This window comes from Ictidomys tridecemlineatus, chromosome 6 (assembly GCF_052094955.1).
Source record: "Ictidomys tridecemlineatus isolate mIctTri1 chromosome 6, mIctTri1.hap1, whole genome shotgun sequence".
NCBI classification, from domain to species: domain Eukaryota; kingdom Metazoa; phylum Chordata; class Mammalia; order Rodentia; family Sciuridae; genus Ictidomys; species Ictidomys tridecemlineatus.
In genome coordinates, this window is record NC_135482.1 from 160426318 (window position 1) to 160667239 (window position 240922).

General features: G+C 40.0%; 1 protein-coding gene across 6 annotated transcripts; it reads left to right on the forward strand.

Moving 5' to 3' along the window:
• The first annotated feature begins 50177 nt into the window (after positions 1-50177).
• Lrch1 (leucine rich repeats and calponin homology domain containing 1) lies at positions 50178-236050 on the forward strand. 6 transcript variants are annotated; one of them, XM_021729741.3, is made up of 20 exons: positions 50178-50771; positions 146070-146214; positions 161472-161598; positions 171148-171253; positions 176030-176166; positions 176984-177111; positions 178464-178527; positions 181721-181826; positions 184059-184186; positions 187742-187809; positions 189802-189888; positions 192359-192448; positions 192554-192590; positions 198992-199021; positions 199710-199782; positions 202781-202885; positions 210666-210775; positions 213955-214092; positions 217578-217655; positions 224620-227981. In XM_021729741.3, exons 1-20 carry the CDS (start codon positions 50474-50476, stop codon positions 224824-224826), a joined length of 2262 nt encoding a protein of 753 aa, XP_021585416.1. In that variant the 5' UTR covers positions 50178-50473; the 3' UTR covers positions 224827-227981. The 6 variants fall into 6 exon arrangements, with proteins under 6 accessions (XP_021585416.1, XP_077872116.1, XP_021585415.1 ...); XM_021729740.3 differs by having other exon boundaries at positions 50179-50771; positions 198968-199021; XM_021729742.3 differs by lacking the exon at positions 224620-227981 and adding an exon at positions 233529-236050 and having other exon boundaries at positions 50181-50771; positions 198968-199021.
• Positions 236051-240922: the final 4872 nt, after the last annotated feature.

Genomic DNA, 240922 nt, shown 5'->3' on the forward strand with positions numbered 1-240922 from the left:
ATTTTGTTTTTCCTTATTTTTTTTTTTTTCTTAATTTTTTTATTGTTGGTCTTTCAAAACATTACATCTTTCTTAATATATCATGTTTCACAATTTGATTCAGAATGGTTATGAACTTCCATGATTACCCCGTATACAGATTGCTGAATCACATCGGTTACATCCGTTACATTTCCATTGATTTACACATTGCCATTCTAGTGTCTGATGAGTTCTGCTCTCTAACCTATCATCTACTATCCCCCCACCCCTCCCCTCCCCTCCCCTCTTCTCTCTCGACCACCTCTACTGTAAAACATTTATTCCACTTGTGTACTTCTTCCTTACCCCTTACTTCCTCTTGTATGTAATTTTATAAAACCCTGAGGATCACCTTCCCTTTCCCTGCAGATTCCCTTCTCTCTCCATTTCCCTCCCCCCTCTCTTCCCTATTTAATGTTAATCTTCTTCTCCTGCTCTTCGTCCCTACTCTGTCCTTAGTTACTCCCCTTATATCAAAGAAGTCATTAGGCATTTATTTTTTAAGGATTGGCTAGCTTCACTTAGCATAATCTGCTCTAATGCCATCCATTTCCCTCCAAATTCTATGATTTTGTCGTTTCTTAATGCAGAGTAATACTCCATTGTGTATAAATGCCACATTTTTTTTATCCATTCATCTATTGAAGGGCATCTAGGTTGGTTCCACAATCTTGCTATCGTGAATTGTGCTGCTATGAACATCGATGCAGCAGTGTCCCTGTAGCATGCTCTTTTTAAGTCTTTAGGGAATAGACCGAGAAGGGGAATAGCTGGGTCAAATGGTGGTTCCATTCCCAACTTTCCAAGAAATCTCCATACTGCTTTCCAAATTGGCTGCACCATTTTGCAGTCCCACCAACAATGAACAAGTGTACCCTTTTCCCCACATCCTCTCCAGCACTTGTTGTTGTTGGACTTCATGATGGCTGCCAATCTTACTGGAGTGAGATGGTATCTTAGGGTAGTTTTGATTTGCATTTCTCTGACCGCTAGCGATGGTGAGCATTTTTTCATGTACTTGTTGATTGATTGTATGTCCTCCTCTGAGAAGTGTCTCTTCAGGTCCTTGGCCCATTTGTTGATTGGGTTATTTGTTGTCTTATTGTCTAATTTTTTGAGTTCTTTGTATACTCTGGATATTAGGGCTCTATCTGAAGTGTTTGGAGTAAAGATTTGTTCCCAGGATGTAGGCTCCCTGTTTACCTCTCTTATTGTTTCTTTTGCTGAGAAAAAACTTTTTAGTTTGAGTAAGTCCCATTTGTTGATTCTAGCTGTTAACTCTTGTGCTATGGGTGTCCTATTGAGGAATTTGGAGCCCGAACCCACAGTATGTAGATCATAGCCAACTTTTTCTTCTATCAGATGCCGTGTCTCTGATTTAATATCAAGCTCCTTGATCCATTTTGAGTTAACTTTTGTGCATGGTGATAGAAAGGGATTCAGTTTCATTTTGATGCAAATGGATTTCCAATTTTCCCAGCACCATTTGTTGAAGATGCTATCCTTCCTCCATTGCATGCTTTTAGCCCCTTTATCAAATATAAGATAGTTGTAGTTTTGTGGATTGGTTACTGTGTCCTCTATTCTGTACCATTGGTCCACCCGTCTGTTCTGGTACCAGTACCACGCTGATTTTATTACTATTGCTCTGTAGTATAATTTGAGGTCTGGTATCGCTATACCACCTGATTCACACTTCCTGCTTAGCATTGTTTTTGCTATTCTGGGTCTTTTATTATTCCATATGAATTTCATGATTCTTTTATCTATTTCTACAAGAAATGCAGTTGGGATTTTGATTGGCATTGCATTGAACATATAGAGAACTTTTGGTAGTATCGCCATTTTGATGATGTTGGTTCTGCCTATCCATGAACAGGGTATATTTTTCCATCTTCTAAGGTCTTCTTCTATATCTTTCTTTAGGGTTCTGTAGTTTTCATTGTATAAATCTTTCACCTCTTTTGTTAGGTTGATTCCCAAGTATTTTATTTTTTGGGGGGATATTGTGAATGGAGTAGTTGTCCTCATTTCCGTATCAGAGGATTTGTCGCTGATATACAGGAATGCGTTTGATTTATGCGTGTTGATTTTATACCCTGACACTTTGCTGAATTCATTTATTAGCTCTAATAGTTTCTTTGTAGACTCTTTTGGGTCTGTTAGGTATATAATCATGTCATCAGCAAATAGTGATAATTTAAGTTCTTCTTTTCCTATTTTTATGCCTTTAATTTCTTTCGTCTGTCTAATTGCTCTGGCCAGTGTTTCGAGAACTATGTTGAACAGAAGTGGTGAGAGAGGGCATCCCTGTCTTGTTCCAGATCTTAGAGGGAATGCCTTCAATTTCTCTCCATTCAGAATGATGCTGGCCTGTGGCTTATCATAGATTGCTTTTACAATGTTGAGGTATGATCCTGTTATCCCTAATTTTTCTAGAGTTTTGATCATAAAGGGATGCTGTACTTTGTCGAATGCTTTTTCTGCATCTATTGAGATGATCATGTGGTTCTTATTTTTAAGTCTATTGATGTGGTGAATAACATTTATTGATTTCCTTATATTGAACCAGCCTTGCATCCCAGGGATGAATCCTACTTGATCATGGTGTATAATTTTTTTGATATGTTTTTGAATCCGGTTCGCCAGAATTTTATTGAGGATTTTTGCATCTAGGTTCATTAGAGATATTGGTCTGTAGTTTTCTTTCTTGGAGGTGTCTTTGTCTGGTTTAGGGATTAGTGTGATGTTGGCCTCGTAGAATGTATTTGGAAGTTCTCCCTCTTTTTCTATTTCCTGAAATAGCTTGAAAAGTATTGGTGTTAGTTCCTCTTTAAAGGTTTTGTAAAACTCTGCTGTATACCCATCCGGTCCTGGGCTTTTCTTAGTTGGTAGTCTTTTGATGGTTTCTTCTATTTCCTCTATTGTTATTGGTCTGTTTAGGTTGTCTATATCCTCCTGACTCAATCTGGGCATATGATATGACTTAAGAAATTTATCTGTACCTTCACTATCTTCTATTTTATTAGAGTATAAGGATTCAAAATAATTTCTGATTATCTTCTGTATTTCTGAAGTGTCTGTTGTGATATTGCCTTTTTCATCCCGTATGTTAGTAATTTGGGTTCTCTCTCTTCTTCTCTTCGTTAGCATGGCTAAGGGTCTGTCGATCTTATTTATTTTTTCAAAGAACCAACTTTTAGTTCTGTCTATTTTTTCAATTGTTTCTTTTGTTTCGATTTCATTAATTTCAGCTCTGATTTTAATTATTTCTTGCCTTCTACTCCTATTGCTGTTGTTTTGCTCTTCTTTTTCTAGGATTTTGAGATGAAGTATGAGATCATTTATTTGTTGGTTTTTTCTTTTTTTAAGGAATGAACTCCAAGCAATAAATTTTCCTCTTAGAACTGCTTTCAATGTGTCCCATAGATTCCGATATGTTGTGTCTTTGTTTTCGTTTAACTCTAAGAAGTTTTTAATTTCCTCCTTAATGTCTTCTAAAACCCATTGATCATTCAGTAGCCTATTGTTCATTCTCCAAGTGATGCCTGATTTTTCCTTCCTTCTTTTATCATTGATTTTCAGTTTCATTCCATTATGATCAGACAAGATGCATGGTATTATCTCTACTCCTTTATATTGTCTAAGAGTTGCCCTGTGACATAATATATGATCTATTTTTGTGAAGGATCCATGTGCTGCTGAGAAAAAAGTGTAACTACTTGATGTTGGATGGTATATTCTATAAATGTCAATTAAGTCTAGGTTGTTAATTGTGTTGTTGAGTTCTATAGTTTCCTTGTTTAACTTTTGTTTGGAAGATCTGTCCAGTGGTGAGAGAGGTGTGTTAAAGTCTCCCATGATTATTGTATGGTGGTCTATTAGACTCTTGAACTTGAGAAGGGTTTGCTTGATGAACATAGCTGCACCATTATTTGGGGCATATATATTTATGATTGTTATGTCTTGTTGGTGTATGGTTCCCTTGAGCAGTATGTAGTGTCCCTCTTTATCCCTTTTGATTAACTTTGGCTTGAAATCTATTTTATTAGATATGAGTATGGATACTCCTGCCTGTTTCCGCAGTCCATATGAGTGGTATGATTTTTCCCAACCTTTCACCTTCAGTCTATGTATATCTTTTCCTATCAAATGCGTCTCCTGCAGGCAGCATATTGTTGGGTTTTGTTTTGTGATCCATTCAACTAGCCTGTGTCTCTTAATTGGTGAGTTTAAGCCATTAACATTTAGGGTTATTATTGAGATATGGTTTGTTCTTCCAGCCATATTTGTTTATTGATGATACTAAACCTGGTTTGTTTTCCTCTTTGATTACTTTCCCCCATTTACTGTCCTACTTCCCAATGTTGGTTTTCAACATTATTTTCCACTTCCTCTTCCTGTAATGTTTTGCCAAGGATTTTTTGAAGAGAAGGTTTTCTAGCTGCGAATTCTTTTAACTTTTGTTTATCGTGGAAGGTTTTAATTTCATCTTCCATCCTGAAGCTTAATTTCGCCGGGTACACGATTCTTGGTTGGAACCCATTTTCTTTCAGTGTTTGAAATATGTTATTCCAGGATCTTCTAGCTTTCAGCGTCTGTGTTGAGAGATCTGCTGTTATCCTAATTGGTTTACCCCTAAATGTAATCTGCTTCCTTTCTCTTGTAGCTTTTAAAATTCTTTCCTTATTCTGTATATTGGACATCTTCATTATAATATGTCTAGGTGTGGATCTCTTATGGTTTTGCACATTCGGCGTCCTGTAGGCTTCTAGGATTTGGGATTCTGTCTCATTCCTCAAGTCTGGGAAGTTTTCTCGTATTATTTCATTGAATAGATTATCTATTCCTTTGGTTTGGAGCTCTGTGCCTTCCTGTATCCCAATGACCCTTAAATTTGGTCTTTTGATATTGTCCCATAATTCTTGGATGTTCTGCTCATGGTTTCTTAGCAGTCTTGCTGAGCTGTCTATGTTCTTTTCCAGTTGAAAAACTTTGTCTTCATTGTCTGATGTTCTATCTTCTAAGTGATCTACTCTGCTGGTAGTATTCTCAATTGAGTTTTTAAGTTGGTTTATTGCTTCCTGCATTTCTAGGATTTCAATTTGTTTGTTTTTTATTACCTCTATCTCCCTGTGAAATTGATCTTTTACTTCCTGGATTTGTTTGTCAATGTGATCTTTCATTGTCTGATTTTGCTGTCTCATGTCTTCCTTGAGACTCCAGATCATCTGAAGCATATATATCCTGAACTCTTTCTCTGATATTCCCTCTGTTGCAGCTATTGCCTCTTCTAAAGTTGAGTTGACCTGCATTGCTTGTGGTCCTTTCTTTCCTTGTCTTTTCATACTGCCGCGTGGTTAAGAGCCGGGTGGGTGGGGCAGCCGTTCGCAGAGCGAGAGATGGACCTCCCGTGAGAGCCCGGATGGTGGAGGGCACCTGCCCGTTGGGCGGGGCGGGCCGCGCAGCTCCAGGTGCCAGCCGATAGCCAAAGTGGGTGCTGGCTGCGGGACTAAACTCTTGCACCCGCCGTGGAGCCGCCTGTGGAGCCGGGTAACTGTGGCCGAGTGGTTAATAGCCAGGCGTGTGGAGCAGCAGCTCACTGAGGGAGAGATGGGCCTCCTGTGGTAGCCCAGATGGTGAAGGGCACCTGCCGGTTTGGGCCGCGCAGCTCCAGGTGCCAGCCCCTTGCAGAAGCGGGTGCTGGCTGCAGAACTAAACTCCTGCCCCCGCCGTGGAGCCACCTGAGGAGCCAGGAAGCTGCGGCCACGTGGTCAAGAGCCAGGCAGGTGGGTGGATCAGCCTCTCGCTGAGCGAGAGATGGGCCTCCCTTGCGAGCCCGGATGGTGAAGAATGCCTGCCAGTTCGGGCAGAGCGACCAGCCGCCGGGTGCTGGCCGCTTGCTGTAGCGGGTGCTGGCTACGGGTCTAAACACCTGCACCCTCCGTGGATCCGCCTGTGGAGCCGGGTAACTGCGGCCGCGTGGTTAAGAGCCAGGCATATGGAACAGCAGCTCGCTGAGGGAGAGATGGGCCTCCTGTGATAGCCCAGATGGTGAAGGGCACCTGCCGGTTTGGGCCGTGCAGCTCCAGGTGCCAGACCCTTGCAGAAGCGGGTGCTGGTTGCAGAACTAAACTCCTGCACCCGCAGTGGAGCCGCCTGGCGAGCCAGGAAGCTGCGGCCGCGTGGACAAGAGCCAGGCAGGTGGGTGGAGCAGCCTCTCGCTGAGCAAGAGATGGGCCCCCCGTGCGAGCCCGGATGGTGAAGAATACCTGCCAGTTCGGGCAGAGCGACCAGCCGCCGAGTGCTAGCCGCTTGCAGTAGCTGGGTGCTGGCTGCAGGTCTAAACACCTACACCCGCCGTGAAGCTGCCTGTGGAGCCAGGAAGCTGCGGCCGCGTGGTCAAGAGCCAAGCAGGTGAGTGGGGCAGCCTCTCGCTGAGCCAGAGATGGGCCTCCGGTGCGAGCCCGGATGGTGAAGAATGCCTGCCGGGTCGGGCAGAGCGACCAGCCGCCGGGTGCTGGCCGCTTGCTGTAGCGGGTGCTGGCTACGGGTCTAAACACCTGCACCCGCCGTGGAGCCGCCTGTGGAGCCGGGTAACTGTGGCCGCGTGGTTAAGATCCAGGCATATGGAACAGCAGCTCGCTGAGGGAGAGATGGGCCTCCTGTGATAGCCCAGATGGTGAAGGGCACCTGCCGGTTTGGGCCGTGCAGCTCCAGGTGCCAGCCCCTTGCAGAACCGGGTGCTGGCTGCAGAACTAAACTCCTGCACCCGCAGTGGAGCCGCCTGGCGAGCCAGGAAGCTGCGGCCCCGTGGTCAAGAGCCAGGCAGGTGGGTGGAGCAGCCTCTCGCTGAGCGAGAGATGGGCCTCCCTTGCGAGCCCGGATGGTGAAGAAAGCCTGCCGGTTCGGGCAGAGCGACCAGCCGCCGAGTGCTAGCCGCTTGCAGTAGCTGGGTGCTGGCTGCGGGTCTAAACACCTACACCCGCCGTGAAGCCGCCTGTGGAGCCAGGAAGCTGCGGCCGCCTGGTCAAGAGCCAGGCAGGTGGGTGGGGCAGCCTCTCGCTGAGCGAGATGGGCCTCCGGTGCGAGCCTGGATGGTGAAGGGCGCCTGCCGGTTCGGCGGGGCGGGCCGGCTGCCGGGTGCTGGCCGCTTGCGTTAGGGGGTGCTGGCTTGGGGACTAAACACCTGCACCCGCCGTGGAGCTGCCTGTGGAGGCTGTGTGGTCTAGAGCCAGGCAGGTGGGTGGGGCAGCCGCTCGCTGAGCCAGAGATAGGCTTCCTGTGAGAGCCGCTTGCAGGAGCGGCTGATGGCTGCAGTACTGTACCTCTGTGCCCGCGTGGCCAGCCAAGATCCACTTCTCTGGGACAAACTGTCACTTCCAATAAACCTACCAGTTCTCAGCTGCTCTCCTCTTAAGGGAATTTTGTTAGAAGTTCCTCCGTAGGTAGGTTGGGGCTGTTGCAGTGGGTCGTTCTGGTCCCGTTAAAGTGGAGACATTGGAATTGCTGCTTCCTCGCCGGCCGCCATGATGGATCCCTTGTTTTTCCTTATTAACTAAGTTTCATAGTAACACTATTCACAGGGAATAATGTATATCTAACCTATTTCTATGTTTTGTTTTAATAGCATACATAATAGAAAAAACCATATAGCCCCAAAGAAATACACTGAGAGGAATGGAAGATGAGATTTCAGAGGGGTTTCAGTAAGAGAATAAAACATGTGGTGCTGTATTTTCAAAAGGTTGCTCTCTAGCACTTCATCAGTATCAAGTTCTAACAAATTTACGTTTGAAATGTAAATTGGAAATGGATCCCAGGTTTTGCACTTTGGGGTTGTAGGTGGCAAACTTAGCATAAAAATACCATATGCTATAATATCTCATGAAAGAAGAGTCTTGCAAAAGGATGTTATGAAAATCACAAGTCTCATCTAAACACAAATGGAACTTGTGTCAAAATTTTATTTAATCCACTAATTAAGGAGGGAACCAGTAAGATGTTAAAACCAGTTCAAAGAAGAATTCAAATAACCACACACATACAGGCAGATAAGGACTACTGAGATAAATTTCAAAATAGATGCATAACTGGACCAGGCAATGATCAATTGCCTTCCACTATACATACTTTATTTGCATTTCTTAAGATAAGAATTGCTTGCATTATCATTAGTTTTCTATAATTGATAGAGTTCTCACATAGCTCAAGACAATGAAAGACAGAGAAAACCTGGAAGAATTGCTGGACTTATAATTCCAAAGTGTTTTATAATTTTCCCAGCTATCCTAGCTCCAACAGTCAGATTTGATCAGTTTAAGCCACTTGACGGTAATTCCAGTCCCCTTTCCAGCTGAATGCTGTAGAGGTGGGAATGTGACCCAGTTCTGTCCAATAAGGTACAAGAGGAGTCTTGGAATGGAGGAGTGGTAAGTTTTCACTGGAAGAGATGACTCTTTTTCTGTCCTGAGGATATCATCTGAATGTTGTGCCTCAAGTACCTCACTGGGGGCTTCCTTGAGGGTTAGTCCAGCCTAAGGAAGAGGCCATTACCAAGGAATCCATGGAAGAGTAGAAACTGCAGTCCAGGAACTGCCCTATTTCTGGACTTTTGGTAAGAGATTACCAATTCTGATTGCTTAAACTAATTTTGTTTCTTGGGGTTGACAGTCCCATTTTACCCTACCCTCCGATCAGATCAGATCATCTTTATTCTCTTCAAAGACTGAAAGGTGTGGCAGACACCCCACTAAATGGATGAGTCAGAAGAGACAGAAGTCCCAAGTCCTCTCTGTACTAGCCATATGAACTTGGGCAAGTTACTGCGATTCTAAACTGCAGTTTCCTGTTCTGATAAAAAAGGATGTTACCCAACTTGTTGAGCTTTATGGAAGATTGAAAGAGGTGATGTGTGTTAACCAAGCAGTATAATTTTCCTTATTGTTTATAAAATTCCATCAGGAGATTCACTGGACTGGCAGACTCCAGGGGATCCAATACCAGGTTCATGGTCCAACATCTTCTCTCCGCCTCTGCTTTTGCTTCTAAACATTTTCAAGTTTTGTCTATTTTGAATAGTTCTTTTTTTTTTTTTTTGGTACTAGGGATTGAACTAAGGACACTTGACCACTGAGCCACAATCCCAGCCCTATTTGGTATTTTATTTAGAGACAGGGTCTCACTGAGTTGCTTAGTACTTCACTTTTGCTGAGGCTGACTTTGAACTCTTGATACTCACGCCTCAGCTTCCTGAGCCACTGGGAATACAGGCTTGTGCCACCATGCCCAGCGAATTGTTCTTTCTTTAAGCATATAGGCCATCTAGTTTCTCTTCTTTTTATGTCTCCCTTAAGGAACAACATAGAGGAAAATGTATTTTCTGGGACCCTTCTCATACAGTCTGGCATTGGTTGGAAGAACAACTTTGGTAGGTGACTTGGATTGGGAGTATTATGGTGTGCATGAGAATTACAAACCACCATGCATATTAAGCCAAACTGAAGGGGGACAAAAAGGTCTTTTGATGAGCCAGACAAGCAGCTGGGAGCAGCCTCATGTCTGATTTCCCCAGCATTTGAATTTTGGAAGTACAGAGTTTATAAAAGCAAAACCCACAAAAACCACAAGAACAATGGAGGCACATATAGGTCAGAAAGACCCTGTTGAGACATATTTTGATTACATGAGAGAATTGTTTTGATTATACATTTTAGAGTCATTTTGTTATACATCAGAGCCATAGTCAGGGAAAGGGAAGGTCCTGCTGTACTGTCAACATAGATACAGCTGTCAGGAGGCCCAAAAGAAAACATTTTACAGTGGAGTTGGAGAATGACCACTGAGCCACAATGGCGTTTCTTTGGTTCCATTTCATTTCAGGAGTGCAGGCAGAAAGAACTCTCAAGTTTTGTTCTCAAGTAACATGCTAAATCCCTGGATTTCAAGAACCTGTTGAGGAGAATCTGAGCACTGTGCAGACAAGGGCTGAGGAGGTGGCTAGAAGGGCTGGTAATTGACAGAACCATTGTCCCAGGAGAATTCATGAAGCTGTGTGCTTAGGGGGCTATGGCTGATGCTTTTTCTGTATTTTGCTTACGAAACACTCAGTAAATTCTACTTTGCTCATTGCACCTTTGGGTGCTTAATGGGTTAGTTTGTAGACCTCCCTAGAGACATTCTGGACTTTGACAAAATTGACAGGAGGTGGCAGTAGATACTGGTTAAGGAGTAACCAGACACCTAGAAAGATAGTACTATCTTCCCTTTACCTCGTCATTTATTAACTGCCAGTCAGCTCTTTCCTCAGCAGCAACTCAAGGATCTTCTTGCTCACATTCTCTGTTCATTGGCCCCCCTTCCTCTGTGGGACTCAGGTCTCTGGTCTTTCTGCTATCCAGGCTCCCAGATTCAAACATCAGAAGAAACTGCACATTGCAAAATGGTTACTCATGGAAGTATAAATTTGTTGAGAATTTATATGTATTGATCTTGGTGCCAGGTTTCTACACACCTAATTTCACTGAATCTTTTCTACAGCTCTGCATGGGAAATTCTATTATTGTTGCTTCATCACAGAAAGTGAACTGAGATTCTCTGGCTTGTTACTTCCTGGGCTAGAACTATTGCTCCCAAGGAGGTGGTGGTTAAAGTCAAGAAGGTGGATAAGGCAGTAGTACTACGACGCAGGGCCTGACTGCTGACATTGCCATCTGCCTTCCTTACTCTGCTGCCGGTTTCATTTAAAAATTGAATACATGTGGGTTGGGGATGTAGCTCAGCAGCAGAGCACTTGCCTAGCATGTGCAAAGCCCTGGGTTTGGTCCCCAGCACAGCAACAAATAAATAAATAAATGTTGAATGTGTGTAAGTTATTAAAATTGCCTAAGGTTGACTTTTAGTTTATCTCCCCTTTCAGCCTAAGAATAATTGTGAAGCAATAACCTTGCCATAGAAAAGTAAAAGTTGAACTGATTACTATTTTGTTATTTCCATTTATTGATCTTATTTTCTATTTTATACTATTTTGAGATTACTGTGGATTACATGCCAGTGTAGAGGTCAGTGGAAGAATAAAAGTTCCACTTTGTTTAATTCCTCTAAATATTAAAGGAATGGAGAAGGTGAGTTGTTTGAATATTAGAAATTCCATTGAGAGCAAAAATCTTACTAGGAAGCAAATAGTTATGTTTTCTATCTTAAAATCAGTTTGCTAATATTGTACAGTATAAAAACGACTAACATTTTGGTAGGTATATGTATTTATCATATTCTGGCTTAAAAGAAACATATTTTATACATGTAAGAGGTGTTGTTGTTGTTATTATTATTATTATTATTATTATTATTATTATTATTATTTTACTACTACTACAGTACCAGGTATTGAACCCAGGCACCCTTAACCACTGAGCCATATCCTTAGCCCTTTTTTAAAATTATATTTTATTTAGAGACAGGGTCTCACTAAGTTGCTTAGAGCATCACTAAGCTGCTGAGGCTGGCTTTGAACTTGAGATCCTCCTGCCCCAGCCTCCCAAACGTCTGAGATGACAGGTGTGTGCCACTGCGTCCAACATGTGAAGAGTTTATAATGAGTTTTTATCTTTCTATTTTCTCTAATTTTTATAATTTTTTTATTGTAATGCTGGGGATCGAACCCAGGGCCTTGCACATGTGAGACAAGCACTCTACCAGCTGAGCTATATCCCCAGCCCCCCTAATTTGATTTTGTTAGTAAAATTGTAATTCTGTAATTCCTTTACTGTACTGTGTTAAAAGTATAAAAAGAAACTATGGGACAGACTCTTATTAACTGATTTCAAGACTCACTTTTAAAAAATATATATATTTTTTTTAGTTGTAGTTGGACACGATACCTTTATTTATTTATCTGTTTTTATATGGTGCTGAAGATTGAACCCAGGGCCTCGAAGTACTAGGCAAGTGCTCTACCACTGAGCACAACCCTAGCCCTCAAGACTCACTTTCAAACCACAGTAGTCAAGGGGGTATAGTTTTAGAGAAAAGATAGAACAACTGGACAGAAGAGAATCTAAACATAGTGGTAAATTGTTTCTGACAAAGATGGGAAAGCAACACACAGTACAAAGGAAAGTCTTTTCAATAAATTTGCAGGAATATTATCCATGTGCAAAAAAAAATGAATGATCCCTATCTAGCTCCATAAATAGAAAACAACACAAAATGTACCATGGATCTAAATATAAAACTTGTAACTCTAAAACTTCTATAAGAAAATACAGGAGAAGAATCTTTGTGGCCTGGGTTAGAAACATATATATGAAAAATTACACAAAAAGCCCTATCCATGGACAAAAAGCCTTATTGAACTTTAAGAACCTCTACATTTTGAAAGAGTTTGTAAAGATAATTAAAAGGCAAGTCATTTGGGAGAAAACATTTGCAAATTACATATGTGATAAAAGACATTCATCCCGAATGTATAAAGAACTCTCAAAACTCAACAGTAGAAAAATGTATTTTTTAAAAATGGAGAAAAAAACTTGATCAGATACTTGACCAAGGAAGGTAGATGAATGGTTAGTAAGTACATGAAAAGGTGGTGACTACTAACACCATTAGGCATCAGGAAAACACAAATTAAAACTACAATGAGGTACACACCTATTCACATAGCTAGAATTCAAAAACAAAGCCAGTATCCTGCAACACCAATCACAGGGCAGGTGAGGAGTGGCCAGGATTCTCTGGTACTGCTGGTGGAAATGCAGAATGATTGACCACTTCAGAAAAGAATTTGGTAGCTTCTTATAAAGTTAAGTATACATGCTTATCAGATGGTCTAGAAATCTCACTTCTAAGCATTCACCTGTGAAATGAAAATTTATGTTCATGTAAAAAACTATATGTGAATATTTACAGTGATTTTATTTATAATTGCCCCAAACTGGAAACAAATACAAATTTCTCTGAATTTATAAATTATACCTTAAGTGTCCATGAGTGATATCAGTTCATCTACCCAAGTCTCTATGTAGAACCCCAGGTGTTTATGGTGTTTTTGCAAAACATTTTATTTTTTATGCAAACAAATTTGTCAAATTTCACCTTGCCAGTTTATGTTTTCCAGATTGTGTTTGAGAAGTTCTTTGCCACTTCATGCCACAAAGTAGGAAACAGCATAGATGGGCAACCACATACCCCAGAAGGATGAAAAATGGATTAACACACACACTCATGGGGTTGTCTGTGGTACAAGAGATTGACCCCAGAGCCTGGTGCATGCTAAGCAAGTGCTCTACCTTTGAGCTACCTTTCTGGCCCTTTAAAAATTTTTATTTTGAGATAGGGTCTCACTAAGTTACCCAGCCTGGCCTCAGTTAAACTTGTGATCCTCCTGCTTCAGGCTCCTGAGTAGCTGGGATTATAGGTATACACCTCTGTGGCCACTGACTTATGAGATTCATAATATACTGGACCCTTAAATTAAGGTGCAAAGCAGGTCCACCCTTACTCCTGATCACTCTGAATACTCACGGAGGAATTATTGTGATGAGAAATATGTTTTTATATTTCTATTTAAAAATATTATATTTTATGTGTTTTTATGGTTTTATTTCTTGTAAGAATATTCTTATGCTTGATCTCTTTGCTACAGCATATTAATCATGCCCATGTACATTTTACAGATAAGCTTGGGGATCAGACAGCTTTCAGATCAGATCGCCTTCCCAAGCTTTTACAGCTAGGTAGTGCACCTCCAGGTAATTCAGCTCCAAGTATCAGAGACTCAATTTTCCCCCTAAAACTGGTTTCTCTCTCCTTTCTCTTCCATTTTAATTCCTTTTCTCAGAATCTCAAATCTCTCCATTAACTTCCCTTTCAGGTTTAATATTCATTGGAGGGGTTTATGTCTGAAGAATGAGGTGTCAAAAGCAAAATTTAGTGTTGTGTCTTTAAAATGATGTCTTTCTGATCTGAATGGTACTTACCAAAGGGCATACTTAGGATAAAGCCACAATTCTTCTCTATCCACTGAAAGATCTGGGCTCAGTGATAGTGAGTACTCCCGGAGAAAGCCAGGATGATGGACTCCTCAAGAAGAATTTAAGTTTAACACCAAGAAGAACTTGCATCCTCATATGCTCAGATGGAAACATTGTGAAGAAATATTCATGTGAAATAATCTATGAACAATTTGAAGACACTGGCAAGTATTGACTAGCTATTATGACTCCTGGGAAGTAAGATTGTTTTCCAGTCTTTATAACACCATTCCATAATCATCCCATGAGGTAGGTAATTGTAACAATTTAAGACATGAGGAAACTGGCAGATGAAGTAACTTGACAGGTTGTAGTAACCTCTGGTCACACCTCCAGGAATTGTTGGGTTGTTAGGCAATAGGTGATCAAGTCATCCTGATAGGAGTGATTCAGTGAGATGGGATGGGTCTTGATCCACAGGACTCCGCCTGGACTAGAAGGAAATCCAGTTCTCTTAGTCATGAAATCCAGATAGTCATGTGCTCAGGGCTATGAAGGAGTTAAAAAAGAACCAGGAGTACAAATAAAATCTAGATGTCCTTCAGAATGCATCATGGTAACAGATCCACACACATGCAAACACACACAGAGAGATCTATCTATCTATCTATCTATCTATCTATCTATCTATCTATCTATCTATCTTAATCCATAAAGCAGTCTCCTGAACTTTTAAAACATTGCACATAAAGATTAATAAAAGATTTGAGCACCTTTGTTTACATTAATTTACATATTTATAATCAATGCACTTATATATTTTCCTAAAGTATTAAGTAACTGTGTATTTTCATTTATTTATTTTAATATTTTTGGTTGTAGATGGACACAATACTTTTATTTCATTTATTTATTTTTATGTGGTGCTGAGGATCGAACCCAGTGTCTCACATGTGCCAGGCAAGCACCCTACCACTGAGCCAAAACCCCAGCCCTAATTGTGTATTTTTAAAATAGCAACTTAGAAAGACAAAATGAAGCATGCACAGAAATTGTAATATGTACTCACATCCCAGTGGATTGTGGTCCTTCTTTGGAGTAAACACATCCCAGTTTGGAGATCTTTTCTTTAGGGTCTTAATGGTGAATTATGTGGTCTAAATGGCATGAATGGGTTTTCAAGCTACTTATACCAGGCTTGGAAACTTGAATTTTTCTTTCTCCCATTCATTAATCTGACAATATAGGCCCTACAGTGATCCATCTTGGGTATTCTGAATTATTCTGATTAATGGCAGAGAGCCCTGGCCTCAGATGGTCGTGTCATACTGCACTGATGATCCTAGTAAAGCTGGAGAGCACTGATTTATTTCCTGCCTAAAGAATATTAGGTTTCAGCTGCTGAGGTCAAAGGCCAAATGAAACCTCACCAAATGCTGAATCCAGGAATTCTCTTTGCACCTGGGTCTCAGGTTCAGAGCTTGAATCTATCTATTCTCTGGAGCCTGAGGGCCTGGGGATTAGGGAACACCCACAGCTGGACACAAAAATCCTGCTAAAGCAATCTTGGAGGTACCTCCCAGAATTGCAATACCCTGGCTCTTACCACATTTCAGGTTCCTAGACATGTAAACTTGATTATTGGTCCCAGCAGTCCTTACTGAACTCCATAATTTTCTGGGGACATCAGGAAGACACTTTGATATCCACTTTTTAACATGTTTTCTAAAAAACAGCTTTGTTGAGATACAATTTACATTCCATAAGATTCACCCATGAAGACCAATTCAGTGATTCTTGGTACAGTCACAGATATGGCAACGATCACTGCAATCAGTTTTAGAACATTGTCACCACTCCAAAAATAAGCTCATTAGAAGTCACTACCCCATGTTCCTCAACACATTCCTCTCCTTCTTTACCGCCCTCAACAACCCTATGATCTGTCTCTATTGATTTTCCCATGGTAGACATTAGATATAAACAGAACCATATTATATGTGATCTTTTGTGTCTGGCTTTTTTTATGTAGCATATTTTCAAGGGTCATCCATGTTATAGCATGTATTAGTACTTAATTTCTTTTTATTGCCAAATAACATTGCATTGCATAGATATTTCACATTTTATGTATCCATTCTTCAGTTAATGGACACTGAGTTCTTTCTAGTTTGGGGCTATTATGACTAAAGCTACTATAAGTGAATGTTCATGCACAATTTCATTTGTGGACAGACGTTTTCATTTCTCTTGGATATATACATAGGAGTAGAATTGCGGGGGCTTATGGTAACTCTGTGTTTAATGTTTTGAGGAACTTCCAGTTTGCTTTCCAAAGTGCTGGACCATTATGTGTTCCCACCAACAGTGTGTGAAGGTTGTGATTTCTCCACATCTTCTCAACATTCATAAGTTTCTTTTCGATTATATCCTTCTGGTGAGCATGCAGAGGGACCTCAATTTGTGTTTCCCTAGTGACAAATAATGTTGACTTTCTTTGTATGTCCTCATTGGTATTTGTACTTCTTCTTTAGTATATCTATTGAAATCCATTGCCCAATTTAATTGGATTGCCTTATCCTTTCCTTATTGAATTATAGGAGTTCTTAATATATTCTGATACAAGTCATGTTTTAGCTATATGACAAGCAAAATCTTTCTCCCATTCTGTAGGTTGTCTTTTAACTTTCTTTATGATGTCCTTTAAAGAACAAAATTTTTAATTTTGTTTAATTTTAATCTGGATGTTACCCAATTGATCTAATTTGTTTTGTAGCTTATGCTTTTGTTATTATATTTAGGAAATCATTGCTTAATCAAAGACTATGAAGATTTATACCTATGTTTTCTTCTAAGACTTTTATAATTTTAGCTCTTACACTTAGGTCCTTGATCAATTTTGAGTTAATTTTTCTATATGGTGTGAGATAGGTATGCAACTTTGTTCTTTTGCCTGCAGATATTCAGTTCTCTAGCCCAGAACCATTTATTGAAAAGATTATTCTTTCCCATCGAATTGTCTTGGCATTCTTGTTGAAAATCAATTGACTATAAAGGCAGGAGTTTACTTCTGGACTCTTTATTCTAATATGTGTTCAGGTCTATCCTTACACTCCTGCTCACCCACTAAATTAATTAATTTTAAAAATATTTTAGGAAGAGCAAAAATGTTTCTTTTTAGGCCCAGGAAGAAATTAACAAGTCTCCAGAAAGACAGACTCAGAGAACTCAACAGCATCTGTCCACACTCTGCTGTTATTGAATCAGTTCAAAGGATTTTTTCAGGCATTGCATTTGTTTTCCAAGTTTCAAAGTCTCAGGTAAGGCAAGCTGATTGTTTTTCATGGCTGAGAAGTATTCCTTTAAAACAACCCCTTATGGTTGGGAACAGGGTTGGAGAGCACAAACGTTGTTACTGGGGTCCCATCCCTCTTGGGGGAGTTTATACAAAGACAATACATCCAGCTCCCAGGCCATTAACATCTCTCCCTGTCTCTGGTCTCTCTAGCCCCCATCTCACACGTACAGATACATTTGCTTGCAAAAACAGGAAGTACACCCAAGAAGGGCTGCCCTTGAGCTGGATGGAACGAGACCTTCATACCGTGAGAGCAGTCTGCATCTTATAACTGTGTTATCATATTATTCATTTATTTTTGTAGAATTAGAGTTTAATAAAATCTTATTTAATGTCCTTTTGAGTCAGTTAACCACTGAATCAAAATCTTGTTTGAGGTCCTTATCAGATCTTGGGAAATTACTGTATCACTGGGAGAGTTCTCATCTCGCTTGGCTCATAAAGCTCTTAAGTCATGATTAAAATGTTGGTTCTAATGACCAAAGACCCATTCCAAAGGGAAAGTGAATCTCAGGGAATAAGTTCCTATGGGGATTTTCTTACCCTAATAATAAAGGTACTAGACATTTTCTTTTCTTTTCTTTTTTAGGAGAAAGGAGAGAGAGAGAGAGAGAGAGAGGGAGGGAGAGAGGGAGGGAGGGAGGGAGGGAGGGGGAGGGAGGGAGAGAGAGAGACAGAGAGAATCTTTTGTAGATGGACACAACACAATGCCTTTATTTTTATGTGGTGCTGCAAATCAAACCTGGGTCAGGCGAGTGCTCTACCACTGAGTCACAACCCCAGGCCTAGACATTTTCTTAACAATGAAAGCAGCAATCAAGTGATGAAACCCTCCTACCCAAACTCCTTGGCTTCACCCACAAGACAATCACAATATGATCCCACAAACTCTACCCTTCACATGTACACATCTTCATCCCAGGCCTTTCTAATTCTGTTCCTTTTGCCTGAAACATCTTTCCCTCCCATGCCACCTGCCATTCTCCTACTCATCTGTAAAGCCCTGCCTCAATGTCACCCCCTCTATGACCCTTTCTTATTCACCTTCTCCCAGGCCCCCCAAATTAGAGCTTCTTGGTTCCATATCCTTATGACCCTTTTTACATAATTCTGTTGCATCACTTACCACATAAATATCATCACTGCATGTCTGTCTCATGCCTAGAATATGTATTTCCCAAGGATAATGTTTTCCCGCCTCACAAGCACAATGTGTCTAACACAGGTATCAAGGAATGCCATTAAATGAACACATGTAAAGAAATTGCACTGTTTTTTCTGTACTGGGGTTTGAACCCAGGGGGACTCTACCATGAAGTTGTGTCCCCAGCCTTTTAATATTTTATTTTGATACAAAGTTTCACCAAATTTCCAGGCTTGTGAATTTGGGATCCTCCTGCCTCAGCCTCCCAAGTAGCTGGAATTATAGGTAGGCACCACCATGCCCAGATGTTTGTGTCTAACTTAAAAATTTCAAAAGAAGTCCCCAGAAGCCTTCCCAATAAACAAAGTCACATTCCAACAATTGTTCTGATAATTCAGGAAAAATGACTTTCACCTGGAAACCTGATCACTGAGGATAAAGCATCACAAGTTGAAAAACGATTCATGCCAGTCCTCTCCCTACTAAGTTTTGCTGGAAAAAAAATTTTTGCAGCTTTGTTTTGTGTTGCACAAAACTTCCTAAGGAAGGCTAAAGGATAAACATTGTAAAACTGATGGTCAATTTTCCCCCTGCCTTTGTTAAAAAGAGAAAATGAATATTGATATCATTTGAGGCAGGAAAAAAAAAAGTAGAGAAGCCATGAGCCATTTGTCTGGTTGGTGATCAGCAACAAAATGGTTGGTTATCAGCACAAAATGTTACATAAATTCTATATTCAGATTAGTATAAGGAAGTGTTACTCATTGTGCCCAGAACAGCATTTGGAATTCATTTGTCTGAGTTCTCCAGCCTGTGTTCAGAATACCAAAGGTTGGAGTCTCTGATTTCATTCTCCAAAGCAATGAGGAGACCTCACAGACTGCAATCTGGAGACAAGGGTTTCTGTACAAGAGCCAGGACTAGGTCCCCAGAGAATAACAAGTAAGAATGAAGAGAACAAAACAACAAAACACAAAAACAAAACTAAAAGAAAGAAAAGAAAAGAAAAAACAGAGAACAAGCTATTAATCCTAGAAGAAAACACATAACATCCTTTTCATTACTAGGATTCCCTTTGTTTTTACCCTCAACAGAGTCAGCCAATAAAAGTTTCCTCTCCCATTGAATTCCCAAGCGGCACTTTTGGTGTCTAGGAAAGGTGCCAAGCTGAATTGTTCAGAAGATCTAATTACTCCTGGTAGAAATACTACACAAGAGACCACTTTGGTTATTGTTCCAACTTCTCATTTCCTATAGGGATTGGTGTGAAAACCCCAAATCCAAAGTCATATTTGTGATGTCCAGAAACAGCAACAAATGAGGAGTTGGGGTAGTCACATCCATTCCCAATCCCTGAGGGGAAGTGCCTTCAGAGTGGGGATAGGGTATGAGAAGAATGTGCCTGCACTCTATTCCAGGAGGGAGAAGAGTGCAGGGTCAACCTGAGACTTCTCAAACTTGCCAAATGTTATGATTTGGATACGAAGTGTCCGGGGCCCCGAGGTCTCCTGTGTTAATGCAGAAATATTTCAGGGTGAAATTATTGACTGATAAGAACTCTAACCTAATCAGTCCGTCCTAGTTTGAATGGACTGACTGGGTGGTCACTGTAGGAAGGCGGGGCATAGCTGGAGAAGGTGGATCCCTGGGGGTGTGCACGGGAAGGGTTCCTCTTCCCTGAAGCCCCTTCCCCCTTTTCCCTCTCTCTGCTTCCGGGCTGCCATGAACGGAGCAGCCTTCCTACACCATGCCCTTCTGCCATGATGTTCTGCCTTACCTGGGCCCAGAGCAGTGGAGTCAGGGAACCATGGACCAAACCTCTGGAACCATGAGGCAAAATAAACTTTTCTTCCTGCCGCAGTCTGTCTGGGCACAATTCAGGAGCCACTTGTCAAAAGAAACTAACTTTATTTTTAGAACTACAAATGCCAAACAAAACAGCTCCTCAGGAAAAAACTCTCAGAGCCCAACTGCCACCACCGGCTTCCACAAGCCTCTCACCCACACCAACCTCTCCACCTCCCACAATCCTCCTGTTCTTGAGGCTGATTGGCTGGGTTGCGTGGGCGGAGCCAAAGAAGTCCCCCAATGAGCAGCTCCGTGGAGGAGCCAATCAGCTAGATGTTGCTGGGGCCTCTGTGAGCCAATCATCAGCTGGCAGTCTGAAGGGCAGGGAAACAGCCCAATGAACATCACCGCAGAGGAGCCGATCAGCTAGATGTTGCTGGGGCCACTGTGAGCCAATCATCAGCGGGCAGCTGGAAGTTTGCTGGGGCCCCTTTGGCTGTGGCTCTCAACATCTTCCTTTAAGCTGTGGTTGTCAGGTGGTTTGGTCACAGTGACAAAAGCTGACCAACCCATGGATCATTAAGAGGGCATTCTCCTTTCTTCTCTGCTTGAACTTGGAGGAACAAGCCATTCACCCCACCCCCACACTGTCCCTCTGGATCAGTTGTCACTTTCCTGGTTAGTTCTGCTTGTCTCCTACATGTAAATGTCTAACTCCGCACACTAACCCCCTTCTCTCTCCCTGGAGGTACCCTTACCCTTCCTTTCTTCCATACCTCACTTACGTGTCAGCAAACAGAAAATATCAGAAAATATCTCATCTCTACACACTTTCAACCCCAGCTTCCCCAGTACCTTGTCGTCTAGCAATATGATCTCCTGAATATTTAATTCCTCCCACTACCCTTCTCTTTTTCTACTGCTAGTTTATCATCTCCTGCTGTATAACACTGTTTGGAGCATGATAGACAGCTAAATAATGTTTGATTTTGAATAAATAAAAATGGGTTTTCTAATTGAATGTACTATAGGGTGAATAACTTTTTCAGATTTTTAAAAAATATTTTTAAAATGGATACAATATCTTTATTTTTTTATTTTTTTATGTGGTGCTGAGGATCGAACCCAGTGCCTCACACACTTGCTAGAGAAGTGATCTACCATTGAGCCACAACCCCAGCCCAGATTTTTTTAATATATATATTTAGATGTGGATGGACTTTTGATTTTATTCATTTATTTTTATGCGGTGCTGAGAATCAAACCCAGTGCTTCACACATGCTAGGCAAGCGCTCTACCACTGAGCCACAACCCCTGGCCCTTTTTCAGATTCTTTAAAGTTAGGCTGAAGAAGGACAACAGAATAGGATTACAGGAGATATCTTAGAGGAAGGGGTGTTAAAAAGTGATAAAATTCAAGTTTCTTCTGCTTTTATTGTCCTGGAGTATATGAAGCAATTACTGAACTACTTCACAAAGCTGACCCACTATCCTATCTTAATCCTTGCAGTAGGGTCTGCCTGAGAAGTAATATAAAATGATCTCGATGATCTATGGGTTATATGAGTGCTTCTTAAAGTTTCTGGTGCATCTTGATGAACTGGAATTTTGTCAAAATGCAGACAATGATTCAGTAGATCAGATATGAACCCTCAGTTGATTTCTTGATTTTTTTTTTTTGGTTTTTTATTTTTTTGGTAATGGGGATTGAACCCAAAGGTAAGCTACCACTAAGCTACATACTCAGCCTTTTTTTTTCCTTAGTTAATTTTTATTGATATTTCTGGAAGCACAGCTACCTCACAATGGAGGAACACCAAAAAACAATATTTCATAATCATGTCATTGGAAACATCATTATATCCCCAGATCCCAACCTTCCCCCTCAGCAGACAAAACTGCTTCAATGAACACTCAATAGCAACTGTTTCTTAAAATATGAATGCCAAATTTTAGTCTTGTTTGTCTTTTTAATCTTTTCCATAGCCTTATTGTACATACTCATATGCCTCATTGTTCCTACTATTTCTTGTAGCCTTTGGTCCCTGGTTCATGGTTCATTGTTCTACTTTTCTTATTCTTCTTTCTTTTTTATGTAAATTTTTAAATTTATATATGACAGCAGAATGCATTACAATACTTATTACCTCTATAGAGCACATTTTTCATATCTCTGGTTATATACCTGGTTATATACGTGGTATATTCACACCAATTCACATCTTCATACCTGTACTTTGGGCAGAGGGGTTGGAGGGGAAGGGAGGAGGCATGAGGTAATTAATGATGGTGGAATTTGATGATCATTACTATACCCAGCCCTTTTTATTTTATATTTTGAAACAGAGACTCTCTAAGTTGCTTAGACTGGCCTCAAACTTGCAATCCTCCTACCTCAGCCTCCTATGTCTTTGGGATTAATAGGCACACACTACCTCATGTGGCTCAGCTTCTGCATTTCTAACAATTTCCCAGTTGATGTTGATGCTGCTGGTCTTTGGACCATGCTTTGTGTGGCAATGGCTAAGATAATCTCCTTCGCGGTAAAATTTAATTACCATGAAATATTGCACTGTCGGTATGGAAAGGGCAAAAGTGACTTAAGGCTCTGTAAGTTTCTAGTTGTGCAGTTTCTGGGCCGTGGCATCAAAGACTTTGGTCCAAATAAGGGCTTTTTAGAAGTGAGTCACTCTCAGTGCCATGTGTGGGCTACAGAAGTCTTGCTTATGTGGAGATTTAGAGAATTTCAGGACAGTACTGTTTATACAGATGTGAGCAGTCTTAGGAGATCCAAGAAGGGTCCAGAAACACCTAGGAACAAGCCCAGCAGGAAGCCATTCCCCACCCTTCGCCTCCAGGGATGGGAACTTGAGGAAATGGTGCCATCAAGGTAGAGAAAGCCATCTTAAAGGAAATCCTTGGCCATTGCAAGAACCACGATGCTAAATCAAGGAAGAAGGAGGCTGAGAGGAACACTTCACCTCAGACTCCCCTCCATAGTGACCAGGTTTGGCCATATCCACTGAAAAGAGAGAGAGAGAGAATTTAGGACTCTTATGATGTAGTCTATGGATGCCAGGTCCCCGGAGAAGAGAGCAGGACAGAAAAAGGTGGAAATGAATCTGGGTTGATTAGTGGAAAATAACAGCTCCTAAGTCCATATAGCAAGAGGTTCATACTGGATTGAGAGTTCTAATCCTCTCTGTGGAAATGCATGACTGTTTTAAAATGCCATGCCTAAGGACAGGATGGGGAAAAGGCAACTGGTCCTTGGACATACACTGACCACCAAGGCAAGGTCAACCTCAATACAGAGGAAACAATAAGTGCAGAAGCCACCTCCTGTTTTATATCTGGACATCACACAGAGGATCTGATCTCAAACTCCTCCTTAACAAGTTGATTCTTTAAAGGATTCTGAGCAAATATGATTTGGCTAAATAAGGCTGCTGTCTTTTCCAAGTAAATCCCTATGTTCTTTTCCAAGCACTGCCATCAGCACTGACATGTCAAAGAAAATTTATAAAGATGATGGAATGATTTCACACACAAAGACCTGCTCTAGATCATTAAAAGCTCAGTGAAGAAAGCCCAAGCAAACTGATTATGAGAAAACAAATAGAGCACTTGAATGAGAATTTTAGCATTTGAGTTCATTCTTAACCAGGGAATGTAAACTGCTGAGGCTTAGCACATCCAGCTCAGGAGAGGAAAGGACTTCTGTGACCTTATCGCCTTAGGAAAGCTCAATAGGTCACATTTGCAGCTTGGGCCCCTTTGGCTTTTCCTTCCTATGTACAAAATTTCAGAAGTCACTGTGTTGCTGAATTTCCTTTGGTAACAGAAAAAAAAAACAGTTATTATTGTTGAATGCAAGGAACTGATCTGACCTAAGTCAATGATTTCTTCCTGCAAGTGACAAAGCCTGTTTCCTCCAGCTGATAATGAACCCCTGAAATTGCACTGGACATGCATTTCCAAAAGCAAATAATCCATGGCAAGGTCCTTTTAAATATTTTCCTTCCTTTATTCCTTCATCAATCCGAAGAATTGGGTGAAGAATTGGGTTTTAAAACAATTTTTAAATTGTAACGTAATATTTACCATTTTAACCATTTTGAATATACCATTCAGAGACATTATGTTGAATCATATTTTTAAAAATAAATAGGTATGAAGGAGCCTTCAATCTCTTTGAAGAAATTTCCTAAACAGTCAACGAAGAGGGAGCTCAATTTTTATTCCAGAGAAAAATGTAAAAGTGCTATACTTATAGAGAAATCACGTTACAAGTCTTAGGCAGAGAAACAAATTCCATATCTCTCTATTCCAGGTAGGAAGTTAAGCTAGTGTGTTGAGGGAACAATCAGGAGTCTCCAGGCTTTGGGAAAGTTCTGCTGATGCTTTCTGAAATGACTGCTCAGCCTGTCCAGCAGGTCTTTCTATGCCATCAGAAAGATTCAGTGACAGAAAGTGATCTCTCTAAACTTGCAGAACAGACTGACATTCCCCCATTCCACATTAAGGATGATGGTTTAGGGAACCCACACTATGTCCTCTTGAGTTTGGACTTTAGTGTTAGAAAGACCTGGTTTCAATACCACTTCTGCTCCTTCAGGGTCTTGTTGCAGGTTATTTAAACTCTCTTCATCTCAGTGTTCTTATCAATAACATGACATACAAGTGTCATCAGATGGTTATAAGAAGTAAATGAAAAGAGAGGATTAGTTTCAATAGCATTGGTTTTGCTGCATTAACAAATTAACCCCCAATTCCAAGGGCTTAATCTAATGAAAGTATCCTGCTTGCTCACATCACAGTGAGAAGGAAAAGGTATTTTTTTCCAAAAGTGACCAAGGACCAAGGTTGCTTCCAAAGAGCAATTCTGGCCTCTTAAGGTTTTAGCATCCTAATGAATGAAGAAGCCACACTGGTTCTTTACTACTTTGGCCTCAAAGGGACTATGTCATTTCTAGTTGCTGTCTATTGGAAATAGTATGTGTGTCAGTCAGAAGTCCAGCAGAAAAACAGATTCTAAAGGGCCTTCTATTTAATTGATTATTTACAAAGGTATGAGTAGCATGAAAGGAGCCATGAGGAATAGTAGGGACTTCGGGGCTACCAGCAGCCCAATCCAGGTCCTAGATTTTTAGTACTTGAAACTGGGAAAGGATGTGAGATTGGAGGCTGGAAATAAATGAGCTAACCTCTTTCCTCTCCTATCCTTCTAACTCTTACTGTGGCCAAGCTGAACTATGAACCTGAAGTCAATGGAGCCCGATGGATGTCAGCTTCCTGGAGTCCCAGGTCAGGGTTGAAAGTGGATCTGGAACAGTAAATAGAGAATGTGCAGCAGAACTTGCAAAAGGCTTAGCAACGTGCTGAACACATAATCAGTGCTCAAAAAAAAAAATACAAGAAGCCAGGAATAAAGAAAGAACAATATTTAAAAGTTGCTTGTATTTTTAGAGGTTTACAGTTAACTTTACCTCTGACAAAAAGAACTACGCATTTGCTAAGGAGACTTTGATTCTCTATACCAAGTGCTCAGTGTCCAAAGCTGGTCTGTCCTTTTTCTTGGCTCATTGTCCAAAGCTGAACTGTCCTTCCTCTCTCCTAAGAGATGGGTTTACCAGAAAGGATAGTGTTTTGTTTGCAAAGTGAGAAACATTGATAGCTTTGCCCCAAAGAACTTTATCTGTTCTGCCAGCAATTACAACCTAAGTCAGGACTAATGGCACAGTTACACTGATAACTTGCCAACAAGATCCTCTGGTCACTTATCTTGTACTGGGGCCAACCCAAGGAAGCAGAAGTTGAAATCCTGACACTTCAAAGCCCAGGGCATTGTGAACAAGCTTGCTAATTGTTTGTGTTGGGCTTTGCTAAATAATGGGCTGCATTTGGTGCCAGTAAAAGGCTTTAGAGCCTAGTTTTTGATGTTAATCTCATATACAGTTTCTCATCTTGCACATAAGTGAATATCTTTTTCAAGGATCAAATTTATTTCTTGATTCTTTCCTGAAATTGTGTATTTTTTGTCAGCACTCCTAGAGACTTTGGATTGGAAGGCAGTTTAGAAGTCATTTTGCCTAATCTTCTTATACCCTATCATCACTTTGGAGAGATAGGGATTTATCCTCCAACCCTTTCTGTGACAGAAAGCTCACTCACAATAATACCAGCAGACCTTTCCATTTACTTCTTATGAGGTACAGTGCTTTCCTGGCATTATCTCCTTAACCATCCAACAACACTCACAGGTAGTTACTATTATTAGCCCTACGTTGCAAATCATGACATCAAAGCACAAAGAAGTGATTTACCTTGAGATGCACAGCTACACTGCCTTGACACTGAAGTTAAAACCCACATCTCTTTCTCCAAACCTCAGGCTTTTCTCTACTAAGTTCTCCTAGTACTTTTCAGGACAATCCATTTCTTCCAAGAGCTCTGAAATAGTCTTACTTTCACAACCTGTTTATCTAATCAATTTAAGTTTTACATGATAGCAAGAAAGAGAATCCAAAAACAATTAATGATAATGTATATTTGATAATCACTTTCCCATTTACCAAGAGTGTCAATAAACTCATTTGAGTTTCTCAGTGGTTCTGTGGTTATGTCCATCTCTATTTCACCTACTAGAAAGCCAAGTCTCAAAGCATTTGTGCATAGCCTTATGTATGACTTCTGCAACTAGGAGCCAGAGCCCATGTTCTTTAATTTTTGATTCTATTCTCTTTTCATTCAACCCATAGAATGGGGGAGGGAATGAAAAATGAAAATGCAACGTGTCGGCTCTTTATGCAGCCTCCTTCCAAAGCACCTTTGTCTGGTCCCTGAGGAGGTGTTACTCTGACCTTGATTTCACTGTTCTTCCCCCAATGCACTGTGGTCTCATGAACTGCTGTGTTTAAGAGGTATGGTCTTTCTAATAAATTATGCCTATTCCTTAGACCTAAATCAAAACTAGCACTTCTTCTTTTTTAATATATTTTTTAATTGTAGGTGAACACGATACCTTTATTTTTCTTTTAAAATAAACAAAATAAGTGGTGCTGAGGATCAAACCCAGTGCCACATGTGTGTAGGCAAGTGCTCTACCACTGAACTACAACCCCAGCCCCCCAACTAGCACTTCTTTTTCAAACAACTTTGCTACCTGACATTGGCACAAACTAGTACTGGCCATGCTTGGTCAATAGTCTTCTTGGGACTAGATCTTAGAGACAGTGAAAATATCAGACAGAAGGCAATCTCAGGCTTAGCAGTATAATGGGGCTTCTATTTAGCCCACAGGATGCCAAGCAGCTGCTTCCAAATATCCAGATGTTAGGCATCATGTAGAACAAAACTTTGATTCATTGGCCAAATATTCCTTTATCATCTAATCAATCAACCCAAACTGGGACGTTTCTGGCATCCTGTAGACACTATGTTTGCTCATAAGTGAGTAGATTTTACTATTTCAGCTTCTAGAAAGCATCCCACAGCAAAAGCTCCCACGCTATTTTCCAGTGCACAAATCCTCTTTCCATGTTGCTGGCCAATCTAACAAAGAAAAAAAAAATCCCACATTTTGCAAACTCTTTGGTCAGCTAAACGCATCTGCATCAAAGGTCAACATGATCTTCTGTTGGGTTATGAGAAAGAAAAGATAATCTTGGTTTTTTTTTTCCTCCAGTGTCATGAAGCCCACATCATGCAAGCAAGATGTGTTTTGACCTCCTTTCTTCGGCTTTTGGTTTCTATCATGGTCTTTCTATAGAATATTGAATAAAAAATTATTTCCCTGAAGTTTTTCTTAATTGTTTTTCTCAAATCCAGTTTATTGGAAAACACATTTTCCAGTAAATTAGCAATGAGTCCTTGAAGTGGTCTTCAATAAACAAGGTCACTCTGCTTTCTCTCCAAGAGAGGTGAGGAGGTTTTTCTGCTTGGAGGAAACCAGACACACCCTGAGCTTCTCTTGCCTCCTTTTATTGTATCAACTCCCTGCTGCTCGATGACTAGTACTGTCTATTCGGTATTTAGCTGTCAATACATTTGTCAGGCCCTGTGTTAAATAATTTAAGGATATGCCATTGAATTCTCCAAAGAAGACATTTTGGTCAGAGTATTCTGGTATGATAGTATATACTGTATGACTGCCCCATTTGGCAATGAGGAAACTGGAGTTTACAGAGGGTCATCAGCTTGCTCAAGGGCACACAGCTGCCAGGCATCAGAGCTGCACTCCGCCTTGGCCTATCTGCCACCAGAGCCCATGCGCTTGACTCCTCCCTCTCTTCCTGCCACCCTTCTGCTTACAGAGGGAACACCCTCAAACACAGGATGGAATCTGCCAGCCCAGAGCATGAGGCCCAGCCCAGGATGGCTCTTTCCTGTCTTTGCGCTTCCTGTCCTGCTCTTTCCTGACATGCACCCTGAGGTTCAGCCCTGCAGACTTGCAAGCCAATCTTCCCAGGCACCACATTCTTCTACTCCTCCCTTCCTTGAACATCCTGCCCTTCTACATGGTTCCTTCCACAGGGACTATTGCACATGCCCAGATTCAGTCTACATGCCAAAGTCTTTTTTTTTTTTTTTTGGTAATGTTATTGTATATTTTATACCTTTATTTATTTACTTCTTTACTTATTTTTATGTGGTGCTGAGGATTGAACCCAGTGCCTCTAAGGATTGAACCCAGAGCACTAAGCAAGTGCTCTACCACTGAGCTACAGCCCCAGCCCCTATGCATCAACATCCTTCCATGGGAAAGTTCCCACCCATCCAGCAAGAGCCACTCAGAAATTAACTTTGCCCTCAAGTTCACCTGACCATATGCTGGCTTCTCTCTTCTTCCATAACCACACCTCACCAGACACATTTATTGTCCTTAGAGTGCTGGCCATGTGTCTTGAAATAATTTGTTTGGTTTTCTGGTGTGCTCATCAACCTGAGGGCTTCTTGAAGAAGGTGATTTCATCTCTGGGTCTTCACAGTAGGCTCCCCAATGCTGTTTACTGAGTAAACAATGAATTAAGTGTTCACAAGTCATGGTGATGTGTGAGTGATCGCTGTCATTGGTTTCACACCTCCACCATGTTTGAAATATTCTCAATCTGTGCCTCTGAAGGCTTCTTAGAACAGAGCTCAATTCTAGTCTTTACAATCATTGGAAACAAATTTTCTGCCTTCGGTTTGGACTAGGAACCTGGCCTTTGAAGAGAGAGAGAGAGAGGGAGTAAGCTTTCCCTCTGCTTCTCCATCCCAAAGTACCATGGAAGGACTCAGTTGGTCAATTTTGACACTAGAGATCACCTTATTCTAACCTGAGTGCCTTCCAGCTAACCATTCATTGGAAGAAGCAGCCAACAACGCACTAAGAGCATAGAGTGGGGGCGGGGTGCTGAGCAAACAAAACAGCAGATGTCTGCTGCCATCTGCTAACATCAAGGGCTGAAAAACAGCCTCCACTTCTGGGCTTAGCAAGACTTGTTTATTCAGTCATCCTCCTCAATGTTTTGGAGATTTTAACAAGGACTCCTTAAATGCCAAAAGGCCACCAAACCCGAGAGGAATGCTTTCTATCTTGATGGATGAGATTTGGGAAGTTGGGGGCTCAAAATTCTTCTGAGATTCTTCAAATTACCCCAAGTGTAGAGCTGTGAAGGTGTTTTACGCATAAAGCCAGAGAGCTCCGCTTGTGGACATTGATACTTGGGTCACTGGTGGAAGGTACTGGGCAGTTAGGTGTTTAATGTCTCAGTGTGTAAACACTGAGATACACAAAGCAAAGGGATCCAGAAGCCCTGGAAGAATGGGCTCAAGTCACAGCCCTGGGGCCATCAGGTTCTATGTTGCAGAACAGATGATTTACTCTCTCTGAGCCTCTCTTTCTTCAGCTATAAAAAGGGGAAAAATAACAAAGCTGTCTTCACTGAGTGGCCAAGAGAATCAAATGAAATATAAAGTAGAGATAGCCTAAAGCTATACAAATGTTATTAATTTGTGTTATTTAGGGAAAAAAAGAAAATAATTGACACACTTAGAAGGGGCTAGCATATAGGTTATTTATAACTGCTTACATGTTGGCATTAAATTTTTGCCCTAATTAAAATGAAAATGATCAACAAAAAATGTGGAGAAATGCCTATGGAACAGTTAAGGGTTGAATATTAATAATAATTTATGAGTTTCTACTATAATTGTATTTGAAGTATATACATATATGAAAGTAACTAGAAGGGGATTCAAATGAAAACAGGTTTTTTTGGAGGGGGTGGGGTTGGGTGGGGGCTTTAATTCTAGTTTAATTTCTGGGGATGTCATGTTTGAAATTATATTTTTTAAAGCGCTTCTTCAAAATGAAAAATAGAAATTAGGTTTTGTGCCTCATCACATAGCTATTGTCTCCCCGACGGCCTGTGTCAGCCATGGGGGTCTGGGTTCTTTGCCTGAGTCCTAAGGAATTCTGTAGGGTTTTATGAACATACCCCAAGGTAGAATTGCCCAAGTGTCAAACTGAATTAAGAAATATTATATCTCTGCTTTTTTGGAGATGGGAGCATGGTGGTAGGGCACATGAGGGTCAAATCAAGTTGACACAGTTCCCATTTTTTTTTTTCTATCTGCCATCTATTTACCCTTCTTCTGGGTTCAGTATCCAGTCTTCCTCTGGCGGCTCTCCTCCTCTTCCTAGTCAATGTGTTCTAGGTGTAGTTGAGTTGGAATAGACAATCCAGGTTCAAGTCTACCAGTACATCTTTCTAAAACTGTGAAATTCTGAAATCTTACCCTGTTTGCCAGATGGCATGCCACCATCTCAAGACATATGTCCCTGACAGAGACATGCTCACACAGTATACATTACTCACAGTAAAGTTAGTAACGAGATTATCAGCATCTTTCTACAAGTTTCCCAAAGCAGTTCCACAGAGTGATCAGAGGGCCAGATGACACCTGTTCTTACAGTGGCTGTGTTGTGGGAGAGAAACTCAGGGCCAATGTTTCTGAGCAGGCAGAGAACATTTCAGCAACTAAAGATCTAGTTTCCTCTCACCCCATTAAAACTAAGTCAAACTGTGGTGTCTGGACCTGCTGTTGCCTAGGAGATAAGCCAGAGAACTGCTCGATATCACAAGGGTGAGTCTGGCACATCTAGCAGGTATGTGCAAGGGGCTCAGGGCCACACATCTCCCAGTAATAGCATGTTTTCTTGGTCATATGCAGGGATATGTGTATAAGCCACCAGAAACACTGAGAATAAAACAAAACCTTTGAAAGTTTTGCTCCAGATGAGAGTCATCGTACTCATGCCAAACAAGAATCTCGATGAACCATCTTGTGACCAACAGAGTAATGGCCATATGAGATTGGAGAGTCAACCCAAAGAAGGCAGAACTGAAAAATGAAGAGAGGAGCAAAACAGATTCTGATGTCATCATTTGAACCACTGTATGAAGCCAAAGCCAAGATGCCTACTTTCAGAATTTCCAGTTGTGGGAGACAATTTATTACAATATTCTTTTACTTGCCACCAATAGAATTATAATGAACACAGATATCAATGAAAATCTCTATTAACCAGGGTTATCCAGAGAAACAGAACCAAGAGAATATATAGAAATTGGCTCATGCAATTATGGAGGCTAACACGTTCCAAAATCCGCAATCAATAGACTGGAGACCCATGAAAGCAATGTAATCTGAAGACCAGCAGACTTAAGCCCTAGGAAGAAGTGCAATTTTGTTTGGAGTCTGAAGGCAGGGAAAAGCTGCTGTCTTAAGTCAAGGTACTCAGTCAGGAAGAAATTCCCTCATCAGGAGTTAGAGTTAGCCATTTTGTTTTATTCAGGTTTCAACAGGATGGACCAGGCTCACCCACAGGATGGAAGCCCACTCGCTTTATCTCGTGTACAGATTCAAACATTAACCTCATGCAGAAATCCATCACAGACACACCCCAAATAATGTCTCACCAAGCATCAAGAAGACTCTATGGCTGGGTCAAGTTGACATATAAAATTAACCATCACTAAACCTTTATTACTAAGTTGCTTTCATCGAATGTCACGACTCTGCTTTAGTCTTTTCCTTAGTGAATGTTTACAGAACCTAATTGATGCCATTCCACAAATATTTATTCTTTCAGATTCTTGCAAAAATGGGGCTTTTTGACAAAGCATCAGTTGATTTATTTCAGTCAAAGTTTAATCAGGGGTTTTAAGAACTTAGAACTGCACTTTCATAGCTGTATTGTTCTTTACACCAAATCTAATATGCTGAGTACAACCATTCCTCCATTATAAGTGCAATTCCTCATACATATCTCTCACTTGCTGAAATAAAAATAGAGGGAAAAATAGAGAAAGTTTTTTCAAGATAAAATATGTATTTGGGGGCTGGGGATATATCTCAGTGGGTGGAGTTCTTGCCTTGCATGGATAAGGCCCTGGGTTGGATCCCCAGCCAAACACACACACACACACACACACACACACACACACACACACACACACACACACATGTATTTGGATGTTCTCATGCCATTTTAAATTCAAAACCGTATCTATTTAATATTTGTTTTACTTGCCTGACTTTCATCACATTGATTGTTCATTTAATTACATTTTAGCTGGGAGAACCAGCTAGCATGTCACTGAGATTATCAGAAGGAAGACTAAACCTCACTTCTGGGATTTTGACCATCCTTGTATTTTCTGTGCTAAATTTATCGACAGCTTATAATAGAGAGGTACAATACAGATAATTAACCCTTTAATGGTATCACAAATGCATGAAGAGCCCGTTATCAATAATGGTCAAATTTAAATGGTGGATATGTTGGTGCTATTTTTTGCCAATTGCTCTGTTTGAAATGTTATTTTTAATAAATAAAATAAAAGGCTTGGGGGTGTAGACCACTTGCCTACCATGCATGGGGCCTTGAATTTGATCCCCAGCATGAAAAAAAAAAGTTTCAGAATAAACTGTTGAGGGGAAAAACTAAAAACATTAAGACTTTGAATCTTGAACATTTAAAAAAAATGGCTTGATTTAAGGTTACACACTAATTCTTCATTTATAGTTCATCCAAACATCTCCTTACCCCCACCCTTTAGGCACTTTCTTCTTAGGGAGGTCCACTCTCCATCTGCCCGAGAACCCATCAGTCAAGAAGGAAGGCTGGAGAATGAATGCTAATCAACAATGTTGGGGTTCTCTAGTGTTCTCCATCTTGCCTATAAAATGAAAATTCCTTATCTCTCCAAAAGATTTTTGGAAACTTGCCCTGACCCTTTCACCCTCTCAAAGAAGTAGGAGGAGGCAACATTCCCTCCTACTTGCTCTTCCTTTTTTGGGAAAGACCAATAGGAATGCTAAGATTGTAGCTCAGTTCTTGGCCTCTTAGCTTTCATTCTGTCCTACCAGAGTACAAAGATGCTCCCTTCCCTAGCTGTCCCTTTCCCTCAGTGAGTTCACTAGAAAGACTAACAGCCTCCATCCTCCTATTCAACCTGTGGCTAGCAGGTTTGTCAAAATAACAGGAAGTTCTAGTCCAAACTCGGATCAAACCACATTCTCTAATTCACCAGCTTTACCTTCAATAAAACTAGTACTGCATTTTGCAACCACATCTGGCTTCTTGGGCCTATTTTGAGCAGGATCAGAAGCTGGAGGAAAGGATAAGTACAGTCAGCTCCATTCAAACATCCAAAGAACTTGAGAAAACTGGCCGAGTGAATAGGTTCCTGTAAAACTCTGATACCAATTTCCCAAGAAAATATATGATTAGAAGACTAAAGGCAAATGCAATTTTGGATCCCTTTCTTTTCTCTCTGCCATGCCACCATCATAAATGGCACTTGTAAGACATCATGCACAGCATCACTGCAGTATTTTAATCACATGACAGACTTCCAAGATTCTTTTGAGCTCTAGCTTCTGAGGAGCCATTGTAAGTGATGAAGCAAAAACTATGGTTTGAGTTTGTAAAGTCAAACACTTTCATTTTTTTGTTACTAACAAGCTTATAAATAAATGCTGACCACCATTAAAAACACTAAAAATAATTTATTGAGAAATATAAAAGAATAATGGAAAAAATAGAGAAATCATGTTCCTGGAAAGGAACATTCAATTTTATAAGAATGGTAACTGTTTCCAAACTAGCTTATTGTTCTAATGAAGTTCAAATCAAAATCTCAATGAACTGTTTTGGAAACTTCACAAAGGAGTTTTATTTTTTCCCCCTTAAGTATTTATTATAAGAGCTTTTTAAACAAGAAGAAAAGTTGGAAAAAATAGTACAATAAGCATCACTATATCCAATACTTGGATTTAACAATTGTTAATATTTGTTCATACATATGTATACATGTATGTATGATGATACATATACATATACATGCTATGTTAGTCAGCTTTGCATTGCTGTGATCAAAATACTTGTTAAGAGCAACTTATCAGGAGGGAAAGTTTATTTTGGCTCATGATTTCAGAGATTCAGTCCAGTTGTCAATTCCATTGCATGCTCCCAGTGACCCACCTCCTCCAGCCATGCCCACCTGTCTATATTACCAACCAGGTAATCCATTCAAATTCTTATGGGCTGATCAGGTGTCAGCTCTCATAATCCAATCATTTCACCTCTGAATATTCTTTCATTAACATAGGAGCTTTTGGGGGCACCTTGTATCCAAACTATAAAACATGCACCGTAGGTAACTATACATACACATAGCAAATATGTGTACATACTTTTTTATACATTTTTTACATTATTGCTTAATCATATGAAATTAAATTGTAGGTATCATTATATTTTGCATTAAATACTTCAACACGCACATTCGCAAAATTTTAAGAACATTTTCTTATATAACTACAACAACAGGATCATATCTAAGAAAGTTAACAATAGCTCTCTAATATTTATATTTCATATTTAAAGTCTTAATTGTTTTATAAATACCATTTATTACTTTTTTCCCCTTTAAATAAAATCTACTTAAAGGTCCCAAGTTACATTTCATTATTATATCTTTAAAAAAAATTTTTTTAGATGTCGATGGACCTTTATTTTATTCATTTATTTATATGCGGTGCTGAGAATCGAACCCAGTGCCTCACATATGCTAGGCAAGTGCCCTACCACTGAGCCACAACCTCAGCCCTTCATTCTTATACCTTTTCATCATCTTTTATTGTAGAGCAGTCCCTTTGTTTCTTATGTCTTGGGCTTTTTGGAAATAATATGGTTATTATAACTTTGGAATATTTCAAAAATAACTTTAATCTGTTGAAAAGATCAGACCAGTCCCTTATACTGCATGTGCTTGGCAGTATCCTCATGGTGTACTTTAACTTGCTCTTGCCGTGTCTGTCTGCAAAAGGTTTGATTAGGTTCTGGGTAACATTTGTAGCAGGAGTCCTTTGAGGCTTTGTTACACATTCTGCATGGCAGCCCATACACTGGTACATAATTCAAGCTGTCCCACAATTTGTTAGGTGGCTAAGGTGCTGACTGCCAGATTTCTGCCAATAAAGATGTGGGGTCTTTCCCTTTAAAATAAGCAATATTTTAGGGGAGGGGAACAAAACAATTATCAATCATATTTGGAGATTAATAGAAATAGCAAAGATAACTAAGAAAAAGAAGAGAGTAAGAAAAACTAAGAATTAGCTCCCTAATAGGATAAATAGCTCACAAATAGCTCTATCACATAGTTCTGGTGAGAGGACACCCACAAAAGGCTGGCACTTAAACAGGGAGAGCTCCTGGCCTTCGCTGATTCTCAGGTCCTTTGGTCAGCTTTAGCAAGTCATGTGACCACCCAACCCACCTACCCATGATGCTGGGAGGGACACCTCCATACAGAGCTATGAATATATCATGGACAATGCTTTTGTCAGTTCCCTTTCATAGTTTAGAATCATATAAGAATAAAGTCCTTTTCCACAGACCAATTCAACAGGATTTAGGAAAGCATAGCTGATGTGTGCAATTTAGGATAAAGAAACAAAACAAAACAAATTCAGACACTCAAATAATGAATCTGGAATAACAGAGTCACCCTACTACGCTGGAAGAAAGTTTTCCCATTGCAGAATGTGTGTCAGTGGCCAGTCTTGAACCTAGGGGGAATATAATCTCCACATGGTTCTGTGAGAGGCAGTTGTCAGTGATCTCAGAAAGAGGAGAACACAGGGCAGCAAACCAAGGCAGGGGGTAAGAGTCAGACCACAGTGGAAGCAGGGCCTGTGGCAGAGAGAGACCTGGGGAGACTGCAATAGGATCATGGCATCCATTCTCTGTTTCTCCTGAGTCTGTACCTCTGCATGTCTCTCTAACCTTTTCCATATGTACAGCTATCAGGAGCAAGAGAATGTGCTACCTCTACTCCTCCTGCTCAACTCCTAAGACTTCCTCAGCAAAAAAATAGATGGTGTTCATGAAAAGACCTTTGTCCTGTGATCCTCTTACTGGTATCTGAGGGCAGGTCCAGGAGGAGAAGTGAAAGAAAGTTTACTACCTTGTCTGACAGAGCCACACAAATAACACACGTGAGTTGGCAGTGACACTGTCCCTGGCGATGGCTGTATGGGAACAGCCAAATAGACAGGCAGTCTCTGTAGGACTACATCTGGATGAGCTACCTTTGAGGATTCTCCCCACTGGGTTTCTGCCCCTAATTTGAGAGCTATTTTCCCAGGCAAAAGAGGTGATTTAAGGGCTGGGGATAGAGCTCAGTTGGTAGAGTGCATGCCTCACATGCACAAAGCTCTGGGTTCAATCTCCAGCACACACACACACACACACACACACACACACACACACACACACAGAGTCAGTCATTCAATTGGATTTATTGATCTATGTGGTGAGTTATTTTCTGCTAGTCTAACAACAACAACAACAACAACAAAAGTCCCCTCTCATCAGTTTTTAAGGATGAAGAGAGGCCTGATAACCAGAAGGCTGGTGCAGAGAGTCCTGCAGAATTGTGCCATTGTTCGGTTGACTGAACTTCTCTGTGCTCACTTCCCTTTACTCCTTCCTAGAGGCCGCACAGACAGTGGGTGGGAGCACTTGTCAGTTGGTCAGACTCAAAGCTTATCTGCTCAATAAGCTGTTCTTAAGGGAAAAGCAAACTCCATACCTCTTGGATAATCGAGTGCAGATCATCACATTGCCCAGCTAACGGCTCACCTTTCTACCTTAAGTCTTTTCTTGGAAATCTCCAATCCTTTTGAAATTATTTCTTGGTGATGGCAACATCTGATTTCTATCTAACAAGTACAGGCACCCAAATTAGATCTGGGGTGTTTACTTATCTGTTAATCACAACGTTTCTCATTTCCAATAATTTCCTAATAACTATTTAATATTACATTAAAGATAAAACAATTACATAACATGATTACATGAGCCAACTGCCTTGCCTTTCATCATCCTGTAGTTAAATTTTTGCAGGGTACATTGTTGAGCCCAGACTAAAACCTGATATAAAACACTTTCATTCTGGGTATAGTGTTTTTCATGTTTTTTCCATGAAAAAAATATTTTAAGACATACATGTATGGCCAGATGATATTGACATTTTGGGTTTAAAAGCCAAACTGTGCTTAAAGCATGAAATCTAAATAATAGAAACAGTCACAGTAGTAACAGTAACTAATTGTTCTGGAAGGCTTACTACTCACTAGGTAGAAGGGATAATATTACAAACATTTAGACAAACAGTGTGGCATAGATACTGACCAGTTAGAATTGTCATTATTTTCTGGAAACTCAGCAATTTTAGCTTTACAGAAAAATTGGGTAAAGAGTATGGAGAATTCTCATATACCCCTTCATATCTGCCTTCCAAATTTACCTCTCTGATTAATATCTTGTTTGCTATAGTACGTTTTTATCATTGATAAACCAATATTAATATATTAACTAACTCCATTGTTTACATTGAATTCATTCTTTTTGTTATACATTCTATGGATTTTAACAAATGTATAATGACTTATATCTATCACTATAGAATCATAGAGCAGTTTCCCTGCCATAAAAATCTACTTGCTCCACCTACTTATCTCACCTTCTCCCTTTTTTCTTTTTTAAATTAGCTCCCTTTTTTCTACTGTCTCCATAGTTTTGTAATTTTCAAAATGTCATACGGTGGGAATCATTTGGTGTGTAGGCTTTTCATATTAGCTTCTTCAGCAATATGGAGCTAAAGTTCTTCCGTATTTCTCTGTGGCTTGAGAGTTCATTATGGAGCATGATTGCTAGGTCATACGGTAAGAGGAGGGTTAGTTTTGTAAAACTGCCAACCCTCTTCCAAAGTGAGTGCACCTACCATTTTGTAATCCTACAGGGAATGAATTAATTTTTTATTCAGGATGTTATAATTTTAAAAAGACATTTTTACATCTTTAAGCTTTACCTGGATCACAGGAAGACTTTTTTTTTCATATTATCTCTTAGGAATGCTGTGGACTTTCCTGTGTAATTATTACTGCCAAATAAAAGCTGCCACTTCCTCAAAACCTACTTGATAAATTGCACTATTCTCTTTTTATTTATCCATCTTCATTTAACATCTTCATAGGTAGGTATTGTCATCCTTAGCCTACCGAAAAGAAAATAGACTCGGAACATTGCTCAAAATGACAAAGAGTTTCAAACCCAGGCTGGACTGTTGCTGTTCCCTGGCTTTGTTACACTCAGCTTTATTACTTGTCCTTAATGTGAATTGTTGAGGAAAATTGTGAAAAACTTCCAAGGAGGAGGAGGGAAGTGATTACTTAGTGGCTGGCTGTCTGGCACATTTCTTGAGTTATCTCCCTCTTTCATTGCCTTGAGCTATTTTACAACTCTGTAATGATAGAAAACTAATAATAATGCAAATGACTCTTGTCCACAGAATTGCAAATTATTTGTGTCTGATGAGAGGCAATTGATTAGTACCCTGTGGACAGACTACTTTTATACCTATTTATAAATTCCTTTCAGCATTCCTTATCTGTCTATACATATATGTGTTAATTTGAATTTTCCTTTGAGCTGGTTATAATATCTCACTGGATTCACTCATATTGAAGTAAATTCTTTGACATATATTTATTTTATATTTGTATGAGAGTCATGACTTTGCCTTTAAAAATTATCTTTTAACAGAACATATTGTGTGTGTGTGTAAGTATAATCAAAATGGTAGAATTACTTCATTAACATGACCCCTTTTCAATAACTTTTGCATCTGAAACATCAGCGTTATCATGCAGCATGAAAATTTGGATCACTCTGTACCTTCCCTAAATCTACTTGATTGACCAACTGACTGCCTTTTGAGATCTTCCTTCTCTGAATTCCTTTTCCAATGCTACCTCTGCACCATTTCTCCTGACACTTTCTTAAAATTGAGATTCTCTGCCTATAGATACTACAGAAGTAAGATATTATTAGAAGAGGAATATGCAATATAATCTAACTGAGAAGAGTTTCAAAACTGAATTTTCTTGTAGTATTCCACATTATCTGATTGTACCACAGGTTATTATTTGTTTTGTGGATTACTCAGGATGGTAGTTTCTTTTCCTGACCACTCAGGCCATTCACAATTTGTCCTACTCTGACTAGGGAGGGGACCCTTTAAAACAATGTCTTTCTCTGTATAAGAAACATTGTCAAAATGCTTCCAGTAGAGCAAAAAGTTGAAATCGTTGATCAAACTGTAAATTTTGAGAGTGATGAAATCTTAGAGACAAAAGAGAGCTCTATACACTAACCACTCCCTGCATTTGACAGATGTGGAAATTGAGTTCTTGAGAAATTAAATGACTTGGCCTCAGTAACACAGTTGACTGGAGACCTTGCTAGACATAAGGCTGCACTTTCCTCATTCCCATTTCAGTTCTGTTCCCATTGCACACAATATTTCAATGACCTTGGCCTTCAAGAACTCTAATTAACACAGTAGTTAAGAAATAACTATAAAATGCTTTATTTTACTGACTTCTCTGATCTTTTTCATGAAATCATGCAATTTTTAAAGATTTTTCTTTTACTTATTTGAGGGGAAAACCAAGGGCAAGGTCAAAGGGAGCAAATTTAAATTACAATTTGTAAAAATGCATTTAAGTTAATGCCAGATTTTTGCTGTTTTTGTCAGTAACTGGATTAGTCATATGACTGCCACACATTTCACCTCCCTTCAAGTATGAAAGCCTTCTGGGGTTTGCTCACTGAAGTTAGGAAGGAATTGGCTAATGGAAGCTAAACACATATTTGTTTGCCTACTTAATTCAACTGTTAATGACTAGGAAAACAGTCAATTATTAAGAGTCCTGCATTTAATATCTCTCATTTGCATTCAAATTATTAGTTTTTAAGTCAAAAGGAAATTTGAAAGGAGCAGCACATATGAGCCTTGCCTCATTTTTGGAAAGTATTAGGATTAGACCATCTCTTAGACTTTCAATTTTCAGATGTGATGAAGTAAAGCAGATATTGCTTTGTTTCTGTTTTGCTTTGTTTTGGCGCTGGGGATAGAACACAGGGCTTCATGTGACTCTACCACTGAGTTTCACCCCCAACCCCAAACAGGTATTGCTCAATGCAGCCATCTGCATCCAAACAGTTCCATTTTGAAAGAGGCACATATAATTTGAAACATGCAGTAGAGAACAGTTTAATCTAATAGTACCAATATAAAAGAAGCATATACCTGAAAGTTGTATGCTTCTTTTATATTGGATCATGAGGCTACCATTCATTGTTTGGGGATTTGCAATTTTAGGTCTGCCCTGCTTCTACTCTTTCCCTCACCCCATTTATGTACTTCAATGCCAACCACACAAGGTAACCCACATGCTTACCAGTTTCCCATCTAATGAAGTATGAAAACAGAAATTTCTGTTTCTGATACATTCACTTAATGCATTTGGGTTTTTGTTGTTTGTTTTTTTAAACACCAGGCTTCATATGTTTATCCTCCTCTGCCATATTCACTGAACATCCCCTTTAGGAGTTGGTGTTGTGTGAAAATCTTAATAATAATTCAATGAATTCAATGAGAAAACCCATACCTCTTGAGGTTTTTAGCTTGAAGAAATAATGCGTTGTCTCATTAAATAATATCTGGGCCTACATGTGAAATAACTCTGAGTTAGATAATTGAAAGATGGTGGACAACTTAAATGTTGCTCAAACACATATTTGCCATCCACCATAAACTCAACCCAGAGTGGGAGGAACCTCAGTCATTTGTGTCCTAGCTGCAGATTCAGGCAAGAGATACCTTGTATTCCTAGGGAGTGAGCCACACGCTGGGCAGTCATACTGTTCAGGATGACAAGTCTGTGCCCAATCATAGGCGGGCACCTACGTCCTCTGCTGACATATGGTGTCCTGTCATCAGCCAGATGGCAGGAACCCTGGAAAGGGCATGAGCACACATAAATAATCTAACCTGAGCTGTGGGAGGTGATTAGGAGAAGCTGGGTAAGGATCCAACTAGGTGTGTGGTCATGGAAGCCTAAATAGGGGTTAAAAATGTGATCAATGGAGCCTGGGGTCAGCATAGATGCATCTTCATCATCGGTGTCAATGAACTGCCAGCCCCGCTTAGATGCTAGAAGACAGTTCCAACATCATACAATCCCCTCTGTGCCCAAATCAAGTATCAGAGGTTCAAGAGAAGGAAAACCTACTGTATGTAAAATGTGGGGTACTTGCCTGTGTTTTGAGGTTTTCTTTTGCTTTGTTTTGTTTTGGCACTGGGGATTGAACCACTGAGCTGTATCCCCACTCTTTTTATTTTGAGACAGGCTCTAAGTTGCCGAGGCTGACATCAGACTTGCAATTCTTCTGCCACAGTCTCCTAAATTGCTGGGATTATAGATATACACCATCACTCTGGCTTGAGGTTTTTCAATAGGAAAAGTTTGTTCAGAATCTGAGTTGATTAAATAATGTTTGACCAGCCCTAGAGGGTTCAGAGAGTTTCTAACCCTTTGTAATTGTATATCAACCTATATTTGTAGGAGTTAATGTTGTGAAAGAGAGAATATAGATCTTGTCAAAAAAAAAAAAACCCTCAAAGGCTCTGCACCCTCAAAATATTTTGTAGTCACTGGTCTAGAGGTCAAGAGAACTTAGACCCTGGGATGACAACAAAAAGGATCTTAAAAGGTCGCTGCATGAAAAAGATGTCAGCTAATCCATGGCTTTGTATTTTGCCTGGCCTTTGGGGACTTACCTTGCCCAGGGCACATGTCCTGCCTTATCCTTAGACAAGTAGCCAAACATCTCAGGTTCTTGGAACAGCTCTGACCATAGCCTGTTCCTGGCATCAACCCTAACAAAGACACACTCATGCAGCACAAAGATGAACCACATTGACAGAAGGATAGAAGCAGATCCCCAACAGTGGTAGGTAATGGCATAGTTGACAACTTCCATTCTCTTGAAGAACTGGGAGAACACTGGATACAAACTACAAAGCTGAATGCCAGTCTAAGTTCTGTACTGGTCAGCTGCATGGCATTGAGCAATTCACCTTCTTGCATATGTTTTAGTTTCCCAATCTGTACATTGGGGGAAGCTGGACTAGACTTCTAAGGCCTTTTTGACCAAGGAGTTGAAAGGCTCTGTCCAAACTCTGTGATGTGATGATCCTAACTGCAGGTGGGAATTTGGAGATAGCTGGCCTCTTATTAGAAACCTGAGTATTTTTCTATCTTAAATACCAAGCTATACATTTTAAGGCAGATTTGATTTTTCAGTGCATAGAATATTAGCAAATAGGCACATCTAAGAATGGAAAAAAAAAAATCCAACATTTGTGAGTAGCTGGAAGAATTCAGTAACAGTTCCATACTGTTGTTAAGGCTGAAAATCCAAAGATCAAGAATTTCTGATTTAGGGCATCACTTTAAACTGTCCTGCAACTTCTGGTTTAAATTGTTCATAAAACCCCCTTCCCATTTCCAACCTTCTCTTCTGCTCTCAGTAGATGGCATGTGTTTAGATTCCTGACCCTTTAGCACACAGTCCCTAAAGTGTCTGAATTGTCACTTTGGCATATTAACATTCTCACTTAGGCCTCCTGACTTTTTTATTCCGGGCTCAGAGAAATCTGAGTCCTTTGTTCACCCTGAATTCCATCTCTCATCTCTTCCATCTTTCCCCTGGATGTCACCCCTAGGGTCATCCACTCCATCTTCACCCTTGCTTTCTCCACCTGGGCTCTCCACTACTCTGACCTTCCTCACAGGATCTTTTTTTCTATGGAATCTTCTAGGACATTTCTCATCTTAAAAACTATATCAGTTTTCTTTGTATTTTTAGTAACCTATGAATCTTCTCCCTTTCCCTTTGACCCCAAAGACTTGGAGGAAATAGGTTTTATTTTCTAATTCTACTTCCTTTGCATCTTCTTACCTGTGTAGTCTGGATATTCATAAGCCATCCTAGATCTGCTCTCCTAAGGACAGAGGGTATTCTGTGCATCACCTCTTGTCTTCTTTTCTAAAAGTGCAGTGCAGAGACAATACTTCCCTCCATTGTACCTCACTAACAAACAAGGCCTGTGATTAGGAAGCCGTTTAGCATATCTGTTGAATGCCAGCGCCCTGTGATCTTTCCCTTCCAAATGTTTCTTAGCCATCCATCCTTAAGTGCTTCATCCTGGTCCAGGAACTCCTTATCTCACCCCACACCATTGTAACCGCACTCTAGCTTGCTTCTTCACTTCCAGTTCGTTCCATAAGACCAGTATTTCACTAAACCTTCGTGGAGATTTATCCACATCTCCCCATTGACTATGCTCCAAGTTCAGCCTCCTTAACTGGTATTTTAAAAGTATAATTTTTAAAAAAAAGTTTTACAAAAGTTACAGATCCACAAGATGAAGCATTTGAACCAAACAAAACGGTAATCAAAGAAAGGTCCCCTCCTGCCCTCCAAGTTTTCTTTCCCATAAGTAACCACTATTAGTTTCTTGTCTATCATTGCAGAGACATCCTGTGTTGTACTAGTGCATCATGGTTAGACTACAGCTCACCACTATGACTAGAGCCATGTCTTGAATCCCAGATGGCTGAGCTATGGTCCTGTTTATCTATTGGACATTTCTACCAGAGATGGACACTACCATATATATTTCCAGGCACTGGCTTGAAACTAGTTTTAGTCTACAGGACCTTAGAATATCTTTGCTCTTACTAGACTGTCTTGGGCTTCTAGTGACTATGACCAGACCTGCAGATAGCACCCACTGTTGTGGTAAAAAATTCCTGTACTGTCCCCTTTCATTGGGATGAATCTCCTTCCTGGTCTGTCCCCTAAGGCCAATCCCACTAATCCTGACTTTGCTCTCTCTGCATCAACCAGAAATTGAGCTAAGTCCTAACTATTGTGCTTCTGAACTGTGGTGGGTTGCCCTGGTTTGCAGGAGACAAGGATGAAATGGCCATGTCCCTATCACTTCATGGTCCAGCCTTATTTCCTAAGTCCAGGTGTGACTCCTTTTTAAATGATGCACCTGAAAGATCTGAGAAATAACTGGAGGTTCTCAACATCTAATGTATAATAGGAACAGTAATGACATCATCTGGATATAGGATGCTTAATGATATTGTAGCTGGAATGCATTTCCTATTAAATTCTGGAGGAATAGTCACACTGGGGACTCTTCTGAATCTGACTAGGCACTAATGACAACCTTGAATTGAAAAATATCCCTGGATTGACATTCATAGTCTTAAAAGCTGCCTTTGGGGAATATAAAAATTAATGCATTAGTTCTATGCAAGTAGGAAAACTTTTTCATTCTTTTAACAACTACATAATGGACGATAGGCCTGAGAAGTATCTGCTAAGGAGAGGCTATTTAGTGACATCTGGCGTCATGTTAAGTATTGATTGGGTGGTAAATTTTGATCTGTTGAATTGTGATATATTACAAATAACATTAATGAGTGAGATTATCCCAGTCTAGGGTTTCCAAAGTGTGGTCTGTGGATAACAGTTTTTCAAACAGATTTTTTGGGGGCTAAATATATGTGAGAAAACTACATGTGAATATGTATATTCACAATGTACATTGGTAGCACACCAAAGTCTCTGAGAGGTCCTATAGTAAAATAATGTCTACTAGCAGCCTAGAGAACTAAGCCTAGAGAACTACACACACTGGGTAATGGTACTTCAGTATATCCATGAAAGTTCAAACAATATATTTATAAATAGATAATTTGTTTCTCAAATAATTCATGTATTCATTACATTACAAGCCAATAACATAATATGCCTATATCATAAATCAATAACGTGGTACAAGTGTGCAATGTAGGTGAATCAATTATGGTAAAGCTATTGTTAAATATCATTCTAACAATTACATTAATATCTTTTAAAAAGCCAATTACATAAAAACAATTTCTTTGTAAGTTTAAGTCCTGTTAGCTGGTACATTTCATTTGTTTTCCGGGGACTTCCTCTGGCTACCTCTTAAGAAACCACTAAGAGCCCGGCATGGTGGCGCGTGCCTGTAATCCAAATGGCATGGGAAGTTGAAGCAGGAGGATCGTGAGTTCAAAGCCAGCCTCAGCAACTTAGTGAGGCCCTAAGCATTTCAGCGAAAGCCTATCTCTAAATAAGATATTTTTAGAAAGGCTGAAGCTGTGGCTCAGTGGTTAAGCACCCCTGGATTCAATCCCTAGTACCAAAACAACAACAACAACAACAACAACAACAACAAAAAAAAAAAAAAAAAAAAAAAAAAAACAAAACTACTGAGGAAGCAGAGGACTGGCTATTGCTCACTGACATGTTTTCCCTTACAATTTACTTAGGGAGATCTCAATGTCATTAAGCCAAATAAATTATTTTTGTGGCAATCAGCTTCTTATCCTGAATGGTCCAGGTTCTATTTTCCACACAGTTTCTTTCAAGATGCTACTATGCCTCACAAGTTCTAGCTTAGAATGTTGTCTCTGCCATACAATTGATAATCACATCTTCTAATTTTTAAAAGTATTGATTTGAAAATACTAATAGGTCCCCAAAATTGGCATTTCATCATGGGTCCAAGAATATTCATGAAAATAAATAAAAGTCTAAGACATAGATAATTCTGACGCTACTCACACTATTGCTTTGTTGACATTCAGGGAGTGGTTCCAGAAGACAGCTTATGTGGGAATTTGTTCATTTATATACATACATGTATGTATGTACATTTTAGTTGTCAGTGGATCTTTATTTTTATTTATTTATTTACATGTGGTGCTGAGAATCAAACCCAGTGCCCCACACATGCTAGGCAAGCGCTCTACCACTGAGATACAACCCCAGCCTGGGAATTTTTTTTTATTAATGGCCCAGATTCTACAGTTTATTTGGTAGCAGCTGACCTAGAAAGGAGGCCTGGTCCAGGAGTTCCTGTTTTGCTTCAGTTTGGGAGAGAATAAGGAGATGGGGGCAGGATGCTTCTTTGCTCCATGAGAAGGAATAGCAAGCCCCTTAGAAGGGACTGAGGTTTTTGATTGGGCATATTGGGACAGAAAAGGTAAAAAGCTAGAGCTGGTCAAATGTAGAAGATTTAAAAGTGTAAAGGCAGCTAGCATTCTCTTTTCAGACTTACAATAATTTCTAGATCAAGAAGCCCTATAAAACAAAAGGGCATGGGGGTGAAGGAGATGAAGGCCCAAACAAACCAACTCCCACAGAGATAAGTGGCATTACATTAAATCACAGTGGGTATGAGCACAGCTTGAGAAAATGCTTGAAGGCAGCTGCTTGTGCATACGAGGAACTCCCTTTTAAGAAAACCAACAGTCCAGGCAAGTACTTTCTAGGCTTTTCGATTTCACAGGTGAATAACATGAAAAGAATTGTTAACTGACTCTAGTCACCTACTTCTATTTTTTTCAAAAAGGATACTAACAATACCAAATTATTATTGCCATTGTTTCTTTTTTCCTACCCCCCCCCCACAAAAAAGGAAAAGTACCGTCTCACAATTATATGCAATTCTTGAAATCGGATAATTCACTTTTATTAAAATAAAAAAAAAACTCAGGACATGCTTCAAATTTTTCTCATCTTGTTAGAGTCACTTTGCCACCAACTATCACAGATCAATGATTTGGAATATTGGAAAACTCTGAAACATGTCCAAGATAGTAAAACTTATTATATTTAGAGAAATTCTTTTTGGTGGTATTAGTTGCAATACAAACATCTCAGTCATTACCTACTGAATCATGTAGGCAGCACATAAAATAAAAAGGCCTTTGAAAGTTAATGAATATAACATGCCCTGATTGTTTACACAATAAATATTTACAGATAAATATTGACAGATGTGGTACAAAGAGAATACTTTAGTAATGACAGCATATGGAGGGAGTAACCAGAAAAGAGCATTGTTGATCAGGAAAGAGTCTTGCACCTTTTTAGGAAAGAGAAAAATGGAAGCAAAGGGGTTGGAGAAAGTCAAGATAAAAAATGTAAACAAGCCTTGATTCTGTGACCTTTGAAGTCAAATACCTGTTTTTATTTGATTCTGGTCTCCATGTGTTTCTCTCCAATCTTCAGTGGAGAGTTTGAGGGGTGACCCTATCTGCGGCCAATAATAGCTGGAGCTTGTGTCAGTGTCTCTTGTCCAGTTGGTTTGGTTGGAGCAGGCAGTGGAATCCATGAAGAACAAACATGATGGACCAGGCCCACCCTTCAGTCTATGCTGAATTCTCTCAAAGAGAATTCAAAAGAGAATTTTTGCTGATTTCCAGAGATGCATATGGGGAACAATCACCCCCAAATCTGTCTCCCATTCTTAATTCTTAATAATTTTGGTTTTTATGAAATTGTCCAGAACTCCACATTTCAAGCAAGACTTAGAAGGTCCCCTCCTCCCACCTGGGGATTGATCTCAGGGACATTCTGTACCTAGGCTACATCTCCTAATCTTTTAATTTTTTTTTTTTTTAAGAAATTTTGCAATAGAGGCTCCCTAAGTTGACCAAGTCGGCCTTGAACTTGTGCTTCTCTTGCCTCAGCCGGGCCTTCCTCCCCAGTCGCTGGGATTACAGGTGAGTGCCACCATGTTCCGCAGAGTTGGGTCTTAAACGTGAAAGTCTTGTTGATGTGGTATCTTTTCTGGGTGTTAGAATAATTTTTTAAAGGCTTCAATTTTTTTTCTATCGATTAAATCAATCATTTTCTTCTAACAGTCAACATTTTGAACTGAAAATATCCCTATTTTCCCCCTTTCTCAATACTTTCGATTATTACTTTATTAAATGTTTGGAAGATACCGAAGACAAAAACATGAAAAGAACCTGTAGCCATCATCCAAATTGCTGGTTAAGAATAAGCGGGGGAGGAGGAAGAGTTTGGGGGTCTACCAGTAGGTGGCGCTTGTCTCTTCTGAGAAGATGATTTTGCTCAGCCAAGAATCCCATGAGAATTAAGAAGGACTATGAGTGCGTGCAGTCAATGGAAGTGACACAGATCAAACCATACTTCAAGGCTGAGTCCTCTAAGTCACACGTTCCAGCCTGGTGCCTAGGCCATCACAGTTTTGCCTTCCTAACTCCCTGCTCTGAATGTGGATTTTTATTTTCATACTTCATTCACAGCCTCATTTCATCAAGCCAAATCACCTTCTAGGGACAATCTAACCTTGAATATAGAGAAAAAAAATGAAGGCCCTAGACAGTTGGAGCTGAAGTTCCAGGAAATGACTAAGATTATTAGTCTTGCAGCTGGTCTGCCCTTAGGTGACAGATGTTCTGTCCTCCCCTATGGCCTGCGAGCCTTGGCCTGGCCTGCGGCAGAACGTGAATTGACTCGCTTGAATGTAGATTTATCAGTTCTTATGTGCCGCAGGGCAAAGGAGAAGCCTCTATAGGACACTTTGGCGGTACCCAGGCTCAGTCTCAGTCTGTGACAGACTTACAGAGTCACTAGCTTTCTAACTTTTCCTGGAACCGCACAATTTGAGGCTCAATAGGCCATAGCCAGGTCCTCTCCCTCAATTGACAATGAATTCTGTCCATGATAAAACGACCCTTTTTCAGAAGTCCTTTCTGTGTTTGTACTGTCCCTCAGCAACCATTATGCCCCAATCATATTTGTCTATATGCGCTGGGATCTGGGCCCAGGGGTTTACAGTAAAGAGGGGGCAACCCTAGAGTATGAGTCCAGCTCCGCCTCTGATTGCAGGGATGACCTCAGATAAATTTCTTAACTTCCTGTGTAGACTGAGGGAAGCAATTTTTTCCCCCTTCCCGGTACCAGGGATTGAACCCAGAGACGCTTTACCACTGAGCCACCCCTCCGGCCCTTTTTATTTTGAGACTGGGTCTCGCTAAATTGGTCAGGTTGGCCTCGAACTTGAGATCCTGCTGGTTAGATCTCATGAGTCTCTGGAGTGGCTGGGATTAAAGGCGTGCGCCACCGCGCCCAGCAGGGAAGCAATTTTTCACTTATGGGGTCCTTGGATTTAATGAGAATTTATGTAGACGACCTCCTAGACTAGCGCCTGGTTCATTATAAACCCAAATGCCGGGGCATCTGTGGGCTCATCCCGTATGAAATACTGCCTTTGGGGGAATTCTGGATCAAACAGCCAGAATAACTCTCTTCCTCATGATCTCACTGTATTTCAAATATCATCCATTACCTCGCCTGTTTTCTCAACCCTACTAAAGCCTCTGGTGCCCCTGAACCTCCCGGGCGGCAAAAGAAAGCCCAGAGAGGCTCGGCGCCTAACTGTAAGTCACCCCGGAACAGGCGTCCAGCTCCAATTTCGGGGCGGGTTGCCGGGCTCCGCGTGGGGGTAGGCTCGGGCAGGACAGACGGCGTGGGGGAAGGAGGAGGAGAGAGCAGGCGGCGGAGGAGGGGAAAGCCGGCAAGAGGAGGGAGCAGGCGGAGGAGACACATGCGCGCTGCCGCCGCCGCCGCCGCAGTCCTTAGCTTCCCGGGGACAGGAAACCTTCAAGACCGAGCTGCCACTGCCGCCTCCCGGTCCGCGCCCCATTCTGCGCGCTTGGTCTCAGCCTCCTCCCGCACTCCCAGCGTCTTTCGGGGGAGTACAGCAGGGACTCAGCCCCAGCTGCCGTCTTCCCGCCGCGGAAAGCTGTGACCCCCCCGCAGGAGCGGCGGGGAGGGGTGGGGGGCCCGGGAGAAGATGGCGACGCCGGGAAACGAACCCCAACCTTTCGTCCCTGCCGTCTCCGTTGCTACTCTGCATCCACATCATCATTCCCACCACCACCACCAGCACCACGGAGGAACCGGAGTCAGCGGCGGGACCGGAGGCGGCGGCGGCGGCAGCGGGGGTTTCAACCTGCCCTTGAACCGGGGTCTGGAGCGCGCGCTGGAGGAGGCGGCCAACTCCGGGGGCTTGAACCTTAGCGCCAGGAAATTGAAGGAATTTCCCAGGACGGCGGTCCCCGGGCATGACCTCTCGGACACCGTGCAGGCAGGTGAGAGAAGGCAGAGGGGCAGGCAGTGGGTGTGAGGGGCCGGCTGTCGTGTCTTCCCGACGCGGTGGCCAATATGAGACCTGATCGCGCTAGGGGTCCATTCTGCGCGGGTTCTCTGGAGCAGGCGCGTGGGCGCAGGTTCTGCAGAGGGTATGGTGGCCCGCCTCACCCCACTGTACGTTGCCAGGAGGGCCGGGTTGTGCTTGGCTGCTGAGCCCGAGTGCGCGGGTCCCGGGCTCTCCACCCAGTGTCTGTCGCGCCGGGGAAGTGGCCGTGGGACTGGGACTTGCGGGTGCGCACTGAGCTCGGAGTGGAAGTGGAAGGATTTGAGCGACTGAGCCGGCTTCCTGGGCCGTGAGCATGGCCAGGAACCCCAGCGAGGGCAGACGCGTTTGCGCCTCCAACCCGGTCAGACCCTCTTTGCATCGAGGCGTCGCCCATTCTGGTGGGGAAAGCCAGACAAAGGTGGCACGCCCTCGTCCGACCCGAGGGCATCCACGCGCCGCGGCGAGACCCCCTCGGCGACATCCCTGAGCGTTCGGGCAACTCGGTGCCGCCTGCGAGGGGGTGCGGAGCCTTCCTGTTCCTGCGCCTGTGCGAGGAAGTGGCCACCGCGATCGCGGTGAATCCTAGTCGGCTGTCGTTTCGGAAGCAATCCATTCCCTCCTTGCTTGCTTTTCGCCCTCCGCCCACACTTTAGGGTTTCCATCACCCGGACTACCTGTTTTTCAGTAACCCGACCTTTTGCGGGGGCTCTGGATGGGAAGCATGATATGGTAAAAGAAAAGTAATTAAAGCGAGCCGGTTCTCTGGTGTGAACCTGGCAAGTTGTAACTCGCGCCAATAAGCAGCCAGCTTTTTCAAGTTATGTCATGTGTTGACATATTTCTGAGCCGTCTGCCTTCTCTTTGGTAGTTGGAGTTGTAGGAGCGGGACCCATAAACAGGAAGCAGGGTGGTGGAATGGGATTCGGGCCTTGGGATCTCTACAGAACTGACTTGGTTTCTGACCATCCGGTTCCGCTCTCTGGGGGACGGTTTGTATCCTGGCAAGTGTCCAGCATTTTCAGGGCAGTGGGTGCCCCATTTTGGAGCTACTGCCTAGACCTCTTGGCTGAGTGTCAGGCCCCCTGGATCCTGTATGACTTGACCCTTAGGTCAAGATCTTCCAGTTTTCTCTTATAGAGGAAGAAGGGGGTGGGGCAACCGAGCAGGCAGTGGCTTTTGGATGCTAGGTTTCCAGTGCTCTTTTTCCCCTTTAATTCAATAAACATTTATTGGGATCCTTAACTAGTATTTAGATGGAGTTCTGAGTTCACTGGAGGCTAGAAATGCTCTCCAGGGTCATTAAACTTGGTTATTTGGATTTAGGGACAGTCTGGAATGGGCAAGACAGGGAATTTCCAGAGTTGAGCTGTTAGCAGCTGGGGGCTGTCTTTTGATAGGACCTTTTAGTTTCATCTTCTCAAGTAGAAGTTGTCCAAGAATTGCCTGAATCATTAACTTAAAAAAAAAATCTATTAAGTTCTACCTCCCTTCTACCATAGAGTGTACCATGAATTATAGAATTGTTGTGTAGGACTGCAGAAAACAGAGACCAGCAGGATCAATAATACTATGTGTTTGTCCAGTTCTGCAGGAAGGCTCAGGGTCCTTCCTTTTCTTCAGTAATGCTGATGCTCATTACCAAATTAGGTGAACCTGATGTGTCTGTTGTGTTGGCATTTCTTTGAGAAAACCAGTGCTTTAAATGGGAACCACATCTTTCACTTATGACCTTGCCATGTGAGGTTGGTGCTTAAAAATGTTCCTTCCTGTTCTCTGCTTGCTTGTGGCCAGCTTAGGCTGTGGGTTTTGCAGGTTTTTAACTATGAATCTTACTTGCACATATTTAGTGTTTAGAAAATTTGAACTAGTTAAAATTCAGGATTTTTATGATAATTCCTCATCCAAAAATACAATGTTATTTGGGACAGAGGGGCAAAGAGATGTCACCTGAGTTTGTAGGCACTTAATAAAGAGAAAAAAGTAGTCAGTGATTTTCCATGACATTTGAATACCCAAAAGGTATTAAAGATTTGCTTCTGCAAAACATCTTTGACTCAGGTAAAAAGCTGGGTGTAAACCACATGTATTCTTCTCTTTATTCTAAATAAATATTTAGGTGAGCACTATTCCTTATTTAGATGGGCAAAAAACAAAATAAAGGGTTAAAGGGATTTTCAGTGTGCATGATGTTGACCTTTCCTACACATGAAGAGTTCTAGTGGAGTTGAAAGTTTGAATAGTAATATATGCAACAAAGATAGTTGTTTCTCCTTGGCTTATAGAATATCTCTTAAATCAAAATATCACATGAAGATTCTTAAAGACATTTTCATGAATTTTGCCAGAGAGAGAGTGGCAGCAAGCTTTTTCTCCTGGTTAAGTCGTCTTGTGAAAAGCAACTCTTCGGGCAGCCACCTATGCAAAACTGCACTCTTGGGCAATGTAGCATATCTGAGCAGAGTTGAAAACCAAGGTGTAAACACAGAAACATAGAGGCCGGAACTGCTCAGTAGAAGTGTAAGCTCTGTCACTCAAGTGCATATACTTTATTCATAGGAAAAAACTCTCACGCTCTCACTTTGGACTCATTCGTTTATTTCTGTTTCAAAGTAAGTTTTGTTGTGAGATGCTAGTCTTGTAGCAGATGAGAAGGGGAAAGATGCAGTGGTACAGATGGCACTGACCCAGATGGACAAAACCTAAGAGCCACAATTAGCACTTACTGTGTGCCCTTTTATGTGCTGAGAACTTTATCTACGTTATCACAGTCCTCGCTTGGCATAGTCATATTTTCTTTTACAGGTGGGGAGACTGAGATGGAGAGAAGTCAGGTCACAGGCCAACTAGTGATTTGAATCCTGACAGCCTCATGATCCTGAGTTTGTTTTTGACAATCTCTGGTTAAGCAGAGGGAAGGATTGGAGAGGGACAGAATGTGGGAGGTGTTCTGGAGATTCATTTAATCACCATCTCTTCTGTAAATAGTTATTGAGCTCTACAAGTGGATACAGGGGATTCAGTAGTGTCCGAAAGAGAAACCTTGTTCTTCTTCCTGTGAAGCTTTTACTCTAGTTGGAGGGAGGGATGAAGAGATAAATTAAGAAATTCATTTTGCAGGATGAGTAGGAAGAGTTAAGGCTAGAAGTAAAACTTGCTTCATAGACACATAGGCTGTTTATATTGACTTGCAGTAGCCTGTAACAGGGGCATGATGATGACTGTGATGGATAGAAACTAGAGTATAAAATTGGGCCTGATAAAAAGTATAAGATGTGTCCTGCACGGTGGTACACGCCTATAATCCCAGCAACTCGGGAGTCTGAGGCAGGAGGATCGAGAGTTCAAAACCAGCCTCAGCAAAAGTGAGGTGCGGGGCTGGGGATGTGGCTCAAGTGGTAGCGCACTCTCCTAGCATGTGTGATGCACTGGGTTCGATTCTCAGCCCCACGTTAAAATAAAGATGTTGTGTACACCTAAAACTAAAAAATATTTATTAAAGAAAAAAGTGAGTGGTCTCTAAATAAAATACAAAATAGGGCTGGGGATGCGGCTCAGTGGTTGAGTGCCCCAGAGTTCAATCCCTAGTACCAAAAAAGAAAAAGAAAAAGTACAAGATGCCCATCAGTAAAGCGTTTTTTTTTTTCCTATGCTGATTTATTTATTTATTTATTTATTTATTTATTTTGGATGGAGAAATTCCAAAGGGTGTTTGTATGACTGAAGTAAAGTGGACTGAAAGAGGAATAAGAATAGAAATTGGAGACTGATTGCCTGAAGTTCTAAAGCAGAGGAACAAACTTAAGCTTGGAGTGTGGAACATTCATTGAAAGCTGGTCTTGTTAAGGATGAGGGGTATCATCAGTATTTTCCCCCCAGTACTGGAAACTGAATGCAGGGGTGCCCCCACTGAGCCACATCCCAGCCCTATTTATTTATTTGTTTGTCTGTTTTTGAGACAGGGTCTCCCAGCCTAGGCCTTGAACCTGCAATTTTCATGCCACAGCCTCTGGACTCGCTATATTACACGCATGTACCCTCACACGGGCTATTGTCAGTATTTGTGAGGTGACTGTGAGCAAGCAGGAAAGACTATAAGGGAAATGAAGAGTTTGTCCAAGGAGAAATATAAAAATGAGGCATAGAAATGAATGTTTTCTTTTATGAGTATGTGGTGCCAGGGACCAAATCCAGAGCCTCATGCATGCTATGCAAGTGCGCTACCACTGAGCTGTACCCCCCAGCCCTGAATGTGTATTTTTTATGTTCAGGTATGGATTTCTGTAGATGCAAAGGATAAGACAATAATATATGAGAAGCTAATAGTTCCAGGAAGCTGCAGGAGCTGCCAGGAAGGAGCTCAAGGTGATAAATCTCCAAATAGCATTTGTTAAGCATTGTGTACGAGAATGCAGGGGAAAGGTTCTTTGTGTGAAGTTGATTAGAAAAGACTTCCATAGGAGAGTAGGATTTGGATGGAAGGGATTTGGTTAGAAATTCCCATGGACATTCTGTTATTGGAAAAATGGTTCCAAGATGTGGAGTGAATGCCGGTCATTAAAATTCTAAGATTCTGAATAAGAGAGGTCATTTAAGCCTGCCCTCTGGTCATATCCTCTCAACCCACTGGCACTGAGTAATGGGGTAACAGTGCAGGGCTCCTATGACCCTTTGAGGAATCTGGAAATGGCTGAGGCCTGGGATTTGTCAGCCTGTGGGACTGACACCCTAGTGCCTGAGCTGGCTCTCTCAGATGACTGTCTGATTCAAAGACTTTTCCCTGAGATCTGTGGGTGACTTATCTGCTGAAGACGGACATCCTTCACCCTGCTCTCATCCTCTAGCCACCAGGTCCTTGGGTATTAGTACTTTTCTGTCATTGGAATTCACAAAGGACTTGATAAAGAAATCTATTTTAACAACATGCTCTGTTCCATAATTTTGGTCACAAAGATTTTTCACTATTAAACATACTGAAACTTTTGAAATCACATGTATTTTCTATGTTCTTTTAAAGGTACATTTCTTGAATTATTTTTCTTCTGTTGAGTTAAATGTATTAGTTATTGTAATTATCTAATTAAATATATTAGTTATTAGTAATCATCAATTTTTGTGGCAGTCACTAATTTTAAAAATGTATTTATTCATTACCTGTGTTTTATTTATTTTTTATTACAATTATTTTAAATATCCATCCATTCATAAACAATTACTTATATCCTTTCCCCTTCTGATTATAATTTTTTCTTTTGTTGATTAATTCTCTCTTGTTAAGATATAGAGGACTTATAATTTAAAAGCTTTTAGAGCCATTAAGATTCAGTGTGGAGAGAGGTTCTGAGTCATGTCCAGATGTGCTTCCATGTGTTTGTGGAATGGCAAAAATAGTCTATGCCAATGTAACAACATGCTCCTCTCATTGCCTGTGTTGCAGGCTACTTTATTGAAAAGGCAAGAGCTTACTTATCATTGTGCTTCTAGAATAGTACCATACGTATGATTATAAGCCAGGAAACTTCTGGGGATATTTTTTTGTGGGTGTGTCAGTTTATAAAAGAACAGCCTAAGGTTTTGCCCTTCATTGTTGAAATTATTCTGCTGGATAGCTTTGTCAGTCAACAAACATCTCATTTGATTTTTGGTAGAGGCATAAATTTGGGCCAAATTTGGTGCACCCTTCCATTTAACGGTTTTTATTTCAGTTTCTGTCAATTTTTCTTGAGTTGCTGAAGCAAATTGAAATTTTCTGTGCTGTGGCTTAGTAAGTGTTTGGTATCAACATTTAAGGGTAGATGCCTTTGGAAACTCATTTCCATGTTGGTCAATTCAAAAATCTGTTTCCTTTGCTCTTGCTGTCCTGGTGGGTGCATAGGCTTTTTCTGTCCTGTCATTCAACTTCTTCATTGCTTGTTTGAACAGAATGTGTTCCTTCTTAGTGTGTACTTTCCTGTCTCCCACCTTTGTTTTTATAAATGTAAAGTCTTTTTTAAAAAAAAAAAATATGGAGCTGGGGTTGTGGCTCAGTGGTAGAGCGCTTGCCTAGCAAGTGTGAGGCACTGGGTTCCATCCTCAGCACCACATAAAAATGAATAAATAAAGTTATAGTGTACACCTACAACTGAAAAAAAATTTTTTAAAAAATTAAGCCAGGCAGTGTTTACTTTCTCTTTGTATCTCCCCTTAGTTAGTCATCCCCGTCCCTACCCCTGTGCTGGCCCTGTGCTTTCAGAGACTTGAGTAAATTAAATGCAGAAATGCTGTCAACTCTACCTAAGGTGGCTGTGGGTTCATTAAGCCATGACACTTCAACTTTGGTCAAAGCCTCATGAAAACCTGTTTGTGAGGCTACTCTCCAGATTTTGTTCAGCTTTTTTTGAGGATTGAACTTCAGCCTCAGAGAGATATCAGGTAAAGCTGGCTTGGGATGAGTCCACCAGTTTGTGAACTCTTCCAGTAATTGTTTCAATTGCCAGGATTAAGGAGATTTAGTCAATAATTGAAAATAAAAATTGTTCAATGGCAAGGTGCACCAAATTTTGGCGTAATGTACACCCACTGAAAAGTAAGATGTCAAGTGACTAACTATTCAATAAAAGGAATTTAAGTAAGAGAGTCAAACTTAGGCTGTTCTTTTATAAACTGGCACAAACTAAAAATTCCCAGAGGTCTCCTGTCCTTTAATTGTATGGTATTATTCTAGAAGTATGATTAGTATGCTCTTGCTTTTCAATAAATTAGCCTGTAACATAAGCAATGGGAAGAGCATGTTATGTTGGTGGAGATTGTTTTTGCCTTGATTATTTTGCAGTGATTATCTACTTATAAAATTATATTCTGTCATAAAAGTTTTCTGGATGTAAGATACCAGACCCAACTATAGCTGATGCTTTTATTTATGCATAACTCATAGGAAGCCTGGCTTCTGTTGCTATTGTCCTTTTGCTGCAAGATTTTTTATATCAGAATTTTGCTATGATAGGTTTTTTTTTTGTTTTGTTTTGTGTGTGTGTGTGTGTGTGTGTGTGTGTGTGTGTGAGATATGAATTATTTCACAAAACAAAAACCAACCAACCAACCAACCAAAACCAACAAAACAAACCAGCAAGAAAGGAAAGAGGGGGGAAAAAGTCAGAATTCCAAATATGATTTAATTTGGGAAAAGTAGGCCTATCAAGATAGAATCAAGCATCAGTACGGCTGCGTTTTTGTTTTTGTTTTGTACTGGTGATTGAACCCAGGAGTACTTCACCACTGAGCTTACATCTCCAGCTTTATTTATTTATTTTTAAATTCTGACATAGGGTCTTGTGAAGTTGTTGAGGCTGGCCTTGAACTTGTGATCTTCCTGCCACCACCTCCCAAATTGCTGGGATTATGGTCATGAGCCACTATGCCCAGCATGCATGTGTTATTCTTCATCTGAATTTAATAGTTCAGTGATATTGCTTCCATGTACTGTAGTAAGAAATACTACATTTGGGAACCATCTGTTCCCATAAAGTAATTCAAAAATAAAGTGATTTTGTTTACATGAACAGAAAGTCGACCAACTGTGAGAATTTGGCTTCTTTTGCTTATTCCAGCCATGCAAGAGAAGGAAGAGGCCTTTTTAGTTAGATTTTTGTGTATGTTCATAGTTTTCCCCAACTATATCCTCCTTCACTGGACATAAGGGAGGATATACTTGGGAGGGAAAAACAAAATCAGAGAGTAACCCTGTTTGATTTTCATAATAGTACTTTTTTTTTCTTAATAAGAGATTATTGTTCCTATGTTCAAACCATTTTGATGCCAAGGCAGCTTAACTTGCCCTACCTGAAATTCTTATAGAATATTTTTAAGTCATGGAGGGTATGTAATCTGATTGTGGGGTCTTCCTGATGTTTGTTTTTCTTCCTCCTGCTGTTTCCTTCTGTCCATCTGCTACGGAGGGTGTGAGAGGAAACAGGGCTGGAGCTCCCCCCAGTTTAGTGATTCCTAAATTTCCTCCTCACTGTTCTTGACAAATGTGCAGAGAAAGGCTCTCATCTTTTTTTTCCTAATCCTCTGGCTTCCCTCCTGGCCTTGCTTTTGACAGCTGACCCTTGTAGTGCTTGTACACAGTTTTGCCACACCATGTGTTCCTCTAATATTCTATCCTATTTTCGATGTTTATGCTATGTAGAGTGAGGAACAGCATCAGTAATGTCCCACCTGGTCCAGTTAGCTTAGCTCTGATTTAACTCACTTTGTCTCCATAGGCAGCAGTGGTCATTCAAAGATAGTTCCACCAACAGACTTTCTGACTTGCCCTCCTTTAGACTGCCTTAATTTTGCGTTTCTAGATCATTCACCTCCTGCCCTCACTCCTCACTGCCCTGTGAGATTCTGCTTACCTCCTTCTCACTTCTGCCTCTCCAGGCCTGCTCCAGCAGCCTCCCTGCCAGCCTCTGGTGGCATATTCAGCATTGAATCATGCCTAGCCTTAAGGCATCTTTGTATTATTTTCTTTGTGGCCTTCTTCTTTTGGTTCAGTACTCTTTCCTTATTCATGGTTTTATGTCTTCATGGTTTCAGTTACCTGCAGTCATCGGTAGTCCCAGAATATTAAATGGAAAATTCCAGAAATAAGCCATTCATAAGTTTCAAATTGTGTGCTGTTCTCAGTAGTGTGATGAACTCTAGTGCTGTTCTGCTCCATCCCACTGGGACTGAATCCTCTGGTTGTGCAGAGTATTCATGATCTATATGCTACCTACCCATTAGTCACTTAGTGGCCATCTTGGTTATCAAATGGCCTCATGCAGTATGCCAGCGCTTGGTTCAAGTAACCCCTATGTGGTAGCTCAGTGCATCATTGCAATGCTTGTCGTTCATTTCACTTCATCTCATCATATAGACATTGTATCATCTCACTTCATCACAAGAAGAGTGACTACTGTACCCAGATATTTTTAGAGAGACTAGAGAGACAGCCACATTCACATAACTTTTATTATAGTATGCTGTCATAATTTTCCTATTTTATGTTAGTTATTCTTAATTTCTTTTTTTTTTTTAGTTTAGATGGACCCAATACCTTTTTATTTGTTTGTTTGTTTATTTATTTATTTTTATGTGGTGCTGAGGATCGAACCCAGTGCCTCTTATATGCAAGGCAAGCGCTCTAGCACAGAGCTACAACCCCAGCCCTATTGTTATTGTGCTTAATCCATAAATTAAACTTTTTCATAGGTATGTATGCATAGGAAAAAAGCACAGTATACATAGGGTTCAGTTCCATCTATGTTTTCAGGCATCCACAGGGGTGTTGGGACACAAGCCTCTCAGAAAAGGAAACAGTGTATTTTCCCCAGGTGTCAGCTTTTTCCTCCCTCACTGGCCTGTGAGATCTGACTTCTCTTCCTGACTTGTGTGTCTTCCATGTCTATCACAGGGAGCACTAGATGGGCCTCAGTGCTTCTGTCTCCTCCTTCTGCCCTTCGTCTCTGCACTTTTCATTCATGATCTCGGATGGAGAGATCCCCTCTCCCGTCTTTGTGCACTTTTAGCTGTGCCCTCGTTCCCCTGGTGCTGACCTTATTTCTCAGCTGCTGTCTTCTTACTTCTCAGCATTGCCCACTGTGTTAGTCTGCTAGGGCCACCTTGATCGTACCCCACAGACTGGAAGTCCAAGATGAAAGCGTTGGCCGGTTTGACTTCTCTCTTGACTCGCACAGGACCACCTTCCCCATGTGTCTGTCTGTGGCCTGTCCTCTGTGTACACACATCCTTGGTGTCTCGCGGTGAGTCCAGGTTTCCTCTGGGGTTCATCCAGATGACCTAATAGAACCTCGTTAAAGGCTCTGTCTCCAGCTGCGGTTGCACTGGAGGTTAGGGCTTCCAGGTGAATTTTGGGTGGACACAATTCAGCCCATACTACCTGCTTGCTCACCCTAAGGTAGCTGGTAGCTGCTGCTCTCTCCTTTGCCTGGGTAAACTGACCTTGGACCTGTACCAGGCTGACCTTTATGCTGCCCTTCCAGCATTAAGCCCACCTCATTCCCCATCTTCTCTGGTTTGAATGTGGCTTGAACATGTCCCCCAAAGGCTCACACGAATAACTTGGTCCCCAGTGATATTGAGAGGTGGTGGAACCTTCAAGAGGTTAATCAGAACAGATTAATGTTCTTCTTGTGAGACCCCTGCGTTAGTTCTGTAGACATTGAGTTTTTACAAAATGAGGCCGCCCCATGCACTTGGATGCTTCTGTGTGCAACCGTTTCCATTCCTGCTTCATCGCCATGTTGTGACATAGCCAAGAGGGCTCTCACTAGAGGCTGACCCAGTGGGGCTGCCTGATCTTGGACTTCCAGCCTCCAAACTTCCAATCTTCCAACTGGAAGATTAACAAACCTTTATTCTTTTTAAAGTACTCGGGTATTTTGTTATAGCAGCAGAAAATGGGACTAATACGCCATCCCATCCTCAGGACCTAGATAGCATTTTCTCTAACACTCACCTGGGCCTGTGGTTAGAGTCTCAATAAATGCTGTTGAGCACTTGAATGTGCTGTACAGTGAGGGAAGAGCCACATGAACATTTAAAAAAAAAATGGATAACTCCCATTTACTTGGGTCCTCCTCTTATTTCTCATGGATTTGGAATCTTCCCTTGGTGGCTGACACGTCTCTAGTGTCATTTTTCCCTCAGGGATGGTGGGATTGCTTCTCATGAATATTGAGAAGTGTTTTGGTAAGCACTGTGACTTCTGGAAGTGAAGAGAGTTGTCAGGAATTCTGAAGGAGATGGGCAGGGATTCTGTCGTATTGCATAGCAAATAAAGAAATTAGTATATCAAGAAAAGCTGCTGGACATTTTTTGAGCATCAATCATATGTCAGGATCTAACGGCTAATTAAAAAGTAAGAGTTGCAGTTTGAACGACTTCACAGAATTTGGTGAGGATTAAAGAAATAATACACTTGAAAGTAGTTTTCACTTGTGAGTATTTCCGTGAACGGTGTCGTTTTCAGATCAAGCCTTTCCACCCTTAGCCAAAGGGGCCTTCTTGCCTCTTTTGTTCATCAGTATAGCTTAGTGTTTAAAAGTTGGGTCTTTTGAACCTCAAAGACTTGGGTCCAAGTCTGGGCTTTGTCACTTATAAGTGTGTCACTTTGGCCAGATAAAACTTGTCACCTTCAAATTAGAGGTAATAATTGTATGACTTAGTAGAGATTTGGGGGGGGTACAGAGATTATATATAACAACAGATGATATGGTATTATCAAGTGCTTTCTTGGTGGCACTGGATCTTGCTTCAAGCGCTTTACATGTAAATACATGTACTATATGTGTTACATCATTTATTTTTTTAATGCCTTTGTTTTTCTATTTATTTTTATGTGGTGCTGAGGATCGAACCCAGGTCCTCACACGCTAGATAAGCACTCTATTGCTGAGGCCCAGCCCCAGCCCCTGTTAAGTCATTTATTGCTTGTTAAGTATTCCATAGTAGGTGGCCCTACCATAACTCCTAGCCCTACTGGAGTTTGAAAAGGGAGTTTAGAAACCTAGAAACCATCCATTCATATCTCTCCCTTATTTAGTTGCTGCACACACACTGAGGCTCAGAGAGCTTATTTAGTTGGCTAAGGCCGCACAGTAGGATGGGGGGTAGGTGCGAGAGTCAAGGCAGAGTTCACAGGCTCATATTAAAGGGTTGTGTCTGTGGAATCGGGGTCTCCTCTGGGATGGAGGGAAGATCTTCCCTTTCTCCTGTAAGCTTCTTAGGTCAGACCTACCAGGCCAGCCATGCAGCAGGCCGCAAAGAACAGAAAATGCTGTGGAACCCTGTAATAACATATGGTCCAAAGCTGGGCAGAATTAGACATGAGACTAACAGAAGTTACAGATTAAACACGTTAGTTCAGGCTTTTACTGCCTGTGGTTGGGGGACACGCATAGGCTCCTTGTAAACTGGATTCCAAGTATTAAACAGCCATGTCGGGCAGCCCCTGACTCACAAACCAGAGGACAGGGAAGGTTTTTCAGAGTGACCTTGTGTTTTAAAACTGGGAAGACATTTTCCTGGGGAAACATCATAGTAGCAGGCATTGAGTTCTCCTGCCCACCCAGGAAAGCTATTTAACCCTAGCAGACATGGGCCTTTGGGTTAATGGTTGGGTTCTTATTGTTTCTTTGAAAAAACGCTGCCTCAGTTCTGACATGATACCCTGAATCTGGAGAAGTGGTCTCCTGTACCTGGAGGGAAATTCTCTCCCTTCTGGTCATTTCTACCAGGAGCCAGAGTTGCCTGACCCCTCTCCGAGGCTGTTTGGTCGGTGGGTCCAGCAACTGGTTATCCCTCCACATTGGTGTTGGGAGCCAGGTTTGGTACAAGCCAGGGATCCGCAGTAGTCAGCTCTGGAGTCAAGAGAGACCACTATGCAGGATGGAGCAGGGCTGAGAGACACCCACCTGAGGGGGACAGCCAGGATTTAGACACTTCCTGAATTAATTTTTTATTTTTCATATTATCTCCCAATTATTAATTTTACAATTGGAGGGAAGTTACTGCATCTCTCTGAAGCTCAGGTTTTAAATTTGTTAAAAGCAATAATACTCTTTACCTCTTGGGTAAATCAACTTGTGTTGATATATAAAGTAAGATACAGTACTCTGAACAGGCCTGGTCCCCAGTGAGTGACCGACTAAAGCCTCGTTTTGTTATGGATATCCACAGGGTTAGGTGGCATGGTTTTCTTCAATCAAATGAAAAGTAGGAAGTTGTTAGCATGTCATTAGCATGGTGGCTAAGAGCATAGATTGTGGTTGGGGCTTTGTCCTGGCTCTTCCAGATCCCTTCACTGGGCCTTGGTTTCCCCATCATAAATGGGGGTAGTAATCATAGGATTATTGGGTGAAGGCAATGAAAGGATTATGTGTGTCAAGTGCTCAGGTCATTGCCTGGCACTGATTTTTCCACTATTCTGAGACTGCATATTTTTAGAAAAAATATTCAATCTTATAAGGCACAGGAAGGTTAACTTCCTGGAAATATTATGACATTAATCAAATAATCTCAATATTCAGAAAGCTTGGAGGGGGTGTGCTCAGTTTGTGTGTGGGCCTCGTTTCTATTCTTTTGACAGTCTTTGGAGGATTGTAGAGAACACAGAGGACACTGGATGGGAGGAGATTCCCTTGCGTTATGCGTTTCCCCTCTGTTCTGGTTGAGCCAGGATCTTCTCCTGGAGCTTTTGCTCTTTTCCCATCAGTTTAACAGTGTTCTTAGGTCTGGTTTGATTTTCACCAGGACAGAGAAATCCCGAGGGGAACAAATCTAATAGAGAAGGATGAGCTCAAGATTCTCACAGTGGAGGATGGGGAGCCGCATTCCTGGGCCACTTCAGGTATTTAGGTGCAAGGTGCTGGTGACTTTCATTTTGTCCTCAGGCTTGGAGGGCTGGGAAGGAGGACAGAGGAGCACTTGGGGTGCATCTCTGCACCTTCTGGAAGAGTCCTGCAATTAACCAAATGCTCCTCCAGATTGGAAGTAAAGACACTGATCGTTTTTTTCATGCTCTTGGCAAAAACCAGTTTGGGAATCTTTATGTTCCCGGAGACCTCTCTGAGGATGTGCATCCAATGTTTCAGTAAGAAGTGAGGACATGCCTTTGAGCAGGTGGAAATTCAGGAGTAAAAACCAAGATCCAAATCTGCCTCTTTCTCATTGTGTTACTGGTAACTGACTTTATTTTGAGACTTAATCAGAAGTTATTTCATTAAAAACCGTATGATCCTGATCCTTCCGCGTCATCCTGAAGATGCTGTAAGGAAAAGGAAAGGGCCATCATTTGTTGAGCAGCATCACCGCTAGGTTTAGGGTCTCTCAGAGTGATTTCTTGTTTAGTCCCCAAATTACCCTTGAGAGGTCAGCAGTGGTGGTGTCACTGAGAAGGGATTGTAGCAGCTGGGCAATCTGCCTGCATTTGTGGGACCAGTAAAGATGGGGCTAGAATCGGAACCCGGACTCTCAGGAAGAGCCAGAGTCCCCTCTGTTTTATTGGACACTAAATATTTAGAGCCAGAGGAACAAAATAGAGAAGATTTTAAGAATCAAGCACAGAGCATTTTGACAGTTGGTTCTCAGGATAGCACAGAGATTTTGGGGTTCATCCCTGAGTAAGACCCAGATTCCTGACCCTTGTGATTCCCCACGCTAAACTGAAGGTGAGCACAGAAGATCCAAGTGTCGGTCTTGGAAATTCCATCCATGAACTTCACCTGTTTGTAATTGCCGGCTATTGGCTCCATTTCTAAGAATTGTGTTTTATTTTTTTCCGTATTTTATAATTGGTGCATCATCATTGTACATAATGGTGGGATTTGTTGTTACATACTCATACATGCACACAATATAACAATATAGTTCCCTGGAATGTCCCCTTTCTTTCCCCTGTTCCTTCCTCCTGGTTCCTTTCATTTATTCTGCTGATCTTCCTTCCTTCTACTTTTCTAAGATCCTCACCATCTTCCTTTCCCTTTTTCCTTTCTAGCTTCCACATGAGAGAAAACACACGGTTCTTTCTTTCACATAATGTTCTCAAGTTCCATCCATTTTCCTTCAAATGACATAATCTCATTTTTCTTTATGGCGGAATAAAACTTCATTGTGTGTATATGTATCATATTTTCTTTATTCATTCATCCAGTGATGGACGCCTGGGCTGCTTCCATAGTTTGGCTGTTGTGCGTTGTGCAGTTATATGGGTATGCATGTATTGCTGTAGTATGATGACTTACTTCTTTAGAAAAAATAGACTAGCAGTGGGATTGCTGAGTTCTATGGTGATTCCTTGCCTAGTCTTTTGAGGAACCTATATGCTGTTTTCCATAGCGGTGGTTAGAATCCCACCAACAGTGTGTTTCCTTTTCTCCATATCCTCTCCAGCATTTATTATTGTTCATATCTAAGAAATGTGTTTTAAAGTAACTAACTGTTGTTAGTTTTAAAAATTCTTCAAGATGTTTATTTAAAAATGTAGATATGTACTTAGGTTTTAGTCTGGTGTAAACTTTGTTTATTGAACTTTATAATATATAACCTAATGGAAAATCCATTGACATTTTATTAAATTTCATTCTCTCCAATGAGAAATTAACAGCTGTTGGGTAAAAGACCAGTAGGTTTTCTTTCTTGAACATTCTTTTTGTAATACAAATGATTATTTTATAAAAGCAGTTTTATGTATTAAGAATCATTGATTTTTTAAAATATTTTATTTGTTCGACTTAGTTGTACATGACAGCAGAATGCATTTCAGTTCATCGTACACAAATGGAGTGCAACATTGTTTTTATTTCTAAAAATGTATTTTTTTCAATACACTAATTAATATTCTTTTAAAATCTTATAAATGAATAGCAGGGCAGCAGAAGATTATGCAGAAATGATGGCTAAAAGCCAAAATTTTTTTGCTAGTATGCAATTTGAATCTAATTTAAAGGAATCTGCTTGTGCAATTGAAGGTAAATAGATCTGTCTTTGTGCATTTCCCTCAGAGGTGTGGATAATATCTCTGCATGCAATTTAAGGCAGTTACGTGTGGTTTTTTGGTTTCTGTTTTTTTTTTTCTCTCTTTAGACAGCCTGAATAAATCCAAATGGTTTTAGTTGTATCTATCATTCCAGTAGTTTTACACTTTGTTCTGATATTTACAGTTAATATGTTCTTTGTCTGTGCAGTACTTTAAAGGGTACTATGTGGTAACTTTATGTGTGTGAATTTCCTAAATCTGATCTATTTTATAAAACCAAGTGGGCAGCTGTGAAGACTTGCTTTTGTACTCCCCCTACAATCACCCAGGCTCCTTCCTTGGAATCGGTATGTTAATGAAGGCTGGAGTCTCAATATGACATTTGCACAGTGGGAGTGTGGAGGTAATATGCCCTAATAGAGGCCTTGATGCTGGCCTCCAAGGCTGAGTGACAGAGACAGTGGAACCCAGCTAAGAGCTTTCATAGGCAGGCAGCCTCAGTCCGTCTAGAGTGCTTTCATGGTTTCAGTGTGTGTTTTCTCTGGTGTCCCTGAGTGTCAGACCCCTTCTTTCCTTGAGCAGCCTGTGTACAACCTCCAAACACCACATGGTAGATGGGATTGGACGAGCTCTATCACCCTTGGATAAATGACTCCTGCTTTCGGTCATATCACTTTGCTAAATCCATGCAACACTCTTATGTGTTCTGAGAGAACATGAGGTGCTCTTAGAGGATGCTCCTAGTAGGTTGATCCTCAGTTCAGGTTGTCGTAGGCAGTCTTGGTTTGTACCCTTGCCATGGCCTAATTAATATTAGCACCCCCTTTTAACACATCCCAGTTGGATACATTGTATGGTCTTCCCACACATACAGGGCATGGCAGAGGGTAGATACCTTTTTTTTTTTCTTTAATGGAGACTGGGGATTGAACCAGGGGTGCTCTACTACTGAGCTATATCCCTAGCTCTTTTTATTTTTATTTTTTATTTTAAGGCAGGGTGTCACTATGTTGCCCGAACTGGTCTCCAATTCCTGATCCTCCTCCCTCAGCCACCTGAGTCACTGGGATTACAGGCATGTGTCATGGTGCATGGCTAGATACCATCTTTTGAAAATAAATAGAAATGGAGACAGGTGAAGTGGCTTGCCTGTGTCCCACCGCCAGTCTTGTCAGATCAAGTTCACGATTAGACTAACATAGGCTGGTCATCTTTTGTCAGTTGCCCAGAATTATGTCATTTGAAAGAATTACTGGACTTAGCTGATTTCTCTTTTAATTTTCATGCCAAGAAACCCTCTCCTTAAGGTCTTTGGCAGTTGTTGTGAACTTTAGCTGGCTAAATATAGCAATACTTTTAAAATTATAAAATATCAAATACATAGAAAGGAGTCTACACACCATGTAGACATGATTGAAATAATGACAGTAATGTAGACATGGTGACAGAAAACAGTTGGGACTAGAGGTGGGGAGTCAGTCACCTGGAAAAAGGGTGTAGGGATGATGGTAGTGTTTCTTGCCGTGATGGGTACACAGGTAGAGAATTTATCAGAATGCCATGCTTGAAGTGGGTGCATTTTATTGTATGGAAATCATAACTTGGTAAAATACACTAAAATACACCTATATATGCACTATCCAGCTTAAAAAGTAGAACATTTCTAATACCTTTTTAAGTTGTGTGCCTGCTGCTGATTCCCAATGGACAAGCTAGGGGTTTTTCTGTTTTCTTTTTCTTTTCTGTTTTTTTTTTTTAATTAGCGCTTGATAATTATATGAAATAGCAGAATTCATTGTTTGATATTTGTTTATGCAAACAATGTAACAATATAATTTGGTCAGTTTCATTTCTTGCACCTCCAATATTTCTCTTCCTCTCCTTTTTCTCCCTTCTGTTTTCATGAGACACCCCTTTCCCACCTTTTATTTCCCTTTCTTTTCTCTAGCTTTCATATAAGTGAGAAAACATAGGACCCTTTGATTTTCTGAGTTTGGCTTGTTTTGCTTCATGTAATGCTTTCAAGTTCCATTCATTTTTCTACAAATTGCATAATTTCATTCGTTATTTCTGAATAAAGCTCCATTGTGTATAGCCCACATTATCTTTACCCATTCGTCCATTGACAGATACCTAGGCTGGTTTCATAATCTGCTGTAATGTGGTCATGCCTGCATCTTGATAGTGTGCTGATTTTAATTATTTTGGATAAATATCGAAGAACGGCCTAGTTGGATCATGTTTTTCCATTCCTAGTCTTTTGAGGAATTTCCATACTGATTTCCGTGATGGTTGTACTAATTTACAGTCCCACCAACAGTGTAAAAATGTTCATTTTTCTCCACATCCTCTCCAGCATTTATTATTTATATTCTGGATAGCTGCTGTTCTAAGCGGAGTGAGATGAAATTGCAGCGGCGCAGTTTCTGATTTGCGTTTCCCTGATTGCGAAAAATGTCAAACATTTTTCATACATTTTTATGCCATTTGAATTTCTTCTTCTGAGAAGTGTCTGTTTAGTTCATTTGCTCATTTATTGACCGAGCCATTTGGGTTTTTGGTGGTAATATTTTTGTGTTCTTTGTATGTTCTGGATATTAACCCAAAAGAGTAGCTGGGTTATCTAGGTTATCTCTTTACACTCTTATTTCCTTTGCTGTATAGAAACTTTTTAATTTGATGCCATCTTATTTGTTAATTCTTGGTCTTATTTTCTGAGCTTTAGGAGTTCTTTAAGGAAGTTGTTGCCTGTGCCTGTGTGATGGAGAGCTGATTCTACATTTTTCTTGTAGCATTTGCCAAGTTTCTGGTTCAGTTCCTAGGTCCTTGATCTATTTTGAGTTGACTTTTGTGAGAGAGATCTAGTTTTATTCTTTCTATTTATGGATAACCAATTTTTCCCAGCACCATTTAAAAAAAATTCTCATTTCTCCAGTGTGTGGCAAGCTGTTTTTAAAATACTGGAGCCTTACAACTGAATCAATACCCACTTTTAGAAGACTGATATTTCTATTTTAGTGGACAGGTGCTTTGATCTCATTTTCTTTTATTTGAAGTAGGTTATTAATGCTTTTAACTCACAAATATTTCCATTTCAATATGATAAGTGGCATTTTATTTTATTGTTAGAAAACAGTGATGCTGAGCCAAGTTTCCCAGGAACACTGAAATGATGTTAGCCAACCAAGTCCAAGGCATTCATTTAGTACCTACTGAATGCCAGTCACTGCAGATATGATCTCAGTTCTCTTCCCCAGCCTTAAATTTCCTCACTGCCGTGTGCGGACTGAAGTTCACAGGTGCTAAGTAGCTTGCTCAGGATCCCCAGGGAGGAGTGGAGTAGCCAGGGTTTGAAACATGAACCTCCTTTTCCACCAGGTGCCTGTCAAAGTGAACTGCCCTTTGCTGGGGACAGTGGAACGCTCTGGCTAGCTTCCCAGGTTGTGTCCTGTAGCCCCGGGATCCTATGGCCTGTCACTTCCCACCTTCCCAAGTCACAACTGTGATCCTGCACCCTTCCTGCCCAGGCCCCTCCCCTGGCTCTCTCCTGCCTGTCCACCCAGGCTCAGCTGCATTGAGGAGCTCTGGTGCCTCTGGAATGTGACACCACCCTGCTTCTCCTAATGGGGCTTCCTTTTGCCTTCCTCAAGGGCTTTTTCTTAAGGGTCCCCATGGTTCCAGGTTAAGTGGCTCCATTTTACCTCTAAGATGCCTTTCTCCTGCATTTACCAGGTAGAACAGAACAGAAAAGGAAACGGTCACAACCCTCCTCTCCTCTGGTCCCTGTCAGTCATTCTCAGATTCGCAGCTCCTGATCTTACTGCAATTCCCCTAGCCCCAGCCGCTCTCCCACCCTTCACCTCCATCTTGTGGTCTGTAACAGGCAGTTACAGTGATGGAGTGGACCCTTGGTGGTTCTCGAATTTCATGTCTTTCTTCTCCAATTAGTACTAATAGTAATAATAATAATAATAATGTAATATAATAAAAATAACTTTATTTGTGGAGTCAGATATTGTACTCTGTACTTTATGTGGCTTATATCATTTAAATCCTAAAACTATCTTGGGAGGCAAATACACATTTTTCTCCCCATTTTCAAGATTGGAAAATTGAGGTTCAGAGAGAAAGGCCCAAGATCACATAGCTATTAAGTGGCGAGACAGATTCCAACCTTGTTTGACTACTCTATGACGGAGCCTAAGGGAAGGGAGACTGACTTTTGCTGAGCCTTCCCCACAGCTGTGCTGTGTGTGGAGGGTTTAGCATATTGTCGCTGGGGATCCTTGCCTTAACATTCAGTTAGATATACATGGTCTCCCGAAACCTGCAGCTCTGTTTCAATAATTAAGTCAAAGTTACAGAGCAGATAAGTGGAGAGATCCAAATTAAATCAGAGCTTCTGTCCCAAGGGATGCCTTCCTGCATCCAGGGTAAGTCTTTGCAGGGACCAGCATAGTGCTGGATATTAGTGAAACTTTTCAATTAGTTACAGATTGGTTGCCAAACAAACAAAAACAAAACAAAGAGTTTTAAAAAAATCTGTTCTAATTATACATGACAGTAGAACACATTTTGACACATTGTATACAAATGGAGCATAACTTCTCATTCCTCTGGCTGTACGTGGTGCTGAGTCACAGCCGTAGTGTAATCATATATGTGTATAGGGAATAATGTCTGTCTCATTCCACCTTCCTTCCCACCCCCACTGAAGCCCCCTGCACAATCCAAAGTTCCTTCACCCCCTCAGCACCACCCCCCCTCACTATGGATCAGCTTCCACTTATCAGAGAAAACATTCTGCCTTAAAACAGACATTTTTAATTCTGTTCGAAGCATGCACCTGGAAGGCATATTTCAGCAGGGAAGTATAGAGCCCACAGAGAGAATTACAGTTTTAGAAGAGACAGGGTGGAAACAGATAGGGTACCATAGGTAGTTGACATGCATGGCAGCCACAGAATTTCTTGTTTGTCTTTGGAGAGAGGAGTGTCTAAAATTAAAAAAAGAAGAGAGAAGGTGATGCTGTATTCCCGTTCAGATTGTCCAGTGGCTGCGTTATTAGCCTAGAACAGTCGGCCAACTTCATTGATCCTCCCTCTGCCTGCCTTTCTTAGAAGCTCATGGTAACAGCTGGTTGTGCTGGGTCTTTCCGCCGGTGGATTTGTGCACCACTGCCATTCACCCTAAAGCATATCCTTCAGGGTAATTTAACAATTTTAAAAAACCCACATCTACAAAAAGTAAAAATAAAATAGGAACCTCCTTTATGTTCCAAAAATATTAGATTTTTGGTGATCAAAACACGTATACTCTGCCTGTCCATCTTGTGAGCCACGCTTCTGGGCTTTCAGTCCAGGTTACCAGGCACTGTGAAAGGACAGGCCTGCAGCAGGAGTCTCTCCTGGGCCTTGGGATATGTCCTCCACTTTCATTTTCGTCAGCAGGGTGTTTGTCTTGAGGGTGCTGTTTGCCAAGGGAACCGTTGTTGGTGGTATTTGCAGCGATGGATGTTAGCACAGAGCCAGAGACTCAGGTGACGGTGGGCCCCAGCCTTGTCTTCTATGCAGTGCCTTTGTGCTCTCAGGACCTGGGAAAGAGTTGGCCATATGCTCTGGATTTCTCAAAGTGGGCTAGGCCTGTCATTCCCCAAAGGCCGTGAGGCTTTCTAGAATGTGCTGGGTGTGGAAGCCTTCCCAGGGTGGATGCCCACATGCTCAAGTCACTGTGTCTTTATGGGATGGCTCCCATGCCTTCTTGCTGTGACCGTCCATGAGGATTAAAATATCATAGCTGTTTGGAATATGGGCTTGCAGTCTAACAGATGAAGGTCAGAATCTGGCTCTGTCACTTCGATGACACTCTCGGGTGATTTGGCACAATTCATAAATGTCTCTGAGCCTCTCATTTCTTATCTGTAAAGTGAAAGTAATAAACATTTTATGGAGTTGAAAAAGTAACGAACTTTAAGTATACACCGTGTGTGTGTGTGTGTGTGTGTGTGTGTGTGTGTGTGTGTGTGTACACGCGCATGCGTACGATTGCTATTGGCTGTTTATTGAACTGCGATGCCCACACAGGGAGAGCTATTTTTAGAGAGGAGGGGTCTCCTCACTGTTCCCAACCCCCATCTATGCTGGGGACCTGCATCTGTCTGTGCCACTAGTCTGGGAACATATTTCTCGGCTGGTACAGCTGTCTCCAGCATGGGGCGAGGCCACTCCATATGGGCTTCTTCCTCCTGTATCCCCGCCCCAGGCTGTGCCTGAGGACTCGCTAGCCTGGTGTCTACCCAGCCTGGAGCTTGCTGCTCTTTGAAGGAGGACTTTGTTTTTGTTGCAGGCTGCCTGGGAAACAGGTGCTGGCCTTCTGAAGCTGTTGTCCTCTCATCATATACATTTATCTTACATGAACCATCCTGGGACTTACTGCAACATACCTTTAAACTCTGTGACTTTAATTTTGATGACAAAAAAAATCAAATTTTGACTTTAATTGTTGACAGTACCCTATCATACTGCGCTGTGTTTTGGCTCTTGGTAAAATATAGAATGGGTGAAAGAGAACGAAGAGAGAGAAATAGATGCTGATTGGAGAGTAGGTTGATCTAAAAGCAAATTCCGCATTTTTACTATGAAAACTTCAGAGTGATAATTCTTAACAGAGAGGAACAGGTATAGTTTGGGAAAATATTTATAACCATTATTTTCATTATATTGGCTAAAGACAAATGCTCAACAAAAATTTCCCAACTTGTGGAGTCACATAGAAGGTGGAGTGGGGAGTGAGCCATTGCACAGGCTTCAAAAGACTTTTTAAAAAAGTTCTGAATCCACACCCCACATTTTATAAACCCACAGCTGTGTTATTTCATTCATTTATACTATTCATTCATTCATTCATCCAACAGATATTTATTATCCAGCATATGTAAACTGCTCATGAGCTCCTCCTTCCCCTATTTTTAGCTGTGATAAGGGTAGCTGCATGCACAATGGCTTGGAATGCCTTGCTGGGTCAGGGTTCCTGCAGGTGATTTTGGGCAAGTTGCATAACTTCTCTGTAATCTGGATGCCTTATTTGTAAAGTAGAAATAATAGTGGCCCCTGTCTCAGAGGGCTATGGGGGGTTTCAGGGAATGCAGAGCCATGCCTGGCGCAAGAGAGACACTCCATAAATGTGAGCTGTTGTTATTTGTTTGCTTCTTCATGATTCTTCTCTCCTTCCATCATTGAATACTGAGGGACACCTTGGTTCTCCTTTTCTCTTGTATCTAGAGTGCCCAATTCTTAGGACAGTGTCTGGCTTATGGTAGGAGTTTTGTACATATTTGGGCTTAATAAATGCATGAACAAATTAATGGATGAATGAATACCAAATTCAATGGTGGATGTTCTGTAGACACCATTGACCAAAACCTGGGGTCTGCCATAATGGAGCAGCCAGGTAGTCATGTGGAAGAGAGAACTAGAGAAATACCAACAGAAGGTGACAAGTGACATGCCAGGAAAGAAATGGGTGACACTGTTCTGGATTGCAGGACGAGAGAGAGGTAGCATTTTCAGACTATGGTAGATCAACTGATAAACAGGTCAGATTTTCCCATTCAGACATTTGAAGATTTAAAATGATTATTTGTGTTCTCTCCCTAACTTTTTAAAGCATTTCCATCTGAATTTATTCTCTTTTCGAACATATGAACTATTATATTCATGTTCTGAGTCTCTTAAAAAAGAAGGTAAACAGACTAATGATTTAAAAGGTCTTTAAAAACTGTACCCTAAAATTAATTAGGAAACACTCATTTAATTTTGATTGCCTGGGATTAATTTGTATTTTGGGAGTTTTTGGTGTGTTTATTTGTTTTGGTATATGCTTGTTTATTGGTTTTTCCTAATCTTTTCCTTGTTTGTCCAAATATATTCTATTTTTTTTGGCAGCAGATTATACATAATACAAATTTTGCATTGTCTTAGTATTGGGATGAGGTTTAAATGAAATATTTACCAGTATATTCTGGGCTATTTGAATAGCAATATCCATTCTTTTGTCCAATGGATAGTGAGATAAATGAAAAAAAAAATCAAACCAAAATATGCCGATGGATAAGAACCACTCTTTTAATAGGTAAAACTCCTTATTAGAGCTTATTCTTCTTTCCATTCCTGTTGTACCTGATTCTGTTCTATCAAAGAGCTTCTGGAAGAATAATGTGCTACTGGTTCCTGCCACCAGCATCAATGCGGACGGTGGTGATTTCTGCAGATCAGTAACTGTTTTTCAGGAGTAAAGATTAAGCTCAGCTATGCACCTCAAATGTCAATGAAGACAGCCTATTGTATGCTTAGACTCCCAGCACCCCAAGATGTATGTATGGTTATCTAAATAAGAACTCTTATTGTATTTTGCTCTGGCTGCCGACCTGGGCTTAGGAGGCTTTCCTTAGCTTGTGTTATGTTCATAAATGATTTTCTCTTCAAGTTGAAGGACATATTGCACTACAGCCTAAATCTGCAAAATTAAAAGCTGCAGGAGTGAGTGGGTGTATGTGTGATTGCGGCAACATTTGGGGAAGTCTCATTCTGAGTTGTAAAAATCCTCAGACAGGGGTTTTCCAGGTCTTGCATAGAGCTTGTGGTTCTCAGCTTGTTGTGTGGACTAGGTGTCAGCAACACTTTAAACCTGGGCACGGTAACTTGAAAACAGTTGGAGATCATTGCGTGCTCATGGGATGGGATTTAAACGGAACAGAATGGTACAGAAACCATTACCCAATTTATATTTAGGGACGTCATGTTTTCACGTTCCTGTTCCCTCTGCCCTCTCCTCCTCTTCCTTTTCCTCTCTCAGTGTTTCCTGAAATGCATGTAAGAAGTTCTTTTTGGCTGAAATAAGAGAGTGAGTCAGGCTCCTGAGCCTTGAACTCCCACTTCTCCTAAGGTGGTGGAGAAGATCTGTTGAGAAGTCTAGAGGGTGGTGATGTGAATGAACATGATGAACAGCACTGGAGGAGGACTTCCCTTCTTTCTTTCTTTCTTTGTCTCAAAGTGACTAATATTTGACGTTGGAATGCATTTTTATTTTTGGCAGTGCATTTACCTCCCTGTGTTCTGCCTGCACAAACGGTGGTGGAATGAGTCGGCATTCCTGAAGCACAAGCTCTTCTGACCCAAGAAAGTGGCAGCCTTGAGCCATGCTGGCGGCCAGGGGAAAGCCAGCTGGATTAGACATTTGCCATGGAACTTATGTTCCTGCAACTTGTAGGGCGTCACCCTAAGCCAGAGAAATAAGAAACTCAGAGGCATATTTAGCTAGGTTCTCAGGCATGGTAGTAGCATTGTTCAAGACCAGTGTTCCCTTTACACAGGCCCTAGATGAGACTGACTTAGAATTTTTTTTTTCTGTAGAATTGCAGTTGGTGTGAACCTGGTTAGAATTCCCCAATGAAAGAAATTTAAACGCCTTTCTGTCTGATAAGTGGGAATCCTGACTAAAGTTGTTAGTTATTGCTGAACTCAATAGAAATAATTGCATTCTTTATTCATGCTGATTATCTGAACATGTTTTGAGATCAAGGTGGATTTTTCACAGTGTGGCCCCATTGCTATTGTTTATTAGAGCTCAGAGTTTTAAATGATGTTAACTATGGTGTACTTTGAAAAGCTGGGGAATCATATTTCTAGACAATTCTCTATCTTGCCTGGTCAGGATTAGCAGCTTCCTTCTGTGGTCCCACAGACTTTTGTGTTTTTCCTTTATCATAGTCACCTTCTTATATTGTACTTCTCTATGTATTATCTCACGCATCTCAACCCAGTGCTAGAAATTGTCACAAAATTAGTGACTCTATTATTAGTCAGCTTTCTGAGACTATGATAAAATACATGACATAAATAGCTTACAAGGAGAGAAGGTTTATTTTGGCTCATGATTTCAGAGATTTCAATCCATGTTCGGTTGGCTCTATTGCTTTTGGGCCTGTGGCAAGGCAGCACATATGGTGAGAGCACATAGTGAAGGAAACTGCTCACCTCTAAGCAGCCATGAAAGAAAGGAGAGAGAGAAAGAGGCTGAGGCTCTAATATCCTCTTCAAGGACTTGTCCCCAAAGACCTAACTTCTTCCTGTTAGGCTCCACCTCTTAAAGGTTCTACCACCTCCCAATGATAACCAAGTCTTTATCACAGTGGTCTTTGGGGGACTTTTAAACTCCAAACTATAGCAGTAGCTAAACAACACAATTTCTGTGGGTCAGGAGACTGCACACAGCTTAGCTGGGTTCTCTCTGTGTTGCCTTAGATTATTGTCATCTGGGGTTTCAAGTCCTCATCCAAGCTTCCAAGATTATTAGACTAATTCATTTCTATATGGTTGGCTCATCTCAAATTTCCTTTGTCATATAACGTGACATAATCATCAGAGTGTTGTCTTATCATTTTCACAGGTCCCTGTCCCATTTCCCTCACTCCATCCCCTTCCCTGTCCCTGTCCACCCCCCCCCCAAGGGTAGAGGATTACATAGCATGTGTCCACCAGAGTTTCAGATGTGGGGTATGAATACAGATATGAAATGAATGAATTCTGATAGGTGGCAACACCAACCAGCTTTTGAGTAGAACAGATGAGAGAAGGTATTGAGTTCCTTTTTGCAGAACACAGTTGCAAGCAGTTTATCACTAATGAGCTGCTTCCTGGTATTTCTAAGACATAAGCAGCGTAAGAGCTAAGATAGTAGAAAAGGAAGGAAGGAAACGAGGAGGGGAAGGAAATCACGTCTCAGGCAGACTTCAGATGGTGGTTCCTAGAGGAATTCCCCCAACCCTCGCTGCTCAGAGACTCTGCTCTGTAGCACAGTCGCTGTGGCTGCAGAGGGGTGTAGGAGCTCAGGAAAGGGCACCTCCTTCAGCTTTGCTTTTAGTTTTCAGAGATCCAGTCTTTGCCCTAGACTGAAGGAAAAACCTAGTGTGAGTCTTTATTTGATCCCTTTAACATGTGCCTGTGGCCCCTTCGCATCCAAGGGCAGGGAGCTGCAGTTAGGTGTGGAAAGGAAACCTTCATTTCAAATCTCCTGGCTGTGATTAGCTTTAAAAACCATCTTGAACTGGGACGTCTGTGTTTAATTTGGAGGAACAGAAAGGATGTGTGTGTTTTGGTGTCCACATGGTGAAAGTCTCCATGACTTGATACCCACCAGACCAGCCTGGGAGCTTCCCTTGCAGACAGTGGCCTGCGTCCCCAGCAGGCTCAGGGCCTGGGTGCCACCTTGTGTAAACATTGCTGCATTTAGTGCATTGCCGAGGCAGAAGGATGACACATTAATAGCAGCTGGAGGATCTCATTAAAATTCGGGGGAAAGTATGAAGGCTGGAGCCTGGTAATATACAGACAGAAAAGCCTTTGTCTCCTCTGATGAGCAGTTGGATACATTGAGAGTGCCTTTCTGGATGGTGAGGACCACGTTTCAGTCACAAGTGCCTATGTGATTCTCCTTTAGAATAGCCTATGCGTGTTTTTCAATTCCCTCGCTCCTTCCAAAAATAATACGCTGGTCCTTTGAACTCCCTTGAGAACTGAAGCAGCTTGGTGGCCCTGGGCGGTCTCCATGAGCTGGTGCAAAAATGACAGTTGCTGGCCTGGATTTGGAGACACTGGAATTGTTGCATCAGATGCTAACATCATGGGAGATGGGCACACAGGGTGTGTATCCTGGTACCAGAAAGGACCAGGCAGTACTTTATGAGAGCTCTTTAGAGAGGAAGCGAGGCATTGTGTCTCTCTCTCTCTCTTTTTTTAAATTGATTTTTTAAAAATCAATGACAGTGGAATGCATTACAATTCTTGTTACACATAGAGCACAATTTTTTATATCTCTGGTTGTATATACAGTATGTTCACACCAATTCGTGTCTTCGTACATGTACTGTGTCCATCACATTCCACCATCATTGCTAACCCCCTGCCCCCTCCCTCCCCTCTTCCCTATCTAAAGTTCTTCTATTCTTCCCATGCTCCCCATCCCCACCCCACCTTATATATATATATAATTTTGGGAGGATTGGCTAACTTCACTTAGCATTATCTTCTCCAACTCTATCCATTTACCTGAAAATGCCATGATTTTATTCTCTTATGTTGCTGAGTAATATTCCATTGTATATATATATATATATGCCACATCTTTTTTATCCATTCATCTACTGAAGGGCATCTATGTTGGTTCCACAGTTTAGCTATTGTGAATTGTGCTTCTATAAACATTGATGTGGCTGTGTCTCTGTAGTATGCTGTTTTTAAGTCTGTACATCAATGATAAATCCTCTGAAAGGGAAATAAGGAAAATTACTCCATTTACATTAATCTCAAAAAAATGAAATACTTGGGAATCAACTTAATGAAAGAGGTGAAAGATCTATACAATGAAAACTACAGAACCCTAAAGAGAGAAATCAAAGAAGACTTTAGAAGATGGAAAGATCTACCTTGCTCTTGGATAGGCAGAATTAATATTATCAAAATGACCATACTACCAAAAGCACTATACAGATTTAATGCAATGCTGACCAGAATCCCAATGACATTCCTCATAGAAATAGAAAAAGCAATCATGAAAATCATCTGAAAAAATAAGAGACCCAGAATAGCTAAAGCAATCCTTAGCAGGAAGAGTGAAGCAGGTGGCATCACTATACCAAACCTAAACTATACTACAGAGCAATATAACAAAAACTGCATGGTATTGGCACCAAAACAGACTTGTAGACCTGTGGCACAGAATAGAAGACACAGAGTCTAACCCACAAAATTACAATTATCTAATATAAGACAAAGGTACCAAAAACATATATTGGAGAAAAGAGCCTCTTCATCAAATGGTGCTGGAAAAAATGAAAATCCATATGCAACAAAATGAAATTAAACCCCTATCTCTCACCATGCACAAACCTCAACTCAAAGTGGATCAAGGACCTAGGAATTAAACCAGAGACTCTGTGTCTAAAAGAAGAAAAAGTAGGCCCTAATCTTCATCATGAGACATTCTTTTATTTAATTAATATTTTTAACTAGTCTAGCCAGACTGCAGCATCCGTTTTGCAGAGAAAACCTAAGGCTGATAAAAATTCCTTTCCTTATGGGGAACTTTGGTGTGTAGGTGGTGGGGTGAAGGAGAGATGCTTATATTGTCAACAATTTGTACATAGTCCTGGGAATAAACGCAAAAATATACCAAGGTCTGCTTCCTTTGAAATCCTGGTTCAGTTGTCTTGGCCAAGCAGGAGGCTGTTAATGTGCTCAATAACCTGAGATTGCCACCCAGTAGGGACTCACAGAACTCAGTAACTTGAGCTGTTAGCAGTCACCTTTGTTTATTTTTTTCAACTCATCAGAAAAGTATTAATCACTATAAAAAATGCACCATCTTACAATACCATGGGATGAAATGTCAATCAATGTTAGATGGATCGATATACTGTGATTTTTTTTATTTTTGTGGAACTTATTTTAACATATGCCCACTCAATAGCTAGTGGGGAAAGAAAGATTGTTTTTTTCTATGTGAATCCTTCTTTGGCTGAGTTGAAGGGTTATCAGCTCTTTTTCTGGGGTTTATAACTATGGAATTGATAAGGAAGATATAAAAGAGATAATAACAGATCAGTAATCAGATAATGATCTGATTTCCTAAATCATCTTTTGCTTGTCTCAGTACATTTCAGAGTTCATCTTTCTGAGAACTCAGTGGAAGGCAGCAGGTGACCTTATTGCTGATGTGCCGGTGCAATGTGAACATCCACATAACTGTCAGTTAAAACAAATCATGTTTCAGGAACACTTGTCAAAGTTCATCATCTGGCAGTTTAAAATATTAAACTCTGTAAAGTTAACTTTGTGGAACTTCAGAGGCGCGAGAAGGCTTGTGGTCAGTTTCTGGAAAAGACCGTTTCAGAAGTACTTTATGAAGAAGTGAAATCTCTCCATCATTTAGGTTGTGGGAGGGAGTATTTTGGCAGGAACGTTTGTTTTGAGTTTCTAGCTTCAGGCCTTTTTATAGCATTTATTCTTCTCCCAAGCCCTCTCATACCGTCTCCAGTTTTTAAAAAATGAAGTTCCACTTCATTCATTCTTGTTTGATAATGAACTAGTCCAGAAAAAGCTTTGTAGTACTGTTTTCATGGAGGAGTTTGAAACTAGTTGTATCAATTTGATACTTGTACCTGATGACTGCCTCTCTGTAAAGTTCTAAATAGTGAAAAGAGCTCAGTTATTTTACAAGAGTCTTCATCCTTACCTCCTTAACAGAATCTTGGGTTGCTTGCTGGAAAGAGGATGTGAAATCCTCCTGAGGGTAGTTTGCATGGGTGCCCTCCCCGAACAGCAGCAAAACTGCAAAAGAACACAAAGGATCCCATGTCTTCCTGCAGTCCCAGCCTTTATGACAGTGCACGGTGCTTTCTGCTTCAAGGACCCGGACATTGTAAATGGGAACACTTCCCTTTGATCTAGGACAGATCTGGAAGATTAGTAAGCCACCTGTTAACTCACATTATGCATCGGGGCTTGTATGAGGAACACTTTTGTGAAACGAAAAGTCTTTTTGCCATCCTTAATCCTATAAGATGTGTTTTCATTAGCATGGGCCCAGTGGAGAAACCTGCTGTCACCCAGGAGACATTGCCCCGTGCCCTTAAGTGCCCTTCGGTGATAATAGCAGGGTGGAATAAAGAGGAACAGGTCGCAGAGGGAAGTGGTAGACATTCCAGAGTTTTCAGTACCTGGTCAGTTCTAATAAAGCTTTAGGAAGGTAAGTAGCCAGCCACAGGACTGGCTGGCCCCGGGTCCCCATCATTATTAGTGTTTTATTGTAGGAATATTTTAATGAAATTTCCAGTATTGAAGAGTGTAGCTAGAACTCATCCTTTTGTGAATGGATGCATTACGGCTTCAGGGATGGCTTTAGGGATCTAGCATTGCCTTGATGAATGAAATAAATTAAAACCCCGCATCACTGCTATATCAAAAGGTGGGTTTGGGTTCATGCGTTATCTCCATTGTGACTCTGGGAAGTTTGAAGGTGTGGGTTTTGTTGCCTCTCTGGGTGTCCATTTCTTTCACTGCTGGCCTGGCTGAGCCTCTAGAGCTGGCACGCTTTGCCTCCCTCCTCCCATCTCAGGCCCCAGGATTCTGGGTGCAAATAGATCTATGAGTGTGGACTATGCTTGAAGGGCTCTTAGGAAAAGGCTTAAAGGGAGGCCAGGTGGGGAGGCTGAGACAGAAGTAAATACAGAACAACCCAATGAAAAGAGAACTGGGAATGGGGTTGAAAGAAACGTGGCACAGAGCATTTGGAGATGGAATTGAAAGAGAGAGGTCCAGTTAGAATATCTAGCGTTCATGGACATGCAGCATGTTCTGGGCGTGGTTCCAAGCATGTTAGCTGTATTCTTTCATCTGAGTCCACAAGAGTTCAATAAGGCAAAGTGCCCCGATGACCCTCCCCATAGCAAATATGAGGATTGAGAAACCCAAGAGGGTAAGTAAACTTTCCATTGGGAAGTGATCCATTCAGGATTGAACTCAAGCAGCCTGACTCCAGTTAATGTCCTTAACTGTGTAACCATACTAGGAAAAGGTGGGACAAAAATCACAACCAAAGGTGGCTAGGGCCTTCAGATCATCCCACCTGTCTCCATTGATGTTCTGCCTTATTGGGCCACTTACTCCTGTTTTTGTTCTCCTCTCCATTCTATAATTAATTGTCTTTCCTTTTTAAAATCCAAAATCATTTTTTTATTCCTTATTTTGAGAAAATAAAGGACTTAGCTTAAAACTGCATTTCAAGGGACTTTGACAGTTTTTAAAACATCGGAATGCATTGTCATCTCAAGTCACAAAAGGACCCTTGTTACCAGGCTTTCCCACCAGGACTGTTGCTTTTTCTTTGGTTGTTGTTTGTTTCTTCTTTCCAGAGACTGAGAACAATGAGGCTCTCCATGGTTGTTTCTGAGGTCCTTGGGCGGTCTTCAAGGAGATGAGTGTGGTGCTGTTTGGTGGAATTAGACGGCCACTGTTACCAAGCACTTCACAGAGGATGTTGGGCTTAGGAATAAAGGTTCCTACCCTGCACCACAAAGACTTGCTCTCTCAGGAAGGAAACAGCTGACAGTTCTGTACAGCCCCATGGAGGGTGGATTCAGGAGCATAATGTGTTTCTCAAAAATGTATTCCCAAGAAATCCACTTTGGTCAATGCCAGAGACCATCTAGTTTCCATACTCTGCGTTCTCTAGGAATACTCTGTGACAGTCTCCAGGGAGACCCTAGGGAGGCAAAAAAACCCCACACCTGCAAATTTACACTTGTGTAAATTTTGTTGACATACTTGCAGAATGAAAACTTGGGACTTAACGGATTAATGTCATAGAATCAAAAAACGGAAAACCTTTTTATCTTTTGCGAGTTCATCAGTTCTGACATGAAATATTTGATTTTGACAGCTACCAGGATAAGTCAGTTCTAGTTTGCCTTTTTCTAAAGTTTTGGTGCTGTCTGCTGTACCCTCATGGCCACTCTTGATCAGGCATGTAGGAGGACTAAAGTCTGCTTGTCTCAGAGTGCTGACGAAATTGCCAGTGACAACACAGTGACCACATCGAAATTCATTGCACCAGGATGTTTTTTCTTTGACCATTTAAGTCAACAATGGTCCTGTGCTAGAGTTCTCCCTTGGATATCTGGCCCTGTAGTTTTGTTCCCCCTCTGGGGACATTCTTCTGTTCTTTTGCATGGAAAGTCCCTAACTCAAAGCCACTCTGCTAACACAGGGCTCCAAAGATGGCTTCAGATTCCTTGCTGCCTTTGCTGTTGTCATTACTCACCTGTGGACAGGTTATGTGGTCTGTAGATTCCAGGAGAGCGATAGTAACTAAACCAGCTAGGTTTCTCTTCCACTTAATAGAATACATGTTTACAGTGTGGTTGGGTCTGACTGGATGGCACACTATAAATTTTGGAACTTAATCACGTATTTGGTATTGTTTGTGAAGGTTTCAGCTAAGGGATTTTGCTTTCTTTCGTCGCTGAACATTTTAAAGTCCTTCAAGTCAGGAAAGTTATTTTTCATGTAACGTGTTTTCCCTTCCTAAAGAAGAATATTTTCGAGCTATGCTTGAGAGGTGGTGTGGGCAGCGGGTAGGGACATGGAGCTCAGAAGTCTCCTTCTTATATAGATCGTGGCTTGGCCACTTGCTAGCTGTGTGATCTTGGGCAAGTCTTAGTGTTTCTGGGCCCTATTTCCCTTTTCAGTAAAATGGGGATGACACAGGGACATGGGAGATTTCTGAAGAATAAGCCACTCAAAGCACTGTGTTTGTTGACAGTACATACTCAGTAAATGCTAACTGATATTATATTATTTGTTGCTATGTGTAACTTTTTTTGGGGGGGTGGCTACCAGGAATTGAACTCAGGGGCACTGGACCACTGAGCCACATCCCAGCCCTATTTTTTTTTTTTTTTTAATGTGGTGCTGGGGATCGAACCCAGTGCCTTGTGCATGCAAAGCAAGCACTTTACCAACTGAGCTATATACCCCCAGCCCTTCAGTCCTGTTTTGCATTCTTTTGCTGAGGCTGGCTTTGAACTCAGAATCCTTCTACCTCAGCCTCTTGAGCTTCTGGAATTTATAGGCATGCACCACTGTGCCCAATGCTTTATTAGATTTTTAAGAATAACTAGGACAGTGACACAAAGGGAGAGGTACAAATGATTTTTTTTTTGAGTGAAATAATGGAAGTAGGTAAACAAAATCTTATGCAAAGAATGGTTGAAAAATAGGCTATCTAGTTTATTAGAAAAGAAATATTTATGTTTTCCAGTATTTCAGGAGATACAGTGCCTTTTATTAGAAAATTATTTTAACTCTCAGGAAAAAAAAACATAAAGTGGGGACATTCCATTTGCTCATAAGAACTTATCTTTTTATTATTTTATCCGAAGTATATATAATTGAAATTCTAGGCAATGGGATTTGTACTCAAAAACACAGGATAATTAAGACATTTCAATTTACCCTTGGGGTAAATTTCTGTTATGTCCTGGCTTTCTTCCAGGGAGCCTAAGTACTTCGCACACATAGCCTCAATCCTTCTCATGGCTTGCTTTGCGAATCCCAGTGTTTTTCACGTGTAATTACAAGGTGTGGTGCGTGGGCCAGTGATACTGGCGTTGCCTGGGAGCTTATGAGAAATGCAGAATCTCAAGCCCCGCCTCAGACCTCATGGATCAAAGTCTGCATTTTATCAAGATGTCCGGTGACTTGTGTGCACATTAAAGTTTGAGGACATTGCTGAAGACACCAGAGTTATCTGTTTCTCCTAGTGTTGCCAACCCAGTAGATCTGCAGCCCGAGTCTGACTGGTATAGCTTGTGTTGCTGATGTAAAGATTTAGCCTCTGACTTCTTTCCCACCATGATGCAGGGCTCCCTCAGCCACCATCTAAGTGTGATGGTCCCTGTACTCCAAGTTTCTCATTGGGCTTTTTAATTGAACTTCCATGTGCTTTTTTGTATCTCTTTGATTTTTTTTTTTTAAGAAAAGTGTTCTGAACATAAAAGTTTTTTATTTCTTAATTTTAACATGCCATTGCAGTCTGTGATAATTTTATAGTTAAAATCCGCATGGAATCCATTAGAGTGTTTTATAAAGCACCACTAGTTACGAAAAAGTGGATCTTCCCGAGATGAAGCTATATATAAAAATATGGATGGAATTTGTATGTTAATTGGGAACTGATGGAGAAATGTATTTTGGTCTGCTAGAAAAGTTCCTTCTTCAAACTGCTTGCATAGAACCAACCAATGAAAGATAAGAGAATTCTCAATTTGCTTCACTACCGAAAAGTAAAGGGAAATTTACAGGGTAAGAGTGACATTGAGAAGTCATTCTTTAAGGGAACGATATTTTTTTCATAGGTAACTGGAAACATTTCCATTTTCAAAATGAACAAATGCCTTTCTGTCATGATTAGAAAGGTTTGGGGAATGAGGAGGTAGGATTTAGAATTTCTGACATATATTTCAAAACATTTTGAATCTGCTCCTTAAGGAAGATGTTTTGAAAACACTTGACACTTGTGTTTCTGTTGCTCATAAGAATGTCTTCAAGTGTGGCTGTGGCTCAGTGGTAGTGGGCTTGCCTAGCATGTGTGAGGCACTGGGTTCGATTCTCAGCACTATATACAAATAAATAAAATAAAGGTCCATCAATAACTAAAAAATATTAAAAAAAAAAAAAAGAGAATGCCTTCAGGGTTGGGATTATAGCTTGGTGGTTCAGCACTCGCCTGGCATGTGGGAGGCACTGGTTTGGTCCTCAACACCACATAAAAATAAATAAATAAAATAAAGGTATTGGGTCCATTTACAATTAAAATATTTAAAAAAAATTTTTAAAAAGAATGTCTTCAGCCATTCTAGAACTTGCAACAATATTGTAGAAATTAAGCATGATCTGAGATTGGAGGCCCTGAATGTGTTTTACCTACCTCTGCATTGTCCACTGAAGTCATTTTTACCGTTCTCTCTCTTTTCGGTTGTAACTGGATTTGCTCAGAATAAGAATGTGGCGTAGTGTCATTTTTCCTCCTGAGGAAACTGGTATGATAAATGTAATTGCAGGGCTAAGAAATCCTTTCCAGCTAAAGGAACAAACCACAAAGACTGTGGTTTAAGTCTTCATAATTTTTTTTTCCCTTTTTAAATCTAAACCATACATTTAGATTTGGTTGTGCCCTGCAGGTATCCATTTTTAGAGTTTTCTCTGTTTATAATGTCTCTGTTCTCAATCGTGGAGGAGGCCAGTACTGGAGGGAGAACCTGCGCTTTAAAACTTCTTTTTACTTTTCGTTTTGGGTTTTAACACCTTAAAAGCTTCATGCATACTTTTCCCAGGACACTGGGAACATGACCGTGGAACCTGTTTATTGACAGTTAAGTATCTAGAAATAGACTAACATGCGGATGATAGGAAATAAATGATGAGAGAGAGAGAGAGAGAGAGAGAGAGAGAGAATATGAATATGAATATGAATATGAATATGAATATGAATGAATGATGAATGACCGAGAAGGAAGAAGATGGGTGGTCCTGGCCACAGCGATGGCACATTTGCTAAATTCAAGATTGCTCCCAGGAAGGTCTCATGGAAGGGCCACGTATTAGATCAAAGGTTGCCTGTCACATGTAGTTGGTGACCAGGAACATCCAGAGAAAGGCTGAGGAGAACCTTGTTTGTTTTCTCATTCAGTTGACTTCTGTTGAGTTCCCTCTGTGTGTTAAGAACTCATACTGAATTTCAACAGGAAGTGTTTGGGGATCAGGATGGGGTCCTGGGATATGATGCCATATCTTGTTGGCATATATCTGTTTCTGGATCTTGGCATCTTTCCCAGCATTGGATCTCTCCAAGCAGAAAGGATTGTTAGACATTTTGGATGGATGTGGTTCATTTCACCCGGGATATGATCTTAGCTTTGGCCGTAGAGATCATGAATCCCACGGGGCCTCCATTTCTTTTTTGAGGACCAGGAGTTGGCCATTAAAGAGCAGTAGCTTCTAGGTCAGATCTTTGAGGTGTTGTGTGGTTTGCTAAGGTTCAAACAGCATGTGACAGTTATTAGAAAAGGCTTATTAATAAGTCTAGACCTTTCTCTCCAGTCCAAGTTGCTGATTTGTAAGTGGCCTAATGACAGCCTTCAAAGCACATTGCTTGCTCAAGGTGAAGCCTCATCTCTCCATTACTCTGATTCTGGAAAAGAGCAAAGGGGAGCCTTTGGTACTGTCTTCATTCTTGACTCTGAATTTGTGGTGGAAAGGCAAAGTCCTTAAAAAAAAAAAACCCCAAAACCAAACAACCACTATCGTCTAATTTGTCATATGCTTCTGTAAGGACTGACAGTAATACTGATGAAGTGAAAAAAATGTTGAGACATGGGAATTGGTTTTTGGCACTGATGAATTAAGGCACATTAAGCTGCCCTTCAGGACACTGCTGATAACCTTAACAGTATGCAAGAGACTGTTTAGAAGAAAATTATTAAGGGTGTTGGAATGTACTGTGCATGCCTGAGAGGAAGTGTTTGACCCAAGACAAATTAATGGTCGTGAATTGTTGAATGAGTCTCTTACTAACTCCTTCCTTTGATAGTGAACATTCATTAGAAATTAGACAAATTTATGAATAGCTTATTGTTCTTATTGTTGTTTTATAATAAACTTTTGAGGATGCACTTCTTTAAATGCCTTTGGTTTTACTGGTAAGAATTTGAATCAAATCAACTTTAAAACCTTACAGGTGATATAGACTTGATATTATTACCTTAGAAAGGGCTTAATAAAGGGTTTGAGGAGCTATGAAAAACAGTGAAATATATAGGTCCCTTGCGTTATTATACATGTTGTATGAGAACTAATCTCTGCTTCCTCCTCTCAATTGCTGACATTATTCTCAGGGTTTCCATTTCATCTTGGTTCCACAGACCAGTTAAGGGATGGCAGGGCTGTGACCACTACCAATATGGGGGTATTTAAATATAGTTTAATGTGAGAAAGTGAGAGGAATGTGCACACCCTAGGCTGTATTTCTCTCTGATGGTAACTCCAGCCATGATAGAATTATACATGCCGAGTTATTTGATCTTTCCCGACTGACTTATCTTGGAGCCATGGATGTTTACAACATGCTGTGCACTAAAGCGTAAAAACCAGGACCATGCAGTTTTGCTACCATCTGAAGTCATAAAATATATTTTATTTACATAGTAATTCTGGGATGGCTTGTAATATAAAACCCCTACAAATCTGAGATACTGAAAGTGGTAGTAATTTTCAGAGATAAATAAGTTACCTATTAGCCTGATTAGATGTCTCTGCTAATTCCATGATAAAAAACACATGACTTTCCTTGTTCACTCTTTTTATAAAGTTTTCTTATAGATTTTTTGTTTTAAGAATGTAAAGTTGTGCTTACATTCTTTTGACATATTTAAAGTCTTAGCAGTATTTTCCTTTCCCCCCCACTCAAAGTTTTTTTGGGGGGTGGGTGGTGGGGTGGGTACCGGGGATTGAACTCAGGGACACTTGACCACTGAGCCATATCCTCAGCCCTCTTTTGTCTTTTATTTAGAGACAGGGTCTCACTGAGTTGCTTAGCACCTTGCAGAGTTGCTGAGGCTGGCTTTGAACTTGTGACCCTCCTGCCTCAGCTTTCCGTACTGCTGGGATTACAGGGATGATCCATTGAGGCTGACTTCCCGGCTTTTCTTATAAAAAATTTCAAATGTTGATGAATTGAAAGCACAGCATATAGGCAAATCTGCTCACTAGACTCAGTAACTGTTAATATTGTACAGCATTTTCTTTGTCTGTTTGTGTATGTGTGCATATTACTTGAGGTGAATTGGGATAAGCAGATATTATGATGCTTACTCCCAGATACTTATTAAAATAAGGGAAGTCTCTTACTTAACTGCAAGGACATTTCAAAATACAAAGATTACCAATAATTTCTTCATGACTCCTGGTATTCAGTCCATATTCAGATTTCCTCCAGTTGTCTCCAAAATGTCATTGATGATTAACTGTTTCCCTGAACTGAGGTTCTATATTGCAATGCACATTATGGTCCTAAAATCTTACATATTCAAGAGTCTGGAATACTTCTGTTCCATTTCTTATGTGACCTTGACTTGTTCTCAAAAATATTTTATTAGTTATTGATGGACCTTTATTTATTTAGTTGTTTATATGTGGTGCTGAGAATCAAACCCAGTGCCTCACACATGGTAGGCAAGTGCTCTACCACTGAGCCACAACCCCAGCAGACCACTTGACTTGGAGAAAGGCCCACTTTGAGAATACTTCCCCTTCTTTTTTTTTTTTAAATGATAGAGAATTTGTTAAAATGTGTTCTTTTTAGATATACATGACAGTAAAGTGTATTTTGACATATTATACACACATTCTAATTCTAATTAGGATCCCATTCTTGTGGTTGTACATGATATGGAGTTTCACTGGTCATTTATTTACATAAGAACCTAGGAAAATTATGTCTGACTCATTCTACAGTCTTTCTTATTTCACATCTGCCTTCCCTTCATTCTCCTATGTCTAATCCAATGAACTTCGATTCCCTGCCCCCTGTGCTTATTGTGTGTAGCATCCATATATCAGAGAGAATGTTCAGCTTTTGGTTGTTTGGGATTGGCTTATTTCACTTAGCTTGATACTCTTCAGTTTCCCCCACTTACCAGCAAATGCCATAATTTCAATCTTTTTTATGTTTGAGTAATATTCCATTGTGCATACATTTTTTAACTCATTTATCACATTTTTAAAAAAATCATTCATCTATTGAAGGGCATCTAGGTTGGTTCCATAGCTTGGCTATTGTAAATTGAGCTGCTATAAACATTGATGTGGCTGTGTCACTATAGTGTGCTGATTTTAAGTCCTCTGGGTATACACTGAAGACTGTGATAACTGGGTCAAATGGTGGTTTCATTCCAAATTTTCTGAGGAACCTCCATACTGCTTTCTACAGTGGTTGCACCAATTTGCAGTTCCACCAGCAATGTTTCCCCATCATTGAGGGTACTTTGTGGTGTGTGTGTGTGTGTGTGTGTGTGTGTTGCTGGGAATTGAACCCAGGACCTTGTGCATGCAAGGCAAGCACTCTACCAACTGAGTATATATATCTCCAGCCCTTGACTTTTGATTGATTGTTTCCCATTCAGTTTTCTCTCAACCCTGTATTTCCTATAAAGAAGTTAGAGCCAGAAATTAGACGAGGAGTTCAGAGGCTATTATTTCTTTTAATCTTTTTTTTTTTGTGGGGAGATGAAGTGGAAAAACCTCAACATTGTCTTTGCAAGAGTGATTTTTGTTAAAATTCAGGCCTCTTTAGTATTGAGAAAAGTGGAAAAGGATGTTCACTTTATTGGAAGATGATACTTGTATGCTTCTGATTAGGGCCTCTTCCTTATTTTAAAAGACCTAACCTGGAAGTAGTCCAGGTTGCATCCTGTCTCCCGCCCCTTCCTGTCTCTTCTTTGGCCTTCCATGGTCATGAGAATGTACCACCAGCAGGGCATTTCCATATGCTGTAGCAACTCTATCGTATACGTTTCCATATTGCCTATCAGCTTGTGAGCTACGATATCAAGGATGATGTTACTTTGTCCATGATTTTTTGAAGCTCAACAGAATTCAGTGTCATCCCAGGCTCATTTATTTCCATTTAACACTTTGTTCTTAAATTGGGTGGTGGAGTGAATTTTCTGGGTGCACCACTGAATTGCCTCTACTTGGTAGGCAGTCTGTCTTCTCAAACGCTGGATGGATTTGCTTTCTGTCTTGTCTCTAGGTATAGCTACTTTCCCACAGTTCTAGGCCCCAGGTGAAGTGAGAAGACAGGCCTGACATTAGCAGATGCCCTTTTATTTTATCTTCCAACTCTCCTTTTGGAAGTTGAGGTGTGTCTTCTCTGAACTTAATTTCCTCTTGCCTTGGGCATGTTTTTATTTGTCTTTTTGTTTCTTTCTGGTACGTGCTCTGCCAGCTGTACACCCCTGCTAACACGTGGTCTCTGTTTCACTTTCACAGAGCTCGTTATTATAGTCAAAGTCCCTTCCTTCATCGACATTCTGGTTTGCTCTATGGCATTAAAACGTTGAGCGAGTATCCTTTTCTGTTGCCCTGCAACTTAGCTTAAACTTTGCTATAAATGGCGAAGTTACTGAATTGTCTTGGCTCCATGCCAAATGCTGGGAATAATTTTAGAGTCGAAAAACACAGCTTTCCTATGAAAATATTTATTCTAGGGGCCTTTGATAGGCACGTCTGTGCCTTAGTCATTTTCGTAATGAATTAGTTCCTTTCTTCAGTGGTGAGGGTGAACCTTTGTTAACATCTAATTTGTTGAAATGAAAATAGTTCCAGGAGGACTTCATCACGGTGGTCTTAGGGGAAGACATAATGCAACCGTACGCTTCAGTCAGATTTGAGGGGAAAATATTATTCCGAATGTGCACTTGATGAAATAGGAAAGGCCGCTTTCAGCATGCACTTGAAGATGTCACTCATTCAGCAGGGCTCTGGATGAGCCCCCTGCCTCCTACATGCAGTGAAGACACAAGTCATGATTTTGGAGAGCTCTCAGTCTGACGGACCTCCTTAGAGTTCTTAAACCTGGAAGCAGCCCCAGAGTGTCACCAGATCTTTGGGAAAGTAAGATATCATTCTCCTCCCCCCCCCCCCCCCCAGCTCATAGGCAACAATTTTCAGAAGACGACATCCCCCCAAATGTAATGCCTATGACAGTGTCCCCTGAGATGTGCCACTGGGTCTTTCCGTGGTGCTTTTTGGTTTCTGGATTTCCCCTCTCCAATGGTGATAAGCAAAGAGAGGGGAGGGAAAAACCTCACATTTATTGAGCACTTACTCTGTACCACAAACCGTGCTAAGTGCTTTACTGGGATATTGGGTGTTCTCTATTGGTTTCCTATGGAATCACACTCATCTGGATAATTTTTTAATTCCTCCATGTTTTAGTTTCTCATTTGTACAATGAAATTAGATTGGTAATGGTTGTTAGGCCCTTAGTATGTATGCTACAAATGATACTTCAAATCACCCGCAGCATTTACATTTTTTCTGTTGTATCATTCCCAGCCACTCATTTGATCAGTCACCCTCTTCCCCATATCTGTTATTTTGATTCAGAAATCCTGTCTTAATTACCAACTGTTTCTGGGCTAAAACCTAAACTCCTTGGTTTGCCATGGGGTCTGGCCCTTTCTGATCCGGCCCTGTCCTACCTTTCTAGACTAATCTCTTCCTTTGTGCTTTGCATAGAGAACATGGGCCATGCTTTTGAGCTTATGGCTTCCCTAAAACTCCCTTGCCACCTGTACTCCTCTATTCCTCCCCGTCTCCAGTCTTCATCTGTTCAGATCCTCTTGTACCTTTGGGACATGGGTCTCAGCCTGTGCTTTGATGTAGCCTTCCCCGTTTTCTTCCAAACTAGAAGTAATGTCCCCTCTGGATTGCTAACCTTATATTTATAGTTCTTTTAAAACCCAAAGGAAGTTTAGGCTTCAAGTCATCCAAACATTGAACTGTGTCCAGTACTTCCTTGTGTTCGGTATATAAGCTTGGCAGAGTACTGTCAATCATTTTTCAAGGAGATCTGAAGCAAGCAAGCAAGCAAAACTATTTTTCCTTAATTTTTTTTTTGTCCTTCAGTCCCTAAGTGAGTTAGAAAATGTGGCTCATGGGGACATGATGCCACTCTTCACACATATCTAGGAATACTAGTACTTGCTAGCTGACTAGGTCATGCTGGAAAACACAGAATTAGAAACTAAAAAAACTTTTGCAGAGAATTACTGGATTCTAGGACCGAGAGAGACAAAGTGACATCGGTGAAACATCATTGTGATCTGAATAAATTGCAATCTTAAGTAAGTGAGGTGATGTTTTCAGTTAAGTTTGTGCCTTGGATGAATTAGAGTGGCTGCCCAGCACAGCAGACCTGTCCTGCCGCTGGCCTGCAGCACTGCCCGGGTGAGTGCTATACTCCATGCATTATGAGGAGGCTTCCAATCTAATCAGCTTCTCCTACCTTGATGAATTTTAAACTCATCCAGATCAGATTACATATTTGTTTTTTGGAGCAGTTGTGACTTAAGTTATCTCCAAATGATGATATAGAAAAAACTTTCAGATGTTTTTCTTTCAAATATTTTAAAATCATATATCATTGTCCACATAAAGCTCATTTTAATTTGAAATAGCAAAATGCAAAGGCATCGTTATGGGTTCAGTACTATAAATTTTCAATGATAAAGGAGTTGGGATGGGATGGTCATGTAAGTAATAACAGTAAAAACAATGGCAAACCCTCAGATAGCATTTACTATGGGACCAGAACAGTTTTTATAAGTGCTCTGCATATTGAGTTGACCCATTTAGTTCTTACAACAACTCTGTGAAGTAATGACTACTATTATCTCACTGATGAAGCACACAGTTAGGTTAAATAACTTGCCCAAGATTACACAGCTAGTTTAAATAGCAGAGTTGGGATTTAAACCCAGGCAGTCTGACTTCAGAAGACAAGTCAAAGTATTGTTTTAATTCAGAAAAAAAGTAAGTGGGAAAGTGCATGTTTAATCACTAAGTCAAATAAAACATATACTATAGTAAAGGTCCAAACCAATGATAAATTGTTCTAAATATTTCTTTGCTGATAACGTTTTTAAGAATCGTTTGTCACTACAAGACAGGTGTGGGATCTTTGTTTTCTGATGAGTACTACTGACCCAAAGAAAATTCCAGCAAAGAGATTCTTGAAAAAGGAAAAAATAAAAAGAATTTTTAGTCTTCCTGGAGGGACAAAGGCTCTTACTTCTAGTTACGACTGACTGCACAGACCACGCTTCCTCCTGGTGTAGAGGATGCTCAGGCCACAAACTAGGTGCTAGTTCCTGGTTTGACGGGGGGCTAGGTGATCTCCAGCTGCCATGTTACAGAATTTAATATTCCAAGTTTCTGCGGGAGACTGGGCTAAATCCGTCCATATGACTTCATAAGTGACCACTTTATTTAGCTTCTGAGAATGAAATCACCTGGCTGCAAAATATGAAAAAGAAGATTGCCCCTTTTTTCAAGTGCACAGTTACTGCCTTCCAAAGAGAAAATGAACGCTGTCATAAGGTCCAGTAACAACAGCATCCTGTAGAAAACCCTGGTGGACTCTAGGTTATGCTAACACGGACTAGTCTGTCACTCGGAGGAGAGTTCCACAGTAGATTTCATCTAAGCCACGTTCACCAGTGTCACCACACTAACTTCCTCTACCTTTTCAGGCTCCGGGTTTTCTTTGACCTTATGCTGGGTTTTCAGTCTTTAATTACCATCTTCATGGTGATCATTTCCAGGTTTGCTTTCTGTCCTGGACACTTCAGGTTTAATTTTGTACATTTATAGTTCTGTTTTCCCATCTCCCAGACACCAGCCAGGACTGTCTTGCCCTGTGGCCGACTTGACTGAGTGTAACAACGGGTCAGGCATTTTCTGTCCCTGGGGAACTGAAGGATGCCTAGGCCTGGTGCCAGCCGTCCGAAGAAACAGGAGCTTCCCTGATGGTGTGAGTGACAGACTGCCAGAGCCATGTAACACTCTCACTTCCTCACCACCAATGTGGCCCACCTGCTTTGCAGCGCCCGCCCCACTCAGGGTAGGGAAGCAACTGGGGGACAGTTGTATGTCCTTGTTGACATGTTCCTTTCGGGCGTGTGATGGATATAAACTAACTGTGTAGCTCTTCCTAGGTTTATTACTGACATCTGTTCCCCCTGAGCACATCCAGCGGGACCGAGGCCACATCTGCACATTCAACTTCCACTTACCTTTTTGTTTTTAAGTGTAATTTTAGACTTTGTTTGTTTTCATTGTGAACTCAGAAGAGAAGATGGTTCTAGCTATGACTCAGTCAGTTCCCATGTCATAATTCCACATTTCTGGAGCGTTTGCACCTGACAGGAACAGGCTCAAGGAAACAAAAGGAACGGGGAAGGCCGGAGGCACATGCCAGTTGGCTCAGATACCCAGTGTTGCTGGCGACTGGCACAGAATAAAATCAGCACCATACAATGCAAAGCACGGCCCCCAGGTTTTTCTCTTGACTATTTTGTGTAGGAAAGGGATGTTGAAATTGGGAAAGTAATTAAGAATGGCAAATGTAGGGGCTGGGGTTGAGGCTCAGTGGTAGAGCCCTTGCTTGGCATATGTGAGGCACTGGGCTGGATCCTCGGCATCGTATATAAAATAAATGAATGAAATAAAGTTCCATCAACAACTAAAAATATATATATACACACACACACACACACACACACACATATATATAAAAGAATGGCGAGTATATTTTAAGATTAAACATAGTAATTGTCACTTTAATGAAAGCTGAAAAGCTTTTAAAAAAGCTTATTAAAAAAAAAGGCTAAAAAAAAAAGTAACCATTTTTGAGACTTGCAAAAAGCAGAAGTTTTCAAGAGCACTGCCTCCTGTTTTAGCACCACAAGAAAGGGGAAGGAGCTGAGGATTGGATGGTTTTGGTGGGGGAGGAAGGTGACACGCAGCAAAATGGTTCCTTCCCAGGGAACGCCTCTTGAGTGCTTATAAAAGAGTGTTGGGCTGTCAAGTTCTGAACTTTCATGTGTGCTGCAGACACCCTGGGGTCCCAAGGAACTCCCCACGCACGAGGTCTCATGGCCCATTCTGTACCTCAAGAAAGTCGTACAATTTAATGCTGATAGTTACTGTAAATCAAAGTGGCCTTACTTCTCCAGGGAGGTAAACAAGCATTGGTTATTTTGCAGGGATCCTGTTTTGAGTCCGTCATCTATTTCAATTTTTATGACGCAGGACACTTGGTGTTGTCATGAATAGCAAATTGAAAAAGATTGGTCTTTTTTTTTTTATCATGAATTTTATTTTCAGTATATATATGGAACTGAAATGAAGATCTTGGAACAGAGGTCTCTTTGTTAGGACGTGAAAGAATGTCAGTGACTTCTCCCTGGAAGTTAACATTCAGAGGAGATGTTGAAGGCGTGAATAGACAAAGGGAGTGATTTTGAGGAAGCATCTTCTGGAAGCTGTGGGAAATCCTGTCATGGGTAGAGGAACAGTTTGCAACCAGATCAAAGCCATGCAAATGCTGTGCAGTTGCTACTGGTAGTCAGCATGTGGGGTCCCTAAGCAGTTGACCATTTGCTCAGCGGTACACATGCTGAATTTGGGGAGTAGAGGGAACAGTTCACCACCCCCAGGAAGCAGTGACTGGTGCACAGTATATGTAGCTCAGGGAACTTGAGTTGTCAGATGATCTTTGGAAAGGATCATTGCTGGTGGGTTTGAATAGGTTTCATGTTTATTACTGTACCTTTTGGACTTGGAAGGTTCCAAATCAGCTAAGATGGTCGATCCTCATTTATTTGAGGATTCCGTATTTGTGAATTTGCCAATCTTAATCCCCAAATCAGTACTGGAGGTGCTTCTACCTTGGTGGACATGTATGGAGCAACAAGGTTGAGTAGTTCAGGGATCACATACCAGGCTGAGGGGGAACAAGGTGATACTCTGTCTTGTTTGTTTCTCATTCTGTGAATCTGTCTTTGCTGCAGTCCATTTAGCATAGTGGGATTTTGCATTTTTGTGCCTTTTGTTGATGATCGCAGGATTTGAAATGGCCCCAACCATAGGACACATCTACTGTCCAGTGCGCCTAAGGTAAAGATGCTGTATTGGGAAGCTTTAAGAACGAGATACCGCTGTTCCCCAAATCCAGTGCTTATGAACCAACAGCATCTCCAAAAAGGTAATTTAAATACAGAAACATGCATAAGACAAGGTTGTGTTCATCAGTTGTTGCAAATGACCATGGAGTCATTAGGAGCCTAACCCTGAATTTCTCCTGGGAGCAGCTAATGCAGTGTTGGAGGCAACTGTATAGAGTAGTTTCAGGCCTACTGTATGCTGAAACTCCTCTGCTTCAGCCATACCTGGTTCCTTCAGAATCTGTAAGTGTAATCAGGTCATAAAAGTTCTCAAAAGCCATTTTATAACTGGCATATCACCACAAATGTGGATATGTGTTGGTATGCTCCTCCAGAACCCTAAATAAAGTAAAATAATTTGAACTCCTCAGTTTGAGGCATTTTCAGAGTAGATCAGTATATAGGGTATTCTTTCTGCAGAAGTTCTAGAAACACCGCTATTTATTTACATGCAAAAAAAATGCTCTCTTTTGAGCCTGTTTCCTTGGCCCTCCTGCAGCCTGGGTGCCCCAGTTCAGGGTACAATCAGTATAAAAATAGGCAACACAGGAACCTGCCTGTCTGGGGGAAGGAGACCTTTCGTTGCAGATTTACAGAAGTGTTTCTATTCAATATTCTACAGATTCAAGAAAAAAAAATCCATTTTCATGATAAGATTTTTTAATTTTTGTTTTTATTTTTATTTTTTTTTTTGGTACTGGGGCTTGAACTCACTCAGAATGAAATTTCCTTAAAAAAATCTTAATTTTTTCAAAATTCAAGGTAAAAAGTTGCCTGCCTTTCTTTACTCCCTGAAACTTTTGCTTTTAGAGTTTTACCACTTTAAAAAAAAAAAAAAGAAAAAGAAAAAAGAAACAAAATAGCCCTGTGTTGTGTTTTAAGGAAATGGTTTTGCGAGGCTCTTTGGTTAGACAATGAATTTGAGTCAGAACTTCCGGGATGGGCTTTGAGCAGGGGAAATGAGGGGCGCTGCAGGGCCTAGGGTTCAGTTTCCATGACTGAACGCTCAGAAGAGTCGCTCTCTACTTCCAGGATCATGGGTGACGCACCGAGGGGCATAAAACGTCAGCATTGAACACTGATATATGTATGTCTGCATATAATCGCGGTAAAATATGCATGAGACTTACCGTCTTGACTATTTTAAGAGTGTAGTTCAGTAGTGTTAAGTGCATCCAGTCTCAGAACTCTTTTCATCTTGCAAAACTGAAATTCAGTACTCATTAAACAGTGACTCTTCCCGCCACCATCTACTTTCACAGCCACCATCTACTTTCTTACAAGTACTGCATTCTAACTAATGCACCATTGGAACTCCACCATCTGCTTTCCATTGCTGTGAATTTGACTTTCTGACCAAAGGGGACCCATGTGGTATTTGTGTCTTTGAGTCTGGCTTATTTAATTTAGCATAGTACCTTAAAGGCCCATCCATCTTGTAGCATAAGTCAGAATTCCCCCCTCCCCCTGCTCTGTGTGTGTGTCTATGTGTGTGTATGTGTGTGTGTGTGTGTGTGTGTGTGTGAGAGAGAGAGAGAGAGAGAGAGAGAGAGAGAGAGAGAGAGAGAGAGAGAGAGAGATAGATAGATATTGGGGATTGAACCCAGGTGTGTTCTACCATGAAGTGACATCCCTATCCTTTTTGAGACAGGGTCACACTAGGTTTCCCAGACTGGCTTCAGACTTGTGATCCTCCTGTCTCAGCCTCCCGGAGTAGGGATGACAGATGATTGCCTCCCTTTTAAATGCTAATAATAACCCCTTTTATGTACATACCACATTTTGTTTATTTATTCTTCTTTTGATGGACACTTGAACTGCTTCCCCTTTTGACTATTGTGAATAATGCTACTGTGAATGTGGGTTTGCCAATATCTTTTTGAGACCTTGATTTCAGTGTTGTGTTATATGGTATGTATAAGAAGTTGCTGGATCATATGGTAATTCCATTTATAATATTTTAGGAACTGTCATACTGTTTTGCACAGCAACTTCAAGATTTTATAATCCTGGACTGGGGTATATATAATAAATTATAATCCTCAGTTGGAAGAGTGCTTGCTTTGCATGCACAAGGCCCTGTGTTCAATCCTCAGCACCAAAATAAATAAATCAATAGAAATAAAATAAAAATTATGATCACACCAACAGGACACAAGATTTTTTTTATTGTTGTTGTTAGTTGTCTGATATTCCTAACTAAATAACATTGTTGAATAACTATTACAATGTCTAACAAGAAATTTTGACCATCTGTGGATGCTAGTTTCACTTCAGGATTATTTTATATTCTGTTTCTAGCCCCTCAGTCACATAGGTTAAACAAATTAGACAGAATCAGTTTGCCTTACATGACCTTAAAACTGTGGCAGTCACTTAGTAGATGCTCAGTTAGCTTTTGTCAAATGAAGGAGTAACCATGAAGATAGTTAATGTTATTTGTTAGGGAGACACATAATGAAATTGGAGAAGATGTAAGGTAAATGTTTTAGTCCTACTTTTTGTTATCTCTGTAGCCACTTAAAAATATTTGTTTTTCATATCCAAAAAGTAAACATTTAGAAGATTAAAAAGATAATTTGGGTAAATATGTTACTGTTTTAAAAGAAAAAAATCCTATTCTTTCCCTACACTAAGACTGTGCTTGTGTGACATTGTTTCTCTGGTGTTTGAGGTCCCCCCACACACACTTCATGTCTAATGGCCAGGTTTTGAAACACAGTAACACTTTTGTTTTAGTAATGTCTTTATTTGGGAACACAGAGTCTTTTCTTTCAAAACCTGAGGTTATTATTATTTTTGATGTGCATCTTCCAGACACCTGTGTTTGAAATTTTTTTTTCTTCAGATAGTTGCATTACTTCAAACTGAGAGTAACAGCGTTGAGGTCAAGATTGTGAATCCTGTGATCAGTCCTTGGATCTTGGTCCTTATTGCTCTTCTCTTAAATGCTGGTCACTGAATCATTTTCATGACCCGTAAGTCATGCGGTTGTTGTGCATTTTAACAAATACTGAGTTTTGGCATCACAGAACTTTGTTGTTTATAGGACCCGTTGCATTTAGGGGAGGAGGGATGGGTAGAGTAGCACGCCTCTCTGTGTGGGCAGCAGTGCTTGGGATATTAGGGACTTAAGCTAGGCTTGCCTCTGCATACACAACTACTGAGCCCGAGTTTTGTATTATTTTTTCCTCTCTGTGCTTCTTTTTGGTACCAGGGCTTGAACCCAGCAGTGCTTGACCACTAAGCCACATCCCTGGCTCTTTTTTTGTTGTTGTATTTATTTAGACACAGGGTTTCACTGAGTTGCTTAGGGCCTGGCTAAGTTGCTGAAGTTGACTTTGAACTCTCAATCCTCCTGCCTCAGTTTCCAGAGCCACTGGGGTTACAAGTATGCACCACCATACCCAGCTATTTTCTCTTTTGTTAGTAAGAGTCTGTTTGACAAACCTAAGAGTTAATAGTTGGTGCATTGTAGTTGGGTCTCCAACCTGAGTGGTTTTATGTCTACATCTTCTATCTTGCAACACTATCCCATAATCAGAGATTATGAGTCCTGCTGTGGTTTTATGGTGAGTGTCCTGCATGTGAGTCTGAAAGATCAGAATCTGGATAAGCCATTTAACCTCTCTAAGCCTCAGAGGTGTCAAGATTAACTATAACTATGTAGAGCTGACTGTGAGCAATTTTGAGTTCAGATTGAGTAGAAAGCCTGGATTTCTGGGCATGGGAAGGCCTTTGGAGATGATCTAGCTCCCTTGTATAACCGAGGGCCGGGGCAACTTAAGTAGTTCCCTTGGATACTTCCCATCTCTTTATTACATCTATTACAGTGTCATGATCACTACCCAGACACCTATGCCATTTAATCTGAGATGGGTGTTCACTTAGGAAGAGGAGTGTAGCTTTTGGGCTAGTCTGCAGGGGATCTGTATTACTCCCTTGTGTTCACCATGTATACCCTTAGACAAGCTCTTTAACTCCTTTCAGACTTCATCTTCCCATGACAGCAGGTAGAAATAAGGATGGTGTTTAGCTGAGAGTTTGATGAGCATTAAATAAGATGCTACATTGATGTAAAGCTCTCCATGCAAAAAATAAAAAGAAAAAGAAGCTATTTAGTACAGACAGCTATTTAGTACAGACAGTACCCAGTGACTGGCACCTGGAAAATATTCAGCACTTTTACTGTTTCTGAATGAAAGGGTGTTGATATCATAAGACTAAAGGGAGGTTGATGTAGAATATAGTCTTGATTCTTTTTGCTACCAGCCTCTTCTCTGAACCCCAGGCTGACATTGTGCAGGATCAGAGAGTTATTAATAGCCCTTGCTCAGCACTTATTCAATCAATCAGTCAATCAATTTAAATACATTTGTTTCTTGTTGAATAAAGGGCTACACTTTCATAACGGAATATCTGCATTCTGTCACTCCCTCTCTTCATTTTATACCTCTTGCAGTTTCTGTGATCTTGGAAGCAGAAAGTTCATTATATGCATAAAACAGATACGGACAGTCTCCAGATGACTTCTTTTTGGCATGGCCCTGTGTTTGAAGCCTGGGTGTGTCTGATCACTAGGGATAACAAAGCCACACTGTGGATTGTAGGTACTGGGAACCCGTCCAGTTTCCTCCTCCTGACCCTGACTCAAGTCTTCCCTGAAATCTTGTATGAGCCCCACTCCCATTCCCTATCAGCAGCCCTCTTACACAACACTACTGAGTTTCCAGGGTTTATGTTTCCATGGCCAGTGTCGCAGAGGTGTTCTAGGTACCCAGAGAGGAATGTATCCCTAAGGCAAGTGATTAAGTGGAAAGTAGTGGAGTCAACACTGAAAACCATCAGTGAATCTTAAAATGACATGTACCAACTGGGTGCAGTGGCCCACACCTGTAATTCTCGCTACTTGGGAGGCTGAGGCAGAAGGATTGCAAGTTGGAGGCCAGCCTGGGCAACTCAGTGAGAACCTGTCTCAAAATAAAGCATTAAAAAAAAAAAAAAAAAAAAAAAGGTCCGGGGATCATAGCTCAGTGGTGGAGCACTCTTGGGTTCAATCCTCAGAAAAATACATACACACAGAAATTTAAAAAGAAAAAGAAGATATCTAGTACAGGCAGCTGAGTCAGTTGTATTAGAAAACTGTATGCATTTAGTAAAGTTTTGAATGTACTGTTTAAAAATGTTTCTTAATGTCCCTTCACCGTAATTCTATACTTTAATATATATCCTGTATTTTATCTGGTAACCCCAACTGGGGTGGGGTGGGGTGGCAGGGAGGGCCCTGGGTGTGATCAAAGGAGAGGTGTCAGAGAGTCAGGGGGTTCTTGTGACAGGACAGCCCTGTTCCCTGGGTCTCCAGCCCTGTGCCTCTACCCTGTTACACAGAATAGGGTGCTCGTGATGTCTGGAGGCGAGGGGATAGCTTAATTCTAAAGGAACACGGAGGGCCAGGCTCTCAGAAAAGCTTGCTCAATTATGATATTTTAATTTCCAATTGTTTTCCCTTTCCTCCAATGATACTGCATAAGCATGGCATTGTAGCTGGAATAGAACTTAGATCTTGCTGGTCTTGTCCTGCTCTCAGCCTCTGACTTCCTCTGAGGCTTACCCATTCATCTCTTTTTTCATTATCCAAGCAATGAGGAAAAATGAGAAAATTTGACAGGATTTTGTGAAGTGCGTTCAGCTGGGCAGCTTAGAGCATAAGACCTTTGGTTGTTTCTCTTATCACAGCCCCATCTCCAACATGTTCATCTTTATTCTGAGGAACCAGCCTACTGATGGTTATTAAATTAGCATCTCAGAAACTCTTTGTCCTCATGCTTTGATGAGATAAAAAAGAGCATCACTGAAATATATATATATTTTTTAAGCCACATTCAGTGATTGAGGTCTCAGGAGCAAAAACTGAGATGAATGAGAAAAATGTTGGGCCGAGTGACAGTTGTCCAGCTGAAAGCACTTTATGAAATCCTGCCAGTTAAGTCATGGTGCTGTTTCCTCCAGAAGTGGACCCAGTTTGGAGAAATGATTCCAGGAGGAGGCATGTGCTTTCTTAGCTTGCAGCAACAACACTGAAAAGTCTATTGAAATAATCCCCACCTTTCCCTTCCAAATCACAACTGTTCTGAGCTTCAGCGTGTTTTCTCTAAGGAAAGCTGGATTGACACGAAGTCACACATGTCTGGAATTATCTCCAAGCCCTTTATAAACAGACCAAAACTTGGAAAGGGCGCACCTTAGGTTATTGAGTGTTTTCCTGGGCTGGGCTCCAAGGCTTCCTGACTCTTGAACAATAATGTGTTCTTTCCATGATACTTTATGTATTTATTTTACAGAAGCCTGTGCCTTTTATCCTTTCTTATCCACTTTGAAAACAGACCTGGGTCCTGCAGGATCAGAGGTTCAAAACTTGTGGAGTATTTTCTGTTTAGAGTCTCCACATGTTTTGAGAATGAGGGGACTTCTCATTTCATCCCCTCCCCTCCCCCTACATCTACCCTTCTTCCCCCTCCTTCTTCTCCTTTTTACTTTTATTTTTTTAAATAATCATAAACCTGTATTTTGTGGTCATGTGCCTGTAAATATTTTTGTTGGGCATTGTTGACTGGGATTTCTAAACATCCTGATTAGGGGAGGGAGGTTGGGTATTTATTCATGAGATAAATTCCTTAAGGAAAGTTTAGGGTAATTTTGAACTTCGGGTTCTCTCTCTCTCTCTCTCTCTCTCTCTCTCTCTCTCTTTTCCTTTCACTTTCCTTTCTGGCTACAGATATTATACATCTGGCTATAAGGCATAAGGAAGCCTATAATTTGTGATAGTGGTTATGTGACCGGAATTTACATTATAGATTTAATGCTGACAATTCACTTTTATATGAGATGTCAGAGCTGGAAGGAATCTCAGATATGATCTGGTTCATTATTTTCCCTCAGAGGAAATGGAGACTTCTACCACATGGGTAATTCATGGTGAAGCTAGGAGCAAGACCTGATTTTTGCCTGATTCTAGAGCAGAGCTCTCATTGAGAAAGGAAGTTCAGTATGATTTAATTTTCTGGACAACTGAAATATCCTTAAGCACTCAAACTAATTAAACAGTTGTTTTGTTTTTATTTTTAGTGAAAGTTACTCTTGGTTTATGAGTCTGCTTTGGGTGCTGGGGATTGAACCCAGAGCTTTGAGTTTGCTTTACCCTTAAGTGACACTTTGGTCTCTGAAAGTTGTTCTAAAGTCATTAATCTTCTAAAATCTTTATTATGTAGAACATAATTTAATTGTTCCTCAGTCTTATGAATCAGCACTGCTCCGTGAGCCCTGACAGTTTTTAATGGATATCTTTTGCTGCTAGGTGCTTCTAGAACTCTTGTCCCATGGTTGAATGGAGACTCCTGCATGACAAGGCTCATGAATGAATGGATTGATTTTATGGCTTTTGGGGACCTTTCCTCATTGACAGTTGTCACTTTTTGCTCTTTTCCAGGCTGATGCTTATAATGAGGTTTTCTCCCTTCTGTCTGATTTGTCCCCACAAGATTTTAACTTATGGAGATGACTTAGTGGTGCACAGAGGGGCCAGCGCCATTGAGAGAAGGGGGTATGCCATGCCATGCAGGGCCTTGTGGGTAGTCACCAGTTTTGGGTCAAGAGGCAGAAACAAGAGAGGCAAGTCGAGGGAGCCTAAACCCAGTGCTTTTACTAGGGATTTTGTGGGGGAAAGCCAAGAAGGTTGGGAGAGCAGTGTAGGATTGGCTGGTTCGAATAGTGGCAGCGGGCTCGAGCTGCTAGGGGCCTCTGGTTGTCTGCTGTGTGGCTCTAGGTGAATGAGGGCAGGGGAAATCTGGGCTGGGTATGTGAGAGTTAGATAAAGAGGTGGCTCAGTGGATGGGCTCTGGATTGCAGTGCAGATGGAAACCACTTTGTCAGTTTGACCCTGTAATTAATGGACATCAAACATATAAACATGGAAGCCAAGAAAACACAGGACACCTTCCCAGGATCACTGTGCTGCATTTAAATTTGTGGTCAACCAAGAAACCACTTACCCAAACCTATTGGAAGGTGTGTATTTTGTGCATGTTTCATAGAGAGTTCCGGAGCAGTGTGTATGTTATTTTGTAGCGTGTGTGTGTGTGTGCGCGCGCGCGCGCGCGCGCGTGTGCGCGCATGTGCGCGCACATCTGTGTGGAGGTGGGGGAACTGGTTAGATTTTTACTTTAGTTTGGGGCTTGTCTATAGTTGTGGACTTTATAAAAGCAAAGACTAAATATTTTTATAATTAGAAACAAGGCTATTTTATTTGGAGACACATGTGCATGAGTAATGAAGAAATAGATTCTGTTGGAGAACTTTCTTGCCCTGGGACCATGATTCATTCTCTTTCTTCTAGTTGGAAAGGTTCTGTAGAAAAATTCCACCCATGTTTCAACCAAGCGCAAGGGCCACTGTTACTGTGACGTCACTGTCAGAACGGCCATTTCTGACCACCTCCCTCAGCTCCAGCTCTGAAGTTCCGTTTTCACATTTCCAACATGGCACTTACCACTTGTTAGGGTTTGCTCAGTGTGCATTTTCTTTTCTTTTCTCAGTATAGTCCTTTATGATCTCATGGATTCTCTACAGCGTCTGGTATTGAGCATTGCACACAGGAGAAACCCAGATGTAAATATTTGTCGAGTGGCATCTGTGTTGACTTGCCATAGACATTGTGGCTCACCTGCTGGATTTCAGACTTGTCTTGGCAGTTGAGGCTATCTTCTGAGAGACTCCAGGAATGTAGGAAACTGATAGTACATGTTAACACCTCTAAGTATTTAAGTGTTACAAGACATTATGATAGTCAGGTTCTTCTGAGTATTTCTACTAATAATTTCGACTAATGGGGAAAATCTACTTTTAGAGATGGAGTCACTGAGGCAGAGAAAGGGGGCTTACAATAATAATTCATATAGTCAAAAATAATGAATCAGAAAGACTTCAACCTGACTTTGTCTGTAGGAAGACTGAAGTTGATTTTTTTTACTTGACTGAAATGTCAAGGACTTCATGGATAACACTGAAGTATGATCCATGGTAGGTTTGGTAGATGTGCTAGGTTTAATAAAGACATTTCAAAGTCCTGTATGTCATAATTCCTTGAACCTCTGAACATGTTACTTTACATGGCAAAAAGGACTTTGTGGATGTCATTAAGGATCTCAGGATGGAGAGATTAGCTTGGATTTTCCCAGTGACCCAACATAATTACATGGGTTCTTATAAAAGAAATAGGAGGGTTGGTCTGAGAGGGAGATGTAGCCCTGGATAGCAACAGAGGTGGAGGGATGTGGTGTTACTACCCAGGCAACACCGGCAGCCTCCGGAACCTGGGAAAGGGAAGGAGTGAGCCTGCCAAAGGAATGCCACATGGCCAGCACCTTGAGTTTAGTTTACTCAGACCTCTTTTGAACTTCTGATCTCCAGTTAGAATAAATGTGTGCTGTCAGATAATAAACGTGTGCTGGTTAAGCCACTGAGGTATGTGTTATTTGTTATAGCATCAGTAGGAACTAATACAGTCTGCATCAGAAATCTCTAGTTCCCTTCAATTCTGTTGGGCCTGAATGTCAGAAATTTGGACAGAAAGAAGAGGCTTGTGCATAATGCCAGAATACAGGCATTTTGATTTCTCTCTGGTCTTAAGTGCTCACAGGAAAACCCCTCCCCATGTGCTTGTCAACAACATACTCCACCTCCCAACACGCACCTGTACTTAGGAGGATTTGTGTGCCTTCCTAGATGCTGCCCTAGACTCTGTGTGAAGACACAGCCATGACCTTCCAGGAGTTTAGACAATAACATGTTAGTTTCAGCCATTTTGTGCCAGAAATAACTAACCCCCTGTTCCTGATTCCTTCAAAAATTTCTGGTTATACATATACCCTTAAAATTCTGTCTGGCATGTTAAGCACTTTTATTAGTAACATTTAAAATTTAACATAAAACTCAGGTCCTCAGATACCACAGGAAAATGACTGTCGTTTATTGTCTCCTAACCAGGTGGAGCAGCAAGTGTGGGGCGGGATGGGGTGAGGAAGAGTGGAGATGTCAGGAAGTGTGGGTCTCAGTCACAGAGAACGTCAGCTTGAGAGGAGGATCTGCCACACTCAGTGGGTCTCTTCATCTCTAACACAATTCATAATTACCGTTTGGTCATGAAACATAACCAAGGGCAGGGGAATGCTGTGGAGACAGGGCTGCCTGACTTCCTTCCCAGGGGTTATCTGTGGCCAGTTTACGGGTGGCCAGTGACCCTCTGATCAAAGCGACAGGTTGGAAGTTGCTGGTAGATGCACCATGGCTCAGCCGTGCCATCCAGGAAGCTAGAGATTTGTGAAGTGGGGTCATAGATTACAGATGAGTGGTGAGAACTTGGGGTCCAGAGAACATTTATTTCTCGTAGTCATAGAGTCCAGGGATTCCTTGAATTGATTCTTCAGAAGATAGAGAGAAATCCAGACAGGTTGAATGTCCCTTCAGATGTGGTACAACCCAAGATGGAAGATGGCACTCTCGCCGTTAGGGATGATTTGCTTTGGAGTTACAAAGAGACCGCACACTACGTTTCCAGTGCTGATCACAGTTTCCACTGACTGTGCCTGGTCAGGTCACTTGGCCTGACTTTAACTTCTATTTCTATTCAGTGTGAGGAAAAGATCAGAAGACAGAATGGGATTAATTTCTGGAAAAAAAGAAGTAAATATTTTGTAACATGCTGTGTGATTCTTTCATAACAAGTATTTGATGAGCGTGGGTTTTATTATCTCCTGTTCTTTAGGAAAGAAACCCCAGTTATTTTCCTGAGCCTCTGGGTGGGAGGGACTCTGAAAGGCTAGTAGGGAAGGAGGACCAGATGGAGCTTGGAAGGCAAAGGTGGACATCTGAACGGATCTGGAGAGCGAGTGGGAAATAATGCAGAGGGGACCTACATCCACCCTGTCCCATACACATCTAAGTGTCGGTGGGGAGACAGGAGGCGAGGCTGTGCTTCGGGAGGTGGAGCGAGGGTGTCTGGGAGCTTATTTCCACAGTTCCTCTTGCTCCTGATTCTCAAGGTGGGCAGTCAGACCTCTGTGCGGTCCGTGGGTCCCACCATCAGATCCAAACGGGAAAGAAGGACGAGGGGGCAATGTGCCCTTCTTGTGCCTTACCTTAATTCTGAGAAAGATTTATTTGGGAGAGAGTTTGAAATGATAATTCAAAATGATTTTTTCCTTTGATCATCTGCAGAAGTTAACGTAAACCCTATTCTTGAATATTCAAGTTATATGTGATTCTCTATATTTTTTTGCCCATTATTTTGTGTTCAAAAATAGATTTCCTAATGTAGTATTGATTTATTCTGCCTCTTTGAGATCATGTTATCCTTTTATTTTATTTTATTTTTTTTTTGGTTTGGGGAAAATATGATCTCTGATTTATTTTTTCCTTTAAAAGCTTGTAGAATTTTGTTAATTTTATCCACCAAAATCTCCCTCCCAGACATAACAGATGTCTTTCTAGATCTGTGTTCCTCTGGTGTGTTCTGTACCTCTCACTACACTGCAGGACATCTGAATGAAGAGCATTATTAGCAAAAGTGACTGAAAATGGCTTAGGAAAAGTGACATAGAATGCAATTTATCTGGCTCATCACCAGTCTATGATGCCATGGCATAAAATAGGTAAAGAAATACCTTTTATGTTCCCAGCTTTTTAAAAGTTAATAAAAATATCTATATTTTATATACAGTTATTAAGACAGGAACATATCAATGGGTATTTACCAATAGTTCTTTCTCTTCTGTAGCTTTAAATGTGTATAAACAAGAAGTAATGTGTAATGTGACATGCCACCATGTTTGACAACTTGCCTCTTGTATTTGGGTTCCCCATGTAAATTCTTAAGAAGAATTCCCAGTTTCCTTGAGACTTCCATATGGAGCAATGGGCTAGTTTTGAAGCACCCCTCTTGACATGAGATGACTTTGATGTCTTTGAGAGACATTCCATTTTCACCTTTGTATTTTCTGGGCTAAGTATTACAGAGGATATAAGTGAGCTCATTTTTGTGTTTTCAAAACAAGATCATAAAAACGGAGAATTCCATGCTCCTTATACATCTCTTCCTAGACAAGCAGATGATCTTGAAAAAGATTGAAGTATTATTGTGAAGATTTCAAAGCTATTTCCCTACTCATCTTCAAGGCTGTGTGTTTTGTTCTTTCTGCATCTGGCCAATTAGGAACTAAAGTTTAAAGCAATCATTTCATTTTCACCTTTTGGAATCACAGAATGGAATGATTATGTAACTATACATGTTCCTAGTTCCATACGTATGTGTGTGGGTACATTGATGAATAATGTGATTTGTTGAAAACCAGGAGGATCGAGAGTTCAAAGCCAGCCTCAGCAAAAGTGAGGTGCTAAGCAACTCAGTGAGACCCTGTCTCTAAGTAAAATACAAAACAGGGCTGGGGATGTGGTTCAGAGATCCAGTGCCTCTGAGTTCAATCCCCAGTACACCCCGCCCCCCCCAAAACAAAAACTGCAGGAAACTGTAATCTGCACGTTGTTTCATAGCACCATAATAAACATTACCAAGTTTTTAGTTTCTTTTTAAAAAAAGCCTTATAAATTTCTAAAATTCTTCTTACCCTCTTTGCTCCTTCCCATCCTCTAGCAACACCTGCCCCACCCCCTTCCTTGATAATAAACTCTCAGCTTTGATCAGCTTCTGCTTTCCATGTGCTTCAGGTAAGTGATTGGAGACCTGAGTGCGGAAGCAGGATTGGCCAGAGCTGTGATTCCTCAACCTGGGCGTGCACTGGAATCACCCTGGAAGTGTTAAAATACAGATGTCTGGGCTCTGCTCCCAGAGATTCTGATTTAATTGGTTGGTACCCCACCTGGCTTAATTAAGGTTGAATAGATACAACCTTAGTAGGGTGACCGTAGAATTTATCATCAAAGTCCACTGTGTTCTTACCTGTGTCCTGAAGTTCTTACCTTCCACTCTGAGGCTTTTGAATTGGCCCGGTTCCAACGACTTCTCTTCCAGCATTGCAAATGTTGGAAGGACATTTTGCTCCATTCTGTGCTTTTGAATGAGTTTTTAATCTCTTGAGACTGGCTTCATAATTTGGCCTTTTGGGGCTTCTTTCCCTTGCCTTCATTTTAAGTTGCATGTGTCGAAGGTGTACAACATGATGCATCAGTACATGTACACACTACAAAGTAATTACCACAATCCACACAGTCACATGGCCATGGACAACTTCTCATGTAGTTTCCCCTCTCCCCAGCATGTCCCTCCCCTCTCCTCTTCTCTCCCCTCCATGCCTTCCAGAAAGAGTATGTAAAAATCCACTCTCTCAGCCCATTTCTAGTATACGGTAGATACAATATTATTAACTATGTTCCTCAAGCTGCACCTTAAATCTCTAGATTTACCCTAGATAACTGCATCTTTGCACCCTTTGACCTACACCTCCCTACTTTCCCCACCTCACCCAGTATAGTTGGCCACCCCTGATTTCTGGGAACCTGTAGTTTGGTTCCAGGCAGTAGATTGTTAAAGACGAGAAGAAAGAAAATAAAAAGAACAAAAATGTAAAACTGAAATCATAAAACATCTGCCAAACAATCTACATAAGGAGAAAATTAAAAGAAATGTTGAATGAAAAAAGCAGGGGCTGGGGCTGGGGCTGAGTGGTAGAGTGCTTGCCTGGCATGTGTGAGGCACTGGGCTCAATTCTCAGCACCACATATAAATAAATAAATTAATTAACGTTCATCAACAACTGGGGAAAAAAAAAAAAGATGAAGCAGCTGGCTGTGGTGGCACTTGTCTGTAACCTCAGTGGTTCAGAAGGCTGAGGCAGCAGGATCGCGAGTTCAAAGCCAGCCTCAGCAAAAGCAAGGTGCTAAGCAACTTCAGACTCTGTCTCTAAATAAAATACAAAATCAGGCTGAGGATGTGGCTCAATGGTTGAGTGCTCCTGAGCTCAATCCCTTGTAACACCCCCTGCAAAAAAAAAAAAAGATGAAGCAAACTGTTATTAGAGGGAATCTCATGCACAATTAAGGAAGCATGTAAAAAGAAACTCAATAAAATCTGATCTCCAGTGGTAGGTACTATTTCACAATCATATTTCAACTTTTATTTTGAATCATATTTTCTGATTGATGTTTTTGTTCCCTCATGTATTATTATGTAGCTCCCTTTGCCTGGGGCTACCAAACAGGGTATTATGACTTTTGAGATGAATATGATGTAAGAAGAACCTACTGTGTATCACAGTGCAACATCAAAACATTTTGTCCCAGGAAGAGAAGGCAGTGACTCAAAAAATCCTATTGCAGTTGTATTATAATATAGGAAACCATCTCCGAGTTACAACCTGACTTTTGGGCGTCTGTACTCTACTCTGACCTCATTCCATGCCCACACCCCGTTATGAATTGTATTGTGACTGTGCTATTGTCTTTAGGGCTCTCCCGGGCTTGGGTTTCTTGCCCATGCCATGGATTCCGTAAATAGTAATGAATCTGAGTTACCACTAACTGATGCCTGAGTTCTTAAATATTTTTTTTTCCATAGCTAAGTGGCATAAGATGCTACCATAGCAATTTTTGCTTTTTGAAAACTCAGCCTTGAACCTGCTTCTATTCCCTTATCAAAACCTTCATGGTGGTGATGGCTCTGAGACCTGCTTTTGTGTTATTATTTCCTGAGACCAAAAGGAAGTTTATTATTGAATGACTCAATTTTTTTAATCAACACATAATAACTGTACATATTTCTGGGGTACAGTGGGCTAACTCTATACTTATATAGGGTGTGTAATGATCTGAGTAATCCACATTTCCATTTCTAAAAGGGAATTTAAACATAGCATTTCAGTCATGTTTTGTTCCCAAGAGTGTATATTTTTCAATTGTATTTTTCTCCAGTTATTTCTGACACGTGCAGACATGCCCAACTGTGACACTCTATGTGGATGAGCTTCCAAATGAAGTTCCAATTGTTACTAATGGTTTGATGGAAATTTTTCCCAGAAAGCTTTTTGCTTTGCTTACTGGGGAGGCGACACCGTCAAGTGGATGTAGCCTAGGCCCTTGCCCCTTTTATGCTTTTTGGTTTGCCCTCTGCACAAGGCAACTCTTATAACTATGGTTTGTTAACAACCTGAACAGCTCCCTTCACATTTTGCTTCTGGTGTAATTAAACATTGTTTCTTGGAAATGTAAACATGGGGCAAAGAGTTATGATGTAGTAATGCATTTGGCAGAGGAACTGTGTATCGGGAAAAGAAAAATATCCTGAAGTGGATTTCAATTCTGCAGATTAGGAAAATGGCTTTATTCAGTGAATTGGAATAAGATGAGACCTTGCGCCCTTTGTCAGTACTTACTCTTCTCAAATGAGCCTTCCCCGCCACAAAACCAGCTTCTAAAATAAAGCCGGAAAGTAAATGGCAATAAACAGAAAGCCATGGGAACTGGGTTTTTATGTTGTGGCATCACCAAAAATAATTTCTTTGCTGTCAAAATAAGTTAAATCACAACTGCCCTCTGATAACTGACTTTTCTTCTGTCCCTACCCTGTCCTTGCGTTACTTGGTGGCATAGGCCTAGCCTGTAGAAATCCTAGCATGGTAAATACAGATTCCTAGAAGGCCGAAATGTGTCTATTATTTAGTTGATTTCTGTTTTTTGTTTTTTTTTTTCTTTTGTACCAGGAATTGAACCCTGGGGTGCTTAATCACTGAGCCACATCCACAGCCCTTTTGAATATTTTATTTAGAGGCAGGGTCTCACTGAGTTGCTTCAGGCCTTGCTAAGTTGTTGAGGCTGGCTTTGAACTCAGGATCCTCCTACCTCAGCCTCCTGAGCTGCTGGGATTATAGGTGTGTACCACTGTGCCTGGCTATTCGGTTAGTTTCTAAAAATGAGAGTTAAAATTTAATGTCTTCAGTCACTTTCATAGTCACCCCAGAGAACTTCAAGAAGTATTGTTTTGAGAAACAGGATTAGGGCTGGGAATTAGCTCAGTGGTAGAGCATTTGCCTAGCATGCTGAAGACCCCAGGTTTGATCCCTAGCATTGTACAAAATAAAACAGATAAAGTCCCCACCGACCAGAAGCAAACCATTTTTTTTTTTTAATTTGTAAAACATAACCCAGAAGAAATCTCATGCTTCCTATAAAAGTAACTGATCTGAAATACTTTTTCTTTTTATTCATGTATTAATTTTTGGTAGTTGTAGATGGACAGCAGACTTTTATTTTATGTGTTTATTTTTATGCGGTGCTAAGGATTGAACCCACTGCCTCATGCCTGCTAAGGCAACTCTCTGCTCCTAAGCTACAGCCCCAGCCCTGAAGTACTTTTTCTGCACATGATATCTTAGTGACCAGTGCAGAGTTCAGCCCTCAGGTGTCTTTGGCTATCTGCAGAGGCATCTTTGCTTGTTCATAATTGGATGCTTTGGAGGGGAATGGGCAGGGAGCAGTGCGCCATTTCTGGCAGAGGAGTGTGTTGAGTTGGGCACAGCTTTGGACCAGCGGCTTGGAGAAGCTGGTTGCTGTTCTGACCAGTCACAAACTCGCTGTGTGAGCAAGTCCCTTCATTTGTCTCAGCCTGTTTTTTTTTCTCTCCTTTCCTAAAATTGGTTAACCTGGGTGGTCCCTTTCAACACGGTTTTTGTGAGCAGGGAGCCTGACCTGAAGTAGGAGCTGGGTCACCTGAGCTGTATATTCCTGTTTGCTTCCCAGGGAGGCTGAGAGAAGCTGCCCTGTAGCTCAGAGCGAGGGCGATCATCAACTGTGAGTCCAACCTGGAGTCCCCTCAAGGGTCTCATCATTGTCTTTGCTCTACAGGGGGAATTTGGATGTCCTCTGTCTTTACCTTCTTTAAAAAAGACACAGATCAGGCCCTCTCTCTGTGGCAGTTAGGCTTATTTACTCAGATTCTCCTAAGATAATGAAAGCATACTCCTTAGAGATTTTTAGGGAAGTTCCAGAAGGGCAGTAAAAGTTCTCATCTAAGATAAGCCTGAGATCCTTTTTCCCCCCCTTATGATAGGATGTCATTTTCTCGTTTCGCTTTAGTTCATTTGTTCAACAGATATTTGGGGGAATCTGCTGAGCACCTGATAATACCACAAAGATTAAAAAAGGGGCCCAAAGATAAAAAAGATGTAGAACCTCTCTTCAAGAAATTTTCTACCCTGAGAATGATGCCCTTGCTGTGTTACAAAAGCTGTCTGTATATGTATTCATACATAGGAAATAGAGCTACTGCATTATTCCATGAAGCCTGGTGCATGGGGAAGTTGGTCTTGTGTGTTATATGTATTGAATTTTGCTGTGGTATTTTCCTCCTTAACAGTGGCCACGAAAATAAATAAATACAGAACCATCTACATTTACAGATTTCTGCATTTTCCACGTAGATAGTATTGAGAACGTGGGATGCTGTCCTACAGCATGACTTCCTTGGAAGGCTCACAGTGAGCCTTGAAGTCCTAAGTGTCACATAAACAGCAGTTGCCACCACAACCTTGGGTTACTCTGAGGAACTTGGAAGTTTTTTTTTTTTTTTTTAACTATTATTATTATAGCTGTGAACTTTCTACCTAGTTATGTTTTCCTTTTTATCCCTGAGGAAGCTCAGAGCTGAATTCTGTTAGAATTCACTTAGAACCCTGTTGCTTTTCTCCCTGTGCCTCCATTGCATTTTCCCTGGGTGGGTTTGTCTTGCGAAAAGGAGGCGAATTTCCCTAAGTGAAATTTTCCCTTCGGTAAAACTATATTGTAAGAATGGTGCTTCCGAGTGGACAAGTACTTTTAGAAAAAAATCTTGCCAGATTCTTGGGACCTTTTCACTGGCTTCATGTCCAGAGTTCCTATTCACAATTTTTTCTTCTTAAAAAGTTGGGTGTGAAGCAGCTAGCATTTCCAGGAAATCCATTAAGGAATGAATTGTTTAGCAAAACAGGCTGGAAAGAAGAGCCCAGGTTTGTAAGACAGGTGTGTGGGGGGGTGTGTGTGTGTGGGTGTGTGTGGAGGTGTATGTGTGGGGGAGAGATGGTCAGAGTTTGTAGAGAAAAGATACTTCAGTACCTGCAGAAGTCATCCTTGGATTCATTTCATTCTTGAAAAGAAATCACACACACAAAGCTTGGTGTTTAAAGTTAGAGGAATGGAAAGTGAACATTTGAATGAAGAGGATATTGGGCTTGCATGATTTTTATTACTATTTATTCCTTTGGAAGATGGGAGTAAATTGTGAGCTCACAGATTTCACGTGTTCAAAAATTTAGCTAAAATAAATCCTTAGGTTGAAGTGTTTCAGTTCTATACTCAATATTCAGTCCTTGTGTTACTGCTAGGAACACTTTTTCTAACGTGTAGACTTGCATACATTTTATTTCTTTGAATATTGGATTAAAATCATGGTTAAAGGAGAGAGTGCATTTAATTTCCTTTTGGTTCAGAACTAATTTCCAATTATGAATCGAGTTAATGTAATCATAGTGGCTGTATTTGGTTGTTAAAATATTCTGACATGTTTCCAAATTTGATAGGAATGAGAAGGTGCAGAGTGCACACTCCTTTCCAGGTCTCTCCCCGGCCACCCAGTTCATCTCTCCTTGAGGAAACCAGTCTTATGGTTTCCTTGCATATCTTCGTATATACCAACAAAACAACGGTGTACTGTTTTCTTCCTGTTTTTACACTAATGATGCACTATTCCATGGTGGACACTTATGCTTAGTTATTTCTTGAAGAAAAATATGAAAATGCAGAATAAAATGGAGGCTGTTTCATTCACCACTAGAAATGGGTATAGAGCTCAAAGGAGAGAGAGTTCTAATTGTCACAAAAGCCTGAGTCAAGTAATTAGCCAGAACAGGAAGCTGTGTAGCCGTGAAGGGACCCGTGATCTGCTACTTATTTCTGGAGCAGTGTTGAGTTTTGTAGTCAAAGTTGATAGGATCTTGCTGTTTGCCTTATGATTTATGGAGAATTTTGCCTTTGGAGTTGGACATTTTTCTCTGCCTGCATTTAATCTGAATTTTAGTTAGTAAATTAATATTTATTCTTTTTCCATTTCACCGAGACATGGAGTAAATAATTTACCAAAGATAATGAGCTGCCTTGTATCTTGTGCTGAAATGTTACGGGGGACTGATTGTTACCTTTCTTGGCCCACACAAGAGATGAAATCATGAGTTCCCACTGTTGGTTGTAGGTATTTTAGGCATCACTGGCTCTGAGAACAGGGGTGGGTCTCAGGCCCTGGCTGCTCATGTGCCCCTCCTCCCAGGAGACCCTGCTGTTCATGTTTTCCACTTCAACACCCAGGATGATTTGTGGGCCTCCAATAGGGATGTGTCTGAGCACACTTTTTGGTACTTTACAGCCTTTTTATTCTCTGTCTTTTCTACTCTGACATGATTTCTTCCAATATCATGTAAACATAGTGAATCAGATACTTCCCTGACAGCAAAATGAAATTTGCCTGTCTGTGGGAGGTGTACTGCAGGTACCAGAGTGTATTTTCTGCGTCTTACCCGCATTGATGTTTCCCACATTCTCTGAGCTTCTTGAGGGCCAGCGCTGAGGCTTTCCTGTAGAGCTGGGCAAAGGGTAGGAATGTCACGCACATCAGTCAAATGAATGGAGATGCAGCCCACTCGCCAGAGCTCAGGTCTCAGTGTAGGGTGCTTGAATGTCAGAGAATCAAATTTAGACTTTGGTCTGGGGCAGTAGGAAACAACCAAAGGTTTTTGAGTGACAGGCTTTCATGTGCATCCTAACAAGTGAATTCTGGTGGCATGAGAAAAGGGAGGATAGGCAAACTTACTTAGAAAGTTTTTGACCATATCTATGTGAGCCCTGGAGGGGAGAAGTGAGCTTTGCATTGCTTCTTTCTCATTGCTCTAACTAGATTTCATCAGGAAAAAAGTCAATCTTTTAAAAAAAAATTTTTTTTTAGTTGTAGATGGACACAATACTTTTATTTATTTATTTTATTTTCATGTGGTGCTGAGGATCGAACCCAGTGCCTTACACAGGTGAGACAAGCACTCTGCCACCAAGCCACAATCCCAGCCCCAAAAGTCAATCTTTTCTTTAAAAGATCTTTTTTTGATATGGACACAATATCTTTATTTATTTTCATGTGGTGCTGAGGATCGAACCCAGTGCCTCACACGTGCAAGGCAAGCGCTCAGCTGCTGAGCTACGACCCTAGCCCCCCAAAAGTCAATCTTATGTCAGGCTTTTACTGTATTTGCCATGGAGTTAATGTGACATTATAATTATAAAATTGTATAAAGCCCAATATATTAAGGGAATGTAGAGTTAGTAAAACCTTATAATCAGTAAAGATATTTTAAGTCAGTGGTTTTTTATACTGTATTATAAAATGGAAAACTCATCAGGTGTATGAGGATGAGTTGCTTTGAGAAGTTTGCTTTTATTTTTTTTGATCCTGTAGGCTTTTATCTAGTCCCTTCTATGTGCTCTGAGATGCTAGAGGGGTTTAAAAGCTGAATAACACATAGTCTTATTATGTCTGTGTTCCAGACATTGGACTCCAAACATAAAACAAACAGTACATTATTCTCCCTTATGCAATAGAAATGTTTATGTAAGGTTGTGTGTAAATCAGTCCTGAGTTAAATGTTAAATTGAGTTAAATGGAATGTGCTTACAGAAGTTGCTATTTAAAGAAGCCCTATGATGAAGCTTTTGTATAATAAAGATCTTTTTAAAAACTTAAATCCAAATAAGCATTTCTATGCCCCCCCCACACACCCCTTACCCCTGCAAGTTATCCTGGGTCTTCTGTGTTGGTTGAATTCCAGTTGGCCAACCCCCTGCCTGGTTAATAGAGTATGTGATTAACTTGGTGAGTGACACTGGAGCCCTACAAAGGGCATAAAATGTAATCTACTGCTGTACTGTCTCGGCTATTTAGTAGATTTTAATTCACTTCAGCTTGGGTGGGTGTGATTTGCATCTTTGCTAACTGACAAGCATCTGCAAGAGGTTTGCTGGCAGAAGCTCATTAAAAATCAGTGCAAATCCTGGCATTGTCTTTAGCAGCAGGCATCAACTTGCAGAATGCTTGAAAGTGGATTGTATTTCCAGTATTGGTAGAGCTTCCTCACTCTTTTCCTGCCACCTTGAAAGTGTAGACCTAGAGTATGTAGTCTGATGAGAACCACTCACATAAACCCAAGAGAAGCTGTCCAAGAACCAAAGAACCTGTAAGATGAATGGGAAATAGGAATTCTAGTTTTTTTTTTTTTTTTTTTTTTGCTAGTATAGGCACTGAAGTTAATTTAGGCTCAGAAGATCACCTTCTAATTTGAACATGACCACCTGCAGCATTTTCCAGCATTTGGGAATGGGATGAAGCTGACATTTCTACTGAGAACTTTCTACCTTTGCTACTGCTTTTCTAAGAAGTTTGCCTTCAGTAATGTCAGTATAGCAGCTTTGTTGTGTCATACTGCTCCGTGAGCTGAAGCCTTTTGGGAGAACAGCACTTGGAGAGAGACCCAGGGCGTAATAGCTGACCCCACTGGCACGTGTCCCAGAGTAAGCAGGGCTGGAAGCTTTTAGTGTAGTTAAAAGATGCCGGCCTGTCATTTGCATCCACTGTAATTGGGCAAGTGGTTTCAGACTGAGCTTTACATTATACTTCCACTGTGAACAGCTGGTGGAAGGCTGCAGATTCCATGTGAGCCGGGGACGGATCATCTGCTGTGTTTAATGCAATCCTGCCCTCATCTTGGGAGCAATTTCTTATTAATGGTGATAATAATGCACAATCTTGGTGAAAGATAATGCTTGTGGTTGTTAGAATGTGCACACTGAGTAGGGGCTCTGGCAAAAAGGTGGCAGTGTTGGAAGGCAAGTATTTAATATAAGGATAGTGATGGGGAGAAGGCAAGCATTCTGCAGGATGAGAAAAGCCACAAATGGGATTAGTTTAAGAGTCTTAAATAAAATGTCTATCAAATGTTAGCTTTTCAGTACCAGTAAGGCAAAGCATCGAAGCATCCAATCTTTAGTTTCCTTTATAAACGTATAGTCATCCTTGGCAGGTCTTTTTTTCTTCATGTTCAAAGTCAACCTTTTCCTCCAGGGATGTGTTTAGGCTGTCATCTTCCATTAGTGATTGTGCTAAGTTGATCCTTCTTCCTGCCACTGCTACCCCACCCACTTTTCTTGACTCAGAGAATAATTTATGCAACCCAGTCTTTGTTTTTAGCTTGCCATCAACTTTCTTCAAGACTGAATTGATAAAAGATTATAAGGTTTGTGGACACAATAGTGCACTCCTTTGTAAGAGCTGCCTGCTTTCATTCTTGGCTGTTTGACTTGACTGGCCTGGAGTTGGGGAATGGAGATGTTCCATGCATTAAGGAAAGCACTTTGACAGCTGGCCACGACCCACTTAGTTTTGGAATGATGGTGCTTTGAGAGTTCCTCCATCTCTTGCATTTTCTAACCCATCCCAGCTCTTTAAGATTTGGGCTATTGCAACTGATCATTCTCTATTTTCAGTTAAAGCTCTCCCACTTTTGCTTGGTGAGGGGGACATGAATGCTTTTAAAATGGTGGTTTGAGTTTGCTGAGGATTTTAGGGAATCCACAGAGGTGAAAAGTCTTTCAGGGAATCAATGGGTTTTCAGTTGTGAGAAGGTCCTGGGACAGGTGGAAGCTTGGGCAGGTGTGTGTGTGGGGGGGAGTGTCTCCTTGCAAAGATAGAATTCAGCTGTTCGTGTTGGTAATGCAGTTGGTTTTAGAAAGATGAAGGGGGAAAATGACATTATTAATACTATAGTGGCTTAATCTACCAGCTCCAAATATGTTAATGACTCTTTCAAGATGCCCTTAAAAGTACCCTTGTTACAGTAGCCTTGTAGAGCAGAATTTTGTTAGGCAGATTCATTCTGATCAGTTAATCTTCCTACCAATGAAGTTTTTCCTGTTCCTTTCTCACTTAAAATCCTTCAGTGGCTGGACATGATGGTAGAGACCTATAATCCCAGCAACTTCGAGACTAAGGAGAATCACAAGTTCAAGGTCAACCTGGACAACTTAGTGAGACCCTGTCTCAACAAAATACAGGAAAATTTTTTTTAAAAGGGTTAAGGATGTAGCTCAGTGATAGAGTGCTCCTTGGGTTCGATCCCCAGTACTAAAATAATAAATAAATAAATGAATAAATAATAGAAAATAAACAGAAACCTTCACTAGCCCACAGCCTCTGAGTCATACTCACAGAAACCCTGGACTATCTGTTCATGCTGTCTTAGCCCTCATTTCTGTTCTAGCACAATTGGAACCATGCCTCCTTACCAACATTTGCAACTGTACCTTTTTATTTTTTTAATTCCCAGCCCTCTCCTTTGCCTGAATGCTCAGGACAGCCTGTTGGCATTTTGCAGTTGAGCTGAAGTGTTTCAGTGTTCCCTGACTCTCTCAGCCCCGGTTAGAGGAGTATTCTAGTCTAACCTCCTCTAATGAGTATCTCTCTGTGTTTCACACAGCTATTGTCACCCCCAAACAGTAGCCTAGGCCAGTGCTATACACTGAATGGCATTCAGTCCCTAAATTCACACGTTAAAATCTCTGAGTCCCCATGAATGTGATTATAAGGCACAGGCACCAGAGGAGTCCCTTCTGCCTCACAGGGACTTGGGGAGAGGATCAGAGTTGAAGATTAGAGTTGTGAGTTAGAAAGCAGATCCTCACTGGACTAAATTCTCTGGTACCTTGATCTTGGACTCCCCAGAATCCAGAACTGGGAGAAATAACTTTTGGTTAAGCCACCTCATCTATGTACGCTTGTCATGGGGCCTGAACAAAGACAAACGGTAACAGTAGTTTATTTTATTAGTGAACCTGGGGCTTGGCTGGGCTCAGCTAGGGAGTTGTGGCTTAGAGTGTCTCCTGCAGGAGCAGTCAGAGGGTGGCTGGAGCTGAGTTCAACCCCAAGCTTTTTTTGCTCACACACCTGAGGCTGGGACCTGGAAGAGTCCATAGCTGGGACCCCTGAGAATCTCCTTCAGTGTTTTCTCCCCTGGCCTCTCCAGGTGGCAGCCTCGAGACTTCTTACATGGTGGAGGAAGGCTCCTGAAGTGAGCGTTCCAGGAGAACTGGGCAGAACCTTCCTCGTCTTGGAAGTCACATCATCATTTCACTGCATTGTCATCATTGAGGTGGTCACAAAGGCCTACTCCCATTTGGTGTGGGCAGAACAGAGAGGTCACTTCCTGATAGGAGTAGTGGGAAAGAACGTGGGAGATATGGATCCCTCCTCCCAGTTCTTCTGTTTAATTGTGGCAAAATGCTCGAGCGATATAAATTCATCATCTTAACCTTGTGTCCAATTCAGTGGCAAGAAGTAGCGCCACACTGTTGTGCAGTCCTCTCCGATGATACCCATTTTCAGAAATCTTTTCTTCTTACAAAACTGAAACTCTGTGCCCATTAAGCAATAATAGCTCCCCTTTCTCTCCTCCCCCAGCCCCTGGTCACAGGTATTCTATGAATGTGACTAATCACGCTCTGTATTCTAGGTGCCTCTTAAAACTGGCCTCCTACAGTATTTGGTCTTTCTCTAACTGGTTTATTTCAGTTAGCCTAAGTCTTTCAAGTTCATCCACGTTGTAGCTTCTGTCAAAATTTCCTGTATCATGTTCCATTAGTATGTATTTATCACATTTTGTTTATCCATTCTTTCACTGATGAACACTTGGGCTGCTTCCACCTTTTGGCTACTGTGAGTAATGCTACCATGACTTGGGTACAGTGGAAGACATATTTTTAAATCAGCATGCTGCTACAATTGTTTTGGTTTCTCAAGTCTCTTTCCTTACTGGATTAGAAAATTGAGAACAGGAAGAGTGACTTTCTGTATGGAAATCCCTGAGGCCCAATGTAGGCATATAAAGTATTTATTGAGTGAATAATGGATAGATGGAAAGATGAGTGATAACTATGTAGTAGATGGGAGATTTCGTTTCTGAAGGATAACAAGGGGTTTGGCATGTTGCAAATCCGGTCATCCAATGACATGCATCCTAAAGGCAGTCACAATTGAGTTCTGTTATTTTAAAGTGCTCGCCGGATAACACTTGGCACAGAGTGATCCATTTTTTAAATATGGGTTGAGTTAAATTGAAGCTGAGAAATAGGCTGTGAACTTGGAAAGTGATATTTTAATAAGTTTTCATCATTTTATATCTTCCACCGTGCTTAACATAGGTTTTCTATTCAATAATGTTGTGTGTAATTTAAAGGGTTGTGAAGGAGACCACTTCTGTTGTGTATTAATTAACTTCTTGTTAATTAAATTTTAAGCATGGAAACCATGATAATGTCATATGTGCGCACAATGTATAATACTAGATGTGATTTTTTCATTAGATGAATTTTAGACCTTTTCGTGTGCAAAGATGAGTTATAACACCTTGTTCTAAGGTACAGTTCTGATTTTGTTACACTATTAGGCACTGTGGGTATTGCATGGAGAGCAATAATAAAATTTGTGTTGAGAGTATATATTGCCTTTCTATTTTTAAATTCAGGACCGTAGAGGAAGGAGAACATCTGTTAATGTATCAAATAAATAGCCATGTTTACTTTTGTCTTTATTAACCATCCCCCATCTGTGGGTTTATGCAAAAGTGAAAATAAAAAGCAAAAAAAAAGAAAGTGACCATAATATCCGGACATCCTGTTTTCATTATAAGTGAGATAAACACCAGGCAGTGTTTTCCTTTAATTTCTTGATGAAGGCTTCTCAAATTAATGTTTAAGGAATGGTTGGGTATTTTCAAATGCCTCTTGTGACTTTTATTCAGACAGCATGGTGAATGGAAACAGCTTTGAGTTTGTTAGGGTTAAATTTGCATTTTGGTTCTGCCATTTACTTGTAAAGGTGCTTTTTGGAAAGAGAAGAAATAATACTGATCTCATAGACCAATTAGAAAGGTCCAATTTAACCAGTTGACCAGTTTGAGAGGATATGATGATCTTCTGTGGCTGGTGACCAATAGTATTTTTTTTTTTTTGCGCTGTTTTCCATCTTCTTCTTTTTTTTATTGGTTGTTCACAACATTACAAAGCTCATGACATATCATCGTTCATACATTTGATTCAAGTGGGTTGTGAACTCCCATATAGAGGTGTGATGCAAGCTAAGTCACTTGTCCTCCTGGGAATTAAGGTGGCACCAAGAGGGGTTTTGCCTCTCTCTTGATTAGTATTATAGAATTTTAGATATGGCTAAAGCTTTTTATTTGGCAGAAATAAAATTGAGGCCCAGAGAAGTTAAATAAATTATGCAAATCCCTGCGCTCTTTAGAGGAAGAGTTCATTTAGTGCTCTTTTATATCATTATGTCTGCCTGTCTTTCCCCAGTCTTCCTCTCCTTTTCTCTCTCTTCCTTTCATCCCGGGTCCATCTTACTCTAGCATGTTCTCACACACACACACACACACACTCCTGAGTCAAAGACCTAGAAGGATGCTGTGTCCAAGCGGCTTTTCCACTGGAGTCTGCCAGTACTGTTCCTGGCTAGACATGGTTCTTGGTTGTTGATCACTTACAACTGCATATTTTCTAGGGCTAAATATAGGTCCCTCTTTGTAGGTTTTCCTTTTTATTCATAAGCTTTGGACCCATGTAATATCCTTGAGTCATTCACATTCTTTTTTCTTTTTGGGTAGTTTTCCTGACCTGTATTACCATTACAGTGTCTGTGCTATAACCGCAATGTTCATATACCTGAAACTCAGGGTTCTGCAAAATCGTATTTACAATGACATGACTTAATGAGTATTATAGGGTGGGGACAAGCCGTCTAAATTTATGCTGCTTTGCAACCAGAACACTAACAAGACAGTCAAAACCATAGTAGAAACAGTAGCACCGTTCAGGACACTTTAAATCCCTCTATATACAGACACATTTTGGTAAATATGACTTTTATTAAGAAATGTTAGATGATAGATGGGAGTGTAAGAAGGGACATAAAGTTGGTGAGTGTTAGGAGTGAAATGCACAAAGATCTGTGGAAATCATGCAGAGGGTGGTGCAGGGGGCACAGTGCCCAGCAGGCTCAGCCTGTAAGCGGAACAGGCTGGGTGGTACCTGGTGCCATGCAGAGTTGTCTGGTCAGCTTCACTGTGAGCTTTGCATCCAGTTACTGTTACCTCAAGGTACAAAAGCAACATGTACCATTAGAAAAATGAGAAATTATACCTCATCCATGTATGATATATCAAAGTACACAAATACATTCTATTGTCGTGTATAACTAATTAAAACAAATTGAAAAAAATTTAAAAATAAATAAATAACAGCCAAAAAAAAAAAAGTAATATGTGAGAAGAATCACAGATGAACCTGGGTGACTCCTGCACCATGCCACCCTCGGTCCTTTGCCGGTCTAATTCACATCATGGAAACATGTCCTGGAGCTGCATAGATGACATTTAGTCCTGCTCTTGCTGCCAAAGAGCACCAGAGTGCCCATTGGGTTATCTATCTTGTAAGTTTAAAAGATTATTTTGTATGTATTATTCATTCTGAATTTGATGGCAGCCTGCTAATTTACTCCCTGAACTCCAGAAAAGAAATAGATATTTCAGAGGGCCTTTCCCAAGAACTTTAAATACCAGGTTCCTGGTAAGCTGTGGGAAACATTTGCAAAAGCCCAAGGGCAAAGTTGCAGAAAGTCCCAGGGGCAAAATCAGTGATTTTAAGAACAAATGAGGCAACAGGATAGAATTCCTCTATGGGAGTCAGGTGAGGAGGGGGAAGACACCTTTCCCCAAGGGATAAAACCACCAATAGAAACCGAGGGATTGCAGCTCATTTCTGCCCTTTATTTCTTAGTCTCACCTGTTAGTTCAATTTTAAACCTTTCTATACTAGTTCAATGAAAAGATACTTTGTGTCACTTCGTGTGACCAGCACAAGAAAAAATAAATAAGAATCATGTCTTTGGCTGCTGGTGAGCAGCTAATGAAGTGGTGGGTGGGCTGTTGACTGGAGCCTTTTGGTTCTGTCCTCATAAGCCTCCCCCCATCCTGGGTTCCAACATGGGGGGGGGGCTCCGTGGAGCCCTAGACTTTGCAGAAGGCTCTGTGGTACTACTGCCAGGTGGGCTGGGGAATGGCCTGTGCCTCTGTGAGTCCATGTGAACCAGCGGTGAAGACTGAGAAATGGGGAGAAATGGCCGCAGGTATACAAATTAGGAGCCAGCAATGCAGGCTTGAATGGGTGTCCCACAGAACTTGGTTTTCTGCTTTATCAGGCACACTTGGCCAAAGTGGCTGTATGGGTAAGAGCCTTCATGTGGTCCACCCTACAAAAATGAGTTTGGAAAAGCAGATATCCCTTTTGTTGTTGAAGCAGAGCTTTCCCCAAGGGGGTGGTGATGGAGTGAATTTTTAAAGAAAGGCCAGGGTTAGAGAAAGAGAAGGAGAGTGAGCTTTTGGAGGAATTCTGGACAAGGAAACATACAGAGATATACCTTTGGGCTTTTAAGGATAATAATAACAATATCAGTGGATCTCATTCCTGGGACACAGGGCAACTGACTGCTGTGTGTGTGTGTGTGTGTGTGTGTGTGTGTGTGTGTGTGTGTGTGTGAGTCTGTCTGTCTGATTCTTGCCATTCGCTCAATGAGCACTCATTGAAAATTGATGATAATGGCCATATGGAAAGTTGGAGAGCTTATTCAGGATTTGGGTCCCTGGGGCCATAGTCAGTGGTTGAAACAGCAATAGTGTTTTTTCCTATCAATGGCTGTTGATTATAAGTTATAAAAATGGAGTTTCTCCTTATGGTCCTAGCTTCCAAAGTGGTTGAAAGGTTATCGCTATTTATTATTACCATTCCCTTAGCAAAATTATCCAAGAATGATATTGATTATTTAGATTCAGCGAGGGTGGACTTCAGGCTTTTGTGAAGCAGGGATCTGAGTCTGTAGATCACTCTTTCTTGTAGTAGCATCGACCAGTTGTATAAGAATCTAAGGGGCATTTACTTCATCTCTGAAGTTCCACAGTTTGGTAAGAGTGCTACTAAGCACTCAGTACTCTTTCTTTTTCAATCGTCTGCCATTAAGAAATTGGGACTGGGACAGGCAGGACTGCACAGTTTGTTTGATGGAAATTACACTCAGCATTGAGGTGTTTTTTTTTTTAAGATATTATATATATATATAATATTTATATATATTATATAGATATTATATATATAATATTTATTTTTTTTTAAGTTTTCAGTGGACATAACATTTTTATTTTATTTTTATGTGGTGCTGAGGATCGAACCCAGCGCCCCACGCGTGCCAGGCGAGCGCGCTACCACTTGAGCCACATCCCCAGCCCAGCACTGAGGTTTTGAATGTATGGTGAGAGCTGCATTTTGACTTACCTTCCTTCCTCTGCACAGTGCAGCTAAGCTGATATCCAGAACAATGGTGATAAAGCAGTAGTGAATTTAATATACGAAAGATGGTAAAATCCACCAGATGGGCAATCATATATGAAAGCATTTTCACTGTCTTCATTCTAAGTTCAGGCTTTGGGTAGATCTTGTTTTCTCTAATTTTCTGCAGTCTCCCCCTCCCCATTCCACTCCCCCATTCCACTCCCCGCCCTCCTCCTGCCTCCTGGTATGAAAATGCTCCCTAGGTCTGGGAATCCATCTGTCTGAAGGCCACAGGGAGACCTCATGATAGCTTTGCCCCTCCTTCTTCTCTCAAAATTCTATTTTAGATGAGTAGGAAAGATTTGAGGCTTTTTGCAAGCTTTCAACTCTGAGGTATTTTGGAAAACTGTAATTTTGTTTGTTCTCTGCTGTATGCATGTGGTTTCTTAAAACATGAGTGTGATTATTTTCTGCGTCCTTTCCATAGCAAACATTTCTCCCTCAACTGCAGGCTCCAAAAGTAGGTTCTCGAGTGCACTTGGTGCATAATCTCACGCTGGTTGAGACTGACTCTCCACAGTGAGCAAACAAGACACCATGCTTTGGACTTGCTAGGTGGCTTTCTACCTTGGCTTGGGGTTTGGCCCCCACATATTCAGCTACCAGACATGCCTGCTGCGTTCCATAATTTCCAGCAAGCCATGAAATACTGAGTTATGATGAAACTTAATTTGATGATAATGAGGTGGGGTATATAATAACATTTTGGGTAGCTTTTACCCATAAATTAGCAATTTGTGGAAGACCATTAGTATGTAGCATGGACTCTGAAGCTAGATTGCTTGGGTCAAATCCCAGATTTTCTGCCTTTTTTAAAAATCTCGAAGTGATTTTATGTTCTCTTTGCTGTTCATCTTTTAATCTATTTGGAATTTATTTTGGTATGAACAATAAAGTTTGGATATAGCCATTTTTTTCTTTTTAAAAATGATTTTTTAAAAATTTTTATAGTGATAAATGATAACATGAAAGTTTTCAATTTATATATGCATACCCATGATGATAGCAGCATCATTCACAATACCTAAACTGTGGAACCAGCCGAGGTGTCCATCAGTGGATGAATAAATAAAGAAAATGTGGTATATATAAGAAATGGAGTTTTATTCAGCCATAAAGAAAATTTCCAAAATGAATGGAACTAGAAATCATCATGTTAATCAAAATAAATCAGACTCAGAAGGTTAAGGGTCCTATGTTTTCTCTCATATGCGGAAGCTAGAGAAAAAAAGAAAAAAGACAAAGATAGGAGTGGATTTCCTAAAAATCAAAGGGAGACCAGTAAAGGAAAGAAACCAGTTGTTGAAGGTAGGGAGAGAGGGAGGGAAGTGTACCGGAGTGGTATTGGCTAAATTATTTTGTCTTATTGTGGGCACATATGAATATGTAACAACAAATCCCATCAGTTTGCACAACCATGATGCACCAATAAAAATGTGGAAAAAAATTTTCACTTTAGCCATTTGCATTTAGGTGTACAATTCAGTGGCCTTAAGTATATTCATAGCTTTTTAGCCTGTGAGTTGGCTGTGTATTGGAGATCAAATTATTTTACCTTCCTGTGTCTTGATTTCTTTTCTGCAAGTGGGAATAACATGCCCAGTAATGTTTTTTGTTTATCCTTTATATTTTTGGTACCAGGGATTGAACCCAGGGATGCTTAACCACTGAGCCATATCCTCAGCTCTGTTTATTTTGTTTATTTTTGTTTTTGGTAATAATGAAACAGGGTGTCCCTAAGTTGTTGAGGCTGACCTTCAACTTGGGATACTCCTGCCTCAGCCTCATGAGTCATTGGGGTCCTAGGCATGCACCTCTGTGCCCAGCAAGTTTTTATGAGATTATTAATAGAAAACACTTGGTGTACATAGGACATAGAAAGTGCTCAATAGTGGCAGTGGCCTGTTTATAGTATCAGTAAGCCCCCGTTTTCAAGTTAGCCTGGTGTCCTATGTGTTCCCCATGCATATGCATATGTGGTGGTGATTATTACCCACTAAATCATGGGGAAGATCTAGAGAACTTTCATTGCAAATGTTGGGCAGTTTTTGCCTCATTTTTGCATCCACTTTGGCCTAAGACTAATATGCAGCATGAACTTCAGGGGAAGAAAAAGAGTTTTTAACAGATTTGAATTTCACATTGTTTGCAGAGCAATTAACAGTGAAAAGATAAAAACTCTTGGTCTTCAAATTTAAAGCGTAATGCAAAAGACTTGAAGGGGGTAGCGCCCGAATGTTTTCCACCAACAGTACTGCTTTTCAGAGCTTTTGAGAAAACCTCTTGTTTTAAGAAAATGTGAGCAATTATTTGATATTCATGAATTCTAAATGAGTAAATTGTGTGAACAAAATGAGGGGAGAAGAGAGAAGTCTTAAGAGAATAAGCATTTTGTTTACATTTAAATCTTTGAGAAATAGTATGTTTAAAAATAATACACCAGTTAAATATATCCACTTAAATTGTTTCAACTATGGTTTTTGGTAAATAAATAATGTGAAACATTTTCATTTTATAATCAGCATTCTTACTACTTTTTAGTTCACCAAGATGCTTCTAAGTGGATTTATAAAAAAAGAAGGCAGGAATCATGTGAAATAAATAAACTATTTCTAGCCTTAAAATTCATGTTCCCACAATGGAATATACTATATTCAGTCACCATCACAAAAATGCCTTTCTTATCAGCACTGCCCTAGCTAAACGTGAACTTTAAAAATTGGAAAACCAGGCACTTTGTAGACAGTTCATCCTTTGTTTCATATTTTTGGGCTAAGGAAAAAAAAATTGTCCAAGGAAGTATTTCTGGAAGAAGTCTAACTTCTCAGTTGCTTTGGCTAAAGATTCAGCCTGCAGTATTTTTCTTGTTTTGGGAATTGATAGTGACCCTAATTGTAACTGAATGAATTCTTATTTCTAATGCTTGGAGCATGTTTGTTTCCTAAAGTGAGTGCTGGTGTAGCAATTAAATTTTGTCAGTGAATTACACACACCTGGTCAGGGTGTCAGTGTAACACCACTGTTGTTATTGAATTGAGTCATAAATGTGGGTCAGAGTGCTATGGTGGAGATAACACTGGTTAGGAGGTGTGAATTCCAGGACTCGCCAAGCCCTCCCACTTAGAGAAGTTGTGATGGGAAGAGAGTGGATTGGCCTCATGGCAGCAGCTGCTGGGAGGTTCTTTCTAGCTCATTCTCTACTCATTTTTCACATTTTTCCAGTATGACGTCACATTCTTCATTTAGATGCTGATATCTTCCAAGCTTACATTTTAGCCAAGCTATTTTTCATGGGTCTCAGACCCACAATTCAGGGGCCAGCGTGCTTGGTGCTTGGTGGCCAATGGATGTCTTTTTTTTGAGGGGGGGGAGAGAGAGAGGAGGGGAAAGAGAGAGAGAGAGAGGAGGGGAAAGAGAGAGAGAGAGAGAGAGAGAGAGAGAGAGAGGGGAGAGAGAGGAGAGGGGGAAGAGAGAGAGGAGAGAGAGGAGAGAGAGGAGGGAGAGGAGAGAGAGGAGAGAGAGGAGGGAGAGGAGAGAGAGGAGGGAGAGGAGAGAGAGGAGGGATAGGAGAGAGAGGAGGGAGAGGAGAGAGAGTTGCCAATGGATGTCTTAACCTCTTTTGATTCAGAAACTAACCTCCTGCCAGGTACAGGGGCACATGCCTGAAATCTAGTGGCTTGGGAGGCTGAAGCAGGAGGATCACAAGTTCAAAGCCAGCCTCAGCCATTTTAGTGAGGCCCTAAGCAACTCAATGAGACCCTGTCTCTAAATAGACTGCAAAAAAGGGCTGGGCATGTGGCTCAGTAGTTAAGTGCCCCTGGGTTCAATCACCAGTATCAAAAGAAAAAGAGAAAAAAGAAACTAACCTCTTGATGTCTCCTCCCCCATCATTCTCAAAGTTATTTCCTTTCTTTTAGCAAGTAGCATACTTCTGGGCATTCGCCTGCACCAGGAACTCCTGGATGCCCTGAGCTCTCTCTCTTTATTTTCACTTTCCATGTTTAATTGATCACTAAACTCTGCCAGGTCCACCTCACAAATGTCTCCCGTCTCCCTGTTCTTTCTTCCTTTCCATATCAACCGCCTTCGCCTCACTCCTGGTGCCTTACTTCCCCTTGGAGTTTTGTGGCTTCTGTCTTTAACAGCAAGCAGTCTCCATGGCTCTGGCTCAACATCAGAACCATGGGCCTCAGCCACATGCTGGTAGCAGTTCCTCAAATAGCTACCCCATCCCTCCATTCCATCCAGGTCAGGCCTGTCAATCTGGAATCAATTGTCCTGTCTGCCCAGATACTTGACCAGAGACTCAGCCTACCAGTCCCTGCCTTTTGAAGCCTTTCCCAGTCTTTGCAGTAGAGATCCCACCATGCTGATAAATGTAGTTCTAATCATTGCACATATTCTTTTGTTTACTTGTCTGCCTCCCCAGTCTGACTCTATGAGTTGCTTGAGTCTCACTCGTCTGTGTATATGCTGTCTAGTATGCTATATGCCTCACAGAAGATATCAATAGGTGATAAGCCAGTGGAGAGAATGTGCTGGTGGCTTTTCCAGGGGTGAGAAAGCTTGGGAAGGTGCCACCTAGATGCTGTGAGCCTTCCTCCAGTACCTATGATGTCTTGCTGAACAGACTTAACAGGTGATGACTTTTCTTTGACCTCTTTAGTTTTCTTTCATCTTGCAAAACTGAAACTGTTTTACTCATTCAACACAAAGTTCCCTGTGTGCCCTCCTCCCAGCCCCTGGCAAGCAGCACCGGGCCCTCTTTTCTAGGAGTTGGACTGTCCCTTCCATTCTCTCTTTCCCTTTTACTGTTCTTCTCAAGGTCACCTGTGACTTTCACTTGGCAGAATGCAGGCATCTCTTCTCTGATTCTGGTTTATTGGCCCAGCAGGGGCACTGGGCATAGTGGATCCACTCCTTCCTCATAGACCACTCCTGCTTGTCTCCTTCAGTTTCCCTCCTCTGTGTGTTGGAGTGTCCCAGGGCATGCTTGGTCCTAGGTCTAGGTTTTCACTCAGTCCCTTGGTGATCTTTGCAGTTGATGTCTTTACATGCCATTTGTATTCGGACAGCTCCCAACATTTATTCCCGAGCTCTGGCCCTGCCTGTCTCCCTACCTGATGGGTATCTCTATGTAAATGGCTCCAAAATAACCCTCGACCTGCCTCATATATCTGTCCACAGCCTTCCAATCTGAGGATGGAAAGTCCATTCCTCTCATTCCTGAGGCCAAAGCCTAGAGTCAGTTGTCTGCTATTTTCTATCAAACTGCATCTAGTCGGCAAATTCAGTTAGCTCCATCTTCAAAAGAGGCAGCCTGAGTCTGATCACTTCTTGTCACTTGTGCTGTACGCCCATCTTCTCTTAGCTGGATGATGGCAGCAGCCTCCCTCTGGTCTCCTTTCTCCTGTCCTTGCTCTAGTGAGAGACTTGGAAAGGAGTCAGGCCCTGCTCAAAAGCCTCTAATGGTCACCAAAGGCCAAATTTTCAGTGCAATTAGCTCTCCTGGCATTTAGTAGGTGTACAATAAATACTTGTCAAGTGACCCTATTAAAGAAGACACTTTTACAGTACAGGAAAGCATCATGAATTGCTCACTTCCTTCTTTTAAAACCAAAGACTTAAATTGAAATTTTAAGTTCTCATTTCATCCAAATAATAACAAAACTGAATTTAAAATTCCCACAAATAATGGCTGTTTTCCAAGGACATATAAATAAAATTATGATCTTCAGCAATAAAAGACATGTAAATCTAGGCTGTGCTGAACATTTTTATACTTATAAAATGTCATTAACAATAAAAATTATACTTTGATTATATACAAGAAAATTGCTGTCGATTTTCAAATAAACATGTTAAGATTTGTTTTCTAATGGGATATTAAGCTTAACTATGTAACTTTCAATGTACTTAAAAATATCACTGGTAATATCTTTGAGGGTATTTTTTTTTTGGTAAAATTTATGGTCATAATTCTTTCTTTGACTTCTTTAAGGAACATATTGAAACTGGCATGAATCATTGGCCTCATTTGAGATTAAACTTACTAATGTAATTAACACCCTATGGTATAAATTCTAAATTATGCATGAATTCTACTTCAAAATGATGTTGTCACTTTTACTCTACTTTAGTTTAACAGGACCCATTCCTGAAGTTTGGTAATTTGAGCAACAGGCTATCTGGCTAGTGGATCTATAATTTAGTTCTCATGGAAGGGAAGATTCATTTCTTTTGGAATCCTCTAAAAATATACTAACACATTTCTGTATTAAATTACAATCTCTTAGAGGGGTTGTCGTTTTACTTTTGATGATCATTTCATACTGGAGATTATTTATAGTATATTTTAATTAAATATAAAGTTTGATTTGCCTCTAAAAGGAAAATCAGTAATATATGTGAATATTTTTTTATAAACCATAAAAGCTTTATGTGCCCTCTACCTTTGAGGGGGTAGGATTAACTTTCCTCTTGTTTTTATTTGCTTTTTAATTATTTTTACTTTCTTTTGGAACAGTCTCCCTATGTTACCCAGGCTGGCTTTGAACTCCTAGTCTCAATGGATCCTCCAGCCTCAGCCTCCCCAGTAGCTGTACTTGGTTTATTTGCTATTTTAAAAGTTTATAGTAAAAGAAAATCAGAGTCATGTAATAAATTGAAGTTTAAGAGACTGTGTCACTGTATAGTTGATTTCAGAACCTCCCACCCAAGGTAAAGGTCCTGGGAAAACTTTATGGTTTGGTCATTTTCTTATAAAGGACTTTTTTTTTTCCCCCTCCAGTAAATTTACATGTCTTTTATTGTTGAGAATGTTGACATTTTATATAATCATCTACTCACAGTGGGGCCTGGTTTCATCCTTGATAGTAAGGCTCAGTCCTGAGTCCACAGAGCTCTGCCTTTCCCTCTATGACAAAATCCACTCTGACAATGTTTAACTGTGCATGTATAGGAGGTCAGTGTTCCTTAGTGTCCTTGGGACTCACATTCTTTGCATTCCCCAAATGACTCACCTCGAAGCATTTGTGGGATCCCTTAATCACTAGGAATGGATCTTTTTCCAGTTACTCTATGGCAGAGACCGTCTAGGAACTGCTAGTGAAATGCTATTGTCAGCTGCTCAGCTTAATAAAGCAGCAAAGTATTTGTTAGACCTCAAATATTTCATCATGTGATATAGGGAAGGGACTCAAAATGGAAAGTTCCAGAGACTTGTTCTCTCCCTTGCACCCTAAAGGACCCTAAATCTCTAGCCCTTTCCATATGTTGAGCAGCTGCCCTTAGTTTGCTTTGCTGGGGTACCCTGTCCCCAACCAAGCTTCAAACTGTGATGTACCTGCCTGCCAGCCTTGGGGCACCTCTGCACCTTGGCAACCCCATTGCAGTAACCTGGGCCCCCACTTCTCTCTAGAATTCCATTCCTGTCTTCCTTTCTGCCTTGTGAGATTGTTAGAACTGAAGCCACAACTTTGGTATGTGAGATGCAGATATATCAAGCACGTGTGGTTGGCTCTTTAGTGAGTGAGTGAATGGATATGTTGATCAAGGATGGAGCTAGATAAAAATGTAGAGTGCTAATTTAGTGGAAAGGGAAACCTTCACAGATTTTTCATTCATTGTACAGTAGCATGACTCATTTGTTTTTGCATATGGAATATGCTTTGCGTGCTTAAATTTTAAGCTCCTCTCCAGCTCAAACCTTATTTCTTGACATCTCGTGGAACCTAATAATAGCTAACAGATTGCTAGGCTGTTCCCAGAATGCTTCCATCCACCGCTCTGAGGGCTTTTATGTATCATCTTATCTAATCCTTTCAATAACTGAGTACTATTATTACCCTCATACTACAGACCAAAATCCCAAGGCACAGGGAAGTTAAATCATTATTTCCTGGTCTGCCTTGCTATGTGGTGGGACCAGGATTTGAACTCAAGCCGTCTAACCCCCAAACTTATTTTCCTGCCATGTTTGGTCTTTGAATCCACTCAACAAATTTTAAGCTCTTTGTATCCGTGAGCAATACCAAGATCCTAACCCTCATGGAACTTATACTTAAGTAAGGGAAGAGATAAAATTAACAATCACAATACGTAAGTAAATCAGTTTCTAAGAACCAAGAAAAAAAAAAAAAAAAGAAACCACAGAAGAGAGTAGGGTGGCTAAAACAGATATGTTGAAATTTTAAGTAGGTGATCAGGAGAAAACCTCCTGGCCCACATTGAGGAATTGCTTCTGAGATCTCTGTTGTTTGACATGATCTCTTTGTTGATCCCTTAGAGATGCTGTCTAAGAACTGGATTCATTCAAGACTTAGAAATCTTCTGTCTAATTTCTGCCAGTTTAACCCTGTCCCTGCCAGGTGGTCTTTGTGTGCGGAGCTGGGGATGAGTCAGCCCTGGGCTCTGCCCCATGGCCTGGGGGCACCTTCCCTTACTCCACTTCCTTTCTGCATGTGTGCCCCTGTGATTGGGTGCTGAACCATGGGCCTAGGTCCCGTGACTGTGGAGAGAGGAATGGGAAGCCAGGGGAATGGAGTGACACTGGGGACTTTGCAAAGCAGAGGAAGTTCAGGACAGATAGAAAGATAGAGCTGGGGTTTTCCTGGAGGCCCTTCCTTGCCTGCCTAGGTGAAGAGGAATAGAGATTGTCCACAGAGGACAGGTGATGCCAGCCTGTCCCACCACCCAGGGGCTGTCTCCAGAGACCTTGACTCCTGCAGGAACCAGGCGAGAGCCAGGCAGGCAGCATCCCTCGCCAGTAATAGTGAACAGCAGGTCTCATGCACACGGGGTGAGCCAAGGCTTCAGATTTCTATGTGAGGGACACATACCTCACCCAGTTATTGAGGTGGTGGTTAGCTCTGATACAGTAGTCCCCCCATCTGATGTTTGCAATTGTCCATGGTCAGCCATGGTCTGAAAATATTAATTATATTGAGTCACTCGAGAGAGAGAGAGACCACATTTACATAATTTTATGAATCTTATTACAATTGTTCTATTTTATCATTTGTTACGGTTGTTATTTTCTTACTGTGCCTAATTTATGAATTGTCACGTAGAGGAAAAAACAGAGTGTGCATAGGGTTTGGTACTGGTTTCAGGCATGCACTAGGGACCTTGGAGGTATCTCTCTCTGATAAGGGGGTTGACTGAATTCTGAAATTAATTTTCCATAACATGTTTATGGTCTCCTTTGGTGTTGCTGGAACTGGATATGATACTGACTTCCAAGACTGGGCCTTTTCATCTGACCAATGGGCAGAGTTCCCAGCTGTCCCAGTCCATCAGCTCTTGTGCATTGTGGCTGTGGTGGCTGGAAACTCAGGATGTTGCTCCAGGAGCGTGGGGGGTCTTGTCCCTTCCTCACGGAGCACCACTTTCCTTTTTTAAACAAAAACAGCACCATGCCCCCACCCCTCGGGCTGACTGCACTGGATTCCACTGACTGTTTTTCTACCCTACCCTGCTTATTTTTATTCATTTGGCTACTTTATTTTAGGGATCTGCAAAGCTTATTTTGGCAGGGGTGACACTTATTGTTTTATTTCTGGCTGTACAGCTTTCATGTGAATGCTTCAATTAAGAAGCGGACGCGGGAGGGCATGGTTTTGGGGTTCCGGTTGGTTTGCTGCCTGGGAGTGTTTGCACAGAGCTGCAGTGGACCTGCTCCCCATAGCAGCACTAGACCCCAGGGTGGGCTTCCAGCAAGAAAGGACAGTTCCCAGCTTGGGTTGGGTGGAGGACAGAGACCAGCCACACATGCTTGTCTTTCTGGAGAAAATACCAGGGACCTGGGCTGAGGTCACTTACTTTTAGGACAGAATTATGGAATGTTTTTAATGCCTGCTAACCAGCCACCTGAAGTGGGTCAGATAACTTTTATTCCTTTTGCAAATTATAAGCACATGGTCTTCCCTGTACTACAATCCTACAGAGCCTGGTCATTAAAAGTTCAAGAAGGACTTTTGGTCATACTGAGGCATTTTAGTTCTTAACTCTGTTCCTTGCTGGCTCCCCACATCCTTAGACAACTTCTCTGCCCCTTGGTGTCTGCACATAGTTTGGAATTGTAGTAACACCTGCTTCACCAGGTTCAGGTGAGGATCCAATGAGGAAGTAATAAAACGAATTTTCTATGCTCAGGGCCAGTTCAAAATACACAAAATTCCATTTCAGGCTAGACTGTGTTGTTCCAATTGTCTCAGAAATTATCCGAGAAGGAAGTTGGAGTAAGAATGGACTCTAGCAATGATTTGGGTCTGGTTTCCTTTCTCAAATTAGGATAGCTGCTAAGGTATTTTCCTGGTGTCCCAAGTATACCCCTCCTGTGCACCCACTGTCCCTGGGAGAGTGCCACCTGCTCAGGCCTGGTTTAGGTGGGGAGAGCTGACACAGGCCAGGCCTTCTCCTCACCTGAGATTGCTGTAGAAGAGTAGGAATCAACTACTCTTTGGGGGATCCTGAGGTTGGAATCTCACCCTAAAGTTTCTGTTGTGAGCCCCAGGTTTCAGGATTCTAAAAACCTCACCAAATGATTCCAGTGTGCTAATGAGGTGGAGAAACGCTAGGCATGTGTTTTATTTAGGGAAACACCTCCTAAGCTGTTTCGTTGATAGTTCTACATCTTTATAATCGAGTTAGAGCATTACACACCAAAAACAAACACATTCTTTACCCATGTTTATCTCCAACTTTTAGAAGCTTGCCTGCTTTTGTGTCATTCATATCCTGTTGGGTTTTATCATAGCCCTTGACCCCCACCCCACCACGGTTTTTGTTGTTATTCAAGACAAGTATACCACTTGCCTTCCTTTTTTTTTTTTTATTAGTTGTTCAAAACATTACAAAGTTCTTGACATATCAAATTTCATACATTTGATTCAAGCGGATTATGAACTCCCATTTTTACCCTATATACATAAATGCAGATTCACATCGGTTACACATCCACTTTTTTTACCTACTGCCACACTAGTGTATATTGTATTTTGCTGCCTTTCCTAACCTCTACTATCCCCCCTCCCCTCCCGTTCCCTCCCCTCCCATCTTCTCTCCCTACCCCATCTACTGTAATTCATTTCTCTCTCTTGTTTTTTTCCCCCTTTCCCCTCACTTCCTCTTATATGTAATTTTGTGTAACAATGAGGGTCTCCTTCCTTTACCATGCAATTTCCCTTCTCTCTCTCTTTCCCTCCCCCCTCTCATCCCCGTTTAATTCTCAGAGGAGGACATACAATCAATCAACAAGTACATGAAAAAATGCTCACCATCTCTAGCAGTCAGAGAAATGCAAATCAAAACCACCCTAAGATACCCTCTCACTCCAGTGAGATTGGCAGCCATTATGAAGTCAAACAACAACAAGTGCTGGTGAGGATGTGGGGAAAAGGGTACACTTGTACATTGCTGGTGGGACTGCAAATTGGTGCAGCCAATTTGGAAAGCAGTATGGAGATTCCTTGGAAAGCTGGGAATGGAACCACAATTTGACCCAGCTATTCCCCTTCTTGGACTATTGCCTAAAGACCTTAAAAGAGTGTGCTATAGGGACACAGCTACAACAATGTTCATAGCAGCACAGTTCACAATAGCTAGCCTGTGGAACCATCCTAGATGCACTTCAATAGCTGAACGGATAAAAAAAAAATGTCACATTTATACACAATGGAGTATTACTCTGCACTAAAAAATGACAAAATCATGTGCAGGGAAATGGATGGCACTAGAGCAGATTATGCTAAGTGAAGCTAGTCAATCCCTAAAAAATAAATGCCAAATGTCTTCTTTGATATAAGGAGAGCAACTAAGAACAGAGTAGGGAGGAAGAGCATGAGAAGATCACCTTCTTAACCACTTTGCCTGTTCCCTCTGAGCTCTTAATGCTTTCTGTCTTTTCGAGTAGGAAAACCTTCATTGCTTACACCTCCATGTGTCTGTAATCCTTAGAGGAGAGTAACACCCCGCTGGGGATCTCTTGCTATTGATAGGGATCTGCCTTTCAAAGGCCAAGTTAGGGACATTATGTCCCTATGGGCAATATTAACTGAACACCAGCTCAGGTCTTAAATTATAGCTGAGTCCTAAACTGATTAATTCCTTCCTTCTTCCCCACCTCCTTCCATTTCTCCCTCCTTGGTCTTTCCCTCCTTTCCTTTTTCCCATTTTTCCTTCTTTCACTAGACTTTATTTTATTTCCTTGTTTTCAGGTAACTGGAAACATTTTGAACATATTTCAGTGTAATCCCACCACCACCGTTTGCAACAGGATTATCCCTTCCATATTATCAGAGTCAAAGCATCTTAATCCAGGCTGACTTTGCCTTCCTTTCTGGGCCTCTTTCCTACTGTGGGTGAGTCTGTTCCCAAAGATACAGGATGATTTCCAGAGTAGCCTAAGTAAAGCATAGGAAAACAAACATTTAATTCTCAGGTTAACTGAGAATTAAATGATACCCAGACACAAGTAGAAAACACAAGCCATGTTTGAAAATCCATTCAGTGAAACAGTGTTTCCGTAACATTGGTCTGGCTAGCAGCTCAAACCAGGGTTTCCACTTAGCAAGCTATGTGTGGTCACTTCCAGAATTAAGCCCATCAGTGACATATTACTTGTAGTACTTTCCTTTTTGTACATGAAATTTATAACTTTCTTACCTTCTGGGCTTATACGCAGACCATGTTTTTATTTTGATTGTTTTGAACAAATCAAAATGCAGTGAAGATTTTGGTGTTTGTTTGTTTGTTTTTGGTGGTGCCGAGGATTGAACCCAGGGCCTCATGCACTCCAGGAAAATGCTCTACCACTGAGCCATATCCCCAGTCCCCTGCAGTGAAGATTTAATTGCTGTATCTTTCCAGTAATATAGTGACAGGATTCATCATGGTCTTGTTAGAATTATTCCATGGAAAAAGGGTGGTTTTGTGTAAAGAAATCAAACTTCAGTTACCCATGTGGCTTTGGACAAGTAACCCAAAGTGAGCCTCAGTTTCTTCATCTATAGGTGGCGGTAATGGGCCCATGCAGTGGTTTAAATGAAGTGCCCCCTCTGATACTTGGGTATCTGGCCTGCTGGTGAACCTTGCCAGATACTTCATCTCCCTTCCAGCCAATGTTTGGCTCAATGTTTGGACTTTTTAAAAAGCACATTTAGAGACATTCTGCCTTCTAGTTCATTCTGGGTTTGTCTCATCTTACTTTTCAAAGTTCAAATTCCTTGAAAACAGGCCTGTGTGATGGTTTTACGTTTCTGTAGAAGCCATACACTTAGGAAATGTTGATAAACACATAAAGAATTCAACAAAGAATTCAACATTTAGTTAATTAACCTCAACAAGGACACAAGGAAAGCTTTCCTCTCTAACTTCAGCAATACTGACCTAGCCAACTGTTTCTATATAGGCATTGAAAGATCGTGTATAGAGAATGTAATGCAGTTTCTTTCCCTCTAATGTAGAAACTATGGCACAACCCCAGGTTGATAGGTGGATAGAGATCTGCTCATTTGGTGGGTGACAAAGGCCCAGGCATGGCGGATGCCCACTGCCATCACCTTATAACTTTATTTCTTTGTAATTCATAGCCTGACTCCTTTCAAAAAAGGGTTCGTGAAAAAGTACATACAAAATAGCACAACTAAAAACAGAAATTTAAGAGAGTGGATATAGTTAAAATGAGGAGGAAATTAAGGTTTTACCACGTGTACCACCTCTTCCCAATTTTAGGGAAGAGGACCAGTCCCATCTCTAGAGAGGCTCTGCCTGGCCCCCCACAGCCCCTGCTGCTGGGATGCAGGTCAAGCTGCCAGGAAGTAATTCTGGGAAGGAGAAAATGCTGAACTTTCCCCTGAAATCTGGAGACTGTGGAAGAGAAGATAAGAAGGGAGGGAGAGCAAATAAAATCTGTATTCTAAATAGTCATAGCATTACCAGATTATATGCCGCAGTAGTTTTTGTATGAGCTTGAGTGGAATTTTCTTCGCGTTGAACCTGAAGGAAACAACACATACATTTGTGTGTGTATGTGGGTGGGGGGGAAGTTTTCCAGCTTTGTAGCACATGACAATCTCTGGGTCTAGGAAAGAATTTTAAGAGATTTCTGGAATTTTTTTCTGGTGTGGTCCTAAATATGCATGAAGGAAAGTTTGCTCTATTTTTCCTTTAATTTAATGAGAGTCACTACATAGATTGCTCTGTCTCCTTAACCCTTTTAAAAAAATACATTTTTTTTGTGTGTGTGTAGATAAAGAGTAGGGATGCTGTGGATAAAGAAAATGTGGAATTTTATTCAGCCATCAAGAAGGGAATTGTGTCATTTGCAGGAAAATGAAATGGAACTTGAGAACATTATGTTAAGCAAAATAAGCCAGACTCAGAAGGGTCTGTATATTTTCTCTCATAGGTGGAAGCTAGAGAGGAAGAAGAAAAAGAAAGGTGGGTTGGGGAGATTCATGAAAATCCAAGGCAGATCAGTAGAGGAAAGGGACTAGGGGAGGGAAGAGGGAAATACTGGGGAATGATACTGGCCAAATTATAGTCTTAGGTCGTGAGTTTAAGAATAGGTAACAACAAAGCTCACCGTTATGTACAGTTACAGTGTACCAATAAAAAATATGGAAAAAAATAAGGATGCTGATAGGAAGAGCTGTTGTTTAAAAAAGATTATGTATATATGATTATGTGTTTGTGCATATATATATGTATATGTATATATACATACACATATGCAGATTATATGTTTTAATAATGTATATATTACATATCATATATTTAATTACATATCATATATTTAATCAGTGCATTCAGGATTCTGAAGGTACAAACGAATCCACAGTGAGAAGTCATCCTCCTCCTCAGTCCTGTCCTCCCAGCTAGAGATTTTCTCTCTAGAAACAACCATTTTTACCAGTCTCTTGTATAACTGTGAAGTGACAATTTATAGCTAAATAATTGTAGAAATATCCATAAAAACCCATAGAGAACTGCTTCATTCATTTTAGTGCCTGTGTAGTATTAGTATTGCATTATAGAGTTTGATGCTTAAGGTTACATTCCATCATGTGAAATGGAATTCTTGATAGTATGTATTGGTTGATTTAACCTCAGTGTTATTTGTGCTATTTATCAATGGTATATTAATATTTAACCAGCCCTCCACTGATATTTAAAGTGCTTTCTATTTTATGCTATTTCAAACTGCTAAAAAGAATGTGTTATTTGCATATATATATTTGTAGATAAAAAAAGATTTCTAGGTTGAAGTGCATGCACATTTGTAATTTCTTACTCTGTGTACTTAAGGTACACAGCCAGTATTGTGATAAATGTGTACATAGAGAAATGGGAACTAGAGTCAAGTAAATTAAGATATGTGTCATCTTGCATAGATATGTGTGGTAAGGCTACCTAAAATCTACTCAGCAAATTTCTAGTTTGCAGTGTATTATCAACTGTTGTCTCAGGTGGCACGGTCCACCTCTAGATGTATTCATCCTATATACCTGTGACTTTATACGTTTGATTTAACCTCTGTTTCTCCTTGACCCCTTCCATTTGTAATTTTGATTGACATTGCTAAACTGTCTTCATTTCCATATCCCTCTTTCACCCTGTCCTCTGCCCTGTTTTAAGTGCAGTGCACTTAAAATATCTCACATTTTTAATTCAGATTTTTAATTTAGGTTTAAAAAGTTTTAGACAGTGTCTGTATCAATTTTAAAAATATTCTTTAGTCCCCTAGAGGTGAAAAGTACTATCCCATGCAGCTGTAATTTCTATTCCTCTATTTCAGTTAAGGTCTGTCATATTTTTTCCCTAAGAGACATTTGTGTTTCCTCTTCTGTAAGCCTGGTGGTTTTTTTAATTTAATTTAATTTAATTTTTATTTTGTGTTCAATTTCATTCTTTCTTTTTAGGGCAGTGCTGGGATGGAACCCAGGGCCTCAATCATGTAGACAAATGCTCTTATCACTGAGCTACACCCCACTCTTATTCTTACTGACGGTTGTAGCTCTTTACATTTATAAAAGATCAACTTGTTAGGTTTATAAATTGAAGGTTTTTTCACCTGCCACCCCCGCCCCCATTTTTTGATTATCATCTGTGTTTACGGTAAAGTTTGTTGTAAAACTCTGATGTGTCAGATATTTCAGTCTGGCTTCATGCTATTCACAGGAAGGCTTTCCCCATCTTAAGATCATTGACAAATTTCCCATGTGTTGTTATAGCTTCACTTTTCACAATGTGACGCATTTGATTCATCTAGGATTACTAGAGATTAAAGTTGTGTGAGGTGTACAGTCATCTTTCTTTTTTGTTTTTGCTTGTTGCAGATGGCTGTCTGGTTTTCTCATATTATTTACTGAGCTCACATCTTATCCCTTCATTGCATCACTGATTTCCAGACATATGTATCTTTGACCCATCTCCTGTCTTTGTAATTTGTACCATTGAGATTTCCACAGTGCCTTACCATGTGTATTTAAGTTCGGGAGAAATGATCCCCTTCACCGTTCTTCTTTTTAGAGAGACATCTCATTATTTTTGCACGATTTTACCATGTGGGTTTAGGATAAACTTTTCTAATAACTGCAAATTAGAAAATAATCTATGCTTTTAAAATTAGGAGTGGAGGGCTGGGGATGTGGCTCAAGCGGTAGCGCGCTCGCCTGGTATCCGTGCGGCCCGGGTTTGATCCTCAGCACCACATACAAAGATGCTATGTCCGCCAAAAACTAAAAAATAAATATTAAAAAAAAATTCTCTCTCTCTCTCTCTCTCTCTCTCTCTCTCTCTCTCTCTCACTCTCTCTTTAAAATTAAAAAAATAAAATTAGGAGTGCATTAAATTATATAGACATAATTTAAAGATAACTTGGCACATTTTTTTTTACTTTTATTTTTTAAAGACATTTGGGACTTTGTACATAGAATTTTAACAGCACAACAATTTACTTTAAAAAAAAATTGACTGCATATCCATACAACTATAGGACATTAAGCTACAGAACTTGACATGTTTTTGATGCTGAGTCTTTTTTTTTAGTTGTATTTAAAAACATGGAGTCTCTTTTTAGTTGGCTTGACTTTTGAGTTGCATATTAAAGTTTCATTCAAATAACTTTTGCCCATTTCTTATGATTTTCTAAGTATTTTATCCTCTATTATCTTTTTTAAAAAAATTTTAATATTTTTTTTAGTTGGAGGTGGACACAATACCTTTATTGTATTTATTTATGTGTGGTACTGAGGATCGAACTCAGGGCCTCACCTATCCTAAGCAAGCATCTACCACTGAGCCACAACCTCAGCCCCTTTAGCTATTATCTAGTTGGTGTATGTAAAGACTATTGTTTCAGCACATTAATTTTCTCCTGTGTATCTTTATAAAATTCTTATATCATTTATAGTAGGTTTTTCTCTTGGTGCTCTTGCATTTTTCCAAGAAAACAGTCATATTATCTGCAAATAATAATAATTCTGTATTCTCCATTCCAATTTTGGTTTTTCTTTTTTTTCTTCATCTCATGTCTTTGACTAGTGCTATTTAAATGATAACACAAATTAGTAGTAAGAGTAGTAATGAAGTCTTATCTTGACTTTACAGTAACATTGCTAGTCTTTTACGATTTAAAGTAATTTAAAGTATTCTCTCTGTCATTTATGTATGTGTGTGAGTGTGTGTAAAAGAAATAGCCAACTGTTCTCCTTTTTTAAGCAATTGAGTATAAATGTTCTAAAACTGATACAAGGTGATAAATGCATCATTCAGTAAAAGTACCAGAGATTACTGAATTTTAAAAGCTGCGAATGATTAAATTTTTGATATATAAAATATATTTTAATAAGAAAGAAAGAATGAACATAGTACTTTATCAAATGCCTTATATGTATCCATGGAGACAATCATATGCTATTTTATTTTTGTTCCATTTATATGGTGAATTGTTTTAATATGATTCTTACATTCCAAGAGTAAAGTCCACTTTTTCATAGTATATTGATATTTTTATATGCTGTTCAAATATGTTTGCTAATTTTAAAAAAATATTCAGTAGTTAATGGATCTTTATTTATTTGTAGGCAGTGCTGAGAATTGAGCCCAGTACCTCACACATGCTAGGCAAGTGCTCTACCACTGAGCCACAACCCTAGCCCAATTTGTTAATTTTTTAAATTCAGGAATTATTTCAGTATTTAAAGGAGAGATTGGAATGCAGTTTCCCTTTTGTGTGCCTTCTTTGTTGGATGATAGTATCAATATGATAACTCACCTTTTAGATATAAATTTGGAAACTTTCCTTCTTTTTTATATGGTTTGGAATAGGTTAAATATTACCAGAATCATTCCTTCAAAGTTTTTTACATTTTCCCCTGTGAATCCATTTAGTCCTATTTCTGTTTATTTGTGCATTTGTTTATGGAAGGATGATCCGAAAAGGGAGATCTTTGACTTGTTTTATCTGTGGTATTAACCGGTTTAAGTTTTTTCTTTTTAATTTAAAAATTTTTAAGTTTATTTTTTAGTTGTAGTTGGACACACTATCTTTATTTTATTTATTTATTTTTATGTAGTGCTGAGGCTAGAACCCAAATAATGATAATTATTTGGCCTCACATGTGCTAGGCCAGCGCTCTACCGCTAAGTCACAATCCCAGCCCCTGTTTGAGTTTTTGATGTGTCTCCTCCCCATTAGTCAGGATGTAGTTACTTAAGTATATGATCCCTGTTACTTACTGAACATCTTTCATTAATATTGTTGAGACCCTCTTAATACAGGACAGGAAAAGGTGCTCTTTAATTGTTGAGTTACTGTTTTCAAAAGTGGTGGTTCTTTCCCTGGGGTACTTGACATCTACCATGTCCAGATGTGGATTCGAGACTCTTCCATTGTTCTATTGTTGGGGTGGTGATGCTATAAACCACACTGTTTGTTCACCTTGTTCTGCAGATCATCCTTATACACTTGGCTAGTGGACTCCTATTTTCCTGGTGGTCATGCCACAGACATAGTGTTGACTCTTTTTTTAAAAAAAATAATTTTTAGTTGTAGTTAGGCACAATACTTTTATTTATTTTTATGTGGTGCTGAGAATTGAACCTAAGGCCTCACACGTGCTAGGCAAGCACTCTACCACAACCTTAGTCACAGTGTTGATTCTTGATAGACACATGATTGGTTTATCTCAGCCTTGGACAGGATAGGTACTCAGTAATTCCAGTGAATAAATATTTAGTGTCTGATATGTGTTCATTTTCAGATTATCTTAGAGACATGTTCCTTGCATATAGAGGAGTTGATATACTGAATTATTAATTATAGTTCAGCTACTTGGGGGACCAAAAAAGAGAATTGCTGAAGTTTGGGCAGCACAGCAAGATCCCATCTTAAAAAACAAAATTATGGTAAAGATATGTATTCAGAAGTATTAAAGGGTACAGTTATGTATCCTCTACTAGGGTAGAAAGAATTTGAGACAGATTTTAGATAGAGTTAAAAAGTTCCCCCATCTTTATGTGCTTGGTTTTGCAAATTAATTGAGAAAGCTAAAACGTTTTAGCAGTACTTTTTCTCTTCCATATACTGTGTGTTTGAATTTGGCTAGAAAATACACATTACAGTACCACACAGGTGTGAAACATGATGATGTTGATCTAAATTTACATTATAATGTTAAGAGAAATAGTATTATTCGTTGATAAGAGTATATTGAAGAGTATATATATATATATATGTTGAAGATTAATTGACCAAATATTCTGTCCTTTTCTCACAGATTTATCTAAAAACAGACTGGTTGAAGTTCCAATGGAATTGTGCCATTTTGTATCACTGGAAATTCTTAATCTGTATCACAATTGTATCAGAGTCATTCCTGAGGCCATCATTAATCTGCAGATGCTGACCTACTTAAACTTGAGGTAGGTTAATTAAATTCAGTGACGAATACAACATAATCATGCTTTCATTTATTTTGTGTTTTTCCTCCTTACAACCCGTATCACTCTTTGAAGTAAATCACACAAAGATCATTAAAGAAATATCTTCTGTAATAAATTGGTAGGGACTTTAATTTTGTTCTTGATGCTAGACTTCCCTGACAAATGTCAATATGACACCTTTTCTTTTCTTTGTTTTTTTAAGAATCATGTAACATAATTTATACTATTTGTCCGATTGATGCTTTTCAGGTTGGTAGGTATATTGTCTTCGTCCATTCGTGTAGATTTTGGAGAATGAAGGGTAAAGGAAATGAAAAATAATTTGAGAGTTGAGACAAATCAGGGGCAAGAAAAAAAGGCTTTATTGGTCTTTGGGGGCTCTTGGTACCATTGTCCTATAATGCTTAGTAATGATTGAGCCTGTTCACTTGAAAAAAGTTGAGGAGGAGTACTGAGCCACTGTAGCCAGATATAAGGTTTGATGTCTGTAGACATCAGTTAGGTCAGTGTTTGCTGAGAATGGTTTGGTAGTCCGTGTTGACTTACTAATTATGCAGAACACAGTAAATCATGTTAATGCCTCTGAAGTTAGGAAAATCAGTTATTTTAAGGCTTTAGTTTTACACTTTGCAGTTGGATGTTCTGATCAGATTCTGGCTCCTTTTCTCCTAAATTCTTGCTTTACATTTGGGATTTCAGGAGAGGGAGGAAAGGATTTTTTTTTTTCCATCTCTCTCTCCCTTATAAAGATAAGGTTAAGTTCTCAGGTTCCAGCCCGAGTGTAGCCTTTCTCATGTCAGTTGTATCATCTTGGTGTTTAAAGGATAGCACCTGTTAGCCTTGCTTGTGCTGTGTAACAAATCTACTTTAAAGTTCAAAATTCCCAGTGAACCAGGTATAGTAGTCATTTTATAATAGATAATAATGCCAATGGTTTTTCATTTGGCTTGGTTTGCTTTTTATTTTAGTTACTGAATCATGGATCTTCTCCTGCTTTCGTTGCAGTCAAGGAAATGAGTTTCTATTGCATTTTCCATAAAAGTGCATGTTTTTTTTTGCCAGAGTTGAAAAAAGTTCTAGACATGTTTATGAATTGTCCTAATTTTGGTAAATAAGAAGTAAGTTATTGGAGATGAAGTTTATTGGATGTGATTTATAATTTGGAATCTTATCTAATCTTTGCTTCTGTAGATTTCTAATTTATCTGATCATATGAGTTTTCTTGCAATTTCTGCCTCAGCAGGACGTTAGTTATCTTGGAATTGCCCGGTGAAGCCAGCATAGTGGTGTCTGTAGATTTTGGTTCAGGGTCTCCCTAAGACATTTGGTCCTGTAATCCCAACTCATAGAGGGGAACCATTTCAAAAGCACATTGCAGTTGGTCACGCCCTCTCAACCTGCATTTTTACTCCTAGAAGCCCATGTAATAGACTTAACCTTGCATTGTTATATTAAGTCCATATGCACTGAGAAGTCTTGGTGGATAGATGACATTTTTTTTCTAGAGTGACACAGACTATAAAATTCTAGACACATGATAATCTAAAGTTATTGTGATTTTAAGACAAGATGAAAGTTTGTTTTTTTTACTGATAATTTTCATATTGCACCTAGTTGAGAGTAGAAGATTATTGCTGTCTTCGGATCAATAGAAAGACTATATTGGAGTATGGATCTCAGAATTATTTAGAAAAGGCCGGAGAAGAGCTGTGGAAACATTGACAGAGGAGTCAGTTGACGATGCCCAAGAAAACTATGTAGTGCATTAGAAACAGAGTTTTATGATAAATCTGTAGGTAATGGAAAAGAGAAAGAAATAAAGGGACAATTCCGCATCCAACTCTTTAAATTTTATTTGTCTTAATTATTTAATTTCATGTTTACTTCTTTCTTTTCCTATTTGTTTTGATAATTTCTGGTTTTGTTCTGCTTTTCTTTCTTCACATTTCCTACTTCTAATGAGACCATATATAAGGCCTGTTCTCTTGTGTTGGATCTGTTCTTTGAAGGAGTTTGATGACTACTTGGAGAAAAAAAATAAAAGTCTCTCTATTACATCCTAAAAAGATTGTGTAAGGGATATGAAAAAATACATGGATAGCTTCTGAACTTTTTAAAAGCAAGATGCTAATTATTTTTGATATCTCCTATAAAATTTACTGCCTGTAAAATAAACCTGTAAAGCTAAAATAAACCTGTAAAGCTAAAATAGTAATAAGGGCAAGCTTTAAAGGAATCACGAATATTGTCATTTTGTGTTATTGATTTACATGTGTTTTAATTCCTGTTTGACTACTGCATTTAGTTGAGCCATTTTTTTCTCTAGGAATTGGATCTTAAAATTGAGTTATTTCTCAGTTTGGGAGTGATTTGAGGTAGAATGCAGTAGAACTCCTGCCTGAAAGATTTATTTGTGATTTCTGAAATAGGAGGTGACTATCACATCTCTTTACTTGCAAATATGTATTAGTATCTAGGCAATACTGGTGGCATCTGATTAAATTGTTAAGTCTAAGATGTTCAGTAATATCTTCCACATGATGGTATTGTCTGTGAGTTCTTCTGATCCTTACACTGTCACCCTCCCTGCTCCCATCCCAGCTGTCCCCAATCTGGTACCCAGAAGGAGTGCAGAATAACTTGGTACTTGTGTATGATAGTGACATAAGCCTGCTCCATGACAATTAGAGTTGGTCATTGTGATCTCCTGTGCCCTTCATGAATATTAACGGACCGAAATGTATTTCTTCTTGGACATGGTGTAGGGTGTGGTGGACTTGGTTAACTTTTGGTCTTTGGGGACAGGCTGCCCATCCTTTTGCTTGAAGAGGAAACAGAGACTCGGGATGCTGCAGCCACACTGTGGAGGAGCTACTGAGTTGCCTTTAATTCATTTTTGTCCCATAATTGTTATATATGGCAAAGAAAGAAGCTTATATTCACGATCAAAGTATATAATCAAGACCTCACATTGTTGTTAATTTAGTTATATTGTAGAAGTCAGTATAAATGGCAAAAACATTAAAGAAGTAACATAAATTATTTTTGAATCCACACTTGTAAGGAAGATTATATCAAAGAAAGCACATCCTAAAAGACCTTTAACAAATAGGCCAACTGATCCAATTCTATAAGTAGCTTGAAACATTTTCTATAGAACTGCAGGTTTTCCCTCTTAGTTCTATTAATTAGGAAGAAAGATTTTTTTTAGATAAAATAGTGCAGAGGCTGCTTTTCCAATTTCCACAGTGTTTCTGTATGTGTACTGGGTCTGTTTTTTTGTGATCCTAAACTGAAACCCAGGACATCTTGCATGCAAAGCACTCTACCACTTGAGCTACCTCTACAACCCCAGTCTGCTGAACTTAAAATTTCTTTTCACCCAAGAAATCACATGTAGAAACTACTAAGTTTGAACATTCCAAGGTAGGATTGATGCATAGAAAGATTTTTGAATTTATAGGAAACATTTGAAGTTGATTATACCCTCTGAGATATCTTGTATTCTAGCAAACAGCCATAAATATTTGATGGTGATGGTGATGATGGTGATGATGATGATAATGAGGAATGGGGATGTCACTGCTTGCTCAATCTTGGCTGACTTGCTGTCTCAGAAATGTCATCTGTAAATGTCAAATGGTTGCTTGGTGCCAACAGCTTTATCCATGTCTTAAGCTAGAGATGGGTTTAATTTGCAACTTAAAAACAATCTTCATCATGAAATGCCGTTAAAATCACTTGTTTTCCACATTTTCTCACATAATGGAAATGTTCTATTTGTGGAAAATATTGATTTATTGCTGTTTAAGTAGCATGTGTTTAAAGGATGTACGCTTTTAATCTTTGCTTCTTGGTATTCACAACAAAAAGTTATGTTAGTTTAGTATATGTGCCACTGTGTCTCTTCCTGTTATAAAGTATCTTGATCCAAGAAACATAGCCAAGAGCAATAAAAATGATTAAGCAAGACTGGTTCCTATAGAGGAACAAACACTTTGAACCGGAAACCCACAGGAAAGCCTCACAAAGTTTAAAATCTATTTTAAGGTGTTGGAAAGGTTTTTGTTGATGAGTCTCATGAAGAAAATATACCTTAGGACAATAACATGACCCAGAGTAGCAAAACTCTTGGCAACCATTGGCATGTTGTGAATCTAAAATAGGGACCTTGGTTTCAAAGTCTCATCTCAGAGAAGTTCCGAGATAGGGACTGCCAAAAAATGAAAGTTCGTTACAGAACTTTGGTAAGGTTTTTGCTTTCTGTGGGGGAAACTGGCCCAGCTAGGTCTGGCTTGTGCATGAGAAGCTCCTATCTGTCCCTGCCTGTTGGGACTGGGTTCTGAGACATGGCTTGAAAAGAAGGCAGTTTCTTACACAAACTGTTATCACACCATAAAAGGAATGTGTTTTGGCCGCTTTCTCTGCAGCCTGGTATCCTTTTTGGCTGCTAAACAATGTGCAGAAAGAGCCAACTTCCTGATGGTCGTCTAACCTGTAGGCCCACATTCTTCTGGGACTCATTCTGAGAAATAATCTTTAATTCGCAGAATATCACTCACTATTTGAAGGATCCTGCGCACAGCGGTTGCTTTAGAAAACACAGGCTTTATGATTTTGTGTGTTTGTTTTGTTTTTGTGTGCCAAAAATTAATTTTTATTGTCCCCTCTCCCCACGCTGACATTTCTAAAGAAGCTATCCAAGGCAAGGTAGGGTTTCTTCTTTCTAGAAAACGAGAAAATTGATGGTGTCTCCTAAACTGGAAAAGGGGGAGGAGTTTTGTTCAATTCAACACAAACTTATATCCCACATCCTTTTGTAAAGATTTTATCTCATTCAAAGGCAAAATGAGAAGACTATGTCTATGTTATGTTTTGGAGCTGGTCTTTGACAGCCAGGTTAATCTTGTGAAGTGACAGATGATGGGAAAGGCACCAAAACACAGTGAGCCATATTGGAATTTGAAAGTATTCATCTTAAAAATTGGAAATGTTTTTCACAGGATGGCAGTGTCCACTCCACACACGTGGCTGGCCACACGTGGATTAGGTCTTATCTTTTCTAGTGTTCCTCAGTCATTTGCTTCCCAGGTGAACCCTATAGCCAATAGTCTCTAAAAAATTTTAATCGGTTTATAGATCGTTGTGCCTGTTAAATTCGGTCCATTGGCATTGGTAGCTGAAGGGCTTTCTTAGGCACAGACAAGTTAATAATTGGATATCTCTTATCAAATTCCATTCCTTTTAGTATAGCCCATACTTGGCAAGACTTCCTAAGAGGATTTTTCCATTATACACACCACCTGATCACAGATGTTGTTTTAGTTCAATGTTGGTATTGAGGAAAAGAAGAGTGACACAAAAGGGATATTATGTCTTTGATAGCTAGGGCGCTGTCAGAATTTCTTGGTGTTGTTTTCTGTTCTGCTTCTGATCTTAATAGAGATGTTAATAAGGTCTTTGTGCTGCAGAACAGCTCTCTGGAAGTGAGGTAAATACTTAATTTTAAATCATAGTATAGGTTTTCCTGTTTATAGTAATTTTCAAAGTTTATTCTGCAAGCCCCAGATGAACAAGCCCCAAATGACATTTATTTTTCTAATTAAAACAGATAAAAGTCCTTGGAAACATTGCAGTTTCATCAATAATCAACTTATTATATTTCCTCTAAGATTTATTGCAGTTTACAAAGGCTTATAACAAAGTGCTGTACATGAGAAGAGAAATATAAAAAGAGCATACTAATGACGATTATTCTAAAAGGTGTGTTTTTGGGGGAATAATCATCATCATCACCAACATCACTGCCACATCTTAATAGATAAATTGAGTTGAGCTATTACAACATTATTTCTGAGTCCTTCAACGGCCTTTAGTCTTTAGGAAATAGGAAAGTGACTCACCCCTAGGACACCCTATTTTATAAGTAATAGAAACAAATGAGATGCATTTCTTTGGTATTACAAAGTTTGCTAAGCCCCTTCCCCTTGTTATCTTATTGGGCACCATCTCCATTGCCTTCTATGTCCTTAGAACAGTTTTAAAATTATGAAAATCGTTGTTAGGTTGTTAAATACTTAAAAAAGGGAAAATTTTCTCATTTGGAAGTTGCTACCATTGTCTATAGTTGGTTCCCCTTTTTATTCCTAAAACTGTAAATTTGTACATTTTCTTTATTTATATTTATTTTTCAGACATTTTATTCTCCCTCTCCCTCTCTCTCTTTTTATCTATCTATCTATCTATCTATCTATCTATCTATATATATATATATATATTTAAACCAGCTTTTGATTTTATTGACCAATCTGTTAGTTCTTTATTTTCTACTTTATTTTTTATCTTATCTATTACTTTTCCTTCCTTCTCTTATAGACTTGTTCTTTTTCTAATTTCTAGAGTTTGGGATATTTAGCTCATTGACTTCTACTTTTTTTTTTTTCCTTTTCTTATGGAAGCATTCAAGGCATGGATTTCCCTGTACGTAGAGCGCTTGACTGACTCAAAGTTTTGGTATGCAGTGTTATCGTCAGCTTTCTGTTACTACAACAAAATATCTGAGGCAATTAACTTATAAAGAGAAAAGATTCATTTGGGCTCACAGTTTGGGAGTTTCTAGTCCAAGACCAACAGCCCCATGGTGTGGGGCCTCTGCTGAGGGCTCTACATCATGGCAAGAGGAAGTGGTGGATCTAGGCTTACCTCCTAAGCTAGGAAACAGAGAGGCAGGAGAAGGCTCCATGACCTCATAAGGCCTTACCTACCTCTTAAAAGGCTACAACACCTTCCAATAATGTCACCCTGAGGACCAAGCCTTTAAACATGGACCAGATCATAGCAGGAAGTATCATTTGTTTGTTTCTATCACTTTAAATCTTTCCCGGTTTTCACTGTAACTTATTTGTCCTATGAGTTTTAATTTGTAGAATAGGTTTTTTTTTCTTTTCAAATTTATTTATTTATATTTTTTAATATTTATTCCTTAAATTTTAGGTGGACACAATATTTTACATTTATATGGTGCTGAGGATCAAACCCAGTGCCTGGTGCATGCTAGGCGAGCACTCTACCACTGAGCCACACCCCAGCCCTCAAATTTATTTTTAATTGAATTTCTTTGTTTCAGAGAACATTTTCTGTTTGCTACAGATTCTTCATATTAGTTACAATTTGCTTTGCAGGCTGTGCATAGTTAACTTTATAAATAGTCCACATGTACTTGAAAACTAGTATGTGTAGTCTCTTAAGTGTTGTATGCTGGATTCCAGTAAATCCACAAAGTGTAACTTTTTAATTTGGGGGTTTGCATCTCCTCTGCCCTAACCTTCGGTGTCTGCAGGCAGAGATAACTGGGAAGGGTGCACTAGACAAGGTATTCAGCAGTCTTTCCTCTCATTTCAAAACCATTCACAAATTTTCCTGATATGCTCAATAATTCCAGTTTATATCACCACACATAAGAGTTATGCAATTTCATGAACTATTTAAATGGAACAACAGTGAGGAAAAACAGCACCCTGACATTTAGTGGGGTCTGTCAACTCTTCCTTTCAGATCCTGGATTCCTAAAGACTGTGGATGGGTGGTGGGGCTGGGGCTGGGGAGAGACCTGTGTGCTTTGAGAGCTTTACATTTTCATTTGGCCAATAATTTGAATGGATGATCTTCAAGGAATTTAAGTAAACTGTTACAAGAGGTAGTCCATCTAGTAGATGAGTGTCAGAAAGAGACGACCATGACAGGGGGCCACTATGGGCTCTTTATTGAGACAACCCATGATGGCGGTGCCCAAGTCTATAGGCACCGAAGTAAAGGGTTCTTAGGAGCAACCTGGAATCCTTATGTTCCACCTTACATGATAAGATCCAGAAAGGAAGTCTTTCTTCTTTAATCCTTTGGAATCACCAGATGATTAAACTTAACCCAATAGAAAATATCTGTTGCTACAGAATTTTAAAAATATACCATCCGTGTTCAGTTAGGATGTAGGGAATGACAGCTTGGAGTGGTGCTACCTAATTCTGTTAGGCATGGTGTTTTAGGATTCATATACATGTTGTATCTTCTTGAACAGAGCAGGCACCCAGGAGGTGTAGGAAATAATGGTATTTCTTTTCTTCTTGGCCACCATGACATCTTCCTTCCTTGGCTTTGGTCACGTACTTTCTTAGTCACTTTTCTGCTTCTCTGTTTCTTCTCTCTTCCTGGGTCTGGATGTTCTTTCTCTTCCTGCACCTCAATTTGGAGTTCTCCAAAGCTTTGGTCCTTAAATCTTTTCTCAGGCCTCCTGCCTCATGAGTCTTAAATTTATTCTGCATCCCTTTGACTTACTTGAACTCCAGTCCTCAATTCTCCCATTGCTTAACATTCTGTCTTGGTGACGTCTCAAAATTCCAAAATAGCAGGTCTTAAACTCCCATTTGTAAACTTCTACTGTTTTTCTCTAGAATCCTAGTTTTATGTCTTAAATTATTTTGACCACTTTCTTTTATTGCTTTTTGCATAAATCAGTCTTTAGTTATTAGTCCAGCATCTCCATTGCCTTCTTCTGGGAACTCTGTGCCCTCCTCCTGCTGTTTCCCTGGCTCCTCCACACTTTTTATTCCAGAGAAAATGAGAAGAGGCTGTGTTGTATGAATGGGAGACCACTGATTTTGTTCTGAAGCCTCACAGACCTGGTTTCAGATGCCTAGCACAGATCAGGTCAGCACAGAGCAAATCATTGAAGTTCTCTGAACAATGTCAGTTTTGTGTCTGAAAAGTATGGAGTATTAATATGTTAATGGATTGTTGTGAATATAAATAAAATAATATTTCTTTAAATGCCAGCACAGTGCCTTATACATAGTAACTATCCAAGAAATGTTTGTTAAATTGTTGAATCAAGTTACACATGCAGATGCCATGTGGGTTAAGAAAAATAATGGTAAAGGATTCTGTATCTGATTAAAGTATGTGGGTCCTGTGCTGTTGGTCAAGAGGATGTGCTCTGGGTGTGTAAAAATATCAAAGTAGTTAAGAACTGAGTGGCTGTTTAGTTACATGATAGGAACTCTCTGAGGAGTCACCTCCTTGGAAGGATAAATAGGAAAAAGAATGCTAGACATGCTATCACGCAGGTGAATCTACATTGCACCTTTAAAAATTCCCGGAAAATGATAGTCAGGCACTTGGGTTCAAATGGTTAGTGATAATATTCAGACATCTTAATTTTTATTAGAAATATTTTTAGCACAGTGTCCCTGGGTAGAAATTGATCTGAGTAGTCTGTGTTCATTTAAATCAGTATCAGTCTCCTCCCTTTTTTGTGGGGGAAAAATGTCGTGTGTGTGTTTCTTGACCTCAGTAGGCTGTTATGGAAAAAGAAGTTAGGGGTACCTTCCTGGTAATAGGAAACTAGAGTCCATTCCACTTGGAACAAAGCTCCAATAAGTGGGAGTTGTCCGCAGTGCCAAGACATCTTTCCCAGGCACTTAGGGATGGTTTCCTGTATGCCAACACCATCGTTGAGTACAGTGGTACTTTTCAGGTAATGGGTCTCAGGCCACTACAGTTTTAACACTTAAAACCCCAAACCTATATCGTTGTCTCCGAAGCTGTTTGATCCATGAATATTCTTGCTGGCATTGCATATTGAGTTTCCTTTGAACATCTCCTTGACTTTTAAGCATTTCAAATGAAGGAGTCTTAAGTAAGAGTTTTTAGAGTACCACATACCACATACTTCTTGTCCTTTTGGGATTACAGTACTCTTAGAAGAAAGGAAGGAAAATAACTGAGAAGTATAGCAAATTTTCAGCTAACAGTCCTTTGACATATAACATCAGTGGCAAGGATTGCTGGCTGTTAGGCATGCTAAAAAAATGAAATGTTTTTAAGTAATCTCTTATTTTTACTAAAGAGGAGACCGATAGGCTGTTATTGTGGGAAACCAGTTTAGTTGCAGTAGCCAAATATGGTGCGGGTGTGCACAGAAAAAATGCAGTGGAACAGCTGTTGCAGAAATCTGAGTTGCTTTAAAGCCTCACTCTTTGTCAACTGCTTTTTCTTAGAGTTCTCATTTCTAGTCCTTTATCTTCTCAAAACAGCTTTTAAATGTGTGGAGAGTGAAATTGATTGGGATGGCTTTCAAGAACTGATCAAGGTGCTGTGTAAATGATGATACGGTTTTTATAGTTTTGAAACATTTTAAGTTTTCCAGTGGCTGTCACAATCAGTTGCAGTTAGTGTACTTGCTGGTCACAGTTAAATTTGGGCTCCAAGTTTCAATGCAGATGTATATTCTCAATTAAATTTCTGCCTTGTTGCTGAGAGTGTAGCACAGTGGTGAGAGTGCATACTTAGTGTGCATGAAGCCTGGAATTGAAGCCCAAGCACCAAATAATAATAACAACAACAGTAATTTAAAAATAAAATTCAGTGTTAAAAATGAATGTAAAATATTACTTTTCAGTTGTGCAATGAAGCAGTCAGGCAGTCTCTGTTTGCTCTTTACTTTGTAGCGTAAAATTAAAGTGGACCAAAAATATCACCAAGCCATGAAAGCAAAGCTGTTGTTGGTGGCAGTTATTGTCTTAGACACATAATGATGGTGGGAATGGGGGCGGGGGGCTGGCACCGAGGGGAAGTATTCAGTCATTAGGGGAAACAAGGGTGAGACATTTCACAGGATGGGCTTTTCAGAATGGACTAAGCAGGAAAAAGGAAAAGGTTCTCTATGGATATTGTTCACTGGTTTGTGTGTATGGGGACAACAGGTGTCATATGCAAAACAGAAAAAGAAGTTACTTTGCTTGTAATGAAAGGTAAACAGAGTGTTCATAAACTAATATAAAAACAAAAATAGATGACATTAACTGCTGTTTACTGAAGGTCAAAATGGCAAGCAGAGACTCAAACAAAGGAAAACAATGACTACTATATGTGGTCATTGTTCCCTTCTCTTAGCTGAGTGAGCCAGGTGTCCTGGCTTTGGAACGGGCCCTGCTTTCCCTGTGGCCCTGTTGATCTAGGCCTGTGGCATTGCCCTCATAGTTTTGTGAAAGTTAATGCTTCCATGTCATTATGTCTGTTACCATTTGAAGACCAAGTTGTAAACAGAGATGGTGACTCCAGGGTTTTCTTGTTTTCTCAGCAAAGGAGAGGATCCTGGAATTAGAGAAGATGGAAGGGAAATGCTCAATCATATGATTACGTGTATGTTCTAGTCTTGGTTATCCAGATCGGAAATTGGTATTTTGCTCGTTTGGACCTGAAATTTGATATCTCAGCCTGGTCTCCCAGCATGTCTTTGAGCAATCATCTTGATATTTTCAACAAGTGGAACATGATCCCATATTTTAAAAGTAACTGAAATTTTAGCAATTAGGTAATATTATAAATTTTAAAAGTAAATAAAATGAAGCTGAGCACATATATGCTCTTTTGGGTCACATTTCCACTTCTTTGCCACATTATTGGTTGAGGATGGATGGTTTAATTTTTATCTAGTGTTGGGCCAAGCACTTCTGTATCTATAATTTCACATTAGTTAGGTCTTATTATCTGTTCTCTAGCCGACAAATCCAAACAGGTTTAAAGACTTGCTCATAGTCATAGAGATGATTTATGGCAAAGGTGAGATTTGAACCCAGGACTTCTGATTGCACAACTAGTATCTTTTCTCTGACACCAAGCAGCCAGTGGAGCAGATAAATCTGCTATAGAAATTTTTTCTATAAAGTATTTTCTAAGTGAGTTTTATATTCCAATAGTAAGAGATGGAACTTAATATACTAAACCACTAAAATAAAGAGGTATGTTCTTGTAGAATTTTAACAAATGTATTGTTTCCTAATAATAAAATCACATAAAACAGCATGTCTCTATTTTTACCCATTTCAAGGAAAATAAAGCATTTGATAAGCAGACAATCAAAAAAGTCAGATATAACATTGGGTCTCAAAATATGAATATTATAAGTGCCACGATACAGTACATTAAAATAAACTCTCTTAAAATCAAACCATAAGAAGTGACGTGGCTTATAAATCTCTTAATTTGGGAGTGAAGTAGAGGGACAGTGGTACTTGATGCAAAGAGAATATACCCTATAAATTTAGGCTACCAAAAATGTTTAGATTATGGTGAGCTACCTCATTTCATCTCGAGATGAGGAAATAGACAAATGTAGCTGAGAGTCATTCTACTGAAAAAGGTGGAAGACAGAGCCCTTGCAGTGAACTTGGACCCAGCAAAGCCACCTCCACTGCCCTTTCCTGCCCACCACCAGCCTCTGCCCAGACAGGGAAGGGTCAGTATAAGCCAGAGTTGGCAGGCAGGCTACTCCTCCCTGGTGAGGGCAGAAGATCTCAGGCCACCATGACCAAATCTATAATTTCTACTTCTAAAGGAATAGCCTCTTTCTCTTACAAATTTCATCTTTTGTAATGAGTGAGCCAAAAAAAAAATACATTTTGCTTTTTCGATGTGACTCAAGGCGAGAATGAAAAAGAAATATTGGCTGTTACCTTATCAGATACTATATGGCTTTACTTTTAAACTTTCTTTTCTGCACAGGGCCTGTTTCTGCGCAGATGCCTATGGAAGACAAGTGGGGGTAGGAAAGTAGATGGTGGCCTGAGGCACTTATTTGCTTGAGAAAAAATTGCTGCCAGATGAGTGGTTTCAGAAAGCAAAGGCTGCTGATGTGGTCTGGAGTGGGTTCAGGATTAAAGAGGATGCAGTTTCTTCTCTCCTTTATAAGTGTTCACTGGAGATGGATAGGGTTTTGTATGCATGTGTATTTCCTTTATCTATTAGGGAAATAGCAAGAAATACAGGAACACCCTGTGATAAAATAGATGAAGTGGCGGCTGAGGGAACAGATGGATGAAGTGGAAGGAAAATGCCCCAGGTCTATGACATCTTATATTATGACGAAATTCTTGGCATGGTGGATTTGCTAAGTCCACAGGTAATCAACTCAGTGAATGGGAGGAATGTATGGGGCACAAGTGGGGGAGACGCTATGCCTTCAACAGTTTTTAATGTAAATAGCACTCATTCCCATGAAAGTGGCTACAGGCTGAATTTTTATTTTATTAAATTAGTGTCCACCCTGGAAGAATTCCAGAGAGAGTAAGCCCGAGTGAGCAGAGCCGTCATTTGTTACATTGCCTCCACTGCTATGATGAATGACTCTCCCAGTCCTAGATCTGCTAATCAGATTAGATGCCTGCAGCAAGAGAGTGAGACTGGGAATATCTGCCTGCTGCATTTCAAAGCAAGAAAGCAAAAGGAGTATCTCAGTCTGTAATTATTAATCCTGTAGAAACTTCTGAAAATACTAATCTGTTTCCAATGAGCTTCTCTTTAGGAGGAAATTTTAAATATGGCTTCAAAATAATAGAATTGTCTTGCTAACATTGTTATTTGCTAATCATTTTGTGAAATGATCTATTAACACCTATTTTATAGCAACAAATTTTGATTTGAATTTGTTCACTTGCTATCTGAGCTTTCTTTTCCAGAGCTCCTATCTACAGGGCCTTATTTTAGGCACCTGTGAAAGCTCTCTCAACTGGGTACCAGAAAGGCTGCTCATTCAGCAAAAGAGTCCCACTGGGTCCCCACAAGCTAGAGAGGACAGGAGGAAGGGTATGAGAGGACAGAGAGAGGCAGGCTAGCGGCCCTGGCCCCGCTCCGTTGTCTCGTTGTCTCAGTGACCAGGAGAAATTCACTGGAGCCCTGCAACCAGGGAGGTAAAGCTGGTCCTTCCAGTGCTAGGAACCCCCGCCCCCAGGAGGACTCTGAATCTCCTCCTCCCTCTGCTGGGCTTTTATAGAGAAAGCGCTTCTTCTGCCCCTTTCCAGAAATAGCTTTTATTTATTTAATTAATTCATTATTTGATGTGTGTATGTATATATGTATTTAGATCTGGGCAATGGAGTGAAGATACAGCTGTACCATTTCTTGCCCAAACTTACTTACCTGGGTATGTGCCTGGAATAGGAGTGGTATCAGGGTGTTGGCAGGAGAAGGCCCACATTAGAAAGGATCTTTCTATAATACAGCACCTGCTTTTTCTGAGCCCATCAGTTAGACACACCCTTAGGTTAAGCATACATACAGAGAAGTGCTCACAAAATATACATCAGTGAGTTTCCACAAACAGATGGACCGATGCAACATCCGATTGAATTTACTTTGTTAAGATGCTTCTTTCCTGGTTACAAAAGCTCTTGTAGGAATTTTTTGAAAGACAGTAAAATATACTAAAGGAAATGGAAACCACTTACTGTATTTATATCCCAGAATGAGCACTGGTAATGTTTAGGTGTGTTTTTGATCTCTCTCTCCTTTTTACACGTAAACAAATATGCATCCTAGTAAACACACACACACACACAAACATACTCACACACACATACATACGACACAATCTTTGAAGCTTTATGCATGTATGCACAATACACAAAAGTTCTAAATAATTGCAGCCACACGATATACAGATTTTTAGGTGTTTCACGGTGTGGCCTTTGCTTCATCAGCAGAGTGGCAGGGAAAATAAATCAGAAAATCTGAGAACTATCTTCTCTTTTGGTAGCTGAAAAAAGGGCTTGGTGTGAGGAAGAGGTTGGAAAAAGTGGCTTACATATATATATATATATATATATATATATATATACAATATAGGAATATATATATATTCCTATATTGTACTGATCCAATATCTTTTCATCTCTTAGAACTGCCCATTTATTTATTTATAACTGATGCAAAATAATTGTACATATTTGGCAGATGCAGTGTCATGATTCAATACATGTAAGTAACCTATAATGAGCAAATCAAGGTAGTATTTCCCTATCCTTAAATATTTATCATTTTTGTGTTAGAAACCTTCAGACTCTTTGTTCTAGTTATTTTGAAATATAAAATACATTGTTGTGAACTCTAGTCACCTTACTGTGCTGTAGAATACTAGAATGTATTCTCCCTATTTAATTGTTTTTTGGTACTTGTTATCCATTCTGTTTCTATCTACCACCCTCCATTCTTTTTTAAAAAAAATATATTTTGTTTTCTTCTGTTTTTGTAATTTGAGCTATTACCAGAGAATGTATTGGGATTTTTGTATTTGGAAAATATCTTCTCAGATGGCTTCTTTTTCTTTTCTTGTTAAAAAACGTGTTCACAGATAGTATGAAGTGGCCTTTCTGTTTATGTGTGTTTCTGTTGTATTGTCTTTACAGTCGAAATCAGCTGTCTGCCCTGCCCGCCTGCCTGTGTGGTCTGCCTCTCAAAGTCTTAATCGCAAGTAACAACAAGCTGGGATCACTACCAGAAGAGATAGGTCAGCTCAAACAGTTAATGGAGCTGGTATGTTACTGATTTCTAAGATGCTCTTTTTGTTTGTTGACCAATCATGACCTATCAGGGTATTCTAAAAGACTTTTTTGCTACATTTAAGTAAGGAGAAGCTTCTGTTAGTCCATTTCCCATTGCTATAACAAAATAACCAAGACAGAATCCTTTATAAAGAAAGAAACTTTATTTAGCTCACAGTTTTAGAGGCTGAATGGCCAAGATCAGGTGTCCTCGTCCACTTCTCCTCTCGTGAGAGACCTCTCAGCTCATCAAAATACAGCTTGTGGGGCAAATGCCAGAGGTCGCATGGTGAGATGAGAAACCAGAGAGCAGGAGGGCTGCTCTTGTTTTTTATAACAACTTTCTCATGGGACCTTACTGGGATCTCAGGAGAACCATGTTAATCCCCGTGACCTAACCACCTCCCACCAGGCTCCGCCTCTTATGTATTCTACCACCTCTTGATACCACCAAACTGGGGACTAAGCTTCAGACACACCACATCCAATCCATAGCAGAGCTAGGTTGCTGAAGTGCACTTATAAGGATATTAAATGGGGTGACATGACGCCAGCAGCCTGTGGCTTTGCTGTGACACAGTTCCTAAAATTTATAAGTGTCCTGTAGTTTATGCAGATCCTGAAGTTTGCAGAATTTATAGTTCCTGAGGTTGGCAGGTTATCACATTGTAGTTAGTTAATTTTTCCAGATTATATATAAATTATGAAAAATGATGGCTAACCCAAAGAAATAATCTGCAAATAAGTTAGTAGGCCAGAATATAGGAAGGCATATAATTAAGTCAGAGGACAGAAAGAACAGGGTACCGTGAGTCTGTAAAGATTTTTGGCATGTCTGGAGCAGTGCTGCCTCTAGTCCTGGCACTGGAGCTGGTATGTGGTTTAAGGAACTCTGAGCTTTTCTTAGGCCCCTGTCCTGTGCCCCACTCTGGCAAGGGTACCCTGCATCTTAATTACTGTGCTGTCTTCTCCCAGATCTTGTGACTTTTCTCCACCAGCACTAACTCTAGGCCCCTCGAGTTCACCCTTGATTTTAAAAGGCATATAGTCCAAGCTCTTGACCTCTATTTGTGTGTGTATGGGGGGGGTGGGGGAGGCTGGGGATTGAACCAGAGTTTTATGCATGCGAGGCATACACTCTGCCAACTGAGCTATATCCCCAGCCACAAGCTCTTGACTTCTTGAAGAAACCTAGATCAGAGAGACAGCAACGTATGGGAAGGTTGCCCTTGCTAAGTGGTCACCTAAGCCGAAATACCTTCACCAAACATTGTCCAGTGGAAAAGTAAACAGTAAAGGTGATTTGAGATGTACCAGTGACCATATCTTAAAAAGTAAAAAGAAGCAAGTTAATTTAACAATATTCTATGTGAAGCCACATAGCCAAAAGATTATTAAACATCAAACATACTGAGTCCTTGAAATCCAACCTGCATTTTATATTGACAACACATTGCAGGTTGGACAGCCACATTTCTGGTGCTCAGTAGCCACTAGGCATGACAAGAGAGGGCCCTGTCAAGCCCGTGCAGTTTCTTCTCTGCTGCCTGCAGTGTTTGAGCAAGAGTGCTCTTTGTAAAAAGCATTTATCTGTGAAGTAGCTGAAAAGTTAATAAGTTGACATTATTTAACCACAAGGAAGTGACTGGCTTTGGTTAAGGTCACAGACTAAAAAAAGATTATTTTCCATCCCTTATCTTTGATATCTGCTTAAAATAGTGGTGTTACTATAGGTAACCATGTCAGATTATTTTTAGTTATCAATTGGAACAAAAAACTCCCTGCAGAGCTTAAAGCAATTCTTGAATTACAGCAGGAAGCTTCTGTTTTTTTTTGTTTTTTTTTTTAAAGAGAGAGTGAGAGAGAGGGGGACAGAGAGAGAGAGAAGCTTCTGTTTTATAGTCACATATTACCAGTTTGTTAACAGAATCCTCATGGAGGCAGAATGTTTGAGCTTAGTGCAACATGCTGAGGAAGTGGCTCAGCTTATCAGTCCCTCGGCATTGTTTGCTGATTGTTTTGGGGAAAAAAAATGTGTTTTTTAATTTTACATCAGACTCAAGAGTATCTAAAAACTGGTTTGTAAACTCTTTTCTTCCAAGTGTGGATGAACATTCGAGTTTAACATCCATTTGAAAAACCAAACCAGAATACCTTGCCATCTACAGGAAAATAGTTGTCCTTTCTTATTTTGGGAAGGGAGTGAAATTGGAGAACATTATCTTACCTTTTTAGTTATATCACAGTTACCTTCTAATCTTAAAACAAAAAGCATTCCCAGTGTAGTCAAGTCATGTCCAGCCATTTCATATTGTCAGGGAATACCAAAAAGTGGTCATTTGGGCTGGGGATATAGCTCAGTTGGTAGAGTGCTTGCCTTGCATGCACAAGGCCCTGGATTCAGTCCCCAGCACCAAAAAAAAAAAAAAAAAGTCATTCTCTTCCCATGAAGAAGCCACCTATGAGATGTCCTTTTTTGGAACCAAGAACATTGGCCAGGTGGTGTGTGTCCACATTGCCTGTGGGGGCAAATCTTGTGGAATCTTTAGCTCTCTCGAGCTGGTTCTGTGAGGGTCATATCTGATGGGAATAATGTACAACTCTCTGACCTTGACCACTCCAAATGACTTCTTACCTGCTGTCATCCTACAGGTGTGGTGTACGTTGATGTTGCTTTGTAAGCCTGTCTCTGCATGTGTTTTCTGTGAGGGGAGGAGGTAAAATGCTAACATTTACTGAGTACCTCCTTATTTCAGGTAGTCTGCTAGAGTATGACTTGTAGTAGTTCATAGAATCTTGGAAATAACCCAGGTAGTCCTGTATCATTTTTACATTTTGTAGACAAATGGCCAGTTTAGGAATGACGTACCCAAAGCTATGTGGCTACATGGTGGAACTAGGATCAGAAGCAGGTTTGTCTGATTAAAGTCCACACCACAGAGCTGGGGATGTAGCTTCATGTTACAACATTCACCTAATGTGTGCAAGGCCCTGGGTTCAATCCCCATTACTGCAAAAAGTAAAAACAAAATAAGGCCCACACCACAGTGTAGCCACTGTCACCTTCTCTAGGCTGCAAGCACTTGGTGATTTCTTTTCCTGGAGTCTATAGTAATGGTATCTGTGTTGGAAAATTTTCTTACTGTGGAACCAAGTCAGGTGGGGTCTATAGTCTTATCTTGTATTGACTAAATCTCGTTTTACCCGTCCAATCCTTCTGAACATGTTGGAAACCTGGCTCTTACTGAGGAATCTTGCAGAGGGATGAGGTATTTGGTGAGAGGTGCTGTCTCTTGTTACAGGTAACAGACAGCTGTGAAGATCAACACACTAAGGCAGAGCACAGTAAACTGAGAGCATTTTGCGGGGCATTTGCCAGAGATCTATGAGTTTCTCATTGGTTTTATGTGCTTGGAGTCCATTGGGGCTCCAGCTCTTGTTTGGGTTTTCTCAGTTCTGCCCTCCACGAGCTCACAGTGGGTGAAAGTCATGTCTTTTATCTCTAATCCAAAATATCATGGATTTAGAAACCTATTTTGACATCCAAAAACTTAGAAGACCTTGCTCAAGTGATAACTGGTTGGAAGGTGTTTCCTGGCCCTCAACAGACACACTATTTGTGATTCACTTTTCATGAAATGTTTGGAAGTGTGGGAAGTTTGAATTCAAAGATCGATTCTAGACACATGATGTATTGAGCAGCTTCTGAGGAAAACGGCTTCTTGATTATTTTTATGCATAGCGTTTCAAACTGCAGCATGTAAAGGCCATGTAAATGCAGGTATCCTCCCTAACCATTTGTCCATTCCTGGTCTCGGAGATGCCTTCTAACATCTGTGGTTCCTGTGGGACGGTAGGAAACCCTAAGCTTGCTGAGGTCCCTCTGTGGCTTCCAGTTCTGCCTTTCTTAGGAAGAGCCACAGTGTGGAGCATGAGTTTGTGGGTACCTGGAGGGGTGTGAAGTAGAGTTTTATCCTGGAGAGAGACTCTGGTGTTGAGATTCTTTATCATACCAGAGGTTGCTGAAGGTGGTTTGTATTTAAATGTATTTGTATTTAAGTGAACATGTTGACTTTTATTCTTTTTAAAGTTATGACCCATAAGCAATGAGGTTTTCTTTCTTCTTTTTTTTTTCTGTTGTTAACAAGTCAAGATATCTGTGTTTTGACCAAAGTGTTTTCATTATTTCAGATATCAGAAATGGGTCTTCCTGATGTTGGGAGAAAATTAGTTGTTCAAAGCTTACCTTTTATTTTATAGGCACAGAGAAGGTAATCCATACCTGAAGTTCCTCACTGAGCCATACTGAAGGGATTTCCATGGAAGGGCATGGATACATGACAGGAGGCGAGTGGAATGTTAACAGCTTGCATTTCCTGTCAGAACATTGTATTCCATTAATTAAATGGATCATGAGAATTTATTACCAAAAATTCTACTTAAGCTAATAATTAGTATCAGCGCACTAAGCTTTTGAAAACCTGAATGCCAGAGCAAGGTCACTAGTAAGAGGCCACCTACAACTCCACAGTGTGGCCTGGTCTCCTTGGACTCTGCTCTAACCAACATCATCTTGACGCATCATCTTGTTTATGATAGTTTTCATTAGATGCTACTGCTGTAAAAACACTTCTCGTCTTTTTTGAAATATCGTGTTCTCAAATGAGTGAGCATCACTTAGCTTAATAATTCCTGAATTAATTATATTATTATAAATCCTTCTCATTTTGCATTCTGAAGGTAGGTTAGCAATTAGCATTTAGCAACAAAAATGAAAGACTTCCATTACTGTGACAAAGAGAGAACCTTAATTTCCAAAGGTTTTTTTTTTTTTTAACATGATGTTTAAATTCATAGAAAATAGGTAGAGTTTAAATCATAGTTAGAATTTTCTATTTTGTTTTTTATGAGAATAACAAAGTTGGACAGAATGGTTCATGAAAAACTTAAGCTTTTTAGATTATTTATAATTAGATTTATTTCTGTATCAAAAAGAATGAAATTGATACATCTAACAGATGTTCACGATTCTTCTTGATCTACTTGTTTATTTGTAATATGGTAACATTAAATATGTGGTAATTTGATTTCACAGAGGCTTGAAATAATTATTCTCTAAAGACATAGCTTAGGGATAATAGAAAATTCAAAATTAATTCATTTGATAATTAAGTAAGCGAGCCTGGAATTTATAACCTGATAAATTCTCACTAACTGCAGAAGTGTCAGGCATTAGGGTTGTTTACTTTTAAAATTTATTTTCCTAAGTATTAACTTCATCAGATAATTAAATAAAAATCCATAACTTATTCTAGACTAAATTTGGACCAAAATGTTCTAGAAAATGGGGCCATTCTAGAAATATTTTTTGCATATTTTCAAAACTGTACTATCTTATCCCTAGACATCTAGACTATTATCTCCTCTTTCTTCCTCATTCTCCAGCTAATTAAGACATAATTACCCATGGGGTTTTATTTTTGTGATGAAATTCATAACCTCCTTAAAATTTGACAAGGTTCAATGACTTGTGGGGATTGGAGTTTTGCACTGTTTTCTGCAATATTGATTGTATGATGATGCAAAGTCTTTATCTCCCTTATGGGCTATATCTGCCAGGGTAATGTCTCCCCATTATTTTGTCAGTGGAGGAAGTAACCAAGAGTACATAGTACTATTAAAATAATCTGGCTTTTACCCTGTGTCCTTCAACATGTGAATAGACAATTGGACTTTGCGTTTCAAATTGTCTACAGATGTCCTATCATTCAGATGAAAATTTTGTTTTTATCATTATGGGAAGTGTTTGTTTCTTTATTTTTTAAGTCTACCAAGTAACTGTTTTTTTCTGCTGGTGACTATTTAAATATAATTGACAGAAGTTAATTTCTTTGATGAGGCCATTATGTTAGAAATAAATGTTGGAAAAATTAACTTACATTTAGAGAGATGGCTTACCCTGATTTTATGGTCAACTCTGGAATGACCAGCAAAGTGCAAGGTGTGTGTGTGTGTGTGTGTGTGTGTGTGTGTGTGTGTGTGTGTGTGTGTGTTCATGCTAAAAAAATAGAATAAGTGTGAGTTTCATGTCAGGAGATTTCATGCTGTGCATATGCGGATTAAATGTCTAGGTTATCTCCTTGCTTTCCTCTGTCTGAATAGGATCTGAGCATGTGCCCTTAGCCTTGAGCGATAGAAGTGTGGAACTGGCTTCCCCTACGCAGGAGAATAGCTCTGGGTGTGGGCATCACCCAATGGGACTGGGCTACACCCCCCTGAAACCCAATCGCTTGCCTCATTTGGGTGGAACTCTCTCAAGTGTCTTCCCCCCAATAAATAGGGCTTCAGGCTGCACTCGCTCTCTTTTTTGTCTACCTCCCTTGCCTCCTTTGTGGGAGCCTGGGGCAGAAGAGCCGTCACTGAACCCCAAGAAAAAGGTACTTTCTGTGCCTGTGTGATTACTTAGTGTCAGCCCAGCTCACCTGAAGTGACCCTGACTGATTGAGTCACGTGTCGCGGCATTCCTCTCTGTACTCCTTATTTTTTGAGAGAAAGAATTTCTTAATGATGCCCTTGAAACCTCTGAAAATTGTCAGTTTCACATTCAAAATCAGTGATTTTCATGATCTGTAAAAGGGTCTTTCTCCTGCTGTCATTCATAAAACTTATTAAAAGAATGAAACTTATTTTAGAGTCCAACAACATAAATTCTCTCTACAGATGGAAAATGATTCCCTGTAATTCTTCCCCACAACCCTCACCTGCACCACCAGCAAGATCACCCAAGTGATCTTGGCAGGTTGGGGTCCAGCAGAATGATTTGCTGACGCGTATTTCCGAGGCTTGCCTGTGTTCCACTGGAGTCTTTTAAAAGGGAGTGCAATGGTGCCTCTTGCTGGTTTCTTTAAGGTGTGGCTTTCAGTGGAGGGCTTTGGTTGCCGACCTCTGTGACGGATCCTGTGCCACCTCCTCCTCCTGTTCCGGCCTCCCCATATGTCTTAGTCTCTTCAGGGGAGTGTTCATGGAGTTCCATTGTTTTAAATACTGGGAGTGTTTTTCTTAAAATTGTGTGTGACTGTCCTGGACCGGGAGCAGTGCAGCAGCTTGGGGGTGATGCCACTGAACACCTCGAGTGCCATCTCATCCCACCGCTCTGCTTCAGCAGCCGAGGACAGAAAACTACAGTGGGTCCACGACACCTGTGCACTCAGGCTTCTTGGCTGGCAGCATGGTTCTCTTTTAGCAGCAACGATATTGTTCGTTCTCATCTATTGAGCATCATGATGATCATGACAGGTGCCTGAGGACTTGTAGATGAAATAGTCAGAGGGTGGGGATTCACTGACAGTGTATAGCCCTGGTCTAACAGGGATCAGGAGCTGCAGGGGATGAGTTCATCTCAGTGATGAGTTAATTTCATCTGAATGAAAATGAAATGGATTTTTGATACACGGGCCATGGTGCCTTCAAAGGTGAGTGGGAAGTGGATTGTGGGTTCCAAAGTAAAGTGGGATATTTAAGAACATGGTCTTATGGAGAGCATTTATAATGTGACTCTGTCTTTGAATATCTCCAATACTAAGTAGGGCCTTCTTGAAATTTAAGTAAATATGTTGGAGCATCCTGGGCTCCCAGCCAAAAGGCAGAAGGAGTTACAACATCATGAAGTGTCAGTGTAAATGGATTTCGGACATTCATCCAGCATTCATTGGTCTCTGCTTTATACCGGGGCCCTGTGCTAGACACCAGGAGAATGCTGAGGATCTCATAGTGGGGGAGGCAAAGCCAGTGAACACACTGTGTATGGGACCACACAGGGAAAGGTGGGCCGTCTTTCAGGTATTGGATCAGAGGGGGAGGGGAACCTCGTGGATGATTTCAAAGAGGGGGTTGAGAGTTGAATTAGGTCTTAAAAGACGAATAAGTGGGACAAGATGACATTTTTGTAGACATGGACATCAGGCAGGGAAATAGTGTGAGTACATTTTGGGACCACTAAACAGTGGCACATACTGATGATCAGGACCCTATGGCTTGAATGTAGGATTCAAGGGAAGAACTGACAGACCCATTGTAGATGCTGGAACTTTCTTCAGATATCTAAGCTGGTAGACACCATAATGAAATGTGTGCCCTGGCAGCTCTGAGAAGGATGGATCTGAAGGGGAGAGCGATGTATGGAAACCATTCAGGAGGTCATTGGTTGCCATATATAACCAATGAGAGAGAGCGGTGATCCAGAGTGAAGGAGGAGCAGAGTTGGGGAGAGGAGAAGGTACAGAGTAGGATTAGTGAGGTAATAAGGATATATAAGACTATCAAGTCATGGTTCCCATTTTATGTGTGTCAAGATGTGGTTCCAATCAAGGATGAATAGGGCATCAGTCTTCTAAAGCAAGGATGACAAAATCCTCCTACCCACAGTCTTGCTTATTAGCTACAAGGTTGCCAGCCATTTGTTAAGAACCCTATTTTAAATAAATAAGCACCAGACAGTACATTCATGTTTCACTCAGCTTTTTTCCCTGCTGCAACTAAAAGATCTGACCAGAAAAATTACGGAGGAAAAGTTTATTTAAGGGCTGGGGTTGTGTCTTAGTGGTAGAGTGCTTGCCTAGCCCGTGCGTGGCACTGGATTCAGTTCTCACCTCTGTGTAAAATAAATGAATAAAACAAAGTTCCATCAACAACTAAAAAATTAAAAAAGAAATAAAAAGTTTATTTAAGGGCTTATGGTTTCAGAAGTCTTAATCCATGGAAGGCTGGCTCCATTTCTCAGGGCAACGTGGCAGAACATCATGGAGGAAGAGTGTGGCAGAGGGAAGCAGTTCACATGGTGATCAGAAAGAGAGACAGAGGTCTCCCGTTGCCAGATACAAATATATACCCCAAAGCCAAAGCCACGCTCCCAATCAACCTCCTCCTCTAGCCACACCCCATCTGCTTTCAGTTATCACTCAATTGATCCCATCAGGGATTAATTCACTGGTTAGGTTAAGGCTATAACCCAATCATTTCTCCTCCAAACTTTCTTGCATTGTCTGACATGTGAGCTTTTGGGGGATAACACATCTAAACTGAAACAATCCATATTCCTGAACTTGAGGGTTTTGTAAGACAGAAGACATTGTCTCTTCTGTCTAGAAGCACCAAGAGGCACCAGCTTAACACTGGGCCAGTCCCTCATGGAGGGCACTTGCAGGCACTGGGCCAGTAAGCCTCATATTTTTGATCTATAAATGTTAGGCTAGTAATACTGTTGCATGTGTTTGTCGTGAGATTTAAATGGAAGCATGTGAAAAGCAAGTGTGGCAGAAGCAGCTACAGATTTAGCATCCTTCCTTTCTCCCCTTTTCCCCTCTCCCAAGGGTGTTTATAACTGAACTTTCTTTTTCTTCCCTGTGCTGAGCCTGACTTGCTAGGGACCTGGAGACACCTGTGTAGTTGTCCAGCTCTTTAAGGTCCCTAAGGAGAATTTACACAAAATGCTTGATATCCTGGAGAGAGGCACTGATTTTTTCTCTCCTGGCTTTCCATACAGGATGTGAGCTGCAACGAGATCACAGCGCTGCCCCCACAGATAGGCCAGCTCAAGTCTCTCCGGGAGCTGAACGTCAGGAGGAATTACCTGAAGGTTTTGCCACCAGGTAAGGATTTTTTTTAAAAAAAAACGGGGTGGAGGGTAAGGTGAAGAAAATGGGAGACATTTATTATTGTTTTTGTGGTTTACTTTTGTGAAGAGGGTACATCTTATTTCGTGTGTATGCCTATTAATATTTAATCATTTGAATTTCACATGTAAGTGACCAAAAAGGGATGTTATAGTTGTAACTTCATACAATCAAGGGCCATAGTAACAACCATTCCCTTGTCTATAGCTGTGGAGGGTGGGAGAGGGTGTATAAGTCTGCTAAAGCTGCTGTCAAAGAACCCTAGACTGGGTGGCTTAAAGAATAGAAATTTAGGGCTGGGGTTGTAGCTCAGTGGTAGAGTGCTTGCCTCACACGTGTGAGGCACTGGGTTCAATGCTCAGCACCACATAAAAATACATAAATAAAATAAAGATATTATGTCCATCTACAACTAAAAAAAAAAAACATAAAAAACAAAAAACCCAGAAATTTATCTTCCCAGTTCTGGAGACCAAAAGTCTGAGATTCTATGTGTGTCTGTGTCCTGGTCTCTTCTTATAATGACACCAACGGATAAATCCTAATGCCCTCATGGAAAGCCATGCTCCAAATACATTTATAGCCTGATATAGGGTTAGGATTTAGAGGCACACAAGCCAACCGTTTGTAATAGCAGCAGCATGAATTGTTTTTGGATACATGTGTGATGTTATGGAAGATGAAGCCAATAGTTTAGGGGACACGCTTAGACCTGAAGGATCCTGCAGAACCTGGCTAGCAAGATTTCTAGCCTTGGGGATCTAGGAGCCCTGGTTGTGAACCCCAGTATTCAGATTCAGTTCTTGGTGAGGGTGCTGCCCCTGAGGGTTGAGCCTTGGTCAGTGGTAGTTTTGGTGAATTTCACCGTGCAGGTCCCATAGCCTCAGCATTGAGACTTGGGTCTTCCTGAAGAGTCCCTCAGACAGCCCTGCTCTGGAAGTTGTGGGCTTCTGCAGCATGTCCCTCCAGTATGGTATATGAGGGTTCACGTACAAAGAAGATTCATTTAGATATGTTGTACATTAAGAGCTTGAAAGCAGCCCTGTTGTGGGTAGTGGATATGGATTTCAAATTTGGGTTTGGGCCTGGGTCAGGAAGGAATAGATGAGCAGCAGAATGCTGAATCACACACGCTCACTTTTAAAGATCACTTTGGTTTCCATAGTTTTGGTTTGAGGAATCTAGACATACCCGATTTCAAACATAAACTTAAAAATATATCTGATTACAAGACCAATGTAATTCTACATCATGTGCAACCAGAAGAATGAGAATTTACATTCCTTATGCGTGTGATATGTCAGAATACATTCTACTATTATATATAACTTAAAAAATAAAACCAAAAGCAGGTATTTGGAAGTGGTAAGCATCAGGTTCATTTGACATTAATGCACCAACTTGAGAGCTACCTGATATTTTTATTGTCCTGTTCCCACATCTTGATCTTTGGCTTGAGCAGCCTTATTCTTTAAGGCAAGAGAACAGAGCTCATGGAGTCCTGGATGACAACTTTGCAAAATGCATGGTGTTTGATGGCTGGAAGATCAGGTGCTCACCAGCCACCTCCCACCTTTCTCCTGCTGATTTACATTTTTAAAGAAGTAGAATTAGAAAGTATCTCAGTGTAAGATTTATTACTTTATTATTTGAGATGCATTCATATAAAAATAGTTATTTTTCATCTTGTCAGCCTGCAGTCACATTTTTTGAATGTGTGTAAACTTTTCTTGGCTTATGCTACAAATGGGAGACTTTTTATTAAGAGCAAATTTATACACATCCGTTTTCACACATGAAAGAAAACTTTCCTTTAAATTGGATCCCCATGCTTATTTTTTTGTGAAAGCATCACAAAAAATCGAACTCTTGATTTCTAAAAGAAAAAATGATTGACATCATTTTTACAGTTTGCTGTAATAATCTAGAAGTGTTTGGAAAAAAGGTACACCTGCAAAATCTAGGTTTTTGTTTCTCTCACCTCTCCTTTTTTAAATTTTATTTTAATTTTTCTTTTAGTTTTAGTTGGACACAATTCCTTTATCTGATTTATTTATTTTTTATGTGGTTCTAAGGATCAACCCAGTGCCTCACATGTGCTAGACAAGTGCTCTCTACCACTGTACCACAGCCACAGCCCCCCTCTCACCTCTTATTCTCTCACTTGAGAAATATTCCTTTCCCTAAAAAGATCAGTCACAAATTGCTCTACTTTCCATGATTATGTTTTCTCAGTTTTGATAATTTTAAAAATAGATTTAAAGCTAAAACTTTAGTTTCCTGGAAAATCCTTGTTTAAAAAAAAAAAAAAGAAAGAAAGAAAGAAAGATTTCCTGAATATCCAGTTTCTTTTTTGTTTCACTCTGGAGAACTCTGTTGACAGAATAGCACTGATAATGCTTTCAGGCAGTGTGCTTTAGGAACTGTGCATATTACTTACATGTGTGTCGTCTTTGGGAACCCCTCCTCATATGCTTTCAATTTGAGGGGTGGGGGGAAAAAGAGAACTCTGTGGCCTAATTACGCATATCAATTTTGTGGTGGTTTTATACAACAACAAGGAGACCATATTTTGTTCTTTCTGGAGCCAGAATGAACAGAGGGCTAAAATATCCATTCATTGCCCCTCTTTGCAGTGGTGAGAGAGAAATGGGATTACTCCTCCTTCTTCTTGTCCTCCCTCTTCTCCTCTTCTTCTCTTTGATCCTTTTTTTTCCTTACCTTTCTCCATTTCTTTGAACCTTTTTTGGACTGTCCTTGCAGTCTCTCATTTCATTGCTGGGAAACTTGTCGAGTTCTTATGTTCCAAAGCTGCTACAGAAATTCAGCATTCCAAATAGAAACTACAGGAAAGAAAATCATCATTATCGAGTCATTCCTTTGTTTATTTCCCTGTAAGTTACATCCTGCTATTTTCGCATGAATTTAGCCCTTTAGTCTATCCTTCAGGGTTTTCATTTTAAGTGGCAAAGATCTGGAGTCCTGTTACATTCTGCCACTGATTTGATACCCTGAGTTGGGTGAGACTTGGCATTGCAGTAGGGAGGAAGCTCTCTGTTGTAATCCCCCTTATTTTTAGGAACTAGGAGAAGAAAGGGCATCTAGCCGAGCATGATGCCATGCACGTGTAATCTCAGCAACTTTGGAGGCTGAAGCAGGAGGATTGCAAGTTCAAAGCCAGCCTCAGCAACTTAGTGAGGTCCTAGCAACTTAGTGAGACCCTGTCACAAAATAAAAAATAAAAAGGGCTGAGGATGTGGCTCAGTGTTAAAGCACCCCAGGTTCAATCCCTAGTATAACAGAAACGGGGGTGTGTGCATCTAAACTTTCCTTTTATTTCTGTGCTTCCAAGTCCTCCAGGCTTACCTCTCTCTCCACGTCAGCTGCTCCCAGCCCCTTCATCCAAATGACCTTCATGACTAATGTGGCCTGAGGTGCTCATCCTCCTGTGAGTCCAGATGAGAGCTGTGTTTGAGCAATGAACTAACTGCTAAGGACAATATGCAATAAAAATTCCTTGGCTTCTGGCCCAGGGGTCTCTTTTTAAAAATACACTTTCTAAGTTTCCTACATAACTCACCTATCATGGACCTGACTCTGGGACCTGAGAGTTGGGTGTGCTCTTGCCTCCTTCTAAACTTTCAGGCCCGCCACTCCTTTGCCTAAGACTAAGTAATTCACTAAGGTATGAAAGAAGGAAAGTCCCTTCTACTCCTAGAGCATGATGAATTCTGGGAAGAAGACACTCCTGACTAGGGAAATCTCTGGTGGTGGAATTTTAAGCTGTGTTGCCAAGTAAAGTGAAAACCCTCAGGCATGGTGGAGGCAGGTGGGATATAGTGTGAATTCTTCCTCTCTGTTTGTTAGATCCTTTTCTTTAGCTGGCTCTTGCCCTCCTTCACTTTGGAACTGCTGGAATATTTTAAAGCACCAAGAATCCCATAATAAGAGTGCCAGAGTCCCGTTCTGAGTGAACCTCCCATAGCCTCTGACCGAGTGCTCAGTGATTTGCCAGCATCACCCTGGATTCTGGCGTGGCTCAGCCTTTCTTTGCTCTATGGAATACATTTGACTTGTTTCTAGCAGCTGCCAATGTCGGTTTGAATGCTTGAAATTACTGAGTGTTTACTGTGCCACTGGGTGGGGATTTTAAGCTAAATATAATGTTCCATCTTGTTAGCAGAGCTACACAGGACTTAAAAAGCAGTGGAATAAAGCCTCATCAAATCCGAATTATAGGGCCCATTGGAAAAATCCTAAATTAGATAACATTTGATAAAATCCATTTAAAAAAAACCATAAACATGTTTATTTTAACTAATTCTGGGATTATGCCAACCCAGATACATTGAATAGATAAGAATATTCTGTAATTAGCATATTATTCATGTGCTAGCAAGTGTTACTTGAAAACAGTTTAAAGTTGAAACACAAACATATCCTGTGTGACATGGCTTGCATGATTCTTTTGCTGGAAAGAAAAGGGGAGGGGGACTTTTTAAACAATAGACATTGTAAATATCAAGTGTTTTCAGCTCTTACCAGAACTAACAACAATTACAGAGATCCCAGTGAAAGATTTTTTCCCATTTAATGAAATTCTGTGTATACATACTACCTATTCCTAATATACGACTTATTTTTGATTATGCTAAGTGATGTTTTTCCCACTAAAAAGAAAATTAAGTTGAGAATATTTAGCCATTTAATTAGGCTGTTTTCTGAAAAAAAATTTTTTTTCTATTCTTTTAGAACTAGTAGATCTTCCCTTGGTAAAATTTGACTTTTCCTGCAACAAAGTGCTGGTGATTCCCATCTGCTTTAGAGAGATGAAGCAGTTGCAAGTGTTGCTGCTTGAGAACAATCCCCTGCAGTCCCCACCAGCTCAGGTGAGCCACTTCCATTATCTACTGAATAATACTGTATCAATTGTGATCAGAAGCAAGTGCCAAATCTGAAAAGATGAAACCCTAGGTGAATCAGACTATACTAAGTTGCCTTCTGCGGAATCCAATCTGTTTACCTGCATTTGACTCACTATTTTGGCCATTCCAGCTCCAGAATTATGTATTTGATTTTTGTCATGTATACATACCTTAGAAACTTTTTCAGGGAGCAGGTGATTTACAAAAGGGGTACTATGCTCCTCATTTGAATCATAGCTGCAAAATGGAGTTTAAACATCTTAAAAATTGATTATTGATTGTTTAGAGATAGGGCTCAAGCTCAGATATAAGCATAAGAACAATAAGAAGTAGATGTTCTTTCGGATGTAAATGTGTAAATGTTTTCATGTTTAGTCATTTTTCAAATGACTTAAGTTCTTAAACCTTCAATTATTTATAAACTGTTAATTGCTTCCTTATGGGCTTGAAAATAATTCTGCTTTTATCATCTTTTGTTATTGGAATGCTGCTAGTCCAGTTATCTGTTATACTTATTACACTATACTTAAATACATCTCTGTTAGAAATTTGTAGTTTAATTTTTTAAAAAGTCAGGAATTTCTTGAGCATGGTTTTTTAGTTAAAGTAGAATTTGTAGAAATGATACCCCAAATCCTTACATGTTTTGGAAAGGTCCAATTTAGTGTGCATCGTTAAGAGTGTTACATAAACTGAAATTGTGAAAACTAAAATATGTATCTGGTACTTAAAATTTGTTTTGTCATTAAAAACTTAATGTGCTTTATTAATTTCTCTGCAGATTTGCACAAAGGGAAAAGTGCACATATTTAAGTATCTGAGCATACAAGCGTGCCAGATTAAGACAACTGACTCCCTTTATCTCCACACCATGGAGAGGCCTCACTTACACCAGCATATTGAAGACAGGTGAGTCCATGCCTTCACTCAGAAAAACATCTAGGAGGCTTCCCATCTGAATTTAAATTGAGGGCTTTATTGCCTATTGTCATTACTGGTGACCACCATCCAACCCCCATGTGAGCCTATGCTATTTTAAGATCAGAATAATAAATCTATTTCTTTTAAAAAAAAAGGGAAAAAAATTTTGCTTAGGCCAAGCCTGTTCAGGTAACGAACAAAAATTTATTTGCTTCAACCACCCAATTCTACTTTATAATTCAGAGTTCAGAAACCATTGGAATAAGAAAAATTGAAGCTGTTGAGAATGTTTTGGCATCTCTTAATATCTCAGCTTTCATTTCCTAATCAATAATCAGTCCTTCCTGAGTAGTGTATGCATACATATAAGTAAGATCTATAATATAAATGTGGGCATTTTTTACTTATCAGTCAGGTAAGCTCAGACATGCCCTTTTAACAATTACTGATTTTTCAGTGTGCCTTCTGAACTTTGTTAAGAAGAACACAGGCTTTTTAAAAATTGTTTCTCAGAAATGCAATGTGTGGTTTTTTGCCACTTCCTGTTTCAAATGGAAGTGTTGGGATCCTTTCACATGTCCTTGGGTCATTTATAGCATAAATCAGGCTTTGACCTTCCAAATGACCTTCCAAACAATTCCCACAATGAACACACTTGGAGAAATACAAGTCCTTTCAGAGGAGTCTCCATTGCAGAAGTCTTTTCCTCACTTTTTCCTAAACAGGGCAACTTAAAAGACTACCCTAATTGTATTTTCAAGTAATATTTCAAGTATGTATCCATTATTTTATGTTTGTAAAGATTCTATCAAGTTTATATAATCACCAAATAAAAGCATATGGGCTGGGGATGTGGCTGAAGCAGTAGTGCGCTCGCCTGGCATGCATGTGGCCCGGGTTCGATCCTCAGCACCACATACAAACAAAGATGTTGTGCCCGCCGATAACTAAAAAAATTTTAAAAAAATTTTAAAAAAAGTATACAGAATTCTTGAAAACATTTTGTAAGTTAAGAGGTAAAATCAGTTACACAGTTTACTGCTTTTTTATATGCTGGAATAAATAAGAAAATTGGTAACTGTTTCAAAGAATCATGAAGTCTAAGAGTGGGAAAAACTGAACTTAAAGCATTTCTCTTGTATTTTTGGGTGGTACAAATCTATGATTTTTGTAGGGTCTGTGTCTTTATAATCTTTAATACTAGGCTGATTTGTTGCCTTATAATAATAATACAAATTTGTATAGGAAAGTAACTATTAGAATATAATTGATATATCTTGGTGTGACTTGTGCTTTTAATTTTTCCTAAATGAATTCAATATTGATGACATCTATCCCAGCAAGAAGGATTCTGATTCGGGAGTTGGAAGTGATAATGGAGATAAGCGATTATCGGCTACTGAGGTAAAGCTAGTGACCAGATCTTTTTTCTTTTGTGCTATTGGATATATCTGTCCATGTTTGCTAAACTCCTTTCTGGAAAAGGACTTTCACGAATCTGCATGAGACTATGTGATCATGTTCTGTGAAAACAATTTGAAATTCTCTAAGGGTTATCCAGATATTAGCCACTCTCAGATATTACCTGGAATATTCTTGAATGTTTAATAAATATTTATGAAATGACTAAATGGTATACAAGTATCCATGAAGAACTTTTAAAGTATACTAATTTTTAAGTGAACTTAGGAAAACGTTGTTATGTACATGCATAAATGTGAAGAAGTCAAGTGTCCGTTGCATTTTAGTAGTTTACTGATAGGGAGTGCATTTATGAGTAGCTGTGTTTGACAACAATAACTGTTTTCCTGAAACAAAATTGTGTTCCGTTTAGTTGAATAAAAGTCTGGTTAATTTGTAAGCTAAGAGGTTTCACAAGCTAAAGTTTCTCTAGTGATTGCAGATCACTGTTCATTAATACGTTTATTATCTCATATCCTGTATTAGAGCCCTCCTCCCAGGTCTTACGTTAAATGTACCATTAAATGGAGCTTCTTCACTGAGAGAATGAGAAGGGATAGATGTGGTCCGGGGAGCTCATCAATACTCTTTCCTTTTTTTGAGGGAAGTTACTGAGATTTTATATAATTGAGTCCTGAACCATCATGATCCTCTTTGAAGAATGTGTTCCTAATAGGACAGTCACCTCTCTAAGGAGATCACATTCCTGCTGTGTGACTCCAGAGGAGCCTTTCCCCAGTTCTCAGGTCTTTGAGGTTTAATAGGTAGCTAAGGTTTTTTGATTTATTTTCCATAAAACTCTCTGTAAAGCAGTGTGTTAAAAAAAAAAAAAGTAAGATTCCTCAACATTTTTCGAATACAGAACATTTGGAAAGGAAGAAGAGTTAGCAGAAAAAGAAGATCAGGGTTAGTAAAAGAAAATGGCCTACACAAAGCCACATTAATAGTTGACCAGGGTTCCCTGGTGGGGTGGCATACTAAACACATAGCTTTCTCAGTAGCATTTTAATTTATCCCCTTTGGCTTTATTAAAACTCATAAGGCCCCTCAAATGGACCATTGTTATAGAAACTACTCTCCCTATACTTATTTTCTATTAAATTAAAACAGACTCGGCTTTATCCTCTATCTCCCTTCTAAGGCTAATTAAATTCATTAATAAAACATTACTCAAAGATGTTCATTATTCCTCTGTTACTCTTAGCTTAAGTAGGATGCTAATATCATTCTAAGAGGAACCTAAGGATTTATTGTCTTCCCTTTAATTCAATGCATATCTTTGGAATTTTGGTAAATTTTTAAGATGGGGGTGGTGGAGGGAAAAGAGGCTGTAGAAAGGATTATATTCTACAGAATAAAATGTATGACTTCTCTTTGATGTTTTCTTTTCTCACACTATAGTCTTATTACCTAAGAATGCCTCTAAGAAATTTGCTGGATTGAGAAGGGTTTTTCATTCTCCTATGGATTGTTCTATTGTTTCTTTGGCAACTATGTTACCCCCTCCTCCACTAGGATTTCATTGTGTGCCTCAGGAATCACTTCTCATTCCCTTCCTTTAGCTATTATTATTGTCTGATTGTTTTTGCATTTTTCATGAAGAAATTAAAAATCTACTTTTTTAAGATAAACAAGAACGTGTGGGATCCTCTAACATTTGTTTGAAGAATGAAGTGTATTCTCGCTTCCACCAGTTTCCAAATAATCTGCTCATGTGTCCAAAAGTAAATAGGGACAAACTCTAAAGGTCCTAGCTTCAGGAATTTAGGAGCAGGTCATAATCACCTGAAATGTGTTCTGGGGAGATTTCTGATCCCTGGGACTTAGAAACCTTTTTACTAAAAATAAAAAGAGAAATGGCGACAAGAAAATTAATGAGCCTCCATATTTAATTTTTTTTTGTGTGTGTGTGTGTGTTGTTGTTTTGTTTTTGTTGGGGGTACTAGAAATTGAACTCAGGAGCACTCAGCTACTGAGCCACATCCCCTGCCCTAATTTGTATTTTATTTAGAGACAAGGTCTCACTGAGTTGCTTAGCACCTCACTTTTGCTGAGGTTGTCTTTGAACTCACAATCCTCCTGCCTCAGCCTCCTGAACTGCTGGGATTATAGGCTTGTACCACAGCATCCGGCCCATATTTCATTTGTGACAGCTTTTCTGAATAAACCTCATCAACTGCTGTGGGAAAGGAGACCCTCAGAGAGGACTAACTCCAATAACTACATTGAAGCTTTGTTCTGAAAATCACCAAACACATGCCCTCTTTTTTTGTTTTGTTTTGTTTTAATATTTCCTTTTTTAGTTGTAGTTGGACACAATACCTTTATTTTATTTATTTATTTTTATGTGGTACTGAGGATTGAACCCAGGGCCTTGCACGTGCTAGGTGAGCGCTCTGTATTGACCCACAGCCCCAGCCCACATGTTCCTTTTTAATGACTGCCTTTGTTTAGCTCTTATGTATAGCGCAGCTTCCTCTGCCTGAACCAAGGAGATAAACTGAAGCTTAATGTCACACGTAAAAGGCAGGCTGAGTAAATAAGATACTGTCACAGATCTCCACAGCCAGCTTTTTATGGCTAGCCAGATGAAACTCCCATGTAGTTTTGGTAAATCAGCCTTGTGTTCAGGTCTCAGAGTCTAAGTACTATTAAAGTGATTGGTTGGACTTAGGCCTAAGTTATATATTATTAGGAATAATTATGAATTACTATAATATTTGGATATTACATAGTCCTTTTTAGTACCCTTAATATGAGTTCTTAGTTAAGAAAAAGGGAGGTAGCTGACAAGAGTTCAGCTCAGAACATACATAAGAGAAGTGCATGCGTACCATCAGTGTTAGTGACCCTTATAACCAGCTTCCACAGCAAGAAACCATTTTTCCAGCACCCCAGAAATCCTGGCTCATGCACCCACCCTTACCCCAAGAACACCCACTATCCTGAGTTCAAATGCCATGGAGCAGTATTCTGGTTTTCAACTTCCACAGGTAGAATTGTCCTTTGTGTCTGGCTTCTCTTACTCAACATAATGTTTGCAAGGAGCACAGGATATTGTTTTAATACAGCGTTCTCTTTTTTTTTTCCTTTGGTAAAACTCACTTGGATGAAACTGTGTGCTGTATCTTTTCAGCCTTCTGATGAAGACACGGTTAGCCTTAATGTGCCAATGTCAAATATCATGGAGGAAGACCAGATCATCAAGGAGGACCCGTGCCATCGCCTTAGCCCCAATAAAGGTCTGAGGGAAGAGTGCTTGTTTTCAAGTTTCAAAGGTTATGTTTAAAATAACACATGTGCAAATGTGGCAGTGTTAATAGTTAATGTTTATTGCACATTTCCCCTGATTCAGGCATTGTGTTCATCTGGAAAGGAGATCTTTAAAATTCAGAGTGCTGAGACAGATATTCTACTTATCTCCATTTTATACAGGAGGGAGCCAAGTGTCAGAGAGTTTGAGTAACTTGCCGGTACCACTTCCTACAGTAAATAGTAGAATTATTCACATTATGAAGATTTACAAAAGATTCTTTAAATCCATTTTAGGAAAGAAAATTTTGAGATGGTAGATATATTAGTTAGGACAACCCTAGCTGCTATCACACATAAAATCCCCCAATATCAGTGATTTAACACAATCCAAATTAAGTCCAAATGGGAGTTAGTGAGTTAGTGATGTACAGGGAACTCCACTCCAAGCATTGATTCAAGGACTCATTCTTCTTTTGTCCTGTGACTCTCTTTTGTTAATACAGGACTAAGATTCTATGTTCCTCTGTTTTAAACCAGAAGGGAAAGAATATGGAGCTTTGCTGGCAGGGGTTTGTTGCTAGTAATGGGTGTGGGAGAGTGTCCATTACTTACTTACAAGCTAGACTTCAGTTCACAGCCACATGAGGGTAGCTAGTGTAGTTCAGGAACTTTCTTGTCTTTGGACAAGACTGTTGACTCTAATTATCTCCCCCGTAGATGAGGTAATTTGATTAGGTAACTGCTGAACTTCATGGCTCCCAAGTTGCTCTTCTTTTGGTACTGGAGATTGAACCTGAGGGTGCTTTAACGCTAAACCACATCCCCAGCCCTTTTTATTTTTTTATTTTGGGACATGGTCTTGCTAAGTTGCTCAGGGCCTCACTAAATTTCTAAGGCTAGAATTTGGGATCCTCTTGCCTCAGCCTCCCAAGTTGCTGGGATTATAGGTGTGTATCACCATGCCCAGCTCTGTTGTTGTTTAATAATCATGAAATGATCACTAAACATGGAGGCTTGCAGAACTTCAAAATCCTTGTAACTAATTTCATATCAAGTTACATTATTGTGATGACTGTTTCTCAATGACTTTTAGGGAAAATACTAAAGTTTGATGTTTTCTGATTTGTGGCACAAAGGATTTCATGATGCAGGAATAATAAAGAACAAGGTTAATATATAGATTATCTCTGTGATAGTTTAAGCATGCTCACATTAATAATGAGAGAGTTGTTTAAAGCTACTCAAAATTTGATGTTTGCTTCTACTACTTGGATTTAGGTTTTTAAGTTCAGCACTTAAGGTTAGCATTACACTTAATGAGACTAGCATTAAACTTATGATTGGAACCATACATTGTCCAAAAATAGAACTGTTTCCTTGCCTAATAACTGCCATTGTATTAATGAAGGCAAAACTGTGATATTATGCAAAACAGGAGGGTATTTTAGGCAGAATTTTCAAATTAAAGGATTAAGAAATCTGCTATTAGGGAGCCCCTCTTCCAACCTGTTCTGGGTGAGGGTAGCTTGCTGGCTATGTGAGTGCTTGAAGGAGAATCCTTTTTAGTCTTCAGATTGGTCAGAAGAGTTCCCCATACTGTTTCTTTTGCTTCTCCTTCATCCCTTGGAACATGTTCTCCTTGCTTGTGCCCCACCTAAACATGCCTGTACCCCTGTGGGGCTTTTATGCAGTCATTTCTGTTTGCTAGGATTGGGGGCTCTTGTCTAGTCCTGTCCCACAGTCTTCCTTGAGATTATCTGCTTCCTAAGGACAGAGTCATATTTGACTGATTCTTTTAAGCCCCCAAGTGTATTGCATAATACCTTCCAGTTAGCAGCTGCTAATTAAATATTTGTTGAACCTGGAATTTGAAACAATTACTCAAAAGAGGACACAGAAGCCCTATTTTATAATTTGTTTTCTCAATTCCTTAAAAGACTCAAAGGAAATTTTGTTTCTCTTATGATGAACCAAGCCACAAAGAGGTCTTGACTTTGTAAATTCAGTTGGAGACTTTCATTTATTTTTCTTCCTCTCCCATTTTTTTTAAATCTTTTCCTCAGATTCTATAGGGAAAAGAAAATCTGGGTCATTCCTATACCTCCATAATAGCTAAGAGAGGAGGTGAAAACAATTAGATGATGTATTTGAGGATCGCTGTGCTTTATGCTTCCGTCACGAAATCATGCTTTCTTCCTTTCTCTGTATTTCCCTAATAGGGGAATTTCATCAGGAATTTCCACCAGAGCCTTCCCTTTTGGGGGACAACAACAACTCAGGAAAACAAAGACACCAATTTGCTGATGGGGCAGATGTTCTTCATTCGGGATTTATGAACTATATTAAGGTAAGGTTTTGAGGATCAATTAATTTTTCTTACTCACATTCTTCTGTTGGGCACTTTAGAATTTAAGTTCAGGGTTTCCAATCCATCACCTTCAAAGTCCCGCTTGCTGTGGCCTGCCTGGAGCCTCCAGCACATCTTTTCAAAGCTCAGTGTGTCTATTTTTTGACATTCAGAACTGCTTTTCGCCAGGTATGTCTCTGCGGTTACCTGCTTATGAGTATGGATTTTGTGTTGTTTTGGTTTGTTTTCAGAAATTGCTCAGTTTTTCCACTATTCACTGCATCACGAAAGTTAATCAACTTACCAGAATTGCCATTATCACTCAACTTACCAGAATTGCCATTATCACTCGCTCAGCAAAAGCTAAAACAGTTTCATGCTGCTCAGTATGTTCTAGATGAGTACTTAGCTTGACATACAGATGGAGTATCCCTTATCTAGAGTGCTTGGGACTAGAAGTGTTTCAGATATTGGAGGTTTTCAGATTTGGAAGTATCTGCATAGATTTTACTAGTTGAACATCCCTAATCCCCAAATCTGAAATCCAAAGTTTATTAACAAAAATTTTCAGATTTTGGAACTTTAAAAGGTTTCAGACTTCAGTCAGGCGTGGTGGCACATACCTGTAATCCCAGTGACTTGGGAGGCTGAGGCGGGAGGACTACAGTTTAAAAGCCAGCTTGAGCAGTGTCGCAGGTGAGACTCCAAGCGACTTAGACCCTGTCTCAAAATAATTAAAAGGGCTAGGGATGTAGCTCAGTGGTAAAGTGCCCCTGGGTTTAATCCTCAGTACCCCCCCCAAAAAAAAAGGGAAAGATTAAATTCAGACTTCCAAGCATTTTGGATTTCAGATTTTTGGATCAAGGATGCACAACCTGCTATGTCCGTAGTGTCCAGAGAGAAGTGGAGACTTAAAATCTGGAGGTGACTCTTCTTTGTGGATAGGTCACTCCAAGGACATGTGTTCCTGAACTTTGTAGTTGCCCTGAAGTGTTGAAAGGACAGTGGAGTCCCCAGGGAGTCAGGAAGCCCTCATTCTGGTAGAAAAAGGGAGGAGAGAAAAACTAGGCCTGTGCTGATTTGCAGTCAGGCTCAACTACTTGCTGATCTGATTAGATGCCCTGGTGTGTCCTGCCCATCCTTTGGGTTCAGGTTGAGGATTCCTGTTTTGGTGAAATAGAGTCACTGTGGCTTGTGAGAGGTGCTGATCTCTGAGTTACTATGTTGAAGCCAAGAATGGGATCTCTAGGTGACCCTCCTTAGACTTGAGGAGCCTGTTAGCAGGGCTGGACTAGCCTAGACCAGCATCTCTGGGTGTCACCCTCAAGGACAGTGGGAGGAGAACTGCTTGAGACCTGTGTGCTCAAGCCATCAAGACCAAAATAATGGACCTGCCGTATGTGTGTGGAATATGACCATCAACGATGATTACAAAAGCATACAGAAGGATAAAACAGGAAAGCTAACTCTTTACTCTGTGTCTCTACTTTGTCATTAACCTGTCGAGACTCATTTCTGCTTTCCATCTCCACTGACCCATGGGCATTGCTTTGGTTGAGCCTCATTGTTTCTTAAGTTAATGGCTGTAAGAGCCCCCTCCCGTCTGCACCACCTTGTGTGCAGTGTGCGTGCAACACACACACACACACACGCACGCACGCACGCACGCACGCAACACACACACACACACGCACGCACGCACGCACACACACACGCACACACACCCCACGTTCTGCCACCAAACCTTTTCTTGAAATACAAATCTCATCACATCACTGACAGGCCAGTGGTTCTCACAAGACTCTTCCAGATTTCACCACTGTCTATCAGCTCTATAGGACAATTCAATTAGGAAAACAGATAATTAGAGGGCTTTTTCCCCTTCATTTCCCCTAAAGACAGAAATTTTGAAAAATAGATTTCAAAGATGCTTAAAGTTTTTTTGTTTGTTTGTTTTTGTGTTGGAGTTTGAATCCAGGGGTGCTTGGACTGCATCCCAATCCCAGCCCTTTTTATTTATTTATTTTGAGACAAGGTCTTAGTAAATAAGGCTAGACTTGAACTTGAAATCCTCCCATCACTCAGATTACAGTCAGCCCCAACAAATATAAATTTTAAAGGAGATATTGGTTAGTAAAGAAAAGCATGCTATTTCAGAAAAACGAAGTTCCCTAGATTCAGAGATTTCAGGAAGCGAATCACCCCATGGACAAGTCTGCTCTAGGGACTAGAGCTAGTGGCCAGACATTTTAGCAGTGAGAAGGGATGAGGAAGTCAATTTGGAAAATGTTTCCTGGAAGACCTTTGTCCTGGAAAGTCAAGAGGGGAATGCTAATTATGAAGTAAACCCTAAACTTATAAAAGTTGCCTGTGTTCCTTGCCACTCTGGGGCAGCTTCTGTCCTTGCATTGGCCTGGTTAAAGCAGTGTTTTCTCTGTGTCAGAGGCAAAAGTGCAAAGAAGGGAGGCCCCCAGAGTCAGTTATCTCAGCATTTGCTTCTCCTGGGGTCTCTTCAGGAAACATTGCAGGGGGTGGGCTTCGGTGCAGAGAGGACATTCTTTGAGTGAGATCTGGATAATGTGCACATGAAAATTATTGGGCTATTGGATATCTCGGAGGCATTTTTCTGTCATTAAGTACTTTTACCTTTTTTCTCCCCCCAAAAAAATACACAGGGAGAGGCACAATCCCAGGCTTGCACACACACCCTTTGTCTCCTCTCACAAACACATGGATGCACATTCATACGTGACTCAGGAACTCAAGGAGGCATCTGTCAACACAAGGAGGTGCTAAAAGAGCAATAAGGAACCCGATTCAGCTTTATTGTTTTTATTCTTGTTTTAATCCTCTTTTGGTGAGCAGGGGGTTACCGAGAATTGGACCCAGGGGCACTCGGCCACTGAGCCACATCCCCAGCCCTATTTTGTTTTTTACTTAAAAACAGGGTCTATCTCGCCTATTGCTGAGGCTGGCTTTGAACTCTCGATCCTCCTGCCTCAGCCTTCCCAGCTACTGGGATTGATTACAGGCTAATTATCTCATTTTTAATTAGTACAAAATACATGTAACATAAAATTATCATCTTAGCTGTTTTGTCACCATATAATTCAGGGTGTGTTAAGTACATTCACCATCTCCAGGACTCTCCTCATCTTGGAAAACTGAAATCTGGTACCTGTTGAACAGCTCCCCCTTCCCTTTTCCCCTGGCCCCTGGAACCACTATTTTACTTTCTGTTTGGAGGAATTTGACTCTTTAGGTACCTTACATGAGTGGGACCATACAGCACTGTCCACCTGTGATTGGCTTATTTCACTTAGCACAGTGTCCACATGTACAACAAATTCGAGAATTTCCTTGTTTTTAAGGATGAATAATCCTTCACCTGTATCCATCACATTTTGTTTACCCATTCATCCATTGATGTGCACTTGGCTTGTTTCTTCCTTTTGACTGTTGTGAATAATGCTGCCATAGATATGGGCTGGGGCAGGCTTTAACTCTTCACTGAACAACCAGTGATTCTCAGAAACCCATATGTTCTGTCTACAGGACAGGGCAGAAGACTGTGAAGAGCTGTTACGGATAGAAGAGGATGCCCACTGGCAGACAGAGGGAATGTGAGTGCCAGAGACCCAGTTATGGCAATCCTGTCCTGGTAGAATTTTGACATGCTTTTCTTTGGGTGATATTGATTAAGAAATTCCCAATTTCCCTCTTCCTGATGTTTGTCACAAGTATTGCACAATAGTGTGTCTTAGACTGTTTTGTGCCACTATAACAGAATGCCACAGACTCAGTAATTTATGAACAATGGAAGTTTATTTGATTGACAGTTCTGGAGACTGAGAAATCCAAGATGGAAGGGGCCTGCTTCTGGTGAGGAACTTCTGTAGCATCATAATGTGGCAAAAGATATCATGTAGCAAGAGCATGAGCGCAAACCCACTTATGAGGGTAGAGCCCTCATGACCTGATCCTCATCGAGGCCTCAACACTATTGTCTTATAGATTACATTTCCAACAGGTGAACTTGGGTGGACAAGTTCAAACCACAGCACAGTGCAAAGTGGGACCTGTTTGTTGGCCTTGAATTTTATCTGATTTGAGGCTCTGGGTAGAAATGTAATTCATAGAATTAGCTAGAATGTCTCGAATGGAGATTGCCCGTTCTTTACCTGAAGAAGCTAACCATTGGACCTCAGGTGAACTGTACTGCTGGTTTTCCTTCTTCACCAGCGTCTTCTGGTTTGGGAAGAGCATATATCTTTAATGTCCTGATCCCAAATCTAATAACTATCATAGCTTATGTTCACTAAACACTACATGCCAGGCACTGTCCTAAATACTTGACAGGTTCACAATTCATTTGGTCTTCCCAGTAATCCTATGAAGATACGATTTTTTTTAAGACTGACACAATATCTTTATTTATTTTATTTATTTTTATGTGGTGCTGAGGATCAAACCCAGTGCCTCACACATGTGAGGCCAGCACTCTACTTCTGAGCTATAACCCCAGCCCTGAAGATGAGTTCTTTTGCCCCATCTTTTTCAAAGATGATAAAACTGGGGCACAGAGAAACTGATTTTTGTATTTCCAAGGTCACAGAGGTCCACCATTAACCCCAAGCAATCTTAGCCCAGATGAATATCCCCTCCAGTCTCTTATTGATAAAATATTTATTTAGCAAAATTTACAAGGGAGGAAGTGAGTGATTTTTTTTTTTAATTTGTAGATGGACACCAACCTTTATTTATTTTTATGTGGTGCTGAGGATCAAACCCAATGCCCCAGGCCTGCAAGGCAAGTGCTCCACCCCTGAGCCACAATCCCAGCCCTCAGATGAGCAATCTTATCAGATGAACTGTTTCTGAGGAATTTGAGTTTGGACCATGTGACATAGATTAGAGTTTTGGTTCTCAAGATTTTGTTTTCCGTGATCTGGGTTGTTGATCTGAGCCTTCCACTGAACCTTGTGATTATAGAATCTTAGACTCACAGGGAAAATTAGATAAAGCTTTAGAAACTCTGTTCTCAAACTCACATCTGGTGTTCACAATGCTGCTTACAAATCAGGATCATCTGTAGAGCTTTATAAAATGACCAACCCAATTTGGGTTCAGTCCTACTTGAGAGTGTCTGGACTGGCCTGTTGTTTTAAGCCACACAGATGATTTTGCTGCACATAAAGCCTGGGTTGAGAAGCACTCTCCTACACCATGCAATGTGAAGCCCACACTGTATGAAAGAACAAAATTGAGCCCAGCTGGTTTAGCGGGTGTTCAAAGTCTTGAGGTAGAACAGACAGTGCAATGGAACCCTCAGGAAACCCCGTGGAACTCAGGGAAGCACACTGTGAGCCCCACCCATCTTGTCTATTGCCTGATTGTGCAGTGGGGGACCAGGGGCTTCAAGCTGAGCTGAACTGAGCTTTCCCCACCCAGTGGCTCTCTGGCACCCTGCCCTCCAGGGTACTGACATGTCTTCATTGTAATATTGAATCTGTCAAAATCATTTCCGTCTGTTAGATTTTTATAAGTTTTCTTTCAAGTTTACTCATGTTTTAGTGATCAAGTTTTCATGCTTTGGACTTGGTTTTATGTTACAGAATAAGTTCATCCAAAGATCAGGACGTGGATATAGCAATGATTGAGCAGCTGAGAGAAGCAGTAGATTTGCTGCAAGATCCCAATGGGTATGCTTGTCTTCCTTTAGCCCAGGTTTCCTGTGTAGATAATGCCTACCAATCTAATGAGTACCTTATTTCAATTTTAAATATACTCATATACACATTTTGGTACCAGTATAACCACTGATGAAGTAAAAGTCATTTTAATCACCAGTTTCCCAAGATTCAAAAGTGAAAGAGTCAGAATTTTGCAGAGTTGGTGATCAATTCCCTATTTTAGCTCTTAATGGAATTCATTCACCTCTCATGAAATCCACATGGGATTTTTGGTACAATACTTAGAAAACAGAAATATGGCAAAAGAACATGTGTGTGTGTGTAAAGATTATTTTTTTAAGAACATAAAACTTAAGCCACTGATTTACAGAAATACAAGGAAATTTTTTCTAGAATGAAGATTAAATAAATAAACATTACTATTTTTATTTATGATAGTGCCAAAATACAAGTAACATATATACAATAATATATATAATATAATCTTTAGAAATCTAAAGATTTGGATTTCTGAATTTGAGTTGGCCTTTGTCGATAGTGGACGCTATATGCAGTGGGTCTTTTTTGTTTGTTTCTTAGGTAAGGATAATGGAATTCCCATGGACAAAATATTTTTCAGTAAGACAATATCAGGTATCAGATAATAACTACAAGACCACTAGAGAAATAGACCCAAAGATTGTCTGTTGTGAAATGTCCAGGAGTCCTGGGAATTATGTGAAAATGGTGTGGTCTTATAATATGGTGAACTTGGGAATCACACCACAGCATTCTGGGTTCTGGGAATTTATAATAAAGGTAGTTAGTGAATGCAGAGTGCTTTCAAGAATATTCCCAACAATATCATCTGGCATTTGAAAGAATGATGGCAGGTCAGGTTGAGTTTGACTGGAAATCTTTAGCAATTGATTTGAAAAGTACTTCCATTCTGCAGACACTCACTGAGTGTTTAGAACATGATTTATGGTGTGTACCTTGGGGGATATAAAGATGAACAAGACCCAGCTCTTTTCTTCCAGGCATTTCTAGTGTTTATTGCTTTAGGAGTTTGGATTGATTAATATATAAGCCCAAAGCAAAACAAAATAGCCCACATGGGTGACATAGCAGTGGCATGGGATGCAGGGCTGGAACCAGAGTGGGTGCCCTGAAGAATGGGCTCCGAGTTCTGGGCCTTAGTCTCCTGCTCATGAGGAGTGGGTTGAACCAAGTTGCTCCGACTCTTCCGCAGTTCTGAAATGTCTGGAGCCACAAGTTGTGCCGATGTGGATGGGATGGTGGGTGTAGCTGCCTGCACTCTGGAAGAGCCTGGAGGAATATCCCTGGGTATACGTAGTTTGTATCTTTGTCGAATGCTATGTTTAAATCATAAATGTTGAAAAATTTCCTGTGGAGTTCATTTCCTCCCTAAAATAATCCACTACTTTGGCTACTTTAGATTTTGTTATTTATTCTGAAATAACTACTATAAGTCTGATTTTCTAATAGTATTTTTGTAAGCCAGTGTAATCATATTAAAGTAGGATAAAGAGACGGAATTCAAGACATGTTTATTTCTAGATTTTAAAATATTAACAATAAACGTGTTTACATACATATTGGGTTTCTCCTTTATCTCACAGTTCATAGATCCAGGTTTTTTTAGGTCCAGAAACTTAAGTGGAATATGGCTGTCCTGTTTTTCTTTATTTCATTTTCTTCTCTAGGCCTTCTCAGTGTTAGTGTGGTAACATTTTCATAGGCATATTTATTATATTATGTTATATTATTATAATTATTATATTACTGAATTATATATGCAAAGATGGCTTTATAATTTTTCTATCACTTATGGATTTCCTGGCTTCATTGTTCTTTGAAAAAAAGAGCAATTTACCTCTTAAAATTGTATAATTCAAAAAAACTATACCTAAGACAATTTCAAAAGTAAAAAATGTGTATCAAGTTGATGATGATTTCTTTTTCCTTTTTGGGAGTTGGGAGGATGCTGGGGGTCAAACCCAGGCCTCCTGCATGCTAAGCAAGTGCTGTAGGACTGAGCTTCACCCACAGTTCTGAATTCTTATTTTATAATTGAGAGGATTAAGTTTATACCACAAAGATCTTCCCACCAGAACCAAATGTTGTTGGCACATATGTTTAATTGTAGTACTCTTAGCAACTTCTGTAAATTAATGAAATTCTAGAATAAAACTTAGTATATGCTACCTATGAAAATTGGGATTTTTATTGGAAATTTCTCTTACATTGTGAATCAGTTGGATTTCAATACCAATAACAGATGGAAAATTATATTTTGACCCCCCGTGGGTTGGGAAATGCCATACAGTTTTTCATTTTTGTCATAAACCCTTCTTCACTTAATCTTAGATAAACACTGCTTTTCCTTATATAAAGTTTTAAACTAAATATGACCAAGAGAATTTATAACAAGTTTTGTAAATATACTGACATTTCTTCCCCCCCCCCTACTTTTTAGATTAAGTGCAGATATTACTGAGAGAAGTGTTTTAAATCTATATCCTATGGGATCAGCAGAAGCCTTAGAACTACCAGATTCTGCACTTAAGTATGTTTGCCTTTTTATAACTAAAGATATTTCTCTTTTGACATTGAAGTACTTATGCTTTAAATTCCACCTTATGTCTTCCTTTTTCTTTCCTTGTGCCCACAGTGGTCAAATGCAGCTGGAGACATCCCCAGTGTGTGAGGTAAGACCACAGCACTGAGCAGTGCTCTTTCCAGAATATTCTGCCACATTCTGTAAAGATCTGTCCGGGGAGACATTTTTATGAGTGAGACCAATATCCATGTTTGTTCAAGACACATTTTTCAGTGTTTGTATACTTTCCTTCTCTTAATTCTGCTTCTCTGTTATACCTCACCTTCCATTAAAGATGAGAGATGGCTATTTCTCATAGATTCTTTAAATTTTTTTATAAAAAGTTGCACTGAGTCAGGTGTCAACCTCTGTGATGCATGGGAAACCTGCTCTTTTTGTTAGAAACTCGAACTAGGTCCGTGCAGTATAGATTTTGGACCCTAGGAAGAAGTCTGGCTAGAAAAGACCTGAAAAGCAAGAGCAATTGAATTTCTGCGTGTTAGGAGGATAAGAGATTATTACAAGCTGGGTATGGTGGCACACACCTGTAATCCTACCAACTCAGGAGGTTGAAGCAGGAGGACCACAAATTTGAGGTCAGCCTTGGCAACTTAGAGAGACCCTGTCTCAAGATAAAAAATAAAAAGGGGCTGGGAATGTAGCTTAATAATAAAATTCTGCTGAGCTCAATTCCCAGTGCTGAAAGAAAGAAAAAGAAAAAGGAAAACAAAAATCTAAAAGAGAATATTATAAACTGGCGGGGGTGTTTAGGAGCAGGGTGAGGGTAGATTAGGTAGAGTTTCAGGGGTTTGAGTGGCTATAGAGAAAGCAGTTTTGACATAAAACTGGAGATGAGCCTAAAAGGTCCCAAAGAAAGATTGTTACCCTAGTTACGGAGAGAGAGGTTTGCATGATGATTTGGGAGTTATGGCCTGTTTAAATCTGTTTTATCCCTTCTTTGTGAATGGGCTTAGGGTGGCTAGTTTAGGTACCAAGATTATATACAAACCAATCTATTCCCCCTGTGGTGTTTACACGTGTATTACCAGTAAAGCTTCATACCCTTTAACTATTAAAAGCTCCTGTGTGCAAGAAATATGGAAAAAAGAACTGTGCAAGGGAGTATGAGAACTATTCCCAGAGAGTATGGTTTCATTGTTAAGTGCAGCGACTTGGAATGATGTGAGCTATAACCGTGTCCCGAAGACTTGCTAACTCTAGGCTAGCTAATTAACCTCTCTAAACTTAACCTTCATTTTCAGTAAATTGGGATCATAATAATAGCTATTGTGAAGCTTAAATAAGACGATTCAGAACGGCCTCACCATACAGGGCGCCTAAGTGCTGGCTGTTCACCTCCTGCTCTGTTATTGTTATTGCTGTGGTCTCTAGAGGGAGCTGGGTACCACTGCTGCTCCGGGTGGAGGCAGCATTGAACTACTCCAGTCGCGGAGCATCAGGAAGCCTTTCATTAGCAGGCTGTCCTGGATTCGTGGCCTCAGGTTTCCATTGGAGATTGATTTGGTTCTCTGCACAATCATGGTTTTTTTTTTTTTAAGGTTTCTTATTTGGATATGATTTTAACCTTACAAAAGAGTGCATAGATAAATAATAAAATAATGAATAAATAAATAAATTACAAGGTTCTACAAAATGTTGCAAAAAAAAAAAATTACAATCTTGTACCTAGATTTACTGATTACAGGTTGAACATCCCTAATCTGAAAATCCAAAATCCAGACACTCTAACATCTGTAAATTTTGAGCACCAACATAATGCTGCAAGGGGGAAATGCCACCTCTGACCTCATGCAATGAGTTGCAGTCAAAATACAGATACACTAAAAATATTGTATTAAATTACCTCAGGCTAACTGTAGAGAAACATAAATGAGTTTTGTGTTTCGACTGGGGTCCCATCTCAAGATACCTAATTATGTATCTGCAGTTATTCTAAAATCCAAAACACTTCTGGTCTCAATAATTTTGGATAAATGATTCTCAACCTATGTTAACATTTTGCCACATTTCCTATATTTTATATATATATATATTCTATTCCTACATTATATCCTATATTATATTCCTATATATTATTAATTTCCTCTCTTTCTTTCTCCCTACCACCTGCACACACACATTGGTTTTTTTTGGTAAGTTTTATACATCATTGTCCTTTATTCCTAAACATCTTGGTGTATATCTTCTAAGAATATGGATTTTATCTTAGGTAACACATGCCAGTTATCAACTTCATAAATTTACATGGATAACCTATTTTTATCCCATCTGCTATCTGCACATGCAGTTTTATCAACTGTTCTAAGATGCTTTCAGATAATTTCTTTCCCTGTCCAGTATAGGATCTAGTCTAGTAGCAGGTATTGCATTTAGTTTTCAGATATATATATATTTTTTTCCTGTATGCAATGTTTTTGTAACATTTCTTTAATTTTTTATGACCTTCAAAATTTTAAGAACTCAAATTTCCCCTTTTTAATGGAATGTCCTTCATTTGGTATTTATCTTACATTTCCTCGTGATTGGTTTGAGGTTCTGTGTTCTTATTTAGGATGCTGCCCAGGTGATAATGTTTGTCCTTCTCAGAGTTTGTTAGGGGCACACAATGTCCATCTGTCCCTCATGGGTAATGTTAATTTGATCATCCAATTGAGGTACAACTCCATTTCTTCACTGTATAATTACGGTTTCATTTTTCTCTTGCAACTAATAACTAGTCTGTGGAGAGAGGTGTTTAAAGACCATCTTAGTATCCTGCTACAGACACACTTTTGACACTAGTAAAATAGGTGGTCACTTGTGGGCATGATTTCAGGAGTGTCAGGAAGACCCAAAGCTTCTAGTTAGAAGGTAACTCTCTTTCATCTCTGATGGAGAATTGGCTGGTGATTCCAATAATTTTGTCTTTGATTAAAATGTGTATATTCCTGACTAAAAACAGAAGAGGTCTTGCTAGATGCTGGACCATGTTCTTTGTATCTATTATCATTATAGATGCTTCTCAACTTACAGTGGGGTTATACCCAATAAATGCATGAAGTTGAAATAACTAATAAATACAGTGAAGTTGAAATTATTGCAAGTCAAAAATGCATTTAATATACCTAACCTACTGTAGACATGCTCAGAAAACTTACATTAGCTTGAAATTGGGCAGAATCATTAACACATAGCATATTTTATAATAAACTGTTGAATATCTTAGGTAATATATTGAATGCTGCCCTGAACCTCAAATAAACAGCCAATTACAGTAATAATTAAGAATTGCTATTGATATTAAGCATTTGGATGGTTTAGAAAGAAATGTTTTAAATGCCCCATTCACTTCATTTAAGTCCAAGATAGTTTCAGCTTCCTCTTACTGTCTCATCAGCAAAGATGAACTAGATCTTTGCAGTCAGGTTTAGATTTTTGAAGTGGAATTTTACTGCATATATTGTTCCTGTCTTTGTTTCCTCTTGTGTCTTTCTCTGTAGCATGGCACAAGCACTTAGCATTTTCACTTGAAGGGGGACCTAGCACAGTACCTAGTAAATAGTGAGTGTTCAGTGAGGGTTTGTAGAAGGGAGGGAAACAGGAAGGGAGAGAGAGGGGAAATAGTAAGAAGTGGCTTTGGAGCCTGGGCACCATGGTGCATGCCTGTAATCCCAGCTGTTCAGGAGGCTGAGACAAGAAGATGGAGTTCAAAGCCAGCCTCAGCAAAAGCAAGGCCCTAAGCAACTCAGTGAGACCCTATCCCTAAATAAAATACAAAATAGGGCTGGGGATGTAGCTCAGTGGTTGAGTGCCCCTGAGTTCAATCCCCAGTAACCCTCTCTCCTCCAACAAAGAAGTGGCTTTGGTCTGCAGAACTTCAACATCCTGCTCATTTGATGTAGAGACCCTGGATGCAGTAGCTGAAACACCCCTTCATTTAAGGAATACTAAATATTGTGTTACTCTGATGACACATCTTTGTGCTTGTGTACATTGAAGCTGATCTGACACTTTTCTGCAGGCTTTTAAAGCTTCATGGGTTTTCTTTAAGTTTACCCGTGTTTGCCCTCATTACATTATGTAGAAAAGCCATGTCCCCTTCAGGAGGGAAATTTGACTTCCAAGTCATGTGTCAATCATTCAAGCAGTGCAGTCACCCCAGCGCCCTTTAATAACCAGTTGTTTCTTCTATCAGCTATTAAATCAGGGGACCTCTAGCTGCAGCCCTACACAAGGCCCATGCCGGGACCCTGAGGGTCTTTAAGCAAGTCACTGAACTTTTCTCCAGAGTGAATTTTCCTGCTCTGGCCAGACAGATTGTGTTAGCATTCTGAACACACAGAACGAGCCAGGTCCAACCTACCTTGGCAATTATTTGGGCCTGCTCCCTAAAATGTTCTTCAACTTTCAGTCCTAAAGATTTTTTTTTTTAAAAAAGGAACATACCTGTGTCCAGGATTTTAGAGGTACCAGAAAGACACAAAAGTTTTAGGAAAAAAAGATAGATGTACTTCATCTCTATTCAAACTATAATGTTTTGTGGTATTTTAATATGTTTTTCTTCTTTGGTTGAATCGAGGAGTTATATTTGGTGTAACATAATTTTATTCCCTGTCTTCCTGGGGCAACTCTCTGTCCTTGACAAACATACCCCCATAAGTTTAAAAAAAGAAGTGGGGGATAGCTGGCTCTGGTAGAAAAAGGACATCATGAGAAGAAGGAAAAGAAAAGAAAGTGGTGAATTCTCAAGGGTGGTGACGGTCATGCAGAACTTAAATGTGGCCCTCATGTGTGATTTGGTGGTTTTTACACCTCTCTTCCTTCTCATTCAGGAAGAAAGCAGCATCCTGCAGATAGATTGCATTGATTCAACAACATTTGTTGAGTACCCAGCTGGGGTCAGCTTGTTTTGGGGGAGGAGACTGGAATGTGGAAGACAGGAGGTTGCCCTCAGTTTTGAAGAGTTTTAAAAATTGCAAAGGGAGAAGATTTAGATATTGAAAAAATTCAAAGTAGAACGTGAGATAGTCTGCCATCCTGAGAGTGTTTTTTTAATGCTCTGTGAGACTGGGGAAGGGACCAGGAGATTAAGGCCAGGGAAGTGAACTGCACCTTTTGGACTGTTTTGAAACTGCACCTGTAGCCAGGAGACTGTGCTTTATGTCATTCAGTAGGGCTGTGTTGAATTCAGTGCCAAGGGTGAATTGAATGGAACAGGGAGGCCAAGATTATAGAGTACTTTGCGTTTGGTGACCTGACTCATTATCTGACCTTGAACATATTTAGAAGATCTACATCAAGTTTGGGTAGCACTGTCCTCCATTCAGGAAGAAATGTCAATCGCCTGTTCATGCATAAATCATATTGAATGGGGTAGGTACTAAGAGGGACAACAGGAACAATTAAAGGAAGGAGGTGCTTATAGGAAGATAAGATGATCAAATTTAAAATCACTTATTAGCAGTTCAAATAAAGCTTATCGGTTGGATAAGTACATTATTGACCTTTTATTCTAAAAATATTTTTCCTTGGATTTATGTTAAAAGTTGGGAATATTTTTAAATAGTATTCTTCAACATGATTAGGGATGGGCATCTTAAATTTAATTTGTTGTCATATATAAAGATGTTTATGTTAGCACCAAATTTTTTTATTAGAGTGTATCAGTGGGGTCTGGATCATCATATAAAGAAGGCAGATCTGGGAAAATAATAAGCTAGAGTGTCCCCTTTGTCCCCATCCTGGTCTCTATGTGTCCCTTTCTAGGATTCCATCCTTAGCTACCGTTTCTTTCCTTCCATGCTGTCTACCTGTGGAGCATCTGGCCACTTAAGCATCCCATAAATAATAATGCCCCAAGTCCTTCTTCCAGCATTCAGCTTTCACCTCCCTGCTATAAGCATGCCATTCTCTAATGGCTACATAGAATAACTTTCTCAAACTGCTCCTGCATTCTCAGTGATGGAAACCACAGCCAATTGTAAATCCCATACACTGCACCAGTGGTTGCCAAGACAAACTGATATTGAGCTTCCTACAAGAGTTTTGCCCAGGTAATTTGGGGTCCAGGCATGCGTAATTATTAAAAGCTCCCAATGTGATTTTACATATTTTTGAACTATTGCCTTGGACCAACCATTTCTAAAAACTCACAGTTAAAATGGGGGTGATTACCTGGACAGGTGGATAACCAACCTATCAAGGGAAGCCAATGTCCACAGACACTTGGGAAGGAGCTCTTTATGCTGGAAAAGCCTTATCTTAAATTACGGATACTTCACATGTATCACAGCTATGAATACAGATGCATAGTTTTAGAAAATGTAAGTATGACCTCCTTAGTTCTTTAATATACCAGTTAGTTCACTGCATTTTTATTGTGTGCTTCTGTGCCAGGAATAGGATGAAAATAAGGCACAGTTCTTGCCTTGTCAGTTTTACAGTCTAATGGAACATACTATGCATTTTTTTCCCCTCTTCCTTAAGGTGCAACATGATCTAACATTACAGAGTAATGGGAGCCAGTATTCTCCAAATGAGGTAAGTTTTCTGCAGATCAGTGGAAGCCGAGGTGTTCCATGAAGACTGCATTGGAATACCTGTTTCAGAAATATATGATCGGACACTGCGGTTACTGATTTAACTCAAGAGTTTCTGGGGGACACTCATTAGCTCTCACTCATTCTCAGTAGCAATGATTGCCTTATTTGGGCCTCTTCATAATTCAAGATTAATTTTTATGAGATACTTTGAAAACCAAATATGGGAACATCTTTGTAGAAAACAATGAAAATCGCTCAAATAGGCATCATTTAGAAAGTCTGGTCCTCCCTTGGTGATTCAGCGCATGGTGCCTTGATCTGCTTCCTGTTATCGGTTTTTCTATCTCATTGTGCCAGGAGAGTCTTCCTTAGCTGTGCCCTCCTTGGGGTGTAGGAGTATACTCATGCATGCACACCCTCAACTGTGTTGGAGGAGAAAATGCATTGACAGTTTCACCTGATTATAAAATATATTTATAACGAACAAATAAAAAAAACCAATGGGTCATGTAGCAACATTCTTTTGATAATGTCACTTAAATCATTTGATTTTTCAGCTAGTACTTGATATCCCAGTAGCAAATGCAGACAGGAGGTGGTTTTGTAATAATCCTTGATCATAGAAAAGCCAGCCATAGTTCTACTTCAGTTTTTTCCCCTCATTTTCTTTCCTTCTGACCCCACAGATGAGAGAGGACTCTGCCTCTGGCTCTCCTACCACAAACAGCACAGCTCCATTTGGCCTGAAGCCTCGATCAGGTAAATTAAAACCTCAGTCCCTTCTTAGACTAAATCACTCTGTGGTTTCCCTCTAGCCTTTTAAAATTTACGTGATTATAATGTGAATGTCATCCATTCTGGGGAGTGGGGATTGTGGCATCAGAACCTTGCTTCACTTTGGGAAGGTTTTTAATAAATCAGCTATTAAGCTCCTGCTAGGGGTAGTGGTGGCAAAACTGAAGCAAGGAAGAAATTTCTGTTGAACTTTTTTTGCCCAAGGAAGACAAAATAAAAGCCAGGGGTTCCTGGTGCTCTGTTGAGTTCCAGAGCAGCCTCTGGTTGAGAAACTCCTTTCTGAGATGCCCTTTGTTGCTTTCTGAGCCTGGGAAGGTTTATATATTTACTCATGTGACAGGCTTGCCTGAGTGATCAGGAGTCAGGGAAAAAAAAAAAAATCTTTTGGAAAGCATTCGGCTCTTTGACCGATTTTATTTTAATTTGTTATTTGTATGTTCACAAAAGCAAATTATACAGCATGCCAAATAACTATTGATTTTTAAAAAGAAGGTTTCTAAACAGAAAAATACATTTTTTTCTGATTTTTTAAAAAATTCATTTCAAGCTATGGTGCTGCTATCTTCCTTTTTTAAAGCCCTTCTTTGTTTGTTTGATTGATTGATTTTTGATTCTTTTTATATTTAGAATACTCATTACTAATGCTTTTAAGCAAGTGCTAGTAAAGGACTGGGATATTTTTAAGCAAAAGCTGGTAAAGAACTCTTGTGTTCTTGCATTTCCCACTAAAGCCTTTTCCAACAGTAGAGGTTATGCATCTGTCTAGCTTGAAAAAGAACAAACAAAGATGATTCATTAATAAAGGAAATGTTTTTGTTCTTGGAGCAAGTTGATTGATGGGCAACATCTGGCCAGGTGCAATGATTTCCTGGCAATTCAAAAGGGCTTTAAGAAAAAAAAAAAGCCCATTTAGGAAAATGCTCGAATGTGGCAAGAGTCAGTGGGTATTTGATGATTTTTGTTTTTGTTGTGGTGCTGGTGATGGAACCCAGACCCTTGTCCATGCTAGGCCATCTTTGTACCACTGAGCTACACCCGACCCTCATGGGTGTTTTGTGAGGAGTCCAATGGCCACCCCCATCACGTGTAGAACTAAGCATAGGTGACTAGATATAGACTGTGCTTCCACTTCCATGTTCTCAGGTGGGTCCTGGGAGGTGTGGGGGTGAGTCTGGGCACACCTCCCCTGTGTAAAGATCATTAGGAGATCTGTCTCCACACACTGAGGACCTCATATTGGATTGTGGACTCAGTTTACACAATTTTAACTTATTTCATAATCAGGCAAACCAAAACCTGCATAGATGTCCAAAGAGCCATATTCTGTTGATTGTGTCGTCTTGCAATGTAGCTGTAAACTTGTTTCAGTGACTTTTTTTTATTCCTCCTGCAGAGTCCTACCTAACTTACTGTAGTTACGGGTTACATCATGATTGTATTGTAAAGCATTTCAGATTCCTTGCAGTGGTGAAAAATAAATGAAGTATTTATTTTGAATAGCAGAAAAGAAAGATCATTTCCTCTCCAAGCTTCCAGCCTTGGAAAGCTTGACGAGCCAGTGTGGAAATTGTTCTAGTTGTTGAAAGCTTTGTGGAGTTTGGTTGCTGTAAATAATTGTTGATTTACCTTCAGGGACATCAAGTGACATATTGGAACTTTATAAAACTGGCAGTATGTATTGAGATTTTAAAATTTTATATAGTAATTTTTAAACGTTACAGTATGCATTTTTCATACTGTATGCAGTAATAATAATTGAAGTAGTAATAATTGGAGATCATATGATTGCAAGAGATAGGAACTGTTTTCGATTGAGTGACTTTTGAAAGCTTTTTATTTTGTAATTCATTATGTGGATTTGTGTGATTTCTGTGGTATAAATAAAAACAAACTGCTCAAGTGAAGAAGTTGGAATAAGAATAATGACTGTTAAAATAAATTGATTTTTCTTCAAAAGAAACATTTTTTTCTCTTCTGTTTTCCTCTCAAAGGAAGATAGTGCACATACCCCAAAATTTATTCCTAGAACTATGCCCATTAATTTTACTAGCCCTGCTTTATGATTGAATAAAAATTATATGGATACTTCCTAAATATAAATATCCTAAATAAATATATCCTAAATAAGTAAATCCATTACTGTATGGATATTTATTGCAAAAACATCATTGTTATATCATAATATGATGACATGTTATCATTTCATAAATGACCAACTCAGAAGTTCTTGAAACAATAATTGGCATCTGTTTGTTAGTGTATTGTTAAATAGACTCTATTGGTATCCAAAATTTGTTTGTTGTTGTTATTTTTTACTGGCCAATATTGAAAACTGTATTGAGAGGTACATCAAGAGGAAGAAATGGGTAGATTCAGCTTTCAGCAAAGTCTTCTAGTAAACTCACAGATGTCTTAGAAGGAAATTCTACATTGCCTTGGGAACAAATTCCACTCATAGTAAATAGTGATTCTATAATAATTTTATTTCTGATAGATTTTTTTTATATTAAGTTTTGTCCCATTTGGCCAAATTTTTTTGTGTGAATCATGTAATCAGTTTGCTACGATTGTGATTGTTAGTTGTTTAGAGAGCCTTGAGAAAGGTATCTAGTAGGGCATTTGCTTATTAATCTGCATAACCTCCTGGTGCTCTTCCTTTCTCCTGAAACAACCCATTAGTACTCTAAGTCTGCGGGCTTGCGGAACTGTTAAATTAGCAATATTAACTGCATGCAAAATGTATGACCGATGAGTACTAACACTCAGTTTTTATCATTCTTTTTATTCCATGCGCCATCTTTCATTCTCCTCCTATATTGTACATTTGCAAATAAATCCCATGTAAATGAAATCCACTTCATTTCCATACGAAACCTTATGCCATTCGTGAAACGCTGCGGCCCTTTTGGTTTTGCCTGGTCCTTGTGCAACTACACGCGGCCTGGCTCTCGCCCTCCTGCAGACCCAGCCCTCATTCTCCCTCCTATCTCCTTCAACAAACTTACACAGGCACAAACATGGGACAACTCTAGCTACAGTGTTCCTTCTGAAGGAGACAGTGACAATGGTAGGTGGCTTTGTACCTCTTCTTCAATGTTCTCGTGAATAAGTCAGTGAATGTAGTGAACCTCCCTTTATGGAAGGCTGGAGAGAGGGTTGCATTCACCTGCATGCTTGATGCAAGGAATTCCAAGCCAGCCAGGGAGGTGAGGTCCAGAAAAGGGCATGCGAATTGTGAATTGTTTTCCAGCAGTTGGTCCAACTGCAGTTTAATTATCTTAATGTATCCTGAATTTGGGGAGGATTTTAAAGTACTTTCTTCTCCACCTATTCTGCTTGGGGTTTGGGGTTTGTTTGCAAAGATTTGGGGTTTGCACATTTGTGTTATCTCTGCTCACTCCTGCACCTAATGCTTAGAATTTGACCTTTTATATCTATGCTTACCACATGTGTTTTTAAGGTAATAAAAATGCACCATGGCTAATCCTAGAGCGTTGCACTGGGCAACAATGTTAATGTTGAGAAATTTCTAAAAATGAACAGAAATCACTTGCCTTCTTGAGTATTTCATTTGAATTATATTCAAGAATAGGAAGTTGATCTGGGAATCATGTGTATTGATAGAATACTGAGGCCATCAGGAATAATGTGACTATCTTAATTTTGTGCCATTAAATCATCTAGGAGAGACAAATAAAACACATATAAGCATTTAGATCTACAGACCACATCGGTCTGAATCTCCATTCTAGTCTAATATTAGTTCAGATCTTATGTGTTTCATTTCAAAATACAAAGTGATAGAAGGAATGTTAAGTGAAATAGCATGATTTCTAGCGAAGCCAGTGAGATGTGAGATATGATCACTCTGCAAACCCAATGGGGGATATATATTCTGATAGTACATATTTTTTTAATCTAAGTATGTTATATGTAACACATGGAAAATATGTATTTAAAACACTTACTGTGATTTCTGGTTAAGATTCAAAAATGCTTTTACAACTTCCTTATGTAGAAGGAGAGTGTACACTCTGGCAGTTTAGTTATAAAAGGAATATTAACATTTCATAGATGTCAAAGATTGTTAACTGAAAATAAGTGTAATTTTAAAAATCATGAAATAAAAAGTCCATCCTGATTTAAATTCTGGAAGTTGATGATTACTGAATGGAAACTTTCTAGATAAGCTTTCCTTTACTTAAAAATAATAATTAAAAAAACAGGGAGGCATTTTTGTTTTTCAGAAAGCATGGCTATTTATGGATATGATGTTTTTCAAAGAAATAAAGTTCTATTATGTAAGATTGATGTGTGATTTGGTATTTCCTTAGGAGTGGTATCTGAAACCAAAAGACTTTATTTTTTAAAGCTGAGAAATAATTAAGAATTTACGTAGCAGTAGAACTTCTGTCCTCACAGATGAAATACCTAAAATCAGAGAGGCCAGATGAATTGTATGACCCACACTGTTAGGTAGAGGTGCCAGTGTGGCCACACCCAGAGCCCCTAATTCTTTTTCTTTGGCAGGGGGCTACCAGGAACTGAACTCGGGGGCACTCTACCACTGAGCCACATCCCCAGCCCTATTTTGTATTTTATTTAGAGACGGGGTCTCATTGAGTTGCTTAGTCCCTCGCTTTTTTTACTGAGGCTGACTTTGAACTTGCCTCCTGCCTCAGCCTTTTAAGCTGCTGGGATCGCAGGTGTGAGCTACGGCTCCCAGCTCAGAGCCCCTGATTCTTGAAAGCCTCCTCTAGGCAAGTCTCCATTCATTCTGCAGATGTTTATTGAGGTACCAAGCCAAACTGTCTTCTTTTTATTAAAAGTTTTGAGATTTCCATAGCAAATAGTCATTGTGAAAATCTTGTCTCACAACCATCAAAATAACCTTGCATTCATTATTTGGTATTTTTACTCTGAGTGCAAATTCCAGGGATTTGTGTGTTCCTGTCATACTGTACCACAATAATAATGAAACGATCGTGTTCAGCGTTCATCTGACTCCGTCAATTATGTCAGATGTTTGGGGGTTGCCATCTTTATTCGTAATTGGTCAACCCAGGCAAGAGATGTGAAAGATTCTTTGTGCAGAATTACTTCTGCAGGTTTCCAGATCTGATCTTTCATGTACATCTTCGTTCTCTTTTCGCTCCTCTTGGCCTTGTGATTCGAATGTGTTTCAAATTAAAGAAGCTGCACTGTGACACCAGTAGATGAGCTACTGCTGCAGGAGGAATAGTTTTTACATTGTTCTTGATGCTTCCTCTAAAGTAGAATATTCTATTCAGCAGCCTTCTCTTGGCATTTCAGAGCTGATTACCACGTCATTTGTGTCCTCATAGTCTCCCTGTAGTAAGCCATCTTAGCCATTGTCAATAAGTGGCATCTTATTGCCAACTCATCCTAACATAATATAACCTTTAATTATTAATTTTGGCAAACTTGGAGTTTCTATACCTGTTCACTGCCTTGCTTTATATAAAAATTCCTCCTTTATTTAAATTCTTGCCAATATTTCACTCCAAATGGATTTCATTTTAAATTCACCATTTTCTCTTCATATATTCTTCGTAGAGAATTTTTTAAAATGAAGATGACTGGAGTTTGAAGTCCCATCACCCCCAAAATTCTGCCTCCTAAGGGATAATGAAGAAAGTAGGTCTCCCCACCTCTGGCTCTAGATGGGCAACTGTATCTCAATTTGTCCTTAACCTGAAAACATACTTCTTGCTCTTATGCCCTCTTAGGACTCCATCTTTTTTTTCCCCTCCTTCACTTTGTAAAGTTTTAAACTTCTTTTGAAATACTCTTGCTTTTTCATGTAAAACAAATTGATGGGTACTGATTTATACTCATATAAAATTGATCTTTTAAGTGATCACCTGGGAATGAATGAGCAGACAATTCCCTTGTGGGCCAGTTAACAGACATTCTCCATATTTTTTTATGATCATCTTGCACTAAGATATTATTCTCTCCATTCCAGAAATGAGGAAAGAGGATGCAAAGTTTTCCCACAGTTCTCAACTTTGCCTTCATAGAAGAATTGCTTTGGCCCCAGACTCAAAGATGCTAATTTACTTGGTGTAGTGGTGAATCTAATCTCTCTTTAAAAACAAAACAAAACAAAAAACCTCTGATTTTTTTAAACTGGTTTTTCTGTGATGTTTGATACAAATAAGTTTGAAATGGCCAAAACCATGAAGAGGACATTTGAGCATTTCAAGGGCAAAGAATGTGTCTAATTCACTTTGAGTACAAGAAGGAAATGAATGAGTGAGCTGGTCGGATTTCTAACCCATAGTAGCCTAAATCTAAAGCTCATGACATTTTGTCAAAGTTGATATATTGCTACCCTTGAACTTGTATACCTTAGACATTCCTCTAGTCCAGGTTCTTAACTTCTGTGAAGAAGAAGTCTCCTCTTGTTAGGTTTAGGTAAAAAGGGTTAAAAACATGGACTAATAATTTTTGTACAAAAAGTACATTTCATGCAATAATTAAATGATGAACGTACAAGCTTTAGAGCAGTGAGCCTTTTTTCTTTGCTTAACTGAAAGATATTCTCACAACAATTAAAGAAATGGTTTCTTATGTACATCCTTAAATATCATTGAGTGCCTACTATATGCTAGGCATGATGCTCATGATGGATAGCTCCAGAAAGCTCTCACAGAACTTTTAGAGTGCATTAGGATTTAGACCTGGAAACTTGAGGTTAGGATATTTTTCAAAAGAGGAAAATTCAGGTGACTGATTATCAGAACAAGATAATTTCTGGCAAAGATGGTCTTCAAATAGGCTGATCTTGGAATGAGGGGGATTTTGAAACACTTGTTTCATTTATTTGTTTAACAAACATTGCTGCTCAACTCACTATCTTGGGGGTCTGGTTGAAGGGTACAAATTGGAAACAAACATATGCTCTTATGTTGTAAAAATGGAGAGAAATACATTTATTCCATTATGCAGAAAGTGTTGAATGCCATGAAAGAGATCCAGAGAAAGAATTTTATATGTTCATAAGAGACAGCAATTTAATCTCAACCCAGGGATGAAGATAGTGCAGAGTGAAGGAAAGGTAGAGAAAAACTAGTGAATGGATTTGATACTCTTCATAAGGACACTCATCATTTCCTCCAGGTCCATGCTTAGAAATTTATCTCTTCTGCTAAATAAATTACATATATGAACTGATCTTCTTTTTCATGTTTTAAATATTATCAGTTTGACATATAATAATTAAACAGTTAAGAAGAACTCATTTTCCCCCCATTGATTGCTTATTTTTTTTTCTTATTTATGTTTAAATAGTCAGGGTGGCTATTTGATTTAGTGTAAAAAGCAGGTGCAAATATGGGGCTTTTTGCAGGGTGAGTACCAGGGATTGAACCCAGGGGCACTTAACCACTGAGCCACATCCTCAGTCCTTTTTATTTTTTATTTTGAGACAGAGTTTCACTAAGTTGTTGAGGCCTTGCTAAGTTGCTGAGGCTGGCTTAAACTTGTGATCCTCCTGCTTTAGCCTCCTAAGCCACTGATTACAGGTGTGTGCCATCATATGAGCCCAACGTGGGAATACTTTTTAACATTGTCTTGTAATCTCAAGTTAAATTTAATGATATAGAATTAACCAAAAACAGAATAATTATTACACAGATCAATGTCCTGAAGTCTTTGACCCAGACTGGTCACTGGCTGTATTACTTATTTAAGTACTTGAAAGAAGGGTGTGTGGCGGGGGGAGAAGTGCCATAAAGAATATAATTAGAGGGGCTGGGGTTGTGGCTCAGCAGTAGAGCGCTCACCTAGCATGTGCAGGGTTCAGTCCTCAGCACTACATAAAAATAAATAAATAAACAAACAGATAGATAAATAAATAAATAAATAAAAGGTGTTGTGTCCAACTACAACTAATACACACACACACACACACACACACACACACACACACACACACACACAATTAGAACCATCTTAATGCTTCCAGTAAAATTATTCTGTCAACTGACAAAAGAAACTGGCAGATTTATTATGAGCCTAAAGAGTTTGCTTTAAAATCCCACATATTCCATGGTATTCAATACACTTAGAAAACCAACAGTAGTAGTGTAGTCATGATTTCCAATAAGTTTATGCTTATTCAAAGTGTTTGTTTTAAAAACTACAGTTGAAATGTTTTTCTTTTTCATTTCAATTGCTGAACCTTCATAGAGCAAACACCCAAGTGTGCTTGTCGTGCTTTTAAGATGCACAAGAATTTAAAATGAAAAGTAAGGCCAGGAAGTTAAAACCCAGATATGTGCATTGTCCTGATCTCACACAGGGCTCCACTAAGGCAGAGATGTTTGAATTGTGTGCTGCTAAACCAAAGCTCACGGTTCATTTGACTTCCTGATAGTTTCATATTCATAATGAAATCTGCCAGTAAAAACATATTGAAAATATTAAGCATGCTGTATTAGATAAGATTACCCCAGAGAAAAGGCAAAGGAAAATGAAACCTCCAAAGAAAACATGACATTGTTTAAATGGTGTTATGGAGCCCCCTGCTGGCGTATGTGAGTATTGCCCAACTCTACCCACAGGGCTTCCCTTTTTTTTTTCCTTTCTGCCTCACTAGGGATTGGACTCAAAGCCCCCCTCATTCACACCTTAGACCTGCACTCTAACGTGGAGCTATAGCCTCAGCCTGCATTCCTAGACTTTTTCCTTAAATTTGGTCTCAACCAGATGGACATGTGGATTATATCTAGATTTTACATTTTAATATCTTTCTCTTTCAGTGGCTATACTTGAGTGGATAGGTTTTTTTTTTTTTTTTTCCTGTCACTTGATTTGGTAGATAGGCAAGCTTAATGCATTCTCCACTTTTCTTCATGCTTCTGAATTTCTCAGCCTTTCCCTTGTTCCCCCTTGCTCTGTGAATTTTTTCCTTCCTGTCTGCCTGCTTACTCTGTCCTTCTTTTTCTGGTCTTAGCTTTATTTTTTTAGCAATTAGTCTCACTTCCTGTGGGCTTTGGCTTTTGTGGGACTTGGTGACAGCCCTTCTGTGACATGCCTTTAACTGTCTTTGCCTGTGACTTCCTTGGGTGGCTTCCAGCAGAGGTCCAGGCCACAGGCTGACTCCTCCTTGTGGTTCCAAAAGGGGGAAGGCCTCATGCTTGTGAGATCATCCTCTTTTCCTAACTGTGAGTCAAGGATTGAAGATGTATCAACTTTCTAACATTCCCTAGAGCATCAGAATACAGATTCAGATATTGTAGAACTGATTTAGAAAAAAAAAAAACTCCAAAATTAAGATGAAAATGATGAGGTTGGGTGAGCTCAGGATATTTAATTATTGGAGTTGAACTCAGGACCTTTCATTCAATGTATTATATCTGTAATTTTTTAAAAACCTAATACATTGAAATAATATTTAAAATAGCCATAGGAGCAGGGCATGGTGGCACATATCTGCAGTCTCAGATGTTTAGGAGGAAGATCTCTGGAGCCCAGGAGTTTGAGGACAACACAGCAAGACCCCACCCATCTCCAAAAAGAAAAAAAATAAAATAAAGAAAGAAGCAAAATTAAAGTGGCCTGTAGAAAATGTTTATCAGTATAGGATAAAAGTTGCATACTCTTCTTATTTGGCATTATTTAAATTCTAGTGATTGGATCCACTGAGCAATTGCAGTGTGCCAGTGCAGCCTTCTACATATTGATTTCTTCTGTTGATTTCTAACATGGAAATTCTGTGCCCAAAATTTCCTAGAGGATTCTTTTCTACTGTCCTAGTCTGAGAATCTACGGGACAGGAAGAGCCAAACTCTCAACAGTTTGCTCCCTCTTGTGTACAAGGAAAGTTGACAGCCTAGAATTAACATCTTTAGGAAGGAAAAGTTTAAATATAAGTCTTCTTGTAGGCTTTGTATTATTCAAAATTAATTAAAACATTGTTATAATTATTCTTCCGAATACAGAATATTTTTTACCTTCTTGATTGATCTATAAAAGATGTCATTTTTTTAAAAGTTCATTTAGGGCTTGTGTTTTTGTTACTGTTTTACATAGCTGGCGATGGAGCCCTGGGCTTTTTGTATGCTAGGCAAGCCCTCGGTCACTGAGCTGCACCCCAGCCCAAGAGACTATATATCTACTTAATTCTTTCCAGAGGAAACATCCTTATTGGTTATTATTCTTGGAGGTTGTAATTTTAAGGATCTAGGCCAATGGTGATCTCTTAAGCTGCCTCTAATCCCACTGGCCTTTCCAAAAGTAGTCTGTGCTCATCTCCAAGGAGCTGGCTTTTTGGATACTGGTCTGCGACATGATAGAAGGCAGAAGTTTTCCACTCCACACTCAAATACGTAATTCTGTGTGTCATCACTTCTTTCTTAACCCAAGCTTTTAAAAATATTATGTCAAGAAAAACATTAGCCTACATTTATTTTTAGCATGTAAAGCAATTCTAGAGTCTTCTTATTTGAGATAAGTTATTTGAATTTAATGAAAGCATTTTGAGTGTAAATTAAAAGTTAGAATGAAGATAGTGGAAAAATGAGAGAGACAACATCTGTCTGAGAAGTGGCCTAGAATGGTCTCTACAGCCCAAACCCTTCCCTGGATCCAGTTTACATCACCAAATGCCATAGCTTCTTAGTTCACTCAACTCTGAGTAATTTAACATATAATCTCCTTTTGATTATTTGAATCAGGCTTTCCCCTGTAAACTTGGAATTTACTTCTGTGCATGGAAAATTAGTTATTTGGGATGAGTAAAGAAATTATTTTACATATATGTTCTATCGCAACCTGAGCAAGACAGTACCTAACAATCTTTTCCCTTTCTGTTATAGTGTTTCTAAGACCTCAGAGAAATTTGGAATCTATAGACCCACAGTTTACAATTCGGAGGAAAATGGAACAGCTGAGAGAAGAGAAAGAGCTGGTGGAGCAACTCCGTGAGGTACCCAAGAAATATTGTATAACTAAATAATAATTTTCAGAACCCAAGCTGCATTTTATATCGAAAAAAAAATCCTAATTTTAAATCTAGCCAGATCAGTTACTGACTTCAGTTTGATATTGGGCAAATCACTTAACAATCCTGAGTTTCAATTTTTTTTTTTTTATATTTTCAATAAGTAGTTGTGATCTCCCCTAGAGGGGTTTCCTGTAAGTAGAAATACTTAATACATATGTATAAATGTAGCATTGTTTTAATTATGGTATATTTTAAAATAACACTCCATTGTTTGTTTGCTTAACAATTATACTCTATGAATTTAAAGCTGTTTATAGTGGTCTTCATTTTGTACCCAAAACTGGTCAGAGTCTTTAAATCAGTCATGTACTAGGCAAACCATTTGAATTCCTCTAAAAGACAAAGTCTTGCACGGGGCGCCTTTGGGATTTTAAGCTTGGTGATGGCGGGGACCAGAGCTGTCTGGTTGTAATTTTCCGGTTCCTGGTGGGAACTCCATAGATATTTGTGTATCCTCGGGGACTTTATGTGTACCTAGGAGGATTGTAGATGGAAGGTGAAATAGCAGTACATGAATCAGTCCCAAGGGAGAAGAAGTTGGTATTAGTTATTAAAGGCAGCACTTTATGAATTGCGGCATAAGTTTATTACATTTGAAGAGAAGTATGACCTAGGAGAGGTTAAGAAGCTTCTTGGAAGATGCAGGTTTTATGTTAAATCTCCTTTCACAAGAAAATGTTTACTGACCACCAGCCTATACCAGGCCATATATCTAGGTCATGTGTATAGAAAGAGCTAAATAAGGCCCCTGCTCTAATGAATCCTGTCATCTTGGGGAAGAGATACTAAATAAGAAGGAAACAAATAAATATGTAATTTCAGACAGCAGTGAATTCTACAAAGGAGCAATGAATCCTATAAATAAAACTCAAGCCAAGATAAGTCAACACATTTGTTATTGCAGATGGTATTCCACATATGGGTTAGCAAGCAGTCAAGGGGGAAGAATTAAAAAAGAAAAAACTCTCTTGGCACTACTTTATGCGTCACTGTGTTTGATTTAACAAGCATAAGAGTGTTTGGATGTCACTTGCCCATTGTATTTGGATGTGCTATAAATTTGGAAGGTCAACTTCCGAGTAAAAGCAAAAATAAGATCAGGATCCTACCATGGGCCTCTCAAAGAGCAGTTTCTTATCATTTTATCTTAAACTTGGGTCATATTGATTGTTTTAATTTAGTGATATGAAATTAGAGACTGAAAGAGGGCCTGAAAATATTAGGTGTCTACACACAGGGGAGTTTGGAAAGAGATTTATACAACTCTGTTATACACACTGTTTTTCAAGATTTTATTTATTGCAAATCACCAAAATTAAGCCAACTATTCATAAATAGTTATCCAGTTAAAAGGAGCTTTCTGTTGCAAAGCAGAAACTTGTATTCAAGGTCTTAAAATGAATTTCTCTAGTTCTGCTCCCAGGAGGATGGAGTAGACACACCTTTTCCTCCTGCTCCACTAAGCACATTTGAGTGTGCTCTGAAAGATTAAGAGAAGATGGGAGACTGGCTGAGGTCCTTGGGACTTGAGAAACAAGTGAGCTCCCGTGGGTTTTCTTTTTGCCTCAAATATCTCAGAGGCAAAGAGCTGAAGGAGTTAAAAACTCTAAAAGGCGCAGATTTTGGAAGAAAAAGGAAAAACCCCAACAATAGCCAATCAGGAAATGGGCAATCTAGCAGCACAGAAAACCTTTAGACCCTAAATTTGCTCGACAGCTAAACCCCAGAGGGAAGAAACCATGGTCCCAGCCTCACCGCTTAGTCAAGAGGGTTGACTCCTGCCTTTCTGGGCTGCTGAGAGAGAAGGCAGTGAGCAACCCGATCCCTGCTGCTAGTAAGGAACCTCATTGTTCCCACAGTACCAGCAGAGACCACCCGGGAGTCTGGATTTCCACCCTTCCCCACCCCCTGGCCAACTGAGACCAAATAGAAAACCTAGATTTCCACATTCACCTGGCAGTAACTAGACTAGAAGGTTCCCCCTTCTGCGAGGGCAGCTTTCAAAAAACAACCCGAGGTTTGAATAGGATTCAGATTCACATAACATAGTATAAAAATGTCCAGATTTCAATTGAAAATCACTCACCCCACCAAGGAACAGGAAGATACCAAAGTGAACACAGATGACAGCACTGATCTGGCAGAGATGTTGAAATTGGCAAATACATATTTTTTAAAAATATTTTTTGAGCTGGGTACGGTGGTGCACACCTGTAATCCCAGCAGCTCAGTAGGCTGAGGCAGGAGGGTCATGAGTTCAAAGCCAGACTCAGCAAAAGCGAGGTGCTAAGCAACTCAATGAGACCCTGTCTCTAAATAAAATTCAAAATAGGACTGGGGATATGGCTCAGTAGTTGAGTGCCCCTGAATTTAATCCCAGTACGCCCCCCCCCCAAAAAAAAGTTTGTTTTTTGTTGTAGGTGGACATAATACCTTCATTTTATTTATCTGTGGTGCTGAGGATTGAACCCAGTGCCTCACACATGCTAGGCAAGTGCTGTACCCTTGAGCCACAACCCCAGTTCACCTGGCAAATATTTTAAAGTACCTATGATAAAAGTACTTCTTTAGCAATGATGAATATAATTGCAGGAAAGGAAAAAATGGAGTCTTCAGCAAAGAACTAGAAAATCTCGGCGAAGAAGTAAAAGATATAAAGAACAAGTGTTTTTGTTTTTTTTTGAAAAACGACAATAATTGATGTCTCAACTGAAACATCATCTAAGAGCAAGTCGATCCTGAATCCCTCTTCCACCCTCTGCAGATGATCTGAACCACTCCCGGGTTTGGTTCTGATTTATCGCTTCATTCTGTTTTTGTGTTTTCATAGCTGAGGCCGAGGAACATTGCACTCAAGAAGTGATCTCATTGTTCCTGTCATTTCAATTAGAAATTTTGGACACAACTAAATTCTGTTTTTATGCCAAGAGATTGTTTATATTGTTTGAAAATATTTAAGTAATGTCAGCATCTTCCAGGTGTTCTTAATCCTTGTCTGCATTAAGAGACTGGGGACTTGGTTCATGAATACTTGTCCCTGTATTTTACCCTCGGTGGCCTCACTGTCCATAGTAACCGGCTCCCTTCTGATTCCCCCACAGAGCATCGAGATGCGGCTCAAGGTCACACTGCACGAAGACCTGGGCGCGGCCCTCATGGATGGCGTTGTCCTCTGCCACCTGGTCAATCACATTCGCCCACGGTCTGTCGCAAGCATCCATGTCCCCTCACCGGCGGTTGTAAGTACCACTGACTGACATAAGCAGACTCTTTAGACGGTATTTCTGGTTAAGGATGCCAGAGGGATCCCTGGGACCCCACTCAGATCCTTTCTGTTGGGCCCCAGACAACAAGAAGCCCAGAACAAAGGAATGGGTCCAAGTGAAGTGGCATTTCACTAGGAAGGGATGACATTGAAAACTAAACATGTAAATGGCAAGGAAAAACAAACTTTATTTCAGACATCAAGTTTAAAGAAATTACTGCTCGTGGTGCTAACTTCAAGACTAGAAGAATGTAAAGATTCATTTCTCACACAGCCTTATTCCAACGGTGAGGGTCTTTTTAGAAAGCTCTTGCAGTTAGTGGCTTCCCTCTAGATGAAATCTCTTCCCCTTTTTCATCATTGGGATGTTAGGGTTGTCCTGAAAAGATGTGCATTCTGTGGGAAATTATTAATGACCTGTCAAGCCAGAGGTCAGTTAGCTAATCGTGTATTCCACCCTTTTTGCATCTCTCTGTGCCAGAGACTTGCTGGCATCAGTGCCCCCCAATTTCTCATCTCCCCTATGGGGGAGACGTGGGATCCTTGTCCTCATGTGAGCCAGAGAGAACTGCAGTCTGTTCTATAGTTGCTGAGGCGCCAGGGAAGGAACCAGGGATAAGCTTGTCTTTGAAACCCACATAGAGCTTAGACAGACAGAGAAGAGAGAAGAATTTCTCTTCACAGCGCTGCATTAGGGGAGCGCAACAGAGTTTAGAGCTAAGAATGTAAAGTTTGGGTGAAAATTCTAGGTCTGTGTCTGACAGTCATAGGTAGGACTTTGGCAAGTTGTATATTCTGTCTTGAACTCGGTTTGCTCTTCTCTGTCATGGCATTGTTCTGGTGAGATGAGATACGACAGAGGGTACGCACACAAAGGTGAATCATTACTATCACTCATGATTATATAGAGAGCAGATGCTAAGAATCCTTAGCTCCTAATCTCAAGGTCCAATGCATTCAGTGTATTGGGAGAAAGCTTATGAGAAGCCCTGTCCCCATCCCTGTGCCCAGGAAAGTCTCATGATGGCATTATTAATCCTACTTTGTTTTCTCTTGGCAGTAGGAAAAGTGAGCCAATGATCCCATTTGAACTGTCAATTTCTTTTCTATACTATTGAATTCATTTTTTCTTTCAAAAGTGTGACTTGTGGGGAGACCAATTTGGCTTTTCTTTCAAATCTGACTCTAATAGCCTCAGTGGAGTATAGTAAATTCCACCCTTTGATCCAGTAAGAGACATTCTGGTATCTTTTGCAGATGGGGTTTAAACAGCCATAAGTTGCCTGAGCCATGCACCATGTTCTCATTTTATTATGTTTCCCCAATTACACAAAAGACACTGAGTCCTCAGCCTCCAACAGGAACATACAGCTATCCTTTGATAAGGTGCCAGAGGACACTCTGAGTCACGAATCTATACACTTTGTTTATTTTATTCATTTTTCCAGACAAACAATACCGTACTTTAGAAATCTTTTCAGTTTTTTCTTTTTATGATATTAAATTTTTTAATTGAGAAAAATAATGCCTGATTAGAGAAAATAAAGAAAAACAAAAGAGTGCACTAGGGATGTAGCTCAGAAGGAGAACATTTCCCTAGCATGTACAAAGCCCTAGGTTCAACCCCCAGCCTAGCAAAATAAGTAAATAAATAAATATTGAAAAAAAGAAAAATAAATCATCCTTTTCCTACTGCTCAAAGATAGTCATGATTAACCTTCTTCTTCACTACTCACATGTTCTGTACATTTATTCTTGATTATGATCTTCTCTCTGATATATACTCTTTAGGAATTTATAAAATTTATTATTCAAACCTAAATATTCTCCCACTGTCATTAAAACTCTTTCTAAATATCTGTTTTAAGGCATGTAATAGATTTTAGCCTGTGCTGTTACATTACATTTTTTTCTTTTGAGAGATACAGTTGGTTTCTGCATGTCCATTCACCCAAACTGCAGTGAGCTTCTTTTTTTTTTTTTTTTTTTTTTTTTAACTGTGCAAAATATTAAACTGCTAAAGTGAGCTTCTTGAAGCTGTTTCTGATAGGCCCGGCCACCGGCCACCTCTGGCCTGGAGTCTGCTTACTGTCTGTGCCTTTGCTCTCTGCTCCAGTCTATGGGCAGGCAGTTCTCTGCCTGGAAGGCTGCTGCCTACCTCATCTGCTTGGCCTATAGCAACCCCAGCTCCCAGTTCTCTGCTGCTTCAGTGTTTACGAGATGCAAACCATTCTTGACTCCTTGCGATTGGGTCTCCTTGTCGTTTGTATTTTTTCCCTTATAGTAACTCCTTCCCCACTAAGAACTGTCCTATTTTATATTACAGTTTCCTTTAGCTTGTTAATGTTTCCAGCTACCCTTGAGCTAAGTGACCACATGGTTTGCATCTTTTGGTCCCACAGTTGTTCTTTATACCAAGTGTAGCATCTAACACTTAGGAAACAGTAAGTATGGCTGTGTTACACCATTAGCATGTCCCAAGATGTTCTGGGGCGAGGGCAAAACCACCCGGGCAGCTGCTTGTCACATCTTATGCAGCCCAGCTAGGGGCACGACTCCCTTTCTAGCCAATATGAAGGATTTGTTTAACCTTCCAGAAGTTATTCTATGGGGGCAACATGCTTGCTTTCTTCTTTGTAGGTAGAGGAGAATGAGGGATGCCCTTTCATTTTCTTTTATTTAATAAATGCTGCACAGGTTTAGACTTCAATGATGATTGGCTTGAGTCCTTGTAAGATGTACTTCATTCTATTAACAGGATAAGGGTAGTCTTTGTAAATCATGGCTTCTACACAAGACTGTTGGGATCAGTTATGCTTCTTGCTTCTCTCTTAAGGAAACTAACAGTGGAATATTAAAAGTTAGCAGGAAAGAGTTTAAAATTTTCCATGCAAAAATTAGAACATATGAATCAAGTGAACATATTTTCCATCCCACACTTTCAAGGTCATCTGTAACAGAAGTCAACTCAGTGGTGAGATGCTTTGGGTTAAATCCTAAACACCCACTATTTTTGGTGCTGTTTACCTCATTGCATCTTTCTGATTAAATCTGTCACTTTGCTGAGGCAATTACTTAGCCTAATGAATTAAACCTTTTCTATAGAAATATGTTTGTTGATGCAGAAAGGTGATGTGTAAGGTATATATTTAGGTGAAATAAAGCAGGTTACACAGCAATATGTTCCCATAAAAACTGTGTGTAGGAGTGTGTGTGTGGTGTGTGCATGCACATACACATGTATGTATATGTATGCAGAAAACTTTGCATGCATCTTGGTATATATACATCTTATATATCCATATCCATACTTATATGAGTATACATCTGTATGCATACACATACACAATGTCTCCAAGAATACAGCCCAAACTATTAACAAATTTTATCTTTAGAAGATGTTTCTCAGTAATGTTTTTATTTTAATAATATGGTATTTCTGTGTATTTGTACTTATAGCCCAAACTTAGCATGGCCAAATGCAGAAGAAATGTGGAAAACTTTTTGGAAGCATGCCGAAAACTGGGAGTACCAGAGGTAACATCAAACTTTGTTCAAATAACCATGTCTTAGTAAAAATTTTATTTCATGTATGTGCTAGAACCATTTAGTGTAGGTAAAGCTTTGCACATTCTTTTTTAGTCTCAACCTTTCTCAAGGAATAATCTTGGGGTTTGTTATATAAAATTTTAATTTAAATTGCTCTATTTCTTTGGGGACATGAGCAGTGATATTAATATGGCTTTATAGAGTATGTTCAATGCTGAGGGAAAAGGGATAGTAATTTCTTTAAAATTTTGAAATAAATGTGAAATTCCAAGCTGGAAAAAAATTAATCAGCTAGATAAATGAGAATCAGTAGATTCTCTAGTCTAAGAACAGAAGTTGCTGAGGCTATAAATGAGCAAGTTCAATAGAACTTTGAAGCTGATGGTTTCCTTATTCAGAGCTCTAAAGAAGAGACCTATAGTAGCCCTAGTAACTGTTGATTTTCATTCCCTGTAGTTGCATTTTGAGTATGTGAATCAAATACTGAACATTGAAAATATGGTAATCATTGTTATTATTAAGGATAATAATAACAATGCTTGTGTGTTGCTTTATGTTTTATGAAGTGTTTGCATTTACTTTTCCTCCTTTGGTCTGCTGTAGGACCAGTTGGTAATTCTCTGTAGCCATCACTGTAATAAATGGAAATGGATAGCAATTTTATTTCCTATGAGTTCTTCTGTTTTTCCTAAGACCCCAGCATAGAGCAACTTAAAAATCTTGTCATGAGATACGGTTTTTGAACATGTGAAAGAATTAAAATTCAGTAGTTCTCCTCAGCAGTAGGAGTTACTGGATTTGACCAAAGTGATCCTACCCTTCTCCCCTCTTTTCTTCCCCTTGTTGTGTCTTTTTTAAAATATCCTCTTCTTGTTTTAATTTAGTAGATTAAGAGATGGTGTGGGGTTGGCAAGAGCCTTCTAATCTTTCTTTAGGAAAAGGAGAGCATTATGAAAGCATAATCCTTAACTGGGAGCTGTATCAATTAAGAAACTTATAAATTCATTTTGTAAAAGAATGTAACTTTTATCTAATAGACCAGATGTCTTTGTGATCAGTTCTGCTTTCCACTTCCAGTAGTGTGAGTCTGTGTCTGTGTTGTACATGTGCACTTTAATATTGCATATACATCCTTGACTTTGACTGTTTGTGAAAATTCTTGTATACATTTACTAATAATTTTTTCTTGGCCTGGTAAGATTTCCTGTGTGTTAATCAAAACTCCCATGCCAAGTTCCAGATGACAGATTATTCGTGTCTGGACTAGAAAGCACTGAGGAGTTATGGCCTTAGCCCCCTGGGATGATTTAAAACTCATCAGTGCAGGTTTTTGTTTTTGGCTTACAGTGATGAAATGCCCTTACCCATTTCTCTTGAGTAAGATGGTATTACAATTTCCTTTTAAAATAGGAAAAAGGAAATAAAATTACCATAAAAATGCAGAGCAAGATTTATTACAGTTTCTGGTTTATGCCCCTAGCATAGTGCTCCTAACACTAATAGGTAACTCATAATTCCCAAGAAGGTTAGATAGAGATGGAATGACCTTTTTTGCTAATGTTCCAATTAACTATGCTTAGTAAGAAGTATATCACTTGGAATTAAAAAAAAATTATTCTTAAGGTTTCAGGTGTTTTTCAAGTCTACTGTATGTGTGTATATGTGTGTTTGTGTGTGGTGTGTGTGTGTGTGTGTGTATACATGTTTATTTCCATCCTGATGGATGATGCAACAGCATTTTACTGGTGCCTTAGAGTTCCTTTAAGGTCATTGCTATTAGAAAAAGCCAGTGGCCAATTAAAATTCTTTAGTAAGAATGTTAAAACAAGAAAGAATTATTCTAGTGGAAAACCAGAAATTCCCAAATGGAAGACAATTGGAAAGTCTTGTTCTATACTCAAAACAGCATGTTTTCATCTCACAGAATGCAAAAGGACATGTTTCCATTTAGGGCTATTGCAATAAATTGTGGGGTCAAATGGCCTCCTCCTTCTCAGACACACATGTTCCTTTTACTTCTTAAGAGTCTCAATGTTTGAATGTACATGTGGCTCCCTACAACTGATGATTTACACTAAAAAGATAGTGTTATCATAAGAACACTTGCAGAAACATTCCATCTATAATTGGACATTTTGAAAGATTGGTACAGAAAAATCACAGAGGACCTGCATTATTACTTTTTTGCCTTCAATCAAACTTAATTCTTAGATAAAAAAAATTATATATATATTCATTAATTTTCAGTTATTAACACAGTTAATTCTCTCTACTCTGCAAAGTTTACTTTCTTTATCCATAGCTTATACATACACATACACCCCAGAGACCTTGAGTTCTGCATTTTATAAGCTAACTAGTTGACAATGTAAGTCATAATGACTAAGATTTCACAGCTGTATTCTAAGTCTATTTTTAATAGAACCACCATTTAAAACTACAAACTGAAGTTAGGATAAATAGCTCATATGGTCTATCAGGTGCACATGAGTGGAAAACAGTAGCTGAACAGATTTAGGTAACAATTACATATGAAGTCATTTATTGCTATCATTATAGTTCATTGTTTTGGTTTTTTGGTTTTTTTTTAGAAGTCCCCATGAGCACAATCCCAGCTCTTCACCCCAGGGTTCATGAAATAGCCATGTGTGATGTAGCAGCCTATGGTTTGTTGAGCATTCAGGAAATGTGTCTACGCAGGATGATCTGATAGTACCTAAATTCACTGGATAAATAGTAGAGGGCGGTGTTCAAGACTGTTCTTGGGGAGAATTTTAAACCCAGTTTTTACAGTAGGGTGGAAAAGAGTGGTTCTAGACTGACTTTCAGTAAACATGGCTTCTTCCATTGGCTTCATGCAGACTTGTAGGGAGTGTTAGCAGCATCTGTATCCTTGGTGGTACTGAGGCCAGATGGTCAGATCATGCAGCTGTCCTTGACCTCTGCGCTAGCTAGCATCAACTTGGCTTCTGAATCCTTCAGGAGAAAGTTTTGTATCACCTGTGAATCTGAGTCTAGTTAGGCCTTGGGCTCATGGGGCCATTTATGAATCTGCTGAGTTTCTTTTTCCATTTCTGAGTCAGTTTGGTTGTTGCTGGCTTCTGACCTCTGTGTCAGATTCATGGTTTCCAAATGGATCCACACTTAGGGTTGTTTTAGAGCTCTCATTTGTGTTCTCTCTGGGTGAAAAAAAAAATCTCTTTAATTTATGAAGCCTTAAAAGTATTAAAGAATAGATGTTTGGTTCACCAGGGAAATTTGTCTACTCAATTTTAAATAAGTAGCCTTGACCTCAGAACTCTGTAAGGAGTAAGGTCCTTAGTTGAACACTTTAGATGAGGGGACTTTAAGTAGAGATGCACTTGGTTCTAACTGCCTGGCCCTTCATCTCCATTGTATCTCAAGAGTGAAAGCACACAGGGACTCATCTGAGGTGGGTGGCAGATACCTTGATAGTCACTGGCCCCTTCCTGCCTGTGTGGGCAGCCCAGGGTCCTTTTAGGTCTATAGGAGGATGTTTTCATTCCATGTCCACAAGCACAGGTCATTGGTGTCCCTCAGCTTCTGCACCAGCCAAATGGAGTTTTAAAACTAAAAGCTTAACATAGTTCAGAGGCTAACAATGATGGTTTTAATGTAAGTGGAATTATGGCTGAGTTTTTCTTCTTTTGTTGTGCTTTATAGTGAGATTTTAGATCTGAAAGTAATAGTGGTAGCTTTTCTGTGACACACCTATTGTGAGGGTTAGGTCACTTACATTATGTAACTGGTCACATTTTTTTGTGATTCAAAGACGGTATATAAATTGAAGCCATTATTTTTTTTTGTTGTTTATTTGCTTTCATCTCAAGGAGAAATATGTTTCGTTTCCATTCTTGAGCCTTGTACCTCTCCTTCCCTTCCCCTAAATCAATGACTTTTGTTTCATTTTAAATCATAACCCACACAGTTTTGGGGGAGGGAGAGTGGGATTCTTCTTATAATATTTATTTCAGTGTTGCATTTATATTGGTTAATTCTGAGGTTGAATAACCAGAGATATAGACTGACAGATTTATCATTACACTAATGTGTAAATTCATTTTTTTTAAAAGATCCCAGCTCTAGCTTGTAAAATCAATGCTTCATTTTTAGGTAGTCTGTGCTACTATTTATGTGAGCATCTTTTCCCTGGGAGATATGCCTGCTGGTCACCTCTGGCTAATGGTTTGATGGTCTTTCATATGTGCATGGTTGAGAATAAATCATTTTAGAAATAGCATCTTTGAAAAGTTTTTAATTATGTTTTGAGATAAACTAGTTGCTAATTAAAAATCAGTGTTACCTCTAAGTTCATAAAATTGGCAGTTACTGGAAATCCTCTATACTTCTCTTCCTCCTGGCCACCTTACACATGTCTGTGAATTTGGACTTTTTTGGAATGACCGTCAACATTCCTGTGCCATGATATTTTAGATTAAAAATACTTTTATAAGCATAGTGAGTTTTAGAAATATATTTAAATTAAATATATTCCAAAGTGTTTTTAGAATTTAGATTATGTGACACCCAGAACATCTATGAAAATTAAACCCTTTGACAGATCTGTCTACATTTCTGTTTCTGTCCATAGAATGTGGGGAATCTGAGCCGATCTTAGTCATGTCCTTGTGTTCACTGTAACCAGATCATTTAACCTCTGCTGATTGTGATTGTTGCTTACTGGAATTGAAATGTACATCCCCACACTTGCCTCTAGGGGTGCTTGAGAGAATTGACTGTGTTTTTCAAACACCTTCAAACATTACAGATAGTCTGTAAACATATGGTGAGGTTTTACCTCTTTAAATTTCCTTGGGTTTTAGTTTTTTTCCTATTTCACTTTTCAGAAATATCATCCCTAAGACCTGCGCATTGGGGCTAAATTTTGGCAAGCACAACCATCAGAACATTCTAAGTTCCCTTGGAAATGTCAGCCCTGGTTGGCTTCCTGGGCTCCTGGCAGGGGCTAGAGCTGGCTGCTGTTGGCTCTGAGACGTGGGTGGAACCTGATGGTTCTCAGGTGGCCACAGCAGCCATACTCCACATGGTGCTTGTGCCGGTTCAGATTTTCCCTATCATATGGGCTTAGACCCTTTCGTTTTTCTTTGGATGTCTTGATTTAATTTAAACCACCCAGAGGCTTTGGCTCTAGGCCTCACCCACTTGAATGAAGCCCAGCCTCTGTGACATCATGACACTGCTTCCTAGATAAGAGGAGTGTTCTGTGCTTCCTTCCTTTGTATGGACTGCACTTCTGAATGGGCACCTGGGAACTGCACAGGGGTCGGACACGAGTTCTTTGATGGTGGCTGTTGAGATGCAGATCAGCCGTGCGTGCCCCATAGAGTTCTGGGAAATAGACTGAAGTAATTGCTGGGGATAGAAGGCTTTGCTGTTAACACAGAAACACCAACTTTTGGGGGGAAAAATATTACATGTCTGCTTTGCTGGGATCTCCCTGGTCAAGCACAGCATTGCAATGCAAAATTCTCACTGCAGTAGATAATTTCTCTTTAGACGTTTCCCCATCTGTTAATCCTCGACCAGAATCTGCCCAGCACCAGTGTAGTCTAGCGTATTGTAGCTGTTCTAGTTCTTGAGAAAACTCTTTTAACGGTAGAAGCCTGGTTCCTCCAGATCCTCTGAGGAAATATGCATGATCTGAATAGCTAGAATATGAATTTCTAATCTTAAAAATCCTTTAAGAGTATATTTGTCTTCGTAAATTAAATAAAACTGAACATTTTTATTCAACTCACCTGACATTATTTCTGTTTATGTGAGGACAAGCTAACTTCAGAGGATGCAAGCAAGACAAAAACCTTTAACTTAGACTCAGTTTAAAGCTGCTCTGTGATTTGAATCCTCTTAGCAAGGAAGCTAAAATAAAAGGGCAATGTTATTGTGAAGTATGTAAAAAAATATATAAATATACTATATATTTTTTCAGTGCTTTGCCTAACATGAAAGTAAAATTGCCTTTAGGAGATATAGCACATATATTTTCAATCCTTGTTTAATTTGCAACAAAACCACAAATTGTCTCTCTCACTGTTATCAATTAAGTTCTGTAGCTTAAAATTCATGTGTAGGAATTAGGCATATCAGAAAATTCTGCTTCCTGACAGCATTAGGCCATCAGGAGTCAACTCAGAAGACTGAGTGTCTCATTTTTGCACTGAGTTGATGCAGTGGATATCTGCTTCCTGACACAGTTGGTTGACTGTTGAGTAGGTGAAGTATGGAGGCCTCTCCTCCCACCACACCTGAGTAGTGATGAAGGAATTTAGGTAATGACCCTACCTGGGATTGTACTGTCATTTCTAACTGCGCATCCCAGAAGCTTCCTTTAGATTTTTATTTAATGTGTTATTTGCAAAAATGTGCAATTTAATGTACCTTTCGACACATGTAGGACACACTTTGAACTATTTCTCCAGACTTTATGAGTAGTCCTAAAACAAAATTAAAGGGGTGTGTTAACTCTCAGATAGAAACAGACCACATAGACTAGCATAAAAGATGCATTAGGAGAGTCTTGGGGGTGAAAGAGAACTTTAAAGTTCAAATTATTTACTTTTTAGTAAGGCTAAGTCCTTAATGTCCCAAGCTCTTATGTTTAGGCCATTGGTGAGCACATGTATCCCACTTGAATCTTAAAACTGTTTGAAACCAGAATGGTGTATAAATGAGATTGTAGGTGAAGGAGTTCTTTGTCCTGTTTTCATAAGGCATGTTGGGTATTCTACTTTCCTTTTATAATGGATTAAAAAATCTTAGATGGTAGAAAAGGTTTGACCTGCTTGAAATAAGGATATACTCCTGCCATTTGCTAGTAACCAAAAATGTGTGCTTCTTTCCAGCTGTTCTTCTGTGTATTTTTAATTGTATGCACTGTCTCTTTCTGTTCTACTGGCTGCCCTCGGAATAGGCTGACCTCTGCTCTCCGTATGACATCCTGCAGTTGGATTTTCGTCACATTCGAAAGACTGTTGACACTCTGCTGGCACTCGGGGAGAAACCCCCACAACCAACCTCTGCCCTCCGCTCCAGGGACCTTATAGGCTTCTGTCTTGTCCATGTTCTCTTTATAGTGCTGGTCTATATCACTTACTGCTGGAATGCTCTATCCGCCTAACGTCTGCATGTGCCTCCAAATGCTCTGCTCTGGCCCCTGATCCATTCCAGGCTCCTTCCTCCATTTGAGCCTTTGTCTTGCAAACTTCCATCCTTGCCCTCTCTTCAGTAATCTCTGAACATTTGCAAATCAGATTTTTTTCCAGAAGCACAAACTCTGTAGAATGCAGTTCCCACTCAGTAATGTCTCTCACTTACTGAAACCCAACAGGGACAGCAAAGCGTGTCCATACCTCATGTTCCCCCGTCCACATGATGACAGCGGCGATGAGCTTCTGCTGTGCTGGGTAGCAGGGAGAGGGCTCCAGGACAGGAACAGATGGGGTTTGCTATACGGAAGTATTGCCATTTAACTCCAGTCCTAATTCAGGATTGGGCAATTGAACTGTAGAGGGGTCACCTTGCAGAAGAGACAGAAAACCAACATTTTGGCCTAATTTGCTCTATAAAAATCTTTAATAATACCACTGTTGACCAAGCTGAAAACTACCATCTGGAGGATGACTGCTTTGAGGGCCATCCAGTTGGATTCCTTCCTGTTTCCTGCAAAGGGGGCCGTGAGGGGCCCTGAGGAGGCCTGGTGCTAACTTGCACCCTGAGCAAACCCTCTGCCCAGGCAGCGGTGCTCTAAGGAAGTCTCTTCCTGTGATGGCGCCACCTGGAGGATTCGTTTACACACCGATTTTACTTATTCCTTGTTAGGTCTGTTCTCAAGTTCCAAGAAAAGCATTTTGCAGAGGGATTTCTATTTTTGCACAAAGTCATGGATCATTTTGCTTTTCTGCCACATCACGTAATAATTTCAGGTCCAGAATGTGATGGATTTGACTGTATTCATTTTCAAATAAAACCATGAGTCATGGAACATTCTTGGTCCTGGGGCTTGGGTTACTATGGCAGGAGACAATAATAAGATTGCTCTTACTTTAGAAGAATGTAGTTTCTCTAAGGGCTTGAAATTTCCATTTAACCTTTAATTTTCTGTGGTTAGCAAGCACACTGTTTTATTTGTAAATTAACTTAAAGGACCACATATCAGCCATCTCTGCTTTTGAAGCAGTATGACAAGTTCATAATTAAAAGACAAAAAAAAAACAAAAAACAAAAAAACAAGTTGACTCAACAAGTTGACTCTTATCTAGGCCAAGATGTTCCTGGATTCTCGGATGTCTTTTTAGAAAATAAAAAGGCCCTGCTCCAAGGCCAAGCTGGTTTCTCTCTGTTTCATTTTACATCCTGTTTGCCAAATGCTATTTCTTGGATTGAAAAGGTGATAGATAAATTTCTCCAATGCAGACCGTCCCCAGACATGACTACTAAGAAGATGATCTTATTTTTCTGAACATTTTCATGAATCCAGGGAAGTTGAGATTATGAAAAAACCCACAGAGTTAAAAGAATATATTTATAAAGATTCCTTGCTGCTAAATCAGATCAGTTTATTTTAACAGGAAACATTCTTTACATGACAATATCTTGAGTTGCCTGAGATTTCCCCTCCTGACTTTGTGTGGATTGGTAAAATACAGGGTATGTGAAAGTTATCTAACCTCAGTTGTGTCTCTATAACTCTCAGATGTACTGACTTGCCTTTGGTGCTATCTTGTACTCTTCGATCTGTAACAATAAAAATCCCTTTGTACAATGTCTGATGAGCACCCTGAGCCATAAATTGCTTAATAAACACATTTTGGATGATTATTCCAAGTTTTTATTGGCCAACTGATAAGTTTTTCACATGCACCCAGAGTAGGTCTCAGTGTTTTCCTCTGGCTTTGCTGTGCGATAAGGCTTGCTTCCCTTTAACGGTGGCCACTGTTGGGTGTTTCCCCCCTTCTTTATGGGAGGAAAAGGGGAAAAGAGAAAACTTACAGGGTTGTTACCTGAAAACAAAATTACTATCAATAAAAAGTAAGTAGAACTCTTCTATGCAAGTAGATTTTGTTTTCAGTGTTGATTTGACATAGTTCTCTAGGTATGTTTGTATTTCAGTCCTGACATCCAAAGGATTCTTTGGACATACCTCCATTTTTCATGTCATTAATTTATCTGTACCTGAACACATTACACTTGTTGGGATTTGTTGGATGATGCTTTCCCGTTAAGTAGTATGCTAGCTGACAATTAATTCAGCCCTTTAAGCAGATTTTGAGTGAACTTCCTTTCCCATTACCAAGCCATTGATTTCTATTTGGGATACCTGGGGATGTAGTGGGGATACCTGGCTGACCTCCCTAGTACCTGAGAGGTGGTCGGAGACTCAGCTGTGTGACTTCTTCTCTACATCTCCATCTTCTCACAAGAAACACTGTTTTCAGTACTCCCTTCTAATACATGATAAAGAGAGGCAGCTATTCACTCACACTTTCCTTTTGAAATGGCCATTTGTGTTCTCTGTCTCAGTTCCTCCTATTCAGTGTCAGGATTTCCAAAATCTGTGACAACTAACAATTTCTAATAGTTCCTTTTATTTTATTTTATTTTATTTCAAAAATGTTTTTTAATTGTTGATGGATCATTATTTTATTTATTCATTTATGTATGGTGCTGAGAATCAAACTCAGTGCCTCACACGTGCTAGGCAAGTGCTCTACCACTGAGCCACAACTCCAGCCCAGTTCCTTTTATTTATGGACTCCTGATTCATATGCACTTATTTTCCCACTCAGGAAATGAAGGAACCCTGCTGATCTCCTAAGACATTTGAGTAGGATTTTATTAGAGAGAATAGATATGTAGAGGCAATGGATCTCCCAAGACTAATTAAATTCAGTGTGTGGTAGCTTGGATTATTTCTAAAATTCACATCAATCCCCCAGTAAGTCATAAGGGTAAAGAATATTACACCTAAGAGGAAAAATATGGATGACATATTAAAATTTCTAGAGCCTGAGAGTGGTAAAATGATTATGGATTTTGTATATTTTAAGGATTATGGATTATATATAAATATTTTGGGGATTTTTTTGTTTGTTTGTTTTGGATCTGGGATTGAACTCAGAACTTCACACATGCTAAGGACACACTCCACCACTAAGCTACATCCCCAGCCCCTGAAAAAATATTTTAATATGATTTTATTTCAGTAAATTTGGTTTTTAAAATTAGGCTTCAGCTTTCAAAAGTCATTTTCAATAAACAACTTGATATACAGAATGTGTGCTTTGTTCTTCTCTAAGATCCTCAGGGTCCATCTAGTTTCTTGGCTTTCACAGTAGCTTTGTTCATTCTTGTGTTCATTTAATCGTTCCTCAAATATTGAATGATCACTCTTCGTGCAAGGCCTCATGGGAGACCCTGGGGTTAAAAAAAAAAAAAAAAAAAGACCATGACCCATGGCCCTGTTCTCAGAAAGCTTACAGTCTATACCAGGGGGTCAGCAAGCTTTTTTTTTTTTTTTTTTTTTTGGAAAGAAACAGATAACACATGATTTCCAGGGTCTATGGTCTCTGCTGGGACCGCTTAGGTGGCCTTGATAGCATACATGCAGCCATAGATGATACGAAAAAAGAATAGGTGTAGCTGTATGCCAGTAAGAGTTTATTGACCAAAGCAGAACTCGACCGTTAGATTAGCCTTCAGGTCGCAGTTTGTGGACTCCTGATCTGTGGATCCCCAGAAAATAAAGAGGAATTCAGGTGATAAAGGTTCCAGATTCTGTAGAAGACATGCAGAAAAGGACACCTGACCCTGATGGGGCCTGAGGGACCATGCATGCTCCCTGGGACAGTGACACTTACACTAAGACCTCGAAGAAGTGTAGGAATGGCCAAGTGAAGCAGGGAGAGGAGGGAAGACAGAAAAGGGGTAGTTGGGTACGGGGAACTAGGTGTTCTAGGAAGAGGAAGGGCTAGAGGGTAGCCTGCTCTGAAGGAGAGAATCAAGGAAGGTGTGACAGATTCTCTTGTCTGCAAGAGGTTGACATGGTCTCCATTTTACCTTGGAAGAAACTGACCCTCAGTGACAGGAATGGAACTTGAAGCTTTCATACATAAGATAAGACACAGATCGTTTTAAGGCTCAAATAATTTGGTACCAGAACTTTACATTTAAGAAACATATTGAACCAAAGGAAACAAGACTGGAATGATTGACATCATTTTAGCCTAGTGGCTGTCCTGGAAGTTTGTGCAGCTCTGTGAGAGCGTAAGAACCTTCAGGGAGAGGAATCAGCCGTGACAGCAAGTCAGACTGCACCTTCCGGGCATCCTCCCCAGCTTTCACTAAGGACAGAAGCCACAGGAGCTGAGTGGCAGAGCTAACTGACACCTTTCCCTAAGTTGAGGGTTCCCTGGTCCCCTTTGATGTAGTTGATGGGACTTGTCATCAAAGAACTTGAGGGCTGAGGGACCTCCTCCTATATCATGACTGAAGACTGAACATCCTGAGTTGATTGAGAATTTATGGGAAACAGCATGATGTCGTGGGAAGAACCCTGGCTCTAAGATCCAGGACTTCCCAGCTGTGTGACAAAGGCAAAGTTACCTTGAACTGTCCTCCATTTCTCACCTGTAAAATGGAGATACTAATGCCTACCTTGCAGGATTTTCATGAAGAAATGACCAATGCAAATCTGTAGATTTGGTGCTAGGCATATGGGGGTACCCAAGAAGTCTTTACAGTTAGCATTTAGTCTTCATTGCTTGCCTACTTTTCCTAACCCTGTTTGCTGTGGCACCAAAGAGGAGTGGATGAGAGATGTGAGTGAACCTAATGGAGTCCAACAGTGGAGAAGTCACACAGAGCATTAGTTTTTCAAGCAGAGTCAGAAGTGTTATTTTTATTTTTTTAAGAGAGAGAGAGAATTTTAATATTTATTTTTTAGTTTTTGGCGGACACAACATCCCTGTTTGTATGTGGCACTGAGGATCCAGCCCGGGCCGCACGCATGCCAGGCGAGCGCGCTACCGCTTGAGCCACATCCCCAGCACAGAAGTGTTACTTTTATGCAGGATACTATTTTATGACCCTACTCTGTGCCTTTAAACACACACACACACACACACACACACACACACACCACCGAAGAAGTCCGTGGGTATCCTAGGCACCTGCTGTCACATACCCAACAAAACCTCTAGGATCCCATAACACTGCAACTTTGGTTTATGTAAAGTCAGTGCACACGTGCAACTATTTCTGTCTAAGTCCATTATACAAGGGTCTTCTGGAGGGGAAGACCACACCTTCCTAGACCTTCGAGGCCCTTCTCTTCTGTGTCATTTTTCATCTATTCCAATTCTACAGCAGTCTGTCCCTGTTCCAACCTTTGAGTGCATTTCAGGGAATGCAGTGGGGTAGATGCTCTGGCAGGACCGATCCTGGGTACCCTCATCTCCCAGCTCTGGCAGGGCTGCCTTGTTCATCCTTCACCCAGCACCAGGGTTGGAAATTCCATGAGTCTTCAGCCCGTTCCTATGATGTAATAACCAGAAATGCCTTCCTTAATTAAAAAAAAAAAAGGAAGGAAGATTTCTGTTTTCTTGTGCTAGTCTTTTTAGGTATTAGAGTGATCTGAGGTTATCTCTGGGCATCTTTAAGGGGGCTGAATGAAAACAGAAGGGCAGGAACGATGCAAGGGGTACCATAGTTACAGACTTGCCATGGTTCAGTTTACAATTTTTCAACCTTACAATGGTACAAAAGCAACACACATAGAGCTGTTCTCTTTTTTCCCTTTCAGTAGAGTTTTATTATATAATTAGCCTTCCCAGGCTTTTTGACACATGCAAGCTTTAAATTTTTAGATAATCAATATTTTGATCTTTTCCTTTGTGACTTTTATCTCACAGAAGTATTTCTTTATTAGCTTAGAAAATCTTTCCCCATCCATTTGTCAGAGAAAATATTAAATGTTTATCTTTTGTTTTTTTTTTTAATTTAACTTTTTTATTCATTTTGAATTGATTGTAGCATTTGGTATGAAGTGAAGACTTATTCCCACCCCACCACCACCCCAGTTCAGGCAATTTCCCCAAGGCCCTGGAAGATGATGGCAGGAAAGGGTAGGCATTGATAGGTCGCTGCAGATGTCCCCTCACCATGCCCCAAGGAGTTGTCATCATTCATCCCAACCTGGCTCATGACTCAGAAAGCAGACACGACCACCACCCTTTTTTCTCATGGACATTTGGTCATGAAATTGGCAAGCAGCATAAACTCACATGTTCCCTAGTATACATTGTCATGCTATTTTGATCCACCGGGAACTTTGTGAAATCATGGTTAAAATTTTGCTTTAAAGAATTGGCTACTCTATGTGGACATGTGATCATTTCTGTTTTTCTTTTTGGGCGTGGGATACTGGGGCCTCATGCATGCTCAGCCCTCTCCACCAGGCTACACAGCCCCTCTTATTTTGAGATAGGGTATTGCCCAGTTGGCCTTTTGCCTCAGCCTCCTGTAGCTGGGATTACAAGTGTATACCACCACATATGACCATTTTTTTTCTTTTTCTTATTCTTTCTTTCTTTCTTTCTTTCTTTCTTTCTTTCTTTCTTTCTTTCTTTCTTTCTTTCTTTTTTTTTTTTTTTTTTTGGTGCTGGGAATTGAACCTAGGGACTCTTTGCCACTGAGCTACATCCCCAGACCCTTTTCATTTTATTTTAAAACAGTCTCATTAAGTTCCCAAGGCTGGCCCTGGGAACTGTGATCATTCTGCCTCAGCCTTCTGGGATTAGGAATGCAACACGACACTCAGGTACATGTGGCCATTTCTTAAGGCCTGAGGTCCAAGTCTGAGATGCTCTGCACTTTCCACAAGTTAGGGAAGCTATAGGGACTGGGGATAAGAGATTTGAGAGACAGTGCAGGACCCACTCAACTGACAGTTGAGACTGAGGAACAAATTATTGGAGATGTTATGGCATGTCTTTGAAGTCCAAAGTGCCTGTATCTGTGATGATATTTTATGGAGAATCCAGCATTGAGACAGCAGCTGGAAGGCTTGTTTCCTCAAGAGAGAGTCCTGCAGAAGGATGTGGTCCTCTGCCGAGCATGTGGCTTCATGCCAAGCACCAACTCTACTGGGCCTGACGCAGGTCCCAATTAGACTCGACTCGCCTCGACACAGTACTCTTCAGACTTCAAGAAAGGAACTCTTGTCATTTGTGACACATGGATGAACCTAGGATATTGTATATTAAATAAAGTAAACTAGACAGAGAAAGACAAATACGGCATGATCTCACTTACATAATTAATCTAAAAATGCTGATCTCACAGAAGTTGATTGTTCAACAGTGGTTACCAGCGGCTGGGGGACAGGCCCAGCATGGAGATGTTGGTAAAAGGTCACAAAATCTCAGGAAGAAGTTTAGGAGATTTATTGTGTAATATAGTGATTACAGTTAATAATATATACATCCTGGAAACCCTGGGCTTCATTGTAGGCCACTTGTGCAGTGCTTGACTATTCCGGGTTTAATCCCCAGCAATACAAAAAAGTAAAAATAAAAATTGCTAAGAGTAGATTTTTGGTATTCTTACTGAAAAGAGAAATGTGAGAGAATGGATTTTTAATTGGCTTGATTCATAACATGCTACAATGTATTCTTGTGTCAAAATTTATGTTGTGCCATAAATATATACAATTTTTATTTGCCAATTGAAAAATAAAGAAAGAAGCCAAGTGCAGTGGTGCACGCCTGTAATCCCAGCAGCTCGGGAGGCTGAAGCAAGATGAACACAAATTCAAAGCTAGCCTCAGCAGCTTAGTGAGTTGCTAAGCAACTCAGTGAGACTCTATCTTCATTTTTTAACAGGGTTAGGGATATAGTTCAGTGGTTTAGTACCACTGGGTTCAATGCTCGGTGCCTAATAATAATAATAATAATAATAATAAATGGGGACCATTGTGGAGAACAGACCATCATTATCAGGTGAATAAGAGAGAGTTTACTGGGGTCTTTTCTTGGCTGAGGAGACACACCCTGGGAGATTCCCTTATATGATGTCAGACTGGGACCAAAGGACAAACATGCAAAATTATTTCATCGTGTTATAAACTGTTTTGTGAAGCATGACAAGTTCCACACTCAAGAAGTGCCTCATGGAGTATTTTCCTTGAGGAGTATGTCCTGGATATTTCCCAAGAGCAAAAATGCAACTTGAGAAAGTAGTGGGACTTTTGTGTCTTGGACAGTTTTATGCAAGAGCCTTAAAAGAGGCTCCTGAGGACTGTGGTTAAAATTTCTAATGTGTGTGTCATCTGAAATCACGAAGAAAGGATGCCAGTCTTCCAACATACATTTCAGAGATCACAGGACATAAAATGAATTAAATCAGGGTTTCCGGTCAGTATTATGGTGTGTTGTCTTTATAAATGAGGACTTGAGTTTCTTTAAAATGTGTGAGAGGTGAGTGGCAGTGTTGCCTTCTAAGAACACAAGCCATTATATTGTTGATGTGTGCTTTTCAAACAACTCAGTGTAGCTCAGCTATTTAATGTAAAAGTTTCTTAAATGTTTAGATCTGTGGCAGATTTCAAGGGTTTAGGAACTCTTCTGGAACAACTCTCACATGTGACAAATCGTGGATGTTCCCTACAAACAAAGAAAAGGCTTTTTGCATTGGGTTATCAGCCAGGGAAGGAGCCCAGACCAAGGTGATCCAAGGTCTATGACAGTTTAGCTTCCATCGGGGATGTCACAGGGTTTTCCAGTTAGAGTCCAGTCAACTAAAATTTGTTCTTCTTCCTTTTAGGAGAAACTCTGTCTACCCCACCACATCCTTGAAGAGAAAGGCCTGGTCAAAGTGGGCATCACCGTGCAAGCATTACTTGATGTCTCCATCACGAAGGCTCTGTTCACATGAGACCAAGTCTTCTCCTCTGGGTCAGCTTGAACTGTTCTCCCATGGGGATCTTGGACTCTGCTCCTGGCACCTCTTCCACCCTCTCCCCCACTCGCCACCTGTCAGTTCCCCAACTCTAGTTGCATTGACAAGGTTTAGTCTCAGGGAGGACTTCCTACCTCTCAGAGCTGACCTCCACCATTAAGACTTGACAGGTGTTCATCTGGAAACCAGTGAGGGAGCTGGTGGAGGACTAAGTAGCACATCATTGCCTTTCTCCACCTCCGTCACCTTCCATGCTCACCGACTGCCATTACCAGAACGCCAAGCACAGCTGTTTTGCAGCAAGACACATCTGTTTTATTAAAACCAAACTCGTTATGGATTTAGTGGGGGGTGGGGGAGGGGGATACAATCAGGTTTTTCACCACCAAATTTTTCAAGAAGTTTCTTGAGACCATTGCCTTTTAAAAACTATTTTCGACATAACAAAATATTTATATAAATATTATTTATTAGTGAGTTGTTATTCATCCTTTGGATGCAAATTGTAAATTAGGAAACTATTTTATTACTGCTTTTTTGTGGTTAAACACTTTATTTTAATATTATAAATATTGAGTTATTTTCTATCCTCTTTGGTGTGCAGTAGATCTAGGTCTCAATCATGTTTTCTGGTGTATATGATTCAGAAAAAAATTATTAAGCAAAAAACAGGTGCTTCTGTAACAAAAAAAACTCTTTCTGGGGAGGCATTAGTTACACTTTGGTTTGTGGAACATTGGTCTTATTTATATTTCTGCATTCCATTCAGTTTCCTACATTCCAGCAACCCTACTGTCCCCCAATACAATGAACTGACTGAAATCAAGAGAGCACCCCAAGGTTATTTGTAAATAGCTGTGATGGATTTAAAACAAAAGACATATTAAACTTGAAGATAAAATGTGAAAAATTATTTTTTTGGATTCATACTTCTTTTGCTATGCACAAAACATTCACATTTTAACACAAAATCATGAGTGTTTTAGCATCATCGGTCTTGAAGTATAGTTTTGCACTGTGATTTGTGTAATTAAGGAGAGTCTAGCACCAAAGGTAGATACATGAGGAAATGGTCTAGGAGAGTGGAGGTGATTAAAAAAGATGATTGTCTAATCAAAAAGTTTTAAGGGAAGTTTCAATGGAGTGATCAGAAATTACTTAAGGCACATAGGACCTGGATCAGGAAATAAGCACTTCTTAAAATTGCTAGTTTTAAAAGGAAATGACTCTGAGGGGTAGATGTGCTCAGTTTCTTATAACATAGTTGGTGTTTTTCACAGTAGTCTGGAAAGTTCTGCAAGATTTGTGGTCTCTGGTGCAAAACCTGAGAAGCCACGTGGGTCGTCAGTGAGCCTGTGGGCAGCTGCACCACAAAGACAGGCGAAGAGGTCAAGTAAGTGGAGTGTGTGAGGCTGTGTGGTCAGGGAGGAAGCAAGTGTGAACAAAACAAGATGAAAGGAACCACTCAAGGAGAGGGACCATCTGTGTTAGTCTGAGATTCACAGAAGGCTTCACAGGTCACAACCACCTGTCATGCAGTGCCACACATGTGCACTCCTGCTGCATCGACAGTGACCCCAGTCACCAATCTTTCAAAGTTCTGTGAATGCTGACTGCACTTTCAACCTCTGTGGAAAGTCATTGGAAGTTTCTAGAGCAGCAGTAGCCATATTTGTAGACATAAAGGTGAATGCAAAAGAAAAGCCATCAAGAGGACAGTGTGCGTTGAACACACACCAACATCAACCAACACCAGGGCCGCCCTCCGTGGGGGAGGGCAGAGGTTTCTGAATAAGGAAATTGAGATTGGCAGCTAGCAATTATTACCTATCAAATGTACTGTGCACTTTAACCTAACTTAAAATATATTTTAATATTTTCCTGTACTGCACAAATACCTGTTTTGTCAAATAGTGTAATGATGTAAAGATGAAAGGCATTTTGAACAAAGAGCGTATACAATTTAAGCAACGTTCAAAGGTTGATGATGTAAAAAGGAATTTTGTTGGCTGCACCTTCACGGGCATTTAGAATGCAGGGTCCTGAAGTATTTTTGTACATGTATATATGGCAACGTGAAGCTCTATGTAATCATTGTTTTCAGAGATTTTTTTTCAAAATTAAAATATTTCTTTGGATATTAATTTTGGGTATTTTTTGACGTTGGCTGTATAATAAGAATGGCTTCAGTGTTTTGTAAAATGGCTTTTTTTTCTTTTAGATCCAGTTCTTGTATAGCTAAGATGTCTACAAGATCCTTGTATACTGTTTATATGTGCAATAAAATGTGCATGACCAGCTCACAGTACTGAAAGTAGACAGTGTATATAGTGCACATTCCCTCCTTTTATTATTTAACAGCCATTAAAACTTTGAATCTGTGTGAACCATTCTTCTGATTGACTTACCTGTCTGGTGCAAAGGTCGGCTGTTGTCACATACAAAAAAAAACAAAAAATCATTGACAAAACAGATTGTAGCAATCATATATATAGTGAATTCGTATGTGTGTGCATATATGTCTATATATTGTATATATGTGTATAAGCTCTGGGGAATCAGAAAATAGTTATATCAGTGCATAAAATATATACATAACTATCAGTGTAATCCCCAAAAATATCAAAAATAAGACTTTGGTAGCTATTTATATATAGTTTATCAGAAAATATACAGTTATGACACACTGGAGTCTGGATCGAGGCTCCTGAGGCATCTCTAAGCACACCCCGGTTCCTTAGCCTATGTAAAAACCACAGGATCAGGTTCTCCCATTGCCACTGCTTCCTGTGGAATTGGACCCCCAGAGTGAAGTGGCCACTTCTCTGCTAGATCTGGGCTAGTGTCATTTTCCTTAAGGATGCAGTAGAACTTTGGTCAAAGAACAGCTGCTGTGAGAATGTCAAGTGGAAACAGTAGCAGGTGGTTTCCATCTTCCCATCCCACATAACACGCAGGCTCCAGGACCATTAGCCTGAGTGAGGACAACACAGACCAGTGTCAGGGCCTCTTGTTTTAAGATCTGCATCTACTAAGTTGAGAAAAATCTATTCCTGGGTCACGATGTTCTGATTTGAGGTGCTGCTGCTTTGCCAAGCTCCACCATTTTAGTCATCCCTCTGCACCGTACAGAAGTCTGGTGCTTCACGGGCACACATGCTTCAGTAGACTGGAGAACTGAGAACTCTGTAAAGGCAAAGGGAGGGATGGTAGCAGGGTATGTGCCCTGAAGGGGGCCTGCCTGGGGCAAGTGAGCATCAGGACCCTCCAACAGTGGATATCATTGTATTGGCGACAGCTGGGGAAGGCCCTGGCCAACAGCTGCAACTGGGAGCTCTTCTCGGACAAGACTGATAGATCTGGCAGTAGTGACTCCTCATCTTCCATCTTCCACAGGAAGTCAGCTAGCAGACATCCATTCCAGGTAAGTCTGGGTCTTGGGGATGATATGAAGGAAAGAAATTATCTTAGAAACTGGCTCTTGTGGTGCATGGGGACCACGAGTGAAGCCGGGCTCCACTCTAAGCCACTCTGTTCATCCATACACCAGTGTTTAGCAGGAGGCTACTGTGAATCAGGTGTTGCAACTGAACTGTGCCCTAGTAGAGCAAGGCTGCCCATGTGCTTTGTTCTCTGCTGATTCTCCAGTGTCTATAATAGTGCTTGCATAAAGTAGGTACTGAAGAAAAGCCAAATAGAAGAATTAACAAAACCATATATGTTGGTTCAAAAACTTAACCATAACCAGGTGAGGAAGAGGTTTAGAATGGATACCCCACGCCACATGCTTCTACGGCAAGGCTTTTGTGGTCCTTATAGTGATGCTGCCCACCTGGCTATACTTTACTGGTTCAGTAGCAGCCACTTTACAATTTACCAAGGAGTCTCTCCACAATGCTATTGTTTGAATGTTTCCCCAGGGTTTATGTGTTGGAAACTTAAGCCCAATGCAAGAGTATTGCAAGGCGCGACCTTTAAAATGTGATTATGCTGTTCCTGTGGGGGTGGATTCATTACTGTAGGAGTGGGTTTCTTAAAAAGGATGAGTTTAGCACCCTCTTTCTCTCTAGCACACTCTGGCCCGTACTCCCGCCATGGACGATGCTGCATGAAGGCCCTCACCGGATCCTCTCCCTCCATATGGGGTTTCCAGCTTCTGAAACTTGTGAGCCAAATAAATTTCTGTTCATTATAATTTACCTCATCTCAGGTATTCTGGATGTCAGCATGGAATGGACTAAGACACCCAGGATTTTCTTTCATTTCCTGATAATTGAGGATAGAAGACATAAAACCTAGAAAAGACCTAGAGGAAAAAAACTGATGTGCAAAGAGAAGCAGGGATAAGACACAGAAAAGAATTCCCTGGTGATTGCACTCCTGGGTCCAATAAGAACAGAGCTCTGTATTTCTGAAGTTCAGGTACTCCAACTTCCTTCCCATGAGGACTTCTAAGGGGCTGTGACTTTTTGCTTAAAATCTATTTCAGTTGGGCCTTATCACTTCCAATGAGGAATGCAAACTAATACAGAGAAGCTGAGTCTCAGAGTCTTCAAGTCATTCAGGGTCACAGAGCAAGGAGATTTGGTCTCAGCTATGTCAGATGTGTGTTCTCGATAGACAGAGGTCTTCTAGCAGGTCTGGCCTAACTGAAGTCTCTAGTGTTCAAAAAAAATAAAAAATAAAAAGCACAGGACAATGAGCTATTTGGAGATACAAAGGAAAGCATATTTTTTTTTTTTGTGATAAAACCAGATATACTGAGCCTATCTGGGCTGGTTAAAATGCAAAGACAGATCAAGACTAGAGCAAAAAATAAGAAAAAAGGAATTTACTAAAGAAGGCTCTAGTTTCCCTGCCACTTTTTTCTCTCCCAGTTTAATAAGCTATTTGTGTTGTTGTTGTTGTTATTCTTCTTATTTCATTTGGGGATTTTTCTCCCTGTTTATCAAAGTGATACATGTTTATTATGTATAAACTTTGGAAGGTAAAAGTAAATTAGGGAAGATCACCTATAACTTCATCATACAGGGAATGAAAAAGACTATCTAGAAAGCCTGGCATGTGCTTCTTGGAATTTTGGAATTGGGGATCTGGCATCTGATACATTCCTGACAAACCCTGAGCTCTTGGGGTGGCAGAGCATAGGGCAGATCCTGACCTATAAGTGACCTGTTTCCTCCATGGTGAGGCATGGGACACGGTTTCTCCAGGTGGGACTCTGAGGAGAGGCAGCTATCTGAGGTTGCTTTGAAAGTGCTGGAGATCATTTCTTGATGGGTGAGTGGATAGGACTGCAGCAGAAAGACTGAGGGAAGGATCAAGTTGTGACAAATCCTTAGCCTTGACTTTTTGTGATAAGCAAAGTCAGAACAACTGTGTAAAGCTGGGATCTCAGAAGGATGATTTTGGAATTCATACTTAAAATCAAAGGAGCCTTCTAACATCTGGGATGACAGCCTTTTTGTCCTATACGGTCAGTTATGGGCTGGGTTACACTATTTAAAGCAAGAGGTATTCTATAGTTGTCAGGCCATATTTGACCATAGATGGTCAATTTATACTGGAGTTAACATCCTGATTAAACCCATCATAAATTATCATCCCGATTAAAACCAGCATAAAGATATTGTAACAGACCTAATCTAGTGACACAGTTTGGATCTGAAGTGGCTCCCAAAGGTCTATTGTAAGCAAGACAGGGACATCTGTATAGCTAAGGGTCTGAGCTATGGCTATTCACTCTGGAAAACTATTTTCAAGAGTTCATGGTCAACTGTGCTTCACCTATTTGAAACACTGGGTGGCAATGTTTTTACAGAAATGATTTCAGAAGGGACCTAAACGTACATTTTATTCTAATAAGCCTACTCAGCCATCAATGACTAAAACGGCAGTCTGCCTTCAACTCACCACCTGAACAACCTGTGCTCAGTATTACAACTCTCCATGCAGAGTTTGAAAACACACACACACACACACACACACACACACACTCTCTCTCTCTCTCTCTCTCTCCAAAACTAGAGTGCCAGAAATGATATATTGGATTAAAAAAAATTAAGTCTCTTGCCACACCCAGTTCCCACCTCCATGCCTCATTTTTTAATTTGTTCTAGTAAACCCAATGAGATTAAAATGTTAATTTAATTGACTGATGATGTATGCCTTTATCATCCAAGAAAAGAAGGCTTAGGATTTTATCTTTACATATTGTCATCAGAAAGTAAACTGCTGGTTATCACTAGAGAGAAGGCTGACATCTTCTGAAGTTGGAAATTCAGTGTCTTTGGATTGGAGTCCTTAGGCCAGATTCAAGGGCATGTATTCCTTTTACGTCTCCAAAGGACATTTTCTGCTGGGGTGGCTGTGGCTACTAAAGGATGAGAAATTTACAGACTGTGTTCAACTGGAGCAAAATATTGTCTTTCTGTCATCAGCATAGTACAGGCAGAGCCCAGCAGATACTCTGTGTTGGACCTTATAGGATTTTTCCATTTTGCTCAAATAATTGTAGGGAAAAAAAAAGTTGTGGTAGATGAATTTGGGGAGGGGTAGGGTCTCATATTTGACACACAAACCCACAATATATGGACTTTTACTTGTAATTATGTATATTACCATACTGATATGTATATTATAAAGCAAACAAGAACATAAATTTTAATAGAAGGGGATGAAATAAAAATGATCACAGAAGCTCTAATACAGAGCTTTCATAATCTTTTGCACTCCCCAAATAAGGCACGCCTCAGCTGGAGCCCAGTAGCTCAGCTGAAGCCACACAGCTGAAAGTGCTTTGCCTTGGGCATCTTGTCTTGCTATGCTTCACAGCCCTGAGTGACATGGTGTAGGGGTTCTTATTCACTCCATTTTCAGATGAGGGACCAGCCTTAGAATGATAAAATAGAAAGACCCTTATCAGATTTTCTTTTGAAAGTCTCACTATTGCAGAGTAAGCTGCAAAAATTCCATCAAAAAATGTTATTGGCCAAGCACAGTGGCACATGCCTGTAATCCCAGTAGCTCTGGAGGCTGAGGCAACAGAATTGTGAGTTCAAAGCCAGCAATTTAGTGAGGCCCTAAGCAACTCAATAAGACCCGGTCTCAAAAAAAAAAAAAAAAAAAAAAAAGGGCTGAGGATGTGGCTTAGTTGTTAAGTGCCCCTTAGTTCAATCCCTAGGACAGAAAAAAAAGTCTTTTTGAATCAAAACTTAAACTCTCAGAAGTATAAACAAAGTAAGAATTGTGAAGATGTG

What these genes read in the sequence shown, in the direction of transcription:
- Lrch1 (XM_021729740.3), top strand. Translation starts at nt 50,474, where the DNA reads ATGGCGACGCCGGGAAACGAACCCCAACCTTTCGTCCCTGCCGTCTCC. An exon ending in CCTGAAGGTTTTGCCACCAG is followed by an intron (nt 171,254 to 176,029) that starts GTAAGGATTTTT and finishes CTATTCTTTTAG; the next exon opens with AACTAGTAGATCTTCCCTTG. An exon ending in TGAAGGAGACAGTGACAATG is followed by an intron (nt 202,886 to 210,665) that starts GTAGGTGGCTTT and finishes TTTCTGTTATAG; the next exon opens with TGTTTCTAAGACCTCAGAGA.